This window comes from Euleptes europaea, chromosome 21, assembly GCF_029931775.1.
Source record: "Euleptes europaea isolate rEulEur1 chromosome 21, rEulEur1.hap1, whole genome shotgun sequence".
Classification (NCBI taxonomy): domain Eukaryota; kingdom Metazoa; phylum Chordata; class Lepidosauria; order Squamata; family Sphaerodactylidae; genus Euleptes; species Euleptes europaea.
The window spans coordinates 11,400,634-11,657,248 of NC_079332.1; the positions used below are offsets into that span (position 1 = coordinate 11,400,634).

General features: G+C 47.6%; 6 protein-coding genes and 1 non-coding gene across 8 annotated transcripts; 3 read left to right on the forward strand and 4 right to left on the reverse strand.

Moving 5' to 3' along the window:
- Window positions 1-10,622: 10,622 nt before the first annotated feature.
- On the reverse strand, window positions 10,623-49,046 carry LOC130492832 (dual specificity mitogen-activated protein kinase kinase 3-like). The gene is made up of 18 exons (XM_056866617.1): window positions 49,003-49,046; window positions 48,733-48,800; window positions 41,967-42,056; window positions 37,475-37,626; window positions 35,223-35,322; window positions 26,523-26,690; window positions 24,041-24,061; window positions 22,727-22,793; window positions 21,666-21,714; window positions 18,688-18,801; window positions 17,130-17,249; window positions 16,255-16,371; window positions 15,798-15,849; window positions 14,351-14,478; window positions 13,400-13,483; window positions 12,116-12,255; window positions 11,912-11,957; window positions 10,623-10,712 (listed from the first exon to the last, which is right to left on the reverse strand). The coding sequence occupies exons 1-18, from the start codon at window positions 49,044-49,046 to the stop codon at window positions 10,629-10,631; spliced, it is 1,644 nt and encodes a 547-aa protein (XP_056722595.1). The 3' UTR covers window positions 10,623-10,628.
- Window positions 49,047-59,480: 10,434 nt separating this feature from the next.
- NATD1 (N-acetyltransferase domain containing 1) lies at window positions 59,481-69,928 on the forward strand. Its single transcript, XM_056866409.1, has 3 exons — window positions 59,481-59,590; window positions 67,493-67,611; window positions 69,809-69,928. The coding sequence occupies exons 1-3, from the start codon at window positions 59,494-59,496 to the stop codon at window positions 69,923-69,925; spliced, it is 333 nt and encodes a 110-aa protein (XP_056722387.1). The 5' UTR covers window positions 59,481-59,493; the 3' UTR covers window positions 69,926-69,928.
- A 6,896-nt stretch (window positions 69,929-76,824) lies between these two features.
- On the forward strand, window positions 76,825-87,090 carry TMEM11 (transmembrane protein 11). Its single transcript, XM_056866618.1, has 2 exons — window positions 76,825-76,892; window positions 86,415-87,090. The coding sequence occupies exons 1-2, from the start codon at window positions 76,825-76,827 to the stop codon at window positions 87,067-87,069; spliced, it is 723 nt and encodes a 240-aa protein (XP_056722596.1). The 3' UTR covers window positions 87,070-87,090.
- A 3,476-nt stretch (window positions 87,091-90,566) lies between these two features.
- DHRS7B (dehydrogenase/reductase 7B) lies at window positions 90,567-95,699 on the reverse strand. Its single transcript, XM_056866342.1, has 6 exons — window positions 95,510-95,699; window positions 93,966-94,081; window positions 92,546-92,756; window positions 91,911-92,003; window positions 91,435-91,587; window positions 90,567-90,772 (listed from the first exon to the last, which is right to left on the reverse strand). The coding sequence occupies exons 1-6, from the start codon at window positions 95,658-95,660 to the stop codon at window positions 90,567-90,569; spliced, it is 930 nt and encodes a 309-aa protein (XP_056722320.1). The 5' UTR covers window positions 95,661-95,699.
- Window positions 95,700-115,592: 19,893 nt separating this feature from the next.
- Window positions 115,593-225,221, forward strand: USP22 (ubiquitin specific peptidase 22). 2 transcript variants are annotated; one of them, XM_056866367.1, is made up of 14 exons: window positions 115,593-115,764; window positions 142,532-142,664; window positions 159,497-159,610; window positions 160,148-160,192; window positions 165,558-165,659; window positions 197,224-197,393; window positions 205,035-205,182; window positions 207,494-207,599; window positions 210,742-210,900; window positions 216,463-216,589; window positions 219,870-219,961; window positions 221,868-221,930; window positions 222,931-223,080; window positions 225,161-225,221. In XM_056866367.1, the coding sequence occupies exons 1-14, from the start codon at window positions 115,639-115,641 to the stop codon at window positions 225,201-225,203; spliced, it is 1,578 nt and encodes a 525-aa protein (XP_056722345.1). In that variant the 5' UTR covers window positions 115,593-115,638; the 3' UTR covers window positions 225,204-225,221. The 2 variants fall into 2 exon arrangements, with proteins under 2 accessions (XP_056722345.1, XP_056722346.1); XM_056866368.1 differs by lacking the exon at window positions 160,148-160,192.
- TRNAA-UGC (transfer RNA alanine (anticodon UGC)) lies at window positions 153,949-154,020 on the reverse strand. The gene has a single exon. It is a non-coding gene; the product is annotated as a tRNA-Ala (tRNA).
- Window positions 225,222-232,140: 6,919 nt separating the features above from the next.
- Window positions 232,141-240,295, reverse strand: TNFRSF13B (TNF receptor superfamily member 13B). Its single transcript, XM_056866375.1, has 4 exons — window positions 240,184-240,295; window positions 238,886-239,002; window positions 235,710-235,925; window positions 232,141-232,421 (listed from the first exon to the last, which is right to left on the reverse strand). The coding sequence occupies exons 1-4, from the start codon at window positions 240,290-240,292 to the stop codon at window positions 232,141-232,143; spliced, it is 723 nt and encodes a 240-aa protein (XP_056722353.1). The 5' UTR covers window positions 240,293-240,295.
- Window positions 240,296-256,615: the final 16,320 nt, after the last annotated feature.

Here is a 256,615-nt window from a genome sequence, read left to right on the forward strand (position 1 = left end):
GTGGACTGTAAACTACATATGAGCAGCCAGCGTGACGCAGCAGCAAAAAAGGCTAACGCGATCTTGGGGTGTATCAACAGAGGCATAACATCCCAATCGCAAGATGTAGTCCCCCTGTTCAATGCATCGGTCAGGCCGCATCTGGAGTACGGTGTGCAAATCCAGGATCAGAGGAGCATGCCTATTATATTAGGTGCTGTAGTGTGGAGCACAGGCAGGATAATGCTGCAGCCGTCTTCCTTGTGGGCTTCCTAGAGGCACCTGAGTGAACAGACTGCTGGACTTGATGGGCCTTGGTCTGATCCAGCAGAGCCCTTTCTTATGTTCTTATGTTAATTCTGGAGGCCTCAAAAAGGATGTGGGCAGAAAGGAGTGGGTGCAGAGGAGAGCGACAAGGATGCTTGGGGGCTTGGAGACCTGGAAAGGCAAAGAGACTTGGGAACGTTCAGCCTGGATAAGAGGAGGGTGGGGGCATGACTGCTCTCTTGAAATCTTTGAAAGGTTGTCACAGGCAGCAGGGAGCTGCTCCAGTTACCAGCAGAGGATACGATTCGCAAAATGGGTTTAAATTACGGGCAGAAAGGTACTGGTTGGATATTAGGAAACATTTTTTTTTTTACAGTAATGGTAATTCAGTAGTGAAATCGGCGGCAGTCTTCAAGCAACAGCTGGACATACACTTGTCAGGGATGCTTTCGGCTGATTCTGCCAGCAGCGGGAAGGTTTGCCAGCTCTGGCTTGGGAAATACCTGGAGATTTTGGGCTGGAACCTGAGGAAGGTGGGTTTGGAGAAGGGAGGGACTTCAGTGCCATAGAGTCCAGTTGCCAAAGCAGCGATTTTCTCCAGGTTAACTGATTTCTGTCGGCTGGAGATCAGTTGTAGAGATCTCCTGCCACCACCTGGAGGTTAGTAGTCAAAATTCGGCTGCAAGTGCTACTCGGGAGTTTAGAATTCAAGGTGCAAGCACTAGCAAAAGTAAACCTAAAATAAGGTAACTACAATACAAAATTGCTCTTAAAATGTATATTAAAGGGAATTACTAACAGGCACAACCTTGGTTGAGCAAACAGGACGGCAAAGTAAGACGTCACAAGACGTATACAAGGAAGGCACACTCCTTCATATATTGAATGAACTTAGCACAGAAGGACTAAGAGTTTGAAAAAGTTTCATATGAAATGGAATTATACCGGATTTCCATTGCACCATGTCTTGTCTCCGTTGCTTGAATTTTGCAATCTACATGCATGGACTTGAAATTATGATATGCATTGAGCACTTTTGCCTATATTTATCTTTGTGTAAAGCTTGTATGCTGTTATATTGAATTCACTTTGAACCTTTTGTAAATTTCCTGTTTGCTCAACCAAGGTTGTGCCTGTAAGTAATTACCTTTAATATACATTTTAAGAGCAATTTTGTATTGTAGTTACCTTATTTTAGGTTTACTTTTGCTGGTGCTTGCACCTTGAATTCTAAACCACCTGGAGGTTGGCAACCCTAAGCAGAGGGTTGGACTAGATGGCCTGTATGGCCCCGTCCAACTCTATGATTCTATATCCAACTCTGACAGTGGTCATGAAACTGGACTTGCTGGACAGAATTTGTGGGATGACCCCCATTAGACCATGAACGAACAATGTTTCGGGGCCATGTTGTGTTTTAACCGCGGTCAAGAGCTGAGGAAGGCCGGCCGCGTGTCAAGGGACCGGTTCCTCGCTCACTTAATCCTGGGAGAGTTCTCCCTCCTCCTTTAGGCAACAGGCCTTCCATCACACGGCACTTCGATTACACAGTTCAGTGCCCTTGGCGTTCCCACCGAAACGGTGCTGGACGGCCTCCACTACAGAGGCCGCTCCACCTCCAGTGACCAAAGGCCCTTTGTTCAGGGAACACAACAGCGCGTGTCTCCACCCTCCTACTCCCACCCAGCCCCTCCAACAATGACAACGGGCAGATTGTGTTTGAACAAACACACAATGAGCATTGTCGTATCCCACACAAGGAAGGGCCAGGCGGGAGGGCCGACAAAATGCTTCAAACTGGCCCCGGATCGAGGCAGAAGTGGCATTTAAGAACATAAGAAAAGACCATGCTGGATCAGACCGAGGCCCATCACGTCCGGCAGTCTGTTCACACCGTGGCCAACCAGGTGCCTCTAGGAAGCCCACAAGCAAGACGACCGCAGCAGCACCATCCTGCCTGTGTTCCACCGCACCCAAAATAATAGGCATGCTCCTCTGGTCCTAGAGGGAGGGAGGGAGGGAGGGAGGGAGGGAGGGAAGGAAGGAAGGAAGGAAGGAAGGAAGGAAGGAAGGAAGGAAGATAAGATCAGCCCTGCTGGATCAGACCAAGGCCCATCAAGTCCAGCAGTCTGTTCACTCGGTGGCCAAACAGGTGCCTCTAGGAAGCCCACAAACAAGACAACTGCAGCAGCACCATCCTGCCTGTGTTCCTCAGCACCTAATATAATGGGCATGCTCCTCTGATCCTGGAGAGAATAGGTGTGCATCATGACTAGTATCCATTTTAACTAGTAGCCATGGATACCCTTCTCCTCCATGAACATGTCCAATCCCCTCTTCAAGCTTTCCAAGTTAGTAGCCATCACCACATCCTGGGTCAGGGAGTTCCACAAGTTAACTACCGGTACGCGCTGCTCTGTGTTTAGGCTACAAACTAAGATTCACTGTCTGAGGTTGGGAACATTCGCCTTAAAGGTGGTGGGAATATCGAGATTATCCCCCGCCGGTACAGATCAAAGATTCCTCATTGCTTCCAATTGGACAGACAGACTGACGCTTCAGGAAGCTTCACAAGCAGGCCAAAAGACGGCCTTTCCCATAAGTCCAGCGAACTCTGCCAGTCTCGCCAGTCTTCCTCTTCCTGCGCCTGTGGGATTTATAAGCATATGAACTGTACATAAGTCCTAAGGGACTATAAGTGAATGAATGAGATAAGAACTGAATCCTTGCCCGTTGTATATTGTTGTATCAAGTTTGTACTCTTAGCATTTTGTAAGTTTCCTTTGTTAATTTTTGTAGTTTTCACTTTGGCACTAAACTCACTTTTTCATTGAATACTCGTTTGTGTACAATTTTTTAGAGCCATTACTGCTGTTTTCCTTTAGCTTGACTATTGTAGTATATGTGCAATTTCTGCTCCAACCTCCAGGTACTAGCTGGCGATCTCCTGCTATTACAACTGATCTCCAGCCGGTAGAGATCAGTTCACCTGGAGAAAATGGCCCCTTTGGACTCTATGGCATTGAAGTCCCTCCCCTCCCCAAACTCCACCCTCCTCAGGGTCCACCCCAAAAACCTCCCGCTGGTGGCGAAGAGGGACCTGGCAATCCTAGCCATCAGTGATTTGATTGGCTGTGCAGATTTTTTAAAATGTCGCTTTCGCGGGCAGCTGCTACCACAACACAAAAATGTTTAGTGTGTGACTGAAGGTAAGCTGCCGCAGCCATTATGTGGCTGCGCCCACCATGCCAAACTCCAAAGGTGCCCGCAGGCTCAACGAGGTCGGGGACCCCTGCTTTAAGCAGACGTGTACATTTCCTCCAAGGATGCCACGGAGGTTTTATCCTCCTAGACCCCCCCCCCTGCGAGGTAGGCTCAGAGAGGACGCCTGGCCCAAGGGAAGCTTACGGGGGAAAGCAGGAATTTGGATTTGGGTTGCTCCTGGCATAGCGCAACCCTCTAACCATTACCCAGGTGCCCGAATGAGGGCCTGTGAGAATACATTTGTGAGGTCAATGGACTCATCAGTTGCTGCTGCTCAACAGTGGGGTCGAATTAAGGCCCCAAGGAGGGCCAGTTTGGGCAGCTGCCCAAGAACACCAGCCTACGACGCTGGCACTTCTTCTTTTTGACAGGATAATGCACTGGAGTTGCCTGGCAACACCCTTTTCAGAGACGTGGAAGGGAGTCAGCCTGGCAACGGACGGATGGAGCAAGCTGGCATTTGAGACGTTGTGTGGTACAGTGGCTAGTATCAGACTAGGGCACGGGAAGCCCGGGTTCGAATCCGCAGCCAGGTCACAGAAGAAGGAGGAGGAGAAGAGTTGGTTTTTATATATGCCAATTCTCGCTACCTTTTAAGGAGACTCAAACCGGCTTACAATCGCCTTCTCTTCCCCTCCCCACTGCAGACACCCTGTGAGGTAGGTGGGGCTGAGAGACCTCGAAGAGAGCTGCGACTAGCCCAAGGTCACCCAGCTGGCTTCATGTGTAGGGGTGGGGGAACCAACCCGGTTTGCCAGATTAGCATCCGCCGCTCATGTGGAGGAGTGGGGAATCAGACCCGGTTCTCCCAATTAGAGCCCACTGCTCTTAACCACTACACCACGTTACACCAAGCATGAGCCAATATGATGGAATGGTTACAGCGGAAGACCGAGGTTCGAATCCCCAATCTGCCACAGAAGCTTGGCCGGTGACCTCAGGCTCAGCCTAACCTACCTCGCAGGGTTGTTGTGAGGGAAAACTGGGGAAGGGAGGAACAATGTAAGCTGCTTCAGCTCCCCCTTTGGATGAAATATATAAATAAATAGGTATATAGGTATATAGGTATAAATAAACAGGAAGAGTAAATCATACGTCTCAACTTCTCAGAACTACAACGGACAGACATCTTACCCAGGGTCCCATCAAAAAGGGAGCTGGCTCAGAAGAAAAACACAGCCATGCATCAGGACCGAGTACGCTTACAACCTTGAAGGACATTCTGTCTTCAACCAGTTTAGCGGTTAGCCTCTCCCCAGGGAACTGTTGCCCTGCCTCACCAAAATAAAATGTTTGTGCAAATGGGGGGGGGGGAATAAGGCCTCCCCCTTGCATGCACACACAAGGTTTGCAACCGCACGTCTTGATACCCCAGTGAGTGACCTTGGGCTGGCCACACCGAGCTACCTGGCAGAGCTCTTAGGGTAACAATGGGACTGTGGCAGGGTTGCGGCCCTCTTGGGAAAGAGGCAGCGATGAAATTGGGGCAAAAAAGGCTGCTTTTTTTAAATGGGGAAGAGGGAACCATCTGGCAGCTCAACACTGCCACCTAGCGATGGACCCGAGCGCTGCGTAAGTTGGAAGCCACTCTTTGCATATTCTAGACCAGCATTCCCAAAGGCTGCCAGGTATGCATCGAACCCCACTCCTCAGGGTTAGTTTGCACCAACCCCACACACTGTTGGCAAGATCAAGCCACGTCGAATCCCGGCACGGGCAGTCATGACAAAGCAGTGTGTGTGTGTGTGGGGGGGGGGGGGGGAATGCAAAAGCAGCCATGCAAATCCCCAGACCATCTACTGGGATTTCCCCATCATTGCCACAGCTATATTTATATATTCGTACGAGCAGCTCGCAAGCATTGGCTTGGGGAAGTGGCAAGCCTCGCTTTTGAAAACACAAAGGGCTCTGCCGCTAGCTTTCGAAGCTCTCGCGTTATGAATAAAACATCACTTAGACTCCCTAATTGCAAAGCAAAAGTCGTTTTTCTCTTCCCCTTGAGAGGGGCCAACGGTGGTTTAGGTGGCGAATAAAGATTTCTTCTGAGCACATCATCAAGTGCTCAGACGGGTTCTCTGCCACTGGAACTACGGCCGATCCTTACAACAGGGAAAGCTGCCCTATACCAAAACAGCAGACTCGTCTAGGTTAGCAGGGTCTCCTGCTGTAAGCCAGTTCTCCAAGGGCCTGTTCCTCTTGGCCGGTGACAGAGGACAGGGTGTTCACACATCTCCAGTTTCAGGCCAACTGTCATGGAGCTGGCTTAGTAAGGCGGTCAGAAATGTGGAGGTAGGACCCTTGGCCCACACAGAGGAAAGTCAAACAGGGAACTTGGCAGAATAAGTCATATAGAGGCAATGCAAATCTGCACAATGTAATACGGGCTGCAGAATTGCACTACTAGGTGCAAAGAAGACTTGGTTTTTATATGCTGATTTTCTCTAACTTTTAAGGAGAATCGAACCAGCTTACAATCTCCTTCCCTTCCTCTCCCCACAACAGACACCGCTGTGAGGTAGGTGGGGCTGAGAGAGTTCGGAGAGAACTGCGACTAGCCCAAGGTCACCCAGCAGGCTTCATGTGGAGTGGGGAAACCAACCCAGTTCACCAGATTAGTCTGCCGCTCTTAACCACACCACCACACTGGCTCTCTCATAAGGCCCAGAAGGACCACCTGCTTCCTCTTATGAACCTGCCCAACCGCAATAGTTATCTTCAGAGAGCCTGCTTTGGGTGCACCCTAGGGTTGCCGACCTCCAGGTACTATCTGGAGATCTCTTGCTATTACAACTGATCTCCAGTCAATAGAGATCAGTTCCCCTGTAGAAAATGGCCACTTTGGCAATTGAGCTCTAAGGCATTGAAGTCCCTCCCTTCCCCAAACCCTGCCCTCCTCTGGCTCTGCCCAAAAAACTTCCCGCTGGTGGCAAAGAGGGACCTGGCAACCCTAGTGCACCCCCATCTGAGGTTGGGTGGGTGGCAACTTGTAAGGCAGTCTACTTGGTAGTGGCACCAAATCTCTGGAACTCTTTGCACAGGGAGATTCATCTGCCCCCTTTTATTGCCGTGTTCCACCAGCAGACGACTTTTTGGTAGGTTTAATTTGATGTTCACTCAGTGATCCCTTTGAGTTGCTGTTTCTGTATATGTTTTAGCTCTGATTTTAACTGTTTTAATGATGTGTTGGGTTCTTTTTGGCCGGTGTTAATGGTTTTGTCAGCCGCTTTGATTCTTCCTTAAGTGGTAGAGAAATTTGGCATATAAAAGCCAACTCTTCTTCTTCTTAACATGTAATTTTTTTAAAAATTTTTTTTGATCATATTGGATTTAAAACAAACAAAAAACCAGACATTCACAATACAAGAAAACCACCAGAGGAAACAAAATACAGGGCTCCTTTTATTTAAAACAAATGACCAAGTGAGCTGTTAACAATCCTCTGAAAAGCAATTCAGTCCTTTCTTCAGATACATAGCATCTTTTTATTTCCACTGGAGCTCCTTACGGGGCAGGGGAACGAGGAGGGAAAAATACCATACTGGGGGCAAATAATAACAATAAAATAACTGTAGATGTAAAACAGAAGGCAGGGAATAAATCTCATCTTGCAAACCAGAGAGTAACTCGGCCTCCGGGAGGCCACTACTGTTCCACATGGACCCAGTTCGACCTCTTGCGCAAAGCATTCATTTAATGTGCTGGGCCCCCCAGAAAGAAAAAACAACATTGCCCTAAAACCAGACGTTTACCAAACCCATGCAAAAAGGGAAAAAAATGGGGTTGGGGGAATTCATCATCTTCCAAAGCATCAAAGAAAAGGGAGGGGGCACGGTGGGTAACAACCCACCCTGCGAGGCGGGATCACAAAATCTAAAACCATCCATGGAAAAAAGTCATTATACGGGTGCACACCTGCAGTTCAAAGACCACGGCGTGGCGCTGGCGACAGAACTCGGGAGAAAGCGCAGCAGTCGGACGGAGTGTGAGATAAGAGAAGCCCAGAAAGACTCCAGGGGGTTACGAAAACCGGAAACGTTCGATACGCAGAGAAAGCACATGGTCGAGCAACCTTACGCAGAACCATGAGAACCCTTCACGGCTCCGAACTTTAATAATTGGGGGGGAAGGGGGAGAAGAAGATAGAAAAATTGATTTACACCCCCCCTTCCCCAGGAGGCCGTCTTCAAAGATCAGGGCACAGTAGTAAGCATCTAGAGAATACATTTTCTTTACAAAGGACTAGTTAAAAATAGGCAGCTTTTTAACTCACGCACACACGCACACACCCATTCGGATTCCTCTCGAAGGACACCACCTCTCAGAGCTTAAAAAATAGTTTTACTTTTGTTTTAAAGTTCTCCCAACTGCTCCTTCTGAGTTTCTGTGCCCCTCCCGCCAAGCCCCCCTCCTCAATACGCGTCTTCAAGTTGTTTCTTAAAAATAATTTATATATATATGTACACAAATATATTAGGAAATTCCCAAAAGTCGCTCGTTCCTTTAGAAGGAGGAAGGGGGGGGAAGGCGATTCAAGTTAAAATTTATGACTCCCTTTTGAGGAATGGGGACAAAGAGAGATTCTGAAGCAGTTCTGTAAAAGAAAATGAGGGCAAGTGAGGGCGACTCTGAACAAGAGCAGAGAAGGGGCAGGGGCAATTAATTCCACAACCACGGGCAGAAGTACGCCAAAAATGCTGGCCCGCCGCGGACGCACCACGACGGAGGCAGGCTGAAGTGCTTTTAATTTGAATCCATTATACGCCTACCTGTCGCCGGCGAAAATTTAACCTGTGAAATTCATTGGCGGCGGAGGCACCTTCCGCAAACGGCTGGACGGGGGTTTGCTAGCCAGCGCACACGCAACCCACGCCCCAACGCTCGCGCGGGTCAACAAAAAGCAGACCCCGGAGGCTGCGGTTCTGACGGAGCGGAAGACCGAGGCGGGGAGGACTCAATCCTTCCCTGACCAGCTGTTTTTCGGCCCCAAATCCCACACGGGATGCTTTCCCCCACCCTGAGTGTTTAGGAGGGAACACACGCGTATGAAAAACCCTACGATTCTGGAGGAGAGAGAGGACAATTATCGAGGAGGGGGTTAAAATAAAAAAGCCCAGGAGAAAAAAAAGGCTAAGGACCAACTCCTTTTCCTGGCTCCAAATTGCAGCCTCCTCAGACTGCTTTTCATTTCAAAAGCCAGGCCTTGGTTTTCATTTCAAAAGCCAGGCTTTTCATTCCAAAAGCCAGGCCCTGGTTTTCATTTTAAAAGCCAGGCCTCTAATATGGGACCTGCCACTTGGATGCGAGTGACTACCAATAGTCGCCATGGTTAAAGGAAGTTCACGGTATTGACAGGAATTTTACCTCAGGGGCCTGCCGCTTGGATGACCGCGACTGCCAACAGTCAGCATAGCTGAAGAAAGTCACAGTGTTAACAGGAATTTTACTTCAGGGGCCTGCCACTTGGATGACAGTGACTGCCAACAGTCACCACAGCTGAAGAAAGTCACGGTGTTGGCAGGAATTTTACCTCAGGGGCCTGCCACTTGGATGACAGTGACTACCAACAGTCTCCGTAACTGAAGAAAGTCACAGTTAACAGGAATTTTACCTCAGAGGTCTGCCGCTTCGATGACAGTGACTACCAACAGTCAGCATAGCTGAAGGTGATGTGATTGAGTGTTAACAGGAATTTTACCTCCAGGGGGTCTGCCACTTGGATGAGAGTGACTTCCAACAGTCACCACAGCAGCAGGAAGTCATGGTGTTGGCAGGAATTTTACCTCAGGGGTCTGCCACTTAGATGAGAGTAACCACCAACTGTCTCCGTAACTGAAGAAAGTCACAGTGTTAACAGGTATCTTACCTCAGGGGTCCTGCCACTTTGACGACAATGACTACCAACAGTCACCATAGCTGAAGAAAGTCATGGTGTTGGCGTGAATTTTACCTCAGGGGTCTGCCACTCAGATGCTAGTAACTACCAACAGTCTTCATAACTGAAGGAAGTCACAGTGTTAACAGGCATTTTACCTCAGGGGTCTGCGACTTTGATGACAGTGACTACCAACAGTCTCCATAACTGAAGAAAGTCACAGTGTTGCCAGGAATTTTACCTCAGAGTAGAAGGGGTTTGGGGCCCAGAGGCCTCTTTCCGGGGCTAACGAGCTTCCAGGGGCCAGCAGAGGGGCAGGCCCAGGAGAGGACAGCAGTCAACTCCCACCATGCCGAGGGGCTGGGATCGAGCCCCCGACTCATGCGCGCACCCACTTTGCAGTGCCGCCCCAAGCGGACACTCAGACGGCAGGACTGGCCTTGGACGGCCGCTGCTGGTCACAGAATGCAGGCCGGCAGGCAGCAAGGCACATTATATGTCTTTAAGGTCAACTTTGCCTCCCAAAGTCGTTTCGACACATCGGAAGGCACCCAGTTGCGATTTTACCACATGGCTGAGAATGGACACAGCGTACGGGACCCTGGGGGGGGGGGAAATTGCCCCTTGGCAATGACTCCCCAAACGTAGGAACAGATTCGGCCATTCGTCCAGACGCACCCTCTGCCAAAGCGATTTAGAAGGAAGCTGTCAAGAACTTACGGCGTCATCCAGTCAGACCAAGTTTCTGGACCAAACGAAAACTGGTGCCGGGGTTTGTGGGGAAAAACGTAAGGGGGCAGGGGCCTAAAAGCTAGGCCACACATGACATGGCGGCTACCTTTTTGGATTAAGAATAAGCCACATCTTCAAGGTGCCTCAGAGTAAAAACAAACTAGCCCGTCAAAAGGAGGGGGGTTAAGAAACAAATCAGTGTCCCACGCACACCCTCTCCCCTGAAAAGATGGCGTGCGGCTTTATTCTGTAGCTCAACTTCTGTCTGTAGGTAAAAATGTCATTCACAGAGGGCTCTCTTTTTTAAAAAAACAACAACAAAACCAAACACCTCAAGAGTCCAAAAAGATGCCTAAAAGCTGGAGGGGGGGGGGGGGGCGTCGAAGACATTCATTCCGTTTTGTGCAAACCACCATTAATGCTAAAGTCCTCATTTCCTTCTTTCCTCCACAAGGACAGCTGGGACGCCGCCATGCTGTTTTCTTTGTTTGACAGCGAGGTCTGTTGAAAATTTTTAAGAGTCTTCTCCGAGGATTTCTACCACAAAGGCAGCCATGTTGGTCACTTTGGTGTCATGCAAGGTGAAAAACGGGTGGGCCTGCCGGGAAAGGAACAGAGAAGGGCTTCAGTTCAGCTGAGGAGACGGTGGTTGGGCAGAGGATCACAATGGGCAAAGGTGCCATGCTGGCAGGTGGCCGTACTCACGCTGGCACACCCAGGCTCTCAACCCAGCAGCCAAACCGGAAAACACCCACCCTGCTGGCCCCACGACTGGTTTTAACGTTAAAGCCGTGAGGAAATCCTTGGCATTAAATTACTACTACTAAATCTTTATTGCTCATTGACAAAGTCTTAAGCATTCATAGTATAGAAAAAACAAAGAAACAGAGAACAACTTTACCATTTTAAAATAAACACAATTAATAAAAGATTTTATCAATTTGTGGTGCAAGGTAAACCTTCGTTATCAGAGCTATTTGATAGCTTTAGGGCCATTACATTTGCTAGGTATTTCGCTATCTGATGTACTTTTTCAGTATCTGAGTCTAGATATGATAAAAAGAAATGGTATAATCCAAGGTTTTAACGGGAGACCGTACTTTGCTAAAACAGGCAAAATCCATTGGGTTCTCCCTGCTTCCCATTTCTTACAGAAGAGGATCAGGTGAGCCAAAGTTTCAACTGCCCTGTCTTGAAATTCCTCCTTTGGGAGGGAGACGCTCAGTGTTATTTGCAGGTAGCCAAGTATTGCTCTGCAGCAATTAAAATCCGCTCGGAAAAGGGTAATAGTGTTAATAAGGTGAATTTTAATTGATATAATTTTATTTGTATTTTGTACAAAGGGATTACTTATCACGTAATCGGTTTTATTGACAAGGTTTGTATCTCTTCTGGCTAGTGCCGTAATAATAATCAATCAATCAACTGCCCTATCTCCATAGTCGCACGGACCATCGCTAAAAAGAATTTTTAAGAAACGGCCGTTCAGAACCTGTGTAGGGAATGCATTCAAATCTCGCCAAAGTAAAAGCACGCCTTTGGTTAGGAAGAGTCAAAAGGTTGAAATGTATGGGAAGGGGTTCTGGGGGAGGTATTCCCATTGCAGCAGTAGAGCAAACTCGGCGTGCTCTATTTCGAGTACTGCTGAAATCCAGATTGAATCATCTTTGCCTCGTTTCCCTCATAACTTCCTGCTTTTAAAAAGTTGGCGTTAGACGTGGTTTGGCCCTCACTGATACTCCCGATCGGAACACCCGTCAAATGACTGGGCAAGGAAGGCCAGATATCAATACTCACCATCAGCTCCAGGTAGCTCATTCGTTCTGAAGGATTCTTCTTCAAACTGAGGAGAGCAAAAGAAAAGAGAGAGATAGGAAAAAAGCTCCCGTCAAACTCTGGGGGCCAGTTTTCTCCTACGGGAATTCATTTACGCATTCTGAGAAGCATTCGGGGACATGCGTTTTTTTTTAATTGACAAATGACGACGAGCGAGGGACTCACCACTGTGCTGTGAAGTCCACGAAGTCCTTTGAGAAGCGATCGGTGGGAAGCTGAGGAGAGGGTTCCTCCACCACTTGCTTCAGTTGCTGGAAGGGGGTCCTCCAGGAGTCGTAAGGGAAGCGGAGGATGGCCAACTCGATCTAAGAGGGACAGACAAGCCAGGGCGTCACAAGGGAACTCCTGGGGTCAGCCACCATTTGGATCACATACCGCCTTTCCCCGTAAGGGTACGCTGGTTTCACCCCCACCCCACCCCAAAATATATAAGGGGGGGGAAATCACATTTTAATACAGTTGGGTGTTTGGTTTTTTTGTGTGATTGCCAGAAAGCGAGCCACAATAGTCTGCTGAGGCAAAATGATGGTGGCCGTACAGTTTCGTGGACTCGAGGCCTACTTCTTCAGATGCATGAAGTACATCCGCAGTTGGCAGATATACCTATACATGATGTAGAAAAGAGCAAGGGTCCAGTAGCACCTTAAAGACTAACAAAATTTCTGGCAGAGTGTGAGCTTTCGTGAGCCACAGCTCACTTCTTTAGATACAGCTACAATGTGATTCCATCTCTCCTTAAGTAGAGGTGAGTGAATGAGACACACAATGGCAATATAAATGTCAAAAGCAAGTAAATTACATTAGCAGACATGACTGGATTAGGTGTGATATGCAGAAGGGTAGCAGGCGTGGAGAAATTAGCATTAGTATTGAGACAGGAATCCCAGGTCTTTATTAAGTCCAGGAGAATGCATTGTCTTGAGCTTCATTATTTGTTTTAATTCAGCAGTCTCTCTTTCTAATCTGTACCTACACATGGTTATAACAATGTAAATCACAGAGTCCTTATGTTATGTTTTCTGTCAGCTCTTGCCATAGCAAAAGATCAACCTGTGCCTTTTGCTTCTCTCTGCAGCCAGCATGGCATTTGGTTAGGGTGTCTGACAGATGTAGGAGAGCCAGGTTCAAATCCCCCACACTGCCATGAAGTTTGCTGGATGAACTTGGACCGTTCATACACTCTCAGCCTAAACTACCTCACAGGGTTGTTGTGAGGACAAAATGGAGGAAGGGAGAATGAATATTGAGAAACCAACAGGCATCACACCAAGGGTGCAGCTGCCCCCCACTACAAACCCCAAGCAAGTGGAGAAGGGGAGGAGTTTGCAAACATTTTTAAAAAAAAGAATATACAATAAACACTCAGTAATAAGTTAAGGCATATGCAAACATGCCTACTATTTACATGCCAAAAAAATAAATTAAAAAGACATTCATTCTTTATCTTACCAAGGTAATCCCGAAGCTCCAGACGTCTGATTTCACGTTGTATCCCTTTTGGATCCCATCTGGCCCCGGGTTTATCCTCTCTGGCTGCAATGGGTGGGAAGAGAAAGCCAAAGAAGCCATGTTCACACACAGGGCGAACACTCCCCGCTAGGGTGTGCAGCGAGCCACACGGCTCAGTCCCCAGGGGTCCAACAACACCTTTCCTGGTGCCTACCAAGTGTTTCTGGAAAGTGGGTGGAGCCAGGTGAGGCTTTTGTCCAGCAAGATTTTTGACTGGTCACTGGGGACTGGATTGGTTGTGCAGATTTTTTAAAAGGCTGCTTTGGTAGCAGCTGCCACTATAGCACGAGGATCTTTCACTGCATGACTGAAGGTAAGCTGTGGCAGCTATTTTGTGGCTGGCTCTGCCTCCCACAGCAGCCATTTTGTGGCTGCGCCCACCATGCTGTGTTAGAATTCCAAAGGTGCCCGTAGGCTCAAAAAAGTTGGGGACCCCTGGTCGACATGCTGACTGTATTTGTTCTGGGGGAAACTCCCTGGACTTTACCATTTCTAGCTGTGGGTGGAAGGAATTAAATGACTTGAGAGCCAGCATGATGTAGTGGTTAAGAGTGGTGGTTTGGAGGGGTGGACTCGGATCTGGAGAACCAGGCTTGATTCCCCACTCCTCCACATGAGCGACGGAGGCTAATCTGATGCACTGGACTTGCTTATCCACTCCTACGCATGAAGTGAGCTGGGTGACCTTGGGCTAGTCTCAGCTCTCTCAGCCCTACCTAGCTCACAGGGTGTCTGTCGAGGGGAGGGGAAGGGAAGGTGATTGTAAGCCAGTTTGATTCTTCCTTAAGTGGTAGGAAAAGTCGGCATATAAAAACCAACTTCTTCTTAATACTCCCTCCCAATAAAAACAGGGGAAGGCAAAACGCCCCCCCTTCCAGCTACACAACTCACCGCCATATACGGCTTGCAGCCGGCGTCCAACGTCTTTGCCACGGAATCCACCAAGTAACCGCTGATGCCAAAGTCACACATCTTCACGTGCCCTTCCTTGTTGATGAGGACGTTGGAGGGCTTCACGTCTGTCAAGACGGTGCCAAAACGGGGTGAGTAACGCCGCGACAGGAACGATCGATATTAACGTGCACACCACTTGAAAAAGCGGTCCCCGCTCTGAACAGCCCCCATCTACTGGACACCCGAGGTGCTATTATCAGTGTCAGCTACGACAGAGAATACATTCCCCACAGGGAAACTCTGTGCTTGTCACGTTCTCACACTCTCTCAGTATAACCTCATTCACCAGGTTGTGGGTAGAAAAGAGGAACAGAAGAATTCGCATCTGTGACTCCCCTCTCAAATGTGTGTTGAAGCATTCAGATAAAACTGAAGGGAGGGGCTGTGGCTCAGTGGTAGAGCATCTGCTTGGCATGCAGAAGGGTCTCAGCTCAATCCCTGGTATCTCCAGTTAAAGGGACTAGGCAGGTACGTGATGTGAAAGACCCCTGCCTGAGATCCTGGAGAGCCGCTGCCAGTCTGAGTAGACAATACTGACTTTGAGGGACCAAGGGTCTGATTCAGTGTCAGGCAGCTTCATGTGTTCATAACTGTGGAAAGCACTGATGTGCGAATGGGCCCGTTTTCTTGGAACCGAAACATGCACACACTTAGAGCTTGTACGGTTCAGGATATGGCCAGAGCTGTAAAAATATGTGGAAATGCTTTTTTCCAAGCTTCTAGACCTCATGACCAGGCATCCAGAAGGACCCAAAATTGTAGACTTCTATAACCCTAAACTGCTTCCTATTCTTGTCTGCAGGGTTTAGGTTTCTTTTAAAGAAGTATTTGTTTAAGATAGTTACACACCACCTATCAGGATGGCTTCCAGCGCATTTGAAAGAAAAGTTCCACACAGCTTTCCAATCCTTTTCTGTGTAGGAGGACCAGTGTGGTGTCAACAGTTTGAGTGCTGAACTAAAGATGGGACAGGCCTGAGTTCAAATTCCCCCTCCACCATGACGCCCACTGGGCCAGTCACTCTAGCTCAGCCTAAACTACCTCACAGGGCTGTTGTATGGATAAAATGGAGAAGCGGAGAGCCACCTACACTACCTCTGAGCTCTCTGAAGGACAGGAAGTGGTGTTTTCTTTAAGCGTCTATGAAAGATCTCCTCGACCGGCTACCTCCATTCTCCCTGGCACGGTATCTCCCCTTTTTCCAAATGCCTTAATCATGCAAATCGATGTCATGCAAAACATGTGTGATAGGCCCAAATCTGAAAAGCCATGTCCAGTGAGGCAGAAAAACCAATTATTTGGGCGTGGCCACAACATCAAGATGAAAAGGCAGAGGCAAAAACAGCAGAGGAGCTTGCAGGAGTTGTAAACGCTGAACACCTACCTCTGTGAATCACCGCTAGTTTGCTGTGCAGATGTTCTAGGGCTCGGATGATCTGGAGACAGGGAAGAAAGAATTAGCCGAGCCCCACAACCTAACAGAGAAGCCCCGTAAAATGGGGCCTCCCCCACTCTGAACTTTGCCTGGTGCTCAGCCTATCAGTTTGTTACCACTAGGCTAAAACATTGTTAACCCCTCATCTTGCCCTGTTTCTTTTCTGCTCGATACAGTCTGCTTTTGTGTTTTTGACACAGATTTTCAACGAGCTGCTGTTTGAACACGGAGAAACGGGATGCTTTCTCACAGCCGAGAGTTTCACCGTTGCGCTGATGCAACCGTTTTTTAAATTGGTTTTACTGGCTGTTCTATTGCACTTTTGTTAGCCATCCTGAGCAGATTTGGGAGAAGTGGTGTATGAAACATTCTGCGGTTGGTCCACTCGAGCTAAGAGGTCACTCACAGACACAGCGATTTTCCCAAGGATGTCTTCTGGGATCGTTTTCTTCTTCTCCAGGACCTTTTTGTAGAACTTATCCAGAGATGTGTCCATCAGTTCCATGCAGATCCACACATCTCCCTAAGAACAAGGATGGGGACAAAGAGAGACAGAGAAGTCTATCTCAGACAGAGAACATCCCTCCGATGGATTGTCCCTAGAAAGTTGCCATAGCACAGCAGCTAAGATGCTGAACCATGAAGCACAAATTGCTTGGTTTGAATCCCTGTCTCTGCCAGGCACTTTATGGCAAGTTGCGCTATATGGTGGGAGTGGTCATACTGGCCTCCCTTGCAAGGTTGTTGTGAACAACCTATTCATTCCTCTGGTCATCTTCCGCAGACCTGTTTCAGTTGCCCCCACCATCTGAGGCTAGTGGTGACCCGAGCTAGGGCCTTCTCGGTCATGGCCCCAAAACGTTGGAACTCTTTCCCCAGGGAGGTTTGTCTGTCTCCCTCTATTGGTGCCTTCTGCGAGAGGGTGAAGAGTTTTTGGTTTCATTTAGCGTACCCACATTAAAGGTTATTAACCCCCCTCCCTTTTTCTGGAGTCCTTTGTGTGTTTTTGTTGAAATGTTTTATAATTTTAAATGTTGTTTTTAACTGTTAGAATATTTTAATGTTTTTATGTACGCCGCCTTGGGGATCTCGGGGAGGAAAGGTGGCGTAAAAATGTTTTAAACAAAAAACATAAAAAACTGTGCGGACTGCAATAGAATTGTGTCAAGCACTTTGAACCCTTGAAAATACTATATGAAACAGGGGTTTGCCTGGGCCATCGAGACCACCCCGCCAAGAACGTTGCCAAAAGGCCCTGGGGACTTCTCGTTGCCCACACACCTCTCGAAAAAGGGCGCCGTAGAAAGTTACAGTGTAGAAACAATCGACCGTCCTCATAGAGATGTCCAAGTCCATCAACAGCCTCTTCTGCTCCTGTGTGTTCACGGTGGCCCGGATTCTCTGAATTGGAGAGAGCAAAAATAAGGAGACAGTTCAGTTACAGCTTTGCTTCTGGCCAGTGTGCAGACACGAATCGTTACCCTCGCTGCCATCTTTTCTGTTCCTTCTCAGCTTCTGTTCCAGGCACCTGGTTGGCCACTGTGTGAACAGACTGCTGGACTTGATCCCTGGTCTGATCCAGCAGGGCTTTTCTTATGTTCTTATATGTTTGACACCATACAAGAAAGGGATTCTCGGGGGTAGCTGCTGTTGAAACGTGATGTTACCTAAAAGGAGCACCAGAAGCTGCCTCACATGAACACATGAAGCTGCCTTCTACTGAATCAGACCCTTGGTCCATCCAAGCCAGTATTGTCTACTCTGACCGGCACCGGCTCTCCTGGGTCTCAAGCAGAGGTCTTTCCCATCACCTACTTCCCTGGACCCTTTAGCTGGAGATGCCGGGGATTGAACCTGTGACCTTCTGCATGCTAAGCAGATGCTCTACCACTGAGCTATGGCCTCGTACACAGTTCAAGCATCATGAACCTCTACCTCAGCCTGTTCTACTCTACTGCTCTTTAACCTTTCATTTCCTTTACCTGTCCTTTATCCCTTAGAAGCTCCTTGATCCATTGATCTTGAGCAGCATAATTTTAAATCTAACGTTTGAGGGATATAACCTTTCCAGACCCCGAACCCACTGAACATGGGACTGCCCTGCGGAGGCACAAGTACATGATAGGAAGGAAGTGATGTGACAGGAAGGGGGAGGAGCCAGAGTTATGACCTCACCAGCATCGAGGTATTTAATACAACAAGAGTTGATGTTTTGGACAGGTTGTGTGCCGCCCTGAGCCTGGCTTTTGCTGAGGAGGGCAAAATATAAATTTAATAAAATAAAAATAAAGGCAAGGACCCTGGACAGCAGCCCCTGTGCTTTAAAGGAAATTGAAACAACACAGCACGTCCTACTGCGCTGTCCTTTATATCAAGAGGTTCGTTTTAAGTTTATCTCCCCCTGGCTTAGTCGGCACAGGTCACAGTAGGAACGGCTACGTTTTGTGCAGCGGCCTGTAGAATCCGTTGAAAACACTGGTGTGTCAATAATTTTAATGGGTAGTTTATATAGTTTGCAAAGAATCCAAACAACATTTTTTTTTACTATTTGCATTAAGCTGTGGGTAGAGCGTAACACGAAGGGTTTTAATGGTAAGTTGTGAAGAGCTGTGCTGGTTTTTAATAAAGATAGACCCCAGACAGTGGCACGGAAGAGATCGGGAGAGGCAACCCAAGCCAGGCACTAAAGGGGAGGGAGGGAGGAACAAGCCAAGCATCATAGCCATGGAGGAATCCTTTCCACTAATATGCAACCCTGCTTTGCCATCCTTAACTGTTCTCAGTGTGCACGCAAAAAAGAAGCAGGAAATGCGGCACCCTTGCTCGCGGTGGCTATTACCTTCACGGCCATGGTGGTCCCACTCTGCTCATGCCACACCTTCTCCACCACGCCATAAGCGCCCCGTCCGAGCTCCTGAATGCTTACCAAGTCATCGGCCTCTACTTCAAAGTTCTACGCATTGGGGGAAGGGGGGGAGAGGAGAAATCAGCAAACGAAATACTGACAGGTTAACACAACACCTCAATAGGCTGAAAGGAAGCCCTCCTTCACTCAGCAAGCCGCTGAACTGTGGAACTCACTGCCACTGGATGTATCGTAATCAGCTAAAAAAAACTAAAGAAAAAAAGGAGGGGGGAAAGAAACTCAACCTAAAAGTGAGGGGAAACCAAAGGGGTTGAGCTAAACATTATCTAATGGCAGAACAAACAAATCTACTTTTGTTATAAGTAAGTAAAATTTATTTGTATGTGGCCATAGGCCTTCACAAAGCATCACAGCGTGCACAATTGTTATTTAAAAACACAGGGCCTAAAATGCAGGCTTCCTAAAAAGCACAAAGAATAAATGGTTACAAATATTACACATACAGAGTAGACGCAAATACATAAAGAGGACAGGAACACCCCCTTCCCAATCTTACTCTCCAAAGTTGGGTCTGATTCAAAACACGCCTATTTGCGATGCCCATCGATGACTCACATCTTTGTGTGCTGAAGGGCTTTGGTTAACAGGGAGGGGGGAGCAGGGTTTAGAAAGCCCCTTTCCTTTCCTTGGCGGCTTGAAAAGAGTTACAGAGTCACTTGACTCTGCAGAGTTCAAAGGACAAATGTGCATTTGGGGCAGCCGGAGAGAAACCGCAGAGAGGAAGGAAGCTGGCTTCCTATGCCGTTTCCCTTCCAAAAACCGGCGTCACTCTTCAAAAAGAGGGCCCTCCTAGGAAATCTCCGCACCCTTCTCTTCTGTTTTTGTAACAGCCGATAAAGCAGCAGGCAATCAATGCATCAATGACCACCCCACTGCAAACACTGGAAGCGGAAAGAAAGAACGCAGGCAGCGGCAAAACTACCTCTGAACGTCTCTTGCCTGGAAAACCCCACGGGGTCGCCGTTAAGTCAGCTGTGACCTGACGGCACTTTCCACTAAGTTTCACAGACAGGCAGCCAAAGACTATGAAGTGGCTCCTTTCCAGCGCCCACAACATGCGCACGGCCACAAGGCCCCGCTGGACTGGAGACTCTCCGGCTCTTTGTGCTCGTAAGCCACAATAGGGAGGGAAAAGCCAGATTGTTCCCGGGGACTTGTAAAGAAATAAATATCACCGCAGAGAGCCAGCGTGGTGTAGTGGTTAAGAGCGGTGCTTTGGAGCGGTGGACTCTGATCTGGAGAACCGGGTTTGATTCCCCACTCCTCCATGTGGGCGGCGGAGGCTAATCTGGTGAAGCGGGTTGGTTTCCCCACTCCTCCGCATGAAGCCAGCTGGGTGACCTTGGGCTAGTCACAGCTCTCTCAGCCCCACCTACCTCTCAAGGTGTCTGTTGTGGGGAGGGGAGGGGAAGGTGATTATAAGCCAGTTTGATTCTGCCTTAAGTGGCAGAGGAAGTTGGCATATAAAAACCAACTTTTCTTCTTCTTTCTACCACTCCAACTCCACTGGCCGGGGGAGCGGGCGGCTCAGGCCATTTCAAGGGATCTTTTCTTAGCACAATGGCAGGCCTCTCCGGGGGTGTGTGTGTGAGTAACCAGAGAAAAGAGCGGCTGACACTATTTCTAGCCAGTGCTGCCCTATGAGTGTGCAGATGGGGGGATTCCCTCCTCCTCACCACTTGGGTGACCACTTGCCCAGTGGAAATTTGGGGGGGGGTGTTGTTTTAACGGAAAAGGAGGAACTGAAGAATTTTAAAAAGCTGCCCAGAGCGATATGGCTGTCCCACGGTTCGAACGCGCAGTGAAGGAAAGCCAGGCGTGAGAGACAGAGGACATTTGTTGGCGATGGGGGTCAGAGCAGTTTTCCGCTGACTGACTGAAGACCGTTAGGAGGAAGGAAGTGAGCGCTTCGCCTCAGGGGTTTTTTTTGGGGGGTGGGCAAAGAGATATGTGGCGTTTCACACCACGAACGCCTCAGGTGGGAATCCTCGACTCTCTTGCTAACTCCTGGTAAAGGTAAAGGTCCCCTGTGCAAGCGCTGGGTCATTCCTGACCCATGGAGTGACATCACATGCCGACGTTTACGAGGCAGACTTTGTTTACGGGGTGGTTTGCCAGTGCCTTCCCCAGTCATCTTCCCTTTACCTCCAGCAAGCTGGGTACTCATTTGACCGAACTCAGAAGGATGGAAGGCTGAGTCAACCTTGAGCCGGCTACCTGAAACCGACTTCCGTCGGGATCGAACTCAGGTCGTGAGCAGAGCTTGGACTGCAGTACTGCAGCTTACCACTCTGCGCCACGGGGCTCTAAACTCCTGGTACCCGCTGATAAAAGTCCAGCGCGGAGGAGTGGTTAAAGCAAGGGTTCCCCCATTTTTTTTTCCATTCTGGGGGCACTTTGGGGAATTCTGAAGAAGGACAGCAGGGGCCATCACCGAAAAGCCCCGGCTGTCATTGGGACCTGGGGTGATCACAGAATGTTTGGCGGTTCTCAGCCAAGCTACCTTCTACAATGGAGGCAGCCGTTCCCAAATAGATGCACCTGCGAGGTCAAGAAAAGCCAGGCCTTGTTGGAGGAAGGAAGAAGTGGGCTCCAGGAAACATACTGGTGGGTGCCAAAGCGTCTCACAGGCACCACACCGGGGATCAGTGGGTTAGAATGCCAGACTAGGGCTGGGTGGCCTCAGGTTCGAATCTCCCCATCCTAAAAAACTCACTGGGTGATCTTGGGCCAGTCTATGTCACACAGACATCAGACTTGTTGTGAGGATGACGGAGGAAGAAAAAAGAAATCCTTGTATGCCACCTAAACAACACAGGATAGTAAGTAAAAAACCAAAAATCCCTCCAGAGAATTAGCACCAGGGAAAGAGAGAGAAATAAATTACATACTTTCTCACCAACGGTAATAAAAGTCCTGGAATCCAAATTCCTTGGAGGCCTGCAAAGAAAACACAACGCTATTTTTCTTTTTATTTATTTCCTTCATTCATACCCCACCTTTCCCCACAAGTGGCTCACAACTTTCTCCCCTCCTCCACTTTATCCTTACAACAACCCTGTGAGGTAGGCACGGCTCAGAACTGGCCCCAAGGTCACCCAGCCAGCTTCCATGGCAGAGTGGGGATTCGAACCCAGGTCTCCCAGATCTTAGCCCAACATTCTAACTGTGGTCCAAGCCCAGTCTTCCCGCTACGTTCCAGCACCGGGGGCACATCCGAGACAGACTTCGTTCTGATGCGGCCCACCCAGTAGTAGAGGCAACCCCCCCCCACACACACACGAGTGGAATTTGTAGTTTTTGTCTCTGCTGGTGATAAGGACTCTTCCGCCAGTGTGGTGTAGTGGTTAGGATCGTCGGCCTCTAATCTGGAGAACTGGGTTCGATTCCCCACTCCTCCACGTGTGCAGTGGACTCTAATTTGGAGAACTGGGTTCGATTCCCCACTCCTCCACATGTGTGGTAGACTCTGGGTTTGAATCTCCGCTCCTCCATATGTGCAGTGGACTCTAATTTGGAGCACTGGGTTTGATTCCCCACTCCTCCACATGTGTGGTGGACGCTAATCTGGTGAACTGTTTTGGTTTCCCCCGCTCCTCCACATGAAGCCAGCTGGGTGACCTTGGGCCAGTCACAGTTCTTCGAACTCTCTCAGCCCCGCCTACCTCACAGGGTGTCTGTTGTGGGGAGAGGAAGGGAAGGAGATGGTAAGCCGGTTTGATTCCCCTTAAAAGGTAGAGAAAGTCGGCATGTAAAAACCAACTCCTCATCTTCTTCCATGTTCCCTTTCAGCCTAACAGGGGGAGCAGGGTTTTTGGGTAGAGTTTTGCCCTGGCACCCCTCCTCATCCTAAAACACCTTTCTACATTTCCTCCCGGTCCCCCAACCTGACCCTGCCTCTTTAATCACCTGTTTTCTCTACGCATATATTCCCCCCCACTGCACAACTTACGTCGGGGGGACAGGAGTCTGTTTATTGACAGGCGGGATCGTCAAGTTAAGAGGCCTCGGTTTTTTCCCTGGAAGGAAGGAGACAAATGCTCAGAATGCAGCCAGGGCCCCACACGTCAACTCCCAGGTAGGCTCAATTCAGCTTGGGGGAGGCTGGATCCATGCAAAAGGTATAAGTCAATCTGGCCGGTTGCCAGAAATTACCGGTCCCCTTCCCCAATTCTTCAGCTCCCTTCACCCTTAATAGGCCCACCCGTGCCGGTCCCTATGAGGGATTCTTCAGAACCTGGAGACACAATGATGTTGGGGAGTTGCCACCCATATCTGGACCAGAAGATACAAATTACAGCCACAGGATGTTCATCTAAGGCAGTGGTTCCCAAAGTGGGCAGTACCACCCCCTGGGGGGGGGCAGTGGGATTACCTAAGGGGGCACTAAAAGGCAAGAGGGCAGCAGGGGGGCGCTAGAGGTGGGCCCCTTCAACTGTGTTGTTCGCTGATTTGCAATAGATCAAGCTATGGCGCCACGTTGGCAAATTTGTTGGAAACGATCAGAATTTCCCCCCCAAGATTTTGAAGAGCTGGTACCACTGGATCAAGTTAAAATCAGTTTAGTTGAATAAATTTCAACTCAAAAGCTTTAATTTGATTTTGAATATATGTGCAATTGTTACCGTTTTGAAATTGTATTGTTATTATCTTCTTTAGTGCATCACGCAAACCCCTATTTTGAATAATGCTTTCTATAGGATAGGGTAGGGGGTGCTGGGGTTGAGTTCGTGGAACCAAGGGGGCGGTGGCCCGAAAAGTTTGGGAACTACTGATCTAAGGATGTCCTAAAGGTTTCTTCTCTCCCAGCAGTCCCCAACCTTTTTTGAGCCTGCGGGCCCACCTAGAATTCTGACATTAGCGTGGTGGGTTCAGCCACAAAAGGGCTGCCGCAGCTCGCCTTCAGTCATGCGGTGACGATCCTCGTGCTGTGCTGGCAGCTGACGCCGAAGCAACATTTTAAAAAGTCTGCACGGCCAATCCCACTCACTTTCTTAAAACGATGGGCACCAGCAAAAGGTGTCGGCACCTCACCGGGGTTCCCCGCTGTATCCCATTCAAAGAACCCTTTGGAACAGCCCCAAGTATAATGAGCAAGTAGAAGTATTTGGTGGTGGACTACAAAACCCAAGAAGCTGCTGACGGAAGCAAGGCGAGAAAGACGGACAGTATTTCCAAGGAGTCCAATCAGCTTAAGCGTCGCCGGGCAAAGACCACGTCTAATTCCCCGTTCCCGCACAGTGAAATAGCCACATACCTAACTTACATTTTTTCGGTCTCTTGGTATCTACAAGACAAAGGGGAAAAGAAAACAGATTAGATGTTCATATACGTGCAGCAAAGATTAAAGAGTACTGTTGCCAAGTAGATTAAAAAGTGTTATTGAATAATATGAGTTAACTGGGATAAATGTAATAAAATGAAAACCGTTTTTCTTGCTTCGAGTAAATTAGACCCCTGCTTTAAACATTCTGTTTGTATCTTTCTGCTAGATGCCTTCTTGCCAATTCCCCCCAAGCAATTTAGAAGAAATCCAGGGAATCAAGACGTACATATTACAAAACCTTTTGGAACCTCTGAGTATCATACGTTTCCTCTTTTTGGGCTGCCAGGAAATGTCCAACTTGCAAAAATAAATAAAAAAAATCTCTGGTCTATTACCACTCGGCATAGAAGCACCTCCACAGGAAATCGACGCATGATTCCACATAAGATCTTTGATTAAAAAAAATACTAGCCCCGACGGAGATTCCCAGGCAACAAAAGCCCCCCCCCATACTTGGTTGGAACCCAAATTTGTGACCTCTGAACCGTCCCCTTCCCATCCAGAGCGGTGAGGTTCCTCTTTTGACCACGAGAGGTCACCTCCTCTCCAAAAGCTTCCAAGCGCAGCCAAGCAAAGCGGGAGAACATTGCCTCTTTTTGGGGGGGCAGCGAAGGGAGGTGTATATGTGTGTGTGCGTGTGGGGGGGCGTTATACTCGTTCAGGTCGCCAAGTCTCCAAGCCTGGCTCCAACGGCTTGCCTAGCAGGCGACTGTAGCCGCTGACCTCATCGTTCAGGACAGGAACGATCCCCTGCTAAGCAGAGGAGGACTTTGGTCTCGGGCGTTCCCAGGGGGGTCGTTCCACTGTCCGAAGAGAGACGTCTGTGGTTGCACACGAGAGGAGCGGAAGGCGCACATAAGACGTGCACTGTTGGTTACGGAGGGCTCCGGCAGAGATTCTAGCCTCCAAGCAACAGGCTTGATAGAGCACAAGACTCCTCGTCTTTGTAGAGCCTTCTGTTTAGCTAGACTGAATGCTAACCCCTCTACGGTTATGCAGGGCAGGATTTTGAATATACCATACCCAGAGAAGACCTGTCCTTGCTCTTCTGGCTCTATTGATTCAATGCAGGGATCCCTAGGCTACATTGTCAGTGGCAAGATTTATTTCAGTTCTTATACCCCTCAAATATTAGATTTATGCTGCTCAAGATCAATGGATCAAGGAACTTCTAAGGGATAAAGGAAGGAAAGGACAGAGCACCAGAAACATGCATGGAAATGTCCCCCAAATTAAAGAGGGGCTCAGTGAAGATTTCCAGCATGCCGGGCAACTGTGCCCCCCCCTTGGAGATCCCTCCCAGGAAAAAACAACAACCAACAAACAAAAAGCCAAAATGTGCATACAAAGCTACTTTGCATACTGTACACAAATTGGAAAAATAAGTTTTTTCTTTTCTTTTCTTTGCAATGCTTGCTTTGTTTGGGACCGAGACAGTGTGGTAGACTGATCAGAGTGTCAGACTGGCACCTAGGAGGACCAAGTTCGAATCCCCACTCTGCTGCAAACCTCCTGCGTGAGTGACCTTGGGCTTGTTCAAACCTACCTCGCGGGGTTGTTGTGAAAGGGAAGAGAGGAGGAGAATAAGAACTGGTTTTTATACACCGATTTTCTCTACCTTTTTAAGGAGAACCAAACCGGCTTACAATTGCCTTCCCCTCCCCACAACAGACACCTTGTGAGGCAGGTGAGGCCGAGAGAGCTCAGTGACTAGCCCAAGGTCACCCAGCAGGCTTCATGTGGAGGAGTGGGGATACTAACCCGGTTCTCCAGATTAAGAGTCCGCCGCTCTTAACCGCTGCACCACGTTGGCTTTCAGAATGACACTAAGCTGCTTTAGGGAAAGAAGTAAATGAATGAAGTAAATAAAAATAGATAACTGACATTGCCCTGATCTGAATAGGCCTGATTTTGTCACATCTCAGAAGCTAAGCAGGTTTGGCCCTGTTTAATACTTGGATGGGAGACCACCAAGGAAATCCAGGGTCCTACCCAGAGGAAGGCAATGGCAAAACCACCTCTGAACGTCTCTGGCCTTGAAAACCCGTCACAAAGCCAGCTGCGACTAGATGGCACTTTTCCACCGCCACCGATTCATGTTACTTTCCTCCTGGCTTGACTTGAAGGACAAGAAATGCTACCAGAATCCCATTGTAATTATGTCTAAACGGCACCCTTAAAGCATTTCCATTAAAGTTGGCAGCCGGTGCCAAACGCATCTCATCCAAGGAAGAAAAACTTGTAACGTGAACGGGCCCTCCCGTTTGACCCCGACATCAGATGTCTGCAGCGCTTTCCATAAAAATGCAGGAGGGTTACACGCAGGCCAAAAAAAGAGAAAGAAACCCAACGTGGCTGGGAGCCAGCGGGGACGTGGCCTCGCCACAGACTGAACTGGTAGTGTGAGAAGTCCTTGAGTCACCAGGCGTGATGAACGGGCACGGCTGGTCTCTCTGGTGCCAAACCCGCGCAATCTTCTCCTCGCCAAGGGTGTGCAAGTCTGCTCTGGGCTCCGAGAGCCAGCAGAAAACCCTTTCTGACTTGACGCCGAAGAAAAGCACAGCCGTGCGCATCTTGTTCGTTTCTGGAGCTTTGGTGGAGTTTGGAGCGTCGCACGGGGGAGGAACGATACCGACACATGAGTGATGCGCAAGGTCGGGGGGCCATGGGGCAGAGCAGAAAGAGACAGGCTGATTGCTTGCCAGGCAGCATGCAATTCAGAGTAGCAACGCACACCCACACCGAGACAGAATTAGAATTCTGCACAAGGGGTCATTCTGCACCCAACTCTACACACTGCGTATGTAATGCAAATTGCCCATAATTTATTCTGCAATGGTAAGAACACAAGAAAAGCCCTGCTGGATTAGACCAAGGCCCATCAAGTCCAGCCGTCTGTTCACACAGCGGCCAACCAGGTGCCTCTAGGAAGCCCACAAGCAAGACAACTGCAGCAGCACCATCCTGCTTGTGTGGTCTATTTTGTGTGTGCATAATCTAAACATTGCCAGTCAGCGTCTGTGCATGCATGCGAATTCTATGCAGGCCCCAATGGTACTGTCCCTCTGGCAACTGCATTCAGTTGTTTATTTTATTTATTATTCCAACTTACTACTCCGCTCTCCCCGGCCGAAACCAGGCTTGAAGAGTTACCTCTTTGGCTTGCGAAGTACCCTCACGAACTGCGCACAAATGTTCAAAATGCTGCACCTAGCCACCACTGTGGCCGCATCCTGCGCATCCTACGCAACAATCATGAGGGCTAGGGCTATGCTTTAAGGTGAGCATGCTTTTCTCCAGGGTTCTGGAGTCTGGCGGGCTGGAATGCCAGAGCGCAGAGAAAGCGTGCAACCGCATTCCATGCAGCTTCACGCAGCGCGACCGCGAAACTCAGCTCAATCCACGCAACGTCTAGGTAGCGATGTTTTATTTTTCTCTGGGCCGGTTGCAACACTCCAAAGACGAAAACCACAGGCTGCAGACTCACGCTGCAATGCAATCTCCACCCTCCCAGCCAGGAACACCTGGAGCTGGGCGCATGCATGGAAATATGCACGTTTGGTGACCTGTCCCTAACCCGGCAGGCTCGGCTGGAAATTCCACCTTTTGTTTCCAACCCCGCAAACCAGCGCTGAGATAGGGCTAGTGTTGTTTTACAGACCTGCAGTTTCCCTTCCTTTCTGTGTAACCCCCCCTAAACCGGAGTACAGCCGGGTGAAGGAAAGCTATAATTAGCAGGAGGAGATTTACCCTCAGCTGACACTTCTCCGAATACTTGCTGGCAAGCATGCCGGGGTTGACACAGAGACCAAAACAAAACATGCAGGATCTAACCCCCCCCCCCCCACACACACACACAGGATCTGTGCCTGGCCATCTCCCCCCGCCCCAAAACACCCCAACCAGTAAGCTCACAAGCCAACTAGAAGCGCAGATCATTTGGGAGCATGCTGGCATTCATCCTTTCTAAATGTCAGGGGTCATTAAAACAAAAAGGCCTTTTTTGCGCCTCTCCAGGCTGTGACCAAACGCATTTTAAGGTGCCGCGCTTAATGCAGGGGTCCCAAGCGTGGTGCCCGTGGGTGCTGCGGTGCCCGCCAACAGCTTTTCTGGCACCTGCCAAGTGGGTGGGGCCAGGTAGGGCTTTTGCCCAGCAAAGGCTCCTGGGAGATTTGATTGGCTGTGCAGGTTTTTGTTAAAAAATGTTGCTTTGGCAGCAGCTGCCACCACGCCACAAGGACCTCTGCTGTGTTACGGAGGTTAAGCCGTGGCAATCGTTTTTGTGGCTGGCCACGCCTCCCGTGGCAGCCATTTTTGCGGCTGCGCCCACCACGCCGGGTCAGAAATCAAATCAAATTTATTGCAATACAAGAGCAGCTCTGGATAGGCCCCTGGATGCGATAGGATAACCGTAGAGATGATTTAAGCCCAATGCAGATTGGTGGGCCCAAATGCTCGCAGGCCTCTTTACTCATACAAACCAGTCTGCTCACATCCCTTCCGACTGGGGGCTTCCAATTATTGTGCCAATATATAAAAAAAGGAGAAAAATCAGACTCTGCTAACTATCGCCCAATCAGCCTTCTTAGCATCGTCCGTAAACTCTAAGCAAGGTATTTATACTGGAAGCTTCTCGACTGGATTGATAAAGAAAACATACTGCTGGAGGAACAATCTACTATAGACCAGGGTCAGATGATCTACTATCTACTACCAGGGTTAGACGATCTACTATAGATCAGGGTCAGAATTCCTAAAAACGCTTGATGGGCACATAGGCACAATGTTGGGGGACCCCTGGTCTAGATGAAGCTGCTTTTGCCCCTAAATGTAACATTCATGCCACGCAGGGGATCTCTCTGGTGTCATAATCCTTTCTTTTCCACCTCCGGGCCACGGACATTCAGCCTCCTCTCGTGGTTCTTCCTAGCGCTGCCCCTCTTTACTCCCTGCAAACATAGGACGACGTAAACTTTGCCTCCGACTTCTGCCCGCCCTGCAGGCCAGAATCCGGATCCCCGCTCATGAGAAACGCACGACCATGCTCATCCGCTGTGCGCACAATATGGAAAATCGGCAGGTGACCGATTCCTACTATTGGGCTCAAACCCAACATGTAGCCAGCCAGATTTTGGTTTCCAAAGATGCGGGTGAGTGGAGATTCATTAACTGGGGCAGGGTAGTGGTGGAGAAGAAGATGCATTATTAAAAAAAAAAAAAACATATTCACTGCAGTAGCATAGCATTGGGGGTTACCGCATTATGTATTCCCAGTGATGTTTTTTACAACATTTTCAAACTCTTAATACATCGCTTTAAAAGGGTTTTTGGACGCCACGGCTAAAAAATGGTTGGAAGACGTCTTCACAGCTAAAGGGGCCAAACAAAGTGCGAACAGTATATTTTATAACAGTTTCAAACTCTTAATACATCGCTGGGAATACATAATGCGGTAACCCCCATTGATGAAGCAGATACGCATGGAGACAGGGCCTTCCTTGTGGTGGCATTCCAGTTTTAGATTTCCTTCTTCAGGCAGATCTCCTTGGTGCTCGCTCATTTTTCCCATTGCCAAATATTATGGGGGCTAGGGTTGCCAGCCTCCAGGTGGCAGATGGAGATCTCCCGCTATTACAATTGATCTCCAGGCGACCGAGTTCCCCTGTAGAAAATGGCCGCTTTGGCAATTGGACTCTATGGCATTGAAGCCCCTCTCCAAATCCCGCCCTCCTCAGGCTCCACCCCCAAAATCACCAGGTATTTCCCAGCCCAGAGCTGGCAACCCTAGGACGGGTGGTTTTAATGAAATCTTCTTTGGCTCTAGGTGGCAGACTCCTTTTTCAGCCTTCGGGGTTTTGTACTTTAACGGCCACATTTTTGAGTGATTGCTACCACAAAACCTAATCCGAAACTCTTCACAGTTTCTCGTAATTTTATTAAAGCCGTGACAAAATTTGTCGCAGCGTATAAATACAGCGTTACCGTGTTTATCACCACCACAACAAAAAGATAGCATCTAACCCTAAGCTAACTTTCTTCCCCTGTTTCTCATAACTTCATTAGCGCTTTAAAAAGGCTTTGTTAAATGAATACTGGAGCCAGTCTAGAAAGCACGTGGTTAAGAAATGAATTTATCCACCTCCTCTGAACAGCGTAAAATTAACATATACTTCAAGCACAGCAAAACATACTTTGATGTAAAATGATAAGTTTGTACTTTTCCTAAGGACCAATGAGAGACACTACAACAAAATCATGGCTGAAAATACTAGGTTGCTGCCATCAAACTTCTAGGCACCGTGGCAACCCAGCACCTGGGATTTGCCAAGCCCTGTGTTATAGGATCCAATTTTTTATTCTATATGGCATTTTTAAATTGTCATTGCTTTAGCAGACTCAGTCGATTAAGTAGGAAGGCAAGACTGAAATATTTCCAAATAGAGTGATCTGCATGCTGAGTTTCTGATGTGGTTTCAAGGCGGCCAGGGAAAAGCTAAACGCTTACTTCCTCGAATGCTAACCCTGTCTCAAACTGAGCCCAGGTTTTACTAAAGGGGAGGGCCATAGCTCAGTGGTAGAGCATCTCTGCTTGGCATGCAGAAGGTCCCAGGTTCAATATCCAGCATCTCCAGTTAAAGGGACCAGGCAAGCAGGTGACGTGAAAGACCTCTGCCTGAGACCCTGGAGAGCCGCTGCCGGTCTGAGTAGACAATACTGACTTTGATGGGCCAAGGGTCTGATTCAGTATAAGGCAGCTTCATGTGTTCATGTGCATGTGTTCAAAGGGATGAGCTCTGCATGAATTCCAAATTTATCTCCCGCTCAATTGTACGGAGCAGAATCAGAAGGGGGGGGCATGTATAACTGGGTGCCCGTCATAGCCGTCAAAATACCTAGCTATGGCACCACAGTGGGAAGGGTCAGATGGACGTTGGTGCAGACACCGCGGAAATGGGTGCCAAGCGCATACCTGTGCATGGTATGTGCGTTCTAGTACTCTTGAATTAGCACTTTGAAGCTCAAGATGCGGAGGAGGGTATATTTATCCTGCCCCAAAAAAGTCTCCTGTTATTGCAGTCATGGAGATTGTAATATCAGCGCATGCTCCAGCACCATAACTGTGAGTCGGCGTCATGGTCAACAGCATGTGTTTCACGCAGCCATGAGCCCTTTAGTCAGGTCTTATGTTTACAGTGAACTCACGTGGATGCATTCTTCGCTAAACCGGCCTCGTTCAACCGCCCTCCTCTTCTGCAACGATGCTGTCGTAAGGCTGGCCTACCTCGCAATGGCATCGCTACAGCACACACAAAGCCTTCGGAATACCATGGGGACAACACGATTTGCAAATTACCCACGCACCGTCCCCCAATTGCCAGGCAAGTCTGCAGGGAAGAGTCGGAAATCTAACGCACCCAAGTAAAACGTTCTGGATGCGAGATTTCTATATGCCCGAAGTAATGCTGATCGCCACTTTGGGGTCAAGAAGGAATTTCCCCCCAGTGCAGATTAGCCAGGGACCCTGAAGGTTTTCTGCCTTCCTCTGGGCATAGAGCAGGGGTCACTGGGGGATTGGGGCAGAAGGTAGTTGAGAATTTTCTGTGTTGTGTGTGGGGTTGGACTAGATGACCCTAGAGGTCCCTTCCAGCTCTGTGTTTTTACACAAATGTATGAGGGAGAGGGAGAAATATCAAACCCTTCCCATCTGCAATTCACTATACTTATGTAGTCTCTAACAAGCTGGGAGTTCTGGAAACAAGGCACCCTCAGAAGCTCCACCCCAGATACCAGAGATTCTTGTCTCGGGCACCAATCCTGCACACATGCAAGAATCCAGCGCCCTGAACCCACGGAGACAATACAGCCCTTTCTTACTGCCATTCTGCAAAGCCTGACTCCCCCCCCCCCAACAACGCTTTGCAACTCATTCATAGCGCACGGTCCACATATTTCAGCACCCTCAATTCTGGCCCAAGCCTCTTCCTAGAAAGAGTTCCGCTGTGCACGTGCAGAGTGCATTTGGACACGCTCCGGAACCCTCAGCCTTGGGACGACGGGACAAGCCATAAAAGCGCTGTTTTGCATGCGCAGAGCATGCTTCCTTCACAATGGGTCAGTGGGAATCAGGCCACACACCGAAGATAGCATATGGGCCAAACTGGTGTGTGTGTGTGTGTGGGGGGGGGGGGAATCCCATTTTGAAGACAGGTGAAAACAGTCTGCTGGGACCTGTTGTTAGTTGCAAACTGCAGACTTTGCAAAACTGCAATCTGCTGCTGGGGGGGGGGCACCCCTAAAAGTTTCTATTCCCCTGCTCGATCCTCCAGCTGTTTGCAGAAGCTGGTGGTGGTGGAGGGGGGGTAGAAGCAGAGAAGCCAAGGGAGGTCGTCCAAAGCGCCCCCCTCCCGTCCAAGCAACCAGGGCCTGTCCAAAAAACAACCAAAAAAACCCACAGCAGCTGCCGAAACCTCCCCCCCCCCCCAAACGCGACCTGTCACTACCATGCAACAATCTGAACTTATAGGGCGCCTCCTCACCCCCGTCCTTTGCAGTCTGACCGGGGGGGGGGAGGAGGGGGTGAAAGGGGAGAATCGGTGGCTTTGTGGGGTCGACACGACATGCTTTGAATTATAATGCGCAGGGAGCAACAGCGACGACAAAAAAGCGAGTTTGAGCGATGGGAAATCCGTGCACACCGCCCAGAATCGCAACCCCCCCCCCCCCAAAAAAAAACTTTTTTTTGCATGCTCCGCTGGGATCGCATTTCAACCCCCCTCCCTTCCTGGAAGCCGGGGCTCGTGCAAGTTTTCTTGCAAAGCTCCCTTTTTAAAAATAGCCCGGACGGATCCCGTTTGCATGAATTTGGAAGGGGGGGGGGAAGAGACGCATGCAATCCCAGAAGGGCGTTTTAAATAAATCTGCATTGCAAACCAGCTCTCCCTCCTCCGCACCCCCCCGGCATGCAGTTGGTGGATTTTCAATCATTATTTTTTCTGTTCCAGGGTAAAGAAAGAAATTGCAACATAGCTACCTTGTTTTCTGTCCATGGTGATTTCCCAGAAGCGAAGAGAACAAGCGCACGACACGCCTCGGAAACCCCCCCTCCCCTGCAAAGAGGCGCCTTTGCACGGATCGCTGCGGACTAGAGCCTTGCCGGCTTGCTCCTTTTGCAAACCCTGCCGGCCTTTTTCCTTGCGCAGCAAAAAATACAAAGGTGGTGGTGGAGGGGGGGGATCAGAGCAATCCGGATTTCCCCAGCGCTGCAGAGGAGATGAAGCAAGCCCCAAAAAAGAGGGGAAGGAAGGGGGGGTGGTAAAGGAGGCAGCCCTCCTTGCAGGGTAGTCCTTCCTGCCAGGCTGAGGTTGCCCCAGTGGCAGCCCGCTCGGGTTACACATGAAAGGCTGCCCAAATTGTTAGGGGGGGGGGAAATGCAGCCGGTGACGTCAAACAGGAAACTGGACCCGGGCCAAAGGGGGAGGCCCGGGCAGTTTGCAAGGGTGGGGGGAGGAAGCCCCGCCCACTGCAGGGCGGAGTCAAGGCTGGGGCCGCCCCCCGGAGACTGGCTGCAGGAGGGCGAGTGAGATTGCGATTAAAGAGTCGCCCCCCCCTCTCCACGTTGTCTATCTGCCATAGCTTCAAATGTTGGTGTTTTTACATATTTGGGAGGGGGGGAAACTTTGATAGATGCTTGGCTGCAGGCTTGACAACATTGTCGTGCTGTGTATGGTTTGTGTGTTTGTTTTTTTTAATTCTTGTCTTCTGTTTGGGGTAAAAAAAGAAATAAAATGTAAAAACAAGATGCAGAGGACAGAGTTGCTTTGGTGCAAAAGGACGTTTTGGTGCAAAAGGACGTTTTGGTGCAAAAGGATGTTTTGGTGATTCACACACACACACCCCGCCTGATCTTTTCAGATCTCGGAAACTAAGCAGGGGGTCCCTGGTTAGCACTTGGATGGGAGACCACCAAGGAAGCCCAGGGTCTCTATGCAGAGGCAGGCAATGGCAAAACCACCCCCGAACGCCTCTTGCCTTGAAAACCCTACGGGTCGCCCTAAATCGGCTGCGGCTTTCTACTGTCACTGTCCCCAAAACATGCACTGATTGCGATTTTGGATTATTCGCTGCAGTACAATAATAGGATGAACAGGAGCAGGGTGGAACTTTTCAAGCCTGAAAACATTTTATTCCAGAAATTTGCTGGGTTGCCAGACTCCAGGTGGGGCCTGGAGATCTCCCAGTATCACGGCTGATCCCGAGACGACAGCGATCAGTTCCCCTGGAGGAAATGGCTGCTTTGGAGGGTGGGCTTTATGGTTTTATAACCTGCTGAGTCCCCACCCACCCTCTCCAGGCTCCATCCCCAAGTCTCCAGGAATTTCCCAAGGCAGAGTTGGCAACCCAAGAAATTTAGGCGGAAATTTGGGCTTGCTTCTGTTCTCCTCTCCTCCATTTTATCCTCACAACAACAACCCTGTGAGGTAGGCTAGGTTAAAAGTAGGTGACTGGCCCAAGGTCCCCCATCAAACTTCTGCGGCAGAGCGGGGATTCGAACCTGGTTCTCCTAGGCCGACACTCTAGCCACTACACCACACTGGCTCTCAGTTCTTGCATCAACGTACGGCCTCTTCAAGGGGCCACGGCCCTGCAAGGCAGGACTGTGCAGTCATTATTAATGTTGCATTTTTAATTTTGCTTCAAGAAACCTGATGGGTCAGGGTTATTTTACTCAATGCTGCATTTTGTAATCTCAGAAGTCCTTACAACATCCCTGCAAGGTCAGCCACTTCCCCCAACAATGCAGGGGGACAGAGAGGGACGGCCTCACCCAATCTCGGGCCACCAAGGGAGTCTGTGTCCAAGGTGGGCTTACAAATGTTTTAAACAAACACAAGAATCTGGACGTCTGCAATCCAGCTACGCCCCGCCCAAGGAGGATCCGACGTTGCAAAAGTCGGCTCTGAGCTTTATCAAGAGGAAACCGACACCAGGAATAATCAAGAACGTCCCCCCCCTTCCCCAAAAAACAAGAACACAGAACACATGGAGATGATGTTGTGTTGAAACTGTAGCTATGGAACTTCTTTGGGGGGGGGGAGATTTTCCTCCCGGGCCCACGGCTCACCTCCGTGGCTGACGCCAGCCATGGGGTTCGGTCCCACCCCCTTGGCGCAACCTGCGTCAGGAGTGAAACCGGATCTCCCTTGGAACAGGAGCATGCCCAGCTGCCAGAAGTGGAGCGGAACGGCATGCATGGATTTGGGCGAAGGGGGGGGGGGTCCGGGAAGAGTCACTGGAAGATACAACAGGTTTGTTTGAACTTTGGGGCGGCGGGTGTGTGTGTGTGTTTACCAAGCCGGCCCGCTTGTTTCCAAACTAGCATTGCCACAACAAACACACACATCAACAGGGCTCTGGTTCGGTTACAATGATCAGAAGAGAACGGGCCGGGCCAGAACTATGGCAAACAAGCGTGCAGAGTCTTGCAATCCCAACAACAATAATAATAAGATAATAGTAATAGAAAAGAGCAAGAGTCCAGTCGCACCTTAAAGGCTAACAAAATTTCTGGAAGGTATGAGCTTTCATGAGCCACAGCTCACTTCTTCAGAGACAGCTAGAATGTGATTCTTCCATCTATCCTTGAGACCGTGTCCATCTGTCGGCAATGCCGATTCTAGGACCTTGGGCAGATGATGAGAGGGAGGGCACCTTGGCCATCTTCTGGGCTTGGAGTAGGGGTCACTGGGGGTGTGTGGGGGAGGAGGCAGTTGTGAATTTCCTGCACTGTGCAGGGGGTTGGACTAGATGACCCTGGTGGTCCCTTCCAACTCTAGGAGTCTATGAAGTCCAGGGTCGCTACACAGAAGCAAGCAATGGCAAACCACCTTTGAATGTTCCTTGCTTTGAAAACCCTCCGTACGTCGGCTGCAACTTGACAGAACTTCACATGCACACAACACACACACTCTTACAGGAACCCGGATCAGCCCCTGATGAAAAGTTAAATTCAAGTTTCAGTGTGGAAGGAGAAACTTGTTTTATTCCTCCCCCCCCCCTTTCAAATGACTCATTCTAAGTGAAATCAGGCATCCACTACCTTTAAACTTCAACTCAGGAGAGAAAAGTATATGTCATCATTCAAATATTCCCCCCCATTACATTATGGTAAATTAGACCATATCCAGAGAGATTTCAAAAAGTTTGAGGCCGGGGTAACCACAAAATTCTTGCGTTCTGAGCCTGCAAGCCCCTGGGTAATGGGATCCAGCTGGATCTGGTGGTGGTGGGGAAACTGTCACATGTAGGCCTTGAGGTTTGCAAAGGAATGTTGAGTTGATGTCAAGATCCCACCCACCCCTTCCCCGAAATCTGGCTCCAACATTTCTGCTGATCAGGTTTTGGGACTGTGATCTCAGAAACATCTGCACAAATGTTTCCCAGTTCAACAAAAATTTACAGCTCACCCAAAAACACACACACATGCAAGGGAGGAAGATACAAGAACATAGGAAGAGCCCTGCTGGATCAGACCGGTGGTCCATCTAGTCCAGCATCCTGATCCACACAGTGGCTAACCAATTCCCCTGGAGAGCAAGCAATAGGGCACAGAAGCCAAGGCCTTCCCCTGATAAGAACCTCAGAAGAGCCCTGCTGGATCAAACCACTGAGGATCCATCTAGTCCAGCATCTCATCTCACACAGTGGCCAAAAAGTTCATCTGGAGGGCCAGTAATGGGGCATAGAGGCCCCAAGTTGGCAGCCATTACCAAATAAGAACACAAGAACGGCCCTGCTGGATCAGACCAAGGCCCACCAAGTCCAGCAGTCTGTTCACACGGTGGCCAACCAGGTGCCTCTAGGAAGCCCACAGACAAGACGACTGTAGCAGCATTGTCCTGCCTGCGTTCCACAGCACCTAATATCATAGGCACGCTCCTCTGATCCTGGAGAGGATAGATCTGCATCACAACTAGTATTCATTTTGACCAGTAGCCATGGGTAGCCCTCTCCTCCATGAACATGTCCACTCCCCTTTTAAAGCCTTCAAAGTATTACACATCAAGCTTCTGGTGCTTCCTCTTCTGCAAACAGAATTGTGTCTCAAACATGCACACTTCCCCGCTGCATGTTAGTTTATGCTGTCTCAGAATTTGGGCTACCTAATTTAGCTTCTGCATGGAGACAAGCAGCGAGAGGAACGACGCATTGAGCAGACAAAGAGCAGAAAAGGAAATCTGAGATCATCGATGAATTGTGGGGGAAGGAAAGAAAATGCAACTGGGTGTGATGTGCAGTGTTGTTCCTGACACGCTAACTTTCTACATGCAAGGAACGTTGAGCTGGAAGAATGCTCAAAAGGCGGAGTCCTCCCACCGGCACTCCGATATGGTACAGTTTGAGGAAGGAATGTGGCATTAAATGCCGGCACGATCCAAGTTCCCGGCACTCTCCGTGCCAGCTCTGCAAAGTGGGCACCCGGCACTGCTGCAGGGCATCTTTGAGCCCGGTCAGCACACTCACTATTTCTGAAAGGGAAGAAAGTCTCAGAACTGGGAGCAACTGATAGCAACTGGAAGTCAGGCAGCCGTGACTCAGACACAGGGACTGGCATCCAGCCAGAGAGTCCTGCCACAGTACTGGGACAAGGGCCTTTAGCGGCTCTCTAGGCCTAGAGATAACACCGGGGAGGGAGGGAAGTTGTTCTCCAGTAGCAAGACAGCTTTATCCTGCAGGTGACTAGAGCCACTGCCCTATGAGGAGCAGTTAAAACGCTTATGGCTGTTTAGCTTGGAAAATAAGGCGGTTAAGAGGAGATATGATGGAGGTCTATAAAATTATGCATGGTATGGAGAGGGCTGGACAGGGAGAAGCTTTTCTCCCTCTCCCGTAATACTCCCGTAATACATCTGCTGAGGCTGCAGGGTGAGAGATTCAAAACAGATAGAAGGAAGTATTTTAATCACACAATACATTGGTTCAATTGTGGAACCCCCTGCCCCAGGATGTGGTGATGGCTGCCAACTTGGAAGGCTTGAAGAGAGGAGTGGACATTTTCATGGAGGAGAGGGGTATCCATGCCTTCTAGTCAAAATGGATACCAGTCATGATGCACACCTACTCTCTCTAGTATCAGAAGAGCATGCCTAAGATATTAAGTGCTGTGAAACACAGGCAGAATAAAGCTGAGGCAGTCATCTTGTCTGTGGGCTTCCTAGAGGCACCTGGTTGGACACTGTGTGAACAGACTATTGGACTTGATGGACCTTGGTCTGATCCAGCATGGCCTTTCTTATGTTCTCCTATAGGTGTAGGCAACATGGCTCAGTGGTAGAGCACCTGCTTGGAGTGCAGAAGGTCCCAGGTTCAATCCCTGGCATCTCCAGTTAGAAAGATCAGGTTGTAGGATAGGTGATGAACTCTCTCAGCCCCACCTACCTCACAAGGTGTCTGTTGTGGGGAGGGGAAAGGGAAGGCAATTGTAAGCCACTTTGAGATTCCTTAAAGGTAGAGAAAAAGAGGAGTATAAAAACCAGCTCTTCTTCTTCCTCCTCAGACTGTAGCAGCTGTCCAGGGTCTGATGTTTCATGCCACCTACTATCTAATCTTTTTAGCGGGCGATGCCGGAGATCGAACCTGGGACCCTCTGCGTGCAAAAGAGGCACATGAACGCATGAAGCTGCCTTAGGCTTAAAAACTACTGGATTCTCTCCCCGCCCCAGCTATGTTAATGTGTAACCCCCCTGTTTTTCCTCTTTCAAATTTCATTTCATTCTATTAGGGGACTTTCCCAGATTTAAGCGGAAATAAAGCTTTGCAGATGATTCCCCCCCCACACCTCACCCACATGAACTCATGACTAAACAGTCATTCCATCTGATGGAAACAAACAAAAAAATCTCCCTAAACCAACCAGTCCCTATCGATCAAGCTTATTCCACTCCTGGCAGGCCAAGGGTGCGAATCCACCCTGCTAGCAAAACCCCAGACCTCCCTCTCTTAATATTGCCTCTAGGGGGCAGTACAGGATTCCTCCTCCCCATCCTGGATTTCTTCCATCCACAAATTTGCTGCCATGTCTAAAATAACAAACTGCAGTTGGCATAGGGATTGCCTGGAGATCTCATGGAATTATGACTGATCTCCATACTCCAGAGATCAGTTAACCAGGAAAAAATGATTGCTTTAGAGCACTGGTTCCCAACCAGGGGTCTGTGGACCCCTAGGGGTCCGCGAGAACTAAATTAAGGTCCGCGAAACAAAGTTATAAACCCATAATAAATTAATATTTTCAATTAAAAGTTCTCTATTATAAATATATATATTCAAATATTATTCTAAGTTTAATGCTTAACTAACAGTTATTATTAAAGTTTATTTTCAAATTATCGGAATTTTTATTTTGAACCTTGGGGTCCCTGCACCGAACAAAAAAGTCCTAGTGGTCCCTGGTCAAAAAAAGGTTGGGAACCACTGCTTTAGAGGGTGGACTCAACGGCATTATAACCCTTTGAGGTCCCTCCTCTCCCCAAACCCTGCCCTCTCCTGGTCCTACCCCCAAATCTTCAGGAATTCACCAATCCAGAGTTAGCACCTTGCTTCTTAGCAGTGGTTTGAAACTCACACAAGGGCTTTGAATCATGATATCCGTCAACACTTCACACAAAGAGGGTTCGTGACATCACAGACAAGGGCCAATGCTGCCACACGCACACATGCAGCTGCCTTATATAGAACCAGACTGTCAGTCTATCAGGGTCAGTATTGTCTACTCAGACGGGCAGCAGCTCTCCAGGGTCTTCTTTCACATCACCTACTGCCTGGTCCTTTTTAAAACTGTAGATGCCCGGGATTGAACCTGGGACCTTCTGCGTGCCAAGCAGACGCTCTGCCACCAGGCCATGAAAGGACTCTCAATAAGCAAAGGGGTCAGGGAGGTGTGATTCTCCAGGAAACAATGTGGGAGTGGACAAGAACGGCAGAACAGGACATGCAGAAATTGAACAGCCTGCAGGCGAGAGAAGGAGATTCCTCAGCTTCTTACTGGGTAACTGTGATGAGCTCAGTTCGACCAGAGGAAGATAACTCTGACAGGTCGAGGGCCCAAGCAAACTTTGTGTCCTGAACTAGGAGTCTTGACGCAAGTTGGGGCTTCTAGCAGATAGCCCATCCCACTATGCTCCACTCAGCTGATCAGCTGTTGCTGAAACTCCAACCTGGCCAACAAATTAGATATGTGCTGGCTAGAAGCAGGGCCTTTTCAGCAGAGGCCCCTACCTGAGGCCGTCAGGAAGGCTCCCACATACATGAACATATGAAGCTGCCTTATACTGAATCAGACCCTTGGTCCATCAAAGTCAGTATTGTCTACTCAGTCTGGCAGGGACTCTCGAGCACTGGTTCCCAACCGGGGGTCCGTGGACCCCCAGGGGTCCGCAAGAACTAAATTAAGGTCTGCGAAACAAAGTTATAAACCCATAATAAATTAATATTTTCAATTAAAAGTTCTCTATTATAAAAATATATATTCAAATATTATTCTAAGTTTAATGTTTAACTAACAGTTATGATTAAAGTTTATTTTCAAATTCTCAGAATTTTTATTTTGAACCTTGGGGTCCCTGCACCAAACAAAAAAGTCCTAGTGGTCCCTGGTCAAAAAAAGGTTGGGAACCACTGCTCTCGAGGGTCTCAGACAGGGGTCTTTCACATAATCTACCTGCCTGGTCCCTTTAACTGGAGATGCCAGGGGTTGAACCGGGGACCCTTCTGCATGCCAAGCAGATGCTCTACCACTAAGCCACGGCCCTTCCCCATTCATTCTTTCAAAGCAACATCCAGCTGATTTTTATTATTTTTTTGGTGTGCATTTTGTTGACAGGCTATGGAGGAGGTTGAAGAGATTGATAAGAATTTCTGGCCTAGTGTGATGTTAGTACCTGAGTCACACTTATTGTTTTCTGTTTCCTTTTGTGGTTTTTAAATTGTATTTTTTTAAATAGAACAATGGTACACTCCTTGTGCCTTTTGTTAGAAAAAGGCAGGTTAAAAAAACAGCAAGTCCTAAGTCAGTAAACAAGACGGCTTAACTTGGACTTGGGTTCAAAACTCACCAGGCCGTGGGGTCGAGGCAGGCATATCACGTCTTGGAGGGAAAGGGGAATGTAGGTCTCTAAACACAAGGCGCACACCACATCAAGAAATATGGGGCTGTGCCCTAACCTCTGTGTTTCCCCATAGCATCCCACACAGGGGCAGTGCCGTGTAGTGGTTAGAGTGTCAGACTAGGAAGTGGGAGACCTCAGAACCCCCACGCTGCCCTGGAAGATCGCTGGACGACCCTGAGCCAGGCATTCCCTTAGCCCAACCTACCTCGCAGGGCTGTTTTGAGGAGAAAACGGAGGAGAGGCGAAAGATGCTGCAAGCTACCGGGGAGCAAAGCGAGGTACGAATGCATCCAAACACAATTAAAAATATGCAAGTTCCGCATCGGGGACAGCTTGTCCTCCCAGCTCCCCACAAGAAGGAACAGAAACTTGGAAGCCCTGTTCCGGACGGAAAACACAGCTTCCTGCATGCTACAGGCCTTTCCATTTCAAACAACTGTTAAAAACTGCTGTGCAAACAACTGTCAGTGAGTGAGGCGCGGTGGCATTCAAGGTGGCGACGCATCGTGCCTTGGGTTGCCAACCTCCAGCTCGGACAGGGAGATCTCTGAGACTTACAACGCATCTCTCGATGACAGGGATAGGTTCCCCTGGAGAAAATGGCTCTATGGCTTTACACCCTGCTGAGGACCCCTTTCTCTCCCCCAAACCCCACGCTCCCCCGGGGTCCACCCCCAAATCTCCAATTTTCCAACCCGGACTTGGCAAGCCTAGCCTCGCATCCTTGCTCTGTCCTCCTTCAATGCCACCAAATTTCTTGCCGAAGGCCCGGCGTGACAAAGGCTGATTATCTGAAGGATAAAAGAACAGCAAGGCAGAACAGTCAGATAACTAGACGCTCAATTCATCTTGCAATTAAACATGGGCAGTTATATATTTTTTTTACTGTCTGGGAGGGGCTTGAGAGGGGACGGGGAAGAAGAAGAAGAGCTGGTTTTTATACGCCAACTTTCTCTACCACTTAAGGGAGACTCAAACTGGCTTACAATCACCGTCCCTTCCCCTCCCCACCACAGACACCCTGCGAGGTAGGTGGGGCTGAGAGGGCCGCGACTAGCCCAAGGTCACCCAGCTGGCTTCATGTGGAGGAGCAGGGAAACAAATCCAGTTCACCAGATTAGCCTCCGCCGCTCATGTGGAGGAGAGGGGGATCGAACCCGGTTCTCCACCGCTCCAAACCAGATGACTGGACGCTCGGTTCATCTTGCAATTAAACATGGGCAGATACTATTTTTTAAGTGTATGGGAGGGGCTTGAGAGAGGACGGGGAAGGTGGGGGGGGTGTTGGAGAACCTTGCTTCAATCATGCCCCCTCCACCACAACCAGAAGCAGAGAAGACGGGAGAGCCTCCCGGTCACCCGCACACAGAAACACTTTCGCCGAGCAGCCGCAGAACACTGTTTTATACCGTTGCTTTATTTGGCGTCTACGAAACGTCTGGCCGGGCAGCCAATGAGGGGGGGAAGCCATGGGCAGGAAACACTGGCCGGGTTCGAATTAAACAGGCAACGCTTGGGGGAAACCCGGCAGGTTTCTAGAAGGGCGTCTTTCCAGAAGGAGTCGAGTTCGCCGCCACGCTTCTCAGCTTCTCGAGGGCTTTCAAAATAAACCCGCAGCCACGGCGGAGACCTCCGAGAAGCCCATCCGGTGAAGACTGGCAACGCACATCAGAGAACACCCAACACTTTCCAGGAATTCGAAGCATTAAAGGGCAAACCGTGTGAGATTACGCCAGTGTTTCTCAAAACTTTCTGAACTCGGCACGAGCCTGCCTGCCCGCATTCCCCCGTCCCCTGGCTTAGCATTCGTTCTGGGATTCTCCCTCGAGTCAAATATCTGTTGGGTAAGGGAATGGACGGAGACCCTCCCATGGGAAGCAGCCAGGCACATGAGAATGGGTCGAAACTAAGAGCTATTAAAGATTAGTCAAGTTTATTAATACGGTCGCCTGACCAACCACGTGCCAACACATCCAAATTTCCAGACACGATAGTTTTGCACCACTGAATCACAGACTACCCGTACATATAAAGGTGTAAGGTCAATAAAAGCAACCCCTGGTTAAAATTATCATATTAAAATTGATAAAACTGTAAAATATTCTAACAATCATTCTCTAGTAAAGCTCTGAGTATTTTAATAGCAACAGCGCAGAACCTATTAAAGATTACTTGGAGACGGAGGCGCCATTGGGAGTGTGGCGTTTGGCCGTTGCAAGAACGCTCGTGCGTGTCCAAGGCCGGGGATAATCTGGGCAAAGAACGGCAGTCTTGCAACCGTCCAAGGTGATGGTGGGGAAGAGAGCTTGCCACAGGCCCTGGCCCCAGATATTTCTTGGCCCTTCCTCCCCAAGCCACGAGAGAGTGAGTTTCGAATGCTTCCAGCCGCCAGCAGTGGCAGGGGATCCCCGCCCCGTTCCCCACACGGCTCTGCCGAGGTTTCCTGCTTACACACCAAGACGGGACTTTTGCATCACCAGAGATAAAGCCACCCACGCAGTTCCAGCTCCTTACTCATCTACGGTATTAATAGAATCGTCCGCCGATGGCTCAATTCACCAACGTTACTGATGGGGGGGTGGGGGCGGTGTCGAAAAGGTTCCAGAAACTGGGTCGGCGCACCACGGGCACTGTGAGACAGGAGAATGTGCCACCCCAAAATCTAACAGGGGAAAGGGCCAAACGTTTTACTCCAATTCAGCGACGGCTATCAGCTAGGACTGCCTGATGATTGGAGCTCTTTCCAGAGCAAACCAACCGGGCCCGACTTTCCCATAAGAAGAAGAAGAGTTGGTTTTTATATGCCGATTTTCTCTACCACTTAAGGGAGACTCAAACCGGCTTACAATCACCTTCCCTTCCCCTCCCCACAACAGACACCCTGTGAGGTCGGTGGGGCTGAGAGAGCGTGACTAGCCCAAGGTCACCCAGCTGGCTTCGTGCGGAGGGGTGAGGAAACAAATCCAGTTCACCAGATTAGCCTCCGCCGCTCACGTGGAGGAGTGGGGAATCAAACCCGGCTCTCCAGATCAGACTCCGCCGCTCCAAACCACCAAACCAGACTACTCACTGGGGTTTGCTTACTGGGGTTTGCGCACTGGCATAAAGGAATTCATCTCATGCACTTGTTAGATTAGAAACAAATACCCGTACCCCAGTTTCCATGACAGGAAGGACAACTTCCCGTTTGTTTCCGCCTTCCAGACTCCAAAAGGCTCGAGGTCTGGGGTATTTGAAGGATCTCCTCGGAACATGTGGACCGACATCTGATTCTCAGCTCTGCGCATTCTCGTTGACACAGGCAAGGTGGGTTTGCAATCAGGAGTGGGCTTTTCCAGCTTTGTTGTGGTCGGGCTCAGGAACGCTCCCCCTGCACACACACCCCCAACCAGAGATCATAGAATCACAGATTTGGAAGGGGCCATCTAGTCCAACCCCCTGCTCAATGCAGGATCAGCCTAGAGCATCCCTGACAAGTGGTTGTCCAGCCTCTGCTTAAACACTGCCAGTGAGGGGGAGATCACCGCCTCCCTAGGCAGCCGATTCCGCTGTCAAACAACTCTTATTGTAAAAATTAGGAAGAACTTTCTAACAGAGCGGTTCCTCAGTGGTACGGGCTTCCTCGGGAGGTGGTGAGCTCTCCTTCCCTGGAGGTTTTTAAGCAGAGGCTTGATGGCCATCTGACAGCAATGCTGATTCTATGACCTTAGCCATTCTTGGCCATCTTCTGGGCATGGAGTAGGGGTCACTGGGGATGTGGGGGGAAGGTAGTTGTGAATTTCCTGCATTGTGCTGGGGGGTTGGACTAGATGACCCTGGCGGTCCCTTCCAACTCTATGATTCTATGAAATATTTTTCCTAATATACAGCCGGTACCTTTCTGCCCGCAATTTAAACTCATTCTTGCGAGTCCTTTCCTCTGCTACCAACAGGAACAGCTCCCTGCCCTCCTCTAAGTGACGGCCCTTCAAATACGTAATGAGAGCAATCCTGTCCCCCCTCAACCTCCTCTTCTCCAGGCTGAACATTCCCACGTCCCTCAGCCTTTCCTCGCAGGGCTCGGTCGCCAGGCCCCTGATCATCTTCGCCGCTCTGCATCGCTGCCTCAAACGCTTTTGACTTTTGATGCTGCGTATCGCCACTGCAGGTGTTTGAGGACTCCCGGCTCAGAGGAGGCAGGAAAAAGAGGCAGAGAAAAGTGCAAAAACCACCGGGGAGAACATCCACCCGGGAGATCTCTCGTCTGCATGATTTCCCAGTCACTTTAGATGTCAAGGTGCCACTGAACGGCGCTACACCTACTGAGACTCACTCCTCTGAAATTCCTACCTGTCCGACCGTTCCAGCCCTGGGACAGAATTCCTTGGGCGTGATGTTATTTCGAGGAGAATCCAGGAAGGCTCCAGGGCATATCTGGCTTCCTCCTGCCTATTGTTTTCAATCCCCGGCCCTTTAATCTGGATTGGGTGTGGAGCAGCTCGGACGTTCCCCAATCGGGAACCCTGACAAGAGCGGCTCCGTTCTCCTCGATTGCAAACGTTTCTTCCACCCCTGCAGTTGTGACATGGCCCAATTTCGCATTTCGGAGCTGGTGGGACAACCGTTGGAGGGAACTGGAAGCCCCTCTCGCTGGGGATGTGGTCGCTTCACCCAGCAGGTCTGGAGACCAAGTCCTACGAGGAATGGCTGAAGGAGATGGGTACCTTTAGCCTGGAGAGAAGACCGAGAGGTGATACAATAACCACCTTCAAGCACCTGAAGGGCTGTCGTATAGAGCAAAGCTTCTTAAACTGTGGGTCGCGACCCCATATGGGGTCGCGTGACTGAACGTGGGGGGGCCGCCAAAAAATTGGCAACAGGATGCGTTTTAGTATGCAAATTTGCTTTCGTCTCTAATAAATGGTAATAATATATGTATACCAAATAATTGTTTTAGAATAAATTTATTATCAGGAAATCTTTGATTTGTATACCTGTTTTATATACCCGGGGTTTTGTAAAAAATTCTAGGGCGAAAAGGGGTCGCGAGTGGAAAAAGTTTAAGAAGTCCTGATATAGAGGAGGGTGCCGTATTACTTTCTGTTGCCCCAGAAGGTCGGACCAGAACCAACGGGTTGAAATCAAAGCAAAAGAGTTTCCGTCTAGACATTAGGAAGAACTTTCTAACAGTTAGAGCGGTTCCTCAGTGGAACAGGCTTCGTCGGGAGGTGGTGAGCTCTCCTTCCCTGGAGGTTTTTAAGAAGTGGTTAGATGGCCACCTGTCAGCAATGCTGATTCTGTGACCTTAGGCAGATAATGAGAGGGAGGGCCTCTTGGCCATCTTCTGGGCATGGAGTAGGGGTCACTGGGGATGTGGGGGGAAGGTAGTTGTGAATTTCCTGCATTGTGCAGGGGGTTGGACTAGATGACCCTGGTGGTCCCTTCCAACACTATGATTCTATGATTCTAACCACGACGGGGGACTCCTACCATTTTGCCTCGCTGGGTGACGCTCCCATATCCCCAGGGAAAGGGGCTTCCAATACATTAACGGAAAATCTGCCATTTCCCCCTAACGGACAGAAATTTGGATAGCGTAATTTGCCACGCCAGAGGAGCTTCTTGCATTCCAGCCCCTATCAGCTTCAGAAACATCCACGTTCCATAAGAACGGCTGTCTTTAGTTGAAGCTTTTACCCACGTATAATAAAAAGACATTCCTCGAATGAGCAACCACCTCTTTATCCTCACATGTCTTATCCTCACATGTCTGGTTGAGAGGGAGTGACCAACCGGCCTCCAGATTCATGGCCACAAGCTTCCACGGCAGCGCGGGGAGGGAGGATCTGAACCTGGACCTTCCAGATTTGGCATCCACGACACCCCGCTGCCTTGCATACCAGGGCTCTCCCTGGCCTTGCCGGCACCCGCCAACCCGAGGCGCCGCCGTTTCCCTTTTAAGAAGCACACCGGCTCGCCGTGGGGCCCAAGAAGCCGGCCTCAGCTTGCAGGTCCAGGCCCGTGAATCAGCCTCTCCATTCAGAAATGTGCTGATTCATAACAGGGTCACGCATGCACCAGCCAACAGGAAACGCAAGCCCAGATTTTCTCGACGTCAAAAAAAAAAACCCCACACACGCAGGGAAAGAGAGCTCGGCCGAAATAAACTCCTGTTTACACGGCAGGGGAATGCTTGCGCACGGCCACCTGGCTTCCCGTACTGGACAGAAATGGCCTGTGCACATGGATGTAGCACACTGGACATGTGCGCCATTTGCCAAGCAATGAAGAGCTAGCAGGTTCGACTTCCTTTTAGGGCCCCGGAAGCTTAAACGGTCTCCTTTCAGTAATGCAAATATTACATGCAGAGAATACTGGGGGGGGGGGGGACGACTCCGAACAACTTCCCGCTGAATGTGCCCCTAGTGCGGTTGGATCCTAAACAGCTAAAATCCTATTGTGAGACTATTCCCCAGACACCCTTGAAGAAGAGGACCTTTCTTACTGGGCTTTGCAAAAAAACTGCTTTTGCCTCGAGGAGGAAAAGGTACCCTGGAATGGTTTTTGTTTCATAAGTAACTATTTCGGTGCGCCTAAAAAGAAATCATTGCATGAGATTTCCCTGAGCTAGAGATGGCAGGAAATTAATCTGAACTTTAAACACGCAAAAATCTGTTTTAATGATAGAGTAGCCGTTGGCTGGAGCGGACTTCTTAAAACAGGGGCTGTGGCTCAGTGGTAGAGCCTCTGCTTGGCAGGCAGAAGGTCCCAGGTTCAATCCCCGGCATCTCCAGTTAAAGGACCAGGTGGTGGGTGATGTGAAAGACCCCCGCCTGAGACCCTGGAGAGCTGCTGCCAGTCTGAGCAGACAATACTGACTTGGATGGAGCGACGATCTGATTCAGTATAGGGCAGCTTCTAGTCGGAAAGTATCCTCCACCTGAGACCCTGGAGAGCTGCTGCCAGTCTGAGCAGACAGTACTGACTTTGATGGAGCGACGATCTGGTTCAGTACAGGGCAGCTTCTAGTCGGAAAGTATCCTCCCGAGCATTTTTTTACGGGGAAGGAGACCTTCAGGTGGTCCCTTCAAGTTCCACAGACCAGAAAGGAAGGATGGGAATATAAGAAAATAAACATGCAAGGTAGCATTCTACCTTGCCAACCTCCGAGAGACGCCAGAGACGAAAAAGGAAGAATGAAAATATAATTAAATAAATATGCAAGGTAGCAGTCTAACTAAGGTTGCCAACCTCCAAGTCTCCTGGAATTATTCCCCCCGTTCTTTCTTTATTCTCTGCTCTTATGACAAACTCCAGGAATTGCAACTGATCTCACCAAAAGAATCTCTCTCTCTCTCTCTCTGACAGCCTGAGCAGCTGACCGAATACTCAGGTTCTCGTGAGGACAACCAAGATGCTCGACTCGAGGTCTTGTTTTTTTGTTTTTTTTTAAAGCTCCTCAGGGCAGCCACCTCATCCCACGCTCACCTGCCAAGGCACCCGACAAACAGGTGATGCCTTCCACCAGGCATCCGGCGGCTTGCTCACAGGTCCACCTGCGCGCAAAAGGATGCTAGCCAGAGAGAAGCAGCCAGGGCCTTCGACGTGCTCAGGGAGACAGCCAGCACCGGAGAGGAAGGTCCGGGCCACGAGGGGAGCACTACATTTTGGGGGAGAGGATGGAGAAGTACCAGAAAGCAGGAAAAACGCCGCTTTCAGAAGTACTTTTCTCTAAGGCAGTGATGGTCGACATGTCACCCGAGGGCGCTGAGGTGCCCGATGACGCATTTCCTGCCAGCCATGTTCTTCCTCTCCAAAACAAATGGGCCAGCCTTAGCTTTCTTCCAAATACAGGTTGTGAATTCACCAGGTGAAGTTCCAACATAGAGACATGCTTAAAGAAAACAAAAAGCCAAGGGTTGCCACCTGTACGGTCCCTACAGCTTTTAGGCTTGGGCGCCATCATGTTAGGCTTTTAGAATTTCACTGATGGTTTTATTATGGATTTTACTGTATATTTATATTGTATATTGTTGTATTTTTAAAATGATGTTACCCGCCCTGAGCCAGCCTGGTTGGCCACTGTATGAACAGAGTGCTGGACTTGACGGGCCTTGGTCTGATCCAGCATGGCCTTTCTTATGTTCTTTACCAGACAGAAACACAACAGGCAGAGTGTATGTATTTTATACATGCGTCACAACTAATAGTCATCTATATCTGCCCCTATCAGGTGGGGGGAAACTCCCCACAGTTTTAGGGACACTGATCGAGATCCCAGCAGATTGACAGCGCAATCATAAGCATGTTTACTTAGAAAGAAGTGTCATTGCATTCAATGGAATCTACTCCCTAGAAAGGGTGTTTAGGACAGCAACATTAGATGGCAAAATGTTCCTGGCTCTTCCCATTTAAAAAAAAGAAGGATCGCTACTCATGTGCCAAAAGGGAAGCGGGCAATGACAGAAATCCAAATCTGGGCTGCAAAAATCATTACAGTCTAAACACAGCCTTTTGCTTTTGAGCAGGCCAATATTTCAAACGTTTCTGGCCAACATTTATTCGAGCAAAGCCAAGCAGCACTTCCATCAAATCTACACAACTTTTGTGACACAATTTTTTTGTTTTGTTAAATCCATTTTCCAGGCAAACAAAATGTCATTTTAATAGATTCCTGTAGCAGCCGGTTGAAGGATCATTTTTAACCATTCAGCCACAGACACAAAGCCCAGAGAAATAAAGTTTAATACATGCTTTGCTTTCAGAAGAAAGGGTTTCATTTGAGGCAGAAGAGGATCTAGCTGCCAATTTTCTATCCGCCAGAAAACTTCACCAACACTGCATTAACTTCAATGGATTTAGGAAGGGGTAACTCGGCTTTGCCCTGACCTGGATAGCCTGATCTAGTCATATCTTGGAAGCTAAGCAGGGTCAGCCCTGGTTAGTATTTGGATGGGAGACCACCAAGGAAGTCCAGGGGCGCTACGTAGAGGTAGGCAATATAGGGTTGCCAACCTCCAGGAAGTAGCTGGAGATCTTCTGTTATTACAATTGATCTCACATGAACACATGAAGTGGCCTTATACTGAATCAGACCCTTGGTCCATCAAAGTCAGTATTGTCTACTCAGACCAGCAGCAGCTCTCCAGGGTCTCAGGTATAGGTCTTTTACATCACCTACTTGCAGAGTCCCTTTAACTGGAGATGCTGGGGATTGAACCTGGGACCTTCTGCGTGCCAAGCAGATGCTCTACCACTGAGCCACAGTCCCTCTCCAGCCGATAGAGATCAGTTCACCTGGAGAAAATGGCAGCTTTGGCAATTGGTGTTATGGCATTGAACTCCCTCCCCGAACCCTGCCCTCTTCAGGCTTCGCCCCAAAAACCTCCTGCCGGTGGCGAAGGGGGACCTGGCAACCCTAAGGCAATACCAAACCATCTCTGAACATCTCATGCCTTGGGCAAGTTACAGCTCTCTTAGAGCTCTCTCAGCCTCACCTGCTTCACAGGGTGTCTGATGTGGGGAGGGGAAGGTGATTGTAAGCCAGTTTGAGTCTCCCTTAAGTGGTAGAGAAAGACGGCATATAAAAACCAACTCTTCTTCTTCATGCACCTATCCTGCTTTTCAGCTCGGAAGCTCAGGGCTGTAGGTATGCAGGATTCCCGAGCGTTCTTCAAACGCCAAGCCAACCCCCTTCAGATGTGACACTGTCCACACAAGAGTAGATGTTCACACATGTAAACTTGGCTGAGGCAGAACTAGGCGTTATGAGCCCAACGCGGAATTCCCAATCCATTATCAATCCAGTTATTTATATCCTGCTTTCGCCCCCAATCCTTAACACTTCAATCATGTCATTCAGCACTCAAAAACACTTTGGGTATAGTTTCCAGCATTTAAGACTTAGTGTGTTACAAACTCTTGGGAAAGCCTGTATCTTTAAATGCGCTTGGGTGGAACCTGAACATTTTTTTTGACACTATACATACACCTTGTTTTGAAGAGCCGTGGCAAACGCTATATTTCCATTATATATATATAAAGGAAAAGAAGCAGAAATGTTTATAGCCATCAGTCAGTGCTGGCCAGAAACCAGACTTGCAAATCAGTCAATAAAAGTTACTAGTCCATAAAAAATTTTTACGGGCCCGCCCGCCCACTATATGCATGTTTTTAAAAACAGCCGCCTGCCTACACATACCACACTGAGGCACAACGAAGGACACGAAAACAAATGAACAAACCCAAGAACAAATTCTCTTGCAATTTGCAAGCAGTTTCCCAGCGTGGTCACCTGGGGGAGATCCTGACTCATCGTAGGCGATCAGGAAAGGGGGTCTTTCGCAAGCCTTCGGCAGACCACACATACCAGATGGGCAAAAATCAAGCCATGAGCAATCGCTCAGTATCTCACACCCCATCTTCTTTCCAGTTACATAAGTAGCAATTACTCTATTATGCTTAACTATGTCGACAATGTACAGCCCATACTTTAGTAGTGATTACCCAAGTTGTAAACTTGAAAGGGTTTCCCAGTCTTTGATGTGAGGAATAAAAAGGATCATGAAACATTCCTTGCTCTAACTTTAATCTCAAACAAGGAACATGTCCTTCAAATTAAAACAAGAAATTATTTGACCAAAACTTAGCACACCTGCTGCCCGGTCAGCAGTTTTTAAAAAACAGAAAGAGAAAAATTCTACACTTAAAACATCTTAGTAGAAAGACCTCCTCCTTCCAAGACAGCTGGAAACTGCAAATATTTCCTTTATAACCAACCACTGTAGTATCTTGCTTTTTAAACTTTGCAAAGGCTCCTAGCTTGAGGAATCCGGGAAACTGTAGTCCGACCTGAAAAGAGCTAAGCTCTCTAACAAAATAATTAGCAGCAAAACTACAGTTCCCATGGTCCTTTGCATGGGAGGGGGGAGGAAAGCAAGCAGTTAAATCCATTTCAGACTAGTTGCAAGTTCTCATGTAGGTTTACCTTAAAATCCACATCACAATTGTATTCAAACACATCAGTATTGTTAGTGGAAACCGCAAGACACAGCAGGCCCCTGGATTACTGAAATAAAACATTTTAAAAGCTGATTTTTAAAAAACAGAGCGGAGCTGAGCCCCCCCCCCCCCGGCAACATTTAAAAACACAATATAATTCTTATAACCACGACTGAATACCAGTAAAATGTTTAAAGGTGTTTTTTTCAAGCAATGGTCTTGGATCAAGCATCCATACCAGACCATCTGAACAACATTCAACAGGAAATCTTCATTAATTTCTGGGGAACGTCCAGTCAGAATCCTATGAAACCCGGAAGCTTGCTTAACTGCTACGCAAACATCGGTAAAAGTCACATGCAAATCCTTCAGTGCTCGGGTAAGCAAAACAAGACCTTTGTCAGAAGCAACCCAACAACCAGGATAATTTATACAGCAGCTGGACCGTTCCAAGGGCTTTTCTGTCTGTTTTACTGCCCACTTATGCGCTATTGTTCGCTATGGAAAGTCAACGCCGATTAGAGAACACTGGAATCCGTGGCTGGTCAGAATCTGAACCCACGCTTTCTGAAATCTGGCACCACGTGCATCCAAAAAAGCTCACTAACGTCAGCTTTGCTTTGCCGGATCAGGCCCCAAGTGATCTAAATTCAGCATTCCAGTGTCTCCGGGTGCCCACACACACAGGGCGTAAACGCCTTCCCTGTTGGTCTCCATCACCTGACATTTCGTGGTACACTACTCCTACACATTAAGGCTCCATGCTCAACAGAGCTTTGCAAGAAACTAAGTAAAAGGTTGGGGGTTACCTGGCAATGCTATTTAAAAAAAAAAACGCCCTCCAAAAAGTCTCAACAGTTTTTGAACCAGTAAAACAGCTTTCCCGGTTTCTTTGCTTACAACCCATCGCTGTTCATGGAGATGCTCTCTCGCCGCTGGCTAACTCTCTCTTCCCCAACACCAGGAGAGAGACGATCATCCTATATTTGCAGGTGTCCCCCCCTTCTCAAGTTGGTCTGACACCCATTTTGGGTATCCGTAGACGTTTCCCCTTGTCTGGCACCTCTGAGATCCTTCAGATGTGTATCCATGAACGTGCTCTAAAAGAGGAGACAACCACCCCACAGTAAATAATTCTACACATGAGTGATTACTTCTCCTAGACATGTGCGGCAGGAGTCCTGGGGCAGGAGGCAGAGTCCAGCAGGCCCCAAAGAAATGGGGCTATCTGATACACAACACCATTCAAAGGGGGGGTGTCTCCCATCATTTGGGTTGGGGGGGGGATGGCCCTGTCAAAATGAAGGACGCTATTACAGAATGAATCAGTGCGGTGTACTGGTGGGCCGGCGAGGCTTGGGTTCCAGTCGTTCCCGCTGCCGTGAAGCTCCGAACCTACCTCGCGGGGTCGTTGTGAAGATCAAAGGACAGTGACCCAGTTCTGAGATCGTGGGGAAAGACTGGGATTTTGAAAAAGTGATCGACGGAATGGCACCAGGAAGGGGCCAGAGCCTAGGATACTCCAGATCTCTCCTCAACAACAACCAAGGCGGAAAATAGAAGAGCCACCTTCCTCCCGGTGCCTTCGGGAGGAGAATTTCCGCCTGCGCTGGTAAGAGGCGGTGGTTATGCCAGATCCCTTGACCTGGATCTGGTCGATCCCTTTGGCCTCTCCTCGGCAGAGAGCCCCCAAGCCCCCCAAGCCCTCCCCTGGGCGCTGCCACGAGGGGGACGGGGCGCTCGCAAGAAAAGGAACTGCAGCGCAAAGAGGAAAGCCAGGCGGAAGCCCTGCAAGATTTGCTGGTGGGAATTATTATTTTTTTAAATCCTATTGTTTCGATATTGCAAACAAAAATACCGCCCCCTCCCCTTTAGCAAAGCGACCCCCCAAATGCACCAAAAGACTGCAAAAAAAACCCTTTTAAATCATATTGTTTCGATATTGCAGGGAAAAAATACCGCCCCCTCCTCTTTAGCAAAGCGACCCCCCCAAATGCACCACAAGACTGGGAAAACAACAACCCTTTTTTAAAATCATATTGTTTCAATATTGCAAAAAAAAATACCGCCCCCTCCCCTTTAGCAAAGCGACCCCCCAAATGCACCAAAAGACTGCAAAAAAAAAAACACCTTTTTTTTTTTACCTTTGGGAAGGGACATGGCTGGGCCCCGATCCCGCCAGGCGTCCCCCAGACGTCCGAGCCGAGCGCGCGCCGCCTGGGCATGTCCGGGCCGCCCGGCGCCACAGCGCTGGAACCTCCCGGGCCCCTTGGCCCCGCCCCCTCTCGGCTCCCATTGGCCGGCGCTGCTCCCCGAGAGGCGTGGCCTCCCCGAGCCGGGCTCCTCCCCCCCGAGCGGCGCAGTCCTCAGGTGGCGTGGAAGGGAACGCCACCTGCGGAGCGCGTGCGGCGGTGACTCCCCCCGTGACGTCACGCGCCGGGCTCGCCCTCCGGGTGCGACAGAAGTCTGTTGTTGTTTGCAGCTGCTAGGGAGATACACGTTCCGGTGCGTGTGGCAGGCTGCCTTCTCTCCCCTTGCAGGACAAAAGAGCACATGAAATTCCCTTCCACATTCTGCGCAGCAATCAACAAACTTCCTCAAAGTTTAGTAAAATAAAAGTCAAAGAAATAACAAAGTTAAAAAATCTTCTTTTGAATCAGTGTCAAAATGTTTACTTCTTTTATATATATATATAGGTTTATTTTTATGATTAAGGGGATACAGAAGGGGTAAAAAAGGGAAGGGTAAAAGCCGTTTGATATACAAAAAGCAATATAGCAGATTCAATAGAAAAATAAACTTAGTCGAATACAATACCATATAACAAGCATGAATGTTAATCCAGTAAAATAAAATATATCTAAATATGTAATTGTAAAAATATAAAAATCAATCAGATTATCTACCTATTACATAATAAAAGTGTATTATACCGTTTGAAAACCCAGGAGTTACATGACGAATGGTTGGAACATAATGGATAAAACAAACCACCCCATAAACAAAGTCTGCCTAGAAAATGTCGGGATGTGACATCACCCCATGGGTCAAGAATGACTCGGTGCTTGCACAGGGGACCTTTACCTTTACCTATTACTCATTCTAGTACTGTTCGGTATATATCATTTGATTAACTGGAAGTCATGTAAATGTAAAATGATTCCCACTTTTCGTCAAAACGTTCTGTAGATTCGTTATGATTGGGGTTCAACATAAAAGTCATTTTGGCCATACTGGCGTTGTCTAGCAGTTTTTCTTTCCAGTCTTCTATTTCGGGTATTTGCATTTGCTTCCACTTTATTCCAGAAATGTTTATTTCTTATCCAAATCGTGAAACATTTTAATTTATATATATTCTTTTAAATTAACATGACGCAACTTTTAAACACTATCAATGTATCCGCTGTAATATTGCTGTTATGTTCTTCGCCCCAAAAACCTCCCAGTGGTTGCAAAGACGGACCTGGCAACCCTACTAATTCATGTCAAGGCCCCGTTAAATTTCAGAATTGTGTGTGTGTGTGTGTTAAATGCCGTCAGGTCGCTTCCGACTCATGGCGACCCTATGAATGAAAGTCCTCCAAAATGTCCTATCTTTGACAGCCTTGCTCAGATCTTGCAAATTGAAGGCTGTGGCTTCCTTTATTGAGTCAATCCATCTCTTGTTGGGTCTTCCTCTTTTCCTGCTGCCCTCAACTTTTCCTATCATGACGGTCTTTTCCAGTGACTCTTGTCGTCTCATGAGGTGAACAAAATACTATAGCCTCAGTTTAGTCATTTTAGCTTCTAGGGTCAGTTCAGGCCTGATTTGATCTATAACCCACTGATTTGTTTTTTTTGGCAGGCCACAGAATCCGTAACACTCTCCTCCAACACAACATTTCAAAGGGATTAAAGGAGGATAAAGTGACCATGCGTTTTTGCCCTTAGTTCTTGCAATTCTCACTTTGACCTATAAGTAGAATAGCTAGCCAGAAGATACAGCGGAAGAACTCTGAAGGGCTTGATAAAATCCAGATAAAACCTCCCGCTGGTGGCGAAGAGGGACCTGGCAACCTTAACCCTCCCCAGGCTCCAACTCCAAACCTCCAGGATTTGCCAACCCAGAGTTGGCAAATTTAACCCGACTTTAGGCCAAAAATCACACATGCATCGTTTGAATGGTGCGGGAAAAAGGAACCTTTTCTTTTCTCAGAAAAACAGCATCTGCAGAACAATTTTAAAGTGTTCCCTGTACAGAGAGGATTGTATAGTTGCCTAAGCAATGTAATATCTTCCCCCGCTTGAGAAACACAGTTCCCGATCGGCAACGCCTGCATCGAATATTTACAATGTAATTTAGAACGCTAGCTAAAAAGGAAAGTATGTTTTCAAGGGTTCAGACGTCCCCCTTGTACGGTCATCAGAGAGATGAAATGAAGGATCTAGGCAGAGACAGTAAATCCTTCAGAGCAATTAAAAAAAATTTTTTCCCATCCTGTTCACTCTGCCACCTAGTGCTGGACAATTAGTCAAATCTGCCGCCAACGACGATCAGAATAGCTTTAACAGGTGTCTTTTGTTAATGTCTGGCCAAGCAACACAGAGATTCCAGCTGCCAACACTTCTGGAAGACAATCTTTCTATGGATATTCGGAAAGAAATTCCGCAGAGTCAGGAATAGGTCAACGCGGATGCATCAGTGAAAACCAAAATCAATCATAATAAAGTATCTCAGATGAATTGACCCAAACAACGAAGATGCAGGTTCAAGTTTAAGTCCTGGTTTATAGATAGACATACTATTGTTTTAAACATGTGTATGAAGATAGTTGGTGTGGTATAGAATCTGAGGACACAATCTGGGTATATATGCGTTGTGTCCCACCTTGTGGAATGGCCTGCCCGAAGAGATCAGGAAGTCCCACACTCCTGGCCTTCCACAAACTATGCAAAACTGAGCCAACGGGGTATAGTGGTTAAGACTGGTGGTTTGGAGCAGTGGTCTCTAATCTGGAGAAGCGGGTTTGATTCCCGACTCCTCCACATGAGCGGTGGAGGCTAATCTGGTGAACTGGATTTGTTTCCCCACTCCTACACGTGAAGCCAACTGGGTGACCTTGGGCTAGTCACAGTTCTGTTAGAGCTCTCTCAGCCCCACCGACCTCACAAGGTGTCTGTTGTGGGGAGAGGAAGGTGATTGTAAACCGGTTTGATTTCTCCTTAAGTGGTAGAGAAAGTTGGTATATAAAAACCAACTCTTCTTCTTCCTCCTCTTCGTCTTCCTCTTCTTCTTCAAGAGGCCTTTTCTGCGCAGGTAACCGGGTCGCACTGCACAAAAGGGTTCACAAACTTGCTTGGATAAATGATTAAGGACTGTGGTCTATACTGCTGTGTTTAGCTTATTGTAAGTAGGAACCTAGTTATGTAATTTCTGTACTGCTTAATGTGTCATGTTAGTACTTATGCCATGCTTCAGTTCCTTCTGGTGGTTCCAGGCTTCTAAAAACCCTACTGCATTGGTTACTGAATGTCCCATTTTTGTGATTGTACCGGCACACCATGTGTAGTCCTCCTTGAGTCCATGTGAGAAAGGCGGACTATAAATAACATAAGTAAAATAAAATAAATGAATACTTTTGCTTGGGAGTAAGCCTGGTTGATCCCATTAGCACTTACTTCGGAGTGAACAAGCAGAAGAACATGCTGTGTGTGATGAAGCCATAAATTTCACTATGGCCATAAATGCGCTGTGAGTCTTACTTTCCTAATTCTCTAATATAATTCTTATTTTTCTAATTCTCTCTGAGCCCCTTTCGCAAAAAAAGGGGAGGCTTTAAAAATATTATTCCTCTTTTATACAAGACTTGTAAAAATCGATGAGATAATAAATGTGCATGAATGATTCTGAGCCATCTAAAGCACCCTGTAAGGATCTAATTTAGGCGTCTTTGACCTTTTTGAGCCTGGGGGCACATTTCGAATTCTGATACAGCGTGGCGGGCACAGCCTCAAATTGGCCACCACAAAATGGCTATCTCAGGAGGCAGAGCCAGCCACAAAATTACCTTCACTCACACATTAAAGATCCTTCTGTAGGGTCCCTCTTCGCCACCGGTGGGAGGCTTTTGGGGCGGAGCCTGGGGAGGGCAGGGTTTGGGGAGGGACTTCAATGCCATAGAGCCCAATTGCCAAAGGGGCCATTTCCTCCCGGAGAACTGATCTCATAGAATCATGGAGTTGGAAGGGACCCCCTGGGTCATCTAGTCCAACCCCCTGCCCAATGCAGGAAATTTCAAACTATCCCCCCACACACACCCCAGTGACCCCTACTCCATGCCCAGAAGATGGCCAAGGTGCCCTCTGTCACCCAGAGATAATAGCACGAGATATCCAGGTGACACCTTGAGATTGGCAACCCTAGGGTGGAGCCTGGGGAGGGCAGGGTTTCGGGGAGGGACTTCAATGCCATAGAGCCCACTTGCCAAAGCGGCCCATTTCCTCCAGGGGAGCTGATCTCTGTCACCCGGAGGTCAGCTGTAACAGCAGGAGATCTCCAGGTGAGACCTGGAGGTTGGCAACCCTAGGGTGGAGCCTGGGGAGGGCAGGGTTTTGGGGAGGGACTTCAATGCCAAAGAGCCCACTTGCCAAAGCGGCCCATTTCCTCCAGGGGAGCTGATCTCTGTCGCCCGGAGATCAGCTGTAACAGCAGGAGATCTCCAGGCGAGACCTGGAGGTTGGCAACCCTAGTCTTTCAACAGAACAGCCATAAATAAGTGGTGGGGTGGGGGGCTGACTTAAGCCAGGTAGGCCTGCCCCTTTAAGAGTCGAATGGAATGTATCAAAACAAAAAAAAGCAGGGCGGCGATTGGCCGGCCGGCCGGCACGTGAGTTCACAGCTGATTTCCTAGCTCCTTTTTGTGTGTTGGTGTGTGCGTGTATGTCAGCTCCAGCAGGCAGATGAGGATCCCTCTTCGCTGCTCCCCCTGTTGAAGTTCCCCAGGGCAGGAGGAGGAGGAGGAGGAGGAGGAGGAGGAGGAGGAGGAGGAGGAGGAGGAGGAGGAGGAGGAGGAGGAAGAAGGCAAGGGACCGAGCCAGGCGATCCAGCAGCTGGCCAATCGGTCCTGATCCCTCTGGCTCCTGGGGAGGGGTGGAAGGACCCCCTCCGGCCAAGGCACCCCCCACGCTCACAAAAGAGAAGCCCAGCCCGGGGGACCCGCCAGGAGAGAGGAGGAGGAGGAGGAGGAGGAGACACCTCCACCTGGAGCCATGGCCCAGGCCACCCCGCTCAACATCCTGGAAGCCAGCTGCCCCATCCAGGTGGAGCACGACCGCAAGAGGAGGCAGTTCACCGTGCGGCTGAACGGTAAAAAGCCAGACCCCCCCCCCCAAAAAAAAACCCAAACCAGGGAATCGTGCCCTTTCTCTCTCTTTCCTCTCCCTGCCTCACCTCTTCTCTCCCTGGCTGGATTCCTGGCCTCTCTCTTCCTCTTTCTCCCCCCCCCCCACCACCAATCTTTTGTTTGCAAGTAAAGCCGGGCCATGGGGAGAGCTGAGCTAAACCCACCCACTGGCGTTCTTCCCCTAGAAAGGCTGACCGAGGGAAATCTCTCCCTGTTGGAGTTTGGGGGGGGCGGAGGGGGGTCGCTTGCTTTCCCTCTTTAATTATTATTGTGATTCTCTCCCCCCACCCTCCACCCTACCGTCCCTGCTGCAGCGAGATTGGTTATGCAACAGATTAGCGGCGGTGTCAGCCCCTTAGCAACTGGATACGGGGAGATTTGAAGGGGGGGGGGGAGAAAGAAAGAGATGGGGGTGACTGAGAAATTGTATGCCTGCTTTAGCGCTCTCTCCCCGCACCCCGCTCTGTACGAGTTCTCCTTACTGCCACCAGTTTTCCTGCTGTGTTGGTTACTTGCTGGTTGACAGGGGAACACCTGTCCTTGCTGGATCTATTTATAAATGTCTGACATTGGACCCCCCCTATTTTCAGCCCCCCCCCCTCACTCTCTGGTACAAACTCACTAAATTAAAAAACTCCTTCTTTGTTCCTTTCTCCGAACGGTTGCTTTTGGGTCATTCCTTAAAGGGCCGAGGGCTTTAAATCTGGGTTTTGCAACTTGTGTTATTTCATGTCTAAGGGCCAGGGGCTTCAATTAAGTCCAGACGTGGCGCTTGAAACCCTGGAAGTTAAGGGTCATTATCGAATAGCCGAGTTCAAGAAGGGTTGCTTTGGAGTAAGGGTTTGCAACGCAAGGCCGCTGTCTTGTTTCCAGCCACAGGGTTGAATGCCAGAACACTCAAATGGGCTTATTGTGGTAAGGGGTGGGGAGAGAAAGCATCTATGAGCATGTGCAGAGTGCCCCTTTTCACTCTGGTGGTCTCCAATCCAAGTACTGTCCAGGGCTGACCCTGCTAAGATTCTGAGACCTGATGAGATCAAGCTACCCTGGACCAACCAGGCCACCAAGTAAAGCAGGGGGAAGTACCAATGAGCGTGTGCAGAATGGCTCATTCCATTGCAGAATGATTGCAAGATGCTTCCATACCCCTGGGATTATCGGGGGTGCTCCCCTGCATTGAATCATAGAGTTGGAAGGAACCACCAGGGTCATCTAGTCCAACCTTGAGAATTTATCTGCCAAAGGAATAAAAATACAGCTGATAACGTTGTCCCCTACATACACACTATGGTGGAAGGTATATTATAACCCTGCGGTGGGCCTCTGGCCCGTTTCGGGTGCCGGATTCTGGCCGGGTTCTCGCGAGGAATGCGAACTGATGGTCTGACCTGTTGAGGCGCTTTTGACGTGGTCAAGGAAGAGCGTGGCTTTGCTGTGAGATTCTCTGCCCTCATTTAAAAACCATTATTTTTATGTTTTGCTTTGGGAGTCAGTAATGCCACTTTGGGAGTGGGTATTCTACCGCCAAAAAGATAGTCTCAAAATAGAGCACGCCGAGTTTGCTCTACTGCTGCAATGGGAATACCTCCCCCAGAACCCCTTCCCATATATTTCAACCTTTTGACACCATCTTGGGTTGGTGTGATTTGATTTTGATCGTGATAATCTGTACGAGATGTCTTTTGAACTATGCCTATCAAAGGTTTATGAAATGATATATAAAGACCCTGACCAAAGGCGTGCTTTTACTTTGGCGAGATTGAATGCATTCCCTACACAGGTTTTGAATGGTCATTTTTTTTTAATTCCTTTTAGCGACCATTTGTGCAACTGTGGAGACAGGGCAGTTGCAACTTTAGATCACCTGATCCTCTTTTGTAAGAAATGGGAAGCAGAGAGAACCTGATGGATTTCGCCTATATTAGTAAAGTACGGCCTCCCATTAAAACCTTGGATTATACCGTTTCTTTTATCCGATCTAGACTCACATACTGAGAAAGTACATCAGACAGCGAAACGCCTAGCACACGTAATGGTCCTAAAGCTATCAAATAGCTCTGATAGCGCAAATTTACCGTGCACCACAAATGGATAAAATCTTTTATTAATTGTGTTTATTCTAAAATTGTTCATTTCTTTGTTTCTTCGTTTCTCTATGTTATGAATTCTTAAGATGTTGTCAACGAGCAATAATGATTCATTCAAAAAAGATAGACAGTGCAAGATTGGGGGTCTGCGCACCCCTGAACTACGAGTTTCCACCATTCACTGGCTGGGTCAAGATATGGAAAACCTGAGTGCTTCCGGAAGGGCTGGGTGTTTTGTTAACAAAGATAATTTGTCCTAAGATTGTGCTGTGTGTCAAGATGAAGCCGACCTCGGCTCGGGCGGAGTTCTGCGGGTGCGAGTTTAACGGTTGTGGCTAGGAGGGCCTCGCGGGGACCCGGCTCGAGTGGTCGATATGCTCGCTCCCTGGTTTTGCAAAAAGGAAGAAAGGTTCTCACTGCAAGGTGAGGAAGAGCACGGCGCTGTGCAGGCCTTGTTATTAGTAGCAGAGACATATAATCGAGCAGGCCCCGGTAGGGACGGAAGAGGCCGAGGGATGTCCCTTGATATAACGCATGCTGCTTCTTGGAAAAACAGCCTGCAGGGTTAGGGTTAGAGAGGGAAGAGTTTCCAACTGACTGTCTGAGAGCCAGCATGGTGTAGTGGTTAAGAGCAGTGGACTCTAATCTGGAGAACTGGGTTGGTTTCCCCTTTCCTCCACACGACCGGCGGACTCTAACCTGGAGAACCTGGTTTGATTCCCCACCCCTCCACATGAAGCCTGCTGGGTGACCTTGGGCTAGTCACGGCTATCTTAGAGCTCTCTCCGCCCCACCTGCCTCACAGAGTGGCTGTGGTGGGGAGGGGAAGGGAAGGAGACTGTAAGCCAGTTTGGTTCTCTTTAAAAGGTAGAGAAAGTCGGCATATAAAAACCAACTCTTCTTCTCTTGCTCTGCTTCTGCAAAAACCAGCGCAGACTGTACTCTTCGTTTCCAGGTGGCACCTGGAGATCTTCAGCTATTACAACTGATCTCCAGATGTCCACGATCAGTTCCCCTGGAGAAAATGGCTGCTTTGGAGGGTGAACTCTGTGGCATTGTACTGTTGTGCCTAAGTAATCTCCCCTCTCCAAACCCTGCCTTCCTCAGGCTCCACCCCTTAAATTTCTAGGTATTTCCCAACCTGGAGTTGGCAACCCCAGCCTGGAGGCGATTCTCACTTGCTAGAAGCAAGAAAGCAAATGGCTCTTTAAAATCCTCAGATAAAATATAATTTCTATTTTTGGTAAAAATTAAAAAAAAAAAAGTCTATGCTCTAGCCTTACACAAATTGCAGGGTATTTTAAAATGGATAAACAATTCAAAAAATTACATACCCAGAAGGAGACTTTGTTCATAAACTGCTAAGAATAGTAAAGTACAGATTTTATTTCCCTTCCCCCTCCCCTGAAAAACCACTAAGTATCACATACTGTTTTTCAGGCTTAACAATGGTTGAAAGCAAACAGCAAATGAATCTTGCAGGGCGGCTGAAAGCTACAGAGAGAACACGCCAGCCAAACAGTACCCTCTTTAAATAGCACAAGGTTAAAATAGTTTCGTAGTGATGGATTCCCGCAGGAAATCTGCTGAGCTGTAAATCAGCTGGATTGTTTTAAAAAAAACAAAAAACCCCCACGTATACAAGCGAAAAGGTATTGTAATAGGGTGCTTAGTTTCTCTAGCTCAGAAAAGAGACAGTCGAGAGGGTATGGGGTGCGAGGTCTATGTTGACATAAGAAAACGAACAGTGAACAGATGTTAGGTTTGGGCTCCCGAACATAAAACAAGGCGTACCAGGAACACCGTGGGATTAACACGCCTCTGGTATCGGCAGTGCGTTTCTATCGAACTGTTGAGTAGACTGTGGAACAAGGGACTGGAACGCAGGGTCCCCACCCTCCAGGTGGTGGCTGGCGATCTCCAGGGATCACCGCTGATCTCCGGGCGACAGAGATCAGTTCCCCTGGAGAAAAGGGCCGCTTTGGAAGGTGGACTCTGTGGCATTAAACCCCCATTGAAGTCCCCTCCCCTCCCCAAACCCTACCCTCCTCAGACTCCACCCCACTAACACTCCAGGTATTTTTCAACCCAGATCTGGCAACCCTAAGTTGTAAATCCTCTTATGTGGAGGAGCAGGGAATCGAACCTGGTTCTCCTGATTAGAGTCTGCCACTCTTAACCAGTACACCCCACTGGCTCTGGATTGGTTACAGCGAATCCAGGATTTCACAGAGGCCAGTCCATAAGGAGGGTAGGGAGGCAACTGTCATTAGAAAGTCAGAGGTACGTTACCCCCGAACGGGGAGGCTCCATTGAGCCATCCTGAGTAGCATCGTTGTCAGGTCTATCCTTTTCTAAAGCCCATCTTCCTGACTGGAAGATGTATCTGTAGTGGTTAAGAGCGGTGGACTCTTAATCTGGTGAACCGGGTCGGTTTCCCCACTCCTCCACATGAAACCAGCTGGGTGACCTTGGGCTAGTCACACTCTCTCAGCCCCACCTACCTCACAAGGTGTTTGTTGTGGGGAGGGGAAGGGAAGGCGATTGCAAGCCAGTTTGATTCTCCTTAAAAGGTACGGAAAGTCGGCATATAAAAACCAACTCCTCCTCCTTCTTCCAAAGATCTGCATGCTTTAATTTGGGGAGGGGAGTTGTTTTCTCAGGCGGAAAATGTTTCAGCCTGAACTTATTTTTAGCGAGGTGCAGGAGTTTTAATTGAAGTCGACGCACTCCGCTTGCTTTCTCTCCTCCTTGGACTCAAAGGTGAACCCTGAAGAGTGTCAAACGTGAGCGAGACGGTTTGTGCAGCAGGTTCTTGAGCACCCGCTAGTGCCGGCTTAACGCTCTCTATGGTTGTGGGTGCATCCGGGTGTGTTTGCTTCCCCCCCACCTTGTCGTAACGTGCCCAGTTGCTCGGGATCATTACGGAGAGCAAAAACAGCCCTCTAAGCAGGGTTTGTCCTAGATCAAAAGAGACCAGCCGCTGCCTGTCGGAACAGAGTGTCCCTCTTAATTCGGCTTCTCCTCTCTTCTGTGGCCCTTTGCCGGGATGGTATTAGCGGCACTTCCCTCGGCATAAGGCCCAGAGGGGGTCTCCCGTTTGCAGATGGCGTGAAAGTTGCAGAGATGGCAAAGAGCAGGAATCATTATTATTTTTTAAACCCAGTTTGGTTCGGCATGCAAGTTGCTAAACTCTGGGCGAAGACTGACATAGCCCCCTGAACGGCCCGTACAGTAAATTCTTCGGCTGCGGTGTGAATCTCGCTACTTTCCACGGGGGCTGTCGGTCAGCTTGTGGGTCGCGCTTCCAAAGGCCCCTTTTAAACTCTCTTCTCCTAGCTTGGCCCTCTTGAGCCACAACTTTGCTGCCTCTCCCTCCCCCTCCCCACCTTTGATGTATGAACACAACTTCCGGATCAGCCCGTAGATGCAAGCGAGTAAAAACCCAGGCCGGCAGCCTTGTGAATCACTTGCGGCAGGTGGCAACTTGAGTGTGTGTGTGTGGGTGAATCAGCATGGTTTGGTTTCCTGCCTCCGTCCCTTCCTGGTCATCGGAGATCCAGCTGGGGTTACTCTCGCCAAATATTTTTTTGGGAAGGTTGCGAAAACAAAAAGGGGGGGCTTGCAAATTGCCCCCTCCCCCAAAAAACATTTCATCTCAAATGTTCCGGATGAATTCACAATGTGTGAACAAAAGTTCCTAGACCAGGGGTGTCGAACTCATTTGTTACGAGGGCTGGATATGACAGAAATGTCACTTGGTTGGGCCGGGCCATGCTTTGCCAACTCAGATTGAGTGTGGGGTGAGGGTGGCTGCCTCGCGAGCTGGATAAGAAGAGCTGGTTTTTATATGTCGACTTTCTCTACCACTTAAGGAAGACTCAAACCAGCTTACAATCGCCTTCCCTTCCCCTCCCCACAACAGACACCCTGGGAGGTAGGTGGGGCTGAGAGAGTGTGATTAGCCCGAGGTCACCCAGCTGGCTTCATGTGGAGGGGAAACCAACCCGGTTCACCAGATTAGCCTCCGCCACTCATGTGGAGGAGTGGGGGAATTGAACCCGGTTCTCCAGATCAGAGTCCACCGCTCCAAAACACTGCTCTTAACCACTACACCACGCTGGTTCTCAAGGGGCTGGATCCGGGGCCGGATCCAGCCCATGGGCCTTATGTCTGACACCCCTGTCTTAGAGTTAGGGTTGCCAACCTGCCATAAGTGCTTGTGATTTCCAGTAGCAATTTCTTGGGGCAATAGACCTAATTTTGATTGCCAAACCTCCAGGTAATAGCAGAAGATCTCCTGCTATTACAACTGATCTCCAGCCGATAGAGATCAGTTCCCCTGGAGAAAAGGGCCACTTTGGCAATTGGATTCTATGTCATTGAAGTCCCTCCCCTCCCCAAACCCCACCCTCCTCAGGCTCCGCCCCCAAAACCTCCCATCGATGGTGAAGAGAGACCTGGCAACTCTACTTAGAGTGTGTGAAAGGTTTAAGGAAGCCATGCAAACAGGCTTGGAAATGCTTCCCCTGCGCTGGCCCGTTCTTTGCCCCCGACAAAGCTTTCCACCCGGCGGCCCTGGGCTGAACTATGTGGCTGCCGAGCTCCAGACTTTCGGCTCCCCAAGGAGGCTGAGCCCCTCCTCTCCCCTCTCCAGTTGGGGGGGTCGTACCAGCCTCCTCCACGGCGTGCCGCTGAATTGACAAACGCCGTAGCGGCGCCCTGGTGCCATTCAGTGCATACATGGAGGCTTTTTATTCTGCCTGGGATCATTCATAGTTGTGTGTGATCATTCATATTTATATATATATGTGTATGAACACCCCCCCCACTGCCTCTTCTGCCCCCACCCCATGCAGAATCAATAGGAGCCTTTCTTTTCATTCAGTCCGCCAACATTTCACTGCAGAGGCTTTTGGGAATGCTTTTGTGGCTGTGGAGTACTAGCCTGTTTCCAGCCTCTGGAATACCGTGGAAGCAAGAAAGGAATCTGGCACAGAAGCATTGAAAAAATTGGGTGGGGGGGACAGTCACTTTGTTGCCTGCCCAATTTAAGGCTCAATTGAAGAAGAAGAGTTGGTTTTTTATACCCCGCTTTTCTCTACCTTTAAGGCAGGGGTGGGGAACCTTTTTTCTGCCAAGAGCCATTTGGATATTTATAACATCATTCACGGGCCATACACAATTATCAACTTAAAAATTAGCCTGCTATATTTGGTCAAACATCTAGCCAAGAGGCACGACCAGAGACGGCTCCGAGTGTCTGCCGCGTAGTTTCTCCACGGCCCGGGTGGGAAAGGGTTAACACGGTTTATTGGGCGGTCCCAGCAGCTCCATAGCCAACGACTCTTCTGCAAGGGGGAAAAAAGGTTCCTTTTCTTGGCAAAACAAACTCACATCCGCCTTGAATAGAGGCTATTCCTGTCTACGGGAGGGGGCAGATCGCCAGTCTTAGATCCTTCTGAGCTAGAGATCTGCCAGGACCCACGAAGGGCCAGACCACATGATTTCGCGGGCCTTATACGGCCCCCGGGCCTGACGTTCCCCACCCTGCTTTAAGGAGTCTCAAAGCGGCTTCTGATCGCCTTCCCTTCTCCTCCCCATAACAGACACCTTGTGAGGTAGGTGTCTCCGTACCATGCATAAAAAATACATGCATGGCAATACAGTACTGATGAGTTTGCAAACCGTCCATCCCGGCAAATTGTCTACACTCTTCCCCCCTCCGTTGGCGCTTCTGCGTGCGAGAACCTTCACTGCTTTTCTGACCTTCTGCAGGTTGCCACGACAAAGCCGTCCTGCTGTACGAATACGTGGGGAAGCGGATTGTGGACCTGCAGCACACGGAAGTCCCCGATGCCTACCGAGGGAGAGGAATAGCCAAACATCTGGCAAAGGTATGGATTTTGAAGAGTACTTTTGGTCGGGGGGGCGGGGAACCCTTGTAGGCCTCTTCAGTAGCGGTGGTAGTTGTTGATTTCCACACTCGGGATGGCAGATGTGGTTCTCCCTTCATCGTGAGGCAAATGAGAGAGAGAGTGAGTGAATGAATGGTTTTATTTGCATTTAGCCATAGGCCATTACAAACATGTCAAGGACACCACATACATAAAAGGAAATATTAGGTTAATAAAATTCTGGATTAATAATAAATATACATAATAAAATTATGCTAAATCGATGCATACCAAAAAAAAAAAAACACTAAAAATTGTGGTGGTGTCCCAATCGGCCAATAGGACCTAAAAAGGTAAAGATCCCCTGTGCAAGCACCGGGTCATTCCTGACCCATGGGGTGATGTCACATCCCGACGTTTACTAGGCAGACTTTATTTACAGGGTAGTTTGCAAGTGCCTTCCCCAGTCATCTTCCCTTTACCCCCAGCAAGCTGAGTACTCATTTTACCGACCTCAGAAGGATCGAAGGCTGAGTCAACCTTGAGCTGGCTACCTAAAACCAACTTCCGCCAGAATCGAACTCAGGTCGTGAGCAGAGCTTGGACTGCAGTACTGCAGTTTACCACTCTGCTCCACGGGACTCCTCCAATAGGACCTAGCGACCATTAAAATCAACTTGAAGGATCAGCTCCCTTAGCAGCCGTATTGGCCCTTATTTTCTTTTCTGCCAGAGCATACAGGGTAGTCCTATGAGAAACAAACCCATTGATGTCTTTTAACAAATCTAACCGGTTTACAGCCACTTTCCGTGACCCTCCCTCAACAGACACCCTGTGAGGTTGGTGGGGCTGAGAGAGCTGTGACTAGCCTAAGGTCACCCAGCTGGCTTCATGTGGAGGAGTGGGGAAACCCACCCAGTTCACCAGATTAGCCTCCGCCGCTCATGTGGATGAGTGGGGAATCGAACCCAGTTTTCCAGATCAGAGTCCAGCGCTCCAAACCACCGCTCTTAACCACTACACCACGCTGGCTCTCGCTGGAGAAAGAGTGTGAGAGAGTGTTACTGGCCCCGGCCACACAGTAACAGGGGAAGATGAAGGAAGCCAGAAGCGGAGAGCATGAGGTAGACGACGGAAGGCTATATGTCCAATTAAAACCTGCTTTAATAATTCTTGATGAAGGCCCATGTTTTTCCCCCACTTTGCCGTTGCGGCTGTGTCTTCTGTACGTTCCGCTGTCCCGAAGCATTTGGAAGCAGCAGGCAGTGTTGTCCTGAGCCGAGCTAGACCCTCCTGAGCCCGTTGGACTCGGGAGGGTCTAACTCTGCTCTGGACAGCCCTGCAAGCTGCTTTGGGGACGAGGAGAGCAGTGTGGCGAGGCAGTTCGTTTGCTTGTCTAACTACATGCCGTTGACGCCATTTGCAAGAAAAAAGGTTACTGGTAGGGTTGCCAGCTCAAGGTTGGAAATACCTAGCTATTGGAAAGGTGGAGCCTGAGGAGGGTGGGGTTTGGGAAGGGGAGGGGCCGAGAGGGATACAGTACCTTCGAGCCCACCCTCTGAAGCAGCCACTTTAATCTGGAGAACTCTAATCTGGAGGACCGGGTTTGATTCCCCACTCCTCCACATGAGCGGCAGATGCTAATCTGGTGAACCGGGTTGGTTTCCCTGCTCCTACACATGAAGCCAGCTGGGTGGCCTTGGGCTAGTCACAGTTCTCTCCAAACTCTCTCAGCCCCACCTACCTCACAGGGTGTCTGTTGCGGGGAGAGGAAGGCGATTGTAAGCCGGTTTGATTCTCCTTAAAGGTAGAGAAAGTCGGCATATAAAAACCAACGTGAGAGCCAGCGTGGTATAGTGGTTAAGAGCGGTGGTTTGGAGCGGTGGACTCTGATCTGGAGAACCGGGTTCGATTCCCTGCTCTTCCACATGAGCGGCGGATGCTAATCTGGTGAGCCGGGTTGGTTTCCCCAGTCCTACACATATGAAGCCAGCTGGGTGACCTTGGGCTAGTCACACACTCTCAGCCTCACCTACCTCACAGGGTGTCTGTTGTGGGGAGAGGAAGGGAAGGTGATGTAAGTCGGTTTTATTCTTCCGTAAATGGTAGAGAAAGTCGGCATATAAAAACCAACTCTTCTTCTTCTTCGTCTTCTTCAACTCTTCTTTTTCTTTTTCTTCTTCCTTTGTGTTTTCAGGCAGCCTTGGATTTCGTGGTGGAAGAGGACTTGAAAGCTCACCTCACGTGTTGGTACATCCAGAAATACGTCAAAGAGAACCCGCTGCCTCAATATCTGGAACGTTTGCAGTCCTAACGGAGTAACCCTCACTGGGCCCGGATGGCTCGGAAACTTGATAGCCCGGTCCCTGACTTTGCAACATCAGCCTTCATTCTTGCGCTGGTTCTGGGCCCCCAGTCACACGGCCCTTGCTCTAGATTCTTATTTTTGTAAGGACGCAATGCGTGATCGACCGGTCGACGCTTTCATCCACCTCCGGTTCTTCCAGCGCTTTTTGGCTGACCTGGAATTGCGTTGCGTATGCAGGCCTTCTCGGAAGGAACCATCCGGTGTTTGCTCGAGGCAATAGCAGTGGCGGACAGGATTGTCATCTTTTGTTCTTCCTCTCAAAGGTATGAGGTGTTCAGGGGTGCCGTTGAAGAAACCTGGCGCCGGTGAACTTGTCGCCAAACACAGCTGGAAGAGTCTGGATACCACGCTCGTGAGGGAGCAGAGACCGTTCTCGTGATATCTGGGCAGCTCCCGAACCGTGTTTTAATATAGTACAAGGGAGATAATTCTAACTGGGTAGAATAAACCTGGATAGGACCTGGGGGGAGACGGAGTTCCAGTACTATCAGCATGGCGTTTCAGAGGTGGTATGATCTGGATAGGCTTCCACCGGCGCAAGCGAGGAATAGTTCTTGTTTTCTGCTCGAGTCACAGCAGCCGCCCGACAGAAGTGGAAATGGGAGGGGGGGTGTTAATCCGTTGATCCAGTTGGGTGGGAAACTTAAAAAACGCTCACGTCTGCTGCTGTGTTTGTTTGGGGGGTTTGTTTTTGAGGGGAACCCCGGGTTCTTATCAAGTGGAGGGATACGGCTTGGTGTCGGGGAGAACCGATAACAGACCCAAGAGTTGCGGTGGCGGGGGGGAGAGAAAGGAAATGGTGATGCAAAGCCAGAGTTTGGGGAAAATGAATTCTGGGCACTGAGCAATAGGAAAGTCTGGCGTTCTCACGAGTCGCTTCTTGGATCTCTAAGGGAAATGGGCTGAGGAGAAAGGGGAGCAGAACCCTAAGATTTACAAATTCTAAGCTTCCCCCTCCCAAAGGGTTATCGGGACTTGTTATCTGAACGCCACGGGTTCTTTTGACTCCTCCTCAAGCGAAGCAACGTGTGTGTTTTAACCCAACCTTCGCTCCTTGGGGGAGGGGGAGGAATTAGCAAGTCTTCTGTGGATACACAGTCTTACTCTAGGCCAGGGTTTCTGCCCACTGTCTCTTCCTCCCCGCCCCCCGTTTCCCCTAATGCTGTCCCCAGAACGGAGGCTGATAAGCAGAAATGAGGGGATTTGGGAGAGGCCTTTATTGTTCTGCAAAACCACGCCAGGCCGAGGTTGCTGTTGCAATTGCAAGCTGGAGTGGGTGCTACAGCTGCTCTGGAGGGGTCAAATGGCAACCCCCTCTGCCCAACCTGGCCCCGATCCGTCCAGCTGGGCGATCTGATGGAACTCCAGGACTAGGTCTTTGGTTGGGACACCCGCGTCGACAGGAAGTTCGGGCTGCTGAGTTCACACTCCCGTTATTACCAGCAATAAGGCCGTTCCGTCTCGTTAAAACTGGCTCTCGGCTGTTTTCGAAGTTTGCGACGGATGTTCCGTCCTTGCGCACGTCTCTCCTGTCTCTCCAGGGCAGGGAAAACCCGCAGTCTTCCAAGCCAGCTTCCATGACGCCTGTGTGGGCTGTTGCCCCATCCAGCAAGGAACAGAGCGAGGGCAAAATCGGACATTGTGCAGCTAACAAACCCAGCCGCCTTGTGGATCTGTGGCGGCCAGTTCTGTTTCCTTCCTGTCCCATAAGGTGCTACTCGTACCTGGAATATAATTCTGTGGGTGCCTTTCAAAAGAAGCGAGAACAAGATCTTCGCCCCCGCTGCTTTTATACACACACCTGGCCTGTATGTGGGGTTGCCGGACACACAACTTCCTTAAGGAACCCACAAAAGAGTTACGGTATGTTTGATGCAGGGGGGTTATTGTCTCCGGGTGGCGGATGAATGCTCTGGGGCGGGATGGTGGCCCTTTCTTTAACTTCGGGTGAAGTTTGGCAAAATCGAGATGAGCCAACCTGGCCTTAAAGACCCTCTCTGTTTCCCACTATCGCTGCAGCTTTATGCTGAGGTGCTAAAACGGTCTCTGATCCCACGGAGATGGGTGTTTTTTTTCAATAGTAACTTAAAGATGGCCACAGAGTTTTCTTCTGTACCATCTCTGTTCTCTCTGGTTCAGTTTTGTCAAAGAACAATGCTTTTCTCAAAGAACAACCTCCCCATCAAGGCTAGGGGCTGTGCGCTCAATAACCTATCCCTTACTACGGAAGTAAGTTCCCAAGTCAACTGTGGTGGAAAGCTTCACCCCCTGCCCTGCCTGTGTTTTTAGTAGCTCATCTCTGGGATAAGGGTGGTCTTTGCAGCTCGAGAAGACCTGGACCACTCTGACTTGCTGCTGGGATTATCGATCATAAAAAGCCCTCTGACAAATGGATTTTAAGGCACAACGTCCATTTGTGCTAAAAAGCCAGGTGGGCCAACAATACAGCTTCCAAGTCCATCAGATGTAAGATTTATACTCAGCTGTTCCTTCCAGTGTTGTTGTTTTTTTCTCAATGTGGATTTATTTTAATTTCTTTCCTCCCCTTTCTGATTCTGTTGTGGTTAAATAATGTGCCTTTCCTACTCAGGACTTGTTTTTTAAAAAAACCTGACCATTTGGTGGTTCTTTGTGTCTAACACGATCCTTTTCCTGTGAACCATATTCTTCATTAAACCCAACTTTGTTGCGTGGAATTCAATAAAAGGTGTGGCTAAATCAATCCGCCTAGACTCGGCTGCTTGCGTTCGGCAAGGGGAGAAAAATTCCCATTGCAGAGGGGTTTACTCACCTCCAGGGATGTGTTCCCAAAATATCTGCCCCAAAGTGGAAGCTGGTTTAATAGTCATGCTCTGTTCCGCTTTGATGCATTTGAAGGGGGCATGGCTTGTGTGCCTTTAAAAATAATATTCTGCTGAGTTCCACGGCTGTTGAGTGGGACAGTTGGAGAGAGAGCCGCTGGACATGATGTGATGGAAACTGTTTAAGGTTATTGCTGGCTCTAAAAAATAATGGTACATGAAGAATAGACTGTGTGAACAGACTGCTGGACTTGATGGGCCTTGGTCTAATCCAGCAGGGTTTTTCTTTTGTTCTTAAGAAGAAGAAGAGGAGGAATAATAATAATAATAATTAGTTTTTATATCCCGACTTTCTCTACCATTTAAGGAAGAATCAAACCGGCTTACCATCACCTTCCCTTCCCCACAACAGACACCTTGTGAGGTAGGTGGGGCTGAGAGAGCTGTGACTAGCCCAAGGTCACCCAGCGGTCTTCGTGTGTAGGAGCAGGGAAACAAATCCAGTTCACCAGATTAGCCTCCGCCGCTCATGTGGAGGAGTGGGGAATCAAACCCGGTTCTCCAGATCAGACTCCACTGCTCCAAACCACCGCTCTTAACCACTACACCACGCTGAAGAACTGCTCATCTTGTATGGAAATCCGTCATGGTTCCCAATTCCTGGTGGTAGAAGAGCTGGCCTCAGTGACTTCAGTCGGCAGATACTGGGGTGTTGCTTCCCTGCTTCCAGTGTGATTTTAAAAAGAGCCCCCGTTACTGTGTGTAGCTTGTATTGCCTATTGCCGTAAGGTAGGAGCCTACTTTTTAATTTTGCATTGTTTAATGTTAATGATTATGCTTTATTTCAGTTCTGTTTTCATATTTCTGTTTGCTTCCTTTCTACAGCCCCAAATCCTATTGCATTGTTTGTTAGGTGTCACGTGAACACATGAAGCTGCCTTCTACTGAATCAGACCCTTGGTCCATCAAAGTCAGTATTGTCTGCTCAGACCGGCAGCGGCTCTCCAGGGTCTCAGGCTGAGGTCCTTCATATCACCTACTAGCCTAGTCCCTTTAACTGGAAATGGCGGGGGATTGAACCTGGGACCTTCTGCAGATGCTCTGCCACTGATCCACAGCCCCTCCCCATCCTGTCGACTGTATTGCCTCACTCTGCATAATCCGCCTTGCGTCCCAGTGAGAAAGGCGGACTATAAATAATGTGTAAATAAATAAACCTCCAGGCCAAAGCAGGGAAGCAGCATGTTGACATCAGATGAACAGAAAATTACCGAGGAAGGGATTTGTCAGCAGGGAATGTCCAACAGACGGAAAGTAAAAAAAGTGAGAACGCGGGCAAATCTAGCAAGCGTTCTGTTTGAGAGGGATTAGCTCAAGGTTGACTCAGCCTTCCATCCTTCCGAGGTCAGTCAAATGAGGACCTGGCTTGCTGGGGGTAAGGGGAAGATGACCGGGGAAGACACTGGCTAACCACCCCGTAAACACAGTCTGCCTAGTAAACGTCGTGATGTGACGTCACCCCATGGGTCAGGAATGACCCAGTGCTTGCACAGGAGACCTTTACCTCAAGAAAAGTTTTTTGGGTGTGTGTGTTGATATTATGCAGTATCTGCCAGGAGATGGCAGCTGAGATCCTGGACAGAGCAGGTCGATGTGATTTCCCATACAGTCAGGACAAGCAGAGGCTGTTCCAAATGAGAGAATCTGACAAACTATCTTTTGAAGGCAGCAGGATACAGGCACTATCTGTGAGAAATTGCAGTTCTGAGTTTGGGAGATGGCAACAAACTGTATGTGAGCTATATTTAACAAGAGGAGAAAAGCTACTTATCTCCAGCAAAGCTCACATTAAATGGTGAGCATGTGCTGCTGGATTTGTGACCTTTTTGTGTGTGTTTTGTCATCTGCAGTAGAATAACAAAACTGCAATGACATTTTTAAATGGACATTCATACTTGAACGGTCCCCATCTCTTCTATGTCAACCGTTACCCACCCACCCACCCTCCTTCCCTTTTTTGGCAATGGATGTGAAAGTGCAGAGATTCTCGAATGCATCTCTGATCAAGTGCAGATTACCAGGCAGGGCCCAAGGCTTGTTCAAATAACAAGTTTGCTTGCCTGGAGAATAGGTTACCAGCAGTTCCCAAACTGTGCTCAATGGAGCACTTGGTGCTCCATGAAACATCTCCTAGTGCTCCCTGAAGATCTTGGAAAGCAAAATACTGCTGTCGTTTGGTTTAGTATATAGGTGCTAGGTGAAAATTAGTGCTCCGTGATGAATTTCTCTCCTGAAAAGTACTCCATGACTCAAAAAGTTTGGGAACCGCTGGGTTAAGCTATATCATGTTGTGGTCTTGTGTGTATGTGCATATGACAGGGGGTGGGAGTCAGTATATTTCAGGCTCTGTTTTCTTAAACGGGCATATCTGTCGTTTAGCTGACAGGGTTGTTGGGACGGTAAAACACACAGAAACATTTCCAAGGTATTGGTTCTTGTAGGTCATCTGGGCTGTGTGACCGTGGTCTTGTCCCACAGCCCGGATAACCTACAAGAACCAATGAACTCTGCCCGTGAAAGCCTTCGACAATATTTCCAAGGTATGCCCAAACGTAAGCGCACAGCAAAAGTGGAAGCATGTTTGGGGTGCGATGCTCAAGCTAGTCAACGGGAAGGTGGGACAGTTGTCACCCGAGCCCTTTGCGGGGAGACTAACTCCAAAAGGAGAATTCGGAGTGACCCCAATGACCTTAGAACAGAGAGCCTGTTCCCCCACCCTCTCCTCCAGAAGTCCAGTTCCAGTCACTGCAAGCAAGTGAGAAGTAACTGCAGAGGGACTTCAAGGGCGTTAAGATCAGGCTTTGGCACGGGTTTGGAGTCGTGAGAACGCGCTTGCTTGGGAGTAAAGCGGGCCCGATCCTGTCCCTTAAGCGGACTCTTCAATATAGTAGAGAAGAGCAAGAGTCCAGTAGCACCTTAAAGACTAACAAGAATTGGTTCTTGTAGGTTATCCAGGCTGTGTAACTGTGGTCTTGGAATTTTCTTTCCTGACGTTTCGCCAGCAGCTGTGGCAGGCATCTTCAGAGGAGTAACACTGAAGGACAGTGTCTCTCAGTGTCAAGTGTGTAGGAAGATATAGTCAGAGAGGGGTTGGGTTTGAGCTGAGTCATTGTCCTGCAAAAGTAATGTGCTAATCATTGTCCTGTAAGTATCAAGATAATGTGCTAATGACGGTGTGGTATGTTAATATTGGAACCATTGTATCCTGAAGAGATCTGTTAATGTGTGAAGTCCAAAGCTAATCTCCATGGCTATTGTTGACTATAGTCTTTGTTAGTCTGGAGGTTTTTAGGACTAACAAGAATATCTTCTGGCAGGGTGTGAGCTTTCGTCAGCCACAGCTCACTTCTTCAGAAAGCTCATACCCTGCCAGAAAATATTCTTGTTAGTCTTTAAGGTGCTACTGGACTCTTGCTCTTCTCTACTACTGCAGACAGACTAACACGGCTACCCACTGGGAATTATGTGCAATATAGCTGAGCTGCAAAGAAGCGATTCTCGGATAGAGGTTAGGGACAGACCGTTCTGCAGGGCGCGGGTCCTGATTGGCCAGCCCCGAAGGGGCGGGGACTAAGTCCTCCCTCTGCCCGCCAGACCCACGCGGCCTTCAGCGGGCGCCGACGCGGCGTTCGCCCTCTTCTGGGAATCGTAGTCCTCCCGCCCGCCCTCCGCAACCTACCGCTCCCCCCGCGGCGACTACATTTCCCATAAGCGCGCGGGGCGACGGGGAGCGAGAGCGCCGCGGTTTGGTTTCTTCCCCCCCGCCCCGCAAAGCACTCTGGGGCTTGTGGTTCGAGCGCGGCCGCGGGAACCCTCGCCTCCCCGCCCGGCTCCCCCGGCCGAGGACTACCTTTCCCGGCAGGCCCCGCGCGGCCGCCAATTTCCCCCCTCCTCTTCCTCGCCTCTCTGTCTGGACGCCCCCCCCTCCCTCTCCCCCCCCCACTTTTGGCGGAGACATTTGCGAAGCGAGTCTGTCTCTCCAAGATGGCGGCCTGGGGAAGGAGGCGCGCGGGGCCCGGCAGCTCCAGCGGCGGAGGAGGCGGCAGGGAGAGGTGAGAGCGAAGGAGGGCCCCCCCCGGCCTGGCCCGGGCTGCCCTTGGCCCGGCTTCCCCCCCCCCTTAGGCCCTGGTCCCAAGCGGGCGGCGGGGGCCGCCTCAGGGGTCGGTTGAGAGCTAGGCCGCGGGGTGGTATTGGGGGGGGGCGGACGGACACACACAAAGGGGCCCCTTTCTTTCCGTTGAGGTGGCAAATTTGGGGGTTTTTTATGTGGGGGGGTCGGGTGTGCCTTTGTGGGGGGGTGTTGGTTGTGCGAGGCCTGACGGGGATGTCTGTGTGTGGAGGATGGGGGGGGTCGTGATGGGTGGGGGGGTCAGGGGGAGCTGAGGAGGAGGGGGGAATGGGAAGGGCAGAGCAGCTTTGGGGGTGGGTAGGCCGCAGGGGGGGGTAGGCTGGCCCCTAGTTCAAATCCGGAGTGGGTGAGGTTTTTTTTTAAACAGGACTCTAGAGGTGAGACTTGGGGTTGGGGGAGGCGTGGTGGGGGGAGGTAATTGTGTGCCTTGGAGAACAGGGGGCGCAGGCTGGGGGGGGGGGCTGGGTTGGTCCTGTGCAGCTCTCAATGTCTTGTAGTCTGGCCCTGAGTTCAAATCCAGGGAGGGTGGGGTTTTACAGGTCTCTAGAGGTGAGACTTGGGGTTGGGAGAGGTGTGGAGTGGTGGTAATTGTGTGCCTTGGAGAACAGGGGGCGCAGGCTGGGGGGGGGCCTGGGTTGGTCCTGTACAACTCTCAAGGCCTTGTAGGCTGGCCCTGAGTTCAAATCTAGGGTAGGTGTGGTTTTTACAGGACTCTAGAGGTGAGACTTGGGGCTTGGGAGAGGCATGGTGGGGGGAGGTAATTGTGTGCCTTGGAGAACTGGGGGGGGGGCTGGGTTGGTCCTGTGCAACTCTCAAGGTCTTGTAGGCTGGCCCTGAGTTCAAATCCAGGGAGGGTGGGGTTTTACAGATCTCTAGAGGTGAGACTTGGGGCTTGGGAGAGGCGTGGGGTGGTGGTAATTGTGTGCCTTGGAGAACAGGGGGGGGAAGGCTGAGGGGGCTGGGTTGGTCCTGTACAACACTCAAGGCCTTGTTGGCTGGCCCTGAGTTCAAATCTAGGGTAGGTGAAGTTTTACAGGTCTCTAGAGGTGAGACTTGGGGTTGGGAGAGGCGCGGGGGGGGGGAAAGGTAACTGTGTGCCTTGGAGAACGGGGCGCCTGCTGGGGGGGGCTGGGTTGGTCTTGTACAACATTCAAGGATTGGTAAGGGGGGGCGGGCAGGGTGTGATGCAAGTAGGAATTAGGTCAAGGGTTTGGGAGGGTGTAGGAGTTTGGGGCAAGCCATTGTGGAGGGTCTCCCTGGGAGAGAAAGGTGGAGCTTAACTGAGTAAATAAGGATATTATCCTTATCCCAAGGGCATGGAGGGAGTTGAGGTGCAGCTTAGGCGACGGTGGGGGGATGCTGAGGCGGGAGGTGGTGGTTTGGGGACAGTGAATGAGGGGGGGAGTGAGGGTAGGGTTTCAGGGTGGTTGTCCGGGGAGGGGCCGGAGAAGGGCTTGCAGGAGGGAAAGAAGGTCAAGGAAGATATGTTGGTGACCTAGGAGCTCTCGTTGCCCTCTGAGGCATTTGGTGTGAAGCTCGCACCTTGCAAGCGCCCATTGCAGTTCTGGGAGGGCAGAACAGTTTGGCTGGGGTATGTGTGTGTGAGTTTTTCCACTGGAATGGGGAGGGAGGGGAGTGGGCAAAGGGAGGTCAGTTTAAAGCTGGGCCGTTACTTAAAGGAGGCTTTTTGCCATGCCCAGGTGTTAGGCGGAGAGGTGGCGAGATCCGGCATGGCAAATGTTCTTGGATGCTCCTGTGATCTATTTTCGCAGGCCCGTAAATACCCCCCTAAGCCCTCTGAAGCTGTTAGTACACAGCTGTTAGTGCGGGTTGAGTGATTTGTGTTTTTAGGGGGTTGAAGCATTGTTCTGGGTTTGGAGAGGAAACTGAAGGAACTCGACTGCTGTTTGTTGCCTTTGGCACTTCGGTACTTTGAGTGCCAGCGTGGTGTAGTGGTTAAGTGGTGGTTTGGAGTGGTGGACTCTGATCTGGAGAACCGGGTTCAATTCCCCACTCTTCCACATGAGCGGCAGAGGCTAATCTGGTGAGCTGGATTTGTTTCCCCGCTCCTCCACATGAAGTCAGATGGGTGACCTTGGGCTAGTCACAGCTCTCTCAGCCCCACCTACCTCACAGGGTGTCTGTTGTGGGGAGAGGAAGGTGATTGTAAGCCGGTTTGATTCTTCCTTAAGTGGTAGAGAACGTCGACATATAAAAACCAACCCTTCTTCTTCATCATCTGATCCACAGAAAGTGCGAATAAGAAGGGGCAACTTATGAGTTTGCAGAATTCTGTTAAGGTACCCTGTCCTCTCTCCCGGTTTTGGGGGTTAGATTTTTGCCATGGAGTTGTACACCTTATGTTCCATGTTAGCTAGCTTCTAAAACGTTAGTAGGTATAAAGCAACATTCTCATCTGGGGAGTGCAACATAACTTTTATTTTTGCTCCTCCATTCAAAGGTTTCTGTGAAATGTCTGCCATTTGTATTGGTGCATTATTTCCATGACAGCTCCTTTTTTATCAGAGTTAAACTCTTAACTGGAGTTAAAGCAGCAAGCCCTGGTTAGCATTTGCCATAGGGAAGTATCAGCACTGACATAGATGATTGCAGTACGATGTATACTATCTAATAACAGGCGTTCAGTATTATCCTTGTTTCCGTAAGCTCAGCAAGGGTGATGGAAGTCACTCTAAGTACTGCTGACATACAGCTGACCCAGCAATGTGGTGCATTCACATCGTTCTGGTTGGAAATCTCTTTATTTGCGTTGTGTTATGGTTTCTCCAAACTGGGAAGTTGGGAATGCCAGAAAGATAGCCTTGAATGAGCAACACCTGCTTATCTTTGGATGCCAGGAATACAGCTCGGCTGAAGAAGAAATCTCAGTGTTCATTAGATGACCGCAGAGTTTGTGCCTCTTGTGTGGTAGATGCAGTTCCCATCACTCTTTGCTGTGTTATCAGGTTCATAAGAACATAAGAAAAGCCCTGCTGGATCAGGCAAAGGCCCGTCAAGTCCAGCAGTCTGATCGCACAGTGGCCAACCAGGTGCCTCTAGGAAGCCCACAAGCGAGACGACTGCAGGAGCATTACCTTGCCTGTGTTCCACAGCACCTAGTATCAAAGGCATGCTGCTCTAACACTGGAGAGAATGGATATGCATCAGGTTCCCACTGCCAGATTTCTCATCAACAAGACGGCTTTTGGAACTGCTTTGTGTGCTTTTGGGCGGCGAGTCTAAAAGGCGCTCTTCCTGACGTGAGATAGTTAGTGTCAGGGGAAATAACAGATGAGTAAAACATTGTCTTAATGGCTTAGATTCTAGTAACATTTAATATAAGTATCTCAAAACACCCTGAAGTTGGGGAGCCGGTCAATTCGCTGTTCAGATCATTTGGCCGTTGTGCCTGTGCTCAAAAATGTCATGGAACTAAGGATTCCCTTGTGAAGGTGGGAGGGATATTGTCATCATCACTCTGATATGGAACTGATTAATGCAAGCGATGAGGTTTCAAGTGTTTGTTGGTGTTGGGACTGTTAAAATGTGTTTACTCAATGCAAGTCAGTGTGTGTGTGCCATCAAGTTGCAGCTGACCCAAAGTGACCCCAGCAAGGGGCTTTCAAGGCAAGTGAGAAGCAGAGGTGGCTGGCCATTGCCTTCCTCTGCAAAGTCTTCCTTGGTTGACTTACATCCAATATTTATGGTTACCCCATCAATGGGCTTTCAAGGCAAGTGAGAAGCAGAGGTGGCTGGCCATTGCCTTCCCTGGTGGTCTCCCTTCCAAGTACCGACCCGGCTTAGCTTCCAACTTATGGCGACCTCAGGAAGGGGCTTTCAAGGCAAGGGAGATGGCTGGCCATTGCCTTCCTCTGCAGAGCCTTCCCTGGTGGTCTGGCCATTGCCTTCCTCTGCAGAGCCTTCCCTGGTGATCTCCCTTTCAAGTACCGACCCGGCTTAGCTTCCAACTTATGACGACCTCAGCAAGGGGCTTCCAAGGCAAATGAGAAGCAGAGGTGGTTTGCCATTGTCTTCCTGGGAGGTCTCCCTTCCAAGCACTGACCCTGCTTAGCTTCCAAGATCCAATGAGATCAGGCTATACCACACTGCCTTCCCTCCCATACAAGTCAATATGCATGTTAGAATCAAATTTCACTTTATTCAGAGCATCGGAAAGTTTTCCCATTCGAATTATTCTGGAAAGCCCACACCACAGGGCCAGAATTAATTTCTGTTGCTAGCCTAGTTGATAGAAAAAGCCCAGGGTCTGTGTTAGATCATAGACCTACATGTAAATGGTAAAGAGATTGGCCCGGGACTTGGCTCCTGGGATCTGATTCTCCTTTCGGGATTCTCAGTGAAACAGATCCAGAGAACTGGTGGTCTCTTTCCCCAAAGAGCCGGAGCTAAACGTGTGTGTAGATTTCTGTGCACTGGATAAGAGCTTAAAGAACAGAATGTTACAGCTGACCTGGACATCACAGGAAGACCAAGGCAACGAGGCCTATCTTTGGAATGTGGGATTGACGTCTGCAAGTGTTTTAGCCACTTCTGTGAGTTTTGCACGTCACGATTTGGCTGGCAAACACTTCTCTGAACCCTTGGGCTAGTCACAGCTCTCTCTCAGTCCCACCTACCTCAGAGGGTGCCTGCTGTGGGGAAGGGAAGGTGATTGTAAGCTGGTTTGAGTCTTCCTTAAGTGGTAGAGAAAGTCAGCATATAAAAACCAACTCTTCTTCTTCCTGAGCCGCTTTCAATATCCATGAGAGCGAGCATAATGTAGGAGGCTAAGAGCCATGAATTAGAGGAGCAAGTCCCTGGTTTAGGTTTCATTTGAGCCATGAATTTGGCCTTGGTCAAGGCATTGTCTTTGAATCTCAGCTCCCTCATCCGCAGTGTGACCGACCTTAGAGGGTTGTTGTAGAATCATAGAGCTGGAAGGGACCACCAGGCTCATCTAGTCCAACCCGCTGCACAATGCAGGAAACTCACAACTACCTCCCCCCCCACCCCCAGTGCCCAGAAGATGGCCAAGATGCCCCCCCTCTCATGAACTGCCCAAGTTTATAGAGTCAGCATTGCTGACAGATGGCCATCTAGCCTCTGCTTAAAAACCTTCAGGGAAGTTGTATGACACAGCTTTGAACATTCAGAAGTTCTCTATAACTACTAAGTATTATTGTTACTGCTTTCACCTCCCCCACCCCAAAGGAGTGTCTACTGGTTTCTGATGTAGCCACCAAAATCCAGATTACAGTCATGGTTTCTCTTTAAGTTTAATGTGCTCTTACAGTCTGGCCAAAGACGCTGGAGCGTGGTGTTCAGTTTGTAAAAGAAAACAGCAGGGTGAAGCTCAAGCGCGGATTTTGAGCAAAAGGCTTTGCCCGTATTCGTTTCCTTGCACGAAATGCCAGTCGCCTGATCCCGCCACGTGAGTTTTCCAGTTGGGCAAACTTCTTAACTGGTAATAAGCTACTTTTACTCGGGTCTGAACTTGTGGTTTTTGGTGTGGAGTGAGAAATCCGTGCCTGTGCCCCTTCACGTTTAGTTGCGCCCTGATTTATCCTGAAGTTTTGCTCCACTGGTCTGATGTGAGTGGGCGGAGGGTGGCAGCCTGCGGAGTGATGCTCTGGGAAAAACTTTTTGCCGCTGCTCTTGGCTCCGATCAGCAGTTCCTGCCCGGCTGCTGCAGCTCTGTTGGAAGCCATTTGGTCAAATCAGTGTGCTGGTTTGATAATGTGGCGTTCTTCAGCTATGGCTGACGTCGAGACATAACAGAGTTTCAGCCGGATCTTGAGTTATACTACTTAAAACATGGGGAGGGGCCGTGTCTCAGTGGTAGAGCCTCTGCTTTGCATGTAGAAGGTCCCAGGTTCAGCGTGGTATAGTGGTTAAGAATGGTGGTTTGGAGTGGTGGACTCTGAACTGGAGAACCAGGTTTGATTCCCCACTCCTCCACATGAGCGGCGGACGCTACTGTGGTGACCTGGGTTGGTTTCCCCACTCCTACACATGAAGCCAGCTGGGTGACCTTGGGCTAGTCACAGAGCTCTTCAGCCCCACCTAAATCACAGGGTGTCTGTTGTGGGGAGGAGGGGAAGGTGATTGTAAGCCTTAAGTGGTAGAGAAAGTCGGCATATAAAAACCAACTCTTCTTCATCGTCTCTTGTTTAAAATGGTCAGGTAGTAGGTGATGTGAAAGACCTCCATCTGAGTCCCTGGAGAGCTGCTGCTAAGTCGACAATACTGACCTTGATGGACCAGAGTTTTGATTCAGTATAAGGCAGCTTCACGTGTTCATGGGTGCATTTGGTTGTGCCAGGCTGCGCTGATCTAACAAGGATTGGTCATAACTTGGATTTCAGTGAAATAAATCCCTTGATGCTAAAGCTCCCGTGATTGACGTTGCCCTGTTAACATATGCACCACGTGAGGCAAATCGCAAGAGAGGGTGGCATAGTTGTTCGTCTCCCTGATCCCAGTCTGACTCCGAGGTTCGAGTTCCCACTTTGCTGTGGATGCAAGCAGGGTGACTTTGGGCCAGTCACATGTTCTTGTCCTGGCCTACCTCACAGGGCAGTAGTGAGGGTAAAATGGAGGCAAGGGGAACAATGTAAGCTGCTTTTGTGGGGGGTCCCCCTTGGAGAGACAGGTGGGGTGTACATTAACTTTAAAAATGAAAAACTTCCTTCCCAGCGGCACTCTGCCCTCTTCTTTTAAATCTCCCTTTTAATGAACAGAGAACTGACTCTTAAATTTCTCCATTTGGAAGTGGTTTACCCAGAAGCCTTCAGCAGCACTGGTGAGCATATGTCAAAAGAGCACGGTGTGTGCATATGCAAATTTATTAGTGCTGCCGGCCAATGAAAGACGCGGTGGGCGAATTGTCAGCCATTTACCTTTTAACTGATCTATGGATTAAATGTAAATGCAATTGTGAATCAGCACCCCAACATAGGTGCCTTTTTTGAGATATGAGGGAAAGTGTACAAACATAATTTAATTTATTTTTGGTGCCCTAACCTGATGCTGCAGTACTGCAGTCAAAGGTTGTGCTCACAACCTGAGTTCAATCCCGACAGAAGTCGGTTTCAGGGAGCCGGCTCAAGGTTGACTCAGCCTTCCATCCTTCCGGGGTCGGTCAAATGAGGACCCGGCTTGCTGGGGGTAAAGGGAAGATGACTGGGGAAGGCACTGGCAAGCCACCCTGTAAACAAAGTCTGCCTAGGAAACGTCGGGAAGTGGCGTCACCCCATGGGTCAGTAATGACCCGGCGCTTGCACAGGGGACCTTTACCTTATTTAACCTGATGCTGCTACTTATTTTTAGACAGGAAAAGGCTATCATTCATATTTTCCTTTCCTGCTTTTTGTTATACTGGCATGCCTAGGCACTGGGTCTTCCATTAATTTAGAATCAACTCTCACACCAAACTGAACTGGGAACCATTAAAGCTTGCCGCCTTAACATACAGGTATGCAGTTGTGTGCACACACAGGTTGGAAAAAACAATTTGAGTTTCCAAGCATCGGTATTGGGTTTTTTCCTTTGCACGTGAAATTCTGGTTATAGGTGTGTGCAAGTTCCATGTACATATTCGTATGCACACATGCACAAGTAAACAAAGCTGGGAAATACACATGAACACGTGAAGCTGCCTTATACTGAATCAGACCCTTGGTCCATCAAAGTCAGTATTGTCTACTCAGACTGGCAGTGGCTCTCCAGGGTCTCAGGCGGAGGTCTTTCACATCACCTACTTGCCTGGTTCCTTTAACTCAGTGGTTCCCAACCTTTTTTTGACCAGGGACCACTAGGACTTTTTTGTTTGGTGCAGGGACCCCAAGGTTCAAAATAAAAATTCTGAGAATTTGAAAATAAACTTTAATCATAACTGTTAGTTAAACATTAAACTTAGAATAATATTTAAATATATATTTTTATAATAGAGAACTTTTAATTGAAAATATTAATTTATTACGGGTTTATAACTTTGTTTCGCAGACCTTAATTTAGTTCTTGTGGACCCCTGGGGGTCCACGGACCCCCGGTTGGGAACCAGTGCTTTAACTGGAGATGCCGAGGATTGAACCTGGGACCTTCTGCATGCCAAGCAGAGGCTCTACCGAGCCACAGTCATACATTCTTCTCGCCCCCCTCCCCCATCCCTGGCTGCCTTGAGAGTGTGAAGGCACACCAGAGCCCCCACAGCTCAGCTTCAGCTTTTGACTGTGAGATATTAAAATAGTTAATTTTCAGCATTATCTACCAACCTGGCTAGTTGCATACCAAAGTTTAGCTTTCTGGAAGGTGAGGAAGTTCTTCAGCAATCTTGGGGGTGCATTGGGCGGTGAGTGCGTTTGAACCACGTCTGTATTTTTTAAAAAAATTGCTAATGGGTAGTCACAAGGCAACGGATAGGGTCTGTGAATTCCTCCACGCACATCTCGAGATTCTTGTGTTTGCCTCTGTTTTGGCACAGACGGTTCCCGCCCCCCTTTCTCGCCACACCACTAAATTCTGCCTTCTCCCACCAAGCGCTGTCGATGCAACCATCATTCCAGATGAGACGCTGAACAGAACGCCGTGCAACATAAAGCTTCCCTTTGTGTGTGTGGTTTTTTTGGGGTGTGTGAAAAGGTCTAGAAAATGAATGCGTGGCGCAAACAGCTGCCCTGGAGCTTTGTCCCGCCCGGTTGCTAACAAAGGTGTTCCGCAGCGTCCCCCGGGCACCAGATAAAGGCCTCCCCTGACACAGCATCTTTAAAAAGTGCTAAATTGATTATCGACGCCCTCTTGCTGCCCAAAGCTTAATGCCGGGGGAGGGGGGGTCCCAAAGGGACCCCATCAGTACGCAGGTGGGATCCTGAAGGGCCTACGTGAGAGAATGCAGGAGCAGCTGGTTTTCAGTTGAGCACCCCCACCACCCAAAGAACCCCACAGAAGGAAGGAGAAACTCACGCAATTTGTCATCCAATGGATACCTCCCAAAAAAACACCCCCTCTGGCCCCACCTTTCCAGAACCATGTCAGTGACCTTAACCCCCTTAGGTCCTGTGGTTTAGTCCTTAAAATTACTTTCAGATTATTTTGCATTGAGATTCTCTGGGTCCCCAGGAGGAAAAAAATGCTAGTAAAAGAGAGGGGCGACCTACGACTCGGTGCAGATCAAGTATTTGTTGCTTTATGGCCTTTTTTTTTTTTTTTTTTGCCATCTGGTTGAGGAAGGAAGTTTGAAATTGTGTGTGTGTGTGAGAGAGAGAGAAGTGCACATAATGAAAGTTTGGAAATGCAAGAATATTGGACGGGGCTTCCTGTAGTCAAGAAGGTGGTTTCTGTGCTCTGAGCCCTCTGCATCTGTTCCTAATTTTCATGGGCTCCTCTCCTTATCTGCCCTTGCCCCCGCAAGGTCACCTCACAAAACTTGAAATTCTGTGGCCTACAGAAGCATAAATCCGTCTAAGCACAGGCTTTTCAGTGTAGGAAACTTAGGAGGTTCAGAGGCCATAAATGCAGCCAAGGCCAGCCGAGAGGAATGCCAACTGGTGAGTTTCCCAGTTCAACTCTGCCTTTCTTCCCGCAGGGTCGCCTTGTCTGCCACGGACTGTTACATAGTTCACGAAATCTACAACGGTGAAAACGCGCAGGACCAGTTTGAGTACGAGCTGGAGCAGGCCTTGGAGGCCCAGTACAAGTACATCGTGATCGAGCCCACGCGCATCGGGGACGAGACGGCCCGCTGGATCACCGTCGGCAACTGCCTGCACAAGACGGCCGTGCTGGCGGGCACCGCCTGCCTCTTCACCCCCCTGGTGGTCCCTGCCGACTATTCCCACTACATCTCCTTGCCCGCCGGCGTGCTGAGCATAGCCTGCTGCACCCTCTATGGGATCTCCTGGCAGTTCGACCCCTGCTGCAAGTACCAAGTGGAGTACAACGCCTATAAACTCTCCCGCCTGCCCCTGCACACGCTCACCTCCTCCACTCCCGTGGTTCTGGTGCGGAAGGATGACCTGCACAGAAAGAGACTGCATAACACGATAGCCCTGGCTGCCCTGGTGTACTGTGTAAAGAAGATTTATGAACTCTACGCCGTATGATTGTGCAGCCGGGGGAAAGGAGGAACCCATGAAAGACATGGAAAATGTATTGAAGAAAAAAAAAGGCCCCCTCAGTTAACGATTGATTTCCTCCCCCCTCTCTTCTCGGTGGGCACCCAGGGAAGTGGTTTTGGTTTATCCCACTTATTTTTTTTAAAAAGAAAACCCACAAAAATAACACATCACTGATTTGGCGCGGTAAAAGGGGGGGGGACGTTCAGTCCTTTCTTACGCCCAGGACATCGGTTCTGCAGTGGAACGGAACACTGCGGGAGCCAAAGTCGATCGCGGAATGTCAATGAACGGGAACGATGCGCAGGCAAGGGGAAGGGGGGGTTGCGAGCTTTCTCTCTTTCTTTTGAGAAACCTTTAAGTATATTGTTTAATTGTATTCTACAGAACCAGCTCGAAGTTCACTGACCATTCATTAAAGGATGAGACTTTCAAAGAAAAAATAAAATCTTGCTTCTCCCCCCCACCCCTTTTTTTTTTGGTGCCGAAGCTGCCCTTAGAAGGAGTGTCTTTTTCAGGGGTGCTTCAGCTGATGGGAGTTGGGGGGGGCACAGAGCGGGGAGGGTTTGCCCTGGACTGAGATGGGCTTGGGGGCCATAGCCTTCCTGAGAGCCAGTGTGGCGTAGTGGTTAAGAGCGGCGGACTCTAATCTGGAGAACTGGGTTCAATTCCACACTCCTCCACATGAAGCCTGCTGGGTGACTTTGGGCTAGACACAGTTCTCTCCGAACTCTCTCAGCCCACGCAGAGGAAGGCAATGGCAAACCACCACCTAACATCTCTTCCCTGAAAATCCTACAGGGTCGCCATAAGTCAGCTGTGACTTGACAGCATTTTCCACCACACTTCCTGCAAGTAGCTGAGGGCCGCGCACATAGTATTCCCCTCCTCTAGGTGTGCAGTTTTAGTGAACGTTAAGAGGAAAAACTTGACGTAGAACCACTGTGGCTCAGTGGTAGAGCATCTGCTTGGCATGCAGAAGGTCCCAGGTTCAATCCCCGGCCTCTCCAGTTAAAGGGACTGGGCAAGTAGGTGATGTGACCAGAGACCCTGGAGAGCTGCTGCCGGTCTGAGTAGACAATGCTGACTTTGATGGACCAAGGGTCTGATTAAGTAGAAGGCAACTTCATGTGTTCATATGTTCTTATGGTGATTATTTATTCTACCCTCACACATCCATTCTCTATTCAAGGGCAGTTTTGCACAGTGCACAAGTTTCCACATCTGATCGATTTGGACTTTCACTTGCCAGTTTGAAGCTGAAATCCCTTGGCATAATTTTGTGCAGCATCTTTGCAAGGCTCCACCTGAGTCTCCGTGCAAGATTTGGAGAGCTCAGCTGTGAAACCCGAGTGGCCCAGAGACGAGCCTGCCCACCCTCTCTAAACGTGGTCGCTGCAACATGACCTGTGTGCCATAAAGCTGGCGACCTTGAAAAGGCATCCCGCAAGGGCAGAGCCAAAACTCTCAGCTATCTTTAGCTGCTGGAATCTGGCGCAGCCAGCAAAGAGCCTGCCGTTGTGTCCGTTCAGTGGGTCAGTTTGGCTAAGGAGCGAAAGGCTGCTGTTTCTGAGAACAAGACATCTGTACAGCTGGCAAAGTAGATTCTTGCTGGTTTTTCCCTCGCTGTTATTGGGCTGCAGACTATGGCTCTAAATGTGGTTTTTCTACAAGCATCTGGTGCTGAACTTTCTGACTGCCATGTGGGGGGGCTCGTTGAGAGGAGATGGTTTATGAATGAACTGAAATAAAAGCAAATACGTTTTCCTCCAGGACCGATGCGCTTCTCTGGGCCAGAAAAGCAGCTGTGTATCTTCTGCTTGGAATAGACAGTGATATTAATTGACCTATACTCAAGATTAAAACACTGAGATAACCATTTTGTGAATTATAGCCGCCCCAGGAGCATGAGAGAGATGACAAAAGGCTGTGAATGGCATTTAAGGCTTGTTAATCTCATTGTCCTGTAGGCAATATCAAGTCCCTGGATTAAAGAAGTAGAAAGATGCTGCTATTGAATTATGTGGACAAGTTATGTACGTTTACTTTTTTTTTTTTTGCAAGAGCCAGACCTGAAAATGACGTTTAAATTTGGCACTCTGAGTACAAGGGTGTTACAGATTCAGGATAAGAGAGGACTGTAGGAGGCTGTATACATGTCGTTGATCTAGCACAAACCAGCAGCTTCCGATTCTATAGGCGTCAGAGCTGACAATTTAAACGTGTATGGTGGGCATCTGATACTGACTGAGAGACACTGTCCTTCAGTGTTACTCCTCTGAAGATGCCTGCCACAGCTGCTGGCAAAACGTCAGGAAAGAAAATACCAAGACCCCGGTCACACAGCCCGGATAACCTACAAGAACCAATGAACTCTGACTGTGAAAGCCTTCGACAATAATCTGATACTGACTTTAAAAAACCAGGATAAGCCTGGGGTTATTCTGATCTCTTCCCCCCAGACTAAGCTCTGCTTGAGTTTGTGGGGCACAACTCTCAGTAAAAGCCAGCTATGTGCCAAAGGAGGGCAGCTAGAAGTTCTACAAAGTGCTTTTATTTCCACATCTGCCCCCTGATGTATAGAAAAATCCATGCACAGGGGCAGACCAATACAGAGTGTCACAGGTAGACAGATCTAACCCTGAGGTCAACTAGGTAACTATGCTAGGTTTCTAGAGACATCAGTCCCAGGATGGTGTGAATCTGCCCTGGATATTAAATTCATATGATGGCACAGTGTTTGTAGAGAATATGCAAGGGTGCTAACTTTAAATTGGCTATTTTAACCCACCTAGCAAGGAAGATCTAGGCTGTGAAGAAAGCTGGGCTCTGAATCCTTTAGCCACGTGCATCTAAGGGGTCATTTATAAAGCCTCTCCCATGATTCCTATCTGCCAAGGACAAGCTTGGAGCTTAACATGGGAGGGCTTTGGTCGAGGCCCAGGATTGCTGCTGATTGGCTAACTGGGGTCTTGGGGCACAGAGTGAACGCCATAAACATCAGTTCAATTGCTCTCCTTTCAGCACAGATGCATTCTGGGACAGCTTCCTTTTTTCAGCAGGCAGATAAGAGAGAGAAGAGGAAATTCGCGCACCCGGGACTCCTTTCCCCAACAAGCGCATGTGGCAGGGATGACAGATGCAGGAGCAGCAAAGTGGAAAGCGAGCTTCATTCCCTGCGAGTCTCTCCTAAGCCAAGCCCTACTGAAACGAACGCGTGGGGCCTGAAGCACCCGGCCCTCGTTCGTTTAAACGTGCAGGAGAACCTTGCGGTGTATGGTAAAGCCTTCATGCTGGTGATCCCAGAAAAAAGATTCCCTTAGAGGGCGGCCTCTGAAAAGAAAAGCAGACCGGGCCCAACTTCACATGCCAAGCAAAAGTTAAGGAGAATTGCTGAAGTCCAGACTTCCGGCAGAGCCTTAGGGTCTAACAGGTGGTTGCTTCTGCTTCCGGTCGTCGCTTGGTGGAGCTGGCCAGAGCAGGGCTTACGACTCCTTGGCTTTCCTCTCTTTCCGGGCTCTGGCTGCCATGAAGGCGAAGAAGAGCTTGGGGAAGAGCGTCCGCAGGTACACCGCCAGTGAAGGTGTGAGGCCGGCCACCAGCACTTCCTTTCTCCTCTTCCCCACGGCGCTGAGGACCTCCTGTGCCACCTCCGCGGCTCCTTGGCCTTGGCTGGTAGCCTTGTCCATCACTGTGAAAGATTTAAAAAAAGGAAGGGGGAGGTAAAAACTCTGTTCCCTCCACATGCAGCCTCTGTCAGCTCTCAGGTAGAAGAAGAGTTGGTTTTTTATATGCCGACTTTCTCTACCGCTTAAGGGAGACTCAGATCGGCTTACAATCACCTTCCCTTCCCCTCCCCACAACAGACACCCTGTGAGGTAGGTGGGGCTGAGAGAGCTGTGACTAGCCCAGGGTCTCCCAGCTGGCTTCATGCGTAGGAGTGGGGACACAAATCCAGTTCACCAGATTAGCCTCGGCTGCTCATGTGGAGGAGTGGGGAATCAAACCCGGTTCTCCAGATCAGAGTCCAGCGCTCCTAACCACCACGCTGGCTCTCTTCACGCTGGCTGGAGCAAGTAGCTCCAGGGAACATGAGATCAAAAAGCCAAGCTCGGGTTCAAGGATTAGGCAGGGATGCGGGGGCGGGGGGCGGGAAGAACAGTCATTTTAATGTTGAAAATAAGATACAAGGCACTCAGGAATTAAAACAGGCATGCCCTGTCTATTCCAGACTGGCTTTCATACTGTCATTTCTGAACCTGTGCAAAGGTTTCTTAAGGTTTATGATTCCCCGCCCTGTCCTCTACATCTCAGTAGATCCCTATGATCTACGTGAGCAAAAGGAGTTCTTACCTCCATACTGGGATCCGTCGCCTGTTATGGCGTTCAGCGACAAGTTTGTCTGAATGTAGCCGGGGCTCACGACCGTCACGTCGAGACCGTCCTGCTCCACTTCCGCTCGCAGGCAGTCGAAAAAGGCCTGCATGGCGTGTTTGGAGGCGGCATCTGGCAAAACACAGAAAGGGGGCGGATGCGAGCTCCGTCGGTCACTGGACTGAGCTTTGCCGTCGGCAACGTGGAGTGGCCCCACAGAAGGCCCTGCTGGCATTGACATCTGCTTGATGTAAAAGATGGGGAAACTATTCTTCCCACCCAATGCTGCAGGGGCGTATAAGCCAGGAGCTTGTATACGAGGTTCCCATCCCCTGAGCGCTGTTCACTGCCACATCGGGAGGTCTGCGACCCTGTTTCTCTCCCCGCTGACACTTCCGAAGCCAACAGCGCATGAAAACTGTCACCATCCCCCCCCCCCCAGCAGTCAGACTTACAGGCAGAGCGGAAAGGGATGGCGATTTTGCCCTGGATGCTGCTGATCGCCACAATGTGACCTTGCCTCCTCTTGATCATAGAGGGCAGGAGGGCTGAGGAGAGAGAAAAGCAGTGGGAGAAACGTTAGGAGAGTCCCTCCTCTTCCCCAAGGGCGCTGCTTCAACTTCTCACTACCCTGATCCGTTTCCATTCCTCTCCAAAGAAGAATCCCCTCCCAAAGACACGGAAACTGAACTGCATCATGTATTCTGTCCCGGAAGCTGGACTTTCTCTGAACCCAGTGGCGGTAGGATTTTGGTTTTCTTTTCAGGAAGCCCTTTTGAAATCTCGTTCAGTTGGAGAAAAAACCCACTAAATTTTTCACAGAGGCCCACCCAAGAGTGGGCACTGTGGTGTCTGGGTTGGGCCCTCTTTTCTCTTGCTTCCATTTGTTTCACTGGCAGGCAAGGGTGTGCAATCAGCTTCGGATTTAATTTAGCAAGAGGGGCATATTTTAAATATCTTTTAAGATGCTTTAAAGCCCCTGAGCCCAGCCTGGTTGCAAATGAGGGTGGGCTATAAATTTTAAATTAAACATTTTAGGTGGGTGCTCGGGTGGCTTAAATGCATTCTTTTAATGGTACTTTGTTTTTACCTTTTGTCAAAGCGATGGGACCGAAGTAATTGGTTTCCATTACTTTCCTATCCACCTCTACCGCTGTGTCTGCTATGGTTCCTCGATAACTGATCCCGGCGTTGTTGACCAGGATGTCCACGTGGCTCATGCTCTTCAAGATCTCCTCGGCGGCGCTGACCACTGCTTTGGTGTCCGAGAGGTCAAAGGTCACAGTGTGATGTTTATGGGGCTGTTTTTAACAAACAGGAGAGCGTATACTGTTATCTGGACGGGTCGCAGAGAAGCAATGGAGAGTGATTCAGATTGGGGAAATCTCTACTCAGCCACGTGATCACCGGGTGCTCATAAGCAAGTCGAGAGACAGAGAGATCGATAAGGATATTGCAGAGCTTGAGAAGGTGCAGAAAAGAGCAACCAAAATGATCAGGGGGCTGGAGCCACTGCCCTATGAGGAGCGGTTAAAGCGCTTAGGGCTGTTCAGCTTGGAAAGGAGGCGGTTAAGGGAAGACATGATAGAGGTCTATAAAATTATGCATGGTATGGACAGAACCAGAACGCGGGGTCATCTGCTGAAGATGGCGGGTGAGAGTTTCAAAACAGATACAAGGAAGTATTTCTTTACACAATGCATAGTTAAATTGTGGAACTCCCTGTCCCAGGATGTGATGGCTGCCAACTTGGAAGGCTTTAAGAGGGGAGTGGACATGTTCATGGAGGAAAAGGCTCTCCATGGCTACTAGTAAAAATGGATACTATTCAAGGTGTATACCTATTCTGTTCAGGATCAGAGGAGCATGCCTGTTATATTAGGTGCTGTGGAACACAGGCAGGATAAATGCTGCTGCAGTTGCCTTGTTTGTGGGCTTCCTAGAGGAACATGGTTGGCCACCGTGTAAACAGACTGCTGGACTTGATGGGCCTGAGTCTGATCCAGCATGGCCTTTCTTATGTTCTTATGTCTGGGACTGCTTGAGGAATGCAGGTGGTGAGCTTCCCCTCACCAGCAGTCTTCAAGCAGTGGCTTGTCAGGGATGCTTTCGGCTGATCCTGCATTGAGCAGAAGGTTGGTCTGGATGGCCTCTATGGGCCCTTCCAACTCCTCGACTCACTCTGCTCTAGGCCAGCACAAGCAAGCGCTTACGGTCTCCTTTAGAGGGCTACCCAACATTCACTGGTGGAGATGACATTCTCGGGCATTCCCCGCATTGGTTTAGGACTCTTCATCTGCTGCCCGTATGTACGCATGTAGATATATTTTTAAAAGTGGGATCTCATCAGTATCTTCTCCAGAAGGCAGTGGCTCTCTGGCGGAGATCGCTTCCAGTCCTGCACCCCAGGGTACCCTTTGTAACTAGAAATGAACTCGGAGCCTTCCACGGGACTGCTCAGCTCCGGCCCCCCACTCCGACCAGCTCCACCTCCTTTCCCACATTCTTACGTTCTTGGGATGACCGGCCATGGTGGAGAGCTCCCTCAGCAGGTCCTGCAGCCTCTCGCCGTTCCGGCCGCACAGCACCAGCTTGGACCCGGCGGCGTGGAAAGCTTTGGCACATTCTTGGCGACAGAAAGGAGAGCGGCGTCAGAAGAAGCCGTTTAAGTAATTCCATTTAATTCATCATTCCTAGGCTGGGGGCAGGTAAGGCATGATCCAAGTATTCCAGAATGGGCCCCAAACAGCCAGTGTGGTGTAGTAGTAAAGAGCGGTAGTCTCTAATCTGGAGAACTGGGTTTGATTCCCCACTCCTGAGCGGCGGAGGCTAATCTGGTGAACTGGGTTTGGTTTCCCCACTCCTACACACAAAGTCAGTTGGGTGACCTTGGGCTAGTCACACTCTCTCAGCCCCACCCACTTCACAGAGTGTCTGTTGTGGGGAGGGGAAGGCAAGGCGATTGTAAGCCAGTTTGATTCTCCCTTAACTGGCAGAGAAAGTCGGCATATAAAAACCAACTACTCTTCTTCTCTCTTTATCTCTTTACTACTGTGATAACTTCACTTACACAGCCACTGACTTGGGCTAGTCACAGCTCTCTTAGAGCTCTTTCAGCTTCACCTACATCACAGGGTGCCTGTTGTGGGGAGGGGAAGGGAAGGTGATTGTAAGCCGGTTTGATTCTTCCTTAAAAGGTAAAGAAAGTCGGCATATAAAAAACCAACTCTTCTTCTCTCTTTACCTCTTTCCTACTGTGATAACTTTATTTACACAGCCACTGACTGTGAATCAATCAGTCGCCTCCTGTCTTGGAAGACAAAAGATGATCTGGCAAGGAGTGTGGATTGCGTAAGGCAGGCACCCCCGTTTTCGGGAGGGGCATCACAAATAGTGCCCCAGGGAGGGGGGAATGAAAAGAAGGAAATTAACACCCCCTTTGGGTTAAACCCAGTAAGGCCTGTTGGGGAGAGAACGTGCATGGGCTGAGGGGAGGCCAGTCAAGTCAGGAGAACTTATAAGAACAAGACAGTAACTTCCAGAAAGCGAGTATGTTGGATAGTCCCCCACACACACACATCGCTGGCAATCAAGATCAAGTTAATTTATGCCATAGTATTATTCCCCATTACTATGTGTGGGTGTGAAAGTTGAAAAATGCAGAAAGCTGATTCCTTTGAAATGTGGTGTTAGGGGAGAGTTTTAAAGACAGCCTGGACTACCAAAAGGACACATCCGTGGGTTCTAGATCAAGCCTGAACTCTCCCCAGAAGCTGCAAAGACTAAACAGGCTATCGTACTTTGGTCACATTATGAGAAGACAAGGGTCACTAGAAAAGACAATCATGCTAGGGAAAGTTGAAGGCGGAACTAAAAGAGGAAGACCCAACATGAGATGGATTGCCTCTAAAGGAAGCCACAGCCCTCAGTTTGAAAGACCTGAGCAAGGCTGTTACGAGAGGACGTTTTGGAGGACACTGATTCATAGGGTTGCCATGGGTTGGAAGCTACTTGACAACACTTCACATACACACGTACCTCCCCATAGACCTACCTTTCCCTAGGCCCGAAGTGGCCCCAGTGATCACTACCACCGCGTCTTTGAGGTAGGCTCTTGCCCACATCCGTTGCAGCAACCAGAAGAAGCCGTAAACCCCCAAGCTGCCCGCCAGCAGCGGAAGGATGACCGCGGAGGCGAGATCCATCAGCTTCCCTTTGTGGCAGTTCCTCCTGGATTCACAAGAAAGAAGCCCAGGCCTGGTGAAACCTCTCTCCAGCCTTCTCTTTCGGAACGGTCCCCAAACCACCCCAAAGCAGCCACTCCTGGGGACAGGTTCTGGCAGCACCACAAAAACCGGCAAACAAGAAGCAGCAAGCGAGCTGGGAAATCAGCTGGCTAAATGTCCTCTGACCGCCTGGCCTGATTTTGTCAAGCCTGCAGCAATTCTTTGGGATTTCTAGGAAAGGGCCATGGCTGCCTCCTGCCAAAATGGTGGCCACAGCCAGCTGGGCCAATGAGCGCTCGGTGATTGTCCGGGGGGACTGGCGGTTTGCTAATCAAGTCACAAAACCGAATGCAAAATCGCTTTTGGACCCCCACCTCCTCGCAGGCTCATGCATTCTATTGACATTTTAGAGAGTATTTCCTAACATAGAATCATAGAGTTGGAAGGGGGTCCATAGAGGCCATCTAGTCCAACCCCCCTGCTCAATGCAGGATCAGCCTAGAGCATCCCTGACAAGTCTTTGTCCAGCTTAAAGACTGCCAGTGAGGGGGAGCTCACTACCTCCCTAGCTAGCTGAAATTGAAAATTCTATTCAATAAATCAACCCAGTCTTGCCACACAAATATCCACAGCTCTCCACCTTGTGCTTCACACACAAAAACCAGACGCAAACTCCGATTCAGGCAGAAGGCAGCAGCCAAACGCCAAGGCAGGCAAGGGGGGGAAAGGAAAATGGCAAACCACCTTACGAACAGCTGGGTCCGAGGAGCATTAGTCTCCGGAGAAAATACCTTGGCGCACACTGGATCTCTTGATGTCGGAGCGAGGTTCGCCCCAAATAAACACGGCCCCTGGTTAAGGAATTCCATTTTGCCACTGTAGAGACTAATTTTCCACAGGGAGAGCATTCAATCAGCTTCAGACTATCTAGCACAGTATGATCCCACCCTTTCTCTGAGGAACATAAGAAAGGCCCTGCTGGATCAGACCAAGGCCCATCAAGTCCAGCAGTCTGTTCACACAGTGGCCAACCAGGTGCTTCTAGGAAGCCCACCAACAAGATGACTGCAGCAGAATTTATCCTGCCTGTGTTCCACAGCACCTAATAGAATAGGCATGCTCCTCTCATACTGGAGAGAAGGAAGGTGGGAAGGAGGGATGGAGCGAAGGAAGGAAGATAAGTACAGCCCTGCTGGATCGGACCAAGACCCGTCAAGTCCAGCAGTCTGTTCACACAGTGGCCAACCGGGTGCCTCTAGGAAGCCCACAAGCAAGACGAGTGCAGCAGCATTCTCCTGCCTGTGTTCCACAGCACCTCATATAATAGGCCTGCTCCTCTGTTCCTGGAGAGAATAGGTATGCATCATGACTAGCATCCATTTTGACTAGTAGCCATGGATACCCCTCTCCTCCATGAACATGTCCACTCCCCTCTTAAAGCCTTCCAAGTTGGCAGCCATCACCACATCCTGGGGCAGGGAGTTCCACAATTTAACTATGCATTAAAGAAGAGCTCAGACATGGCTCTTCTTTCCTCATTCTGTCTTCACAACAACCCTGTGAGGTAGGTAAGAGGGGGAGAGAGAGAGAGCTCGATGGCAGAGTGGGGATGCAAGTTCTCAATCTGATACACTGAACCAGAGTCCCCAACCTCTTTGAGCCTGCGGGCACGTTTAGAATTATGACCCGGCATGGTGGGCGCAGCAACAAAATGGCTGCTAGAGAAGGCGGAGCCAGCCACAAAGGGATTGCCACAGTTTAACTTCAGTAACATGGTGCAAAGATCCTTGTGCTATGGTGGCAGCTGCTGCCCAAGCGATGTTTAAAAATATCTGCACAGCCAATCAGAAACCTTGCTGGGCAAACACCCTACCTGGCCCCACCTGCTCCCTAAAAACACTTGGCAGGCACCAGAAAGGTGTGCGTGGGTCGTATTGGGGCACCATGTTGGGGGGCCCTGCACTAAATGTTGGACCACGCTGGTGCAGAAAATGGAGAACGCCAGGAGAGACTGAAAGCTGTTTGACGAGAACCAGGGAGTGAAACTTAGAAAGCACAGCCTTCTCCATTTCACGCTTCACAGCACAACTGAGCTTCTCGAGGCATCTGCCAGCGACCCGTGTTGTGTTTTCTCTATTTTAGGATTATGCGGGGGAAATAAAGCAAGCCCGTTGTGATGGAGGACGACAAACAGGGAGAAAAGAGTTTGATTTAGTCGTCCAAGCCCTCGAGTCAGGTGTGACCCAGCCAAGGTACAACCCTGTCAAGGGCTCTCTCTCTCCAGGGCAGACAAGCTGGGCATGTTTAGCCTGAAGAGGAGGAGAGGGGATATGATAACCATCTTCAAGTACTTGAAGGGCTATCATACAGAGGAGGGTGCTGAGTGGTTTTCTGTTGCCCCAGAAGGTCGGACCAGAACCAACGGGTTGAAATTAAATCAAAAGAGTTTCTGTCCAGACATTAGGAAGAACTTTCTAACAGTTAGAGCAGTTCCTCAGTGGAACAGGCTTCCTCGGGAGGTGGTGAGCTCTCCTTCCCTGGAGGTTTTTAAGCAGAGGATAGATGGCCATCTGTCAGCAATGCTGATTCTATGACCATGGGCAGATCATAAGAGAGAGAGGGCACCTTGGCCATCTTCTGAGCATGGAGTAGGGGTCACTGGGGGTGTGTGGGGAGGGAGGTAGTTTGGAATTTCCTGCATTGTGCAGGGGGTTGGAATAGATGACCCTGGTGGTCCCTTCCAACTCTATGATTCTATGAGCACCTGCTTCAAGGCTGCCATCCAAATAAAGGGGAACTTCCTGCCTGGGAATTATGATCACAGGACGAGACCCTCCTGACTGTCCCATCAATCAAAGAAGCTTGTTGGGTGGGTAAAGACGACAGGGCCTTTTCAGTGGCGGCCCCACGATTATGGAACTCCCTCCCCAGGGAGGTGCGCCTTGGCCCCCTCACTCTTATTTAGGACTGCATTTGACTACAGCAGACCTAAACTGTGATTTTAAATTTTGGTTTTGTGTATTTTTACATAGTATGCTGCCTTGAGCTCCGTAAGGAAGAAAGGCCGCCGCTCTTCCTCCCCGCTCAACTAAATGCGGGCAAAGGCTGAAAGGGATTTCCGAGTACGAAAAACCAAGAAAAGAAAATCTCCGCAATAGCCTGGCACAGAAATAGCCAGCGGGGCTATTTAGCGGCCACAGATTAGTTTAAGAGGTCCAGTCAAGTGATTTTAAGATTAAAAGTGCCAAAGGAATTTAGCGTCTCCTGACTTCTGACTCGGTGCAGGCTCTGGATTTCCACCAGGGGAAGATCATGAATTATCTGCAGGCCTGGCTGTTCGCATAAAAGATTGAAACGCTCAGATTCCGCCCCCACACACACGGGACAGAGATAGGACTGCAAAGTCTCCGGCAGTGACCTGGTAGTGGAGAAGAGATACCGGGATTTCAAACTTTATCCCACAATATCCATATGGATCGGCCCAGTCTTTCATTCAGGCAGTTGCAAGCACTTGGCATACTTACGGGTATGAGCTAGTAACTGATGAAAGGGGGCATACGGTCTTACTGCCGAAAATCCTTCCTGACGGTCTCCTATCTTAAGTTTATTTTTTTCCCTCTTGGTTTCTAGAGTGGTGACTCGAATGTGTAAATCCTGTACATGCTGATGCCCTTAATTATAACCAAGTCAATTGGGGGTAAAGATTATTGCCTTTGCCCTTCATTCTCTAAAATTAGCACATAAACAGAATGTCCCCACCCCAAGAACTTCTCCAAGTGGCTGCAGACGAAAACATTTCCCCTAAGCAAATTACACAACATTAATTCAGTTGCCCAATGTATGATTCAGAATGTCATCACTACACAGTGACAAGCATTTACTTGTTAAGGAGCAAACACCGACGCGATACAGAATTAACAGACTTTCCAGACTAATCCTGCTGTCTTTTCCCAACCATTACTTTTCAGCGGTGCGGGTTTCTAATCCCCACTCTAAGGATCAAGGTAGTAATTAAAACAATGCGGAAATATTTTGCTTAAAAAAAAGAGAATAGAATAATTTACTAAAGGATCACGGGACGTCACTGTCTGATGCAGCATCACTAGATTTATGCAGAACTGCTTATTTTCCTGACGGCTGACGGTCAGAGCAGACAATTAAAATGGTCTGACCCAGCAATAGGGCAGCTTCCTGTGTGCCTCTGGTTTAAATCATCTGTGCACTAGATGAACATGGCCGAGGCACTCTCGGCCCACCCACCCCCATTTGCAATATACTGGCCTACCTCGCAGGGCTCTAAAGACGAGAAATGTACGTCAAGTGATTTGAACATGGAAACGACAATGTGGATGCTCAGATAGATTTGAGTCCAGTAGTATCTTAGAGACCAACAAGCGTCTTTGTTGGGGCAGGGGGAAGGTGGGAGAATTAATTATGAGGCTGATGATTGCAGAGAATATCTTGAGAACCCACTGGGAGATTCCTGGCAATGGTTCTGATTGATGAACAAGTAGCATTGCCAGCCTCCAGGTGGGGCCTGGAGATCTGGAATTACAATTCGTCTCCAGATTAGATCAGTTCCCCTAGATAAAATGGCTGTTTTGGAGAGTGGACTCTATAGCATTATAACCCCCGAGGTCCCTCTCCTCCCCTGCCCTCCCCAGGCTCCACCCCAAATCTCCAGGAATTTCTGAACCCAACGTTGGCAACCCAAGGCTGCAAGCCCGTTGGACACTCCCCCCCTGCTCTTGGGGCCTCTTTTCTCCTGCTCTAGAAATATAGGCAAAACACATCCTTCCAATGAGCCAGCATGGTGTAGTGGTTACGAGTGGTGGTTTGGAGTGGTGGACTCTGATCTGGAGGGCCAGGTTTGATTCCCCACTCCTCCACACGAGGCTAATCTGGTGAGCTGGATTTGTTTCCTCACTCCTACACATGAAGCCTGCTGGGTGACCTTGGGCTAGTCACAGTTCTCTCTGAACTCTCTCAGCCCCACCTACCTCACAGGGTGTCTGTTGTGGGGAAGGAAAGGTGATTGTAAGCTGGTTTGATTCTTCCTTAAGTGATAAAGTCGGCATATAAAAACCAACTCCTCTTTTTCAATGCTCCCCCAATATATTTTTTTGCAGAAAAAGACATCAGTGCCCCCATTTCTCCACTTTTGCACAAGCTACAGTTGCCATCCTCCAGGTAGCACCTGGAGATCGCCTGAAATTACAGTGGATCTGCAGAGTAGACAACAATTCCCCTGGAGGAAACAGCTGTGTTGGAGGGCGGGCTCTTTGGCATCACACCCCACAGAGGACCCATCCCCAGGCCCTACCCCCAAATCGCCAGGAATTTCCACACCCAAAGCTGGCAACCCCAGCCCGAGCTCGCAGTAGGGTTGCCAGGTCCCGCGGTCACCGTTGGGGGGACGGGGGACGTACAGTTGCCAGATCCTGGTTGGAAAACTCCTGGAAGGTTGGGAACGGAGCCTGGGGAGGGACCTCAGTGGGGCACAATGGCATAGAGGCCACCCTCCAAAGCATCCATTTTTCTCCAGGGGAACTGATCTCTGCAGTTTGGAGATGAGCTGTAATTCTGCGGCGGGGGGGGGGGGGGTCCCCAGGTCCCACCTGGAGGCTGTCTTCTCTAACTGAACAGAGGAACACATGAAGCTGCCTTATCCTGAATCAGACCCTGGGTCCATCAAAGACAGTATTGTCTACTCAGACCGGCAGCGGCTCTCCAGGGTCTCAGGTAGGGGTGTTTCACATCACCTTCCTGCCTAGTCCCTTTAACTGGAGATGCTGGGGACTGAACCTGGGACCCTTCTGCAGGCCAAGCAGATGCTCTACCACTGAGCCACGCCCCCCCCCTCCATTTGTACTTGGGGGAGAGCCACCTGCCCTTCTCCATATGCCTTCCATTGCTTTTTTTTGGGGGGGGTGCTACCCCCCAAATAATTATTAAGGCCAGGGCAGATCCATTCTCCACCTGCTGTGACCCCTTGGGGGGGAGGTCCTTCACTCCCCCCCCCCCGCCATGGTTTCCAAGCCAGGGCTCACCCCTCCTCTCCTTCCCCCCAGTCGGTTCATTACCTGGCAACCACGCTCACCATGACCACGCACCCGGAAGCGGGCTGGCTACCCTCCTCCCCCGCCCCCTTCAGCCGGCCCAATCAAAACACGCCTTCCTTGCCTCGGGCCAGGGGCGGAGCCGGGCAGGAAACCGGCCAACAAAAAGGCCCAATCAAAACACGCCTTCCTTGTCTCGGGCCAGGGGCGGAGCCGGGCAGGAAACCGGCCAACAGAAAGGCCCAATCAAAACACGCCTTCCTTGCCTCGGGCCAGGGGCGCAGCCGGGCAGGAAACCGGCCAATAGAAAGGCGCTCGGAGCCGAGTGGCTGGGGACACCAAAAAAGAGCGGACCGGTCCGCTCGTCTTTAGCGGTCCCCCCCCTCAACAGGGGCTCTGCGGCTACGGTTCCGCATCGATGGCAGAGAAAGAGGCAAGAGGCGATTGGATCCTAGAAGGGGAGGTTTCGAGGTATTGTAAGGTACTTCCCTCCTAATTCAGGGCCCCCCAAGGTGCTGAACATTAAAACAGAGCAGGACAACATTCCCAGCGCCGAAAAGTCTTTAAAACACATCTGCCTAAACTGGAGGCCAAGCCCTATGAGGAAAGGTTGAGGGGCTTGGGGGTGTTCAGTCTGGAAAAGCGGAGGTTGAGGGGAGACATGATTGCTCCCTTTTACGTTTCTGAAGGACTGTCACTGAAGTGCCTATAAACTTCATTTATATGGGAAAACATATATTCTTTCACATGTACGAACACTCACAGAATTATAAGGTGGTATGCTCAGGTATGAGAGCATAAGCATTAGGCACGTATATATTCTGCACACATATGTAAAGGCTTTGCCCCATGTAAGAGAACTAATCTGTGGTTCACGTTCACTAGTGTGTGAATATGAGTTAGCAGAAGCTGGCAGCCATTGCGGTCAGGTGTCCATGAGCTCATCCTGCAGGCCTGGTACAACCAGGCTCCTTAACAAGGCCTAAAACCAAATGATTGAAGACACCAGAAGTGTCAGAAAAGAATGTTAGGTTTCGGTTCTTCATTAAGGGATCATATGGCCATCTAAAGTGAACGCCTTAAGACCACTCAAATGATTGTGTATACGAATCTAATTTGTACTGGCTCTGATTGTTATACGCCATCCTGATTAACTTTCCTTTATGCTAAAGTCTATAAAAGATTATGCATTCTTTTGTTCTTGGTGGTCAATGCTCTGATACTTTTAAGGGCATTTTCCACGCGCGCTGTTCTTTTATTGGCCTAATAAAAGAATCTTTTACTCCTGATAACCTCTCCTGAATTACTTTATTGGGCAATTGAGGTAATTGAGGCATTTCATCACTTAGAGGAGGACAGGGAGCTGTTCCTGTTGGCAGCAGAGAATAGGGCTTGCAATAATGGCGACCCTATTCCTTGGCGGACTCCCATCCAAGTACCAGCCCTGCTTAGAGCCAGCATGGTGTAGTGATTAAGAGCGGTAGAGTCTAATCTGGAGAACCGGGTTTGATTCCCCGTTCTTTCACATGAGCGGTGCACTCTAATATGGTGAACCGGGTTGGTTTCCCCACTCCTCCACTCGAAGCCTGCTGGGTGACCTTGGGCCAGTCACAGTTCTCTTAGAACTCTCAGCCCCACCTACATCATAAGGTGTCTGTTGTGGTGAGAGGAAGGAAAGGAGAGTGTAAGCCGGTTTGATTCTCCTTAAAAGGTAGAGAAAATGGGCATATAAAAACCAACTCTTCTTCAGTATTCTGTCCCCAGTATTCCAATCCCGCTCTCTGATTTCTGAACAGCTGCATAAGGCCTGATCTTCGATCTGCCCCTTGCGGTCACCGGTGTGCCATCTGCTGCCTGGTTTTGCTTCATGCCACATAGCCGTTGTCAGCACCACACAATGTCACCACCTGCCTTGTCTGTCAAGGTGTTTGGCAACTGCGAGTTGAAGCTCAGCTGTCTCCAGGGCGTTCCCTCCCCCGCTGGATGCTCCATATGTAGGGTTACTAACCTCCAGGTGGTGGCTGGAGATCTCTCGCTATTACAACTGATCTCCAGGCCATATAAATCAGTTCTCATGGAGAAAATGGCTGCTTTGGCAATTAGACTCTACGGCATTGAAGTCCTTCCCCTCCCCACACTCTGCTTTCCTCAGACTCCACCCCCAAAATCTCTAGGTATTTCCCAACCCTGAGCTGGCAACCCTATGGCTAGGTGATACAGGTAAAAATGCATGTCAGTGTCATTCTGGATCTATTTTGCTATATTATGGTTGGTGTGTAATTGACATGTGTTGTATGGCACCGTATGGCTATATGGTTTCACATTTTTTGCCTGTTGCATACCCAGTCCCTAGAGCTGTATAGCAATGGAGACTTATAGGGAATTTTATGGCAACTATTAATTTACAAAGCAGCCTGAATACTCTTGACGAGCCCAATCTCATCAGAGTTCAGAAGCTAAGCACGGGAGGCCACAGTTAGTACTTGGGATGGAAGACCACCAAGGAAGCGGAGGAAGGAAATGGCAAACCACCTCTGAATGACTCTTGCCTCGAAAACCTCATTCTGGGGTCACCATAAATCAGTTGCGACTTGATGGCTCACGTTAACTTATTAGATCACGATGGGTAGCCGTATCTGTCTGTAATGGTAGAAAAGAGCAAGAGTCCAGTAGCACCTTCAAGGCTAACAACATGTCTTGCAGGGTACGAGCTTTCGTGAGTCACAGCTCCCATACAGCTGGAATGTGAGTCCATCTATCCTTAAGTAGAGGGGTGTGAATTAGAGGTACAATGGCAATGTGCATGTCAAAAGCAAGTAAATGGCATTAGCAGGTGTGATTGGGTTAAGTGTGATATGCAGAGGGAGAGTAGGCGTGGAGAAATTAGCATCGGTCATGATTGGTGTGTTACCTTACAAGTTACAAACAGGCACTGAGCACCAAGAATTCTCGTGCCTGTTTTAAAAAGTCTCAGTTCCTCCAAAAGCAACCCGAAAACGTGAGAACCCAGCAGCCTCGAGTTTCCGGCTGTCAACGCTCAGGCTTGTTTCCCATTGGGTTGGCTGCGTTCAATACCGCCAGACTGTTTTTCTCTCCCCGGTGCGTTCTGGTTGGGACCTGTGTTCCCAGCTCCAGCAATGCCAGCCGGTCCCTGGGGCCCCCTTCTGCAGTGAGCTTCCATACCTGCTTGCTCAGATAGGCAAATCCTACTAAATTCAGTGGGGTTTTACACTTCAGTGGGGTTTGCAATTCTTTAAAATAGGCCTTTCCCATAGGCAGTGCTACTCACGTCGTCCAGTAGGTGGCGCATTTGATCCACAATGTGTTCAACTGCAGCTCTTTTCCCCTGTTCCCCAATGTGTCTATTTAATCTCTATTCCTTCTATCTACTCCCCCCCAAATATCCCTCTGGGGGGATACTTATTGATGCTGGAGAGAGGACAGGTATAATTGGATGCCACGGTGAGCTAGCAACCCACCCACACTCGCCCACACCCGCCCGCCGGCTTTTTAAAGCTTTGGGTTTTAAAGCAGGTCTCTTTGCTGTAGTGCCGGCGGCTGGAGATTGAATTCTTTCTGTGTTTTTCTGTTCCCACAAGGAAACAGCTTCAAAGATGAAGGGCGGGGGACCATTCTCTCCCCCCCCCCCAAGTCATAATAGCAGATAACCTTTAAGGGAGCTTTTTAGGAAAAAAAATTCAGACATACCATCTCATCTTTTCTGGTTCCTTTACAGACTGTTAAAAAAACCCCACAAATTAAATACACGCACTCACAGAAAATTCACCTTTGTATTCAGGAGACTATTGCTTCGTCAAGGTCACGGTGCCTTCCTATTGGCAGTTTCTCTTCCCTTCCCAAGACTGAGACAATTCACCCCCCTGCACAAATCCAGCTAAAAAGCTGGAATGGGTCTCCAACTGCTGTTGCGATGGTGGAGAGATGCCGTGGCTGTTGTGTCAGATCGGGACCTCGGTGGTGTGGATTCGAATTCACTCAGTGGTGAAAAGACGCCGGGTGACATTGGGCTGGTTGTTTTCCTGTCAGCCTAGCCTATCTTGCAGGGTTGTTGCGAGGATACCATGGCCAAAGCCATGTGTGGAGTTCTGAGCTGCTCCATGAGGGAATGGTGGGGTTAAAAGGGGATGGTTTTCTCTCCAGAGGAGGGTGTTAGAAAAGTTTTCTCTTTTATAATTTTTTTCCCCACCCTTTGATATTTCAAGTTGCCAAGTGTGGTGTAGGAGAGCCAGTCTGGTGTAGTGGTTGAGTGGTGGTTTGGAGCAGTGGCCTCTGATCTGGAGAACCGGATTTGATTCCCCATTCCTCTACATGAGCGGCAGATGCTAATCTGGTGAACTGGGTTGGGTGACCTTGGGCTAGTCACAGCTTTCTTAGAGCTCTCTCAGCCCCACCCTACCTCACAGGGTGTCTGTTGTGGGGAGGGGAAGGGAAGGAGATTGTAAGCCGGTTTCTTCCTTAAGTGGTAGAGAAAGTTGGCATATAAAAAACAACTCTTCTTCTTCAAGAAGGAGAAGTTGTCACTCAGTGAGATTCTCCAAGACAAACATGGTGATACTGGGATTATTCTTCAATGTGATGAACTTTGACCAACACAAACCATACGCTTTCCATCCTTCATGGTCGAACAGGAGTTAGTAGAGTAGGGTGGAGCTCCAAACTGTCAGCCGTATTCAGGGCCTTCTTACCAGGAGCCCCTTCCCTGTGGAACTCCTCTGCCTGTAGGCACTTGGGGAATGTTGAGAAGTGGTGGTAGGCACCACCATGAAAATGGCTGGGAGGTGGGGCACGGTTAGCTGTTCCCTGTTCCCATTATCCAGCTCAACATAGCTGTCATGGGGCCAATCACAAAATGTCGGGTGGTCCCAAGATGAGCATTTTGGGGAAGAAGGAAATAGGTGGCAGAAAAGACATCCGTGGGTGCCGATGGTGCAAATTGTTGGGGGTCATGGCAACTTCTTTATCCTACAACGTTTACTATCCAGGTTGTCAATTCTGCCCTGGCCTGGATGGACCATGCTAGCCCGATCTTGTTGCAATTTGAAAGCTAAGCAGGATCAGACCTGGTCATTATTTGGATGGGAGACCACCAAGGAACGCCAGGGTCATGAACACATGAGGCTGCCTTATACTGAATCAGACCCTTGGTCCCTCAAAGTCAGTATTGTCTACTCAGACAGGCAGTCGCTCTCCAGGGTCTCAGACAGGGTGTTTCACATCACCTACCTGCCTAGTCCCTTTAACTGGAGATGCCAGGGATTGAACCTGGGACCTTCTGCATGCCAAGCAGAGGCTCTGCCACTGAGCCACAGCCCCTCTTGTTACACAGAGGCAAGCAATGGCAAACCACCTTTGTTAGTTTCTTGCCTGGAATAGGCAACGAGGTTGCCATAAGTATGTTGTGACTCGATGGTACTTAATTATTACCCTGAGCTGGATGGGCTAAGTTAGCCGGGATCTTGTCGGATCTTGGAAGCTAAGCAGGGTTGGCCCTGGTTAGTACTTGGATAGGAGACCACCGAGGAATTTCAGGGTTGCTTTCCAGAGGAAGGCAATGGCAAACCACCTCTGTTTGTCTCTGGCCTTGAAAGCCCTATGAGGTCGCCTGCGACTTGACAGCGCTTTCCACCACCAGTCAAGTTACGGGAAGGCAGAAATGCTGCTGCACTTGTGCAGACGTTAGTGATTAAAAAAAAAAAGACATCCCCAAACCTCGGGATTCTTTCTTTCTTTCTTTCTTTCTTTCTTTCTTTCTTTCTTTCTTTCTTTCTTTCTTTCTTTCTTTCTTTCTTTCTTTCTTTCTTTCTTTCTTTCTTTCTTTCTTTCTTTCTTTCTTTCTTTCTTTCTTTCTTTCCCTCCCTCTGTTCTTAGACCAAGGTCTTGAACAATAAAACCATAAAACTTAAACAAGACCCATCTCTAAAAACACTTCCCTTCGTCTCTTCTCCCAGGATTGAAATGTTTCAACGTTTTACAAGTTCAAGCTTATCTTGATTCATGCTTCTCACGCTCCACGCATCGAACAGCTTTGGACTTTCCAAAGATTTCCCATAAGGGATAATGGGAACAGAGAACTATCGGGGACCGGAACCAGATAATGGGAACAGTCTCTGGGAAACGGCGAGAGTCGGCATGTAGGAGATGCGAAAAGCACAAAGGCCTGGGGAGCGTGGAGATGCCTCTCGAGCCCCGGGTGAATCGCCCCGGTCCCCGAAGGCCACAGAACCATGTGCTCAATTGCAGGCGGTGAAATCCAACCATGCATTAGCGCGTCCTTAATGGGCTCGCTCGGTGGAAAACTCCCCCCCTTCATTAATCAGGAAAACCCTGAAAGCTAATGATTTAAATGCCGGGAATTAACAGCCTCATCACATTACCGGAGCTGGGGAGGGTGTTCTGTTTGCTTCCCTGCGGAGATGTGTGTGTGTGTGTGTGTATATAGGGGAACAAACTTTGCCCAGGTGTGCAACATGATATCTCAGGGCCGCTCCTGGCTGTTTAACCACATGCTCCATATGTGGCCCCTTCCCTCGTGATCCCTTTCAATTAATTCCCCCCCACCCCACACACACACCTGTATAGGAAAGCTTTCACCCTCGGTAGGTGCCAGGGCTTACCATTGGCGGTATTGGAGGGAAGATATAAGAAGGTCCCTATAGCAGAACGGCTTTGCCCTTGTGGGTCAGGGGATATAGAAACTTCAGAACACGTCTTGATCTGCTGTTCGTTCTACCGAGAAGTCCGCACAAGGGCTCTTTCCCCTTGGCTTAACACTTTCCCTGACCAACCAGACGAGTTTCTGACTAAGAAGCTCTTAACTGATGAAAAATCACAGTTTACACTCTTGACTACTAAATTCTGCGCTGCAGCTATTAAAATACGTTGTACCCTGACAGGATAAGAGTAGCAGAAATACTTTATTACTCAAAATATTAAGGGGGTCATGGTCACACCAAGTTATACAATATTTACATAAATTTTATTCATACATGTAATATGTAATTTTTAGGCGTAGATTATTTGTAGTAGCAGTAGTAGCTGTTGTGGTGGTTTTCTTATTATCTGTTGTGGCTGTTTTTTTTTCCTGCTGGTCAGTGACCGTGTTAATAAATTATACTTATGCCCCCACCTGTATATCCCAGGACAGATTTATGGAGGTGGATTCAGGTCACGTCTTTGGGCTCCAAAACCATTTTAAGGGAAAGCTAAGCCCCGACCAGTCTGTGAAGATGGGATCTGCTGGATATATTATAGGAACAGGGAATGGTTTTTCTCTGCCTCCATCCTAGATCTGTGAATTAGGGTTGGGCAATGAACCGGTCGAACCATAGGTGGTTTGAAAGCATTTGTTGTGTGTGTGTTAAGTACCATCATTAACAATCTTGCTTAGGTCTTGCAGACTGAGGGCCGTGGCTTCGTTCATTGAGTCAATCCATCTCATGTTGGGATCTTCTTCTTTTCCTGCTGCCTTCCATTATTGTCTTTTCTGGTGACTCTTGCCTTCTCATTTATTAGAGCAACCAAAAATTATACCTTAACCATCAGCCAAGTTCAGTACTTATGAAGTAGTCATTTGCTGTGATAAGTGACTAGGGTTTTTAGATCTCGTACTTCACAAGCAGCTAATTGCTGTCTGCTGTTCCTTTCCCATCAAGGCATATTTCACATTCAGCCTTTTAATGCCTTATTCAGAAAAACCAGAAAATACATTTAGCTTTATGCTGAAGTTTGTCAATAATATATACTTTTGACACTAAATATATTGAAAACCACAACACTTTGCTTTAATTACAAATAATAAAATGGTCAACGGTGTGCTGAAGCCGTGAAACTTTCTTTTCAATTATCTGCAATAACTTATTCTGCATTTAAATAGAATGTTTAACTTATTCTGCATTTAAACAGGTGTCTGGAGGCGTCTTAAAAACAGTCAAATTTGATTCCAGCGTAAGATTCAGTGAGTCAGAGCTCCCTTAATCAGTAGGTTTGCCAGGTCCCTCTCTGCCATCGGTGGGAGGTTTTTGGGGTGGAGCCTGAGGAGGGCGGGGTTTGGGGAGGGGAGGGACATAGAGTCCAATTGCCAAAGCGGCCATTTCCTCCAGGGGAACTGATCTCCATCGGCTGGAGATCAGTTGTAATAGCAGGAGATCTCCAGCTACTACCTGGAGGTTGGCAACCCTATTCATCAGCTGCTTGAGGGTTTGCACCATTAGGCAGGCACAACTACAAAGCTTCTGATTTCTATAAATATGACGATTTCCTGAACAGTGCTGGGTTTTGTTTCTCCTTAGAATATCTGGGTCAGCTTACAGTTCCCACTCTTAAAAATGAAATCAGAACAAAAATAAAGCCAATGGACAGCGATTATTCACGCAAGAAATTACTTTTTTTAAAGGCAGTGGTGTCAAGTAGGTAGCAAGGCATTTCTTCCTGTTTGGAGTTGTAACAGGTAGTCAGTAAAGGTAAAGATAGTCCCCTGAGCAAGCACCGGGTCATTCCTGACCCATGGGGTGATGTCACATCCCGACGTTTACTAGGCAGACTGGGTGTACAGGGTGGTTTGCCATTGTCTTCCCCGGTCGTCTACACTTGACCCCCAGAAAGCTGGGTACTGATTTTACCAACCTCGGAAGGATGGAGGGCTGAGTCAACCTTGAGCCGGCTACCTGAAACCGACTTCCCTCGGGATCAAACTCAGGTCATGAGCGGAGCTTTTGACTGCAGTACTGCAGCTTACCGTTCTGCGCCACGGGGCTCATAGGTGGTCAGTAGGAGAGGCTTTATCATTCCTTCTAAGGTTCACCCCTCGTTCCTCACTGACGCAGGGCCAGCAACCTTTGCTCCCACCCTTGCTACCAAATTACATCAGAATGAAACCGAAAGGCAACCTGCCACCTACACAGTGGCATTCTTGGCTTCCTGGGATATTTGACAATATTTAACCGTGGTCCGATAATAGAAGGTCAGTTGACTGTATTTGACTGATTAGTTGGCCAGCATGTTGGCATTCTTGCCGATCTCAGCTTTCGCCTTCCTCAGGAGCTAGTCCACATTTTTCTTTCCACAGAAAGACGTGAAACTGTGTCAGCAAGCTTTTGAAACCAGAGGGGATTTTAAGCGCTGCTATAGAAAGCTGGCTAAGAACGTGCCTTAGAATCCCCCGTCTAGGGTTGCCAGCTCCAGGTTGGGAAATACTTGGAGATTTTGGGGCAGAGCCTGAGGAGGGCGGGGTTTGGGGAGGGACTTCAACGCCATAGAGTCCAATTGCCAAAGCAGCCGTTTTCTCCAGGTGAACTGTCGCCTGGAGATCAGTTGTAATAGCAGGAGATCGCCAGCCACCACCTGGAGGTTGGCAACCCTACCCCCGTCCCAAGCTAACTTTAACCATGAATTTGGGAAGCTACCATCTCTCTGCCTTGGCTCTCTCTCCCACACTGGCAATGTGGGGAATAATACTGACCTACCATAAAGGGGTGTTGTAAGGCCCACAAGTTACCTTATTTATGGGTCCACCCTTTGTCCTGTCAATCAGACGTGCCCTGGGAGTTCCCGTGTTGAAACTTAGATTCTCAAGTGCATGGAGTCATAAGAACCTAAGAAAAGCCCTGCTGGATCAGACCAAGGTCCCATCAAGTCCAGCAGTTTGTTCACACAAGCAGGTGCCTCTAGGAAGCCCACAAACAAGACAACTGCAGCAGTATTGTCCTGCCTGTCTTCCACAGCATCTAATATAATAGGCATGCTCCTCTGATCCTGGGGAGAACAGGTATGCATCATGACTAGTAGCCATGGATAGCCTCTCCTCCAAGAACATGTCCACTCCCATCTTAAAGCCTTCCAAGATGGTGGCCATCACCACACAAGAACATACAAAAAGCCCTGCTGGATCAGACCAAGGCCCATCAAGTCCAGCAGTCTGCTCACACAGTGGCCAACCAGGTGCCTCTAGGAAGCCCAGTTTGGGTTTAGGGTCCCAAATTGGATTATGCCCAACAGCATGCAGGGACAGGGGGGAGGTTCAAGTTTCTTCCTGCTCGTGCTGTTTACCCATCCAACCCAGAACAGCCATGGAGAGGCATTACTTGCCCTGCTGGGCAAATGTAAACACATTGATGGGCTACATGTAAGTTTTCCCAACGGGAAACACCTCCCAATCTTCTGACTGCTGATTCTCCCTTGCAAGCCCTCTGAAGTTTAACAAATCATATACAAGATTCTGCCTTTGTAACCTCCTATTCCTCAGTGGTTTCAAGATGGGCTCAGATTTCCTGTTCTCTAGTATTTTCCCACTAGGTCTTCTCCAAAATATGCACTGTTCTGTACTCCAGTAGGCTCATTAGCTAGTGCAGACTTGCCCGCCCCTAGGTAAACAGGACGGAGGTTGCAATCTTAACAATCACTGCGTGTGACAAATGTATGTTAATGTTCTCGCTTGTGTTCGAACACTGCTCGGCAGTATTGTGATGCTTCTGTTCCGCGGGTGCGAATGGCAGACGATGTTTGCAAGCAGGGTACACCCTTGAATATATGGATCACTGCAAGGACCCCGAGTAGTTCTCACTCTCCGAGGCTATGTACAGCCAACACAAATCAGCCCATGTTAACCGTTACTCCAACTTGGGTTTAGAAGCCGGCTCTGCCAGCCTGTGCCTGCCTTACCTGACTTGGCGAGAATGCATTTCCGGACTTTGATAGAATGTGTTTGTGCCTGAACGTTATGCCTTTATGAATCTAACCCAGAGAGTCCTGACTCACGAATGTTTGTTCTGCAACAAATCTGTTCATCTTTAAGACTCTTATTTTGGCTCCCAAAGATGAACAGGGCTTAGCCCTCTTAAGAATAAAATTCTGAAAAGTTTTATTTTAGGAGTGTGAGGTCAGGTGACCCCAGATGGATTGCTTCTCAGCTGGAAAATAGGATTGTGCATAACAGGTGTGTGTGTGGAGGGGCTGTGGCTCAGTGGTAGAGCATCTGCTTGGCATGCAAAAGGTCTCAGGTTCAATCCCCGGCATCTCCAGTTAAAGGGAGTAGGCAAGTAGGTGATGGGAAAGACCTCTGCCTGAGACCCTGGAGAGCCGGTGCTGGTCTGAGTAGACAATACTGACTTAGATGGACCAAGGGTCTGATTCAGTAGAAGGCAGCTTCATGTGTTCAGCGCAGCCCCACTCAGTTCCGTGGGACTTACTCATTTGATCTAGACCCCACTTTCTTCATTTGATCTAGACCTCACTGATTTCTTTTTGGGCGGTCCATGGTTTTTCCTATTTCAGCGCTCAGTAGAGATGTGAAGATAGGAAGGGCTGTGGCTCAGTGGTAGAGCATCTGCTTGGCATGCAGAAGGTCCCAGGTTCAATCTCCAGTTAAAGGGAATAGGCAAGTAGGTGATGGGAAAGACCTCTGCCTGAGACCCTGCAGAGCCACTGCTGGCCTGAGTAGACAATACTGACTTAGATGAACCAAGGGTCTAATTCAGTAGAAGGCAGCTTCATGTGTGTTCATGTGTCCATTTTTTAAAAAGGATTTCAAGATCTCTGCAGCACCCGTGACGTCAGGAACCACGGTTTGTCACCGTCACCATCTACCAATGTTTCCCAGCTTTCTACCTGCTTGCCAGGGGGACGTGACAACCAAATTTTCCAGAGCAGTTCCTAGCAGTGAGAGGAAGCCAGGGGGATAGGAGGGGACTTCCTCCTTGCAGGAATGTCTTTACTGCACCAGGAGGAATTTATGCTCGGGGTGGGGGAAGAGATAACAGCAGCACGTGGAGCCCGGGGCGTGCAGGATGTCACAATGCAGCAAAAGTCGGCTGTTGCAAGAGGAGCCTGCAAAGATCCCGCACCGAAGAGATCCCGTGGGATTTCAGACCGGACCAAGGGGGTGGGGGGGAGGGAAACCCCCACCCCGGTGCAAACTGGGGGGGGAGGGTTTAATCCCGCCCCTCCTCCGCAAGAAATCACTGGGGTAACAGAGAAGCTGCAAAGCTAAGCGGATGTGACAGTCATTCAGCCTCTGCCCGGCCTGCCCACATCCTCCTTCCCCCTCCCAGCCCTGAGAGGGGCGGGGCCTCGCCCTGTGACGCCCGCCCCAGCCAATCCCCACCTTCCCCCCGCCCCCGCGGACCGACGACCCGCCAATCGCCGAGCTCCACCCGCAGCACGTGCTCTTCCTCCTTTTTTTTTCTTCCCCCCTCCCTCTCTCTCTCTTTGGTGTCTCCCAAACTTCCTTTGTCAACCAACCGGGAGGACGACTCCGACGAGCCCGCCTCCCTTCTCCCCCCCCTCAAAAGGCGTCGCGCCCAATGAGAAGCCCGCGGGGGCGGGACATCGCCCGGGCCGCGGCCAATCAGCGCCCGGCTCCCGCTGCTCAGGGGGCGGGGCGCGCGCGGAGCCTCCTCGGGGGGCCGCCCGTCTCTCTCTCTCTCTCTGTGCCTCTCTCCTCTTATCATCCTTTTCCCATCCTTCCCCCCCTCTCCCCCACTTGGTTCGTCCCGCTTCGGGGGGGGGGGGCGCGGCGGAGTTCGCGGCGCGCGGCGGCGGCGGAGGAGGCGGGACGGACCATTCGGCGCCGCGCGCGGGGGGTGGGGTGGGAGGAACAAAAGAGGCGCGATTTAAAGAGACAGGGGACGCGGGGCTGAGGGGCGGGCGGCGGACCCGGGTTGAGGGGGGGGAGAGCACGCCCCCTCGCGCCGCCAAAGGTTTCCCTCGCGTCCCCTCCCCCCCTTCACCCCCCCCCCCCGCCTCATTCCCCTCAGCCGCCGCGAGGCCTCCATGACTGACTGACTGACTGAGGGAGGGAGGCCGGCCGCCGCCACAGCCTTTTCCCTCCTCCGCGGCGGCGGCGGCGGCTTTGTTCCGAGCGGCCGGGGGCGGGGTTGAGGAAGGGGGGGGGACACGCGGAAAGCCGGAGAGGAGCCGCCGCCGCCCCTCCTTCCCCACCTCCCGTCGCAGCCGGCGGAGGCCTTGAGGGGGGGGTGGGTGGCCGGCCCCGCAATCGCCCCCCCACCCCTCAGAGAGGCGAGGGAGCGGCTGAGAGGTTCTCCCCTTCCTCCTCCTCCTCCCCCCCTGGCGGCGGGGGGAGGGGCCCGTCCCCTCCCCTCCCCCATCCCATTTCCCCCCCCCCCGGCTTTTCCCTGTGTGTCAAGGAGGGGGGGCACGGATAAGTGTGTGTATGTGATTTCCCCCCTTCCTCCACTCTCCCCTCCCCCCCTTGGGCCCCCTCCCCCCTTGAGCCCACTCCTTCCTTGATCCTCCCCCCCCTCTTGAGCCCTCTCCTTCCTTGAACCCCTTCCCCCTTGAGCCCCCTCCCCCCTTGAGCCCCCTCCCCCCTTGAGCCCCCTCCTTCCTTGATCCTCCCCCCTTGAGCCCCCTCCTTCCTTGAGCCCCGCTTGAGCCCCCTCCTTCCTTGATCCTCCCCCCTTGAGCCCCTCCCCCCTTGAGCCCCCTCCCCCCTTGAGCCCCTCTTGAGCCCCCTCCTTCCTTGATCCTCCTCCCCCCTTGAGCCCCCTCCTTCCTTGATCCTCCTCCCCCCTTGAGCCCCCTCCTTCCTTGATCCTCCTCCCCCCTTGAGCCCCCTCCTTCCTTGATCCTCCTCCCCCCTTGAGCCCCCTCCTTCCTTGATCCTCCTCCCCCCCTTGAGCCCCCTCCCTTCTCGATCCGCCCCCTTGAGCCCCCTCCCCCTTTCTTTCCATCGCTTCCGCCATCTCCCCCCCCCTGCACCCTATTTTTTTTTACCCACCCCACTTCCAAATCTTAGCCTCGGGTCTCCCACCCCCCACCCCCGGGGCTTTCTGGTGTCATCTCCCCACCCACCCCGCCATCCGGACTCTGGGGAGCAGCAGCCGTGCCGGCGGGGCGGGCGGATTGATGTGGGGGGGTCTGACATGAGTCCGCCGGCCGCCGGGTGCTGCCATGTGACCGGCTTCAAGGTGGAGAACTGGAAGCAGAACCTGAGGGTGATCTACCAGTGCTTCGTGTGGAGCGGGTCGGCCGAGACCAGGAAGCGCAAGGTAAACACCCTGGTGTGTGTGTGGGTCACCCAACACACCCCTCTCCCCTTTCTTAGAAGGAGTCTGCACATCTTCAGAGAGAGAGAGAGATGCCTGTGTGTGTATAACTACGTTTTGCTTGTGTTTATAGACACACACCTCTTCTGTCGTTACATACTGTGAGTCCCATTGTAATGAAATTCCATCTGTTGTCTCATGCAGGTATCATATCTGTTTCATTGTGGTGGGGCCTACAGATGTATGTATCACTCTTATCTGGTGCATCTGTTTCGTTAGAGTGATACATACACCTGTACGTCCCACTGTATCTGCTGCATCTGTCTCTTTCTAGTGGGACATTCAGATGTATGTATCACTCTGATTCATCTGTTTCCTTATAGAGGGATGTACAGATGTATATATCACTCTACCAGATGCATCTCTTTTGTTATAATGGGACATACAGCTATAGATATATATAACTCTACATGGTGCATTTCTTTATAGTGGGGCATACAGATGTATGTATCACTATCTGATGTCTCATACAAGTATCACTATATCTGTTTCATTGTAGTGGGACATATAGATGCATGTATAAAGTGATATATACATGTGTGTGTCCCACTCGATCTGATGCATCTGTTTCCTTATAGTGGGATGTACAGATGTATGTATCGCTCTATCTGGTGTATCTGTTTCCTTATAGAGGGACATACTGATGTATATATCAGTATCAGATGCATGTGTTTTGTTATAGTGGGCCATACAGATGTATCACTATCTGGTGCATCTGTCTGGTTATAGAAGGACATATCACTATATCTGATGCCTCTCTTTCTTTATAGTGGGACATTCAGATGTATGTATGACTACATCTGTTACATTTCTTTCCTTATAGTGGGCCACTATACAAATATACATGTGAGATAGTGGTTTGCCTGTCTCTTATGTGTGTCAATCTATATATGGTACATATGTCATTGTAATGGGATCTGTAAGTATACATCATAAATAATGATGATGGTTTAATGTAGATAGCTCTCATATGTGTATGAGGTTGTGTTTACCTGTACACACCTCATGCTCTGTATGTATCTCATTATAATTAAATAGATGTCCTCTGTAATGGTATAGGTCAACATACACCTTTCACATATATGCATCTCATGTTCTGTATCATGGGACATAAGATGTCCTATATGATGATATACATCTGTGTATATCTTATGCATACATAATGTTCTGTATATCCCATTATAATAGATGTTCTATCTAACTATACATGTTTAAAACTATCTTTTGTATCTACCCATCTGTGGTTTTGTATCTGTATATTCCAACATTTTGAAATATATATATATCATAATGTGTCATGTGTGTATCCTTTCATAGGATACATATGTCTCATATGATGTCTGTGTGATGTGTCAACGATGTGCAGTACATCTTATGTATTATGTGACATATGTTGTATATAAGGTGTATATCATAATGGGCTACATAGTTATACAATGTGGGAGGTCTTTTTGTGTTTATATGGTACATGTGTGTGCGTCTCATTATATGTGTTGCTGTGATAATAAGCAATGTGCACATACACACACAGACCAGTGATTCAGCCCAGCATCTCACTTGCTTTGCTTTTGCCTTCTCCTGTAATAATCCCTGGTTGTGATTCCCCACTGGGGGGCGGGATTCTTTCTTTTTGCTTTTTTTTCATATCCCCGCCCAAAATATACAGGCAGTCTGCCCTGTAGCTGTAATTTGCTGTCCCCCTCACCTTTGAGAAGCACGATTGGTTTCTAGGGGGTGGGGAGGGGGTGGTTGAGGCAGAGGTCCACGGGTCCGCTGTCAGGGAACCACTCCTCCTTCTCTTCCTCCTGGAGGTGTTGGAGGGAGTGAGGTTTCCCGGAATCGGGCAACTGCAGAGCATGCGGGAGGGAGGGAGGGAGGCAGGAAGAGGGGAAGAGAAGGGAGGGAGAACCAAGAGCTCCCAGCACAAAACAGCAGGCCGCTCCTTGCTTTTGTGTGCTTGGTCAGGGGCACGGGGAAACTGCTCATTGGTGGTGTGCTTTCTGCAAGCTTTCTCCTGTTTCTCTCGGAGCAGAAATGAGCGAGGCCTTTATAGAAAAGGAAAGCCGAAATAGGGGGAAGTGGTTTTCTTAATTTTACTTTGGGTAGGTGGCTTACTGAACTGTTAAGGTGATGGAAGGGGGTGGTATTTAATCATCAGAAGGGTTGGGGAGTGTGTGGGATGGATTTGGCATTTTTACATTTTTACAAGCAGAGATGGAAGTAGTCAGAGGAGGCAAATTTTGTTGTGAAGAATACAATAGGTGTAAATGGTTCTAGGAGTGATTCTAATTTCTTGTATGTGATATCATTCGATAAGGGCATGTCAGCGGGAAGAAAATCACTGAATTAGCGGTTCATACAGACTAACATTCCTTGGACAGGTTAGTAAATTCACCTTCATAGGTAGCCTAGACATAAGAACATCAGAACAGCCCTGGTGGATCAGACCAAGGCCCATCAAGTCCAGCAGTCTGTTTAACACAGTGGCCAACCAGATGCCTCTAGGAAGCCCACAAACAAGACGAATGCAGCAGCATTATCCTGCCTGTCTTCCACAGCACTAATATAATAGGCATGCTCCTCTGATCCTGGAGAGAATATGTATGCATCATGACTAGTATCCATTTTTTACTATTAGCCATGGATAGCCCCCTCCATGCACATGTCCACTCTCCTCTTCAAGCCTTCCAAGTTGGCAGCCATCACCACATCCTGGGGCAGGGAGGGACAATTCAGATGCTCTGCAAAGACAAAATTTCCGATCCCATTGGCCTTTTCTAAAAAAAGTAATGATGTGAATAACCCACCACATACACACAGTTTTAACATTTGAGCAAATACTCATCTCCAATTCCCCCTCCTTGCTAGTCTCCCAGCATCACCTAATTGTTGCCCTGAAGTGGGCCTTGCCTTGTTGAAAGAGTGCCTTGAGGACCAAAAAGCAACAGACTCCCAAAACCAAGAGCACGACAGGCTAAAGCCAGGGAAAGGTTTCTATTGCCAGAGACCAACATAAGGGTTTTAGAAAGACCCCAACATTTAACTTCCAGATGCCACCATTGAATAGATATCTCGGATTTTGAGATGCTAGCATAATGTCTAGGAGGCGGACCAGTGAGGCTGACTATTTTTGCTTACTGTCATTTGGGGAGGGGGGGAAGGTCAGAAAGATCTGTGAAGAACAGCTGATTAGCAAGTGTCAGTGATGAGATTGTAAAAACTGATTTAATTTTTTTAGACACATCTTGTGTTGTAAACAAACCTCCCCGTTCTTAAATTAGGGAGTTTACTGATTCCATAAATGTGTTTCTGCCCAATGCTGTAATCAGTGGCTTGAATGAATGAGAATTTAGGATCTCGGTGGTATTTTTCCACCAACCTAGGCCTTGGGACTTTCACGCAGACTACTCAAGCCTCATCTATATACACAACAGAAGCAGCTGGGAGATTGGAACGCACCGCTTCAGAGTGTCGGTGTGGGATAGAGTTTTTGAGTGCTCCTCAGGCAAAATTAATTCCGTGCAAGCAGAAAGCAAGTATCGCAGAGGGAGAGGTTCTCATTCAGCGCTCTCTGTTGGGTCAGAGGGTTTGTGCATAGGGAGAAGTTCTCAGACCTGATTTACCTACTTGCTGTCTGAAGTTCTTGGATTTCCATCATTTTGAAACGTATTGCAACTGTATCTTTAGCTTAATTCTGTTTAGAACTGGGTTTTTCAGCCACCATATTATTTCTTGTTGGTTAATTTTTATTTATTTTTAAAACACTATGTTGGTTTATGCTTATCCTTTGGAAGTAATAGGAGCTAAGAGAAATGCTGCGAGTGTGGATTCTTAGCGCTCTTTGCTTCCGGTGGTACATTTTGGGTCTTTTATCAATATTTTCCTTTTTGAATACATTCCATGTTAATAACTTCCCTTATGTGTACGCCTAGGCTGCAAAGGATTTTTGTTCTGAACATTTCCTGTGAGGTGTTGATTGTTGTCCCTCAGCAAGGGTGCATATGTGAGTCTTGGGACATAAGACACATACAGCTGCACTATTTGTTCGTGGCATATCTCTGGCACAGTCTATGAGAGAGTTTTGAAGGTCAGTCTTTGTTGGAAAGTTTTATTCCCCTGGTTTGTCCTAATATCCAAAAATGCAAAAGAAAAAAACCCAGCTTGAATGGGCTCAATACTGTGTTGGACTCGAGAACTGAAGAACCAGTGACAGGGGAGAAAATATATATAAATGCCAACATCTGGCCTGTTTTTATACCAGCAGTAGTGTGAAGGATAGATGGTATACAGTTCAATGATGAAAACCAGTCTTTGACAAATGAACACAGCCTTGCAAAGCTGTTTTTCATCGTAATCTCTCCACAAACGACAGAGAGGTTGTCATTTGATTTTTTAAAGATTGTTTTTGCAAACTAAGCCTCCCTATTCTTTCTTTCTAGGCCTTGCGTCTTCAAAATCCAGATATCAATATAAACTGCAGGGGGCGGAGAGTGTCAATTTTTTGCTTTCCTGCTTGGCTGCCAACATTGCTTATTGTGTTGCATTCACAAAAGCCGCTTCAATATTGTTTTGCTTCTTTATTCCTGTCCCTTCTCCCTCCTCTCTTTGTCGGTACGAGATCTCTGGTCTTAATTTCTTGGCTGTTTTTATTTTTACAGAGAGTGAAGGTTGTTTCCCACATTAGTTTTCCTTCATCAGAGTGCTACTGCAAGTCACTGCATGATGAAAACTGCAACGTGGATAGAATGCACAACAGCATCTCTCTCCCCCACCCCCCGTGAGTCAGATACGGGCATCTTGAAAAGCCAGGAACACCTTGGGTCCTAGGGATTCAGAATGCTTCTTTCTGTTAGTGCTTGTGCCAGTTACATTTAATAAAAAGTCTATGGCTAGAGAAATAGGCATGTGGTATAATGCTACACAGTGAGATTTCACAGGTTTAGAAACATGAAATTAGTACAGTGGCATGTATTGAACAGGGCCTGTGCTTGATGCTTTGGAAGATCTACAGGACTGTTGTAGAAGCTGTGGGGGAGAGGCTGTGGCTCTGTGGTAGAGCATCTGCTTTGCATGCAGAAGGGTCCCAGGTTCAACCCCTGGCAACGCCAGTTAAAGGGACTAGGCAAGTAGGTGATGTGAAAGGCCTAAGTCTAAGACCCTGGAGAGCCGCTGCCAGTCTGAGTAGATAATACTGACTTTAATGGACCAAGGCTCTGATAAGGCAGCTTCATGTGTGTTAATTGTGTTCAAGCTAGGGATAGAATGGAAGTTCCAATTGTGTCTCTCCCATTACGAGACCCCTTCCCCCAAAAAAACCTTTGGTAGTATTCTACTGGGTCTCTGCTTTGTCTTAGCTTTGAGGAATCTTGATTATATGAGTGACCCCCGTATTGCACAGTTCTAACGTATTGCAAAAGTACATTTGATTGGTTGTGGGTCTCTGCTTGTGATATGAGGCTGGACTAGTAGTTCTGTTATGAGGTGTATGTGTGTGGATGGACGTGAATAGGTAAGATACATCGTAGCTAGTGCTGCTATTTATGGGGGGAAATGTGTGTTGCTAAAATGTACTGAAACATTACTGCACTATTGTATATAGTTCACCAACCTTCACAGATACAGGATGTGTGTTGAATATTTAATTTTAGACAATAAACAAAGCAGCCAACTAAAATATGCTGCATTTTAAACATCTGCAACTGGGGAGCATGTGCTTGTCTTTTTATTTTAATCCTTGCTAGTCCCAAGAATGAAATCTACAGGTACAGAAGCGACTAGCTTTCTTGAACAACTGCTGCTAAATTGATTTCCCTGCTGCGTCAACCAAACTTAGTGCATACAGTGACTTACGTTAACAGTTCTTCAGAATGACCGACAGTGTCTGCCATTTTTAAGAACGTTCCAGAATGGCCAAGAATTGGGGTCAGTCTTGCAGCAACAAAGGGAAGAAGAGCAGGGGAAGGCATCTGTACCGTAAACCAGAGGGGACAGGAATATTGAGGCAAAGCCATTAAAGAGGGTGCAATAGTAGTTCGATGGAAAATCCCCGACATGTTTTGCATATCTTCAGGGTAATTTATTTCATTTAGGCTAGGCACAGTACGTCTTCTTATAAAATATAGAGCGACCGTCTGTCCAAACATCACCTTGTCCTAGCCATGTTTATTCAGTGAGATGTGGAAATCAGGTTTCCGTTTAAACAAATGTTACCTGGAAGTAAGCCCCACTGCAGTCAATAAGAATAACTTCCACCCAGGTACGTATGCTTAGGATCACAGCTGATCTTATCCTCTTTTGCTCATACGTAAGTCTCCTTGACCACTTACTGTAGGAGCACCTAGTTGGGTAACTGTGGCAACACAAAGGAGTCATAGATATGATCAGTGCTTAAATGGGGCAAATGTATTTGTTTATTATAACATTTGTACCCTGAATGCCTCCTTCCCTTCCCCCTTAGAGGATGCCTGCCGTTCAAACCCCCTTGAAAAGCCTGGCAAGTCTTGCAGCGCTTCCTGAAGGTCTCCAAGGAAGGATCCTTGAGCAGGAGCCACGGTGGAGAAGGCCTGGGTTCTGGTTGATGCCAGACGGGCCACTCCATAAGTGGTTGGGTAGCCAACAAATGGCTGCCTGTAGTTGGCGCACATGGGCGTATGGAAGGAGGCTGTTCTTCATCACCCCGGGACCCACGTATTTGAAGGGGCTTTAAAGGTCATAACCAGCACTTGAACTGGGAAACAGACTGGCAGCCAATGTAGCTATTTCAGAACGGGCAACGTGCGTTCCCCTGATGATAGCGGGGCTGCCGCATTCTGGACCAGTTGGGAGGCCCATGTTAATTTCTTCAGACTCTTTGAAAGGAAGGGCCTTGTTTCAATACAAAAAATAGACATGCATAGGATTGCAGTCTTTGTGTACTGCTTCATGTCAAAACAGTTCTGCATCAAGTTTGTCAACTGAGGTACGTTAAGGAAACAATGAAACAAGCATTGAAAATGCGAGGATCTTACTTTGCAGGCTAAGCTATTTCTCTCTTTGCATTGCGTCTACTTTTTGTATCTGTCTTCTTTTTCAAATTTTGGGTATTTTTTAGTACTTGAAGTACACATTTTTCTTTAAATGAAGTACAATTTCTGAAGTGTCCTCTTGGAGGCATGGCCCATGCCATGCGGCACATTCAAAATCAAAGCGAGTGAATCTTCTGTCTGCAGTCTTTCCCAACTATTCCTTTTCTGTCTGCTAATGTTCTGTTTCATTTTTCTTTTGTTTTACTCCAGCTATAAACTGACCAGAAGTTTTCATTGAGTCGTCATAGGGAATCCCAGATCAGTATCCAAAGTTGATATCCTAAGTTTAGACCCCAGTGAGATGTATGTATATTTCAGTTTTTCCTAACCAGTTTGTAGTGTCTAGAATGTTATTTTTTTTTTACTTGTTCTCAAGTGACTTTGGGCCAAGTCAGGGTGTCTGTAACAGCTGCACTGTCTTGTCTGAATTCGGTTATTTGTGACAGCTTCTGTATTGGTACCAAAGTTAGTATGGTATGCTGCCGAACAGTGGCTCCACCTGGTCTGTGCCTGGTCTGTCAAATCTGTACTTCCTCAGTAGCAGTTGCTCCGCTGAGATGTTCATCTGTGGGATCCAGGAATCAATTGGCTCAAAAGCTTTTATCGAACCAGCTATAGAAAAGTACCCAACGAATTAGAAATATTAAGGAAACCTGCTACACTGCATGTCAAAGCAGAGATCAAAATTGATCAGAATTGCATCTTCTCCCCATTAGGTAATTGGAACAGTAACCATGGTGGAGCCAGGTGAATGGTGTTGGTCACATTTTGTGTGTGTGTGTGTGTATCTTTTGTCATAAACATTGGTGCTCTTGCTTTCCACACCTCTCATGCCTCAGAAATTTTCTTGTCCCCGCCATTGGTGAACTCCATTCAGCGCATGATATACATGCGTATACTTGTTCTTCCTCACGCAGCTGTCTCTTCTCCTGCCTAGCCTCTAGCGATTTCTGTGTTGGCCCTGCTTTCTCTTCACTTGCTGATAAGTGGCTTTTGCCGTTGCAGCTCAGTCATGTTCAGGTGCTTGTTGTGTGGAGATGGGAGTAGTCCGCGCTCTCTCGCATGTTTTATTTTCCTCAGTGCAGTGAAGAGATGGGACTCCTTTCTCTTGCTGTTCTAGGCTTCTGGGTTTGTGGTGAAAATTCTCACTTGCCTTGTTGTTGGGGTATCTCGGGTGTCACTGGGAAGTAAAGCCAGATTCCATGTATTACAAAGGGAAGATGAACTACAGTCCAAAAGGAGAAACCTGCACAATTAGTTGTGTCATAGTAATGTAGGTAGCTTAGAGTTCCTTAGTGAAAGAGAAGTTGCATCTTTAATCCAGTGAGGCTGGTTATCGGGTGAGTTGTGAGTTTCCTGAAAGGGAAGCGTGTGGATCCTTTGAGGAACACGTGGTATGAGATGGCACCCCAATGCAGATTTAATTTTAAGGCATGGGTAGGATATCCTGAATCCTGGAATCTCTGTACTCCACTGCAAATTTCGTCTGTACCAATGTCGTTTGTGATGTGGAGCTGTTCTGAGACTTGGGTTGGTGGTGATGCGTCTTTTATTTTAAGTATTCCGAAGATGTGTTCCTGCAGGGTTGTCGGGTTGGCAAAGTGACGTAAATAGAACTGACGGGAAGTTAAAGAAGGAATGAGCAAGTTGATTTAATTTGTCCGTTCTGCCTGTATCTGCCTTTTGGAATAGTGGTTGGTTTTAGTCCTCTTCTTACCGCTCCCGTGAGTAGAGAGACAAGTCCTGGAGAGGGTTACTTTATATATTCACCACTGAAGTGCAAGACTTTTAGCGTCTCTGAAACCGATGGGAAAAACTAGGCCTTCAGATGCTGGTCAGTAGACCTATTTGATGAAAGGCTTGGACATTGTACACATTCCAGGAGGTCTAAGATATTTTTATATAAGTGGTGACCTGCCTTCTTAATTGGATTGTGCAGTCAAACAACATCAAAGGACCTGGTTGTGGGGACCTGGTTGGTCACTGTGTGAACAGACTGCTGGACTTGATGGGCTTTGGTCTGATCCAGCAGGGCCTTTCTTATGTTCTTAAGGCAAGGACGTACTAATCCCAGCCTTGCAGGAGTCTTATTTAGGAGCAGGAGCCCCATTGTAAAACCAAGGCCCTTTTTCATACTTATATGTTTTTCATTTTTAAACAAAATTTTCAGTTCTTTGGCTTCTAAATAAAAGCTGAGAAGAGTTGTCTGATGTATTAAAACATCATTTGCGTATTTGCATCCCCTTGGGTTGGGTCCCGTGAAGCGGAAGCAGGAGGTTCTTGCCGGTGGGGAGCTTTGCTGCTTCCCCCAGTAAACACTGGAGATTTCCAAAAAGCTTGTGCTGAAGGTTGTGGTGACTCAGGGGGACAAGAAAACCTGCAGCAAGGAGGGGGAGCCAGGCCAGGCAAAATAACCCCCATGTTGCTTTTGTGCTGGTGAAAGCACTGGCGGGGGGGACACATGGAAGTGGCTTGAGTTATTCACTCCTCTTTGCTGCAGCTTTACACATGAACGCATGAAGCTGTCTTCTGCTGAATCAGACCCCTGGTCCATCAAAGTCAGTACTGTCTACTCAGACCGGCAGCGGCTCTCCAAGGTGTCAGGCAGGGGTCTTTAACATCACCTACCTGCCTAGTCCCTTTAACTGGAGGCACTGGGGATTGAACCTGGGACCTTCTGCATGCCAAGCAGATGCTTTAGCACTGAGCCACAGCCCCTCCTCTATTTCTCAGTATCAGCCCTGCAACCTCTAACTTCAGCTTTACAAAGTGCTAAGAGTTTCACAGGGACAGATCCACGAGAATCCTGGAGCTCACCCTTTGTTGTGCGCAGTCCATTGTTGTGTGTGTGCTGTCAAGTCAAAGCTGAACTATGGTGACCCTGTAGGGTTTTCAAGGCAAAGAGGTGGCTTGCCACAGCCTGCCTCTGCATCACAACCCTGGACTTCCTTGCAGGTCACCCATCCAAATTCTAACCAGGACTGACCCTGCATAGCATATGTTATCTTAGATAAGTCTAGCCAGGGGCTATCCAGGTCAGGGTAAGTCCATTGTTAGTCATACACAGTAAGTGATAAGGATGGGTTTAGATTGAAGTTAATTGTTCCAGCACAGTTAACAAGCCTTTTGTTTAGTTTTGTTTTTGTTGCTGGGGCAAGCTCCTCTGTGTTATGGGTCTGCTAAAGGCATAGAAGGAGCTGGGTATGTTTAGCCTGAAGAGGAGAAGACTGAGAGGGGATATGATAACCATCTTCAAGTACTTGAAGGGCTGTCATATAGAGGAGGGTGCCGAGTTGTTTTCTGTTGCTCAAGAAGGTCGGACCAGAACCAACGGGTTGAAATCAAATCAAAAGAGTTTCCGTCTAGACATTAGGAAGAATTTTCTAACAGTTAGAGCGGTTCCTCAGTGGAACAGGCTTCCTCGGGAGGTGGTAAGCTCTCCTTCCCTGGAGGTTTTTAAGAAGAGGTTAGATGGCCATCTGTCAGCAATGCTGATTCTGTGACCTTAGCAGATGATGAGAGGGAGGGCATCTTGGCCATCTTCTGGTCACTAGTGGTGTGGAGGGGGGAGGTAGTTGTGAATTTCCTGCATTGTGCAGGGGGTTGGACTTGATGGCCCTGGTGGTCCCTTCCAACTCTATGATTCTATGAGTCATCATTCATTAAATAACTTGTTCAGTTTATCTCATTTGATTGTTGAATCTGCTTATGCATTTCAAAGGTGTTTTCTTCTTAAGTGGTGTTGTGTTTGGTTCTTAACTGTTGTGGTTTCTAATTTATTGATTTTTTTGGGGAAAGCATGGATATCAACTGGTTTGTTTCTAGATTTTCATCGTTCTTTTCTAATTGCAAAGGTCAAGTACTTCCAACAGTGCAATCCTATGCAGAGTTACTCAAGTCTAAGCCCATTCATTTGGAGCAACTCTGCATAGGATTGTGCTGTAACAATTGGAGTTCTCAAGTTTAACAAAACTGACTAGAGAACTGCAGATTTACCCATCCTTATTCTTGGTTATGTACTCCTTTTTTTGAGTGTGCTGTTAGAGAAGATTTTATAAGCTTGCCTTTTAACTTAAAATATACGTGCTTTGCTGGGTATCAGGTTGCACTAAATTCTATGCATTGTACTGAAGTACATAATTTTTTCCAGGTTCATGGTCTTTTATTCAAAATGTTAAAGACAGGTTAGGACAGTGGTTTTTTTCCTCCCTGTTCTTCAGCTGTGACCGTAGAACATGCCCGGTAAAGGTAAATACATATCAAAATCACTCCTTCCAGGTTGCTGAACTCCCCCCCCATCAAATTAAAGCAAGTGCTGTCTGCTTTTCACTTCTCTGCATAAAGGCAACATTAGAGGTTCCTTCTGCTATCATTTGTGGAGCCATGATCTTGACTTAGCTGTTTTTCAAGATCCCAATCTGAGCTCTAAACCAATGTGATCATACCTTATACTTGTAATAGGAATATTGCAAATGTAAAAGAAGCTTTAAAAATGTTGTGAAAAATGTTAACACCTTGTAGGTTCTCGCTCAGATGGAGGAGGGCATCTTTAGAGTGGGTGTTATCCTTCGCTTGCTTTGGGAGGCAGGAACCAAACTTCAACTTCCTGTCTCCAGAGGGAAACACCCCCCCTTCTTCAGTTCTGAGAGCGGTTGTGTGGTTTTCAGCTCCACTTAGCAGGCTGAGAGTTATATCCCACTTTCTGAGTCAAGAAGCAGCAAAAGACAGGAGGCTAAAATTACTAGATATTCTTTAAGCTGCAGAAACACAGGCCTTAAAAAGAGTGCTTATGTGATCACAAATCTAGGTGTGGCTGCATTCCTTGATGTGAGAGTTCTGAATTTGAATGTCTGATTCATAGGATAATTCTTGCATTAGTAAGCTTCGGGATTAGCGATCTATATTTCACCACCAACTGGGCTATGTGATATTACTCAGCTGAGATTTGTTACCATCAGGCCAATCTATAATAGGGCCAATACATCCACAGCAATGGGCAGTAACAAATGGGAATGGGGGAAATTAGAAAATACATGTGGCGTAACCCGTCTACACTGGCCATGTGGCATGCAGATGTACAGCTGAAAAACTGAGGCTACCGGATGGCTGTGATTCATTGATTCCAATAGCACATTTGTGCCTTAGCCTAGGCATTTTTTAAAAAATCTGTTCCGGTGTGCAAGAAAATGTACTATAATTCTGATGAATGGTCTTGCTTCCGGAAGTTTGAGAGGAGATTGGAGTAATATGTCCCTGCTCATCAGGCAGTTAGCTGTGTGCCGTACTAAGTCTTAAATATCCTCTCCCATTAAAGGGCAGCTCCACTTTTACTTCTTGGGTGCATATGGAATATTGTGTGGATAAATGTGAACTTTATTAATCAATATTCTTTCAGGTCTCACTTCATGGATATCAACCCCCCCCCCTCCGGGTGCCTTGCTTGTGTTTAATGGAGTCTGAAATTAACATGATGCTCTGTTCTGGCTCCTTTTGCATATCAGTGATATCAGTTCAGTTTTTGGGAAATGTTTCCCAGAAATGAGATGGATATGTAGAGACTGGGAAGCAGAGTCTTGAAAGACATCCATCTCAGGACTTCTGGTGTTCCCCAGACTGAAATTTCGATTCCTTCAACTGCAACCATGGGATGCCAGGAAGATGTTTGGCTTCCGTCGTATATATTTTAAGCACTTTAAATGATACATATCGGACTTCCTGTGGTACTTTAATGCTACATAATTAGGAATATACAAACAATGTATCAGATATTATTTTTGTTGTAGAAGCTTCGGAAGATTAGATGTTGCACCCGTGAGCATTTCCTTGCGGGCCAGAGGTTCCATCTGCCTTTTCCCTTCGTGCGTTCATTAGCTCAGACTATCTGCGCAACAGAACAACTGTCGTATCGTAATTCATATCTAATATGTTGTAGTGCTTGAATGCTGCACCGGATGCTTAAAGTTCTTCCTCTTGCAATATTAAGATACAAGTGTGAGCCCTACTGTATGGAGCTAAGCTATTGGCTGCAGTATTTGGAAAGAAATTTTTCTAGGTCTTTGCCAGTTCGGTGGCAAATCTGCATTACCTGTTAGAGTAGGGGTGGGGAACGTCAGGCCCGGGGGCCGTATAAGGCCTGCGAAATCATTTGGTCTGGCCCTTTGTGGCTCCTGGCAGATCTCTAGCTCAGAAGGATCTAAGACTGGTGATCCGCCCCCTCCTGCGGACAGGAATAGCCTCTATTCAAGGCAGATGTGAGTTTGTTTTGCCCAGAAAATGAACGTTCTCCCCCCTTGCAGAAGAGTCATTAGCTACAGAGCTGCTAGGACCGCCCAAGAATCTGTGTTAACCCTTTCCCACCCTGGCTGTGGAGAAACGTATTCCCACTGTACTATGAGGGCTGGGGGCGGAAGTGGCGACAATAGAGGGGTTAAAGGGGGCAGGACCAGAATGTGTGTGGCGGGGGGGGGGGAGTTCTTAGCCAGTGTGTCCTCATTTCATCCCTGAAGGCAGAGGTAGCAGGAGCCGGCTGTAGAATCCAGCCCCAACCATGCAACTCCGGCGTGTGGCTGGATGGCTATTCCTGGCTGGTGCAACAGACCATTCTGTGCCACCAGGTGGGCAAGTGCGCCACCGGTTGGATGCCTGCCTGATTGCCTGTGCGGGGGTGGGGGGTCATCTGGGGCAGCTGCCTGTTTGGGTGTTGGTGGGCTAATTTTTAAGTTGATAATTTTGTATGGCCCGCGAATGATGTTATAAATATCCAAATGGCCCTTGGCGGAAAAAAGGTTCCCCATCTCTGTGTTAGAGGTTTGAAGCATTTTTGCTAATAAAAAAAGTCTATTCTTCATGAATATCCGCAGGATGGCGCTGCTTTTAACTTGATCATAATTGTGTGTGCTCAGTTCTGTAAACGTGAAGTAGCCTAATATTGTGTTGATGAGATAGCTTCTAGAATAAAAGGAGAATCTTGAAAAATGAAGACTATCCTTGTAACTTCGATAGCTCTCCAGGGCTCCCTGATTCTTTCCTTGGTATTGCAACATTCCTATTTCACCCCCAGTATTTACCTAGTTACTGCTTAAAATATCTTCACTGGAGGAGATTGCTAGGCAACCTGTTACATCGGCCAGTTCTTGAAGTAGTTACTAATAATTTATCCTAAATTGGACTTTCATGTACTTTTTGTTGCTACTTGTAGTACAGGAAAACATTGATCTTTTATCACAGACTTTTAAATGTGTCTCTGTGTGCTCATCTCCCCACCCCCCCAATCCATCAAGCTCTCTCTTTTGGGCTGAACTTGGTTTTATTCCCTTTTCTCTCGGGTACTGCATCGGGCAAGCCTTATATAATCTCTCCATCTTCCAGTTTGCAGTGGACCCTGAAACATGTTCATTCTGTCTGGGAGGGGTGCTTTGAATTCTGTTGACTTTCAAATCACTTTTTCAGAGTTCTGTGACTTACAGTTTTGTACTGCAGAATGAACATCTGTCTGTCTGTCTGTCTATCTATCTTCACACAGTGCATAGTTAAATTGTGGAACTCCCTGCCCCAGGGTGTGGTGATGCCTGCTAACTTGGAAGGCTTTAAGAGGGGAGTGGACATGTTCATGGAGGAGAGGATTATTCATGGCTACTAGTAAAAATGGATACTAGTCATGATGCATACCTACTCTCTTCAGGATCAGATGAGCATGCCTATTATATTAGGTGCTTTGGAACACAGGCAGGATAATGCTGCTGCAGTTGACTTGTTTGTGGGCTTCCTAGAGGCACCTGGTTGACCACTGTGTGAACGGACTGCTGGACCAGAAGGGCCTTGGTCTGATCCAGCATGGTCTTTCTTATGTTCTTATAGCTTGCAACACAGAGTCTGGAATAGCGTCAAGAGACAGGCAGAATGTCTAGCTTATCCCACTGGAGTCCAGTACATAATTTTTTAAGAAGCCTGAAGTTGTACTTACATTCCTTACTATGCTTGAAGGGGATCATATGATATTTATTATATAAGAGCACCCACATGTAAGTCTGCCCACTGACAGCAATATGGGAAATTGCTTTAAATCCACAGGCTGCTTGCAAAATACTGAAAACCTAAACCCTCAATATTCGAGGCTATATAAAATGTACCTTGAGGACATAAAGCTGTGGAGGGGAGTAGCGAATTAGGAGTGTGTGCATAGTAATGCACACAGGAAGCAAATTCAGTACAACAAAGACGTGAATCATGGTTGGTTTTTTGTCTAATTCTCGAACACTGCAGAAGAGGTATATTGTTGAAAGGGAGTTGTTTACCTTTCATGACAGCTAAAAGTATCTCCTGGGCCTGCCGGAGCATGTAGGTGGTTATTCAGCCAGGCGCATTCGTTTCAGTGTTGCCGGTTTATCCCAAAATTGAGGAATAGCAGTAATATTGGGCCATCGTTCTCGCTGTATTGGCCGTCCATGCATTTTTCATGAGTGTTGGTTGCTATGTTTGGCTTTAAACATGCATTGCTTCCTAACCTAATGTATTAAAGCCATTACTGCAATCCTTTCCCAAGCCACTGGTTGTTGTTGTAAGCATGTAATAGCTTTTCTGCAGCATCCAAACCATCCTGCCCCCACTTCTCAGCAACCATAGTAAATAGAATGCAGGGGAAACAAATGGGTAATTTCCTTCCCTCATTTCATTGTTCTGGTGGCCACATGAGAATGGGGAGTGGGTAAGAGACACTATTGGCCATCAAAATAATTGGATTACCCGTATGCTTGCCTCATAGTGTATCTTTTTTGAAAGAATAATAATAATAATCGGTTTTTATACCCCGCTTTTTTCTACCTTTAAGGAGTTGCAGAGTGTCATACCATTGCCTTGCCTTCCCCTCCCCACAGCAGATTCCTTGGGAGGAGAGAGTTTTGAGAGAAGTGTGACTAGGGAGGGGCTATGGTTCAGTGGTAGAGCATCTGCTTGGCATGCAGAAGGTCCCAGGTTCAATCCCCGGCATCTCCAGTTAAAGGGAGTAGGTGATGAGAAAGACCTCAGCCTGATGGACCAAGGGTCGATTCAGTATAAGGCAGCTTCATGTGTTGTGTTCAGCCCAAGGTCACCCAGCAGGCTTCATGTGGAGGAATGGGGAAACAAACCCAGTTCACCAGATTAGAATCCGCCGCTCATGTGGAGTGAGTGAGGAATCAAACCCGGTTCTCCAGATCACAGTCCGCACCTCTTAACCACTGCACCATGATGTGGACATAGGGCTAGAAGGAGCATGATAGATGGATTGGTTTTTGTCTCTGTCTCTTGGGGAGTTCACCGAAGTGGCAAAGCATTTGCAGGGGGGCTTCCAGTTCACAGCTCTTACAGTGCAATCCTAAAGAGAGTTACTCTAATCTAAGCCCATTCATTTCAGTGTTCTTAGATGGGAGTAAGTCTGCATAGGATTGCGCTGTTCGACTCCTGGTGGCTTCCTACTTTAGTTCTTAAGTGCCCAAGTGCATGTCAAAAACTTGCCTAGCAATAAGCGGTGGAAATTCTGTCTTAGAAAGAATGATGGTCCCTCCTCAGCTTTGACTTATGTTCTATGGATTCCATGTAGACAGTTTTCATACAGAATGCATATGAAACTTGTTGTTGCTTTGGACTCAGCTAGAAAATGGTGCCAGTTCTTTGTGAGTGTTTTTATTCTTGCCATAGTCCTCTTCATGAGAGCCAGCGTGGTGTAGTGGTTAAGAGCAGTGGTTTGGAGCGATGACTCTGATCTGGAGAACTGGTTTTGATTCCCCACTCCTCCCCATGAGCGGCAGAGGTGAATCTGGTGAACTGGATTTGTTTCCCCACTCCTACACATGAAGCCAGCTGGGTGACCTGGGCTAATCACAGTTCTCTTAGAGCTCTCTCAGCCCCACCTACCTCACAGGGTGTCTGTGGTGGGGAGGGGAAGGTGATTGTTAGCCGGTTTGATTCTTCCTGAAGTGGTAGAGAAAGTTGGCATATAAAAACCAACTCTCCTCCTCACCACCATTCTGGACATCAGCAATTACTATTTAATGATAGTGGTGGGATATCCTTCTTGAATTCATGTGTTGAATTCTGGTGTGGAAGCAGCAGCTGCTGGATGCCCCTTCTGCCCTAGTGAAGTCTTGTAGAAGTGGACTGCCTGAGACTCGCTACACATTTTGCAGTCTGGCACTGACTGTGAGTAGAACGTCTGCCTGGTGAGGATATTTGGTGCGCAGCCATGCTTTGGCACTAGCCGGCACGGGAGCTTTCTGCCTTGTGTGGAGCAGTGAAATATAGATCAAGCCAGCAGTGTTGGTTGTGTGCCACATGGCAGTCCCCCTGGGACAGGTCATGCTGTCACTCTTGTGGCTTCTGTGCTCCCGGAATCACTTCGATGAGCCATACTTGAGCTGAACTGTGCCGTCATCTTTCCTCTGACGCAAAGCTGTCAGGATTACGTTATAACTCAGAAAGGAGAATAGTTTTATCGATAAAAATTGATTTTTAAAAGAATGATGGTTTCCAGGCTGATAGAATACACAGAATCTGGTTGTAAATACTTGACAAAAGCAAATAAATAAATGTTGGTCGGTAAACATATAATCCATCTCATCCTTTTGTTTTTTTAAAATATCCTAAGACTTGTCTTTTCTTTCAGCAGTACCTTCCTTACAGTATTCTTGATAGGCATCTGCATTCAAATACATTTTCCCCCAACCCCCATTTCTATTATTATGTCTTCTATTGTATTTTCTCCTATTTGGTATTTCGGAGGAGTCCTGAATTTCCAAAGAGTATTGTAAACATCAGAAGTTAAAACGTGGTTTAAAAAGATCTGTTGGTGCAAATATTCCATAGGCAGTAATTTCAGTGTAAGGCCTAGAGCCTACAAAAAGTCTTGGAACTGGTAAATCAAGGGATGAATATTCAGTCTATGGCCAGAGCAGAATATTGATGCGAAGGAGGAATATGCAGGGGAATTGATACCTATAAAATGTTATGATTGGGATTTCTTGCTGAACTGAGCGACCAAGAGAGACTGTCCTTTCTGGCTACGGATGAGCTTAGGGTGGTGTAAGGCCTTACAGTTAGCTGCCTTGAGATGAATTTGAGTAGCCTCCTAGGTACAAATGGGCTCTCCCTCCCAGAATATTTCTGAAATGCTGTTATTCGGGGAGAAAATATGAGACAGCAAGGGCATCATATATTGATTCCCCTCCCCCCATTTTCTTTGTGGTTAAAATAGCTGGTGCCTTTGTAGTATGGATGTAGGCAGTACGACTTGACTATATATAGAGAGAGGACTTAATTAAGGCTCATACTTTACAAGCTTATAGTATTTTATAGAATTATCTGTGCAATACTGTTCGTTTATAGTATAATTGTGTTACCCAGGCCTTTCTTTTATCCCAGTGTTTCTTCCATGTCATTCTTTTCTTTGGGGAGTTAATGCTGCAGAATTTGCCCATATCTAGAAGCATCGCTAATCCGAATTTTAAAAGCGTGTTATTGATTATTTTTCTGCCTTCTCAATATTTGCAAAGTTGGCTGTTGAAGGTAAGGGCTATGCAGTCCACCTGCCAAGAAGAAGAAGAAGAGTTGGTTTTTATATGCCGACTTTCTCTACCACTTAAGGCAGAATCAAACTGCAGAATCAAATTACGGTCACCTTCCCTTCCCCTCCCCACAACAGACACCTTGTGAGGTAGGCGGAGCTGGGAGAGTTCTAACAGAGCTGTGACTTGCCCAAGGTCACCCAGCTGGCTTCGTGTGGAGGAGTGGGAAAACAAATCCAGTTCACCTCTGCCGCTCACGTGGAGGAATGGGGAATCAAACCCTGTTCTCCAGATCAGAGTCCACCGCTCCAAACCACCGCTCTTAACCACTACACCACTCTGGCTCTTGCATATTAAAAGTCACTGCTTGCTTTTTAGCTCATGGTAGAAAGATCCTGCTTCACATGTATGCTGGTGAGTTCTGAACAGGGGATGAAGGTGATGGAATTCGTTGCCAGGGGATTGACAATAGGTGGTGGTGGTGGTGTCTGTTGATTTGGCCCGGTGTCCTCCAGCTGCTGATCCTTAAAGACTACTGAATGTGGGCTGGGTTGAAATCCTGGATGGGTTATACCCACTGGAATGGGTACAAGATAAATATTATTTAAAAATATCACCCGGATCAGTGAACCGCGTGTGGACGCTATGCACTGGAAAGCGGTAAAAGTGAAATCCAAACCCATTCCTTTTCAGAAATCTCTCCCTTTCAGATTAGCATATGGGGAAGAAAGTAATGCGTGTTTTTGGCTCATTTGTTGGGCTGGAGGGTTTTTGGCTTCAAAACCTTTGTTGTTTTGCCCTTTGGGAACGTAGAGATTAAAAGTCTTATTGCTGCGTAAAACACACGTCTTGCTGAGAGATCTTCCTAGTAAGCCCAGCTGGCTTTTGAGGAGTCTTATAGTTTTGTTTTGTGTTAAGCGGTGCTTTGTCATTTAATGCACCGTGTCCATAAATGAAACCAAACACTATAATCTACTAATTTCTGGGGGTGGCATTATGTAATCAGCCTAGTAGAAGTAACATCAGGGCCCTGTGGGATCTGAAAGTTTTCCACAGGGCCTGCAAGACAGAGCTTTTCTACCAGGCCTACAATTGAGGACAGCCACCTATATTTGCTCATATTATTTATACCATCTACTGGCCTCCCCCCCCTTTCCCCTTTAGTGGGAACAACAAATAGCAAAGTGTTGCCACCTGTACAGTTCCCTACAGCTTTTAGACATGTGCGCCACCATGTTAGGTTTTTTAGAATTTTATTGATGGTTTTATTATGGATTTTACTGTATATTTATATTTGTATTTTTAAAATGATGTTACCCGCCCTGAGCTGGGGAGGGTGGGTTATAAGTCTAATAAATAAATAAAATAAATAAAAATGTAGAAATAATAGCAGTGGGATGTGTAAAATATTATATTTACATACACACACACACACACACACACTGCCTGCTTCATAGGAAAATTCAATACATATATATTCAAACAGTGGCAAAATGTTTAGGCAAATATTTTAAACATTTTGCCACTGTTTGAATTTTTCTGGGGAGCAGGCAGCTTTGTATAAGAGTTTGTTCTGTCCTGTAAATTAGCAGAAATGCCATGTCTTATCTCAGTTCTAGATAGTGGGAATGGTTTTCCTTTGGCTAGCTCATTGTTTTGACTGAACACTTACTTTAGAAGGAAAATGTACCTAAAACTGTGTAGGGCTGATAGTAAAATGCCTCTATGAAGTAAGCAGTTGCTCTCTCTGTATATGGTCCTGTTCTTCCACTCTGAATTGTGTTGCTGCCCAGGGACTCTTACTAGTTAATGTTCATCTCATCTAGGCTCCTAATTGTTGAGACTTTCTGTGGAAGAATACCTTGCTGCTTCTTTTTCTTCTCTGGGTCCTGCTTCATCTGAACCATTGCTGTTATCTTTGTATCCTTTTGGTGCTGGCAGAGTTCTAATAACCAGGCCGAAAATGACTAGCAAATTCTGTTAGTCAGGGAGTATTTACAAATTCTTGCTGCTTGATTCTTAATGTCAACCTTGAGAGCCAGCGTGGTGTAGTGGTTAAGAGCGGCAGACTCTAATCTGGTAAACCATCCTCCACATGAAGCCTGCTGGGTGACCCTGTTCTCTCTGAACTCTCTCAGCCCAGGTGGAGGCAGGCAATGGTAAACCACCTCCGAATGTCTCTTGCCTTGGAAAAACCCTACAGGGTCGCTGTAAGTCAGGTATGACTTGACGGCGCTTTCCACTACGCAATGTAAACCTTGATCAGATTGTATCAGGAAATAATTTTTTATATTCTGCTTAAGGGGCTCTGCAGTTAGTACGTTTTCAGTGCTATCCTAAGAACACTTTCCTGAGTGTAAGCCCCTATTAGATCTCAGTAAGATTCTGGGTAGACCTACCTGGGATTGCAGTGTTTGACCTTCTAGCACCCACTTACAGCCATTGTTTTACCGTGCAACTGCAAATGTGGGCATAAAGTCTGAAAGTGGACCTAAATGCAATGATCATTCAATCAGTTTTATTAAACTTGTTACCGCTTGTTAATGTTGCAGGAGTAATGTGGTTGCACTGCCCGTTGGGCTCCTCTGTACATGGTTCTTATTAATGCTTGAGCCTAGGAGCTCATCTTGGAGAGGGTGCAGTCCAGCGACAGATTTATTTATTTAAATTCTTATTTGTCTTTAAAATTTGAAAAAGTTCTCAAGGCGGCCTACACAAATTCTATCCCAGAAGCCTGCTAAATTGTGCACTTGCTTCTGAGGCTTCTTGGAGACATACTTCTAGGATTGCGGGTTTCTCTCCAAAAGGTGAAGCACTCTGCCTTCTGTGTTCCTCCGGGGGGAGGGGACAGTCATCAGTGAACTCCGAACTCAAAGGTCTCCAGCTTGGGCACCTCCAAAAGTTACTGTTACGCTGAGCTCCAACATCTGGCTATTCCGCCTGGTAATAGTTACAGAAGAGGTGTCCTGAGCTCCCAAGTGCACGCTGGAAGAGTTGGGTAGTTTCATGTGACATATTAAGGAATAGGAAATCAGGAGGCTGCTTCCTCTGCATACTAGTAAGCCAACAACCAACTTGGCACAAGCTTAGAGGGAAGGCGTTGACATCCCTCCCTCTAATTTTTTCCTTGTTGTAGAAATCATTTTGTGGATCATCTGTATTATAGCTGTCTTTTCCTTCCTGTCAGAACTGGAGTAAGTTGTGATTAAGTCCGTGTTGTCTATGAATGGCTTAGAGCAGGGGTGTCAAACATAAGGCCCATAGGCTGGATCTGGCCCCTTGAGAGCTCTTATGCGGCCCACGAGCCAGCCGAGCCAGCCACCACCACCCTCACTCTCGATCTGGGCTGGCGAGGCCTGGCCTGGCCTGACCAAGTGACATTTATGTCATATCCGGTCCTCGTAACAACCCTGTCTTAGAGTCCTTTAAAAAAAGTCACTGTCTAAAGATCCCATGGGTTGAACTCATGAACACATGAAGCTGCCTTCTACTGAATGAGACCCTTGGTCCATCAAAGTCAGTATTGTCTATTCAGAGCAGCAGCAGCTCTCCAGGGTCTCAAGCAGAGGTCTTTCACATCACCTATTTGCCTGGTTCCTTTAACTGGAGATGCCAGGGATTGAACCTGGGACCTTCTGCATGCCAAGCAGATTCTCTACCACTGAGCCACAGTCCCTCCCTGTTGCTGAAGCATTGATCTACATTTCCCATAACTTTCTCTTTTTCTATTAATACGGCTTGGATTATTTCCATCAAAAAAGACTTCCCAAAGAGTATACCTTTTTTTCTTTTTCTTCCCCCGACCCCCGCCATCCCTATTAAGATTAAAGATTTTGGTGTGTCATCTTGCCTTACAAATATCATCTCAGCCTCGTGGGCAGCGCGGAATAAAACGCTCCGCGCAGCGTCAGGTAGGCACGGCTGCTTGGCTTGCCAACTGCGTTACTTCTCAAGTCATGCGTCTCTGAAGATTAGATCAATGCATTACCTAATAGGATGTTTAAAAACATTTTCACGATTTGCTGACACAGGGGAATGATGAGGTAAAGCAATAGATTTTTATACTCTATCCTAGAACACTCTACTGCGGCATTGGCAGTCATCTTGTTCTCGTGTGGAATTGGCCACTGCAGTGGTGCATTGCAGGAAACTGATAAAATCACCACGCTGAAAAAGAGTTTTATGTGTATATAATATAAAATGCATGTGTGTTGTATATATTCCTTAAGCAATGCTCTGAAAGGAGAGGCACTTGGAATTTGAAACCATTTCCTATCTTTCTCTCATCTGTTGAAGAGAGAAGTTCCTCTGTGGGTTCCCAGGGACGCAGCTACCTAGCCATTAGTTAAACGTATATTCATGCAATGTCAGGGGTTCTTCACCCATTCCTAGAGGAGTTAGTTTTATTGAACCTTTAAAACAATGTGTTCGTAGTTCCCAGTGCGCTGGAGTAATGTTCCTACCCATGAGAGCTAATTGTGAAATTTGAACCTGTGCTAAAGATGACGGATTTTTCCTCTGAGGTAAATCTGGTGCATTTGTGTTGATGAAAAAAAAGCATTTCAAATAACTCATTTCCCACATGTCCTTATTATACCCCCTCTGTGGCTATATATTAGACTGTTGGGTTTTTATAAATAGTGTAAGGAGCATAGCCTTGGACTTGGAGTTTCTTTTGTGTGCCTTTGTGTTCTTATATTTTAGTACAGTTTTAGCAATAGCTGAACTAAGGAATGGGGACCACTTTAGAGAGAGTTTCTAATCTTGCAAATGTAGCTGCTCTTCAGAGAGGGCATAGGACCACTGATCTATTTTCACTACCTTCTCTACAGAGTTCACTGTGTTGGCAGTTCATCCTGCTGAGATGAATGCTGGATCCTTCTGGTGGTGCACACTGGAACCAGAGAACCAATTTGCATTTTACATACCTTCGTTTCTGCTCTTCCTGGGGATGGGAAAAGAGCCATGCAGGGCAGTGAAGCTTTACCAGAAGGATTACTGCGAATCTTATTTAGCCCATTCTGACTTCTCAGAGTTGCTAGATATTCTCCCTACTTTTGAAGTACTGGTAGTCAATACTTGCTCACCCCACCCCCCAAACTGAAGTCTTCCTTCAAACTTCTGTGCATTGCAATGCTGAATGTTGGTAGGCCCAACTAATGATTCACAAGGTGCTTTCTTGTTGTCTCCCTTCTGAGTGGTTTCTTCCTGGCCTACCTGAGGTTTTTGGTAGGTCACAATTTTAAGAAAAGAACATACAGATGCTTTTGTATGTCACTTTTTGTGACTGCCTTTAACAAACATGATTCTCCTCTTTTTCTGCTAACTCCTTGTATCATCTTCAGTTGGATAAGAAGCTTCTACAACTGACCAAGGAACTAAATCGCCAGTAGTTATAGCTGTTGTCACATCGACGCTGACCATCATAGAAGCTGCTCACAATCTATTTTGTGCCATCCCCAAAACCACAATTACCCATCAGTTTGTCGTGAGATTTTCAACACGTGTATAAATTATCAGGGTTTTTTCATGTTTAAAAATCTTTAAAGCAGATGTTTTCTTAGGCTTCCAGGTGCATCTGTTAACTAGATTTTTGTGTCCCTTTGGAAACTTGATTTGTGTGAGATGCACAAGTCAAATCTGAGTATGAATCACCTAAACTTGTAAGTGGTGGGAAGCCTCATGCCTATCCTTAATGCCCCCCATAAGTTTCTAAAATCCAAGTGTTCAGCCCAGAGTAAAGTGTTAAATTGCTAACATCTGGCTTTCATAGAATCCTGCCAAATGGAAGAGGAAGTTTGGCCTGAGGCTTTTCAGTGGAATAAAAGATAACTGGCATATTAATACATCCAGTTTCCAGTGTTCTTTCACTGTGTAGCATCTCATCAAGAAATGGAATTCAGGGAAAAGATCGGTGATTAGTGGTGGGTTCAGTTCTTGCAGGCTCCTTTCGCCATATCTGGGTAAACGGCCTATGATCTGAGGTATAACACAGGATAGGTTAGTCCTGATGGATCCTGGACATTGAGGTCTCAAGAGAGAGGGTGGATTTAACCTTCCCTCTAGTGATATCCCCAAATGTGGCCCTTTCCTTTTTCTTGTGGAAGTAAATGGCAGCTGTTCAATCATGGGGAATCCCCCTCCCCCAAAAAAACCCTGTATTTGGACAGTTGCAATCATGAGAAAAATCGCTCTTCCCCCTGGCATTAGGTAACTTGGTCTTCATTGATAACAGTCTTCATGGGGTATATGCATGTGCTTCTGTGCACAATCAGTCACTACTTGTTCATTGCTGTAGATCCATTATTACTGACATTTTACTAGTGTGGGGGGGAGAACATGCGTTGCTATCATTCAGCGTAAACTGGAGTTACGGGCTTTTAAAAATTATCAAATGGTGTGTATGTGTGTGTGGGTCTTTCCAGCCTTTCATACTTACATTATCCAGCCTTTCATACTTAAACCAGCGTGATGTAGCCGTTAAGAGCGGTGGTTTGGAGGGGTGGACTCTAATCTGGAGAACCGGGTTTGATTCCCCACTTTTCCACATGAGCGTTGGACTCTAATCTAGAGAACCGGGTTGATTTCCCCGCTCCTCCACATGAAGCCAGCTGGGTGACCTTGGGCTAGTCGCAGATCTCTTAGAGCCCTCTCAGACCCACCTACCTCCCAGGGTGTCTGTTGTGGAGAAGGGAAGGTGATTGTAAGCCAGTTTGATTCTTCCTTAAGTGGTAGAGGAAGTTGACATATAAAAACCAATTCTTCTTCTTAAGAATGGAAGGAGTCCACTTTGTTCTAAAGTTAAGTTTAGAACTTTGTTCTAAGAAATTAAGCAAACGGTTTGTATGATGACGATCTTTATGACTTTATCCATTTCAGCAGTTTTCCAAATCGTAGTGAAGGGATCGTTTTCCAATTACAGCCAGTAATGAACTTTGGACCTGTTTTGCCCCAACCAGGGTGTTTTGATGTAGGACATAAATGGGCAAATTACCTGTTTTTCATGCAGGAATTTCCAGGTTCTGTCTCCAATAGGGGAAAAACGAAGCCATATTGTATATATAGTCCATTGTTGATCACCCTCAAACATTCAAAGCAAACTTTAAGCTTTCCCTTGTTAGTTTCGTTATTTAGTCCACAGACAGTTACAATAGCAGAATATTGAAATGAATGTGTGGACATAAAATGATCGCTCTGTTCTGTTTCTAAGTCAAAAGTCTTATTTGCCATGGAAATTGTTCCATTGCATGTCTTCCTGGTATTACAGGGTTGTAAAATTCTAGGTTAATTTGTTTTATTTTACTAGTTGTCTGGAGGTCCTTTTAGCCTTTATATCCAAATTCGTATTTGTTTACTCAAGGCTTGGATTAAAACAAGATCAAGGGTTTCCCAGATGGTTTATTGATCAAATGAACTTGGCATTTGGGTGGAAGTCAGAGAGCCTGTGGACTTGGACTTGTGGCCTTTAAAGTTGGAGCATATTTATTTCACTTTCCTGGTTAAATGGGCGAAGCAGAAAAAGGATTTCTTCTTACTACTGTAGGGTTGCCAAATCCGGGTTGGGAAAATTTGGGGGCTGAGCCTAAAAGGGTGTGGTTTGGGGTGGGGAGGGACTTCAATGCCATAGATTCCAATTACCAAAGTGGCCATTTTCTCCAGGGGAACTAATTTCTATCAGCTGGAGATCAGTTGTAATAGCAGGAGATCTTCAGCTAGTACCTGAAGGTTGGCAACCATATAATACTGTGTGTCATGCTTTTGTGCACACAAAATGACTTGAGAGAACCTCCTTCAGATTGGCCGTATGTTTGGGTGGACAACAAAACAGTGATCTACCTGGGGCTATAAATTATTGTAATATAATAGTGTAGTTGTAAATTATTTGGGTTTATTCAGGTACTACAAAAAAAAGTTGCATTGGAAGAACATCGAGTTTGGAAATGGGTTGCATTGGGGACAACGATGCAGGGTTGAGTAGGAAACTCGACCGAAGCTTTCAGTGTGGCTCACCTTTAAGGCAGAAATGAGATGAGTCCCCCCCCCCCCATGCAAGACTGTAACCTGACAGTATTGGTTGATTGTAACCAACGTCTCTCCTTTACGTTGCAGGCAAAGTCGTGTATCTGTCACATGTGTGGTGCCCATCTGAACAGACTTCATTCTTGCCTGTACTGTGTCTTTTTTGGCTGTTTTACAAAGAAGCACATTCACGAGCACGCGAAGGCAAAGCGACACAACTTAGGTAAGCTGTCTTCCTACAGTAATGCGGCTTGTTTACCAAGGTCTGGTCTCTGTGACACGGAAAGTTTGACGTTTAGATCAGATGAGCCCATACAGCTAGTTTGTTTGGGTCATAGACAACATTTCTTGCATTTGTCTCATTTCCCCCCCTAGTAACTTCGCAGCTCCCCTGTAATTGTTGCATAGATTCATGGGGGCTAGGTGTTACGGATACCGTGGACAGCCAAAAAAACAAAAACAAAACAGTGGGTTATAGATCAAATCAAGCCTGAACTGACCCTAGAAGCTAAAAGGACTAAACTGAGGCTGTCGTACTTTGGTCACATTATGAGAAGACAAGAGTCACTGGAAAAGACAATCATGCTAGGAAAAGTTGAAGGCAGCAGGAAAAGAGGAAGACCCAGCAGGAGATGGATGGACTCTATAAAGGAAGCCACGGCCCTCAATTTGCAAGAGCTGAGCAAGGCTGTTAACAGTAGGACGTTTTGGAGGACATTGATTCATAGGGTCGCCATGAGTGGGAAGCAAATTGACGGCACTTAACACACACACAGGTTGCCCCTTCTCAGGTTAGAGGAGGACATGACTGGCAGTTTCCTACTGGGGCTAAGAGGGGTCACTAGTCCCTCTTGGAGTTCTGTTGTCTGATTTATTGTGTGGCAGAGCCCCCTTAGAAACACATAGTTAAATCGTGGAACTCCCTGCCCTAGGACGTGGCGATGGCTGCCAACTTGGAAGGCTTTTAAGAGGGAAGTGGACTTGTTCATGGAGGAGAGGGCTATCCATGGCCACTAGTCAAAATGGATACTAGTCACAATGCATACTTATTATCTCTTAGTATCAGAGGATCATGCCTATTAGGTGCTGTGGAATACAGGCAGGATAATGCTGCTTCAGTGGTCTTGCTTGTGGGCTTCGTAGAGGCACCTGGTTGACCATGATGTGAACAGACTGCTAGACTTGATGGACCTTGATCTGATCCAGCAGGGCTTTTCTGATGTTCTTATGTTCCAAATCATGCAAGATGGTCATGTCCCTCAGGCTGACACTTGGAAAACTTGCTTCTGATTATTTTGACAAAACTAGCAAGTACTTTAGTCCCACCGAATCTTGAGTGGCGTTTTGGACTAGGACCTGGGAAACCCAGGTTCAAATCCCCAGGTTCACGCCATGGAAGCTTGCTGGGTGACCTTGGGCCAGTCACACACTCTCACCCCTGACCCTGGCTAGTATTTGGATGGGAGACCTCTGAGGAATACCAGGGTTGTGAGGCAGAGGCAGGCAATGGCAAACCACCTTGAACGTTTCTTGCCTTGGAAACCCTACGGGGTCACCATAAATCAGCTGTGACTTGACAGCAAAACAAACAAAGCAACTTTGCACCTAAATCCAAATGGCAAGTGGCGTCTTATCCTAGAAGACCTCCTTTCCCTCTTTAAATACTCAAACCCTTTTTCATGAGAAAGGAGGAAGACAGAGCTGTGATTGCTCACTTAGGACTGAATAGTCCCACATGAGTGCATGCATGAATTTTTGTTTTTTTTCATACTTCTATACACGCTAGACATTGGCTGTAGAACCTCCTTGTCGCTGTTTTGAGTTTCAAAATGAATGGATTTTGACTGTCGTGTATTTACTTTATTCGTTGTAAACTTTGCAACTACCACCTCACCTTCCCAGACTTGTCAGATGCTCAGCCTGATAGGATTCAGCAAGCAGTATGTCATCTTCTCTTATCAATGTATATGCCAATGCCCTTTCTTCTTCTTTTTTGGAAAAAATTACATATATTCCCTTTTACTCTTGAAATACATCTTGAGAAGACATAATGGGTCTTCAACCAAGTTTCAACCAAGTTGTTTCATTGTCTATCTGTAGACCTTTATTGCACATAGATCTGACACCTTACCTGTGCTTTTGTGCTTGCATTCTGTATTTTACAATGCACCGTTTGTCAAACTTTCTGCTTTCAGAGAACTCTGTGCAGTGTTTTGGGAGAGTGATCTATATAGATCCAGCCTGGTGTAGTGGTTAAGAGCGGTGGTTCGGAGCAGTGAACTCTGATCTGGAGAACAGGGTTTGATTCCCCCACTCCTCCACATGAGCGGTGGATGCTAATCTGGTGAAGTGGATTCATTTCCCCACTCCTACACACGAAGCCAGCTGGGTGACCTTGGCCTAGTCACAGCTCTCTTAGAGCTCTCTCAGCCTCACCTACCTCACAGGGTGTCTGCAGTGGGGAGAGGAAGGGAAGGTGATTGTAAGCTGGTTTGATTCTCCCTTAAGTGGTAGAGAAAGTTGGCATATAAAAACCAACTCTTCTTCCTCTTCTTCCACCTCCTCTTCTTCCACCTCCTTCCTCTTCCTTCTTCTTCTTGCTCCTCCGTACACCCTAGCCCATGTGCTGGCCAGGCCTTTGGGGCTCGGATGTTGCCCTCTGAATTGAGTGCCTTACCTACAACACACGTGACACTTACCAATGGCTTCACACTACTGGGCTTTATAGTGACGATGAGTTGTCTTTCAAGGGTGCTTGCCCGCCCTTTGTGATCTTCCCACTGAGAAACCTCCAATGAGCTTCTGAGAAACTCCTGGGTTCCTCAGACTACCCTTCAAAAACATTATTAATAATATTGGTAAGGAACGTAGAGGGCTGAAGATGGGAACCCACTGAATAAGCAGCTTAAAACAGCCAGCGTGGTGTAGCAGTTAAGCGTGGTGGTGTGGAGCGGTGGACTCTGATCTGGAGAACCAGGTTTGATTCCCCGCTCCTCCACATGAGCAGCGGAGGCTAATCTGGTGAACTGGATTTGTTTCTCCCACTCCTACACACAAAGCCAGCTGGGTGACCTTGGGCTAGTCACAGTTCTTTCAGTCCCACCCATCTCACAGGGTGTCTGTCGTGGGGAGGGGAAGGTGATCGTAAGCTGGTTTGATTCTCCCTTAAGTGGTAGAGAAAGTCGGCATATAAAAACCATCTCTTCTCCTTACAAGAAATAGTTTAGGGTTGCCTAGAAATAATTAACGCAGACTTCCTTTCAGTACTTTGTGTTGTTGTTGCTGCTATTTTGTGTAGGATTGTTGTAATCAGGATGTAAGGCAGAGAATAGTAACGCTTAAAGGGGATGAGAGAGCAGGAGGCAGGCAACAACGCTATCATGCAGCTGCACCTGGTGCGGCTCAGACTTGCCCCCTTCTGCTTCCTTTCTCTTTTATTGTATATTTTGTGTCTGAATTTTTGTTTTTTTAAATTTCAGGATCTTTAAATTCTAGGTCCCCCCCCCACCTGTTCTTGCCCCCCACTCATATCTTTTCTGGCATATCCGTTTATTAGAATTGTTTCAGTGTTTCAATTAAAAGGGTTCTTACTTTCAGAATAAAAGGGTTCTTACTTTCAGAATAAGAGCCCCGTGGCGCAGAGTGGTAAGCTGCAGTACTGCAGTCCAAACTCTGCTCATGACCTGAGTTCGATCCCGACAGAAGTTGGTTTCAGGTAGCCGGCTCAAGGTTGACTCAGCCTTCCATCCTTCCAAGGTCGGTCAAATGAGTACCCAGCTTGCTGGGGGTAAAGGGAAGATGACTGGGGAAGGCACTGGCAAACCACCCCATAAACACAGTCTGCCTAGTAAACGTTGGGATGTGATGTCACCCCATGGGTCAGGAATGACCCGGTGCTTGCACAGAGGACCTTTACCTTTTATACTTTCAGAATGGAACGTTTCGTTTTATTAATATTATGAGCTGTACTGGGGGTGGGTTGGCTGAAAAATGGGTTTCAGAGCCAGTAAATAAGGGTGCTGCTTGACATGGACACAGACAGCTAAGCTATGCAACTTCTTGTATGGGGAAAGGGATGGAGCTTGGCTCCAGTGTGTATCCAGATCTTCATGATTCAATGCACTTTCTGAATGTTTTCTTTACCAGCAGTGAATCATGGTCTATTCTAGACACAGATGGGAGACATTGTGCCCAGATTAACCAAGGCTATATAGCTCAGTGACAGAGCGTATGCTTGGTTTGTAGAAGGCCTTAAATTCAGTCCCTGGTTTCTCCAGCTAACAGTCCAGTTGGTAACAGGACTGTGAAAGACCTCTGCCTGTCACCCGAGAGAAACACTGCTATTCAGAGTAGACTGGTTGTACTGCAATAGTGTTGTCAGAACCGTAGACAGTACATAACAGGTTAGATCAGGGGTGTCAAACATAAGGTCTGAGGGCCAGATTCGGCTCCTTGAGAGCTCCAGCCGAGGCCCCCCCACACACACACTTTCGATTTGGGCTGGCAAGGCATGGCCTGGCCCCACCAAGTGGCATTTATGTCATATCCGGCTCTTGAAACAATTGAGTTTGACACCCCTGGGTTAGATGGACCACTGATCTGACTCTATAAACTTTGTATGTTTTCTTGAAAAATCAGTGTTGTAATATTTCCAGTTGTAAGAAAAATGGCGGGGCTGACATAGCGAATCCATAGTGAAAGGTCTGGAGTTGGGTGATTAAGTATCAGCTATAGAGGGTTTTATTAGTTGCAGGAAAGGGTGAGCAGACACAGTAAGTGTTGGCTTTTATTGTCTGTTAAGTATATGTCTCACAACACTGCCATGATGGTTAGTCACTTATTTTAGCTATATTCGGGAAAGAAATTGCTTTAAAAAACAAAGCCATAGGGTCAGCTTGCACGTGACTCCAGTTGTGGAAGTCACAGGCTTACACACCTCACCATTGCATGTTCCGAAACTAGGAATGAAAGCTCCAGTCTGGAACTGGTTTGCAGTCCTGGTTTGGAGAGCAAGAGTAAACTAGCTTGCTGGCTCACATATAGTGGTTTGTGATTAAGCAGAAAGTGGCCAATTGAATCGGAGTACGTGAAGGGAGAAGGGAGCAGAGACACCCGTATTGGTTGGCAGTATGTGCGCGCAGATCATTAGTGCGGGACCTTTTTTGGGAAACTGGTGCGCAACGAAGATCCAGTGTTTACACACACAAAAATTACATTGACTTGTGCTGCGAGGCTCGCTGTAGCAATAGAGTACTGGATTTGCACGTGGGGAAAACTTACTTCACATCCTTAGTCATCTGTGAAGCTCCTAAAGTAGGCTTGAAAAGGTCATTATGTCTGCCCTGCCCTGTGAGGTTGTGACAAGGATAAAAATGTGAGCACCTCATTTATGCTGTCAGTTCTGCTCTCCTAGGAAAAGAGGTGGGCTGAAAATGACACGGTTATGTCATAGTGTCAAACATAAATACCTTAAACAGCAAATCTCCGAAATGGTTCAAGTCCAGGATCTACACCAGCATTATTCCTATTCTAAAAAACCCTGTTTGGGGAGGAGAGGGGAGAAGGCCATATATTTTTTGTTTTTTGCTCTGAAGGGTCCAAATGTTTTCATCTCACAGCCATACCCAGGGCTGTTAACCGTGTCTGAGGTGGCGTTTTTGGCCCCAATCAGCAACAGATATGTGTTAGTGTCAGCAGAATACCTGTCATTCCTGGAAACAAACAAAGAAGGGCTTTTTCATTAGCCAGAAGTCCTGCCCTACCTTCAGCGGTTCTAGAAGCCAGATTCAAAAGGTTATCTGGATCAAAATGGGAGTGTCCCTGTAAGTCGGGTGAAGCCGAGTCGATTGCGCACGTTTTCTTCAGATGCTCTTTTTATGAGGAAGCAAGACTTAGGCTAATTTCCCCTCTCCCTAATCTAACAAAGGACAGCTCTGAGGAAGGCAGGTTGAGGAATCTCCTATGGGAAGGGTCAGCCCAGATGATGAAACAAGTAGCTAAATTCTGTGCTGCAATATACAAGACTCGTCAGATAAAGCGGGGGCTTGGCCATCTAACCTAAAATGGAGAATGTTATTTAAATCTGAGGTTTTTAGCTAATTTGTTTATCTATTTAAGAATTATATATCCTATAGTTTTAGATTCTGTATCTTTTAATTCTACCTTGTAATCGATATGAATATTTTAATGGCTTTGCCATATTAATAAATAAAATCTGAATCTGAACTGTGTCCGAGGAGAGCCACCGGATCATGAAAAACAGGTTAAGTGCATGCAGATCTCAAAATGAACAGACATTATTTTGAAGGACTGAGTGACTTTTGCCGAGCTAACATTGGTCTCCATGGAGATGTGCAGAAACTGGCGCTCTCGATGCCAAAAGATGTAACTTTAGCAGGAACAGCTCCACGCATGCTGCAAAATGACGTCTTCGTGGTAGGAACAGGCAACTGGCGGAGGGGCAGGGGGCAGATTCGTAGCCCTGGCATAGCCCGTGGTCCCAGCGCCCCCCATGCATCTCTGATTCCCCCCCCACAAAAAAAACAGAGTTGTTCAAAAGGCAGATTCTTCCCTCCTGAAGCGAGCAAGCAACAGAGGCAACGAAACAGCTATCTTGGTGAGCACCTCAGTTGCTCCCTTCTCAGGTGCATGTTACGATGCAGGTGGACAGGAACAAGCAGCTTCTGAGATGTGACAAGATTGGGCAAGCCTGGGCCATCCAGCTCAGGGGAGCAGGAATCTTAAAAGAAGAAGAGCTGCTTTTTATATGCCGACTTCCTCTACCACGTAAGGAAGAATCAAACCGGCTTACAATCACCTTCCCTTCCCCACAACATACACCCTTGGATAGGTGGGGCTGAGAAAGCTGTGGCTAGCCCAAGGTCACCCAGCTGGCTTCGTGTGTAGGAGCGGGGAAACAAATCGAGTTCACCAGATTAGCCTCCGCCGCTCATGTGGAGGAGTGGGAGAATCGAACCTGGTTCTCCAGATCAGAGTCCACTGCTCCAAACCACTGCTCTTAACCGCTAAACCATGCTGGCGTACCAGCATCTTACTGTGTTTTATGTATTTGCTTTTCAACTGCAGTTTTCCAAGCCACTTCCAAGGTGGAATAACATGTTGACATTTACTGCTCTAAGGGTCCTGTGGTAAAATGGCTGGCTGCTACAGTCAGATAAGCTCCCCGGCTGGTCTGGAAGGCGGTAAAGTCCAGGGGGGTAGCGTGCGAGCTCATTGGATGGAATGGCTGCCTGTTAAATGGCCAGGGAGCCCCTGCCCTCTGGCCTCCACTGGAAGGTGGAACTCGGCGACTCAGTCAAGTGGAACGGCTGTAGATGGGCTGATTCCGTGTTGCTTGTATTTGTTCAAAATGTCAAACTGGATGCCACTGTTTCAAGAAACGCTAGATCAATCAGGCTCTTTTAACACCCCCGTGTTTTGGTTTTTGCTCCTGTGATCATAAATTCAGTCAGTTTGGACATCTATGTTCTTACAATATTCAGCAGATTGCATATACAAATAATAAGCAACACTGATGCATCGCTTCCTCATCGACATGGGTCTTTTTTTCCTTTTGGCCTCTTTCTTTGAGGAAGTGAGTACATCTCTGCTCAGATTTCCTGGCCATTGCCGCTTCAGTTTGCCTGGTTCTCTGTCAACATAGCTTCAGCCTCTGGCGACCAGTTCAGAGTACCTCCTGGCCATTTAGCTGACAAAATGTAAGAGCTGGGTGTCATAGACGTGCTATCTAGGGCAGTCTTTCATTTCAGCTTCTTAGAGGTATTAAATAACTAAGAAAGCCATCCATGCAGGGAAGCCCCCGCTGCCAACCTCTGGGTCTGTTCTCGCATGAAAAGGACAAAAGTGAACAAAGGGCAAATCTTTACGTAGAAAAACATTATGGGGTACCGTGGGACTAGCAGCTAATTATCATTAGTGCCTGCAATTTTCCTATGAAACAGCACCCAACGGCCAGTGTGGTATAGTGGTTAAGAGCGGTGGTTTGGAGTGGTGGACCCTAATCTGGAGAACCGAGTTTGATTTCCCCACTCCTCCACATGAGTGGTGGATGCTAATCTGGTGAACCGGGTTGGTTTCCCCACTCCTCCACATGAAGCCTGCTGGGAGACCTTGGGCTAGTCACAGCTCTCTCTGAACTCTCTCATCCCCACGTACCTCACAGGGTGTCTGTTGTGGGGAAGGGAAGGAGATTGTAAACCTGTGATTCTTCCTTAAGTGGTAGAGAAAGTCGGCATATAAAAACCATCTCTTCTCTAAGTGAGATGCAAGACAACAAGAGCAAACGAAGCAATTCTCAGGCTGTGTAAAAGTAGCAGTTCAAGGTATCGTGAATGCTGAAAAATTCCACCTGTGGTCCAGATTATCTGCCTTCTTGAATGCATGTGGTGGTGGAAAGTGCTGTCAAGTCGCAGCCGACTTATGCTGATCCCTTAGAGTTTTCAAGGCAAGAGACCTCAGAGGTGGTTTGCCGTTGCCTGCCTCCTCGTGGGGTGAGAGAGTTTGGAAAAACTGCGACTGGCCCAGAGTCACCCAGAGGCTTTGTGCAGAGGAGTGGGGAATCGAACCTGGTTCTCCAGATCAGAGTCTGCCGCTCAAGTGGAGGAGTGGGGAATCAATCCCAGGTCTCCAGATCAGAGTCCGCTGCTCATGTGGAAGAGGGGAATCAAACCCGGTTCTCCAGTAGAGTCCACAGCTCTTAACTGCTACATCACACTGGCTCTCTTCTTGAATGCATAGCTCATAATATACCTCTGTCACCACAGGGCCTCATAAGCACCACTGTGCAAGGCATGGGCTGTTTTATTCACTAATATGACTTCTACATCTGCATCTGGCTTTCTGAATAATTAATGAGATAGTCGAATGGGTTGTTGCCCGACATACACATTTTTAAGAAGGTGCAATGGAGAAAATGTGACTTCCCGGGAACGAAGGGATTCCATACGTTGCTACATTCGTCTCTTCTGATTTATCAGCCAAACGCAACTTTTGTGCTCATCCAGCTTTCCTTGTGAGAGACTATACAAAAGCCACGTAATACTTTTTATTAAGACCACCCCAAACAGTACAAAGTGCGTGAGCTCCTGCTTTCTCCAGAACATCAGACTAGGTGTTACTTTTTTCTTTAGGGTGGGGAGAAGCTTCAGGCTTTTCCCCTGCTCGGAAAGTTTTGTGGAGTTCATAGCAGGCACTGCTTATCATCATCACCATCAACTTTATTCGACATTTACCACACCATAGTTATAAAACAAGATCACAAAAAACAAATAGTCTATAGAAGCATTAAAATAACATTGTTAACAGCATTATCTGGGAGCACACATGAAGCTACCTTATGCTGAATCAGACCCCTGGTCCATCAAAGTCAGTATTGTCTACTCAGACCGGCAGCAGCTCTCCGGGGTCTCAGGTGGAGGTCTTTCACATCACTTATTTGCCTGGTCCCTTTAACTGGAGATGCCGGGGGTTGAACCTGGGACCTTCTGCATGCCAAGCAGATGCTCTACCACTGAGCCACAGCCCCCTCCCCACAGCTAGCAGGTATCTGGCTACTTGTTGAGTGATAAAATAATTTCTGTCTGATAAAAGATGCATCACCTGCTGCTGTTCTGAGAATCTCTGCACTCGACAACAAAGGTCTGATATAAACATTCCTCGGCTTCAAATAAAATGTACGGGGGCACTGCTTATCTTCCGGGAAGACAAAAGGGAAAATAATGATCGCTTCTGTTGTAAATATAAAAACCATTATGGCGAAAGGTGTCTCCCTTCTCCCCTTTCCCCTTTTTTAACCTCCAGTCTGATGAGTTCTAGAGAACTCAAAATATCATGCGCTGTTTTTTGTCAATTTGTTTGGTCTTCCAGCTATTCCATGGCTGTTCTGTTTGGATTTTGCGTGGCCACCTAGTTCCTCTGTAGAAACAGAGTGTGTATGTAGGTCTGTGACTTTTTTTAATGAGCACTGGCCGTGCCTATATCTGTTCCTTTTACCATCTAATAATAAGGTTCATGTTGCTAGCTTGAACTCTTTCACGGCTGGCTCTGATGGAAGCAAGCAAACAACTTTGATAGATGGCGCGCTGACACCAAGGAACTTGAAGGAATGCCCGCTGTCCCGTGGGGGTCTGAGATCGAGGAGGCCCCTCTGTAGATGCCTTAGTCTTCTGAGGTCAGGCAGCTGGCTACGAAGGACGGAGCCTTCCTGCTAGCAGCGTTCTTCATGTGGAACTCTTTGATTTTAAGGAGGCTGAACAGCCATGCTCACTTCTGCCTTGCATACATCTGTCTTCTTTTGCTTTATCTGTCGCCGCTGTTTCTAATTCTGTCTCGGCCATCCGACTGTGGTGCAACGTGTTGCCAACCATTTCGACGGCCCTCATCAGGCCAGTAGGCATGATACTAATGTTCAAAAGACTAATGTGTGAAGAAATCAAAAGCTAAATGGTTGCTATAGGTGCCGTTGGAACATCTGTCATGGATTGCTATGGGGTGATAAGAGGCAAATTGGAAAACTTTAAGCTGACTTCTTCCAGTGCAATCCTGGCCATGTGGGAAATAAAGGTAATGGGCAGCTACAGTGGCAGCCTAGATTACTTTTTGACATGTAGGTGTCTCATCAGATGATCCGTCCACCAAGAAGATCAACGAGGTCCCTGAACTCAACTCCTTATTTCATTTATGGTCAAATGCATCCCTGGTAGCGGCAGGCAGGAAAGCTATCCTGGCCATTCAAAAGTTATTGGTGCCCAGTTGCTGGCTGAAGCTTGATTTTTGTGTTTATGAAAAAATAATAGACCTGGAATATGGTGTTCTGTACCAAAAAAACTACTACCCTTGATCCTACATCTGAGAAAGCTAACATCTTGCCATGTGGTAATTACTACCGATTTACACATCTTATAAGCATCTGACATTACCACTGGCTTACACATCTCACAAGCATCTGACATTACTACTGGCTTTCACATCCCATAAACATCTGATTCCTGTATGGTAGGTCTCTTAAAATAAACCCTTTGTTCTAACATGTAGGTGTGTCGTTGGATGTGATCAACAGTGTATAAATTGCTTACCACTGAACCATGTGTCAAATATTAAACAATCATTGGCTAAAATTTCTTTTTGCTTATGTGAGGCCTTTCCTCACTGTCCCTTGAGGTTTGGAAGACCATTGCAGTGGTTGTTGACACCCAGTGATTGAGAAATCAAGTCCCCACAGCTCCAAGCTTTAGTTTGACAGTCTTTCTGGTGTGCTTCCAACCTTATCTTCTGGTTGTTGCTGGAGTATGTGAAATAATAATAATGGCACTCTCAAAGTAACAACTTGGTGAACTCTGGAGAATGTACACATTAAATCATGAAGCTGCCTTATACTGAATCAGACCCTTGGTCCACCAAATTCAGTATTGTCTACTCAGACTGGCAGCGGCTCTCCAGGGTCTCAGGCAGAGGTCTTTCACATCACCTCCTTGCCTAGTCCTTTTAACTGGAGATGCCAGGGATTGAACCTGGGACCTTCTGCATGCAAAGCAGATGCTCAACCACTGAGCCACAGCCCCTCCTTGGTATGCATGGCTGGCATTGTCCTTTTGCAGCAGAGGCACTATTCCCTCCTCCCCTGTAAGTGCTGAAGAGGAGAAGATAATGAACAAATGCCATCTAGAAGAAGGAGAAGAGTTGGTTTTTATATGCCGACTTTCTCTATCAAGGAAGAATCAAACTGGCTTACAATCACCTTCCCTTCCTCTCCCCACAACAGACACCCTGTGAGGTAGGTGGGACCTTGGAGAGAACTGTGACTAGCCCAAGGTCACCCAGCAGGCTTCATGTGGAGGAGTGGGGAAACCAACCCTGTTCACCAGATAAGCCTCCGCCGCTCATGTGGAGGAGCGGGGAATCAAACTCGGTTCTCCAGATCAGAGTCCACCGCTCCCTTTAGTGTTTACCTTTGTTTTCGGTTTTCGAATTGGTCTTTCTTGGCTCATGTTTTCATTAGTTTTATAACAAATTAGCATTTCTAACGGAAAGGCGGGGGTACAGAGGCTACCTGTTTGTCTGCCTGTCACCTCGCTCTGCCGTTTTCAGTGATACTGGGGAGCGAGAAGGAGAAGAGAGGCACCTCACACCCTTGGGGGATCGCGTGCGCGAAGTACGGGGGCACTGTATGCCTTCCCTACCTCGCCACAGGAGCTTATGTTGCACCGGTTATAGAAGGCATACGTTCGTGTTCTGTGCAAACCAATCTTCTGCTAGGTACTCTGAACCCCCGCCCAGACCCCCTCACACTTAGCTGTAGGCTATGTCCATGTGACACGGGGCTGTATTTCTGATTTGGGAACTGAGATGTCAGCTCATGATGGCAATCTGAACGTTAAACAGGAAGAAGAGTTGGTTTTTTTATACCCCGCTTTTCTCTACCTTTTAAGGAGTCTCAAAGTAGCTTCCAGTCTCCTTCCCTTCCCCACAACAGACACCTTGTGAGGTAGGTGGGGCTGAGAGTGTTCTGAGAGAACTGTGACTGGCCCAAGGTCACCCAGCAGGCTTCATGTGGAGGAGCGGGGAATCTAACCCGGTTCTCCAGATTAGAGTCCGCCGCTCTTAACCTCTACACCATGCTGGCTCTCCCATAACCGGGGGTTAGGGTCTTGAGAACAGCTGCTGTGGGGCAAGTGGAACACATGGGGGGAGGGTGCGAGCAGTAGGATGCAAGTGTCGCTAGGTAGCTTGTCAAGGAACATTTTAGGGACCAAGTCCAGGTAGCCAGACTTTTCTGAGAGGCCCTGTCAGTGGCCGATTACACTGTGGCCATGAACGAAGCTTTCTTTTCCACACAAGCTGCGACGGGCCTCAACACAGGCTGTGAACCATAGAATCATAGGGTTGGAAGGGACCATCAGGGTCATCTAGTCCAACCCCCTGCACAATGCAGGAAATTCACAACTACCTCCCCCGCACACCCCCAGTGACCCTCTACTCCATGCCCAGAAGATGGCCAAGATGCCCTCCCTCTTATGATCTGCCCACAGTCATAGAATCAGCATTGCTGACAGGTGGCCATCTATCCTCTGCTTAAAAACCTCCAGGGAAGGAGAGCTTACCACCTCCTGAGGAAGCCTGTTCCACTGAAGAACTGCTCTAACTGTTAGAAAATTATTCCTAATGTCTAGACAGAAACTCTTTTGATTTAATTTCAACCCACTGGTTCTGGTCCGACCTTCTGGGGCAACAGAAAACAACTCGGCACCCTCCTCTATATGACAGCCCTTCAAGTACTTGAAGATGGTTATCATGTCCCCTCTCAGTCTTCTCATCTTCTTAAAACCCCTCGCTCAGAAAACACGGCTGCATAAGGCCACTCTGGAGACGCTTGTAAGATTCAGCACCTTTCCGAGTAACCCAGGGGTAGATGTTTCCCACACACGGATGCGGGAATTAAGAGACGGCTGGTTCTAAGTGGGTCATTGATGGAGATCCTTAGTTACCAGTAACCGCAAGCTATAAGAGAGCCCGTTCTGTTTTTCCCTCCCGCCCGTCTTGTTTTGAAAACTCAGCGAGAGAGGATTGTAGTCAGATAAGAGCCATAGATATCCAATGTCCTATCCGATCTCCAGGTACAGCAGTTCTTGGTACAGGGGGTGGGGGTGGGAACTGTGTATGCAAAGATGGGGAGCAATAAACTGACAGCGTCTTCATTTTTTAAAATTAATTTAAGCTGTAATTACAAAGGGTTGCCTTGGTTTACAACGAAGTCACGGAGGGGAATCTGTTAAGGGCTACAGTAAACATGCAGTTTAAAAGGAGATGTGAGGCTTTATTTTTTAAAAAAATATAGCCTTCAGATATGGTTTTGTAAGCCTCTACATCCGTCCGTCCGCCCACCCTATTGCTATGGCAACGGTTAACTTCTGTGTAACTGTTATACAAGCAAGTACCATATCCAGTGCAGTGTTTAAAATCTTTTATTTTTTCACGGAAAAATTCCCCTCCATATGTATATTCAGATTATAATAAGAATGAAAGATACGAGAAGTCTGGTGTATCGCCGCCGTGTTTATCTTTCAGACTAAGATGCGAAACCAATTTATTTTGTATATTACTGCTAGAAGCTGCAACAATAACATATTTAGAACAACACACCGAGATACTAAAGACTATTTTTAAAGGGAAGTCTTACGAAAGCTGTAGAAATGCAGGTTTATTGGCTAGGCTGAATGAACAGCCTGTCTCAAGGCCCACCTTGGGAAATCTAATTTAAGGTATTGTCAGATAGCATGCAGTCCTTATATACGCGAAGAAGTGCCCACAACTGCCGCAGCCGGAGATTTGGAAAGGAAATCGGATATTTATGGGGCTCATTTTGTTATAATCCTTTCTCGCTAGGAGTTGTCAAAACAAGATGAGGGGAAAAACCCACCATAATGCTGTTTTGTGGCTTGTAGTTCTAGTAAGTTAAGTATATTCAATTAAGATTCATTTAGAAGAAGAGGAGTTAATTTTTATATGCCGACTTTCTCTACCACTTAAGGAAGAAAAAAACTGGCTTACAATCACCTTCCCTTCCCCACCCCACAACAGACACCCTGTGAAGTAGGTGGGGCTGAGAGAGCTCTGAGAAAGCTGTGACTAGCCCAAGGTCACCCAGCTAGCTTCATGTGCAGGAGTGGGGAAACCAACCTGGTTCTCCAGATTAGCGTCTGCCTCTCATGTGGAGGAGTGGGGAATCAAACCCAGGTCTCCAGATCAGAGACCACTGCTCTTAACCACTACACCACGCTGGCTCTCAAGCTGGGCAACCACCTGGTTCACAGATGAGGTTGCTTGCTTTTTTTGCAAGCATCCCTGTTACGAGTACTTTTTAGATTTCAGGTTTTTTTAGTCTTGTTAGCATAAGTATTCCAGTATCAACCAGGAAATAGGGCATTGACCTATCAAATGGGTTGGGATAATGGCAGCCATTTCTGCCCGTGGAAGGTTTGAAGCCTTAGTTCTGACCTTTGTATTGGTTAGAAAGGCACTACTTTGCGTCAGTTTAAGTTGCGGAAATGAAGGTTGATGAGTTTAGATCGAAGTTTCTAAATAGGTTTAAGAGTTCCATAGATGAACACATGAAGCTGCCTTCTACTGAATCAGACCCTTGGTCCCTCAAAGTCAGTATTGTCTACTCAGACTGGTAGTGGCTTTCCAGGATCTCAGGCAGAGATCTTTCACATCACCTACTCGCCTCGTCCCTTTAACTGGAGATGCTGGGGATTGAACCTGGGACCTTCTACATGCCAAGCGGATGCTCTACCACTGAGCCACGGCCCCTCCCCTAGATCTTTCAGGCTAGGCATACTAATTTGTTACTTCATTCAGAGTTCTCCTTCCTCAGTGAGACTCAAGGCAGATTACACAATTGGAAAAAAACAATACCACAAGGGCAGCATAATCCAATTTATAAACAAGGCAAGTAATTATTAAGGACAATGTTATGCAGACAGCAACCGATGCAATAAAACCAATTATGAGGTTAAGCGCGACACACTCTGCACGGTACGGAATGTACAAAGAATGCTGTGACCTGCCCAGAATTTCACAGACCTGAAATTTCTACAGCCCTCTTTCCCTTTACAGAAATGCCCTCCTGAATAATCCTGTTTTACAGCATTCTGCAGAATGAGAAAAGATTGCATCTGCATTTTAGAAAGAGTAAACTGATCCAGTTTACTGGGGCTTGGAACCCCCGCTTTCCCTTATGACGAGAAATTTTCAGAAACAACCCCCCCCCCATAACTGATGGCGAACCTTTTCGAGACCGAGTGCCCAAACTGCAACCCAAAACCTACTTATTTATTGCCAAGTGCCAACACGGCAATTTAACCTGAATACTGAGGTTTTAGTTTAGAAAAAACAACTCATAACACCTGGTCTCCTGGAGCAGGGATCACTTGCTTCTCTCTCTCCCTCCCCTCTCTCCCTCCTTCCCCTGGGGGTCAGGTCTACCAGCCCGGATGACCTGGCCTCCAGTGGATGGCTTTTCCCAGGAGCCACAAGGGGTGCAGGTGCCCGTTTTGTGTGGAAATGAACCGCGAAGGGGCAAATTGTGCCCGCTGGCTTCTTTCTCCAACATGAATGAGTGCAGGTCCCCAAATAAGAACCCATCCCTACATATTCATTCCATTAACAACTTCACAAGGATGTTGTGCAAAATGGGCTTAAATTAGCAGCTTCTATTTGTAATAGTAGGAGGGAAGGCAGCATGGTACAGCCCGATCTCATTAGATCTCGGAAGCTAAGCAGGTTCAGCCCTGGTTAGTATTTGGATGGGAGACCACCAAGGAATACCAGGGTTGCTGTGCAGAGGAAGGCACTGGCAAACCACCTCTGTTAGTCTCTTGCCATGAAAACCCCTTAAGGGGTCGCCATAAGTCGGCTGCGACTTGACTGCACTTTACGCACACACATTTGTAGTAGTACATAATAGTACATCTCCTCCTCCCCCTCACTAGCATTCTCCTCCTCTTCCTCCTCCTCCAATCTGGTGAACCGGGTTGGTTTCCCCACTCCTACACATGAAGCCAGCTGGGTGACCTTGGGCTAGTCACAGGTCATTGTAAGCCGGATTGATTCTCCTTAAAAGGTACCGAAGATCGGCATATAAAAACCAATTTTTCTTCTTTCTTTTTCTTTCTTCTTCTTCTTCTTTTACTACTCCAACTACAAGAAATGGATAAATTGTAGAGTGGTTTTTTTTTAGTGATGGGAAAGGAATCAATCATTTGTGAACTTATGGACCTTTCAGTATTGAGGCAGATCTTCAAAACTTGGTCAGATTACATCACTTGCCATGGTAGATTACCCATGCCTGATTTTGGACTGATGGTATGGACTGTCTTGATTTTATTACTAACAGAAGTTTCTAGTACTAGAATGAGCAAGCATTGGGAAAAGCTAACGTGCCTTAATTATATAGCCAGTATGAAACTCTCAACTTTGTCATCCTGAAATTTTACAAAAAGTTTTTTTGTCTCCCCCCCCCCCCTTTTGTTTTGGCAGCCGTAGACCTTTTGTATGGGGGTATATACTGCTTTATGTGTCAAGATTACATATACGACAAAGATATGGAACAAATTGCCAAAGAAGAACAAAGGAAAGCGTGGAAGCTACAAGGTTTGGTCTCCTTTAAGTATCTGCCTGAATGAATGCTCACCTTCGTTCTTAGTCTCACTGACCCCTCCCACTGATCAGTGGCAGAAACCAATAATGGGAAGAGAGGAACACTTTGGGGCACCTTGTGCAGGTTGTGGGAGACACCAACAGAGAGAGGATTCTTCAGTTAGGGGGGTACACTGTTTGTTTAGTATGCACACTTATCTAAATAGTAGCCAAAAGCCCTCTCCAGAAAATTCAACAAGCACACACATACCCATTGTGATAGTTGCAGTAGCCGTTGTCGATAAAAAAGCTAGATCTGGTAGAATAGGTCTACCTCTTTGGGCACAGAACATAATCCAGGGCAAGAAACCCATTCCCCCTTCACGTGAAATACTTTTCCGTGTGCGATTGCCTCCTAGAATGTGCCAGCTTGGTCAGGGACACGCTCCGCTTGGCGCACACATGTGTATGTATGTAGATATTGACACACGAGTATATGTACACATTTTGTTTTATTATTCAGTTTGCTTTCCCTAATTTTTTCTTTTTTAGCCTTCACTCCAACAATGGTTTCTCACTACCAGTGTACAATGACAGGTAAGAAGTGTGGGTCGGTGACGCATTTCACTAACAAAGTGTCCCTTTGCTGATGATCTGACATTATTTTTAAAGACAAAAATTGTGGTTTTTAAATGCAGAGTTTTTTTTTAATTGCTTTCCTTTCACAGGGAATCCATATCGGGGTTTCTGGTGGTAAACGTTTAATTTTTCATGACCTTCCTGTGGTTGAGCTCTTCAAAAGTAAACATTTCCCCCTCTTCTTTTTGGAAAAGCAAAGTTGCAGAGGTCTTGGACCGGCGAGTTGTATTTATAAAACAACAACAACAACAAAAACACCACCACCCTCTTTCTAAAGCTAGATTTAATTGCTTCAAGAAAAAAAATACTCCTAAAACAAAGCCTACAGCCCCATAATACCGCCTCTCTTGTAATAAATCACAATGGGTAGCCGTGTTAGTCTGCCTGTAGCAGTAGAAAAGAGTAGCAAGTAGCAAGAGTCTAGTAGCACCTTAAAGACTAACAAAATTTCTGGCAGGGTATGAGCTTTCGTGAAGAAGTGAGCTGTGACTCATAAAAGCTCATACCCTGCCAGAAATTTTGTTAGTCTTTAAGGTGCTACTAGACTCTTGCTACTTGCTACTCTTTTCTACTGCTACAGGCAGACTAACACGCCTAAGACTAATACTGCCTCTGATGTAATAAATCATGATGGGTAGCCGTGTTAGTCTGCCTGTAGCAGTAGAAAAGAGTAGCAAGTAGCACAGGGGGACAATATAAATTGTGGACTTGGTATAGCCTTCGTCAGGCACAGAGCTCAGCATGTATCCAAGTCACATTTTATTCTGTCGTACACAATTTAAGTGCAAATCACGATGGGTAACTGTTAGTCTGTCTGTAGCAGTAGAAAAGAGCAAGAGTCCAAGTAGCACCTTAAAGACTAACAAAGTTTCTGGTAGGGTTATGAGCTTTCATGAGTCACAGGTATCTGAAGAAGTGAGCTGTGACTCACAAAAGCTCATACCCTACCAGAAATTTTGTTAGTCTTTAAGTTGCTACTCGACTCTTGCTCTTTTCTTCAATTTATGTGTGTTTTGGACATAGCACAAAGTTAATATCTGAGTTTACCTCTGCTCCGTCATGTTTTTTTGTTTATTCTGCCCTTCTTCCAAGGAGCTCAGGCCAGCATGCACGGTTCTTCCCTTCTCCACCTTATCTTCACAGCAACCCTGTGAGGTAGATTAGGCTGAGAGAGAGACAGAGAGAAACAGAGAGAGAGAGAGAGTTGTGTGTGTGTAACTTTTACAGAGTCACCCAGCGAGCTTTGTAAGTGGAGAGCCAAACTTACATGTGAGCCAATCCTGCCAGTGACCGTACTCTTGATTGGCCCAGGGAGGTCAAGCCAAGCAATTACTTACCACGTACAGGTAGCTCTTCTAACAGGGGGGGAAATTAGAATTAAAGCACTGAAGATGGAGAATGTTTTAATGCAGTGGTAAAATTCGAGACATGGGACATCCCTAGTTTATATCTCAGCACAGTCACGCATTTACTAGGTGGCTTTAAGCAAGCCCCTTTCCCACTTAAGCCCCTCATCTGCCATCTGAAGAAGCTGAGCAAACACAAAGGATTTTATTTATTATATTTTTATTTAAAACATTTCTATGCCGCCTTTCCACCCAGAGGGGCCCTGTGGCTCAGAGAGGTAAGCTGCGGTACTGCAGTAAAAAATCTCTGTTCACGACCTGAGTTCAATCCCAATGAAAGTCAGCTTTAGTAGGTTGACTCAGCCTTCCATCCTTCCAAGGTAGGTAAAACGAGTACCCAGTTTGCTGGCGGTAAAGTGTAGATGACTGGAGAAGGCGATGGTAAACCACCCCCTAAACATAGTCTGCCGAGTGAACGTTGGAATGTGACGTCACCCCATGGGTCAGTGAAGACCCAGTACTTGCACAGAGGACTACCTTTACTTTTTTTCCACCCAGGTAACACACGTCAAGTGCTCTGAATGCCCACAAAATGATATATAAATGCATAAAGCTGATCCCCGAACGCTTCAGGGGTTAGCCGTACCATTATTTTAACGTCTCATCCTCTTGTGGAGGTGGAAGACATGGAGCGTCATTCTCAGATTGGGGTAGCATCTGCGATCCTGGTTTCGGACCAGTTAGTACTTATAGGCTAGGGTGCCAAGAACCTTGCAGCTGATTACCTGACCCCAAGGGGACTTCTGTGTCGCTTGAACAGTGCCCCCTCCTGCCCGTGACCACCACACGGCAAACCACCTTTTAAAATTGAAGGTACTTTCCAAAGCAGTTCAAAAGGGGAAAAAGTCAAAAGGCACCGGGTGCGTCCTGCCCAAGTCATGGTATTACTAGGGAGAAAACGCAGTTGTACCTGACTCAGTTGTACCTTAGCAGACAATGTGCTAAGGAGAACCGAATATCTGATTTAATACTGAGAATCAGTGTTCCCTCTGTTTGCCTAGTCCATGTTTTCCGAAGGAATTGAGAAACATAGAATTGGAAGGGGCCATCCAGTCCAACCCCCTGCTTAACGCAAGATCAGCCTAGAGCATCCCTGACAAGTTCTTGTCCAGCCTCTGCTTAAAGACTGCCAGTAGGGGGGAGCTCACCACCTCCCTACGTAGCTGATTCCACTGTCAAACAACTCTTACTGTAAAAAATTTCCCCCTAATATCTAGCCAGTACCTCTCCGCCTGCAATTTAAACCTATTATTGCGAGTCCTGTCCTCTGCTGCCAACAGGAACAGCTCCCTGCCCTTCTCTAAGTGACAGACCTTCAAATACTTAAAGAGAGCAATCCTGTCCCCCCTCAACCTCCTCTTCTCCAGACTAAACATTCCCAACTAACCTATTCAAGTATGACTTGTGCTCTTAAAAGTTTGAACAAAACATGAACAAAATTTACTTTTCTTGCACACCAGAGAGTATCTGGGCAATCGGTGTCCTATCTCTTTTGCCCTCAACGCTTGCCTGAATACTTACCTTGTATGTCGTATTCACTTCTTAAAACTGGACAGTTTCATTACCCCCCTCTCCTATGGAGCAGTTGAATCTGTTTGTTAAACCTTGTGTGTGTGTGTGGTTACCCCCTGAACACTAATGTACATTTTGACACTAACCTAAACAACTTACACGCATATTTAATGTGACCCCCAACATTTACATGCATAAAATTCGGCAAATGGGAGCATGCAGACCTGGGGCTTTAATTTGAATATCTTCCCTCCCCATCACATTTTATGTTTGTTTGTTATTTTGTCTGAATCATCCTTGTTGATTCTCTGTACAAAATTGATTCTGTCATGCCATGTAGTATAGCTTAATGGTGGGTTTATAGGGTTGTTGTTGTTTTGGATGGTTAAAAAGCAATAGTATCTCATGGGTATACATTATGGTATACATTAAAGGGCAGCTGGGCCCTCTTTTCCAAAGTCACCCACAAATGATTTTGCTGAAGTCATCCACGAGAAACTATTTTTGTCGTATGTGTGTCTTTGTAATGGAGCTTCATCCACCATTACAAATAGATACAGTATAGCGATTTCAAAGCAATTTAACTATTAATAGTTTGTGGAAATCAGTTTCCCCCTTATTTGCCTGGGTGATATTCTACCCCGCCCACCCTTGCGTTCAAAAATATGCTGGGAGAAATGGAAAGAGATGCTAGGATGTCAGTATTTAAGGGGGGGCAAGTTGCTCCTCTTTGTGTTAACAAGATCTTGGTTTTGTTGTACTTGCAATGGGAAAATTTCCACAGTCACAATCATTTGTTTTTTTGGATTTCTCAGTGGGGTGGGGCGGGGGCAGTGTATTCTGCCATTTTAAAAAAATGGCACCTGAAGCAGCATACACTTTAAATGTAAACAGAAGTTTAAAGACCATTGTGGTAAAATTTGTTTCAACCATGATGGATGGGTAATACTTGAGAAGAGCAGTTTTAAAAAGGGAAGATCAAGGAACGCTGATAATCCTGCAAATTGTGTGAGTTCCTCTACCCACATCTACCCCTTCGCTTTATTCTTGATATGCTTGATCACTTCTATAGCGCTTCTTCAAACTGTGTGTGTTCTGCACGGAATGAGATGAGGTGTAATTGAGTCAAATCCTCAATTTTGCAAGAGTGCCTTCTTGTAGTTTCCAAATGCTTTTATGATTAAAAGTCACTGGCCAGCGTCTCCTCGCAGGGCCGCTTCCCAGATCTTTACTGCTCTCTTTAGTATCTCACACGGAAGTCGAGACGAACTGGTCTGTTCTTCCAATCCATTTTGCTAACCTGTTTTCAGATGACCTACTTCTTTCACCGCCTGAAAACCGAGTGACCATTTTTTCCTGGCATTGTTGATTTGTGTGGATGACAAATTCCAGCTTTAACTCTCGAGGCAACAACTTATTTTTGTTCTCCTTGACAGGCAGCGGGCTAAGAGCTTAAAACCAGTGCACATAGCTATTTTCTCAAGGGGCCGCAGCCTACTGAAGTTAGGAGCCTGAATCTAGGGGGCTGCTCAGGTTTACCCTGAAGGGTTTGCCCGGTGGAATTGTTTTTACTGCCCTCCTTTGAGGAGATGAGCACCGCGCTAGATCACAGAACTGCTTTCGAAATTCTACTGAGTTTCAGAACCTTTTATGTATTTATTTATTTAGTCATATGTGAAATGGTGTTCATTGGGGTGGAAAGCAAGTCTCCAAGTGTTGTGGTTAGTTAGATCCTGACCTGTGTTTTCTAACACCCATTCTGCACCGAAAGCCATAAGGTGATAAGGAACTTCTCGCTGGAGAATACTCTTATTTGGTATCACTTTGGTTATAAACTTGATTCCGCATTGTCTCTATTAAAAGTGTACCTGCTGTCCAGTAAGTTGGATTTCGGTTTTGTGTTGCTGTGTTTGCCATATTGGGCGCATCTGAGCACAGTCATCCACAGTGGATTTAGCCTCAAGACATGTGATTGTCCTGGCAGTATGACTTCTGTGATTCCCCCACCCCCCCATTCCCAATCGGTGGATGCTTGAAACAAACTCCAGCATGAAGAGCAATCTGCCATCGTGCTGTTTAATTGGATGCTGTCCCCCCCCCCCCAATCCTTTGTTGGGGATGAGGGGAGAGGAGGGAGAATGGTTACTTGGAAACAGAAAGGAATTCTATACAAGCAGCTGCTTTTGTGTGCTTTTTAGCACATGTTTGTGGGAACATATTGTGAAGGTCTGTTGCTGCCTTGTGGAACTGTAGGGGGGGAAAGCAAGCCGACCGTTGCTGGGATGTATCAGTGAATCCAGCTTAATGGACAGCCCATTTTACATTGCAAAGTAGTTACCCTTGTTGATCTTTGACAAACAGCCCCCCTGAAATCGGTTTCTCTCCCACCCCTTTTAATTGATCAGGTATTGGAGAGAAGTATTCAACATGGGAGCCAACCAAACGCGAGTTAGAGCTGCTTCGACACAACCCCAAGCGGAGGAAAATAACTACAAACTGCACCATAGGTAAGGGAGAGACGGCTTTTCTGTGCCATTCTGCAGCGTCCGTGCTTCACAGCAACTTCCCCCTTACCCTTAAATGGATTTCTGATCTGCCCCTGTGGGTTTGATGCAATTGTGCTTTTGACTCCAGTGTCTAAAATGACAGAAGGACGGACGGACGGACGACCACGGATCTCCATTGGAAGCCTTCAGAGCGTGGGTACTAACACCAACTCGCGGGAGGAAAATGTGGCTGCCGCTTAACTAACCGGTGGGAAGGTGTGCGTAATGACCCAGTGGTGCTGGTGGGGAATCAAAAAAGCCCTCAGAGCCTTTCTTCTCCTGTTTGAGCTCCTATAGGCTCCGTGACCAGTGAGCTGATGCTGGAACAAATGATGCAGCCAAATCAGAGCTCTTGCTTATTTGAGCACTTCAGAAGTCCCATTAGCAAAGTGGAACAAACACATGTATATTTCCCCCCCCTTCCGTCGCTTCAGTATGCCGCCGACTTCAAAAGGAATCATTCAGACTCTCATTTTTCTTCACAGATGATACGATTTGGCAGTTTACGTGTTACTGTCTTTTCATCATTTGTGTGTTCACTCTAGGCCTTGCATGACAGCTAATTTTGAAACACAGGTATGACTTGAAACGGCCAGAAAAGAAGGATTTGTGTTTAAATTGTGTGGCTTTGGGGCCCTCTTTAATTAATGGCACAAGAACATAAGAAAGGCCTTGCTGGATCAGACCAGGGCCCTTCTAGTCCAGCAGTCTGTTCATGCAGTGGCCAACCAGTTGCCTCTCGGAAGCGCTCTCTGTCTCTCTCTCTCTCTCTCTCTCTCTCTCTCTCTGTCTCTCTCTCTCTGCCTCTCTCTCTCTCTCTGCCTCTCTCTCTCTGTCTCTCTGTCTCTGTCTCTCTGTCTCTGTCTCTCTCTCTCTCTCTGTCTCTCTCTCTCTGTCTCTCTCTCTCTCACACGCTCATATGCACACACAGAGTACACCTTAAGAGAGGACAATACTCACCGGATTTGTGTATGGTGAGATGGTGACTGCAGCTGTAGCCCATTTTCCCCCATTAGATTTGGGAAGATTCAAAAACAGCTGCTGCTGGATTCCTGGGTTTACCTGTGCGTGGCTTCAGCACAAGGGTCAGAGATCCTGCCCAAATTTGCAATGTTACTGTGCTGTTGGGTTTCCACTTTGATCTCCTCATCCCTCTTCTCTCCTCTTCCCTCTCCTCCCAGTGATTCACCTTAAGCTCCTGGCTTTCTAATATTTGCCTTTGGTTGCGTCTGCTCCTCTCTCTTCTCTTCTCCTTCCTTTGTCTTCATTCTGCTGGCTCATTGCTCCTGTGCAAAACCCTCCCTCTGGTTTCTTCATCTGGCTTCCTGTTTTCACTCCTTTTCTCTTTCAGTTCCTTTTCTTTGGAATTCCCTTCTGACAATTAGACAGCCTCATTGTTTGTGCCATTTTTTTTTTATAAAGAAAACATTTAAAACATAGGGGCTTTTCTCCCCGAGGACTTTCCATCCTAGCTGGTCTCTGCTGCAGCCCCTTCCTGTGTTGGTGAGACCGTGAGCAGGGCCTCCCCTTTTAACTCATTATTATTAGAAAAGAGAAAGAGTCCAGTAGCACCTTAAAGACTAACACTGGCAGGGTAGGAGCTTTTGTGAGCCATGGCTCACTTCTTCAGATACAGCTAGAATGTGATTCCATCTATCCTTAAGTAGAGAAAAGTGACTTAGACACACAATGTCAAAAGCAAGAACATGACATTAGCAGGCGTGATTGGATTAGGTGTAATATGCAGAGGTGTAGTAGGTGTGGAGAAATTAGCATTGGTAATGAGACAGGAATCCCAGATCTCTGTTAAATCCAGGAGAGTGCATAGTCTTGAGTTTCGTTATCAGTTGTAATTCAGCAGTCTCTCTAATCTCCCTTTGAAATCTCTTTGTAAGAGAACTGCTACTCTTAAATCAGCAACTGAATGTCCTGGAATGTTGTGGTTTCTGTCAGACTTGAACACATGAAGCTGCCTTCTACTGAATCAGATCCTCAGTTCATCAAAGTCAGTATTGTCTACTCAGACTGGCAGCGGCTCTCCAGGGTCTCAGGCAGAGGTCTTTCACATCACACCTACTTGCCTAGTCCCTTTAACTGGAGATGCCGGGGATTGAGCCAGGGACCTTTTGCACACCAAGCAGAGGCTCTACCACTGAGCCACAGCCCCTCCCCTTATCTCCATTTAAAATTTGTCTCAGGGATTGGCCTGTTTGTCCAATGTAGAGGGTGGAAGGGCATTGCTGGCATGTGATGGCATAATTATTATGCCACTATAAGGCATAAATATTAAATTGCTCTCTCTTATGTTTGCAATTTGCACCCTGTCAGCCTTCCCCCCCCAAATCCTGTTCAAGAAATTCAGAGAAACGGCAGGCAAAGTGCAGATTTCAGATCTTCTGCTTCTACCACCCTTTAAAAAAATAATAGTTCGCTTTTCTCATGAACACACGAAGCTGCCTTACACTGAATCAGACCCTGGGTCCATCAAAGTCAATCTTTGTCTACTCAGACCGGCAGCAGTTCTCCAGGGTCTCAGGCAGAGGTCTTTCCCATCACCTACTTGCCTAGTCCCTTTAACTGGAGATGCCGGGGATTGAACGTGGAACAACCTGCATGCCAACCAGCCGCTCTACCACTGAGCCACAGCCCCTCCCTGAATGGGGATCCAAAGTAGCTTTTCACATTTCCCCCCCCCCCATCCCTCCACTTCATCCTCACAACCACCACCTTGTGAGGTCAGGTTAACGTGATTGTGAGAGGTCCAGGGTCACCTTGCCAGCTTCCATGGCTGAGGAAGGGATTCGAACCTGGTCTCCCCAGGTCCTAGCCTTACGCTTGAATCCCCGCGCCACATCCTACTTCCAAAAGAATGTCCCCCCCACCCCACCCCAGCCCCACTGTAATATTGAGTTCGTGCCGCGATAGTGTACCTTAAAAAAACTCAGCTGAGAGCAGGGAATGGAGAACGAAGGCTGGAGAATCTGCAGCAGTACTTTAATGGTACTGCTGAGAAACGCACATGTGGAAACCATCCCTGTACCCTGGGAATGAGAGCTCAGTGGAAGCGGCGAATTTGACTTGCTGCTTGCTTGCTTTGAGACTTGTGGGTCCCCCCCCCCAATGGTGTATTTTTGGTGTTGTGAGGAAAACGAGGCTGTGAATCACTTAGCCAAATGGAGACGCTGGGGCAAATCTGTATTTTGGAGAAAGTTGAATGTGCATGGGCTCCACGAACAGTGATTTATTTTTATTTTTTAACCAGTGGTTTGCTTGGCCCTGAAAGGCATTCCAGGTTTTTTTCCCTCCCAAAAGGTTTTTTTTTTTAAACTTTAATGTCTCTGTGTGCTGTGCACTCCTGCTCTCTCTGGGGAGGGGGGCGGAGGAAAAAAGGCTTGTGAAACTCAAGGGACTAGGGAAATGACTGATCTTCATCTTCCTGAATCTCCTGCTGGAGCCTTGAGTTTGTGTTGAGATTTTAAAGGGTTTTAATGATCAAAGTGTCCGAGACTTGTAGGCTTAGGTTGTGTTTGACAGGGGAAAGTTTTGGTTTCTTCCTCAGAAGCACCTTAGGCCTTTGACCAGGGAAAGGGCAGCGTTGTCCTCGTCCGTCAGATTCAGCTCGTTGTCCCCAAATGGCTTATAAATATATACCTACTTTCAGTTTTTCCCCAGGGTGATTTCCCCCCCCACACACACACACTGATGCGCGTGCCTTGCGAATCCAAATCTGCAGAGAGCCCCTGCGAATACGGCCGGTATCTGGAAAGCTGTCTTTTTTGTGTTTGTAATTTTTAAAAATTGCAGATAACAGGACTTGTCCACAGCAGATCTGTTTAATCGCGGGTGTCATTAGGCAGAAATGCCACCCAAACTCACCATTTCTATATTTTTCATTCATTAATTCATTATTTACTTGTTAGATTATCCCGCCCCTCCGTGGTCAAGGCCAGGCTCGGGCCGGCTCACAACCATCAATAATACAGTTTAGTTATAAAACAATGCATCATCATAATAAGTCATCATTAAAATTCTAAGAAAACCCCAATTTTATACATTCCAATGTCTCAGGCGCCATTTCAATGAGACATTCCAATGTCTCAGGCGCCAATCGGTGCATGAATAATCCTTCAGTCAGGAGAAGATGGTGGGCAGGCAAGATGGAACAAGATTGAACACATAAGTACATAAAAACAAGAAACAAAAAACATAAGTACAAGATTGAATACATCAGTACATAAAAACCGGAGCAGGGAGGCCAGTATTGATGGAAACCGTAGCTGTCCTCAACCGTATGCCTGGCATCTCCATCTTGCAGGCCCTGCGGAACTGAACCAAGTCCCACATGGCCCGGGTCTTATTAGATTGGGGTTTCCAACCGCCAGGTACTATCTGGAGATCTTCTATTACAATTGATCTCCAGCCGATAGAGATCACCTGGAGAAAATGGCTGCTTTGGCAATTGGATTCTTTGGCATTGAAGTCACTCCCCTCCACAAACCCCGTCCTCAGGCTCTGCCCCCAAAAATCTCCCACCGGTGGCAACCCTACATTAGACGGAGGCCATTCAGCAGTGGCAAAGAAGGCCCCAGTTTCTAACAGGCCTGTCAAACCAGCCTTAAGACAAGAATAGTCAATAAACAGTATGTGACAGATCTAACAGGAGCCATGGGTTCATACTAGGAGGAGGTAGTCCCTCTGTTTTAAAAAGCTTTCTCTTTTACAAAATAACCATCTATACAAGATGAAAGCCAGCGTTGTGTAGTGGTTACAGTGTTGGACTGGGATCTGGGAGACTCCAGGTTCAAATCCTCACTCGGCCATGGAAGCTTGCTGGGTGACCTTGGGCCAGTCGGACACTCTTGGCTTTGACCCTGGGAAGAATTTGTATAGGAGACCTCCAAGAGATACCAGGGTCGTGACGTGGAGGCAGGCAACGGCAAACCACCTCTGAACGTCTCTTGCCTAGAAAACCCTTTGGGGTCGTCATAAGTCAGCTGTGACTTGATGGCAAAAAACGAACTAACTGCAAAAAACTGGGATACTGCAACCCCCCAAAAAACAATATTTTATTCCTATGAAAATGTGAGACTCCAGCCAAGACAGGTTATCACTGCTCCTAGGCCATCGCAATAATAATATTCATTATATTTAAAGTACCAAAAGAAAAGATTAAAATTGTCACGTGGAATAAAGTTATGTAAATGTCAGGAATCTCTTGTCAACATCACGAGCGCTATATTATATATTTTCCCTCCAACGTTTGCTGTTTTTTTCTCCTCTCGCAAGCATAACCAAAAAACTCCCTTCTCTCATTGTCGTCCCCAATAATTGGTAGAATCGTCAATATTAATCATTTTTATACTTTTTTCCTGCATGTGTTCGTAGCTGGATTACCCCAGAGTGTTCATCTGGCTGACCTGACTCCGTCTTTGTTCGGGTCGATTGGGTTTTTCCTAGACTTCCTTCAAAGGTGTGGGTGCCAGAGAGAACAGACAGCCTGATATTCACACGCTAGTACCACGAACGACACAGGATTCTTGCCAAGTATTTCAAGTACTTAATGGGTTGGATCCAGACTAAATTTTCTGTTTATGCCAGGCACTTTTCTTTCTCGGCAGAACATAACGTTCTCCCTCCCCCCCCAACGGATCTCCCTGAAATGTTGCTCCTGGGGGAACGGGACCCTCAGGAATAGTTCAAGAAACAAATTGGGGGTCCGCAGCGGGAAGAGGGAATCGGTGGAAATTACTGCTTCCATCAATTGAAAATTAGCGTGGATCCAACCCAGTGGTTACATGAGTAGGAAGAGGGGAAAGTGTCTGTGGTCTTGGTGAATAGTTGACAGGTTTGGGTGCATGTTTGGAATCTGGGTGCGGCAGAAATATCTAATTCCAAATGGCACCATAGAGGAAAGATGCAGGGGGGTTTCTTTGCAAACCTGAAGGAAGTCCTAGTTTTGCAGAAAAATCTGAAATGTAAAACTCCCCAAATAATAGAAACAATGCCTGTAGCTTTAAGGGGAAAAAAACACGCCGCCAGCAGCCATTTTGGAAGTTGCTAGGCATCTGCAGTGATATTGCTGAGCCCTTTAAGCCTTGGTTTTCTGTATGGCAAAGTGTGGTGAGGGGGCACTTGGAGGCCAAAACAGCCCCACAAAAGTTCTGTCCGCCTCCCCTGTCACATCCCCTGATAGAGGAGGATTGGCTGGGGCAGGCCCTCGGCAACAACAGCTGGAGACTCACCACACATACAGCTGTGCCTGGCTCAGCGTGGATGCCAACATGGTACAACCGGGGCCCTGGGCTAGCCTGGTGGCTGGTGCCGCACAACTCGGCCAGACTGTGCCCAGGGAGAGGCTTCCAGGAGGCAGGAAGGAGGGAAAACTGAAGACAGGGGTTATCTGGTGGGTGGGAAGGAGGGAAGGAATGGGGAGAAGAGGGTACAGGGGTTTTCGGGCATCAGAAAGAGGGAATAGTGGGGGAGGGGGAAATTAGATGCCAGCCGCAAGTCCTTGCGGGTCCCCTGCTTGCATACTTTTTTTTCATGTAATTAGACAAAATGTTGCACGGGGGGGGGGGGACTCTCCTGGAGAAGACGCGGGCTCTGCCTTGGAGAGTAGAGGCGACATCTCCCAGCGCAGTCACACCGCATAGCTGCTTAGTTTCCCAGTGTAAGAATCCTGTCTGCAAAGGCCGGAGCTGAATTGTCCCATTCGCGGTGTCGTATCAGGCTGCCCGAACAGCTCGCTCTGAACCAGAAGACCCGGTATCATTTCGACTAGGGCACTGTTGGATGTTGTCCGAAGCAAACGAAAACAGTCCTCCTGCCTCATCCTTCCTGTTTTATAAAAAAGAAAAAAGCCCCCAACACCTCCAGGAAAAACAAAACATTGCTAGAGGTGAGTGTGTCCAGTGAGTTTCCAACAGCGATGAGAGAGAAGCTGGGAAGGAAGGAAGCGAACACCAGTGTTTCCTTGGTTTGCCTCTCTGGTTTGGTATCACGGGGCGGGCATGTGTGTCACTCTCGCCATGAGATCAGTGCTCCTGAACAGGCTGAGGTATTAAGGGGGGGGGGGGGATCAGCCTGCCTCTGATTAGCATATGAAGTGACTTTGTGGCTGGGAGACTCTCCCCGGCATTAACAGTAGGCAAGCATTTGCTTTCCCAAAGCGCATGGGTAATTAGCCAAAGCCACCTGGGATTCCCATTTTGCAGTGTTGCTGGGAAAAAAAACAGAGGCGGAGGGAAGAGCCTCCTTTAAAAAAAAAAAGAGGGAGAGAGAAAGGAAGGAAGGAGCGAATCCTTTTTCAGGAAGGACGATGTGGCGTGGGGGGTGGCGGCACCGCAGACAATGGTGGCGTCACGGTGGCAGGTGGCTCTTGCAGCTGCGTGACCTGAGAGGAGCGGAGCCTGAGCGGAATAAATATTGCAAGAGTTCTCCAGTTGTAAAGGTGGCACAGGGGAAGAGAGAGAGAGAGAGAGATAGAGCGTGTGCGGAAGGGGGGGGGCTGGAAAAATTACTTCTGGTCCGGTAAGCAGCTACCAGAAGTTCAGTCTGGCCTTTCCCTTCCGTATCGTATGAAGTATGCATGAGCTTTGGTGCGTAAGGGCCTAACTAGAGATGATAGGAATGTGTGGAAGGGCTGCACGGATTTTTCAAGGGCTTTCTTACTTTTCTTTTCAAGTGGCGGACGCGTTTTTTTTTTTTGGTCCAGTCCTTACCTAGTTCACGTTCTGGTTCCCGTTTAAATCTAGCTCGAATGACGAACCTTTGGCACGGGTTTAAATTTTTAATCGCTGACGACTTGGTGAGCGAAACGGAACAGCCCGTACGAGTGGAATTTCTGATCTCCTTTCTTCTGATAAACGTGTTACGCCGGTACCTGAAGAGTGCTTTCAGCTCCCTACAAATAAATGTGTGTTGTTTACATAGAAGTTTGTATTCTTTAATGTAGCATCTCACCTGGGTGGAAAACGTACTACTTAGTTGTCATCGTTGTTACCCAAATCAGTCCTTGAGCTGGGTCTGTCATGTCAGAACACTTCTTTTTTTTTTTTACTGTCAAGTCACAGTGGACTTATGGTAATCCCTGGTGAAGTTTTCAAGGCAAGAGATGTTCAGAGATGATGTGCCGTTGCCTGCCTCCGCGTCACACCCCTCGTGTTCCTTGGAGGTCTCCTATCCAAATCCTTGCCGTTGTTGACCCTGCTTAGCTTCTGAGATCTGACGAGATCAGGCTAGCCTGATCCTATCCAAGTCAGGACTTCAGAATACCCTAGGCATGTACAGACAAGGGACAAGCACTGGGGTCCAATCAGAACCATTCCATTCCATGACTCCCAGAAGAAGACGACTACGAAGAGTTGGCTTTTATATGCTGAGTTTTTCTACCAGTGCAGGAAGACTCAAACCGGCTTACAATCACCTTCCCTTCTCCCCTCAACCAAAACCCTGTGAGGTAGGTGGGGCTGAGAGCTCCAAGAGAGCTGTGACTAGCCCAAGGTCAACCAGCTGGCTTCGTGTGTAGGAGTGGGCAAACCAACCTAGTTCTCCAGATTAGTGTCTGCTGCTCATGTGGAGGAGTGGGGAAACCAACCCGGTTCTCCAGATTAGCGTCTGCTGCTCATGTAGAGGAGTGGGGCACCAAACCTGGTTCTCCAGATCAGAGTCCACCGCTCCAAATCACTTCTCTTCACCACTACATCACACTGGCTCTGACCCAGCGATCCAAAGAATGGAAAGAAAAGAAAGGGAGACAACATATTCAGCCCACCAGTTATTTTTATTACCCCAACAAAGTACAGGTTCCAAGAGTAAGGTTTTGAAAAGAAAGCGAAACAAAACATACAAGGAACCATACTCCACCTGTCTTGGAGTGCCCAGTATCTTAGTGTTGTGTAGCAAGACAGCGGGAGAACCATCAATTCTGCAAGTTGTGTTTATATTGGACTGGAACGGTTCCAACTGGACCCCAGTGCTTGTGCCTAGCCTGTACACATGGAGGGATTTCTCACATGACAGACCTGGATCATGGTCTGGTTTGGGCCACATCATGCTTGGTTTGCTTTCAGTTTACTCGACTCAGTTATATTTTTTGTATTATCTCTCTGTGTGGCTGACATTTAAAAATATTTAAATGCAGATTCCCCACTCCAAGTAGCCGCAGGTTAATCAGTTTCCCCAGAACATTGCTTGAAGCTCTTTGTGTACATTGTTCCAACAAACGTGGCAGGAGCACCTTTTCTGAGGACAAATTTGATTTCCACATCAGTTCTAAATTCACATTTAAGCCTGTTGGTGAATTGTTCCGGTCAGCGCTTTTCGCCTTATCCAGTAAACCAACTTCTCAGAAATTGGTTTGGTGAGACTGCTTTCCTGCAGAGGAGTCACTGCTCTTTTTGAAGTCACTAGCAGTATTTTTACTGATTTTTAAAGGTGCAGTATTTTGTGTGCGTGTGTGTGTGCTAAATGCCTTAAAGTGGCTTTTGACTATTGTTAACAGCTTTGCTCAGGTCTTGCAGACTGAGGGCCATGGCTTCCTTTATACAATCCATCTCAAGTTGGTCTTCTTCTTTTACTGCTGCCTTCACCTTTTCCTGGTGTTATTGTCTTTTCCAGTGACTCTTCTCCTAATGTGACCAAAGTACGATAGCCTCAGTTTAGTCATTTTAGCTTCCAGGGAGTGTTCAGGTTTGATTTGATCTGGAGCCCACTGATTTGTCTTTTTTGGCAGTCCACGGTATCCGTAAAGCTCTCCTCCAACACCACATTTCAAATGACTCTGCTTTTCCCCCGTCAGCTTTTATTTTATTTCATGCCAGTATTTTAGCCATTGTTAAATATGGTTTCATACTTACCCATGAATGTCTCTGTAATACTTGGGCTATCCCTTTTCACCTTTGGCTAATACAGTAATAATTAGAACATTTTGAAGCCTTGATATGCATTCCCCCCCCCTCTTTTCTTCTTTACAAGGATGTTGTATGTGTTTCTGAAAACAGCAAACCACTCCAGGAGGCTCAATTGTACCAGCCATCTGTGAGTAAAGAAGCACGCAGCTGCTTCCGAGTTCTGAGAGGTTTGCTGCTTCTGGAAATCTGTGGACGACGTTAAATTTTAGTCAAATCAAAGCTTTCAGATTTGCTGCCTAACGGGATGTGTCTAATCTGGTGATTTGGATGCAGTTGGCTTCGGTTTTCAATGCCTAGCGACGTTCGTGTGTCTGGGCACGACCATGTGCCTTTTGGTGATGCTGCTTTGCAGATTTCCATTTAGGGATTGGAGAATAAATCAGAACTTGGGAAATAAGACTCCTTTCTGCGAGGAGAATGTGTTGCCTGCGTAAAGCAAGTTGAAGTGTAGGATTTGTTGCTGCTCTGAATTATCTTTTCTTTTCCCTCTCATGTTGAAGGACTTTGCTGTCCTCGGTATAATGTGCAATTTAGAACAGTGCAGTCTGAAGCCTGTCTGTGGCTAATAGTTTAACAGAAAACTACCTCTGGTTACTGTAGGTTAACAGGGACAGATTGCAGTTCAGGCTATCTTTTCTATTTACAGTTCAACAGATTGGATTTTTATATTATGTTGCTCAGCTATGTGTGTGTGTGGTCATAGAATCCTAGAGTTGGGAGGGACCACCAGGGTTATCTAGTCCAACCCCCTGCGCAATGCAGGAAATTCACAACCACCTCCCCATGTACACCTCCAGTGACCCCTACTCCGCGCCCAGAAGATGGCCAAGATGCCCTCCCTCTCATCGTCTGCCTAAGGTCACATAATCAGCGGGTTATAAATCACAAAATAAATAAATAAAGTATTAACCAGGGCCAACCCTGCTTAGCTTCTTCCGAGATCTGACGAGGTTGGTCTAGCCTGGCCCATCCAGGCCAGGGTGTTGCAAGCATAACTGTATCAAACAATAGAAATATGAGCGAGGCCTGGCCCAGACATGCAGTGGGGTATGATGGCAGAGTACTGGGATGCTAGAATGGGCTGTACCTTTTCCACCTGCAGGGGAGGGAATTTTTCATAGAATCATAGAGTTGGAAGGGACCACCAGGGTCATCAAGTCCAACCCTACACAATGCAGGAAATTCACAACTACCTCCCCCCCACACCTAGTGACCAGAAGATGGCCAAGATGCCCTCCCTCTCATCATCTGCCTAAGGTCACAGAATCAGCATTGCTGACAGATGGCCATCTAACCTCTTCTTAAAAATCTCCAGGGAAGGAGAGCTCACCACCTCCCGAGGAAGCCTGTTCCACTGAGGAACTGCTCTTAGAAAGTTCTTCCTAATGTCTAGACGGAAACTGTTTTGATTTAATTTCAACCCATTGGGCAACAGGAAACAACTCTGCACCCTCCTCAATATGACAGCCCCTCAAGTGCTTGAACATGGTTATCATATCCCCTCTCAGTCTTCTCCTCTTCAGGCTAAACATACCCAGCTCCTTCAACCTTTCCTTTTTTTTCTTCTTTTTTTAAATAATTTTTTATTAATTTTTAACAACATAAAAAAAACATAAAAATTACAACAACAAAAATAATAATTATAATAATAACCAAAGTAACAATGAGAAAAAACCAGGAGTATCCATATATATTCAGTAATACAATTCAAACTATCACTATTAACTCTATTAAGATACCCCTTTTCCCACCACCCACCACCTTTTGTGACCCTTCACCTGACTTCCGAAGAAGTGCTATGACAGTTTCAAACTTATTTATTACTATAAAATATAAAAATATTTTAAAATTGCTAATTTCTATAACTCACTAAATAATTTAATAAAATCCGTTTTTGCCAGTTTATCCCAATATGAGGCGGCCTTTTTCCACATGTTTTTAAATTCTTCCATATCCTTTCCATGAAGTAATTCCGTTAATTTGGCCATCCTCATATATGTCCATAATTTCTCTCTCCAATCAATTATTAGAGGTTTATTCACTTGCTTCCAAATTTTTGCAATTACAATTCTTGCCCTCCTCTGGACACGTTCCCCTACATCAGGGGTCCCCAGCGTGGTGTCTGCGGGGGCCATGGTGCCTGCCAATACCTTTCTGGCAGCCGCCAAGTGTTTTTAGGAAGTGGGTGGGGTCAGGTAGGACTTTTGCCCAGCAGGGCGTCTGATTGGCTATTGGAGGTTTGATTGGCTGTGCAGGTTTTTTTTGGAATGTTGCTATGACAGCAGCTGCCACCACAGCATACAGATCTGCAGCGAAGCGTTGGCAATCATTTTGTGGCTGGCTCCGCCTCCTGCGGCAGCCATTTTTTAGCTGTGCCTGCCATGCCGTGTCAAAATTCCAAATGTGCCCGAAGGCTCAAAAAAAGAAGATAACTTTAAAAAATGTAGTGAGATCACTTCTTAAGGGGCTCACAGTTTGCTGTCAGTTGAAATGAGGCCACATTGGTATCTCTTAGAAGGAGGAGGAGGAGTTTCTATATGCCGACAAGACTTACAATCACCTTCCCTTCTTTCCCACAATAGACACCCTGTGAGGTAGGTTGGGCTGAGGGAGCTCTAAGAGAGCTGTGACTAGCCCAAGGTCACCCAGTTGGCTTCATGTGTAGGAGTGGGGAAACAAATCCAGTTCACCAGATTAGCCTCCACCGCTCATTTGGAGGAGTGGGGGAATCAAACCCAGTTCTCCAGATCAGAGTCCACCATCCCAAACCACCGCTCTTAACCACCACATCACGCTGGCTTAAAATGCTCCGAGCGCCTATGAAAGGAAACGATGCTCACCTCTGCTGGCGCACCCAAGAACAACTGCTGTTTTGCCCCAGTAAGCAAGCAAAGAACTAATCGCAGTTCTGTTCCCAAGAGCAATACATATTTGTCATGTTCCCTCGCATGTCATCTCTTTGTCACCATACATTCGAATTTCAGCATCCAGATTAAGGGCTAGGAGAGCTGAAATTCGGTATGCTCCAAAAAGGCAAAGCTGGAACGTCAGATATAGGATTTGACACATCGGTGCTGCGAAGAATTTTGGAGTGGCTTTCTGAAATGTATTTATTTCGGCAGGAATGTGGCACCGGTAGTGTTCTGCTTGAAAGGGTTAGGTTATCACCACTCTGCCCAAGTTTCTCAGCATTCTCGATATAATTGGCTGTCCTGATTTAAGCAAGTCTTAATGCTTGCAAAGGGAGAAATGTATACACTGAACCTTCTTTTAAGGAGCCGCTCTCTCGTATAGTTTGGAGCAATCCGGAGCGGATAGCTCATTTTGTTTCTGGATGTCTAATTCTGAGTTGCAGAAAACCTACCCTTGAGAGTGCCGAAGAACCGACAAACTTGAGCTGCGTGCATGAATTTCCAGAGCACGGAACTGCAGATTACAAGCAGCAGTTTAAACGAGGTCAAAAAATATCCCGATCCACAGAGTTTTGCTTTGGCTGAGAGTCATGAAGATTCATGACTGAGAGTCATGAAGATTCATGTCTTCATTGCATTTGTGGGAAAGTCTGACTATTTCAGCTACCCCCTATCCTTTATTCTTTTTTGGTGAGCTGCTGTGCGTATACTTTACGCACACACACAAAGCCCACTTAATTATGTACCTGTTGGCAGCTCATTTGGGGATTTGAGACTGAGAAGGGGTGTCTTTTCTTATGTTACAGGTTGTAATTTAATTGTTGCACGCCTCTAAATATTTTGTGCGGTGGTCAGGGATTCTGGAGCCCTTGATTGTTCTCTTTTGAATGTGATCCACGGCTATTAGCTTAACCACAGACTCCCAAGGGGATAGATCTAACTAGGGATCTTGGACGGCTTTGTGCATGGTGGCGGCAGTGTTACTCGCGCATTGTGAACTTTGGATGCTGCCAGGAAGCTTTTAAAAAGTTCCTCTAAAGTCGCTTTCGACTCATGGTGACCCTATGAATCAGTGTCCTCCAAAACGTCCTATCTTTAACAGCCTTGCTCAGGTCTTGCAAACGGAGGGCCGTGGCTTCCTTTATAGAGTCCATCCATCTCTTGTTGGGTCTTCCTTTTTTCCTGCCGCCTTCAACTTTCCCCAGCATGATTGTCTTTTCCAGTGACTCTTGCCTTCTCATAATGTGACCAAAGTACGATAGCCTCAGTTTAGTCAATTAAGCTTCTAGGGTCAGTTCAGGCTTGATTTGATCTAGAACCCCCTGATTTGTTTTTTTTGGCAGTCCACGGTATCCATAGCCCTCTCCTCCAACACCACATACTTAACACACACACACAAATCAGGGGCGTCAAACTCATTTGTTATGAGGGCTGGATATGACATAAATGTCACTTCGTCGGGCTGGGCCATGTGTACCATAAAATTTAATGCCTGGTACTGGAGATACAAACTTTATAGAAGACACAGGCAAAGCCAATGAATGATATTAGTTTTACTTTATTTTTTTAAACTTAAAATACAAACACACTTAACGCAGTAACACTCTTACAGTATTTAATTTTATTTAACTGTCTTTGATAATTGACACCTCGGGACTGGGGGGAGGGTGGTTGCCTCGCAGGCCGGATAAGAGCTCTCAAGGGTCCTGATTCCCCCCCGCCCAGGCCTTTTGTTTGACACCCTTGCTGTAAACTATAAGATATTACTGAGCCTATCTCAGTGGCCAGTAGTTCGAAAGATAATTTTTTTAGTCAGATATTTTTATTTTGTATTTGTTTTACTTCCAAACTTTTTAATCTATTAATATTCTTTCCTTATATTTGACATTGTATATTTTATATATGATTTTATCAACGTTTTATATTTCTTGTCTTCATATTTTATCATAAGGGAGGAGCGGGGAGGCAAGGAAGAAAGGAAAGGAAAAAGGAGAAGTAGAAAGAGGGTGGTGGGAAAGGTGGAACGGGGAGAGGAATAAAGGAGAAGTGAGAGGGGAACACACCTACTTTAAATGGGTTGCAAATGCCCCATGTGTGTGTGTGTGTGTGTGTGTGTGTGTGTAAAGTGCCGTCAAGTCGCAGCCAACTTATGGTGACCCCTTTTGGGGTTTTCATGGCAAGAGACTAACAGAGGTGGTTTGCCAGTGCCTTCCTCTTAACAACAACCCTGCTATTCTTTGGTGGTCTCCCATCCAAATACTAACCAGGGCTGACCCTGCTTAGCTTCTGACATCTGACGAGATCAGGCAAGCCTGGGCCACCCAGGTCAGGGTTATGCCCCATAAATGATTCTAATCCTGAGTTCTCCCATCCCAAGCAGCAGAAAATTTATCGTCTCTTTAACTCCCCAACTAGTAATAAATACACTGCCCTAGCCCTTGATTTCCCGGCTCCTTCTAAGTTTAATAGTAATGAGGGGAAAAAAACAGTTATTCTGAGGATAGATCCCGAGACAAAAAACAGTCTTGATTCATGCATAAACTACACATTAGATAATATTGTGGAGCCGGGCCTTACGTTTGACACCCTCGCTCTAAACCAGAGGTTCCCAAACTGTGCTCCACGGAGCATGTGGTGCTCCGCGAAACAACTCCTAGTGCTCCATGAAGAGATTGGAAAGAAAAATACTACTGTCGTTCTGTTTAGAATGGGAGAGCCAGCGTGGTGTAGTGGTTAAGAGCGGTGGTTTGGAGCGGTGGACTCTGATCTGGAGAAGCGGGTTTGATTCCCCTACTCCTCCACATGAAGCCAGCTGGGTGACCTTAGGCTGGTTACAGCTCTTAGAGCTCTCTCAGCCCCACCTACCTCACAGGGTGTCTGTTGTGGGGAGGGGAAGGTGATTGCAATCCGGTTTGAGTCTTCCTTAAGAGGTAGAGAAAGTTGGCATATAAAAACCAACTCTTCTTCTTCTATATAGGTGCTAGGTGAAAATTAGTGCTCTGTGACTAATTTCTCTCCCGAAAAGTGCTCCATGACTAAAAAAAAGTTTGGGAAACTCTGCTCTAAACCATAAGATATTATTGAGCCAATCTAGGAGGCCAGAAGTTCGAAAGCCTTTTTTTTTTCTAGTCAGATATTTTTTATGAAACCGGTGTAACAACTATGATGAATCCATGAGTCATAGGACTCTCTGTGTGCCTTCCTTTATCTGTGTACAAAGGACAACAAAGAACCTTGTGGCTCACCAGCTTTTTATCGTGTTTTTTTTTTTGGGGGGGTGAGTCACCAGCTGGGTTTGGGTGGGAGGAGAGAGGCAGGTATGAAATACAGATTTGTTCTCTACCTCAGGACCCAGCTGGCTGTTTTGGGATTTTGAAAGCATCTCGAACCCTAACCGTTCGAGGCTCGCGTTCTCGCTCAGAGGCTTGATTCAGCATTATAAAATGTTTTTAGGGCATGCGCCCCCTGTGTGTGTGTGTAAAGTGCCTTCAAGTCACAGCCGACTTATGGCGACCCCTTTTGGGGTTTTCATGGCAAGAGACTAACAGAAGTGGTTTACCAGTGCCTTCCTCTGTACAGCAACCCTGGTATTCCTTGGTGGTCTCCCATCCAAATACTAACCAGGGCTGACCCTGCTTAGCTTCTGAGATCTGACGAGATCAGGCTAGCCTGGGCCATCCAGGTTAGGGCATGCACCCCCTACTTGCCGGTAATCTCCACCTGCCCACGTGGCGCGGAGGGGAAACGCCAGGTCTTTTGGTCGAGCCGGCTCAGCACGAGCCCACGCAGCCAGCCGACACGGAGGGCGATTGGAAGGAGCCTCCTGGCCGCTGCTTATTTGGGTGGGTCAGCGTTTCTGAGGCTAGTTTATAAGAGCTTGTGTTTACATGATAGACATAGGTGGAGAACTGACGAAGTAAAAAGCCAAAAAGGTGTAAAAAGCCAAAAGGCTGGGCTCGCGCATCCTGAGCTCTGGCAACAACACAGGACTCAGTGTACAGTTCTGGTCACCACACCTCAAAAAGGATATTGCAAAGCTTGAGAAGGTGCAGAAAAGAGCAACCAAAATGATCAGGGGGCAAGAGCCACTGCCCTATGAGAAGCGGTTAAAACAGCTTAGGGCTGTTTAGCTGGGAAAGGAGGCTGTTAAGGGGAGACATGATCGAGGTCTGTAAAATTATGCATGATCTGGAGAGAGTGGACAGGAAGAAGCTTTTCTCCCTCTCTCATAATGCCAGAATGTGGGGTCATCTGCTGAAGCTGGAGGGTGAGAGATTCAAAACAGATTAAAGGACGTATTTCTTCACCCAACACATAGTTAAATTGTGGAACTCCCTGCCCTAGGATGTGGTGATGGCTGCCTACTTGGAAGGCTTGAAGAGGGGAGTGGACATGTTCATGTAGGAGAGGGGTATCCATGGCTACTTGTCAAAATGTACACTAGTCATGATGCATACCTGTTCTCTCTAGGATCAGAGGAGCATGCTTATGATACTAAGTGCTGTGAAACACAGGCAGGATAATGCTGCTGCAGTCATCTTGTTTGGGGGCTTCCTAGAGGCACCTGGTGGGCCACTTTGTGAACAGACTGCTGGACTGGATGGGCCTTGGTCTGATCCAGCATGGCCTTTGTTATATTCTTATGAATCACAGTGAGCATTACGGTTCCGTACCCTCAGAATTCTCCCGTTAACGGTGTCAGTTTCGCTATGGTAACTGGCCTGTTTCCTGTATTTCCTGCAGCGGGGCCCTTTCCGTGGCTTTGTGTTCTAGCAGACATCGCTAGCTAGGCCAGCCTTACCACATTTGGTCAAAAGCCTTTGAGGTGCTTGCTGATCAGCTGCATAGATAATAGTTTAAATATGTAGATACCCATATACAGAGACCCATTCACGGTGTCTTTATGCGGCAGTGCAGCTTTTGACGGCTGGAATTCTCTGCCTGGTGGAGAGATCCCAGGCGTTCAGTGTTGTCTTTCCTCGATTCGGTTGCTCTTGTTTTCATGGGTGCAAGGATAGGCAGAGATCCGCACACCCTTCCAGAGTTGAGCGGCGATACACTTCAGCACATTTGGCCTTATTTTATTTTTTTATTTATGTGTGTTGTTTATACACCCCGCCTTTCCCCCCAGTGAGGGCCAAAGTGGGTTACATCAGTCTCCATTTTTATCCTCATGAGAGCCCTGTGAGGCAGGTTAGGCTAGGCATGTTCGACTGGCCCAGGGTCACCTGGCAAGATTCCATGGAAGGTTGGGGATTTGAACCGGGGTCTCCGAGATCGTTGTCTGACACTCTAACCACTACACTATACCGGCTCTCTTGGGAGGGGTAAATTATTATTGTGTGGATGCCTTTAGGTTTTAGGTGGTGGTGAGCTCGCCCCCTCACTGGCAGTCTTTAAGTAGAAGCCAGCCCGTATAGTTGAAGCAGGCTAAGCTGTTCTGTGTCAGATGGGGGCGCCAACAAAAGAAACTCATGCATGGATTGAAGGCAGCAGGAGGAAATAAGACTTGTAGTCGTTGGTGAGCCGGCCCAAGAACGGTACAGTTCAAAAGAACTGGGAACAGAAACCCCTGATGGTGCTGGACCAGAGTTGGATGGGAGCGGGCCAAAGCATAGCGCCAGGCAATATGCCCGGGCAAACACCTGAGGGCATATTGAAGCAACATTACCAGCATCCAATTATCAAACCAGTGGGCAAGGCCAGTCAAGTCGAGAGCAGAGACCTCTGGCCTGTGAATCACCTTGGAGCAGGAGTTGGCTGTGGTGGCCCTGGTTATCTACTCAGGGACTCTAGAAAGCACAGACAAAAACCCCTACCTCAGCTGCACTAAGCACAAGCCCATCTTCACGCAACGCCTTTGAAGAGGGAACTGGTCACGGTTCTGCATAGCGCGTGTCTGTGAACACGCAGTGAAAAGAAGTGTCTGCATTGGTTCCGTATGCTATCTGAGGCCCTCGGCAAGGGCTCGCATAAAATGTTAGCCTCTGGAAAGCTGCTGATAGGACTCGCGATTGTGGCCGACTTGAGCTCTGCAAACCGTATTTGATACGCGCATTCTGAAGCGCGCCTGTTCTGGTTGCAGGTTTTATGGTCTTCCATGCAGAAGAGCATTCCATATACTTAAGGGCAGGGAGAAGCAACGGTACAGTTCTGCTTTTCTTTGTGTTGTGTGGCACAGAAGAGCATCCAGTTCTGAAAGCCCTACCCCCGTTTCGAAGGGGCACAGTCCATTTTCCTTCCTTATCTGCTATTTGCTTAAGTCCTCAGCAACATCACAGGCTGAAATAATCCGAGGGGCTGTGGCTCAGTGGTAGAGTATCTGCTTGGCATGCAGAAGGTCCCAGGTTCAATCCCTGGCATCTCCAGTTAAAGGGACTAGGCAAGTGGGTGAAGTGAATAGACTTCCGCCTGAGACCCTGGAGAGCTGCTGCCGGTCTGAGTAGACAATACTGACTTTGATGGACCAAGGGTCTGATTCAGTGTAAGTCAGCTTCATGTGTTTATGTGATATAACATTATGACCTAAAATGTTTACCACAGCTTTTCTTGATCAGCAATATTGAACAGTATTTCAGGTTTTAAACAATATAGATCCCTGCTTGGTTTGAGAAGAAAGTAGGTGGTCCAGCGTGGTGTGGTTAAGAGCGGTGGATTCTAATCTGGAGAACCGGGGTTGATTCCCCGTTCCTCCACATGAGCAGCGGACTCTAATCTGGTGAACTGGGTTGGTTTCCCCACTCCTCCACATGAAGACAGCTGGGTGACCTTGGGCCAGTCACAGTTCTCTGAAATCTCTCAGCCCTGCCTACCTCACAAGGTGTCTGTTGTGGGGAGATTGTAAGCCGCTTTGAGACTCCTGAAAAAGTAGAGATAATTGGCATATAAAAACCAACTCCTCTTCTTCCTCTTCCTCTTCTTCTTCCTCTTCCTCCTCCTCCTCCTCTTCTTGTTCTTCTTTTTCTTCTTCTTGTTTTTCTTCTTCTTACCCAATACAATACACTAGTTGCTTGCAACTAGTGAAGGAGTAGAAGGAGTTGGGAAGGGAAGAAGATTTTAAGCTGCTTTGAGACTCTTTAAAAGGTAGAGATAATCGGCATTTAAAAACCAACTCTTCTTCCTCCTCTTCCTCTTCCTCCTCTTCTTCTTTGTACCCAATACAATACACTAGCTGCTTGCAAGCAGTAGAAGGAGGTGGAGGAGACATTTTAGAGATGTCACATGGGTTGTGTTGGGTTCCATTTCTCGTTGATTTGTTCAAATCTAGGTCTGGGCTTCTCATAGTGGGGAAAACATGACAGCTAAGAGAAAAGAGAAAACGGTACGGCTTTTCTGCTGAAGAAGTATTGCAAGTACATATTGTCATGCGGCACATATTAACATATTTCAAGACATATAACTTTGCCTTATACGCTCTGTTGGCCACGGGCCTGCGTTTCTCTTATTTTTGAAACACGAAATCTGTCGAGAATAGTGGTAGAAATCTATCGGCAACATATGCTGATCTATTGGGGGCGGGGTGGAGGGAAGGAATTTGGGGGGTGAACTTCATTTTTGTCAGCTTAGTGGGAGTAAAGTCTGTGGGGGTTTTTTTTTTGGTTTTTTTTAAGATACCATCTGCCCAAGATTTTGGTTCTGGTCTCAGGATTCCTGCTGTGCATTCCTCTCTTTTGGAAAAAAAAAAAGTTCTCCTTCTCCTACACAGGCACTTTCTGTCCAGAAGTACGTCTGAGCTCCGTGTTGTTTGGAACGTCAAAGGCCTTGGGTTCTGGTCTCTTTGCAGAAACTGCCTGGATTTTCTGACAGTGCTACTGTGGCTGCTCTCCAGTGGGAGTGTACTATTCTTTCCTTAGATTTCAAGCCACTGGCTATCCATCAACCACTTCACACTATCAAAAAAGGGAAATGAAATTTAATTTTTCCTTGACGCTATAAAGAGAAAAGTTGCCACATCTCTCACGCAATTGACCGATCTGATTGACAGCAGATAACACGGTATCCGCTTCTCAGAAAGTGTCTTTAGCTGTTTTATCCAAGGAGTGATACGTTTATTTCGTGCAATATTATTTTGTGGACAGGCTAAAACAATGTTGGCTAGGGAGTCTATTTTGATCCGGACAAAAAGGGCATTTTCGTTCTTCTGCAGTAATTTTATTGTATCGCCCTTATGTCTCGGCTGAGTGTAGGGCAATACATCTCGCCAATAGGAAAGCTCATTTGAACTTACGGATTTCTAACCAGCGGAAATAGTCTGGCGAGAAGAAAGTTCTGTTGAAGGGTATTAGCTCTCAGGGTTTGAACCGGATGACACCGGGAACCTTTTTTGCATATTGAATTTCCAACATGCGAGGCACGGTTCCGCTCTTCTCGTTCGTGGCCTCGTTGCTGAAGAGCGAGTGACTCGTATGTCTGGAGTCGCTCGAGAATCTTGTGGGTTTTTCTCTCAGCGAAGTGCTTTGCACGGATCAGTGTTTTCAGTGCCGCTCGAAGTTCTTCATCACCAAGCGAGCACACCCCCTCCCGAAATAAATGCCAAACTGCTGCTTGTTGGCAAAGGAGAGGACTGAATTGCCCTAATTACCTCTGCATTGACCCTGCCATTATTCTTAACCTCGCTACTGCAAATTGCACATAATCAAGTTAGAAGGACTAGTCACAAATACTTCCTTGCTTCTTATCCCCCCCCCCCCCCCCAGTTCTTGGTGCTCTGATACAGAAGTGCAGAGTATTCCTCAGATATTCCTCTCATGTTGCTGGGGCAGGAGGAAGGGGGCTTTGTACAAAGGCAGCATTGCATTGCATTGTGTTCCTCCCAAAATGATCATCGTACTTATTCAAATAAACCTTTTAATTCCCTCCCCCCTTTGGCGGTTATTTCAGTCTTTCACAAAAGCCCATATCCTTCGGTGTTCAATTTTAGATTCATTCAGTCCTTTCTAGCCAGAAGAGCCTAACTCAAAAAGAATAAGAGCAGGCGGGGCATGCTTTCAGCATCTTTTACCCATGTGATCTTGGGCTTTCAAGGTGCAAGTTCATTTCCCAGTGCCCACATCTGTGCTGGCAGTGACAGACCGAGAAAGGGATCTTGGGCTGGTGGTGGATAGCTTGATGAAGATGTCCATCCAGTGTGTGGCTGCTGCAAAAAAGGCAAATTCCATGCTGGCCACAATTAGACAAGGAATAGAGAATAAAACTGCTGCTAACATACTGCCCTTGTACAAATCTATGGAATAGATTGTACAGTTCTGGTCACCACACCTCAAAAAGGATATTGCAGAGCTTGAGAAGGTGCAGAAAAGAGCAACCGAAATGATCAGGGGACTAGAGCAACAGCCCTGTGAGGAGCGGTTAAAATGCTTAGGGCTGTTAGGCTTGGAAAGAAGGCAGTTAAGGGAAGACATGATAGAGGTCTTATGCATGGTCTGGAGAGAGTGGACAGGGAGAAGCTTTTCTTCCTCTCTCATAATGCTAGAATGCAAGGTCATCTGCTGAAGCTGGAGGGTGAGAGAAAGGAAAGGTGATTGTAAGTCACTTTGAGACTCTTTAAAGGCAGAGAAAAGCAGGGTATTATAACCAACTCTTCTTCTTCTTGTTCTTCATGCATGTCCCATAGCAACATCTGGTTCTTGCTAGGAGGGCCAGCTTTAGACTATTTGCTACCCTAAGCAGCGAAGCCTATCGGTCTGAGAAGTGTCCCCTGGGATCCTTGCCAGTGTCTCACGGAACTGGGACCTCTCGGGTCCTTTTGGCTACTTCGTCCTGAAATAAGGGAGCCAGCGTGGTGTAGTGGTTAAGAGCAGGGGTTTGGAGAGGTGGACTCTGTTCTGGAGAACAGGATTGGATTCCCCCACTCCTCCACATGAGCGGCAGATGCTAATCTGGCGAAGCTGGTTGGTTTCCCCACTCCTACACATGAAGCCAGCTGGGTGACCTTGGGCTAGTCACACTCTCAGCCCCACCTACCTCACTGGGTGTCTGTTGTGGGGAGGGGAAGGTGATCGTAAGCCGGTTTGATTCTTCCTTAAGTGGTAGAGAAAGTCGGCATATAAAAACCAACTCTTCTCCTTCTCCTTGTCTTTCTTCTCCTCCTCCTCCCCCTCCCCCCACAAAAAAATGCCACTCCAGGAGGCTATTTGTGAAGGAGGGAGTTTAGATTTGATCCTCACCACGGAGCCTCTAATATTTAGGTGTATGTTTGCTTCTGATAATTTAGCTGAGGCAGAAAAAAGGGGCTTATTCTTTATCGTAGAAGGTGTATGAGTGTGTTTTTGCCTGAATCTAGACTGTTTGCAGCCAAACAACCTTAAGAACATTATGAAACAGTGTTGTCGTCTAGCCGGGGCAACCTTTTGTAGACTCGCCCCGCTGTGCCTTCAGCCCAGCGCAGTTCACAACGGCCTTGGCATTGATTTTAAGGGAAGGCCGCACAGTTTGATGCAAGGTTACCGCAGAGCTCCTCCAGTGTTGATTTACAAGGCTGCCGTTTTGAACGGTCTCGGGCGTTTCAAGCGTCTTCTCCTGCATCTTCAAGCCATTCTCTTTGGGGCTGCCTTCGTGTGCCTTTTGCTTGCTTTGGGGATACCTTAATATTCTGTTGGTCAAAGCACACCCCGTCTGCATTATATCTTTGGAGTTCTTCTCCTACATATCCCTGTTTGCCTATAATGGTGGAGGATGACCTGATTATTTTTCACGAGAGCAACAATTATTTGTTTGTTCATTAATTAGGCTTGTATGCCACCCATTCCCGACTTTCAGTCCGGTTCTTACATCGTATTAGTACAATTAAAAACCCAGCAGTTTGTCATTTAAAATCGCCAAGTCACTTAAAATTTACCGGGGCGCCCTGAAACCATATCACAAAACTGTTGTCTGGATCCATTCAGAGGGAAGGAGCAAAGGAAAACAATAAATACTCTCTATCAGGGAAGGGATGGGGATTATATATATATAGGATAAGTAATAATAAGATGGAAGGAGGGGAGAGGCCAGAGAGACTGAATCTGTCACTGTCGTCAATCTTAGGCGTGGTGGAAGGAGTCTGATACTCGTTCAGGCTAATTTAATTCACTGCCTGTGGAATTGTTATTATTTCTTCTTCTCCTTTTCCTTCTCCTCCTCCTTCTCCTCCTCCTCCTATTACTACTACTACACTTTACTTTACTGTACTTTAATGATACTGTTCATGTGGCCAATTCGGCCCTGAACAGTGTCACATGAAGATCACCATTATTTACAATGTAAATAATAATAAAATACATTAAAAAACACTGATTAAACTCAGGCTAGCCCAATCTCGTCAGGTCTCGAACGCTAAGCAGGGTCAGCCCTGGGTAGTATTTGGACTTCCTTAGTGGTCTCCCATCCAGAGTCGTTATGCAGAGGCAGGCAGTGGCAAACCGCCTCTCGACAGTCTCTTGCCTTGAAAACCCCACGAAGTCGCTGTAAGTCAGCTGTGATTTGAAACCCAAAAATCAATAATTTAAAACTGCCAGTAGGCAGAACTAATCAAATGCCGTCGTGAATAAAACTGTCTTCAGGTGCCTCCTACATATTGAGAGTGAGGGGGCCAAAATCACCTCACTGGGGTGGTTGTTCCGTAATTGTGGGGCTGCCACCGAAAAGGCCCTCTTTCGTGTACCCAGCAAACAAGGTTCTTTGATCCAGAGCCATAACAAGGCACATACAATACTAAGGGGTGCAGAAAAAGTATATCATGTTATTATTACTATTATTGTTATTTATGTATTTACCTTTTAACCCAAAATAACTGCTATAAAGGATAGGGAGGCGCAATTTATATTCTTGCCTCGGGCGCAGAATTAGCTAGTCATGGCTCTGCTTTGGATACCTGCTCTTGAGTAGTATAGCCAGGTTCAAGGAGAAGCTCCCGCATTTGCCAGGTTCAAGGAGAAGCTCCCGCATTTGCCACTCTGAGCCAAGGAGAAGCTCCCTCACGGAGCCTCGGGCCTGCGTCCCTTGCGCTTTTGGAACATTTCCGCCCTTGTCATTTCCCTCCTTCCGTTTACACAAGCGATCCCTAAGCTTTTGGTTTAAGGGAGGCAACAGCGGAACCTTATTATTCTTACTAATCCCAGACTGCCAGGACCTGTGAAGAAGACCAGACAAAATACTTCCTTGGGCTAAAGCTCGTTGATGCTTGGTTATCGGGCGGGAGAGCAAGCAGGGAAGGCTTAACCTGCCCCTGAGAAGGCAGACATGCAGGGTTACGAAGGAGCTGCTCTCGAACAGGGGAAAGCTTCCATCGTTTAGGATACACCACATTTAAGAGTTCATGCCGCAGTGACTTTGGATGTATGTGTGAATGGAGAGGGCTGAAGTGTCAACGCTCACACATCGTGGGAAGCATTTGGGTGCGCGGCCGAGCTCGGGGTGCCCAATTGAAGAGATCCCCACCTCTGCCAGTGCAGCATGGCGAACAATGTTGGCAACCTGCAGAAATTCCCAGGGCAGTGTGTTATGCGCCACGTTCAAGAGAAAGGATTTCTTTTTTGCAAAGGCCTCTAATGAAGCCAAGCCTTGGGTGTGCCTCCAGTAGCTGTTTACTTCCCAGCAGCGGAGCGTACAGATTTTCATCTCTGTGTTGCACAACTCTTGTTTTCTTCATCTCGAAAGAGGTTAAGCAAAAGCCAAGGGGGTGTTTTAACCAAAGGTAAAGCTCAGAAGAAGAGGAACAATCCCAAGGACTTCACCATTTTCTTCCTGCTAAACTGGGTCTTCACTAGGGTTGCCAACCTCCAGGTGGTGGCTGGAGATCTCCCGCTATTACAACTGATCTCCAGGCATCCGAGATCAGTTCCCCTGGAGGAAATGGCCTCTTTGGCAATTGGACTCTATGGCATTGAAGTCCCTCCCCTCTCCAAACCCGCCCTCCTCAGGCTCCGACCCCAAAATCTCCAGGTATTTCCCAACCCGGAGCTGGCAATCCTGGTCTTCATTCCGTTGCCTCCTCTTGCTGTCTAGTCCTGTTCTGTAGAGATAACCTGCAATGGGGAACAGTTGCAGACAGCAAAAAGAGACACGCTTTAGCCTGGATTCTTCAATTAAGTCAGCCTCGTTGATGGCCTGTGCCAAGTGTATTTGAATGTGGGCGCAAAACCTGGAGTTGCAGTGTACACACAAACCAACTTTTAAAGTCTTGCAATCATTTACCACAGTAAGGCAGAACAGCTTCCTGCAAATCGCTGAGTGGCATTATAGAACAGAGAGCCCTAAAGGTTGAGCTGGAAACTATAAAACCTATATAAAAATATAATATTCATTATATGATATGCACAATAAGTTTGTTAAAAACACAGGGCCTGGAATACAGGCTACATACAAAAACATCAGAGTAAACTGTTACAAAGATCTCAAACACAGTTGACGATACACTCATTGTAAATGACCAATACTGTACCATACGTGTTTCGGCCTATTGGGTCTTCCTCAGTGGTCATAAATGCAAAACATGATTATTAAAGTCACATCCGGAAATACACCTTACAAGTAGGGTTGCCAGCTTCGGATTGGGAAATACCTGGAGATTTTGGGGCTGGAGCCTGAGGAGGGCAAGGTTTGGAGAGGGGAGGGACTCTAAATGCTATAGAGTCCAATTGCCAAAGTGGCCATTTTCTCCAGGTGAACTGATCTCTGTCACCTGGAGACCTGGAGATAGGGTTGCCAGGTCCCTCTTTGCCACTGGCGGGAGGTTTTTTTGGCAGAGTCTGAGGAGGGCAGGGTTTGGGGAGGGAAGCTGCTTCAATGTCATAGAGTCCAATTGCCAAAGTGGCCATTTTCTCCAGGGGAACTGATTTATGTCGGCTGGAGATCAGTTGCAATAGCAGAAGATCTCCAGCTAATACCTGGAGGCTGGCAACCCTACTCATACCCCAAAAATCTTGTTGGTCTCCATGGAACTACTGGATTCAAATCTTGCTCCTCTAGCACAGACTGGCATGGCACCCCTCTGCATTTAAATTATTGTAAATACTTTGTAAGGTTTATTTCTGAATGTGTCTTTAATAATCAGGTATTTACGGCCACTGAGGCAGGCCCAATACGCCAAAACACGTATTACCTTGTATTGGTCATTTATAATGAGTGCATCATCAACTTTGTCTGAGATCTTTGTAACAGTGTACACTGATGTTTTTGTATGTAGCCTGTTTCCAGACCCTGTGTTTTTAACAGACTTAACTGTGTGTACTATATAAGAAATATAATTATTTTGATATAGATGTTACAGTTTCTGGCTCAACCTTTGAGGCTTCCTGTACCTTTCTGGTTCAGTCCCCCTCCAATTTTTGTTGTTGTTTAAGTGTTATAGAACAGACCATCACGATACCCAGATACCCTTGCGCCATGTTTAATCACAAAATTTTGCATTGGATCCTGTTTTTGTTCTGCACCAGGAATTCTGTATATGGATAGTTTATACCCAGCTCCGTTGAATTTGCCAACACGTGAAGTTTGCCTGTGTTTTCTCATCTAAGGTAAGGAAGGACGGTGTCTTCATTTTGAGATGAACGTATGCATTCTTGATTTGTAATGTTCTGCTGAATTGAACATATGGTTTCTCCTCAGATGGTGGCACCAAGTAAGCTGAAGCTACTCCACCTGGTATAACTCCCTTTGCTTTTCCACCCCACCCCCCAAAGTAAGTCCCAATACTCTAATTTTAAAGCCTCCTTTAAAGACAGTTAAAATATATGATTTTTGGATTTCATTCCGGTTTTTGTGTGTTTCAGGTTTACCCAGGGACCAATCCATCAGACTGACATTTGACAACAATAATCGCCAACCGCTGTATATCTCCCCCTCTCAAAATAACAAGCAGAATAGCTTTTGCAAGCAGGTTAGCCGTTAATAAAATAGATTCTGATTATGAACCCATCACACTTAGTTTTTAGTGGATAGTACTGGGTCAGAACCTAAGTAAAACGGACAGAAATTTCAGCTTAGCTGTGGCCTTTGCACGTATAAAGTGTGACTTGAGTTTGGTTTCCCCTCCTGTAAAAGACTAGAGACCTGCTGGGAGCCAGAGTGGTGCAGTGGTTAAGAGTGGTGGTTTGGAGCAGTGGACTCTGATTTGGAGAACCGGGTTCGATTCCCCACTCCTCCACATGAGTGGCGGATGCTAATCTGGTGAACTGGGTTGGTTCCCCTACTCCTCCACATGAAGCCAGCTGGGTGACCTTGGGCTAGTCACAGCTCTCTCAGCCCCACCTACTTCACAGGATGTATGTTGTGGGGAGGGGAATGGAAGGTGACTATAAGCCGGTTTGAGTCTCCCTTAAGTGGTAGAGAAAGTCGGCATATAAAAACCAACTCTTCTTTTTCTTCTTCAATCAAGGTTCTTATGAGGCTAAATAAGGCAATGGAACAAAATAAGCCTCTCTTAGAAATAGGATGAACCGTAGTTCTATATCAGTAATGGGAGTGATACTGAGAAGATGGACTAATATGTAAAGCAGGCGGAGTCCGTCAATGAGTCACACGCAGTTTTCAATAAATGTATGTCAAAACCTCTATCTGTACAAGTGTTTTGTTTTCACGCAAGTTTCGTGACCCAAGGTTTCCAAAATATGCAAAAGTACATTCCACCTCAGGCTCTGTGGGCAGCAGTGCCTGCCATGTCCCTTAGGTTATGGCCACGGCCTGCAATCAGGGAAAATAATTTCTCAGAGTAGGTCTAGAAACATCTGTAATTTTAAATCAGAATCTCCCTCTGAAGTTAGTAATTTCTAGGAAACTCAACATCGGTCTTTTATTTTCAAGCCCCTGTGGGCAAAGAGACGGTCCACAAATATTTGGCCTTCCCCCCCAAAAGTGAAGACTTTGCATGTGAGACAACATGAACACATGAAGCTCTCTCCGAGCTCTCTCAGCCGCACCTACCTCACAGGGTGTCTGTTGTGGGGAGGGCAAGGGAAGGTGATTGTAAGCCGGTTTGATTCTTCCTTAAGTGGCAGAGAAAGTTGGCATATAAAAAACAACTACTCCTTGCCCTCCCCCTCTTCTTCTTCCTTTTTCCTTCACTGATCTTAGAAGCTATGCAGGATCTGCCCTGGTTCCGTTTGGATGGGAGACCTCCAAGGACTACCGGGGTCATGACATGGAAGCAGGCAATGGCAAATCACCTCCGAATATCTCTGGCCTTGAAAACCCTATGGGGCCGTCGTAAGTCAGCTGTGGCTTGATGACACACACACATAATCATGTGCTCTCACGCTCGTCTTCCACCAGACAGAAAATGCATGCGTGTCAAAACGCTGCCGAAGTGCGTCATTTGCCTTGCGCATCTGAACTGAGTTGTGCACATTCCAGCTGGCGAACGTATTGAGGTAGAATTATGTTCCCTGTTGTGCCTTTTACACACACACACACCCTACACTCGAACCAGAAGAGAAACCTGCACAATCTGTCTTATGTGCTGGAGGAGACTGCAATGAGAAATTGACCATGGGACAAGAGGTTATGGAATAACTAATTCAGTGAGCGTCTCGCTAGATAGGGGAGCGTTGTGAACGGGTAGAAGCAGTAGATCGCTAAAGAGGTGATGTTACGTTGGTAGGATCTGAGTCTGAGAACCCACACACTGAAACTCGGGTCTGCTCTTCAGTTCCACAGTGCTGTATGGTACTTACTCCCAGGTAAGTATCACAGCTTTAAGCATTTTGTGATGGGCCCAGAGAGATGTTGTCTTCACTATTGAGTCACAACAGAATGACAAAAGTTGGAGGAACCCTGACATTACAATCACAATGGCATGGGCATTATCGGCTACCTTCTTTAACGTAGAAAACAGACAAACAATGTGTAGCAAAGGAAACAAATAACCTGTCTGTACCATTTTTGGAAAGAGAGGCTCTTCCTATAATTGAGAACAGCCACGTTGTCATCTGTGCAGGCCTCCCTATCTCCCCTCCCCCATGTTATTTTAGTTAAGTTTATGACCTATGGGGGGGATTGGCTGCAAAAGTTCAGTGGTAATCATCTGTTTTGGTGTCATCTGCTGTTTTTAAATGATTTACGATTGTTTTAGTGATAGGTGTGTCTCAATGAATATTTATTGTGCCCGTTGGCTGGTTTTAATGTGGTTACCTGGCTTCGGCCAGGGATAGAAATTTAAAATAATAAACAAACAAACAAACAAACAAACAAGTTGATGATACAGGCGTGGGACCTAAAAGTTGAGCTGAAAATTATAACAAAATACGGATATTATTTATTATGCAGTGCACACTAAATTGAAAACACTGTGCCTTAAATGTACAGGCTGATCAATGAAAAGAATATATAACATAGTTGCTAATTTTCCAGCATAGTTGATGATAAAAAAATCAATGTAAATAACCAATAAATAGCCCAAATGCGTTTCAGCCTGTGTGGCCTTCGGTGGTCATATATACATTGACATATTTTAGAAACACATCCAGAAATACATATATATAGGGATGCTGTATAGTGATAACCTTCTATATTGTGTGGCTTGTTGTCATTTATTGTTGTAAAACATGGAATTTTCACCATTGAAATTGGCTCACACGGAGGTCTTGTAATGTGTTTCCAATGTCATATGGATATGTGTACCATCAATCAGTGATAAATATTGACCAATGGTATACACATCCATATGACATTGGATGTACATTTAAGGCCCATTTAAGGTACATTTAATTTCATGTACACTGCACAATAAACTGTTCCTCAGTGGAACAGGCTTCCTCGGGAGGTGGTAAGCTCTCCTTCCCTGGAGGTTTTTAAGCAGAGGCTAGATGGCTATCTGTCATCAATGCTGATTCTATGAACTTAGGCAGTTCATGAGAGGGAGGGCATCTTGGCCGTCTTCTGGGCATGGAGTAGGGGTCACTGGGTGTGTGTGTGTGTGTGGGGGAGATCATTGTGAATTTCCTGCATTGTGCAGGGGGTTGGACTCGATGACCCTGGTGGTCCCTTCCAACTCTATGATTCTATGAAATAATATCAGTGTTTTGTTATAATTTTCAGCTCAACTTTTAGGTTCTTTGTCTAGTTAAAGTTGAGTTTTTTGTTCTTCCCTTTTCGTTAGATACAGGCATGGGAACATATTTCGGCTTCACAGTATCTGAGCCCATTTTAACATGCGTCGTCCCCTAGTGGCCAGGAAAATTCGAGCCAGTATTGCCATTAAACCGGACAGTATTTGTATCTGATTTAAATTTATTTTTGTACTTGATTTTATCTGTTTTCTTGTTGAATCTGATTTGATTTTGTCTACTTGATTGTAACGGCCTTTGGCTGTATACAATATATCTGTACCTGAGGACCTTTAACATGCGTCGTGCTGCGTGTACATATTCTAAATGTAATCAGGGCTGTGTTCTTCCCGGCTAATTGATTTGAATAAGCTATTCTTTGGAAAGCATAAATGTTTGTCTGTGTAGATGTATAGCCTGCTACGTCTCAAAAGCTTAGTCTTTGTAGCAAGAGCATTCATCACTCCGTAAAAAGAGAATAAAATGGAAACGTTTTGAGCAGAAAGGGCGACAACTTTGGATGCATTTGGAACAATATCTGTCTGAGAGGAGAGAAGTTCCTCAGTTGGCGTTGACACGTGCTAAATATTATAGTCTGTTTCTCCTTCTTAAATGAAGTAAACTATAGTTGCATACAGAGCAGTAATTATTTTTCCCCTCCTCCCCTTTCTGTTTTTTATAGGTCTCAGAGGGCTAATCAATCTTGGGAACACGTGTTTTATGAACTGTATTGTCCAAGCACTTACCCACACTCCACTACTGCGAGATTTCTTCCTCTCCGACAGACACAAATGTGAAATGCAAAGTCCCAGCTCATGTCTGGTCTGTGAAATGTCTACGCTTTTTCAGGAGGTGAGTCGTTTGTTCTTTTCTCTCTCTCTCTCATAACTTGCAAGTTGCATGTTCATGTGTCCTGGTTTATATCGTTTAGCAACCTTAAGTTTCATTTCTCACACTCTGTGCAGGCATCACAACTAACCGTGGTTTTGTGCCAACCCCAGGACAGTACCCTGGCTATATTTTCACTCCTCCTGTCTCTGTGGTGCGGTGGCATAACCACTGGAGGCAGAACAGTCTGCCCTAAACACGGTTTGTCCATTCATGCATCATTCTACACAGCAATTTGTATGAACCGTGGTTTGGCAGTCCATTTCAAACTGTGGCTTCTGATTTTTTTGATTGGCCATTTAGTCACAGACCACCAGGCCAAACCATAGTTAAATCTTTAACCTTTTATGGCATATTGTCTGAATTGAGCTTTAGGAGAGCCAGCGTGGTGTAGGGGTTAAGAGTGGTGGTTTGGAGCGGTGGACTCTGATCTGGAGAACCGGGTTTGATTCCCCACTCCTCCAACATGAGTGGCGAAGGCTAATCTGGTGAACGGGATTTATTTCCCTGCTCCTACATATGAAGCCAGCTGGGCAACCTTGGGCTAGTCACAGTTCTCTCAGCCCCACCTACCTCACAGGGTGCCTGTTGTGGGGAGGGGAAGGAAAGGTGATTGTAGGCCAGTTTGAGTCTTCCTTAAGTGGTAGAGAAAGTCGGCATATAAAAACCAACTCTTCTTCTTTATTGGTGTAGGGTGTCGGCCTTAGTAGTAATCACATTAAAAAAACCAATAAGGATATCATAACTGTAGTATAAGGTGGGATGCTGTGGCGTAAGGTAGAACATGTCTGTGCTCCTAGCTTTTCATTAGTCACGCTGAATAGAAGCTGCTCTTGTGATCTGCATTTTCTTGCAGGGAAAATACATAGGTATTGTCTCGGCAGGTGTTCTTGTTCACACAGTGAATTTCCTAGTGCTATAACAGAGTTAAATACTAATTAGGAGAAAGGTACCTTGTTCTGGTTATAGACTCATTCCCTCTTTACTGGGAAGAAACAGGGAAGGGATATAGTGAACCCTTCAGGGAAATTGCGGCAGGATTATTCTCTCCAGGATCACCACCCTGGGGTCCCTCGCTGAAAATAGCAGGGTGTCACTCTGCCTATTAGCATTACCTGTTTCGTGTAGGAGTGCCACTTTGTCTACAAAATTCTATTTTGTAAAGCTGTTTGCTTCCCCCTCCAAAAGGCAGGCTTGAAATTACCATGTAATTTCCAGCAGAAATAATATGCCTTGACTAGATGGCTTATTTCATTTATTTCCTGTAGTAATAAAGGCACGTGAACGTGTTGGTGTGATTTCGCCATGCATGTAAAGGAAGGTTGATTTAGTCTCCTGACAGGAGAATGCCGTTCAAAAGAAATGTCGATGCACAGTTAGAGCTTGGTTGGGAGCAACCAAAAACCTTTCCGAACCACTGTGAATACCTTTTAACTATCAATCTAAAATTGCCCAAGAATAATAGTTCTTAGTGGCTTTTAAGCGAATCGCATAATATGGCTGTTAGACATTGAAATGAAAGTTTATATATGTGTGTGTGTGACTGTTTAGAATACTCTTTGGAGAGCCAGAAGACAAAACGAAGCCAGATGGATGCTCATAGGGCAGAAGTAAGTAGGAAAGGGAGGCGGGACACAGTTATTTTATGTAAATCCTTCCCATCCTCCATGGAGTTCTGAACATAGAGACAGCAGCCACTCATGGGATGGGTATCAGGGAATTACCCCAGCATCAACCCCCGAGTGCTGCTGGAGGCGGCATGTTGCCCCCTACCCTTAACAGAGGATGGTGGGGGTTGGCAACAGAACTGTTGTGCCAGGGCTGTAGAAGACAAAGAAGAGTTGGTTTTTATACCCCACTTTTCTCTATCAAAAAGAGCCTCAAAGCGGCTTACAATCACCTTCGTTTACTCTTCCCACAGTAGGCACCTGGTGAGGCAGGTGGGGCTGGGAGAGTTCAGAGAGAACTTCCTCATGTGGAAGAGTGGGGAAACCAACCCGGTTCCCCAGATTAGCATCCACCACTCATGTGGAGGAGTGGGGAAATCAAACCTGGTTCTCCAGATTAGAGTCCACCACTCTTAACCACTACACCACGCTGGCCTGGTTAACATCAGAGGTATATAGTCAAACCATAGTTTAGCTTCTCTGTCCCCTAAGATTGTTTATACCAGTGAGACTCTCCTCTCGCCTTGCAAGCAGGGCAGTTACAAAAGTTGGGAATGAGGTATAACATTTATCCATTACAAGTATAACCACGTTGATGTAAATCCTTTGCAAATTCAGGTCATGGTTTTGTATCCAGTCCTTAACGTCGGCTTAAATATTTAGGCATTGTCTATGTCTGCTTTGGGCCGCTGTGATCAGGACAAGAAGACGCCAAATAGCATTCTCTTTATCTAGGGAGAGATTCTCTTAAGTAGAATAATATTTGTGTTTTCTTTTTGCCCTATGAAGTAAGCGAGTGGGCCTGACAGCTATAACCGTGTCGGTCCCTTCTCACATTCTGGGAACCAGATACTACTCTTTGTAACATGGAGCTGGTTTAAACAAACAAACAAAAAATAATTAAAAACTGTAGAATTATCTCACCAAGTCGAATCATTTTAATGACCTTTTTCTGCACCCGCTTGCCAGCCAAGTGACATTACTGAAGTGGTGTGGTTCCCGAGGGGAATACGTTTCAGAATTACTGTTCTTTTGTGATGTGATTGACAAGTCATCTCTGAAATACAAGCAGCCCAGGGACTATGAGAAATGTACAAACACACAGTTGCTGCATAAAAGCGTATTAGCTCGTTGCCCATCCACCTCAGCTCAGTTTCCCCAAGGGGATTTGGAGCAACAGGGTGTGAACGGTGCGTTATGCACAGTTTGTGGGGATAGTAAAAAATGTGTAAGAGAACACACCTTCATTCTTGGTTATTTGTTAACTTCCCTGTACTACAAGATCATCAAACACACATTTCATGTTGTTTGGCCATTAGATGTTGCCCTCTCTTGATTGTACCTTATTTCCCCCCCCCACCGCTGCCCTAATGCCAACTTTAAGAATTAATTCAGGCATCTTTGTCCTTACCTCACAGGGAAATCCCCACGGAAACTCGCTGGGTGACCTGGGTCCAGTCACACACCTACCTCACAGGGTTGTTGTGAGGATAAAATGGAGGAGAGTGATGTAAGCCTCTTTGGGTTCCCTGTTGGGGAGGAAGGCGAGGCAGGAATGAAATAAATAAATACAATCTGAATTGTAGGTAGCGTGCTTCGAGGAATCAGTCATGCAACACAAAAAAGTGCTTTCTTGTAACCTTTGACCTCAAGTGTGCATTTGGGGAAATGTTTGTTTGATCAGAAAGAATGAGGAACTTGGAAGGGAGGCTTGGTAGAGAAATTCTGGTGGATCTGACGTGTGCTTGTACTCTAGCAGCCTTGGACATACAAGTTGGTATATGCTTAGAAAGAGTGTGGAAATTCTGTGGCACACAGCTGACTTTCCATGTTTTCTGCCAATGATACTAAGAAGTAGAAGAGTTGGTTTTTACATGCCAACTTTCTCTGCCACTTAAGGAAGAATCAAACCGGCTTACAGTCACCTTCCCTTCCCCTCCCCACAACAGACACCCTGGGGCTGAGAGAACTATGACTAACCCAATGTCACCCAGCTGGCTTCATGTGTAGGAGTGGGGAAACCAACCCGGTTCACCTGATTAGCCTCCGCTGCTCATGTGGAGGAATGGGGAATCAAACTCAGTTCTCCAGATCAGAGTCCATCGCTCCAAACCACTGCTCTTAACCACTACACCATGCTGGCTAACTCTTTTGTATGTATTTGCTTATTTTGCACCGTTTTATTTGGCTTTCATTTTGTCCTGGGAATCAGCAAAACAACAACCGAAAATCCTATGCATTGCGCAAAATTCCATCCCCAGAACCCTTCTGTTTGTACCCGCTGCCTACAGAGGTGAGAAGGGTGGTGAACAGAGACAGGGCTTTTTCAGTGGTGGCACTTTGCGTTTGACTCGCCCTCGTTGAGGCTCGGCTGGTGCCGCGTTTACTGCCCTTTAGGCACCAGGCCAAGCCATTTCTCTTTACCTGGCCATCGTGATTGAAGTATTCCATCTTTTTTAGCTGTTTTCAGCTAGTTTTATGGTTTCTAGCCTGCAGGCTGTTCTATGGCTATCATGCTTAATGTTGTGTTTATGGCTTGTTCTGATGCTGGCAGTCCTTGTTTTTATAATTTCTTTGCATTTGTTTTGCTTATCTGTTGCAAACAATGTACACAAAGGGCTGGAATCACACTCAAGCTCCTCTAAGGGAGGTGGAGGGAGGGAGGTCTAAATGAAACACGCAGGCATGGTGGCTAGACCCATACAGCAGTGCTTATTCTCATCCGGGGCACGTCTCCAGGCGCAGTCGGTGGGATGCCTGCGTACCTTCTGCATGGTATCAGTGAGTAATTTGAGAGAGCTGCTGCTTTAAGATTCCTTTTCTTCCTAACGAAGCACTAAATAATATAAAGTGGGGCAGCTGCGGTGGAGTAATTCTAGCAAGTGCCATCGGGTAGAGTGACCAGATAGGGTTGGGGGCTAATTGCACGGAGCGGCGGGCACCAAGGAGTTTTATTGCTGCGGTTCCTTTAATTATGTCGTCGACGGTTGCTTTGTTGGCAGATTTCAGTTACCACGCCTGGGCTACAGTCCCTCGGTGTCGTTCTCGTTGGCATCCAAGAGTTGCCTTTATTGATCCTATCCGCCTTGTTGCAGTTGCAGCAGTGGGGTCCCTTGCCAAAAATATACGCGTAGCTCGGCAAGGAGAGGAACTTTCTGTGTTGCGTGTACTGTGTTGATGCTTGGGCAAACCTCAAAGAGGCAAGCGAGAGAGGCTGCATCTCTCCCCCAGAAAGATTATTGAGCAAGTATTTTGCCCATCTACATGATGTCAGTTGTGTAGCCCGGAAATGATGTCAGTCAGGTGTGTAGCCCAGAAATGATGTCAGTTGGTATGTAGCCCGGAAATGATGTTGGTCGGTGTGTGTTCTCTCTGTCACGTGTCACTGTATTCTGTGGCCTGGGGAAACCTGGGAGGGATCATTGCCTTGTGAAGAAGCCGTCAGACAGGCAACGGCTTCCCTGCGTTCCTGGCAAGAGCAGCATTACACACAGCGGGAATTGCAAGGAATGCCCTAGGGAAACTGCTTGCCTTTTCCATGCACCTACTGTGAAAATGGGCCAGATGAGTCCCAGCGGCCCACCTGGGACTGCCATGTGTAATTGGCAGCTGCACCAGTCCAATAGAATAAAACAAAATACAAGAAGTGTGGTGGTCTGGTCTTCTAAAAAAACACCGGCAGCCAGGTTTGAAGTCAAAGCACATTTTCAAAGGGAAGATAACGCGCTTTGGCGTTTCAAAGAAATCTAAGCATACCAATATCCCCCTGGGGGGGCTGAACGCCTTTGTCTTAGTTTTTTTTAAAAAAACCTATCATGCTTTGTCTGCTCTTCATGGGGTTGTGAATTCAGTGAGAGAGTAGGACAAGTCGGCAGGTGTGACTGGTGTGCGACCAGGTGTTCTCCCCCCTCCCCCTCAGAATGGGAGTCAGCCTAGCCACCTGCTGGCCGTTCTCTTGCCTGTTTGCTGCACTTGGAATACGGACCTCGGTGGGCGCTCCTGTGTTTGGTTAACTGGAGCAGGTGACCAGATATGGCATGGACCCCCGGGAATGGCAGCCCAACGCCTCTTCTGTAGCAAAGCTATGGAATACCTCCGTTTCACAGGCCCTGCGGGATTCTTTGAGATCTCGCAGGGGCCCTGGTCTCGTTGGAGAGGGAGTTCCACCAGGCTGGGGCCAGAGCCGAGAAAGCCCTGGCCCTAATCGAGGACAGCTGGACAATCTTTGGGCTAGGGACCACCAGGAGGTTGTTATTAGCAGAACGTAATGCTCTCTGAGTACCCAGCTTGCTGGGGGTAAAGGGAAGATGACTGGGGAAGGCACTGGCAAACCACCCCGTAAAAAAACAAAGTCTGCCTAGTAAACGTCGGGATGTGACGTCACCCCATGGGTCAAGAATGACCTGGTGCTTGCACTGGGGACCTTTACCTTTACCTTTAATGCTCTCTGGGGGGTATACCAGGAGAGGCGAATGGGGAACAAGTTCTTCAAAAGCCATTGTTGGGCACCAGGGGTTCCGTGTCAGGAACTACCACTATATATCACTGAGTGGGGAGGGGCTTGACCCAGTAGTGCCCTTTTTTCATTCTGATTTGCGTGGTACGTAAAAATGCCCATAGCTACCATATTCCATTCGTATCTCCCAAGAGCCCAGTGGGAGTGTGTGCCCCTGTGGGACCAGTGAAATTGAAGATTCTAGCCATATTATTCTTAGGTGTAACTATCATAAATAAGGACATTAGACAGAAGTTGATTCATCCACTTGTGAACCTTTGGGAGTTTGTCTCAGAAGAAGAAATGAAATTTCCTCTGTGGGAAAGGGACACTTTTAGTCTTTCCCAAGTCGCTAAATTTTGCTCACTGGCAATTAAGATTGAGAGAGATGACTAATGGTAATGTCAATACTGGACACAGTTAACTCTTATGTAAATTTTAGGACAAGGTTTTTAAATGTAACTATTTTGTCATTTAATATACTTCTGCTAAGTTACGGAGATTTGATACCTATCCTTTTAAAATCCTGTCTAAGATTATAATTGTTTACTTTGTTCTGGCAAAAGCTGTAAATAAATTATTCATCCATCCATCCATAATTTAAAAACAAAAGCATTTTGTTCAAGATCCACCCATCATTGAAATCCAAATGAGAGAAATCCAAATTTTAGAGATCTCTAAAGGAGCCCCGTGGTGCAGAGAGGTAAGCAGCAGTACTGGAGTCAAAAGCTCTGCTAACCACCTGAGTTCGATCCCGGCGGAAGTCAGTTTCAGGTCGCCGGCTCAAGGCCAACTCAGCCTTCCACCTTTCCATGGTCAGTGAAATGTATAGACGACTGGGGAAGACAATGGCAAACCACCCCGTAAACATAGTCTGCCTAGTATATATCATCATGTGACGTCACCCCATGGGTCAGTGATGAACTGGTGCTTGCACAGGGGACTGTGTGTGTGTGTGTGTGTGTGTGTGTGTGTAAAGTGCTGTTAAGTCGCAGCCAACTTATGGCAACCCCTTTTGGGGTTTTCATGGCAAGAGACTAACAGAGGTGGTTTGCCAGTGCCTTCCTCTGCACAGCAACCCTGGTATTCCTTGGTGGTCTCCCATCCAAATACTAACCAGGGCTGACCCTGCTTAGCTTCTGAGATCTGACAAGATCAGGCTAGCCTGGGCCATCCAGGTCAGGGCTGCACAGGGGACTACCTTTACCTTTAAAGGAAGCCACGACCCTCAATCTGCAAGACCTGAGCAAGGCTGTTTTACAACAAGACATTTTGGAGGTCATTCATTCATAGGGTCTCCATAAGTCGGAAGCGACTTCACGGCACTTCACACGTATGCACACACAAATCTAAACGAGAGATTTCTGTATGTTTTAGAGGCTGAAGGATAATATTTTGAATGGGATTTATTTGTTTTTCTTTTCCTTTCCCCATCCCGAGCAGTTCTACTCTGGGCACCGATCTCCTCACATTCCATATAGGTTACTGCACCTGGTATGGACGCACGCACGGCATTTAGCAGGGTATGAGCAACAGGACGCGCACGAGTTCCTCATTGCTGCGTTAGATGTGCTGCATCGACACTGCAAAGGTGAGGCTTTTCCCTTTGGCGCCTCTGGGAATGCTCTTCCAACGGGACGAGTCACTGTCACCTGCCACCCGCTGAATCGGTCCCTCGGTCCCTCAAGGTCCATGTTGTCTGTTCAGACGGGCAGCGGCTCTCCAGGGTCTCAGGGTCTTTCACATCATTTACTGCCTGGAGAAGCCGGGGATTAAACCTGGGACCTTCTGCGGGCAAAGCAGAGGCTCTTCAACCAAGCTACAGCTCAGATCCATTAATTGAATCATCAGAGTGATACCGTCATTCCCCCCCCTCCTCTCCTTTGTACCTAAAGTATTTTCTTGCTGCCCTCTTTGTTTTTGGGGCACACTGATTAAAGTAATCCATTTGCCATGTGAAGTGATAGAAAGTCACCTTATACTGAGTCAGACTGTTAACTTTTAGGGGCTTTCCTGGGTCTCAAGGCATTCCTGATATGCTGATTGGGGGCCCCCTCACCCAAAGTCATTTTTGATAAAAGCACAAATACCTTATTGACTTGAGAGGAAAACACCCCCCCCCAGGTGTTATATATATTTTATTAATTACCACTGTCCATTCTTGTAACTTGTATGCAAACCTAAGATAACCCCCTTTTTTCCCTTTGAGTAAATACAGTATCACAGACTTCTGCTGGCTGTCGTACACAATCCTAACCCCTTACATGTAAGCGTATAAACTCGGATATTTGAAGCCATTCAGTCTTTATATTTAGGTGGAAACGAGTGCTATAGAGCATGTGCATAGAGAAATTGCTACTGCATTTTCCCTAATTGACAGGAGCCAGGCTTTTAAAGTGGCCGAAAGTAGCCTATTTCTCCCTTCACACACCTGCATCACACGTAATCGCCGGAACTTCTCTTTCAGCGGCCTAATAACACCATTTTCTCCCCGCGACTGCTTTCCGTGTGGACATGTTGCTAGTTGGCGGTAATCTCCTGGGCTTTTCCTGCCCAGATGCCACGGGAAAGCCCTCACGAGCTGGGCAATGCCTTCCTTTCCCCTAACCGCTTGATGTGGCTGTGGTAAACAATGAGAGACAGCCCCCTCCCCCACAACTGAGCCTAATTGACTTGGGTAATTGAAAAGGGAGTAACTTTATCCTCCTGTGGGCAGGAAGGGCTGTCTGTTGCGAGTCTCCAACGGGGACAATACCTGCGGGCCACCGACAAAGCGAAAAGACCGTTTGGTTGGCTTCTGCATAGTGATGGCAGAACACAAAGAACGGGGGTGGGGGGAATGTGTAGTTTTAAAGATGCCGTAAAATAAGGGGCATCAAAGTGTTTAAAGAGGTCCTCGTGACCCCCTTTCTATATCTCCACAGCCAAAGCAGCCCTATTAACTTCTGCCTGACTTCTTATAAGGAAACAGTGGACCTCTTGTGCGCAACTGAGAATTCACCAAACTCACGTCTCAACACAGGCTCAAGTTTTAAACCCTGTTGCTCTGTTAACGAAATAGTTCACCAGTGAAACACACACACCCATGTTCCTTGCTTGTCACACTGTTGCACGGGGCCGTATGACCATCTTGCGCCCAGTTGCAGGCTTTCTCCGTCATTCCCCCAACGCTCTGGGAAGGTGTATGTTGGAAGTTAAGGGTGTGCCCTCATCTCTAAAACTGGGGAGGGGGCGTGGCTCAGTGGTAGAGCATCTTCTTGGCATGCAGAAGGTCCCAGGTTCAATCTCTGGCATCTCCAGTTAAAGGGACCATGCAAGTAAGTGATGTGAAAGACCCCTAGCCTGAGACCGTGGAGAGCCACTGCTGGTCTGAGTAGACAATGGTGACTTTGATGGTCCAAGAGTCTGACTCAGTATAAGGCAGCTTCATGTGTTATTCCAGAGGGGTGTTTTTGGGTGCCACCATATGACCATGTGGATAAATGGGGCATTGGCTGGCCTGTTACTTTTACCTTGGCATGCGACTTCCTGTGCAGTGTTTCATGATAATACCTTATTTTATATGTTGTCTGTATACATCTAACACGCCCCCAGGCCCCTTCTTAAGAGGAAAAGGCGGGTACAAAGATTTAAGATAAACGAACCCACTCTTGTGTGCTTTCGACTTCAATGCAACTAAAGCAATAACGCAAAAGCAACCTTGTCACTGCGTCTTTTGTATTCCTGCGTACGCTTTCCCCCTTTACTCCTTGGTTTTCTTATACACGCCATACCTACAAGGTAAAGAATGACTTAGTCCTCGATGGTCCTTTGCAGTATAACACGAAGGTCTTTTGTACACACCTGCCTGGGTAGGTTAGGAGGGTCTTGTGACCCAGTCCTGTTCATTTCCTGTTCTTCAGGTGACGATAACGGGAAGAAAGCCAACAACCCCAACCACTGTAACTGCATCATAGACCAAATCTTCACTGGTGGACTTCAGTCTGACGTCACTTGCCAAGTCTGCCAGTAAGTATTTCATTCTAATCGAAAGAAGAAGAGTTGTTGTTTTTATATGCCGACTTCCTCTGCCACTTAAGGAAGGATCAAACCGGCTTACAGTCATCTTCCTTTCCCCTAACCGCTTGATGTGGCTGTGGTAAACAATGAATTCACCTGCTTTTGAAGCTCAGGTCCTTAGCAACAAAGTGTACTTTTTTATATCCTCCCTGTGAAAACAAAGATTATTTTTAATGGCTACTTCAGCGGTGTATCCTTTTGGGGTGCGATGCTCCAGTGGAGACTTGGCTTTGCAGCGTTTCCATAAGTAGGGTTGCTTGCTCCGGGTTGGGAAATACCTGAAGATTTTGGGGGTGGAGCCTAAAGAGGGTGGGGTTTGGAGAGGGGAGGGACTTCAATGCCATAGAGTCCAATTGCCCAGGCGCCCCTTTTCTCCAGGGGAACTGATATCTGTCGCCTGGAGATCAGTTGTAACAGCGGGAGATCTCCAGACACCAACTGGAGCTTGGCAACCCTAATGGTAAGAGGCCCAGTCTCCATCTGCAGCGGAGGAAGGGGGTCGAATGGGCTGTACCACTCCATGCCGCAGGGGCAGAAAGTCACATTTGTAATGTACCACCATGCAGAACGTGCCTTCCAAATTAAAAATGACAACAACACACCGGGGAGCGTGGTTCTAGCCTTCCCCTTCACAAGCCGTGCTAGTTGCATGGTTACTGGGAATTATTAATGGAAGGAACGTGTGAAAACTGAAATTTCACGCTTTCCCTCCATTAGGGAAAGTAGTGCAGTGTGCCACCTCGTTGTGCTCCATGTGTAGAGCAGACCTGAGCTGGCTGGAAACAGAAGAACTCTTCTGGGCAAACGGAAATTTTCCTGTGCAGACAGACAAAAAATGACCACAAGAGGCAACAACGCTGTGCTGCTTGAAACCCCCTGTCCCTCTCCAACACTGATTTTCCTCCAGCGCCTCTGACAAAGGGAGCTTTGACTCTCGAAAGCTTAGCTGGAGAGCCAGCGTAGTGTAGTGGTTAAGAGCGGTGGTGTGGAGTGGTGGAGTCTAATGGGGCGAACCGGGTTTGATTCCCCACTCTTCCACATGAGAGGCGGACGCTAATCTGGTGAACCAGGTTGGTTTCCCCACTCCTCCACATGAAGCCAGCTGGGCAATCTTGGACTGGTCACAGCTCTCTCAGCCCCACCGACCGCACAGGGTGTCTGTTGTGGGGAAGGGAAGGTGATTTTCAGCTGGTTTGATTCTTAAGTGGTAGAGAAAGTCAGCATATAAAAACCAACTTACTTCCTTCCTTCTTAAAAGGTAAAGGTAGTCCCCTGTGCAAGCACAGGGTCATTACTGACCTATGGGGTGACATCACATCCCGACATTCACTAGGCAGACTGTTTATGGGGTGGTTTGCCATGGCCTTCTCTAGTCGTCTACACTTTACCCCCCAGCAAGCTGGGTACTCGTTTTACCAACCTCGGAAGGATGGAAGGCTGAGTCAACCTTGAGCCAGCTACCTGAAACCAACTTCTGTCGGGATCGAACTCAGGTTTTGAGCAGAGCTTGGACTGCTGTCCCGCAGCTTACCACTCTGCTCCACGGGGCTCTTGAAAGCTTAGACCTTCGCTGTGTGAACCTGGGGCCGGTCACACCCTCTCAGCCTAACCTGCCTCCCAGGGTTGTTGTGAGGATAAAATGGGGGAGAGGAGAGCGATCTGAGCCCCTTTGAGACCCCCACTAGGGAGAAAGGTGGGATATAAATAAAACAAAATATATAAACACAAGACTTCCCCATTCCATCGTCTCTGGCAAACTCTGTGGGCTAGAAATGTGTTTTTAAATAAAGGCTGGAGTTCTCGGAACTCTGAGGAATGCGGCACAACTGGAAAACATCTGGCAGATTTACACCTTGTGCGTGCGATTGCTTTAAATTCCCATAAATTCTGAATTTGGCTTGCTAAATATAGCTGTCCTGACGGAAGTGCTTTCTACAGATTTAGCACCCTCTAGAGGTGGAAGGACCAGGTTTTTTTCCAAGTAAACACAACCTAAAAGAGGGTTGTTCTCCACGTTCATTTGTTAAGAGATGGAAAAAGTCACATAGAATCATAGAGTTGGATGGGACCACCAGGGTCATCTAGTCCAACCCCCTGCACAATGCAGGAAATTCTCATCTGCCTCCCCCCCACACACCCAGTGACCCCTACTCTTATGCCCAGAAGATAGCCAAAAAAGCCCTCCAGGATCCCTGGCCTGGAGGAAAATTGTATGCTGACCCCAAAGTGGCGATCGGCATTACCCTGGGCAAGTAAGAAAGGGCCACGAGAGCCAAATACTGACACAACCCTTCCTGCCCTTAAAAGTTTCACCACCAGGAGATTTTTCCTTCCCAATTTTCACTTGGCCTTGTGAAAGCATCTTCATCCGATAAGGCCACGTGACAATACCAATACCAAAAACCTTTAATGGCATAAAGTATACAAGTCAAACTATTAAAAATATTGCATAAAAGGCCAAATTATATTAGTTATGGTACAATATTAATCTCTGAGTTTTGTCATATTGCACTTTAAAACCCCCCTCATTATTTTAAGTTTATTTTATAATGACAACAACAACAACAAAAGGTTAAACATCGTACCATCGAGATATGTTTCAATACTCGGTTCCAATATCTGTTCTAATATTATACATCAGTACTTTTTTACAGAAATCGTGCTATTTGTTATGTTCACTTAGCAGAACTTAATAAATGCAAATCATTCGATAGTTTCGTGGGCATTGTTTACTTCGTGATGCCCCCTTTCCCACATATTCTAGAAAAGGCATCCATCTATTTAAAAAGTTTGTAGAGTAAGATAAGTTATTTATTTCTTTGAGTTGTGAAGATACCTTATCTAAGGTTCCACACTGTCTCCTACCACGTCATATTGCACTTTTATGAGACTCTGAAAGAATTTGGCCAGGTCATGTGACATATGCTAGAAGGGAATCCATTTTACGTACAGTTTTTAACCATAGTTGGGACTCTTTTCACTGGGACCACGTTATTACGCAGCAATTCTAAGTGCTTTCCACTTCAGAAGCGGACGTGCCGGTTGGCCGTGTCAGTTGGTGGGTAAACTTTGTTTTCTCTTCTCTCCCCAGCGGTGTTTCCACGACGATAGACCCGTTCTGGGACATCAGTTTGGACTTACCGGGCTCCTCCACCCCGTTTTGGCCTCTGAGCCCGGGCAGTGACGGCAGTGTGGTGAACGGGGAGAGCCACATGTCAGGAACCACCACCCTCACAGACTGCTTGCGAAGGTACACACTGTGGCCGGCGGCGTTGGTGCCCGGAGAGAATCTTAACGTCCCCCCCTGCTGTCCACAGACGAGCAGTGTTTTCACGGGCAAATGGCCAAGGAAGAAAGCGGCACCTCGACTGCAGTGTTAACTGCTGAATCATCTTGCAGAGCCGTTCTGTTCGTTTGCGGGGGGGGGGGGGAGAAGAGAGAGAGAGAGAGGGAGAGCAGCTCAAAATAAAAGCTGTGTAGCATAAGCAGATGCTGGTGGAGATTCGAGGGAAGCGGCCCCACCCGCTGACCCTTTGGCTAGCTTTCCCATGGGTAGGATTCAACACAGTATTCCCAATGATAAGTTGATGCGTCATAGGTTTTTGTTTGTGGCAACACGCTTTCTTCTTGGGATGATTGGTTGAGACCTAAAGGGGTGTGAGGGCACTCCTGAAAGTGGGATCTCCCTCCCGCCAACTCTTCCTGCACCCATGGAGACCGTATGTGATGAAACAGAAGAATAGTTTGTGTCTTCACTTTAAACTGCCAGTACTTAAATAATTCCTTTCCTTTTATCCCTTAGAAGCTCCTTGATCCACTGATCTTGAGCAGCGTAATTTTAAATCTAATGTTTGAGGGATATAAGGACTGAAAGCACTTAAATAATAGAAAATGTGCAAGAGTCTAGTAGCACATTAAAAGACTAATAAAATTTCTGGAAGGGTAGGAGCTTTCATGAGTCACAGCTCACTTCTTCAGAAAAGAGCAAGAGTCCAGCAGCACCTTAAAAGACAAACAACATTTCTGGCAGGGTATGAGCTTTCGTGAGTCACAGCTCGCTTCTTCAGATACAGCTAGAAAGTGACTCCATCTGTCCCTTAAGTAGAGAAGAGTGAATGCAGACACCCAATGGCAATAGCAGGTAAATGACAATCACAGGTAAATGACGCTAGCTGGCGTGATTGGATTAGGTGTGATTTGCAGAGGGGTGGTAGGCGTGGAGAAATCAGCATTGGTAATGAGACAGGAATCCCAGGTCTCTGTTCAATCCAGGATAATGCATTGTCTTGAGCTTCATTATTAGTTGCAATCCAGTAGTCTCTCTAATCTCCCTTTGAAATCCCTTTGTAAGAGAATAAATAGGCTGACTTTCTCCCCCCACCCAGCTGTAGCATTACTGCTTTCTAGGTCATGAGGGGGAGCCAGCATGGTTAAGAGCAGCAGATTCTAGTCTGGAGAACTGGGTTCGGTTCCCCACTCCTCCACATGAAGCCTGCTGGGTGACCTTGGGACAGTCACATTTCTCTCAGAACTCTCTCAGCCCCACCTACCTCACAAGGTGCCTGTTTGGGGGGCGGGGAGGGAAGGCGATTGTAAGCTGCTTTGAGGCTCCTTATGGCAGAGACAATGTGGGTATAAAAACCCACTCTTCTTCTTCTGGACTGGCAGTGGCTCTCTAGATATGTTTAGGATTGCTTTCCCAGGGCTCTGACGTTATCAGCTCACAGCACAATCCAAAGCAGAGCCACACCCTTCCGCCTAATGAAATCAGTGGGCTTACTTACAAGAGCTCAACTCTGTTTAGGATCACGCAGCGATTCTCTTCCACCTTTTCCTCCACTCCTCCCTTGTGCGTCTTGTCTTTTTAGACAAGGCTGAGCTGCTTTTTGGGTGTGTGGAAAAGCTGTTTATAAATTTAATAAATAAAAGCAAGGTAAAACAGCCATCAGCTGAAAAACAGCCAAGCGCCAGCGCGAGCAAAAACAGCCTGCCAGAAGCCGTGGAACTCGTCTGCCTCAAAACGACCCCTGAAATAACAACATGTTAACGCTGGAAAGCCTCATAGGGGCACAGAATTTTGCAGATTGGGCCTAACGGCTGAAAAGCTCTGCCGCATGTGCCCTTCTCACCCGTTGTCAGAGCATGCATGCGTACAGAACATCCGTTGAAGGTGTGCCTCCTTTCCACCAAAGCATGATCTTCAGGACAGAGGGCTCGCAGGATCTTAAAGCATCAAGCAAAACAATAGCTGTGTTGATCAGACTATATCTTCTTGTCTCCTGGATGCTAATTGATGGTCAACAAAAATGGATCCTCCATGTCCCTACATTGGAAAGATAAATGCCCGCCTCTAGTAATCCAGCGGATTGAGAACCTTAAAACCTTATCGACATTTTGAACACATGTAGCTGACAGTTTCGCATGGACATACTTTTAGATATTTGGAAACCTTTTATAGATGAGCTAGATTCGAGTTCAGTGGTGAGATTTTGGGGGTATAAGCTTTTGAGAGTGGCGTTGACTCTTGAAAACTCGCATCTCCAAAATCTCATTGGTCTCTAGGATGCTACTGGACTCGAATCTTGGTCTTCTACTGAAGACTTAACACGGCTGTCCTGGAACCTTTATAACTGTTTATCGCTAGAGTAGCCACAGTTGTTATACTCTGTTATTTATTTTTTTCATTTCTTTCTGTTTGGGGCTGCTGTGTAGAGGAGGAGAGCAATGCCGCGGAGGGTGTTCTTAAACCTTTTCTCCCATGTCATTTGGTTGCCGGCAGATGTCACCCCCAAACCACATTTGTTCTCGCTGGGGGGAAATGCAGGTACTCATATGCCTTCCCCAGCACAGATAAAAGTGACTTGAAGATAGCTTTTCTCAATGGGAAAATGGTGTGGGAAGAAAGGATTAAAAAGCCACCACTGTCTACCGCGTCGGTCAGGCCGCACCTGGAGTCCTGTGTGCAGTTCTGGAGGCCTCACTTCAAAAAGGATGTGGACATAACGGAGCGGATGCAGAGGAGAGCAATGAGGATGATCGGGCCTGGAGACCAAGCCCTACGAGGAATGGCTGAGGGACTCGGGAATGCTCTGTCTGGAGAAGAGAAGGTTGAGGAGGGACATGATTGCTCTCTAGGGTTGCCAACCTCCAGATTGATCCAGAGATCAGTTCCCCTGGAGAAAATGGCTGCTTTGGCAATTGGACTCTATGGCATCCTCAGGCTCTGCCCCCAAAATCCCCCAGCAGTGGGGAAGAGTAACCTGGCAACCCTATTGCTCTCTTTAAGCATTTGAAAGGCTGTCACAGGAAGGCAGGGAGCTGTTCCTGTTGACAGCAGAGGATAGGGCTCGCAATAATGAGTTTAAATTACGGGCGGAAAGGCACCGGCTGGGTACTGGGAATTTTTTTTTTACAGTAAGAGCTGTGGAATCAGCTGCCTGGGGAGGTGGAGAGCCCCCCCCCCCCAAACCTGGCAGTCTTCAAGAAGCAGCTGGACAAACTCTTGTCAGGGAAGCTTCAGGCTGATCCTGCGTTGAGCAGGGGGTTGGACTAGATGACCTGTATGGCCCCTTCCAACTCTATGATTCTACCTTTCACACAGTGTTCTCCCCCTCAAATCCCCAGCATGGCTACATTTGAGGGGGTGTCTTAGAATATTCCCTAAACTAGGCCTGTGGTTCTGCCCTTAGTGTACTGATGTTGCAGAGACCTCAAACCTGCAATCATTTTATCTTCTATTCTATACCTTAAAACATGAGTTCAGGCACGGCAACGTTAGAAGCTCTCTGTCTGTAAAGACGTGAATTAAGATTTCAGTGAGGGTAAACCCCAGATGAAGGTGGATAAATTTGGATGACGTTCCAAGAATGACGCTAAGCATAATTACAGAAATGGATGCAATAGGAGAAATTGGTTACACACGTAAAGGTAACGGTTGTATCGTTTCAGGAAGAAGCTGAAGTAAGAGAGAAAGACCTCCCAACTTTTTTTTTTTAAAAGCAACTATGTGTTTTACATGCCGAAGCATGTCAGAAATTAGAGAAAGGATATTGTCGAAGGCTTTCACGGTCAGAGTTCATTGGTTCTTGTAGGTTATCCGGGCTGTGTAACCGTGGTCTTGGAATTTTCTTTCCTGACGTTTCGCCAGCAACTGTGGCAGGCATCTTCAGAGTAGTAACACTGAAGGACAGTGTCTCTCAGTGTCAAGGGTGTAGGAAGAGTAATATATAGTCAGAAAGGGGTTGGGTTTGAGCTGAGTATTGTCCTGCAAAAGTATTGTCCTGTAAGTATCAAGATAATGTGCTAATGAGGGTATGGTATGTTAATATGGAACCATTGCAAGAATTCTACGAAAAGCAAAGCCCCCTGCTAGCAATATAACACGCAAGGAGAGAAACGCCATCAAGACACATTATCTTGATACTTACAGGACAATACTTTTGCAGGACAATACTCAGCTCAAACCCAACCCCTTTCTGACTATATATTACTCTTCCTACACCCTTGACACTGAGAGACACTGTCCTTCAGTGTTACTACTCTGAAGATGCCTGCCACAGTTGCTGGCGAAACATCAGGAAAGAAAATTCCAAGACCACGGTTACACAGCCCGGATAACCTACAAGAACTAGAGAAAGGATGTTTGTTCCCAGCTTTGGGACCCTATTTGGGTGGAAAGGCAGCACAGAAATGCTTTAAATAAATAATTGGGGAGAGCCTAGGTAGATGTCCTAAGGTTAAAACCGTATCAAGAGGAAAGCTATTGTATGTGACACCCATACAGATGGTGTCAAGGTTCTGATCAAGTCCAAATGGCTCAAAGCATTGTGTTTGCAAACAAATTTTATGTGACCAGTAATTTTATTTGTTTAAAATCCTTCTTCCCTGCCCTTCTTCCCAGAAAAGGGGACCCAAAGCAACTTAATGCATGACATCAAAAAAGAGTCATGTCAACAAAGAACATTAAAAGCAAGTACCAACAGGTACCAAGGAGAACCCCTTTCCTCTAACCCAGAACAGTTCTGGGTTGCAAAGGCTCCTAAAAACCAGGAGAGCAGGCACCGTGATGCAGAATAGGTACTGGTGTAGAAAAAGCAGGCGTTTTGCCAGAGAGGATGACGAGGAAGGCCTTACTTGTGAGAACAAGAGTTGTTGTGCCATTTCACACCAGGAGAGACTGAATAAACTGAGTGGAGCCATGAGAAGAAGAAAAGAAGAAGAAGACAGCATGTACAAATGACTGTTCTGAAGAAGAGCTGGTTTTATATGCCGACTTTCTCCACCACTTAAAGAAGAACCAAACCGGCTTACAATCACCTTCCCTTCCCCTCCCCACAACAGGCACTCTGTGAGGTTGGTGGGGCTGAGAGAACTGTGACTAGCCCAAGGATTAGCCAGAGGTCACCCAGCAGGCTTTATGTGGAGGAACGGGGAAACCGACACGGTTCACCAGATTAGCCGCTCATGTGGAGGGGTGGGGAATCAAACCCGCTTCTCCAGATCAGAGTCCACTGCTCCAAACCATCATACTTAACCACTACAACGCTCTGACTCCACTACGGCCATTTTCCCCTTATGTTCCTTGCAGAGCAAATGTTCGCAGTACAGGTGCTTAGAAACAGTTATATTTTTACTAGCAATGGACTTGGGATGAGTAGGCTTCTACAGAAAAGGGCTAAGGAACTAAATGTTGCATCTCTGAAGGTATCAAATACTGCAACAGAAATACCAAGTGTGATATTGTTGTTATGATTATTTATTATTCCTTTTACCCATGCAGTGACACCCTCTCTCTCCTTACAATATTTTGCAGGTTTACAAGGCCAGAGCATTTAGGAAGCAGTGCCAAAATCAAATGTAGTGGTTGCCATAGCTACCAGGAATCTACCAAACAACTCACTATGAAGAAATTACCCATTGTGGCCTGTTTTCATCTCAAAGTAAGTCGTCAGGTTCTGTGACTTTAAGAAAGCATCAGGGAACCCGCAAGGAACTTGTTGGAGGTGGGGGACTCATCCGGCAGTTTTTAAACTCACAGCTTTCCTTTCATCCAGTCTCCAGGGCATAGAGAAATATGTCTTTAAAAATGGAAGTAGCATTTGGTAGCTGTGCTGGATGGCAAAGGAGATCTCGAGACATTGTCATCCCGTCTGTTACTAGTACATTGTCATCCCGTCTATTACTACTACTTCTGCTGCTGCTATTATTGTTATTGTTATTATCTTCATTTATAACCTGCCTTTCTCACAGTGGCTCAATTCAAAAAACAATTCATTCAAACAGCTTACTAAAGAAAACAGTGCAGCGGCCAAGGATTTTTTTAAGTTTATTTTTTATATAAAGGGGGTACAGAATAGAAAAAGGAGGGAGGGGAAAAGGGTTAGATAAAACAATTTTCATCTTCTGAGCCTTAACATTATATAGATTGTAAGCTGCTTTGAGACTCTTTAAAAGGCAGAGAAAAGTGGGGTATAAAAACCAACTCTTCTTCTTCTCGCTATGAGGCAGAGGGCATCTCGGAGACAGATGGGTGATTCCTTTCCAGTGCTAAGGCAGACAGGAACTAATTAAACTTTCTCCTCCTCCACCTCCTCCTTCTTCTCTTCCTCCTCCTTCTTGCCCTGCTGTTGGTTCTCAAGAGACAGGATGTTGGACCACCACTTTAATCCAGCAGGTCTCTTCCTAGGTTCTTATGGGAAACCATGCAAGCAAAAGAAAGAAAGAAAGAAATACTGTCTTAAGGCAACAAACTGTATACATTTGACATCCTGTACTGAAGAGAGGATCACAAAGGTGGAAAACATGAATTGCGATAAAAAGGGGTGGGTCAGGGGTGGTACATACAAAAAAACTCCCATTGGAATAGACTCCATTACTGTCCCTTATAGAAGCGACGTCTGGAGCTGATCCGTTACACTATAATTCTGATCCCTTTTTAACAATGAACATAAGAAAGGCCCTGCTGGATTGGACCAAGGCCCATCAAGTCCAGCAGTCTGTTCACACAGTGGCCAACCAGGTGCCTCTAGGAAGCCCACAAACAAGGCGACCGCAGCAGCATTGTCCTGCCTATGTTCCACAGCACCTAATATCATAGGCACGCTCCTCTGATCCTAGAGAGGAGGCATGCATCATGACTAGTATCCATTTGTACTAGTAGCCATGAATACCCCTCTCCTCCATGAACATGTCCACTCCCCTCTTAAAGCCTTCCAAGTTGCCCACCTGAACATTTCTGTTTTGCACATTGTGTGAAACTATGGAATCGCAGTGTGTGTGTGTGTGTGGGGGGCCTTCCAGATTGCCTTGGGCAGGCTAGGCTATTCCACAGGGTGGGAACTACCACCTCGCAAGGCGCAACATTTTATGCATCAAAACAGCTTTTCAAACACCAGTGAACGAGCCGCCACTACAGTCTAGCAGCTGTTGTAATGATATAACCGTAAGTTATTTATAGCTTAACAAATATCAGGTTCATTACAAAGAGGCATATGCTCTGGCAATGTTAATAATAATGGGCAAAAATGCAAAAAGAGGGCCGTGGGGTTCTCTCTCTCTTTATTGGCCACCTGATTAGTTGCCAGGGGATGGCTATGATGTGATAAACCGAGAATAATTAACTGTGAGTGTAAAGAGGGCAGGAGTTCTAAGAAATGGAAAGACATGCCCTCTCTTTAAGGAGCACACGATTCATCTTTTTTCTTTTTTTTCTTTTTTTGGCTTGCTTTTCTCTCCCTTTCAGCTAAGAATATGACGACGAAAGCGTGACATTTTTCACACTCCCCATCGGCTCAGAAATTAATCTCTCCCCATCTCTTCCTGCCCTCTTTGCCTTTCGGTTTGTTCATTTATCAGGATGGGGCGTTTCTGTGTGGAGGACAGATTATCCTGTTGTTTTGTGCTTTTTGCCTTAACTGATACAGACGTGGTTGGGGGGAAACCTTATAAACCAGCATGAATCCAGTGGGCAGTGTTAGGTTTGGCCCTTGGTGCCCTGGATTTAAAAGCAAAGCCAGCATGGTGAGTGGTTAACAACAGTGGTTTGGAGCAGTGGAGTCTGATGTGGAGAACCGGGTTTGATTCCCCACTCCACATGAGCGGTGGAGGCTAATCTGGTGAACTGGTTTCCCCACTCCTACACACGAAGCCAGCTGGGTGACCTTGGGCAAGTTACAGCTCTTTTAGAGCTCTTTCAGTTCCATCTACCTCACAGGGTGTCTGTTGCGGGGAGGGGAAGGGAAGGTGATTGTAAGCTGGTTCTTCTCTTCCTCCTCCTCCTCCTCCAGCATGGTGTAGTGATTAAGAGTGCTCTAATCTGGTGAACCGGGTTTGTTTCCCCACTCCTACACATGAAGCCTGCTCGGTGACCTTGGGCCAGTCACAGTTCTCTCCGAACTCTCTCAGCCCCGCCTGCCTCACAAGGTGTCTGTTGTGGGAAGAGGAAGGGAAGGCGATTGTAAGCCTCTTTGAGACTCCTTAAACTCAGGTGCTACTGGACTCTTGCTTGGTTCTATCAAGCAACTACAAGATGTGTGTGTGTGGATTAGGACCACAGTGCTAGAAAAGGGTTGAAATTAAATCAAAAGAGTTTCCGTCTAGACATTAGGAAGCATTTTCTAACAGAGTGGTTGCTCAGTGGAACAGGCTTCCTCAGGAGGTGGTAAGCTCTCCTTCCCTGGAGGTTTTTAAGAAAAGGTTAGATGGCAATCAGTCAGCAATGCTGATTCTATGACCTTAAGCTGATGGTGAGAGGGAGGGCATCTTGGCCATCTTCTGGGCATGAAGTAGGGGTCACTGGGGGTGTGTGGGGGAGGTAGTTGTGAAATTCCTGCATTGTGCAGGGGTTTGGACTAGATGACCCTGGTGGTCCCTTCCAACTGTATGATTCTAAAGGTAGAGAAAATCAGTGTATAAAAACCAACTCTTCTTCTTCAAAACTCTTGCCAAACGCTAGAGGCAGGGGCCTCATTTCTTCAGACTGATTGATGTTCCTAACTTGCCTGTTTCATTCTAGATACCCAAAGTAGTCAATAAGGGCAGCCCCACCCTCCTGATACGTTTCTCCAAAACAAAACTGGGACCAGCTCTTCCTTTCCCACCTACCTCACAGGGTGTCTGTTGTGGGGAGGGGAAGGGAAGGTGACTGTAAGCCGGTCTGATTCTCCCTTAAGTGGTAGAGAAAGTCGGCATATCAAAACCAACTCTTCTTCTTTCCCGTAGCGGTTTGAACACTCAGCCAAACTGAGGCGAAAGATCACTACGTACGTCTCCTTTCCGCTGGAGCTGGACATGACGCCTTTTATGGCCTCCAGGTAGGTGCTACAAGGGCCGACGTTCTCACCAGAAACCAGTCTGGTGCCAGGCAGGCTTTCGGCCACATTTGCGGAAGAGGGCAAAGCGAGAAATGACCAAATTGAACTTTCCAGCGAAAACCAGTTTCGAAATGATTTGGCAGCAGTTTTTGTTTGTGTGAAAGTGTTCTTTTTTTAAAAACAGTGGTTAAACTAAACCGATTTCAGAACTTCGGTTCAGCAAAAGTATTCTCACAGGAAGAGAGACCAGGGGACTAGAGCTGCCCTGCTCTTAAGACGCACCTTTCAGTCAGGCAATTTAAACATATATGAACGGCTGAAATTTGTGCTTTGGGGAACTCCTGGTTTATCTTAATGCCAATCAGCCCATCTGCGCTTGGAAGACTTTTTTTTTGCCAAGAGGAGGAACAGCCAACAAACACCTCACTGGAGAGCGATCCATATTTCCTGAGACCTCCTGTGGAGATCCTCTGTGGAGAGGCTGTGGCTCAGTGGTAGAGCATCTGCTTGGCATGCCGAAGGTCCCAGGTTCAATCCCCGGCATCTCCAGTTAAAGGGACTAGGCAAGTGGGTGATGTGAAAGACCTCTGCCTGAGACCCTGGAGAGCCGCAGCCGGTCTGAGTAGACAAGACTGACTTTGATGGACCAAGGGTCTGATTCGGTATAAGGTAGCTTCATGTGTTCTTGTGTGTTCATGTGAAAAGAAGGCGGACTTGGTTCTAGTGTTTTCCACAGAAAAATGGCAAATGCACTTTGTGAAAGATTTCTCTTTTAAAACAAACATAAGTACAGGTTGGCACATCGGTTAGACAGTGTCCCTGTCCTTGAAGGGACAGATAATTCTGTTTGTCATAAAACCCAAGCAATTATCGCCATCGTTCGGAAATTTCACACGGAGAATCTACCTTGGTAGCGATTTGCTCTGGCCACATCTCAGGAAGGGGGGGGGAATCTGTGGATAAAATTTACAATTTATAATTGAGAAGATTTGTGTTGAGCTAGTAGGTGTCGAAGCTTGCAGTCCATCCCCCCACCCCGTGCACCCATAATATAATTTTTAAGTGTCCCCTTTGTCTCAAAATTTCAGAAACCGAAAGGTTTCAGAGTTACCACTGTAATTACGTGCTGAAGCTTGTCCAGGCACGCACAGCAGGTAAAGGAAGCCTTGTTTATTGATGCCACCTGAAGTACCCCTCCTTCGGCGGTGTAAAATGGAAGATATGATAACTTACCTTATTCAGATAGACTTTGTCCATGCGATCTGAAGAGAGTTGATACACTACTTCATACGATGTTGGAATGTCCCCAGTACAATTCTTATCGCCATCAATGGATTACCCCTATTTCAATCAAATTACCTGCCATTGTAACAAAAGATAAAATAGTCCCCTTTTTGCTGGTGGATGGAGACCCAAGAACAACACTGGCGGTGTTCTTCGACTGGCGTTGTTGTTGTTGAGGAGTTTAGCCTTTTGTTAAATGCATTCTTTGGAAACCCGCAAATTAAACACTTTGAAATAAACTCAGTCTAAAGATAATAGAGAGCCCCGTGGCGCAGCGCGGTAAGCGGCAGTACTGCAGTCAAAAGCTCCGTTCACGACCTGAGTTCGATCCCGACAGAAGTCGGTTCCAGTTAGCCAGCTCAAGGTCGACTCCGCCTTCTGTCCTTCCGAGGTCAGTAAAACAAGTACCCAGCTTGCTGGGGGTAAAGTGTAAACTACTAGGGAAGGCGATCACAGTCTGCCTAGTAAACTTCGGGATATGACGTCACCCCATGGGACAGTAATGACCTAGTGCTTGCCCAAGGGACAACCTTTTTTAAAAATACGAGGGGGCTGTTCACGGCGCACTGTTTTGTCTTCCAAGGGCCGCTGAATAGTTTGTGTCTCATTTGTCTCATTGCAGTAAAGAGAGCAGAATGAACGGCCAGTACCAGCAACCAGCGGATAGTCTAAACAACGATAATAAGTAAGTAGAGTTGCATTGTGTGGCTTCCCCTGTTGGGGTAGGGTGGGCCGAAGGCGGAATAGAAATGATTCCACATCTTCCAGAGCTAAGTATGGGGCTGGGGGTGGGGAGGGTGAGAGGAGAAGCATAACATATAACAACTCCCTGGGAGCCTCCTTCTTTCATTCCTTTGTCTCTTTCATCTCTGAGAGCCAGCGTGGAATAGTGGTTGAGAGCGGTGGTTTGGGGCGGCGGACTCTGATCCGGAGAGCTGGGTTCGATTCCCTGCTCCTCCATGTGAGCTACGGAGGCTAATCTGGTGAACCAGGTTGGTTTCCACACTCCCCCACATGAAGCCAGCTGAGTGACCTTGGGCTAGTCACAGCTCTCTTAGAGCTCTCTCAGCTCCACCTACCTCACAGGGTGTCTGTTGTGGGGAAGGGAAGGTGATTGTACACCGGTTTGATTCTTCCTTAAGTGGTAGAGAAAGTCGGTATATAAAAACCAATTCTTCTTCTTCTCCATCAGCTTCTTCTTCTACTTGGCTACTAGTCAAGATTAATACTAGTCATGATGCATACCTATTTGCTCCTGTTTCAGAGGAGCAGGCCTATGATATTAGGTGCTGTGAAACACAAGCAGGGTAATGCTGCTGCAGTTGTCTTGTTTGTGGGCTTCCTAGAGGCACCTGGTTGGCCACTGTGTGAACAGACCACTGGACTTGATGGGCCTTAGTCTGATCTAGCAGGGCTTTTCTTATGTTCTTACAGAGAAGTCAGATGGTCCCATTCCCAGCCAAAGCCTTTAAAGCTGCCATGTCACAGTCTGGCCTTATTTTTAATGGGATCTTTTTTTTTGGGGGGGGGGTTCAGTTGTGGTGTTGAATTGGGAACATGGGATGCTTTCGTGCACTTCCGCACATATTTGCAAAGACCTGAGGGCTGTCGAATGGAAAGGTTGCAAGAAGCGGTGGCGGTCGTGTCCTTCCTAACAGCCCTGTATCTGTTTCCCCTCCCTCCAGGTATTCCTTGTTTGCAGTAGTTAATCACCAAGGAACCCTGGAGAGCGGGCACTATACCAGCTTCATCCGGCAACACAAGGACCAGTGGTTCAAATGTGACGATGCCATCATCACCAAGGCTAGCATTAAGGATGTACTAGACAGCGAAGGGTACGTCCTCCAACACCAACAAAAGGCTGATTCATTTATATCCCACAAATCACTGCCTTCTCCTCCCGTTTATCTTCACAATGACCCCGCGAGGTCGCCCAGCGAGCTTCCATGCCAGAGTGGACATTCGAACCTGGGCCTCCCAGATCCTAGTCCTTTCCCTAGATTTCACAGCCACTGGCTATCCATCAAACACTTCACACTTTAAAAAGGGGAGATGAAATTAAATTTTTCCTTGACACTGTAAAAAGAAAAGTTGCCACATCTCTCACACAATTGACTGATCTATTTGGCAGCAGATAACGCAGTATCCGCTTCTCAGAAAGCGTCTTTAGCTGTTTTATCCAGGGAGTAATGTATTTATTTTGTGCAATATTATTTTGAGGACATGCTAAAACAATGTTAGAGCTCTGTGGTGCAGAGTGGTAAGCTACAGTACTGCAGTCAGAAGCTCTGCTCATGACCAGAGTTCGATCCCAACAGAAGTCGGTTTCAGGTAGCCGACTCAAGGTTGACTCCGCCTTCCATCCTTCCGAGGTCGGTAAAATGAGCACCCAGCTTGCTGGGGGTAAAGGGAAGACGACTGGGGAAGGCGACGACAAACCACCCCATAAACAAAAGTCTGCCTAGTAAATGTCAGGATGTGACGTCACCCCATGGGTCAGGAATGACCCGGTGCTTGCACAGGGGACTACCTTTACCTTTTTAAAACATTGTGGCCTAGGGAGTCTATTTGATCTGGACAAAATGGGCATTTTCGTTCTTCTGAAATAATTTTATTGTATAATTTTATTGTATAATACTGAAATAATTTTACTGTGTCTTGGCTGAGTCTAGGGCATTACATCTCGCCAGTAAGAAAGCTCGTCTGAACGTAGGAATTTCTAACCAGCGGAAATAGTCTGGAGATCCTAGTCCCAACACCACACCACACTGGCGGTCACGTCTGAGGAGAACGCAGAAGCGAACTTCTCCAGGTGTTCATTGCTAGGTCTGGAGAGGTGTTCCTCAGGTGCTTGAAATCTGGGCAGTGCTGCTGTAAGTTAGCGAGGACATAGGCAAGCTAAAGCTGACCAGAAACCTCACTTCCGTGCAGTCAGCGAATGCCCCTTGTTAGACTTGCACACTTGGAGTGGCTCCTTTAAGCCGTATTCCCAGGCTCCAATCCTTGCCTAGCTTTCTAGCAAGCCAGGAGCCCAGCGCAGAGCCAGAATAGATGGGCACATACCATGGTGAGTCAGGGGCTTAAAATTATTTAGAGTGTCACAGCACAGCGTGAAGAGAAGCAGTGAACGAAAATTTTATTGTATGTAGCCATTGGCCATCACAGTTTGCTAAAACAAATAAAATACAAATGCAATAGATTGGCAAGTAAAATATTAAACAGGTAATGGGATATACTAAAACGTTTCGATTTAAAAGAAAAGTAGCTGCTTATTCCGATACCACGTTAGACCTTATTTTCTTTGCTGCAAGAGCAGACAAAGAGACTCTGTACAATGCATAGGCATCCATATCTGATAACAGAAATATAATTTTCTCTGCATCCGAGTGTGTATTGATACCGGATAATATTCCTGCCAAAGATTTAGCCCTAGGGCCTGCATACAATGAGCAAATGAAGGAAAGTAAGCAGAATGCATCCTGGGAGTCATTCCTACTTCGTAAGAAAAAGTCCTGCTTTTTTCACATGCCTGAAGGTAAAGGTAAAGGTCCCCTGTGCAAGCACTGGGTCATTCCTGACCCATGGGGTGACGTCTCATCCCGATGTTTACCAGGCAGACTTTGTTTACGGGGTGGTTTGCCAGTGCCTTCCCCAGTCATCTTCCCTTTACTCCCAGCAAGCTGGGTACTCATTTTACCAACCTCGGAAGGATGGAAGGCTGAGTCAACCCTGAACTGGCTACCTGAAACCGACTCCCGTCGGGATTGAACTCAGGCCGTGAGCAGAGCTTTTGACTGCAGTCCTGCAGCTTACCACTCTGCGCCAGGGGGCTCCCCAAAACACCTCTCCCACTCCTCTTTTCCCGCCTCAAAATGATAGTTTTTGTTTTATTTTTTAATTTTTTTCTCCTCGCAGGTATTTGCTGTTCTATCACAAACAGTTCCTGGAGTATGAATAGCCTTATCGAGCAGCTTGATTGAGAAAGAGAGAGAAAAAAAACTGCAAGGAAGCGAAATGAACGGCAGCTTTCTGGAAAAAAAGGACACACAAACCTACCTGAAATGAAAAGACACCCATTCTACACCTTGGCACTGAGCTGCAAACAGGACCTGCTTGCCGCTGGCCCCCGGCCTCGCGGAATCAGAAACGAACCCATGTTTCCACCGTGTAACGCAGTCCTGCGGGGACAGAAGAGGGGGAAAACAAATGTAAAAGAGGCTACAGGCAGTGACTTTTTTTTGTGAGAGAGGAAATATAATAACGGAAAGATTGCTCTGGGTTGGGGGACAAAAAAATTGGGGAGTCTGCGCGCCTGCACATCTCCTGAGACCCTCCGGGGGAAAAAACGTGCGTGGGACGGCCGGGGGGGACCTGTGTGTGTGTGCTCTCATCTCCATAAAAAAAGCATCTTCTCCATTGGTGCTTCTGCTCCAACTTCCGACCAATCATACGACAGTTATAATTTAAAACAAAACAAAACGAAAGAGGGGGGAAAAACCCTGAATCCAAACCCGTTGTTTTTTTTTTTAAAAAAAAGAGAAAGAAAAAAAGAAAACATGCCTTTGGGCCCGAACGCAGTAAAATATGGAGGAGAATTGGGACGACGCGACGGAAATGGACTTTGCAAGTACCTTTTTATTTGTGAATTTTAGTTATTAAATAAATACAGTATGAAATTATTAGGCTCTTTTCTTTTCGGTGAGCATGAAAAGAAGTCTGGATTTGTGGGCACCTGAAGATGCTCTCAGTGTGGTGACACCCTTTGGGTGCCGTGCCTATTCTACAGGTAACTTCAGGCACGTTGGGGACTGTTCGTCAGACACGTCTGCTCAAGTTCTTTTTCCGTTTTGAATGCCGACCTCCCCCTTTTTTCTATAAATAGTTATTTTCTTAATTCCCTCCCCCCACCCCCATTTGTTCAGCACCCCTGTCCCCGAGAACAAAATGCATAATTGCTACCAGTAAAAAAAGAAAGGTGATGAATGAATTGGCGTGTTTATACTGTAAAAGTGGTCTTGGTTGTTTTATTGGGCGGGGGGCAGGGAACAAATTGTGAATCAGCCCGATCTCTGTCTCTGGGCAACGCTGGGTTTCATTTTTGTTCTTTTCCACCCTCCAAAGAAATATAGCTCTCGCGAGACACTTTGGGGTTGGAAAAAAAAAATCCGCCATCTGCTAACTGCCCTGATCGGGGTGCCGTTGTCGCGATTTAAATTTCCTACTCTTGGATCCCTTCTGCCTTTCCTCCAGACGTGAGAGTAAGCAAGAAGGTTTCCTCCACTCGCTTGGCTTTTATTAGTCCCTTATCTCTACGATACATTAATTTTCTCGTATATCACATCCACTCTGTATACAAAGCCAAACCTTCAGCTGTGCCTGGGAGGTGGCTTGCTTCTCTGTCACAAATGTGTTTATGTTCCTCTATTCCTCTCTCCCCCCCCCCTTTCCCCCCTTCTTGCTGTCTAGACACTGGCTGAGAGTCCGCAGGGGCTGTATATTTTATAACTAAGAGGGAGGACCAGGTTTGATTTGCTGCTCAGGAGAAAAGGAGTCACTTTTGTTAAACCCTTTCAGAATGCACAGTTTAAAACAACCCCCTGTACACACACACACACACACACAATAACAACAGAGACTGGTTTTGTCGTCATCCCCCCTTTACAACTTTCCTTTGTGTAAATGGCCACTGCCAGATGTTTTTTTTAGGGGAGGCTTTTTTTTGTTTTTTGTTTTAAAGGACAATACTTTTAAAACTTCACAGCTCCATCGCCTCTGCAAGGCCCCTTGATATTTTGAAAACTCGATCTGGCATTCTAAGAGGGTTACCGCGATCCAGAAATCTCCTAGCGCGCCTGGAACAAATTGTCCCCTGCCTCTGCGTAAGTTCACGTTGGGTACCGTGGAGGGAAGGGTTGTCCATTTGCTGATCTGCCTCGTGCGTGCCTCACCTGCTGTAGAATCCTGCTGCACGGTGGAAGGCAGAGATGCCGAAACCCCCTTCCCCCTCCCTGTGATCAGTAACACAGATCTCCAATACCTTGGCCTTGCATGTGCAGGACGGGCTCCGCTAACATGTAGCTATTGCTTTCAGGCTCGCACACATCTGGTTATCAGCCTCTGACTGGTGGGCTGGCCTCTTGCGGCAGGCAGTGGAGGAGAAGGAATAGCAGAGAGACAGCTAGCGTCCCCGGAGATTAGAGGTAGTCAGAGGGCTACTGCGGCCTAGGCAGGATCTTGAGGGTCAGGTAGGTGGATTTCTACACAGTAAGCAGTTTGGTGGAGGTTTGCGGGTGTTCTATTCTGAAAACGAGTGATGCTTTTAAAGAAAATGAAATAAAGGCGTTTCCTAGTGCTGATTTCTCAGCTGAATCCCTCGCCACCCAAACGTTACCACATCCGGTAGCATGGCAGTGCTTTTCCAATGGAAGTCCCATGCTACTGATCGGAGCTTTTTTTTTTTTTTTTTACGTAAGGCTCTAGCACACTGTGTTTTTCTAGCCTTGTTCAGAGGAATTCGCACTTGCCTGGGAAAGCTTACTGATCTATTGTCACTGTCAAAATCAGAAATGGCAGGATGGTTTTGTTGCTCGCCGCTTCTGATACTCCCCTGCAATGTGCCGCCCCAGAGGTGCGCCGAGTAGCACATGCTCAGTTTGCGCCAGTGCAATTCGGAAGGCCCTGCAGATGCCCTCCATGATAGCGGTGTGTGCCCTTGAACATGCCCCCCCCCCGAGGTCTGCAGTGCGCTGTGTATTGTCAGTGCTCAGAAGTCAATTATGGGCAAAGGCCCCGCGACGACTGACAGTCGGGACAGGCGCCCTAACAAAGCCAGGCTCCTCACAATCTGTGCTGGTGGAAGGTGCCGTCAAGTCACCGCTGACTTACGGCGACCCTGTAGGGTTGTCTAGGGAAGAGACATTAGGAGGTGGTTTGCCATGGCCTGCCTCCGCGTGGGCTGAGAGAGTTCAGAGAGAACCGTGACCGGCCCAAGGGTCACCCAGCAGGCTCCATGTGGAGGAGTGGGGAATTGAACCTGGTTCTCCAGATTAGAATCCGCTGCTTTTAACCATTACACCACGCTGGTTCTCCCTTGTGGTCTAGAAAGCAGTAATGCTTACAACCTTCCCGGTGGATGCACCATTCTTTAATCTGGATGTTAAAACTGCGTTGTGAGTAGCCCGGTAGATGATTTGTGTGTGTGTGTGTGTGTGTGTGTGTGTGTTTGCTCCCAGGTTGTTCACGCTTCAAAATATCACTTGTATACGTGCGGTAGTTTGTGGATGCCTGGCTCTGTGTGTGTGTGTGTGTGTGTTTTAAATAGATGGCGTGCAAGCATTACAATGTGCAGGTACCCCCGGCTGTTGTAATGGTGTCTTCCTGCTTCCTTTTTTAAATAATGCAGTGAGCTTGCAGCGGGAGAGGAGTTGGTCTCTTAGCACTTCCCGGCTGACGCTGATGCAGCACAAGCCTCTTTAGAGCTTCTTTGAAATGAAGATACAGCACCCCCTTGTGGTTGAATGGGGGGTAGTGCCAGCACCGGCTGCTTCCCCACACACCCACACCTCCAAGCTCTCTACTTCCTTTCTCCTGCTAAAAGCCCAAGAAAGGAATCCTCTTTCTCCCGCTAGGAAATCGATGTAATTGTATAACCCCTCGCATGCATTTTGCACAAGCTACGGACATGCGGTGCAAAGCTTACGTCTGGGTGGGAGGAGAGCCTGGCACACGGATATCGATGGGAAGGAGATGGGTGTCTGTGTGCTGATAGGTCCGTTGTGCTAATGGCTCGGGAAGCCATCTTTTAAAGCAGGGGTGTCAAACTTAAGGCCCGCAGACCGGATAAAGCCCCTTGAGAGCTCTTATTCGACCTGCGAGCCAGTCGATGCAGCCCCACCTCCAGTCCCGATCTGGGCTGGCAAGGCGTGGCCCGGCCTGACCAAGTGACATTTATGTCATATCCAGCCCTCGTAACAAATGAGTTTGACACCTTTGTTTAAAAGGTTTATGAAGGTGCTGGGCTTGCTGTCACATCGACGAGAGTACCTCCCGTCTTCTTACTGCCCCCAGATAGTTTGGAACGATATTCCAGGCCAACGGGAGGGATTTTGGTTTTTCACTCTAATTTAGTGCTAAGCAAGGCCTGGTTTGAGTGCTGTGATGGTATCTGTCGCTTAATCGCTTTACCTGTTCCGTTTTTGTGGTCATGGGGAGGCAGCCCCAAGAATGGTCACCAGTGGGGGCAGAATCGTGGACTCGTTCTTGGCACAGCTGCCTTGCATTTCACTTTGAGAGCCCTTGAGTCAGTCTCTGCTTTGCCTTGAGCACTGGGAAAAGGGGGAGTACCAATTTCTGTCTCTCTCTTACTCCGCAAAGCAGTGTTTCTCAACCAGAGTCCCCCAGAATCTTAGGGTTCCACGAGAAATCGCTTGGGGTTCCGCGAGAAATAGTGGTAAATAGGCTAATCATATGTAAATCATATGTAATCATAAGTAGGGGTTCCCCGAGGCATAAATATTATTTTAAGAGTTCCGCAAGGGTAAAAAGGTTGAGAAACACTTCCGGGAAGGTTGGAAGCGACGGGAGAGACTCGCCCAGCATTTATCTGATGCCGAGTGAGAGACCAGAGTCTCCCTGAAGGTTCTGAATCGGGGTCCAATCATTGATGGCAACCAAGCTCAATCAAAAATTTTAGGGACTTGGATCAGAGGCCCTGTTTCCAAGGCCCCGAATCTCCCTTCCTGTAGTCATAGCTACTCTGGGAGGACATCTGAGGGACATCGTGAGTATCTTTCTGCCTGTGAATCTGAGACCAGGCCTGTTATTCTGTGTGGGTGCCCTAAGGAGCCACGCAAGTGCATTGTACTAGATTAGACAGTCCTTTAGCAATCAGGAGATTGCTTAATCGATCCTTTCCCTTGCATGTGGGATATTTGCTGGGGGTATGTATGTGTGGAGTAGACAAATGGCCAGCAGGGAAAGGGTTAAGCACACCCCTGTTTTCCCCTCCCTTTTCCAGTCCCCCACTCAAGATTCCTGTATGCCTCGACTAGCCGTAAAAGACAGCAGAACTTTAAATGGGCACTTAGCTCTATCTTGCTTTCCGTCGAACAGCAATTTTGATTTGGGCGATCTGTGTGGCGAATGGCTGGCTCCGAGGATGCAGGCCACACTGGCAAGGGAGGTTGGACGGCACCGTGGTTTTGTGCCGTGGTGAAGCACTGCACCATTGAGATGCTGGCTTTCCTCAAAACCAGCAGGAGGTTTCTAAGCCAGCATGGAATTCGTTGGCTTTGGAAGGGGATTAGGCCAGTTTGTGAAGGGCAGGTCTACTGAGGGCTATTAGCCGTGAGAACTTCATCTTCAGAGTTGGCCAGCTATTGAATATCAGCTGCTGAGGGGCAGACAGCAGGGAGAAGACTTTCATAGAATCGTAGAGTTGGAAGGCACCACCAGGGTTATCTAGTCCAACCCCCCTGCACAATGCAGGAATTTCACAGCTACTTCCCTCCCACACCCCCAGTGACCCCCTACCCAGAAGATGGCCAAGATGCCCTCCCTCTCATCATCTGCCTAAGGTCAGAACCAGCATTGCTGACAGATGGCATCTAGCCTCTGCTTAAAAACCTCTTTGATCGCTGTCCCTTTTCTTGCAAGCCTCCCCTGGAAACAAGATGAACCTTTGGACTCATCCAGAAGGGTTTAGGTCAAAATACCTAAGCTTGACATTGCCTCTGTGTTCTTGCGTGTTAAAATGTTTGAATAGGTTAATACGACTTGCATTGCAGAAAGCAGCTATTTTATTTCACATGCTACTGATCAGACATTCATATATTACACTCAAAGAGATCTGGGGCATTTTTATTTTTCTAATCCTATGTACAGGCAGAGTCTTAAAGATGAGTGGCTTGCAGTTTGGGGTTGTGGTTTTTTTTTTTTTTTTTGAGAGAGAAGCTACAGTTTGGCTTTCTTCCTGGATTGTGGCCACGCCTAGAACAACGGGTAAATCAGGATTCTGAGGCTCTGACAGCTATAAACATGAGTTTTCCTGTGTAAAACGAATAGGGAGAGAAGTCTAGGCTGAAACTTTTTTTCTCTGACGTGTCGGTTTTCCGTGCGCGGGGAACTCTTCGGAGTTTATCCCAATGTGCGGCTCAATACCTTTTGTACAGTGTGGGGAAAATTGTGTAATGGGATGTAAGGTATTTGGGGCACATGGGCCTAATAAGGAGCTAAGTTGTTTCTGGAAAATAAATTGATGGGTGGAGGCAAAAAAAAAAAAAAGTAAGAAGAAATAGAAAATGAAGACAAATACTACTTTTCTTTCTCTATACTCTTCAGTTCTTTGTTTCTCTGTCTGTTAGAAAAATGCCTGGTATGTAGGGTTGCCAGCTCCAGGTTGGGAAATACCTGGAGATTTTGGGGGTGGAGCCTGAGGAGGGCAGGGTTTGGGGAGGGGAGAAACTTCAATACCATAGAGTCAAATCGCCAAAGCGGCCATTTTCTCTAGGGGAACTGATCTTTGTTGCCTGGAGATCTGTTGTAGTAGCGGGAGATCTCCAGCCACCACCTGGAGGTTGGCAACCCTACTGATATCTGTGCTTGCACATGGGGTTGTCCTGATTGTGCAGGTGGGGGGGGGGCTCTACACCTGAGAGCATCCTCTCAAGGGTTGAAGGGTCATTCAGACATTGACTGTTCACTGCTTGCACCCTGAAATCCAGAGATCGCTTCCTTCTGTCACTGGTTTCTGATGATTTGCGTAAATCCGGTTCTTAAGGTGAGGCACAGGTGGAAACTGCAGGGCATCGATCTGGAAAAAGTCAAGCAGCTTTCTTGCGAGTGTGTTCGGAGGGCTGGGGGAGAAGATCTCCTGCAGGACGCCGATCGTGCTCCCCTCAAGTCATCTGCATCTTCTCTTGCGAGGGCGAGCATATAATCTGGAAGTGGCCATCCTCAGGGGTAGGGATTGTCCCCACAATCCCTGGGCAGGACATCCCAGCAGCAGCAATGGTGGTAGCATCCTCCCTGGCCCCGAGCTGGTAAGTTCTGTGACACGCTCTGGACTCCTGGACAGCGGGGCTCGGCTCAGGAAAGCAGAAGCCGCAGGTTTCGACGGGCTCCGGGGTCTGGCTGCCACTGGATCCGCTTCCCACGCTTCCTGCTTCCATGAGGCATTCTGGGAAATAAGCCCACGTGCGTTAGAACACGGATGGTGGGTCCCTAGGCAAGCCCCAGGGAGCGCGGGGCGAAAATTTGTTTGGCACCCAGAGCAAAAGCCTACAATTCTCCCTCTCTCATAAATACTAGAATGTGGGGTCATCTGCTGAAGCTGGAGGGTGAGAGATTCAAAACAGAGAAAAGGAAATATTTCTTCATGCAACTCATAGTTAAATTGTGGAACTCCCTGCCCCAGGATGTGGTGATGGCTGCCAACTTGGAAGGCTTGAAGAGGGGAGTGGATATGTTCATGGAGGAGAGGGCTATCCATGGCTACTGGTCAAAATGGATACTAGTCATGATGGATACCTATTCTCTGCATACCTATTGTATGCGGTGCTGTGGAACACAGGCAGGATAAATGCCACTGCCATCGTCTTGCTTGTGGGCTTCCTAGAGGCACCTGGTTGGCCACAGTGTGAACAGACTGCTGGACTTGATGGACTGATCCAGCATGGCTTTTCTTATATTCTTATGTAATTCAGCCTATACAGGTAAGAGTATCCCTTATCCGGACATCCTATATCCGAACTGATCTGAAAACCGGACCCTTCGAGCCAGCATGCAGGCAGATCTGTGCTGCCTGCTTTCCATATTCCCTCTCACCTAAAATAAAATAAAATGCAGTGTATGCTGCCTTGCAGGTGGAGACTGAGAGCCTGCTCTTGTGAGTTTGTGCGTTGTTACTCTTGTTAACAGCTGATACAGGTGTTCCGGCGAGAGAGTTTAACCTTTGCTTTCTGATGGTTCAATGTACACAAAATTATTAAAAATATTGTTTAAAATTACATTCAGACTATGTATATAAAATGTATATTAAGCAGAATAAATTTGGGTCCCATCCCCGAGATAATCTCATTATGTATACGCAAAAATTACAAAATATTCCAATATACGGAAAGATCCGACATACGGACCACTTCTGGTCCCGAGCAGTCCGGATAAGGGATACTCAACCTGTATTGCATGTTAACTCTGCAAACTCTCCCTTTGTACCCTGAGACATCATTTTCTTCCCCCCTTTTTTTAACCAAAGAAGAGTTCTGTGGCATTTGAAAGATTGCTCGCGGCTGTGTGTGTCGGCCTTCGGGGCCGTGACTTACGTTGAGCTGCGGCCTGCGAGACGGGGCCTGCTCTGGAGATGTTATCCACATTACAAGCACAATGGAGTGCGATACTGACTCCATTGTGGCAGCTTCCCTAAACTATGCTGTGGGGCAGGAGCTGAGAAGGGGCACGGTTGTTCAGAGGATGGGAAAGCTGGAAAAATTCTGGGCTGCCTTGGAGAACTGCCTCTGGTCAAACAGGTTTGCCAGGTTTAAACACAAAAGCCAAAATCTGCAAAACCTGAAAGCCTCTGTTTCAAACCTCCTTCAATTCATTTTTTTTGGGGGGGGGGGCGGTTGTTTCTGTCCTTGGAGGTCCTTACGCCTCTGCAGGGCTACTTGAATAGTTTGAGTAGATATCTCTGTAATTTTTGCCCAATACCTCTGTCTTCCTCCTGTTTCTTTCGTTTCTACTATTAAGTGTTGCGCTTCCCGCGCTTGCTCATTGCAAGCAAAGGAAAAGTAATATTGGGTGCTGAATCCAGCATCCAGAGAAGGGTACTGTTCACATTCAAAGTTTCTAGTCCCTATGGCTGCAAAGATTAGCTTGAAAGTCCAGGAGCAGAGCAACTGAGGAGGATTGTGGGGTTAGGGGAGAACTGAGATCAAATCCTCTCTTGCCTTTGAAGCTGAATGGTTGGCCTTGGGCAGGTCATTCTCGCTCAGCCTAACCCGCCTCAGAGGGTTGTTGTGAAGGTTAAATGCAGGAGTGGGGGAGCTCTGAGCTGTTTGGAGGGAGGGGAAGATAAAAATGATTGATTTGAACACATGAAGCTGCCTTATACTGAATCAGACCCTTGGTCCATCGAAGTCAGTATTGTCTACTCAGACTGGCAGCTGCTCTCCAGGGTCTTCGTCAGAGGTCTTTCACATCACCTACTTGCCTGGTCCCTTTAACTGGAGATACCGGGGATTGAACCTGGGATCTTCTGCATGCCAAGCAGATGCTCTACCACTGAGCCACAGCCCCTCCCATAGTTTGACCAGGGATGTCAAACCCAATTGTTACAAGGGCTGGATATGACATAAATGTCACTTGGTCTGGCCGGGCCATGCCTCGCCAGCCCAGATTGAGAGTGGGGGTGTGTGGCTACCTCGGCGGGGTCACAGGCTGGATAAAAGCTCTCAAGGTGCCAGATCTGGCCTGTGGGCCTTATGTTTGACGCCCCTGGAGTAGATAGTACTGACCTTAATGGACCCAAGGGTGCTGATTCAGAATAAGGCAGCATCATGTGTTCATGTGTGTGAATGCCTCTTTAGTGTTTATAAGTATATGTAAACAGCTAGATTCGAGTCCAATAGCAATTTAGAGAACAACAAGATTTGGGGGGTATAAGCTTTTGACAGACTCTTGAAAGTTTATACCCCCCCCCAAAAAAAAAATCTTGTTGGTCTTTAAGGTGCTACTGGACTCCAGTCTTGCTGTTCTTTTATCTATTATTTATTTTGTTCAGTTTGTATCTCTCCCTTTCCCAGCCCAAGCTTGGCTCCCAAGTTGCCAACACTATGCATCACGCAGTATAATTTTTGGGTTAAAACACTAAATTAAAAGCAATATATGGGTTAAAAGATGGCCATCTAACCTACTGGATAAATAAAATTTCTTGGAAGCTAGGGAGACCCGTAGTAGCAGATCAACTGCAGACCAACGTGGCTGCCCTCCGAAAGTATACATAAAGTATTTATTAAAAATAAAATCTGGTGCCTGATCAGTGAAGGATACCATTTTAATCTACCATTGCCTAAATGTTGCAGACTTTGGTTTGTGTGTGGCATATATGGGACAGTTTTGTGTGTGTGTGTGTGTGTGTGTTAAGTGCCATCAAGTCGCTTCCGACTCATGGCGACCCTATGAATGAAAGTCCTCCAAAATGTCCTATCTTTGACAGTCTTGCTCAGATCCTTCAAATTGAAGGCTGTGGCTTCCTTTATTGAGTCAATCCATCTCTTGTTTGGTCTTTCTCTTTTCTTGCTGCCCTCAACTTTTCCTAGCATGACTGTCTTTTTCAGTGACTCTTGTCGTCTCATGACATGACCAGTTTTGTACTCTGGTTTAAAAAAAACACAACAAATCAAAACCCCAAGTTTAGCAATTCTGCATCCAAGTTTAGCTCTGGGCAAATCACGAGAAGTGTATTTACCTTTTGGGACCTCCCCCTTTTTGTGGCAAGCGAGGGTCCCGGTGCGACAGGCCACCTCCGCCCCCCGCTTTCTGAAGTAAATCCAGGTCATCAGCAAGGAGAAGAGCAGGGTGGTGAGGCAGAGGCCCAGAACCAGGTAGACTACCAGCCGCTGGTCATATGCGTTGTCCAGCTTCCACGCCAGAGCAGCCGGTGCGGGCAAGGTTGCGGGGTGACCTGCAAGTCACAGAGAGAGAGAGAGAGAGAGAGAGAGAGAGAGAGAGAGAGAGAGAGAGAGAGAGAGAGAGAGAGAATTAAACCGGCATTTTCTGCAGTCAGGGTCTGCCCTGCAGGGCTTTGGGCCAGGTGCTACTTGAGAGCCAGCGTGGTTAAGAGCGGTGGTTTGGAGTGGTGGAGTCTGATCTGGAGAACCAGGTTTGATTCCCCATCCTCCACATGAGCCGCGGAGGCTAATCTGGTGAACTGGATTTGTTTCCCCACTCCTACACATGAAACCAGCTGGTGCCCTTGGGCAAGTCGCAGCTCTTAGAGCTCTCTCAGCCCCACCTCCCTCACAGGGTGTCTGTTATGGGGAGGGAAGGTGATTGTAAGCCTGTTTGATTCTCCCTTAAGTGGTAGAGAAAGCCGGCATATAAAAACCAACTCTTCTTCTTCTACTCAATGGGCTGTCGTATTTTTCACTGCCTGCGGAGCAGACCCCAGGAGGTTCGATTAAGTATCTTGGATACTTAATAGCAGGACTCAGTTCCTCTAGAGCAGCAGTTCCCAAACATCTCCTAGTGCTCCGTGGAGAGATTGGAAAGAAAGATACTACTGTCATTCGGTTTAGTATATAGGTGCTAGGTGAAAATTAGTGCTCCGTGATGAATTTCTCTCCTGAAAAGTGCTCCGTGACTCAAAAAGTTTGGGAACCGCTGCTCTAGTGCGATGGGGGGCAATTTTGTCCGGATCAAGTAGTCTCTCTAGCCCACATTGTTTTAGCACGGTCACAAACTAATACTGCACGAAATAAATATATCACTCCCTGGATAGAGCAGCTAATGACACTTTTGAGAAGCGGATAACGCACTATCTGCTGTCGAGTAGATTGGTGAATTGCGTGAGAGATGTGGCAACTTTTCTCTTTATAGCGTCAAGGAAAAAATTAATTTCATTCCCCACCCCCTTTTTTTAAAGCTTGAAACGGTGGCTGACTAGCCAATGGCTGTTAAATCTAGGGAAATGAGTGAATGGAGGTGCTTAGGGGGGCAGGCACACCCATTTCCATCAACACTTCCAGCCCAGTTCTTGCATCTGCTTTAACTACGCTAAGAAAATTGAAGAGTTAAGGCCATTTCCTCCAAACTTTTCCCCTTGAGTTAAAAAAAGGTTGACATGCTTCTCTGTGACACCCAGAAACATTTCCTTTTTAGGATGTGAAAGAGGAATCAGCCTGCCTTCTGAGAAGCCCACTCCTTGTTGCCCTTCATGAGTTCCTGTCCCCCTCACAGTGTACCTCTTGAATAGGAGAAGGCAAGACCAGAACAGGGATTTGTGCAGAGACGTGGCTGGCAGCATTCTCTGAGGACATGTAATTCTGTGGCGCGAAGGGATGTCCCATGGGCGCTTGAAGCAGAGCTGCAGCAGAACAACCCTTTGTAAGCAGAGACATTGGAAGGAGGCAAGATCAGAGTAAATCGTGCAGAGGCAGAATAGGCACCCTCTTCTCTGGACAGGTACTTCGGGCTTTGTGGGGTCTTTTGTGTGTGTGTTTTTTCATAGGATCATAGAATTGGAAGGGACCACCAGGGTCATCTAGTCCAACTCCCTGCACAATGCAGGAAATTCACAACTACCTCCCCCCCACACCCCCATTGACACATACTTCATTCCCAGAAGATGGCCAAGATTCCCTCCCTCTTATGATCTGCCCGAGGTCATAGAATCAGCCTTGCTGACAGATGGCCATCTAGCCTCTGCTTAAAAACCTCCAGGGAAGGAGAGCTCACCACCTCTTGCCTGACATATTGCATGCACTTGTGAGGGTGCTGATTCAATGCCATTATAAAATGTAAAGGTTCCTGTGCAAGCACCAGGTCATTCCTGACCCATGGGGTGATGTCACATCGTGACGTTTACTAGGCAGACTTCGTTTACGGGGTAGTTTGCCAGTGCCTTCTCCAGTCATCTTTCCTTTACCCCCAGCAAGCTGGGTGCTCATTTCACCGACCTCGGAAGGATAGAAGGCTGAGTCGACCTTGAGCCCATAATTTGACTTCCTGAGATAATTTCCCTTGTGGATCAAAGGTCCTCTGGAGATGTGGCCACATCCAAACAGGGAGGATTTCAGAATCAAATATTGATTCTGCCTCCTGCTCTTTGGATAGAAACTCAATCTGTGGAAGGACTGATGAGAAGTAGGGAAGGCGGGGTTACACTTTTACCCCCACCCCCCAATTTTCCAGCACTGACCTGGATTGCTCCAGGCTAGCCTGATCTCGTCAGATCTCAGAAACTAAGCAGGGTCGGCCCTGGCTAGTATTTGGATGGGTGACCTCCAAGGAACACCAGGGTTGTGACGCGGAGTCAGGCAATGGCCAACCCCCTCCGGACATCTCTTGCCTTGAAAACCCTACGGTGTTGCCATAAGTCCTCGGTGACTTGGCAGCATGCACACACACAAATTTTCCCCAGTGTAGATGTAAACTCTCCCAAAACACTTTTTTCCCAGTTTCACCTGGAGTACGTAGTGTGAGTGAGCTGCCCTCGGTTCCTGAGATCTGAATTGTTATCTCTCATGGGTGAGGGGGACATGACTTAAGGAACCATGACTTAAGGAAGAAGAAGAAGTGTTGGTTTTCATATGCCGATTTTCTCTATCTTTTAAGGAAAACTCAAACTGGCTTACAATCACCTTCCCTTCCTCTCCCCACAACAGACACCCTGTGAGGGAGGTGGGACTGAGAGAGCTCAAAGAGAGATGTGACTAGCCCAAGGTCACCCAGCTGGCTTCATGTGTAGGAGTGGGGAAGCCAGCCCGGTTCACCAGATTCGAGTCCACTGCTCATGTGGAGGAGTGGGGAATCAAACCCAGTTCTCCAGATTAGACTTAGCCACTCCTAACCACTGCACCATGCTGTCTCTTAAGCTCTGCTTTCCACACAAAAGGTCTGCCCATCGTCCCCCGGGGCTCTTACTCGTGCAGAAGTGCCGGCATTCCCAAGGGTGCTGGCCGCAGATGGTGGTGCAGTCGACGCACCTCTGGATCAGCCTGTCATAGTAGAAACCTGTCCGCTTGCTGCACTCGATTGACTCTGGGTAGGGGAGAAAAAGGGGGGCACAGAGGAGGGTTTGGATTGCGAGTTAGCACTTTGCTCGGGGGCTGCAATCCCGCCTGCCTTCTGGGTCTGTGCATGCGCCCACCCAGCCTGCAGTTTGTTGAGTTGCTATGGGAACAGATGCATCCTTCAGTTCACACCCCCCCCAAAAAAAAAGTTGGAAGAAGGAGCGTGTGCTCTGGGTATCTGGATTTCTAGCCTGCTCAGCAGGTCTTCTGGAATCATAGAATCACAGAGTTGGAAGGGACCACCAGGGTCATCTAGTCCAACCCCATGCACAATGCAGGAAATTCACAACAATCTCCCCACCCCCACACCCCCAGTGACCCCTACTCCATGCCCAGAAGATGGCCAAGGTGCCCTCCCTCTCATAATCTGCATAAGGTCGCAGAATCAGCATTGCCATCTAGCCTCTGCTTCAAAACCTTCAGGGGTGGAGAGCTCACAACCTCCTAAGGAAGCCTGTTCCACTGAGGAACCGCTCTGACTGTTAGAAAATTCTTCCTAATGTCTAGACGGAATGGGTTTAATTTCAACCCATTGGTTCTGGTCCGACCTTCTGGGGCAACAGAAAACAACTCAGCACCATCCTCTATATGACCCATTCCCTTGGTACCCACCCCTGGCTTGTTTTATCAGCCTTTACCCCATCAAGCATGCTGGCTAGGGTCTAGAACAGGGGTCCCCAATATGCTGCCCACAGGCATTATGGCACCCACTGAACCTTTTCTGGCACCTGCCAAGTGTTTTTAAGAAGTGGGTGGGGCCAGGTAGGGCTTTGGCCCTGCAAAGCTTTTGATTAACTACTGAAGATTGGATTGGCTGTGCAGATTTTTAAAAACATAGCTTTGGCAGCAGCTGCCACCACAGCACAAGAATCTGCACTGTGATATGAAAGAGGAATATGAAAGAGGAACAGACAGTGTTGCACAGATTTCTCTGGGCCTTCAGTCATCACTGATCCAACAGGTTTCATAGGCTTTTTAAAAAAGTACCACAAAAACCTCCCTAACCTGTTGACTAGCACCATCACAGAGATGAGGGGGCAATGAAGCTTTTGTCATTCCAGTACACTCGAAGATGCCATCCTCTGTCTCTAACCCCAGGCTAAACATGCTTGCTATATTAAAGGACCCCCTCTTTTTTTGGATACTCACTGCAAACCTCAGTACAACTCTTGAACTTTGGTGTCTGACAGACCTCTGTGCAGCGTATACATCGATACAAGAGCCCGTCCCAGTATTCTTCCTTCAGGCAGGCGGGCATGGTCTGCTGGCGGCACGGGTACTGGCCAAGAGAGGTCTGCGAAAACAGCATAGGAGGGGAACTCATTAAAGTGTTGCCAGCAGAAGGAACTGGGAGACCTGTGAATTCAGGGAGAAAAGCAATTGTCGGTGTCCTGGTGAAGCGATCTGGCAGAGATCAGTTCATCTGGAGAAAACGGCCGCTTTGGAAGGTGGACTCCATGGCATTATGCCCCAATGGGAATCCCTTCCCTCCCCAAACCCCGCCCTCCTCAGGCTCTACCCTCAAAGTTTCCCAACCAGGACCTGAGAACCCTGCTCCTCACATACACAAAAGAAGCCAGTGTGGTGTAGTGGTTAAGAGCAGCGGAGTCTAACCTGGGGTTCGATTCCCCACTCCTCCACATGAGCGGCAGACTCTAATCTGGTTAACTGGGTTGGCTTCCCCACTCCACATGAAGCCTGCTGGGTGACCTTGGGCCAGTCACAGTTCTCTCACAACTCTCTCAGCCCCATCTACCTCACAAGGTACCTGTGGCATATAATTATTATCTGGGTTGAGAAATTCCTAGAGATTTGTGGATGGAGCCAGGGGAAAGGAGGGAACTCATTGTACAGATCTGTACAGTGTGGAGATCAGTCGCGATTCCAGGAGATCTCCAGGCCCCACCTGCAGTATGGCAACCTCTCCAGCCAGTGGCAGCGAATCTCACGGCTTAACTACTTGGTTGCGTGAAGGTTTAAATGGGCCTCCCCCAGTTCCTCGAGTTTGGAGAATCCTGGAGTTGGTTTGTTGCATTTAGGTTTCCAAATTGTTCACCCTTCCCACGGTTCTTAAGAACATAAGAAAGGCCCTGCTGGATCAGACCAAGGCCCATCCAGTCCAGCAGTCTGTTCACACAGCGGCCAACCAGGTGCCTCTAGGAAGCCCACAAACAAGGCGACTGCAGCAGCAGCATCCTGCCTGTGTTCCATAGCACCTAATAGAATAGGCATGCTCCTCTGATCCTGGAGAGAATAGGTATGCATCATGACTGGTACCCATTTTGACTAGTAGCCATGGATAGCCCCATCCTCCATAAGAACATAAACAGTCCAGCAGTCTGTCAACACAGTGGCCAACCAGGTGCCTCTAGGAAGCCCACAAACAAGACGGCTGCAGCAACATTATCCTGCCTGTGTTCCAATGCACCCAATATAATAGGCATGCTCCTCTGATCCTGGAGAGAATAGGTATGCATCATGACTAGCATCCATTTTTACGAATAGCCATGGGTAGCCCTCTCCTCCTCCATGAACATGTCCCCTCCCCTCTTCAAGCCTTCCTAGTTGGCAGCCATCACTACATCCTGGGGCAGGGAGTTCCACCATTTAACTATGAGTTGCGTGAAGAAATGCTTCCTTTTATCTGTTTTGAATCTCTCACCCTCCAGCTTCAGCAGATGATCCCGCAATCTAGTATTTATGAGAGGGAGAAATAATAATATTTACCATGCAAAAAATTAATACCGCAAATATGCCTCATGGGGGGGGGAAGAGGCGACAGGTCAAAGTGACCTTGAGAAATGTGCAGAAGCAATGTGATTCTGAACGTTGCTAAGGTTATATAACATTTCTCAGGTTCAAGCAGAACAATGTTCCAAGTAAGAAGGGGGGGAAAAGAAACTTGTCACTGGAGGGTGGGGGAGAGAGCTCTTTAGTTTTTGGGAGGATGCTGTCACCTTGAATCTGGCACAGCTGGCCGCCTGGATGGCTCCTCATGCATTTTTGAACCGAAAACCCTCTCAGGCTTACAAAATTAGATCTGGCCGAAACCAACGCTTATAGAACACGAGGTCCTTTCACGGGTTGGACTTGATGCGACCATTTCCGAGTTTGACGTGACTCGTTCAGCCCAGCTAAACTGCAGGATGTGTGGGGTGTGAATGACCTGATTTAAGGGAGAGGGTACCCGGTGGTTACCAATCCCGGGTTCGGAAATACTTGGAAATTTGAGGGTGGAGCCTGGGAGAGTAGGGTTTGGGGAGGGGAGGGACCTCGGGAAGGTATAATGCCTTCCAAAGCAGCTGTTTTCTCCTGGAGAAGTGAAATAAATGTTTTCGATAGATGAATAATAAAATAAATTATGTATGTAGTCATAAGAATATAAGAAAGACCATGCTGGATCAGACCAAGGTCCATCAAATCCAGAAGTCTGTTCACACAGTGGCCAACCAGGTAAATAGTCTGGAGATCGGGTGTAATTCCAGGAGGGTGTAATTCCTGGAGGTTGGCAACCCTACCTCTGAGCCACTCCACCCGCTGCTGGAAACGTGTGGCTGTCGAGGTCAGAGTGTCAGACTAGTTTTGGGGAGACCAGGGTTCAAATCTTCGTGCCTTACTGTGAACATAGTGTCCTTGGGCCAATCATACTCAGCCTTAAAACTACCTTACAGGGTTATTGTGAGGACAAGACGGGGGGGGGGGGAGAACCCCACCCACCAAGTCCCTTGGCAGAAGGGCATCGTAATAAAAACTGAATTGATAGGCGGCTGTTTGGAATTTCCGCAGATAAATGAATTTCTTTTTTCATGTGGTGTAACCACTGGTTTTATTTTTTTATTATAATAATGATGATGATGATAATAATGGTGGTGGTGATGATGATGATGATGATACAAGTAAGAAAGCTACATTTCACTTAAAAACAGATAGATATTGATATAAGGGTCCCTCTTAAATAGCTCCCAAGAGTTCGCAAAATAAATGGGGCCTTTCCTAACGTTTTTGACAATTTCTTAATCTTAAAAAAACCCCAAAAAACTATTGCATGGAAATAATCAACTGGCATTCTGTTAACTTCCTTTAACTATCATTAACTATAACATTCGTTGGTCTCCTGGAACTATCGACAGGAAAAACCTTTCCTTTCACGCAGGTGAAGGGGCAGGAAAGGGTGCTCCCTGCTGAAATTCCGCCTGTGAGCTGCTCCTAGTCAAAAACTGCACAGGCCAGGAAAAAGAAGGGCAACCCTATTTTCGTCGAGAAAAATCTCACTGCAGATTTTTTTTTTAAAAAAATAATGCAGTTGGAAGAATCGATGACATGTTTGTGTGGTTTTACTGCCTGTGTTCCACGGCATTTAATATAATAGGCGTGCTCCTCTGATCCTGGAGAGAATTGGTGTGCATCATGACTAGTATTCATTTTGACTAGTAGCCATGGATAGCCCTCTCCACTCCCCTCTTCCACCCTTCCAAGTTGGCAGCCATCACCACATCCTGGGGCAGGGAGTTCCACAATTTAACTATGTGCTGTGTGAAGAAACTTGGATTGTCCAATAAAGTTGCTTTCTGGCTTCTGTACCCTCAAATTCTGCCCAAGGTTTTTTCTGTCTCTGTGCTTTTCTGGATCACCTTGGGAGTTTTGCCTAAATTATACTCTGCATCTCCCACATGCCCCGACCTGGATAGCCCCAGATTAGCCTGATTTCGTCTGATCTCAGAAGCTAAGCAGGGTCGGCCCTGGTTAGTTCTCGGATGGGCGACCTCCAGGGAACACCAGTGTCGTGACGCGGAGGCAGGCAATGGGAAAACCACCTCCCAACTTCTCTTGCCTTGAAAACCCCACCAGGGGTCGCCATAAGTCAGCTGTGACTTTACGGCAAAAAAAAAATCTCCCACATGTTGGGGGCCTTGGATTCTACTGTTCATTTTTTTCTTTCTTCTTCTTAACTTCATATATACTTAGAAGAAGAGGAAGAAGAGTAGGTTTTTATATGCCGACTTTCTCTACCACTTAAGGAACCGGCTTACAGTCACCTTTCCCTCCCCACAACAGACACCCTGTGAGGTAGGTGGGGCTGAGAGAGCTGGCAGAGAGCTGTGACTAGCCCAAGGTCACCCAGCTGGCTTCATTTGTAGGAGCTGGGAAACAGATCCGGTTCACCAGATTAGCCTCTGCCGCTCATGTGGAGGAGTGGGGAATCAAACCCGGTTCTCCAGATCCGAGTCCACCGCTCCCAACCACTGCTCTTAACCGCTACACCACTCTGGCTTAATTATTTTATTTATGTATTTATTTACTTTATTTATATCCTGCCTTTCTGCCCATTGGGGACCCAAAGCGATTTACATAACTCTCCTACATCTTATCCTCACAACAACCCTGGGAGGTAGGCTAGACCAAGCGGGTGCGACCGTCCCAAGGTCACCCAGCAAGCTTCCATGGCAAAGTTGGGATTCGAACCCGCGTTTCCCAGATCTTAGTCCGACACTTTAACTACTATACCACGCTGGCTCGACCATCCGCCTAGCGATGTGCGTCTGAGAAGCGGGCTCTAGTCCACCTGGAATTATCCTGGAACAAAATCTTGTGCGTCTTTAAGGCGCTACAAGAATCCCGTCCCGTTTTTCCGCAACGCTCCAACCTGCCTACCTGTGTAGTGGGAAATCTTCTATCTCTGCAACTAGTTGAGATGCAGGAATCCCCTCCAAGTCGGAGCGTGGCATTACCAACTCCACTAGGGAATCCGGTGTAGGCACCCTTATAGTACCTGGGCCTATCTCCTGCGAGGAAAAGACAGAGATGGGCCGGTACTTACAGAGTCCTCTCCTGGCCTCCGCTTAACTCCTTCCTCTGTCTGTCCCGCTGTCAGTCATTTCCCTTCGAGGCACAAATGAGGCGTCCCAGTCAGATTCACGAGGTTTATTATTAGCGCACAATTTGATTAGAGCCTTTACCCTGCGTTTCCTGGGGGTTTTCCCCTGGCATCCTTCCTTTGCAAATGAATCTCGCAAACAAGCTATTGAAATGAACCGGAAGGAGGTCCTTCCCTGGGCTGCCTCGAGGGAACGCAGAAATCCCTTGTTACCTGTAAAAAATAATAATCTTTTTTTCTGGAGAAAAATAACATTCAGTTAGGTTTGTGGGTATGGATTGTCCAAACCCTGCCTTCGGGACTCTGCGAGGAGGAATTCATCACAACATCCCTAAAATGTCCATTATAAAAAATTACAGATAGCACTAGGGTTGCCAACCTCCAGATGGGGCCTGCAGATCTCCTGGTAGGGTTGCCAGCTCCAGGTTAGGAAATACCTGGAGATTTTGGGGGTGGAGCCAGAGGAAGGCGGGGTTTGAGGAGGGGAGGGACTTCAATGCCATAGAATCCAATTGCCAAAGTGGCCATTTTCTCCAGGTGAATTGATCTCTGTCAGCTGGAAATCAGTTGTAATAGCAGGAGATCTCCAGCTACTACCTGGAGGTTGGCAACCCTATCTCCCGGTATTACAACCAATCTCCAGACGACGGAGTTCAGCTCCCCTGGAGTGAATGGCTGCTTTGGAGAATGGACTCTATGGCATTGAAGTCCTTCCCCTCCCCAATCCCCACCCTCCTCAGGCTCCACCCCCAAATATCCAGCTATTTCCCAGCCTGAAGTTGGCAACCTTAGATGGCACCTTGGTGAACGTTCTGCAGTGGTCTTAGAAGGGTGTAACTCTGCTTAGGATCGCGCTGTCTGAGTGGGTAAAGCCAAATGCCTGCCTACCCGTAAAATTAGGGTTGCTAACTCCAGCTTGAGCCAGCCACAGTTTTCTCAGGACTCTCTCAGCCCACACGGAGGCAGGCAACGGCAAACCACACCTCTTGCTTTGACAACCCTACGAGGTTGCCATAAGTCGGCTGTGACTTGACGTCACTTCACACCACCAACTCCAGCTTGGGAAATCCCTGGCAATTCAGGGGCAATCCATGGAAAGGACAGAGTTAGGGAGGGGAGGGAGATCGGCGGGGTCAGGATGCCATAGAACCCGCTCTCCAAAGCTGCCATTTCCTCCAGGGGAACCGATCCCTGTAGTCAAAAGATCCATTGTGATTTCCCAGAGATCTCCAGGCTCCTCCTGGAGGTTGGCAACCTCTGGGTGGCTTTGATCTCTCTCAGCGTGGTGTAGTGGTTAAGAGCGGTAGTTCGGAGCGGTGGAGTCTGATCTGGAGAACCAGGTTGGGTCCCCCACTCCTCCACATGAGCGGCGGAGGCTAATCTGGTGAACTGGATTTGTTTCCCCACTCCTACACACTAAGCCAGCTGGGCTAGTCACGCTCTCTCAGCCCCACCTACCTCACAGGGTGTCTGTTGTGGGGAGAGGAAGGGAAGGTGATTGTAAGCTGGTTTGAGTCTCCCTTAAGTGGAGTCGGCATATAAAAACCAACTCTTCTTCTTCTTCTTCTCTCTCTCTCTCTCTCTCTCAGCCTGAACTGTCTCACGGGGTTAGTGTGAGAATTAATCTGAAGGAGGAACAGCACCGTGGAGCAAAGACGGATGGGATGGAAATGGAACGATTCACGCTGAGAGCCAGTGTGGTGTGGTGAAGAGCGGTGGACTCTAATCTGGAGAACTGGGTTTGATTCCCCACTCCTCCAAATGAGTGGCAGACGTTAATCTGGTGAACTGGATTTGTTTCCCCTCTCCTACACCCGAAGCCAGCTGGGTGACCTTGGGCTAATCATAGCTCTCTCAGCCCCATCTCCCTCACAGGGTGTCTGACACCCTCAGACCAACCACACCATGGTGGCTGTCCCATTAAGGACTGTTGGGTTTGTGCAAAGTGCCGTCATGTTGCAGCCGACTTACGACAACCTCGTGAGGTTTTCAATGGAAGAGATGTTCAGAAGTGGGCTAGCTGTGGCCTGCTTCTGTGTCACCACCCTGGACTAGGTAATAGCTGGAGATCTCCTGCTATTACAACTGATTTCCAGCCGATAGAGATCAGTTCACTTGGAGTAAACGGCCGCTTTGGCAATTGGACTCTATGGCATTGAAGTACCTCTCCAAACCCCACCCTCCTCAGGCTCCACCCCAAAAACCTCCCGCCAATGGTGAACAGGGACCTGGCAATCCTACCCTGGACTTCCTTGGTGGTCTCTCATCCAAATACTAAACAGGGTCGACCCTGCTTAGCTTCCAAGGGTTGCTGAGATCGGGCTAGCCTGGGCCCTAGGTAGGGTGGCCAGGTCCCTCTTTGCCACCGGCGGGAGGTTTTTGGGGCAGAGCCTGAGGAGGGCGCGGTTTGGGGAGGGACTTCAATGCCGCAGAGTCCAATTATCAAAGTGGCCCTTTTCTCCAGGGGAACTGATCTCTATCGGCTGGAGATCAGTTTTAACAGCAGGAGATCTCCAGCTAGTACCTGGAGGTTGGCAGCCGTACCTCTAGGGGAACGTATCTCTGTAGTCAGGAGATCAGCTGTAATTCAGGGCGATATCTGGGCCGCTCCTGGAAGTTGGAAACCCTGCCTAATACCGTCTCCTCTCTCCCCTGGCTTCCATCGGCCACGGTGGGCCTTGTGAACAACCTCCTCGAACCATTTCGAGGGCGCCTTAAAAAATGACAGCCGTGGAGCAGTGGAGCGTGCCGGAGATGTGAAACTGAAGCAGCAGCTTTCTGTTCTGCCTTGAACTACCTATTGTTCTTATATGAATCGTTGAGCCCCCCCACCCCAAAGCTGCCGGTGGGAAAGGCACCCTTGATTCACTTGTTTTTCTCCGAAGCTGTACAACTTCTCGGGAAAACAACACGCCCTGTGATGCAGCGGGGCTTTGGCTCATCTCGCCACCCCTGAGCAAGAGAGCGGGTTTTTCTTGGGGGGGGGGGAGGTGAGAGAAGGCACTCTTCTGTTACGAAACTGTCATCTGCAGGGGGTGATGGTGGTGGAGGATTTCTTCTTCTGTTTTTTTCTCCCCCCCCCCGGTCCTTTTCCGTTTAGATTCATCGCAGCCCTGCGCTTGAAACCTGCGGCTTTGGGGGGGGGGGTGTCGTTCAGACCGCTAAAGAGCCGAGCGAGGCCTAAGCCCTGGACAGCTCAGAATTAAGCCTCCTTGGCCGAACGGCGCCGGCCCAGTAAGGAACGCGGACCCATTACGCAGCACTGCGTTGCGGGAAATGGTCCGTGGGCGCCCAAACACCCGTTGCAGTCGGCTACAAAGGGTGCAGCCACGCATCATGGGCCGGACCTCACTGCCACTGAAGCGTTCCTGTCAGGCCCCGAGAAACCTCGCTGGTTCTGTGACTCAACTGAGGAAGGCGTTCAAGTGTGTCAGGGAACCTGCCGCTCTAAAATTATCAACCGAAATCCCCCCCGGGGTATAGAGGAGCCCCCTGAGGGTGCTGGAAACTCCTGGGGCTGACATTTACCCAGTCGACCAGACAGGCCCCCAAAAGACAGTGTTGACGGCGACAGATGCTGTGTGAATCAAGCTCCCACGTTTACAGGAATTCATCTCTCTTCAGGGCAGAGGGCAGCTTGGAAGGAACTTAGAGGGGAAATAAAGGGTTTGGGGATTGTCTTGTTTTTCTTAAAAACTGGCCTAACCATCAACATAACGTTCTGTCAAAATGCCCCGGATTAGTGCCTGAAAAGTCGAAGCATTTCATCATCATGATTTATTATTACGGTTGTTAACCAGACTTGTCGTTTCTTAAAAATTACCTTTACATACCAATTTCAATAGTTTAAAACCGATACATATTAGTTAACCACTAAACAAAATATTCATATCTTTAAAATGAATACAGCTGCTCAGGAAAGTGATTTCGGATGTGCGATGGCAATGAACACCTTTTCATTTCTGCTTTGATTTCCGAAATTATATACTGTTTTACAGAACTTGGCTACCGGCTTTGTTACCTGGGGAAATTCGCCCTTAAGGGATACGCTTCAGATTCTGCCGAGATCATTAGAACCAATGAGGTGGGTGAACTAATGAATCTTAACTCAAGGCCAGAGAGCTCCCCAAGAGACAATCTCCCAATCTTGTGGGGGGGGGGGCATTCAGTACATTTGGGGGCAAATATATGGCAGCCCATTTCTTCTCACTTTCAGCAGCTTCCGACAGCCAGGTAAAAGTAAAGGTGCAAGCACCCTGTGCAAACACAGGGTCATTACTGACCCATGAGGTGACATCACATCCTGACATTTATTATGCACGGTATACTATTATGCATGGTATACTAGAACGCGGGGTCGTCTGCTGAAGCTGGAGGGTGAGTTCAAAACACATAAAAGGAAGCTTTTTTTCACGCAACTCATAGTTAAATTGTGGAACTCCCTGCCCCAGGATGTGGTGATGGCTGCCAACTTGGAAGGCTTGAAGAGGGGACATGTTCATGGAGGAGAGGGCTATCCATGGCTACTAGTCAAAATGGATGCTAGTCATGTTGCATACCTATTCTCTGCAGTATCAGAGGAGCATGCCTATCATATTAAGTGCTGAGGAGTACAGGCAGGATAAATGCTGCTGCAGTCATCTTGTTCGTGGGCTTCCTAGAGGCACCTGGTTGGCCACTGTGTGAACAGTCTGCTGGACTTGATGGGCCTTAGTCTGATCCAGCATGGCCTTTCTTATGTTCTTATTAGGCAGACTATGTTTACGGGGTGGTTTGCCATCGCCTTCCCCAGCTATCTACGCTTTACTCCCAGCAAGCTGGTCCAACAGTTAGGTAAAAAAGGTAAAGGTCCCTGTGCCAGCACCGGGTCATTCCTGACCCATGGGGTGACTTTGCATCCCGACGTTTCCTAGGCAGACTTTGTTTACAAGGTGGTTTGCCAGTGCCTTCCCCAGTCATCTTCCCCTTTACCCCCAGCAAGCTGGGTACTCTAATTGACAGCTAGACCTAAGGATAAAGGCCCAGATCCTAGATTTCTCCTCCTTGGACCCTTAAAAAAATGGACATTCAGCAAGGGACACTCCAACATGAAGGGGTCACCTGATGGTATCTTTGAAAGTTTGCCTTGAGGCATCTTGTGACGTGAGACCCGACTCACAAAAGCTTCTCCTAAAATAAAGTGCCGCCAGACCCGTTTTCTTTTGCTGTTACAGATGTAACACAGCTGCCCATCTGGATTTGAGTGAGATCTGGGCAACTGTCCGCTTCTTTCGAAAACCTCCACTCTAAATACAGTTGCCTTTTTTGGCGTGTTGTACTTACACCCAAACATCCGTTTGCTATGTTTATTTTCATTTTACATACAGATTCATTGGTAGCTTTATAGCAACCTGTATAACAATTGTCCCTCCCACTTAAATAACACCCTTCCCTTTTGATGTCAATCCAGGATACATCTCTGTTTTTCAACAATTTGGATAATTTAACTCGTCGATTAAGAAAGAGAGTTGGTTTTTATCTGCCGACTTTCTCTACCATTTAAGGGAGACTCAAACTGGCTTACAATCCCCTCCCTTCCCCACAACAGACACCCTGTGAGATAGGTGGGGCTGAGAGAGCTCTAACAGAGCTGTAACTTGCCCAAGGTCACTCAGCTTCCTGTGTAGGAGCAGGGAAACCAATCCAGTTCACCAGATTAGCCTCCGCCGCTCATGTGGAGGAGCTGGGAATCAAACCCGGTTCTCCGTATCAGAGCTCACCACTCCAAACCACCGCTCTTAACCACTGCATGCTCTTAACCACTACACTACATTATAAAAAGATTGAACTTTCTCAATAAATTCTCTGCATATTGGAGTTTTCTTTCTTCACAAGTTCTGTCCTCGTGGCAGTAATAAAATCAAGAACAAGGGTGCAGTATTTCTTAGGACAAGATTCAATGTAATTTAGTAGAAACAGTTCAGGAGATAACTCTACCGTATCCAAACATTTAACTGGGGGTGGCAAATTCAATTATTATGCTGCGTGTTCGGTAGGCAGTCATGGATTAAAAATTAAGAACTGCTGGTTTACTGTGAAGTGAAAATCCTGTCTGAGGGATTAAACCCACATCTGTGCAGGTACTTCCTTATTTTTTTCCAAGTATAGAATCATAGAGTTGGAAGGGACCACCAGGGTCTTCTAATCCAACCCCCTGCACAATGCAGGAAATTCACAACTACCTTCCCCCCACACACACCCAGTGACCCCTACTCCATTCCCAGAAGATGACCAAGATGTCCTCCCTCTCATCATCTCCCTAAGGTCATAGAATCAGCACTGCTGACAGATGGCCATCTAGCCTCTGCTTAAAAACCTCCAGGGAAGGAGAGCTCACCACCTCCCGAGGAAGCCTGTTCCACTGAGGAACCGCTCTGTTAGAAAATTCTTCCGAATGTCTAGACGGAAACTCCTTTGATTTAATTTCAACCCGTTGTTTCTGGTCCGACCTTCTGGGGCAACAGAAAACAACTTGGCACCCTCCTCTATATAACAGCCCTTCAAGTCCTTGAAGATGGTTATCATGTCCCCTCTCTGTCTTCTCCTCTTCAGGCTAAACATACCCTTCAGCTTCAGGAGGGGGGTCGACATGGGCATTGGCCAGGGCCCACAACCTGGCATGGACTCCGCTGTTGGCATTTTGCCCTTTTCCTCAGAATGCACAAACATGTCGATGAAGAGAAAAGTGAGCGGCACAGAAGTGTGTTGTGCTGCCTCCCTGGGTACCCTTTCCATCAAGAAATGGGTTAAGTGCTTCTCTGGTGAAGCCACAGTGGGGAAGAAGGGGGATGAAAGGGAGTTGCAAAATTGAGCTTGGCGGGGGGCGCTCTAGACCTCCTTGGTCTTCTGCACAGTAAAAAAGCTCGATTATTGGGTTTAAAACTTTCCTTCCCTTTAACGGATATTCGTTCTGAATTCATACATGCCTCCCTAGTTTCCTGTAGAAAACTACAGGAAACAGTGACTATGGTTGTAATAGCTTGCCAAATGTATAAGAACATAAGAAAGGCCATGCTGCATCAGACCAAGGCCCATCAAGTCCAGCAGTCTGTTCACACAGTGGCCAACCAGGTGCCTCTAGGAAGCCCACAAGCAAGACGACTGCAGCAGCATTTATCCTGCTTGTGTTCCAAAGCACCTAATTTAATTGGCATGCTCCTCTGATCCTAGAGAGAATAGGTATGCATCATGACTAGTATTGATTTTGATTAGTAGCCGTGAATACCTCTCTCCTCCATGAACATGTCCACTCCCCTCTTCAAGCCTTCCAAGTTGGCAGCCATCACCACATCCTGGGGCAGGGAGTTCCACAATTTTAACTATGCGTTGTGTGAAGAAATACTTCCTTTTTTCTATTTTGAATCTCTCACCCTCCAGCTTCAGCAGATGACCTTGCATACTGGTATTATGAGAGAGGGAGAAAAGCTTTTCCCTGTCCACTCCAATTTCTTACCGATTTCTTATCAATTTCACTAAATTGCAATTTATAATCTAACTGTAAATTTCATAGGGGGAAACCTGCAGATGGTAGTGGAAAGTGCTGTCAAGTCTCAAGCAACTTCTGGTGACGCCAGAAGCAAGAGATAAACAGGTGGTTTGCGATTGCCTGCCTGTGTAGCAACCCTGGTGTTGCTTGGTGGTCTCCCAACCAAGTACTAACCAGGGCTGACCTTGCTCGGCTACTGAGATCTTACAAGGTCAGGCTAGCCTGGGCCATCCAGGTCAGGACAACCATCAATTAGCCATCAGGATATTCAAGTTTCCCCAGGCAGTAAACAGCAGCTCCCCGAGGCCATTTTGGATCAGGACAGTTTGTCTCCACCATGGAAAACGCAACTCAGCTGTCGAACACAGAGAACTGTTACGTAATCGAGAGAGCACCTGTCTAACACTTATGAGAATGTAGAAATGGGGGAAATCAGGTGTGCGGAGCAGTTTCAGTGAGGCCCTGAGTGAGCAGCGTTGTGGGAGGGGCCATGGCTCAGTGGCAGAGCATTTGCTTGGAATGCAGAAGGTCCCAGGCTCAATCCCCGGCATCTCTAGTTAAAGGGACTAGGCAAGTAGGTGATCTGAAAGACCTCAGCCTGAGACCCTGGAGAGCCGCTGCCAGTGAGTAGACAATATTAACTTTGATGGACCAAGGGTCTGATTCAGTATAAGGCAGCTTCATGTGTGTTCGTGTGATACGAATAGAGCAGAGAAATGCATAGACGTAAGCCTGGTGGACAATGAAGAAAGCTGATAGGAAGAAAGTAGATTCCTTTGAAATGTGGTGTTGGAGGAGAGCGTTACGCATACCCTGGACTGCCAAAAAAACAACAAATCAGTGGGTTATAGATCGAATCAAGCCTGAACTGACCCTAGAAGCTCAAATGACTAAACTGAGGCTATTGTACTTTGGTCACATTATGAGAAGACATGAGTCACTGGAAAAGACAATCATGCTGGGAAAAGTTGAAGGCAGCAGGAAAAGAGGAAGACCCAACAAGAGATGGATTGACTCACTCAAGGAAGCCATGGCCCTCAGTTTGCAAGATCAGAGCAAGGCTGTTAAGGATAGGACGTTTTGGAGGACATTGATTCATTGGGTAGCCATGAGTCGGAAGCAACTTGACGGCACTTAACACACACATAAGCCAAGGTGGTTGGACCAACATGTTTGCGCTGATTCAAACCCATTTCTCTTCAAACTGACATTTCTTTGGAATTGATGGGACTTGCCTCCATGTAAGCAACCCGAAGGGCTTTGACCCACTGAGAATGAACACCTTCTGTTAAGGAATAAGCGGCACAATCCTGAGGGCGCTTTCCTGGGAGTAAGCCCCATTGAATAGACCCGGGTAGGATTCTGAATAGACCTGATAGAATCATAGAGTTGGAAGGAACCACCAGGGTAATCTAGTCCAACCCCCTGCACAATGCAGGAAATTCACAACTACCTCCCCCCCACACACACACCTCCCCTACTCCATGCCCAGAAGATGCCCAAGATGCCCTCCCTCTCATAATCTGCTTAAGGTCATAGAATCAGCATAGCTGACAGGTGGCCATCTAACCTCTTCTTAAAAACCTCCAGAGAAGGAGAGCTTACCACCTCCACTGAGGAACCGCTCTAACTGTTAGAAAGTTCTTCCTAATGTCTAGACGGAAACTCTTTTGATTTAATTTCAACCCGTTGGTTCTGGTCCACCTTCTGGGGCAACAGAAGACAACTCGGCACCCTCCTCTATATGACAGCCCTTCAAGTACTTGAAGATGGTTATCATATCCCTTCTCAGTCTTCTCCTCTTAGACTGTTCTCTAAGTTACTTCTAACTGCTCTGGAATGCTGTAGTCTGGAGATGAGCTGTAGGGGGTTCCACCCGGAGGCCGGCTAGTTCTACCTGAGAGTCAAACACAGCCCGGCAGCCAAACTCCAGGGTCTCAGGCAAGAGATATCAGCCCTGCCTCTGTGATCTTTTTAATGGGAGAGGCCAGGAACTCAACCTGGCATCTTCTGCATTGACTCAGCAGCTACAAGAAAGGCTTCATTTGCATTTCTTTGTTTTGGAGAGTTTAAATTGTCATAACCATCTCCTAGTCTGGACTGTAGTGGATTTTGGAGTGAATAATTAGGCTACTGAATAATTAGGCTCTTTCAAGATTGGTAACCGCTTGCGGTCTCTGTCATTCGAGCCCAAGACACCCGAGCATTGAGTAAAATCCGAAAGCGGGACGCGGAGGAAGAGGATGAGTTTTGTTTGTGATCGAAAGTACCAACTGTGAATCGGTCACACCCTTATGGGGCTGCCGGCCAGATGGCTGCAGGCAGGACTTCTTACACATTCTTGCTGATGGGAGGGGAGTTTGGTTTTTGCTACTCATAACACAACTTGCATACAGCATAGGGTGGCCAACCTTCAGGTGGTGGCTGGCGATCTCCCATGATTACAGCTGATCTCCAGGCGACAGAGATCAGTTCCCCTGGAGAAAGTGGCCGCTTTGGAAGGTGGACTCTGTGGCATTGTACCCACTGAAGACCCCCAAACCCCACCATCCTCAGGCTCCACCCCCAAAATCTCCAGGTATTTCCCAACCTGGAGGTGGCAACCCTAATAAAGCAGAAGCATTTGAAGCTGCCTTATACTGAATCAGACCCTTGGTCCATCAAGCTCAGAATTGTCTGCTCAGGCTGGCAGCAGCTCTCCAGGGTCTCAGGCTGAGGTCTTTCATATCTCCCACTGCCTGGACCTTTTGAACAGGCGATGTTGACCACCTGGGAGCATCTGCATGCAAAGCAGAGGCTCTACCGCTGAGCCACAGCCCCTCCCACTTCTAGGGGGTGGGGAATGACAGTCCCAGACAATACCACACACTGGTTTGCAATCTCTGGGAATAAGGAAGGGACATCTTGCTAGAGTTGCCAGCTCCAGGTTGGGAAATACCGGGAGATTTTGGGGGGTGGAGCCTGAGGAGGGTGGGGTTTGGGGAGGGGAGGGACTTCAATGCCATAGAGTCCAATTGCCAAAGTGCCCATTTTCTCCAGGTGAACTGATTGCTATTGGCTGGAGATTAGTTGTAATAGCGGGAGATCGAGGCTGGCAGCCCTTGCTCGACTCTCAGAGCATGAAAGAGCTACCAGTTTGAACAGCAGCCCAATTCCCCGTTCCCTTCTATTTATCTTGGTGGGAAAAAATTGATGCAGGTGAAATTGCCAACCTCCAGGTGGGGCCTGGAGAGCTGCCAGAATTACAACTGATCTCCAGACTGTGGCGACTAGTTCCCTTGGAGAATATGGCTGCTTTGGAGGGTGGACTCTATGGCATTATACCCAGCTGAGGTCCCTCCCTTCCCCAGGCTCCACCCCCCAAATCTCCAGGCATTTCCCAACTCGGAGTTGGCAGCAGATTAAAAACTGATTGTAGTTGTGTGCGGCCCCAACTGCGTCTGCATACTATAGACAGAAGTCCATCCACTCCCTTATACTAACCGTCCAACCTCTCAGTCACCCTAGCAAATAAATTTTAAATATTTCCAGCATTTCATTATGGGATGACTGCACTTATACAACCTCACCACCGGATGGCAGCAAAGTATTATAAATGGCAAGCGGTCTCTTCGATTAAGGGTGGGAAGGCAGACATAAGAGCCTCCGCAATAAATTAAGCTGCGAAAAAGCCTGTGGAAAGCATTTGCTAGAAAGTCTAGTATGATTTGCAGAGATTGGCAAAAATGTTGTTATTCTCCAGGCAAGCCCGATAAGTTAGCAACCAGGGACTTTTTCTCCAGGTAATCCCTGGAGGTTGGCAACCAAGGAATTTTTCTCCAGGAAATCCCTCTAGGTTGGCAACCACATAATTTTTACCCAGGCAAGCCTGGAGGTTGCCAACCACAAAATTGTCCTCCAGGCAAGTCTTGGAGGTTGGTAAAAGCATAATTTTTCCTCCAGGCAAGCACTGGAGGTTGGCAACCAGTCTTTCTCTCCAGGCAAGCCCTGGAGATTGGCAACCACAGAGTTTTTCTCCAGGCAAGGCCTGGAGGTGGCCAACCATGTTTTTTTGCTGGCAAGCCCTGGAGATTGTAAAATATTTCCAGCACTTAATTATGGGATGACTGCCCTTATACAAAGTTGCCAACCTAGGGGGCAGCTTTATTTAGGGTTGCCAACCTCCAGGTGGTAAGCAGAAG

Excerpts from the sequence above, each read along its gene's own strand:
- LOC130492832 (XM_056866617.1), bottom strand. The coding sequence starts at position 49,046 with ATGGCTGGCAGGAAATGCGTCATCGGGCACCTCAGCGCCCTCGG. Across the intron at positions 42,057-48,732 it reads TTTGTCGGGTGCCTTGGCAG|ATAATCAGCCTTTGTCACGC; the intron begins GTGAGCGTGGGA and ends TTTATCCTTCAG. Across the intron at positions 11,958-12,115 it reads GTGGACTTCACAGCACAGTG|TTTGAAGAAGAATCCTTCAG; the intron begins GTGAGTCCCTCG and ends TGCTCTCCTCAG.
- NATD1 (XM_056866409.1), top strand. The coding sequence starts at position 59,494 with ATGGCCCAGGCCACCCCGCTCAACATCCTGGAAGCCAGCTGCCCCATC. Across the intron at positions 59,591-67,492 it reads GTTCACCGTGCGGCTGAACG|GTTGCCACGACAAAGCCGTC; the intron begins GTAAAAAGCCAG and ends GACCTTCTGCAG. Across the intron at positions 67,612-69,808 it reads TAGCCAAACATCTGGCAAAG|GCAGCCTTGGATTTCGTGGT; the intron begins GTATGGATTTTG and ends TTGTGTTTTCAG.
- TMEM11 (XM_056866618.1), top strand. The coding sequence starts at position 76,825 with ATGGCGGCCTGGGGAAGGAGGCGCGCGGGGCCCGGCAGCTCCAGCGGC. Across the intron at positions 76,893-86,414 it reads GGAGGAGGCGGCAGGGAGAG|AAGCATAAATCCGTCTAAGC; the intron begins GTGAGAGCGAAG and ends TGTGGCCTACAG.
- DHRS7B (XM_056866342.1), bottom strand. The coding sequence starts at position 95,660 with ATGGATCTCGCCTCCGCGGTCATCCTTCCGCTGCTGGCGGGCAGCTTG. Across the intron at positions 92,004-92,545 it reads TCCCATCGCTTTGACAAAAG|CCCTCCTGCCCTCTATGATC; the intron begins GTAAAAACAAAG and ends CTCTCTCCTCAG. Across the intron at positions 90,773-91,434 it reads CGACGGATCCCAGTATGGAG|TGATGGACAAGGCTACCAGC; the intron begins GTAAGAACTCCT and ends AATCTTTCACAG.
- USP22 (XM_056866367.1), top strand. The coding sequence starts at position 115,639 with ATGAGTCCGCCGGCCGCCGGGTGCTGCCATGTGACCGGCTTCAAGGTG. Across the intron at positions 205,183-207,493 it reads GCTGCATCGACACTGCAAAG|GTGACGATAACGGGAAGAAA; the intron begins GTGAGGCTTTTC and ends CCTGTTCTTCAG. Across the intron at positions 223,081-225,160 it reads GATGTACTAGACAGCGAAGG|GTATTTGCTGTTCTATCACA; the intron begins GTACGTCCTCCA and ends TTCTCCTCGCAG.
- TNFRSF13B (XM_056866375.1), bottom strand. The coding sequence starts at position 240,292 with ATGCCCGCCTGCCTGAAGGAAGAATACTGGGACGGGCTCTTGTATCGA. Across the intron at positions 235,926-238,885 it reads ATGCCGGCACTTCTGCACGA|GTCACCCCGCAACCTTGCCC; the intron begins GTAAGAGCCCCG and ends TGTGACTTGCAG. Across the intron at positions 232,422-235,709 it reads AAAGGGGGAGGTCCCAAAAG|AATGCCTCATGGAAGCAGGA; the intron begins GTAAATACACTT and ends CTTATTTCCCAG.